General features: G+C 45.8%; 2 protein-coding genes across 10 annotated transcripts; both read left to right on the top strand.

Moving 5' to 3' along the window:
- Positions 1-47,123: 47,123 nt before the first annotated feature.
- Positions 47,124-86,374, top strand: PGM2 (phosphoglucomutase 2). Of its 2 annotated transcripts, none has more exons than XM_083158526.1 (14): positions 47,124-47,272; positions 50,715-50,882; positions 55,936-56,042; positions 58,974-59,058; positions 62,814-62,897; positions 63,419-63,612; positions 67,231-67,420; positions 68,461-68,558; positions 74,501-74,678; positions 74,769-74,862; positions 77,386-77,515; positions 80,034-80,220; positions 80,377-80,510; positions 81,698-86,374. In XM_083158526.1, the coding sequence occupies exons 1-14, from the start codon at positions 47,213-47,215 to the stop codon at positions 81,798-81,800; spliced, it is 1,812 nt and encodes a 603-aa protein (XP_083014652.1). In that variant the 5' UTR covers positions 47,124-47,212; the 3' UTR covers positions 81,801-86,374. The 2 variants fall into 2 exon arrangements, with proteins under 2 accessions (XP_083014652.1, XP_083014651.1); XM_083158525.1 differs by having other exon boundaries at positions 74,498-74,678.
- A 9,973-nt stretch (positions 86,375-96,347) lies between these two features.
- Positions 96,348-256,675, top strand: TBC1D1 (TBC1 domain family member 1). Of its 8 annotated transcripts, XM_083158523.1 has the most exons (22): positions 96,348-96,535; positions 103,194-103,685; positions 154,053-154,568; positions 156,537-156,626; positions 161,045-161,149; positions 163,534-163,666; positions 166,071-166,162; positions 170,886-170,996; positions 172,268-172,393; positions 178,572-178,658; positions 179,158-179,444; positions 187,638-187,796; positions 188,427-188,543; positions 189,336-189,475; positions 222,781-222,957; positions 225,714-225,875; positions 226,813-226,971; positions 235,229-235,473; positions 239,299-239,458; positions 244,483-244,652; positions 245,433-245,606; positions 254,670-256,675. In XM_083158523.1, exons 2-22 carry the CDS (start codon positions 103,275-103,277, stop codon positions 254,856-254,858), a joined length of 3,810 nt encoding a protein of 1,269 aa, XP_083014649.1. In that variant the 5' UTR covers positions 96,348-96,535; positions 103,194-103,274; the 3' UTR covers positions 254,859-256,675. The 8 variants fall into 8 exon arrangements, with proteins under 8 accessions (XP_083014649.1, XP_083014609.1, XP_083014618.1 ...); XM_083158483.1 differs by lacking the exon at positions 187,638-187,796 and having other exon boundaries at positions 96,354-96,535; XM_083158492.1 differs by lacking the exons at positions 187,638-187,796; positions 188,427-188,543 and having other exon boundaries at positions 96,362-96,535.
- The last annotated feature ends 31,581 nt before the right edge of the window (positions 256,676-288,256 follow it).

Below are 288,256 nucleotides of genomic sequence, written 5' to 3'. Positions count from 1 at the left end.
GTGAAAAACCCCATGTCGACCTTTTGACTGTTGACCTTCCCCATGTCGACCTAATGCTTGTGTGGACCTAATGACCTCCTGACCTAACCCATGTCGACCTTCAGTCATGTCGACCTTCCTGCATGCCGACCTTCAGTCATCTCAACCTTAATGCATGTCGACCTAGTGGTGTCGACCTAATGCTTGTTGATCTACTTTCTGTCTACCCAATGATCCATACCCGGTTTAGTGATAGGAAACCAGAACACCCGTTGGAACCCCATACCACCAGAAAGGACAATCGGGGCCTATTCACTAAGCTGAGTGGGACCATTACAGATGTGGAAACACTTTCTGCACATTTTCTCGGACCGCTCATGATTATTGGCCCCTTGTGGCCCACACATATTCATCTACCTCAGAAAATTAAAAGCTTTCAGAGTTTGATTGCGGCGGTAGGTGGAGCTCCAAAATGGGAAGTTCAGGAGCAGAGGATATTTGGGGTCATTCAGGTGTAGTTGCATAAAATACCAGTGATCGCAAATCCAACCGTAACTTAGAGAATCTGTAGTTGAAGTTCTATAACGCAAAGATGAATCCATTCGGATCCCTTTCCATTCCGTCAGCCCTCCCAGTTCTCACATTGCCAGCAGTGTGCACCTTCCACCTTACTTATAAACCTCACACTGTGGGCCTTATTTTGGTTCATTCTTTCTGACAAAATCCTTCTTAGATGGGCAAAACCATGTGCACTGCAGGGGGGCAGATGTAACATGTGCAGAGAGAATTAGACTTGGGTGAGTAATTTTGTTTCTGTGCAGGGAAAATACTGACTGCTTTATTTTTACACTGCAATATAGATCTCACTTTGAAGTTAAACCCCACCCAAATCTAATTCTCTCTGCACATGTTACATCTGCCCCACCTGCAGTGCACATGGTTTTGCCCATCTAAGAAGGATTTTGTCAGAAAGAATGAACCAAAATAAGGCCCACAGTGACAGATCTCACAATTTCCAGAATGGGACAAGTGTAGGATTGGAGCATTATTTAGCTTACAAACTAGGCCTTTGTGTCTCACTGTTGTAGGAAATGATGTAAATAATAAAGTTTTGTTGTAAAGGGTTGTACAATATATTGGAGTTATATAAATAAAGGTTAAAAAATAATATCATGTATAAGTTGTTTTAGCATTAATGCCTCACAGCACTGAGGTCATGGGTTCAATTTCCAACGTGGCCCTAAAGGCCCCATACACTGGGCCCATTTGTCGAACCAGTTTGCCCTTGAGAGCCCCCGGCAGCTCCCAGGGAGGCTCGCTTTTATCTTGATTTGCCATTTTTACATGCAATAAATCGTGTGCCATTTATTGCATGTAATATCTCCCGGGGAGCTGCTGTAACAGCGCAGGGGGGCGGGCAGCGGGGTCCGAGCGGCGGGGAAATTGTAGTGGCACTTTCCAGGTGGCATGGGGGGATTTGGCTGCTGAATTTGAAAAAATATTTTAAAAAAACTGGCTGAATTCTCTCAGTCAGATCTCAGATCTGATTAGCTGAGAGAATTTTCTCAGCCAATCAGCGTCCAGCCAGTCTTTTAAATATATATTTTCAAGTTCAGTAGCTGCTTCCCGCCCTGTCGTCTGGCAAATGCAGCTACAAGCTCCCAGACGCCGCTCCTACCCGGCAGCCCAGACCCTGCTGCTGCACATAGGTGTGTGCCAGCGGTGCTTCATCACTGGCACACACCTATGGATCGAACCTGTATTTGCCACTGATATGTCCGATTGTAAGACATCTTATGTCCCACCTGCGTGACTATGGATTGGACTTGATGGCTGCATACATCCGATTTGGGCTCATTTCATGGCCCAATCCGTCGAAAACGGAAAATTGGACCAAATCAGCCCAGTGTATGGGGCCTTAACTGTGCGGCGTTTGCTTATGTGGGTTTCCTCCGGGTACTCCAGTTTCCTCCCACAACCCAAAAATATATTGGTAGGTCAATTGACTCCCAATAAAATTAACCTTAGAATCAGGGCAAACGCAGGATTTTCAGAAGGGGGTTTCCAGAGAGGGGCGGAGCAAAGCACAGAGATGGGCACTTAGGTGACCCAGTCAGTGGTGCAAGTAGAATTTTTTTCTTGGTGGTACTGATAGCCTCCACTAAAAATGGGCATGGTCATGTGTCATCAGGGGGCGTGGTCACACAAAGCTAGAGGAGTGACTAAATGACAATAGAGGCGTGGACACAGGAGACAGGGAATGAGAAACAGGGAATGTCTGGGGGTGGGTTGGCTCTTGCTTGGGGGAGAGCCAGGCAGCTTGTGCTTACAATAGTGGAGCCTGCTCTTCATGCTGTCGGCGCTGCTGATGCCTGCTGATGCCTGTCAGTGTGACAGGCTAAATCAGCAGTAGCCGGTAGCTGCAGACAGCACCAATCATAACGCTGGGTGGGCGGGCTGCGGATGCATTATATTTAGATTTAAAATGAAAATAGAAATGACAGTGGATCAGGGGTAAGTGGTACTGCGTACCTGCAACATATTTCTTACAGGTACTCCGTACCACGCCGTACCCCCTTACTTGCAACACTGGACCCAGTATATGCCGGGACAGTTAAAGTATTATATATAGACCAAATGTATATAAATAATAATAATAATAATAATATATATATATATATATATATATATATATACACAGATAACAGCAGTGTAGACCCCTGGGCATAGCAATGTATTGGGGCTCCTACCTATCCTCCAGCAGTAGGGGTGGGGGGTGCTATGAGCGTAAGCTCTGATGTCCTGCAGGTGGTAGGGGGTATTATATCAACCACTCAGCATTTAGGGCTCAGTAATTTCCACTAATTACCCCTTTACTGCACAGATGGTGGGAGATGGGGTGGGAGAAGGGGGCATTGGGCTGAATGAAGGGGTCCTGATACATAACTTCCAGGGTGGTAGAGGATGTGTAATACGCAGAGGAGGGGTGTATAGTGGAGTGGGCTTATTATTCATAATTTTCTGGTGGGAGGACAGCTTGCATGACTGCAGATATCTTTAAGCAAAAGGGGAATGGGGGGAACGTGGATTTTTTGAGAGTATGTCCGCACTGGTAGGTGGTAAAAACCACTTAATGATGGTCAGTAGCTAATTGTATAGGTCTGTGACAACTGACATAAACCTCCAACATGAGGTATATTTATCATATGGCGCACATTGCAGATTTGAGGATCGTGTGCCGGGTGAATTGATTGTCAGTGGTGCACCCCTGGGTTAAACAAATAATATTTGTTGGTACCAAGAGAGGTGAAGGGAGAAAAAGAAAACCCTTTTTGGGGGCACTCTTCAATCACAGACCCATAGTGTATGGTTGATACTGAATATAAGAACAATTTTTAATAGATATGCATTAAAAGGATATATGGAATCCAAGCCGCCTAGATGGTTAGCTAAAAGGCTATTTGCAAAAATATATATGAAATAATGTTTGGAGATGATGTTCCCTCAGTGTACCCAAATTGTGATCCTCATTTATATTTTTATACCAATATATAGGTAATTTTTGTTTATGTAAAATCATAGGTCACTTGGTACCATGGGGGAACCTTTTTCTCTCCACGCAGGTTTGGAAGGTAAATATGGATGGCAGTAATATGTAAGAAATCAAAAAATAGTATACATAGGTCGCAGTGTATAAGTAGATGTCTATACTGTCATATTACCAGTCAGGAGTATTTATGTAATGATAGCGCTATTAAGGAATTGTGCAGTAGGAACAATTGGGAAGCTATGTCCTGTCCTACAATGCGTGGTGTCAGAAATGTCAGTGGCACCCCATGGTCAGGATAGCTGGTGCCATCAGACTGAAAAACAGAGCGGATTTAGTATGGATGATACAGAAAGCCGCTGGACAAGTCCAGCGGTTACCTCAGCGGCGTGTGTAGAGCGCCCTGGTAAGTAGTATGGATCCAGCCGTCTGTGTGTGAATGCGCTATAGCTCCTGCATCTTCCTCGCCTGCTGGAAGCCGGTCACGTCGGTGCACTACGTGATCCGGCAGCTCCAACGTACGTTTCGCAAATAGCTTGGTCACGGGAGGTGTGTTAGTCTGCTATGTGGACTGGTCTCTTGTAGGCTTGCTGGGCCAATCGAATTGTCCGTATCACATACGGACAATTCGATTGGCCCAGCAAGCCTACAAGAGACCAGTCCACATAGCAGACTAACACACCTCCCGTGACCAAGCTATTTGCGAAACGTACGTTGGAGCTGCCGGATCACGTTGTGCACCGACGTGACCGGCTTCCAGCAGGCGAGGAAGATGCAGGAGCTATAGCGCATTCACACACAGACGGCTGGATCCATACTACTTACCAGGGCGCTCTACACACGCCGCTGAGGTAACCGCTGGACTTGTCCAGCGGCTTTCTGTATCATCCATACTAAATCCGCTCTGTTTTTCAGTCTGATGGCACCAGCTATCCTGACCATGGGGTGCCACTGACATTTCTGACATCACGCATTGTAGGACAGGACATAGCTTCCCAATTGTTCCTACTGCACAATTCCTTAATAGCGCTATCATTACATAAATACTCCTGACTGGTAATATGACAGTATAGACATCTACTTATACACTGCGACCTATGTATACTATTTTTTGATTTCTTACATATTACTGCCATCCATATTTACCTTCCAAACCTGCGTGGAGAGAAAAAAGGTTCCCCCATGGTACCAAGTGACCTATGATTTTACATAAACTAAAATTACCTATATATTGGTATAAAAATATAAATGAGGATCACAATTTGGGTACACTGAGGGAACATCATCTCCAAACATTATTTCATAAATATTTTTGCAAATAGCCTTTTAGCTAACCATCTAGGCGGCTTGGATTCCATATATCCTTTTAATGCATATCTATTAAAAATTGTTCTTATATTCAGTATCAACCCATACACTATGGGTCTGTGATTGAAGAGTGCCCCCAAAAAGGGTTTTCTTTTTCTCCCTTCACCTCTTTTGGTACCAGCAAATATGACTGCAGATATCTCCAGTTCCCAGAATTAGATTTCTTATATTTTAATGGAATTAAAAACTAGAGAATCCCTCCTACCAAATGGTGTTGGGGACTAGGGGATCAGAGTTCAGGAGGCAGAGCAATCTGCCAACGAGTATATAAAACTACATACAGGGTGTTTGGAGCTGTAACAGTAACCAGCTGCTGGAAGGCTGATATCTCTGGTTCTGGGTGGGCAGAGTAGAGACAAGCTACTAGTGTCCATCAAAGGGGGAGAGTCCCAGCTTTTGGAATATATCCTCAGAAAAACTCAGACAGACAGAACTTGAAATATCTTAAGATATCTCCGGTTCCCCAGGGTCCATTTTTTAAAATTCTTGTACCCATGGAAAGAGGGGATCCTCAGCTTTCAGTCTAGGTCCCTTAGATTCCTGGGGGGGTTTCTGGGTACTCAGAACCCCCCCCCCCCCCCTGCGTGCGCTACTGTTAGAATGAATGCGTGTGCGTGTACATGTAGTAGGGAATATAGATTGTAAGCTCTGTGGAATATGTGTGGGCTATATAAATAACTAATAATAATAAAAGAAATACATCCATTTTATGTGCTTGTTTTTTGCACACTTTTCCAATACAATATAATTTCTGAATTTAAGCAATTGCATCATTTTTGTTTTCAGTAAAAATATATATTAACTGCTTGAGTGGTGGGTTTTCCTGGAGCAGGGCAAACCTACCAGGGCAGAAATACTCACCACATAAGTTAGGGGCAGCCACTGCCTTCTGCAGCGGCCCCTGCTCCCATGGGGCTGCTGCTGGCTTGGGCTACTTGCAGTCACTCGGGGAGGTCCAGGGCGGCTTGGGCGCGCTCAGGCATTTATGTGTTCGGGCGCCCGAACTCTCAAGCAAACTTTTTCAAGTGGGACCTGCCACCTGGTCAATGCTGCGAATGGCGGCGGGGGCAGCAGCATGTGAGCCCGGCGATCCAGCGTATGATCGCCAGGGTGGGGACTGGCCAGAGGTGAGCAACAGGGGGGGTGGGGCGACAGGGTGCCCCTAGAGGTGGTGCGCCAGTGGTGCACAGCTGGAGGCACCACTGACGCACACCTCCTTATTGTGGTATGCCCCTTAATTTTCTGAGAGAGCCCACGCCTGCAGCGCAGCTCAGCCTGGAATGTTTCCAGGCATACCACCAAAGTGGCTAAAGCACACTAAAAGCGTATGGAAAGTCAGACCTAACCAATAACTACCTTATCTGTTTCTGCATATTTGTATTTCTGATTATTGTGTTTTTAATTTTTTTCTTGACTTGTGTTTTCTTGAAATTAGGCTTAAATGAGACAGGTTCATGAAAAAGGTGCTCAAAGCTTTTTGGGGTCAGTAGTAGCCCCCCACCCCCCCCTGCAGCCTAACCCTAATCATACACCCTTCCAGTAGCCTAACCCTAACTATACACCCCTATAGCCTAACCCTAACCATACACCCCCAGTAGCCTAACCCTAACCATACACCCCCAGTAGCCTAACCCTAACCATACACCCCCAGTAGCCTAACCCTAACCATACACTCCCCAGTAGCCTAACCCTAACCATACACTCCCCAGTAGACTAACCCTAACCCTGGGAAGCCCCTGCAGGACAGTCAATTGCATAATTTGACCCTGTCCTATAACAAACACCGCACATTGTCGTATCATGTACTGTACTGTAAATTAGTGGGGCTATGATGAGGTGAATAGCATAGAATTACAATTGGATGAAATATAATCAAAGCGCTAGGAGCAACTGGGATAAAATAATTAAAATAAATAAAAGAAGAGTTTTAAAGTGAAAGGAGATAGATAAAGATAAGACAAGTATGCAATACCAATAAAATAATATAAAATAATAAACAACGGCTTTTGTATGTCTAAGCTGTGTTATTCCCCAGATATTCTGACTGTACTGGAGAGATGACGAGTACTGCATTGAGCATTTGCTGGTGTTTTCTGTGCTGGTGATAGAGTTCATGTCTTTTGCCGGCAGGAGATTAAAAACGGTAAAATTAGTTTCATACTATCAAAAACCCTGGAGCTTCTGGGAGCATAGGTGTCACCCAAGCCTCGGCCATTCACTTCTACTCTCCATACCGGCACTTCTAATGTTCCACTTCCAATGCCAGTAACATCTGTGGAGTTCTGTACCTTATAATTAGGCTTGCCATAACATACATTTAATCTGGGACACCTATGATTTACACAGGTTCTGTGGCTGGCTAAATTCAAGCCTGCGTGTCACCTGGTTTAAATTAACCATAGAACCTGGGTAAATCATAGGTGTCCCGCATTAAAGGGATTTTATTGCAAAACTATCTTTACCCATAAGGGCTACGGGCCCTGATATCAATCCATTCGGTCCCCCGCGCACAGGGGAGCGATGGTTAGGTCCAGCGCGTGCACATAATTAGTTATGCATGCCTTCTGTGCGAGCACCCTTGCCAACCTGCACTGTTGGGGGGGAGGCGGCAGGGCCGGCGACAGAGGGGGTCAAAGGGGACATGTGTGACGGGCCCCGGCGATCTGAGGGGCCCCAGGGCCCGGCCAGGGCCCGTCAGTGTTGTCACCCCCGTATGTGTTTGAAGGGTTAAAATTAGGAATCCATGTAGCATATAAGAAATGGCACGTAGACTGTTTTTTCCATGGTTACGTTGCAAGGTCACACATTGTAAGCCTGAGCGTGCCTTATCTCTCGATACTGAGTTTTTACTCCCCCCTTGGTTTTGGTATGCAGTGTGCTCCTGCATAAACTCCCTTATAATGGAAACCCCCCCCCCCTCTCTTACCCATTCTCTTGTGTATGATATTTTGTATGCCCCCCTGTTGAATCTGCCCAGCAACTATTAACAAACCAATAAGAATGTAACATATACTTGTACACCCCCATGTATTCTGCTTTTTAACTAGCTGCTTTTGTGATAATAAAACAGAGTGTTTCTTAACTCGTCACCGTGTGTTTGGTGTGTAGTGTTAAGTTCCATTCTCACGGGTACCTAAGGGGCCATCACGTCGAGGGGCTACACTTATTTCCTTACAATCTGGGGGCTCCGAGTCTGGGATCAGCTTGACTGTCTCCTACGCGGTAAGATAGAGAATTTTGTTGTCTGTCTTTTCTGCCGTGGAATTGCAGCCAAAACGCTGAAACTGAACTGAGACAAGACCGTGTTCAGGGAACACGTGATACGAGACCGTGTTCAGGGAACACGTAATAAAGGTAATTCAAGTCCGGGACTTGAGATTACGTAGTTGATTGAGGAAAATTTAAGGCGCCATAAAACGTATCAGGGATACAAGGACCAGGGGTCCACGTCATAAAACAGGTATCCGGGATACCGCAATTGAACCAGGGGTTCACATAGAGAAAGCCTCCTCGATCTGATCGCCTAAAATATATGTTTGTCTGTTAATGTTGCAACTGTGTATTTGTTTAAACACTCAGTAGATGGGTGGTAAGTGCACGTACGCTGAAGTGTTCTGTCTGTCTTATATACAATTGTACTGTATATTTTGTATTAAGGATACTCAGTAGACGGGTGGTAAGTGTACGGCCACTGAGTGTCATTTTTGTTTAGAGCGATTCTAAGTAGATTTGCAAAGTGATTTGGCTACTGAATGTCATTTTGTTTAAAGTGATTTTAAGTACAATTGCGACTTGACTTGTGACAGATATTATTGTGACCATATTGACTGACAGACTGTTATATTATGGGATCACATCAGAGTAAATAAACAGAATATCCCCCGCCTTTACCAGGAGAGACATGTAAAGAATATGTTGCCCGTGTCTCCCCCACAAATTACTATTTTATTAACCCTTGGGTAGACAATTTAGCGGGATGGATAGGATAATTAAAAATCGTCCCAAACCAATGATAACACCAATAGGATGCATAACATATTTAAAGAAAGCATGCAAAGGACGCAGCTTTACCCAAGAAGATATGAGACTCATTGTTGATGGTATAATTGACCATTACAATGGATGGGACTGGGAAAAAGTTCCACTTATCAGTGTACCCTCAGTCACACAAACAGCTGTAGGTTACCCACTTAACACACAAGAAGGCATAGATGCTATGTGGGATCAACTTGCTGCACATATGAATGAAGTGTTTAAAGCACGCTCATCTCTCCCCATAGCTGTAAGTTGTAAACAGAAAGTGTCAGAAACAGTGACAGATTTCTGGAAGAGATTCAAGAAGTGCTGGACCGAGGAAGCAGGTCTGCCGCTTCTGCATAATGATAATTTACTTGTTTCCACTTTCATTAATAATCTGCTGCCGACACATATCCTCGCTGTGAAGCAGTGTGTTTTAACTTGGACCTCTGATACAGTGAAGGATTTTGAAAAACATTTGTATGAAAAGGAAGCAGCAGGTTGTTTTGAAGTTAAAAGAAACACTGTCACACCATCACATACCCCGTTCATACGCTTCCAAAATCAAAACAATCCTAGGAGACAGAATAAACCATTCCGTCCTCCTAGAGACAGACTACCTCAGAGGGCTCCTGCGGGACCCCCACCCAACAGGCAGACAAGCTGCTATAACTGTGAAAGGGATAGCCATTGGGCTAGAGACTGTCCGTTCCCTTCAAACAAACCCCGACAGGTCAGTAACCCCATGCAGCCCAGCCAACCCAGACCTAGAGACAACCCCAGATTTCAGATTGACTGGCAGGGACAGACCTTAAAGGGCCATGACATGGGAAAACATGAATTTACTGTAATACCTGACTGCCCAATCAATTTGCTAGGCAGAGATCTTCTCTCTGTGCTAGAAATCACAATCAGTGCATCAGAAGCAGGAAAAGGAATTGATGTTTCATCACCACACTTGCTCATGACTGACAGTTCTGACTCAAACCCTGAATTAGACACTGTAAATCCTCAGATATGGTCAAAAGGACCTCAGAGCAATAAACCAATTAATTGTCCCCATTGCACCCATTGTACCTGATGTAAACTCACTCATCTCAGCCATCCCTGTAGATGCCGCCTACTTCTCAGTAACCGATTTGAAAAAATGCATTTTTTAGCATACCTGTGAACACCCAGACACAACTGTTATTTGCATTTTCTTTTGAGGCCAGCAGTTAACATGATGCAGACTGCCACAGGAGTATATTGACTCCCCTGTTGTGTACAGCATCGTGCTCCAAGCCACATTAACCCCCTGGCACCCCCCCTATGGTTCAGTCCTGCTACAGTGTGCAGATGATCTGCTTATCTGTAGTTCAACAAAGGAGGCATGCCGAGAGGATGGTATATCACTGATTAAACTGGCTCTGTGAATGTGGGCACAAAGTGTCAAAAACAAAAATGCAATGGTGCAAAAAGAATGTTGATTATTTAGGTTTTGTCTTGAAAAAGGGAGAGAGGAAAGTCAGTCCACAACGCATTCAGTCTGTACTGGGTCTGGTCCGCCCAGCCACTCAGAAAGAAATGCTGTCTTTTCTGGGAATGATAAACTATTGCAGACAGTGGATTTCTGACTGTTCCTACTATGATAACATTTTGAGACAAGCCACACTCAATGACAAACCTAAACAGATACAATGGTCACAAGAAATGTTAAATGCATATGAAAGCCTTAAATGTATGTTGATGAAAAGTCCGGCATTGACCCTCCCAAACTATGTACAACCATTTCATTTATATGCAAGGGACAAATGTAAAACCATGGCGGGTGTGCTGACACAAGAACATGGAGGTAAGCTGCGCCCCGTGGCATTCTTTTCCAAAGTGATGCCGGTGTCGGTCCAAGGTATGCCTGCCTGTCTTCGGGCACTGGCGGCCTGTGCAATGGTAGCTGAGATGGCAACCACACTCACCCTAGGCCACCCAACTGTCCTTCACACAACCCATGATGTCATGACAATTCTTAAAGGGCTACACACATAACATGTCAGCCCAGCGTCTTAGTGGAGATGAGGTCCTGTTGCTAGGAAGCCCCTCACTCACCATTAAGTATGCAAACGCATCCTCAGGCCCCGCACCCATTCTAAATGCACTTTTAGGACTAAAGGGCCCCCAGGATGACATTCCTGACGATCATGACTGTTCTGCATCAATAGAGTCAGAGACCTCCCCGAGACTTGACATGTCCCCTGTACCAATACCAGGTTCTGACCATGTTTTTGTGGACGGCTCATGCAGCAGACCCAATGACTCTACATACCAGGAAGGCTACGCAGTGGTACGCCTCCCAAATGACATTTTAGAAGCGAGACCCATTCCATATCAATCAGCACAAGCTGCAGAACTCATAGCGCTCACAAGAGCTTGCCAAATGTAGAAAGATAAACCTGATCACTGAACTACAAAGCTCAGCATCACAAAAAGACTTGGATGACTGGTTATTTCCAATATTGCAGAAAAATCCTATAACAGGATTGATCTGCAAAGAGGGGAAGCCATGCATACCACAATCAAGCGCCCCATTGTTCATTGCTCACTACCACGGGGTAGGACACCATAGCAAAAAACACCACAGCTATGCTTTTAAACAAAGATTTTTACATTACAGATGTTAAAACGTTGGTAGATCAGTATGTCAGCAGATGCATTATTTGTCTACGCAACAATCCCAATAACCCAATGAAAGCAAAGCATCAACACCTGGAGTACCCAACTACTCCTTTCACACATTTGCAAATTGATTTTACACACATACCTAACAAAGGTACAAAACAGGAGTATGCTTTGGTTATAGTGGATATGTTTTCACGATGGCCAGAGGCATTCCCAACAAAAGCAGAAGATGCTAAAACTGTAGCAAGAATTCTAACACAAGAAATCATCCCTAGATGGGGATGCCCGCTGCAGATAGATAGCGACAAAGGCACTGCCTTTACAGCAAAAAATCACACAAGCCTTAGTAAAAGCACTGCAAATAGATTGGAAATTTCACATTCCTTATCATCCCCAAAGTTCAGGAATTGTGGAAAGGATGAATAGGACTTTAAAGGACAAACTTAGGAAAGCAACAGGAGGAACATTTAATAAATGGAAACAAACCCTCCCCATAGTCCTAGCAGAAATTAGAATGACCCCCCAACAGACTCTGGGTTATTCACCTTTTGAAATACTAATAGGAAGACTTTTCCCCACACCCTGGGCTAAGAAACCATTAGTAGTACAGGAAGGGGACCTAGAATAGATTAGAGAAGAGTATGTCAGATCCCTCATGACCAGACTGAGTGAAATTGAAAATGATGTTGTACGTAAAAATCTTTTTAATCCACAGGAATCAACACATCCTTTTCAGGTCGGAGACAAAGTCGTTGTGAAGGTTCTCCCCAGGAATAAAGGTCCAGGAGATTTCACCTATGGTCCAGAGACGGAAGTCGTAGCAGTAACCAGGACGGCTGTCCTAACTGAAGAAGGCCCGACGTGGATACACGCATCCAGAGTGAAGAAAGTCCCGAGTAACGTCCCGGATAGAGAACAGATCGAGGAAGGGGTACTAACGGGAGTAGACAACTCTGACCCCCAACAAGGAGAGGTACTAACGGGGGTAGACAGCCCTGACCTCCAACATGGAGAAGAGGACCCATCTTCTGATGCCGCAAGCCCTGAGCCACTCTCTGGCCTGGACCTTGATGATTTTGTTTGTCATTACTCCCTATATCCCTATGTATAAGACTGAAGTAGATATAACCCAAGATGGTGAACTACTAACCCTATGGTATAACTCATCTAACACTTATACTGCCACATTTGTACTTGATTATTTCCAGTTCCCAAAACTAGCTGAATGAAGGGAATCTGTTGACCAAGCCATACGGTGGGCCCAGACATCCAATATGAGGCCAGAAACTATTTATATTTGTGTAACAGGCCACAACTGGGGAAATAACTGTGATTATTGGAGGGCGGCAGCCTGGAATTCGGGGGATAGATGGGGTTACCGCCCTGCTGAAGCCCTGGATAGGAAGGATAAACATGGTAAAGCCCTCATAGATAGAATGACTATCTTTAAGCAATCTACCCCGTGCCACTCTACCCTAAAGGAAAGACTCCCCATTTTTAAAGCCTCCAAACCCTGCAAGTTTACAATAAATATAGAAAATCCTAGCACCCACGATAATGGCCTGTATGTGTTTGGAATATGGTACCCCAGAAACGCAGGCAGGGATCATCGACAAGCCTTCCGTATACAAGATATGTTTAATAATAAAAATTATGTCCCAAGCGCACAGAAGCAGAAGAACAAAATAGGTAAGCTCCTCACATCACATATATCCACCTTCAAAGACATGCTAGCCATAGACAACCCCACCTTTGAAGATACCATAGCCATAGAAACAGGGTATTCCGATATCAATTTTTGGATGGTTTGAAAAATGGTATAGAACAGGCCCTTGTTCAGTTAGGAATCTATATATTGATTATTCTTGCTATTATTTGTGTTATTGTATTTTGTATTATACCATGCTGCAGGAAACTTGCTACCAAAGGTATTGAGAACACTCTTATGTATGAATCCATTGCCCCTGCACACGCAAATTTCCCTGAAGGCTACAAGCAGTATCTTGCTAAACACAGAAATAAGGGGTTTAGTAAGAAGAATCATATCATCTAAATTTATGATTCTAAGAGGGGATTGAAGGGTTAAAATTAGGAATCCATGTAGCATATAAGAAATGGCACGTAGACTGTTTTTTCCATGGTTACGTTGCAAGGTCACACATTGTAAGCCTGAGCGTGCCTTATCTCTCGATACTGAGTTTTTACTCCCCCCTTGGTTTTGGTATGCAGTGTGCTCCTGCATAAACTCCCTTATAATGGAAACCCCCCCCCCCCCCTCTCTTACCCATTCTCTTGTGTATGATATTTTGTATGCCCCCCTGTTGAATCTGCCCAGCAACTATTAACAAACCAATAAGAATGTAACATATACTTGTACACCCCCATGTATTCTGCTTTTTAACTAGCTGCTTTTGTGATAATAAAACAGAGTGTTTCTTAACTCGCCACCGTGTGTTTGGTGTGTAGTGTTAAGTTCCATTCTCACGGGTACCTAAGGGGCCATCACGTCGAGGGGCTACACTTATTTCCTTACAGTGTTGTGCAGGCTGCAGCTGCTCACTTGTGATCTATGCAGCGTACCGTGCGCGCCGCCGGGTCTCTCCCGCAGCAGTGCTTGTTGTGAGTGACAGACTGACAGTACAGTTGTCACTCACTCCGTCTCCGCCCGACCGCCAGCCAGCCCAGGTCCTGACGTCGGCGTCGCAGTCAGCCGCTCAGCGCTCGGAGGCTGAGCCTGAGTCGGCTGTCTGCACTCTACTATGCTGCACTGCGCACCGCTGACCTGACTGCGCATGTGCGGCATAGTTGCTCTGCGTTCCGCACTGACTGTCTGTGGTGACGGTCAGTGTGAGGTCACTGGGCAGGGCACGTCGGTGGAATCTGGATGCCCAGGATTTTGAAACTGATCTGCCCCGCTGCCTGCTTTAATCGGGTCCTCGTCCTCCTGCAGATGTGCCAGTCCCAGAAGCACATTTGAATAAAAGACCCCCCCTGGATGATCCTCAAAATAGCCAGGTAAGGAGACTAGTGGAGGGAAGGAGACAAGGAGCCTGGAGCTCATGATGGCATCATGGCCGCATGGCAGTGTGCAGTGCTGCTAGTGGTGTTTCTAAGTCTTATTTTTTTAATTGGAGCAATAGCAATAAAGATCCCCTGGCTTGTTTAAGTTATAAATGGCTGCGAATCTTTGGATACAAAGCACTTGAAATATTGCTGTGTTTGAGTCCCAGCCAGGGGATCTTTATTGCTATTGCTCCAATTAAAAATAAGACTTAGAAACACCACTAGCAGCACTGCACACTGCCATGCGGCCATGCTGCACACTGCCATGCGGCCATGCTGCACACTGCCATGCCAAGCCTTGGGAGCAATAACTTTAAAATAAGTTTCTTTGATTTAGCAGAGCAATTATTCAGATTTTGGGGGTTATTCATATCTATTCGGTCCACTGTGCATTTGCACGGAGGGGCGATGTTTCTGCGTATGTGCAGACGTAGTGTGCGTGTACCCACGGTGAACTTTCGGTTCGCTGGGTGCACGCACCCATTGCGTCGTGCGAGGGGCAGAGATGGGCGGGGCTGCCGGGCTGCCCCATTACCATATGGGAACACCCAGCATTCCATGGGCGTTCCCATGAGAACGCTGGGTGTTCTCATGGTAATGAGGCAGTGACGCGTGTGCGGGGGGCGAGTAGCTGACATCACCCGATGTCAGCTGCCTGCCCATATCCACGCCAGCGTGCACGCATATGTAAGGGGGGGTTGAAGGGCGGGGGGCCCCGGAAATATCAGTGTACAGGGCCCCAAGATTTCTGTTGCCAGCCCTGGGAGGCGGATGGGGCGATGGGAATGCCCAGCATTTCATTGGGTGTTCCCATGCATTATCCCATGTATTATTCATAGATCTAAAATTATGATGAGGTCTGAGCAGTATAATACCTGCATAAACTAGCAGCGCTGACCGAGCCACGGCTGGAGTGAGGATTCTGACAAGGACATCACGGGACCATGAGGACAAGGACACTACACACAGGTGAGAGGTGCGCTGTGGGGGGACGGGGCACCGGCCCCCCGCACCACCACCCTGTGTGAGTTCCCACATTTGCAGCAGCGCTGACCAAGCCATGGCTGGAGTGAGGATTCTGACAAGGACATCACGGGACCGTGAGGACAAGGACACTACACACAGGTGAGAGGTGCGCTGTGGGGGGACGGGGCACCAGCCCCCCGCACCACCACCCTGTGTGAGTTTCCACATTTGCAGCAGCGCTGACCAAGCCATGGCTGGAGTGAGGATTCTGACAAGGACACCGCGGGACTGTGAAGACAAGGACACTACACACAGTTAAGAGGTGCACTGCTGGGGGACGGGACGCCAGCCCCCCGCACCACCACCCTGTGTGAGTTTCCACATTTGCAGAACCCACAAAAGACTTTGGTGCCCCAGTACTGTACTGGGCAGTCAGCACCCTCCAATAACCACAGCCCCTTGAGGAAAGTGCGGTGGTCAGCCCACCACATTATTCCCCAGCCCACGCCCCACCCACCCAATCCCCCACAATCCAGCACTTGACAGGCAGCACTTGTATTTATGACAACCGCACATTATAGTGTGAATAAATAAAGTGTTTTGCCATACATCCATCTGGTTCATTCTAGACATTAGGTGATACATAGCTATGGATATCTCTGTGGATTGATACAGTGTCTTTACAAAGCACCCATAGGAGCATTGATCACGAGTGCGCAATTTACCCAGTCTCTCACCAAATCAACCACCAAGGTTAGTGGACGGAACCCAGAATTTGCTGCACCACCCCACAAGTATCTGAGTAGAGCGCAATACCATCCCTATTCTCTCCAAAAACTATAGCAACTTTTCTACTATGAGTTTGTTCAAATATTGTTTCAAAGTGCATGTTAAGGATGTTTTATTACTGATGATATAATTGGATACAATGTCTAACTACATGATATATGCCAGCCTTTCCCAAACTGCAAACACAACCTCAATTAATCATAGATAAAAACAAATGAAGTCTGACATGTGAGTTATTTGAGAACATATCAACATAACTTTATTAAATGGACAAAAAGTTACAATGCGTACTGGATGAAAATGGTTATAATAAATTGACCTACAGACACCTGCAAAGCCCCGCCCCCATATTTTGATTGTCCCACAGACAGGGCTGGCAACAGAAATCTTGGGGCCCGGAACACTGATATCTCGGAGGGCCCCCCAACACCGAACGCGGATTCTTATTACATTGCATATTGAATGTATTTTTTTATTATTAGAAGTAAATAGATAATTAATATTTACAATGCAATATAATACGGGAGGGCAGAGATGGGAGGGCACAGCATTGTGCGTTGTGTGTTGTGTGGATTAGTGTGTTGCGTGATGTCACTATACTCATTAGTACAGGTAGCCAGACAAGTGATTAGGCAGCCATGCTTTCAGACCCCGAGTCCCTCAAAGTCTTGGGGCCCCTCAACTGGTCGGGCCCGGTACGAGTGTCCCCTTTGACCCCCCCTGTCGCCTGCCCTGCCCACAGGCCACTCAATCAGAGAAAATGGATGACCATCGATATGTAAAACATTGATGGTCATCCATTGAATAGTTATACACTATCGATGGCCAGTTGCACTTTCGCGAGCAAAAGATCGACGGAAACGTGGTCGACAGTGACAAGGCCGATTTTCCGGTTCCCATCATAGGAGCCCATGTAACTTACATAACATTACTTCCTGTGGTGGAAACCGCCATAGGAAACCATGTTAGTTTCATAGAAGATAGCGCCACTGGCAAAACCTCTGCAGGCACACACCAGCACCATGGGTCTGTTCTGGGAGACGGGTGTGCAGTATGGGGCCACTTGTGCTCATCATAGATACAGCTCTATCTTGAAACCAGAAATAAACTACCATAACATTACATATGGTTGGCTAACATAATATGGCTAATCATCGAATCAACTTTATTGGCCATGTATGCTTGCGCACACTAGGGGCCAAATGTAATAGGGTGAGAGTTTCAGAAAGTGAGAGATTTTGGGAGAGTTTTCCCCTGTTTTTTAAAGCAGCATTCAATTACATGGCAAAAGCAACCTGGTTTTGCAGTGTAATTGATTGCTCCTTTAAAAAAAGGGGAAAACTCTCCCAAAATCTCTCACTTTCTGAAACTCTCACCCTATTACATTTGGCCCTAAGAATTTTTTGTGGATTACAGTGCAGTATCAAGCAGGGATGAAAAGGGGCGGGGGGTAGACATTACATATATTACATAAAGACATTACATGCATTTCATTTCTAGCTACGACTATGGTGGTCAGGTCGCCAAGTAGGGACACGTTGTTTGGCTGTTGATATTGGGATTGCATTCGGAAAGAAGCTTTTGACGGGGATGGACCTGAACCGTCTTCCGTATGGTAGGATGTCGAACAGGTTGTGACCGGGATGCAGCTTGTCCTTCGCGATCTTCTCAGCACGTTTCCTTACCCTGGATGAGAAATAGAATAATATTATAATAATATAACTTATCACAAGACAAACTTTACAATTTGATGTTTTTACTTAAAAACACCCTGAAAAATAATTCTATGTTCTTTTGTCACAATCAATTAAATTCCTATACACCACTGGCATCATTATATGTATATTGTTGGATCTTTGCTATGTTTAAATATTTGATAAAAACACGGTGTTCGTCTCCTAAAAAATAATAATTGTACAGTCAGATCTGCACATACCACCTGCTCAGACAGCGGAAATATTATTTTTACTGTGCAAATTCATTACATTCCATCGCCTTGCAAAATTTTCAGAGCTTTAACTATGACTACCAGGTGTTTAAGGTCGGATATGTTTGGCTGAGAACCTCATGATCCGCAGCTTTCGCCATTCAGGAAAATACGGGCTGATTACAGGCCAAGGTCTATGTCTTCCAACAGACTGCCTGGTTCAGACCACCTGCGTATTTTCGCTGCCTAGCAAGAGCAAGTAAACGCTGCCCTACCAAACGCACCCCCCACTGTCGCCCGGATCCCCACGCTACCATGCATGTGGATGTGTACGCATACACATCCGTTCGCATTCGGCCGCACAGAGGAAACACATGGTGGCTCGAATAATGTTTCCTCCCTTTGCAGATAAAAATAAGTCTATACTTTTATAGATGGCCAAAATGGGGGCAGTCGCTGACATCACATGACGTCAGCCGTCCCCGCCCAGAGCAGACAGGAGAACGTCTGCATTTTGATGGGCCCGCCCAGCATTTCTATGGGCACACCCACCATTTTTGTGGGCACGCCCAAGAAGCGATGGGCGGGCCTGCCAGAACGGCCCCTGCCTGTCATCAGACAGGGAGCATATCGGCAAATGAAAAATTCAACAAAGGTGCTCGCTGAGGGGGTTTGCACATGTGCATAATTGGGCACGCGCAAACCCCCATCGGCCGGGGGATCAAATTCGGAACACATTGTGCAGTTCTGAATTGCCCCCAGAGTTTTCCTTGGCCTTTTGTAAAGAGCTGCAGCGATTGGTTTGCGCGACCTTAGGGTCACTCAGCCGGCTGCTGGTGTCACAAGTGATCCAATGCTGCGCCCTAGAACTCAGCACTGAATCACAAATGCACAAATTTTATACCAGGCTCCTCCTCCTGCATTACCATATCTTAGCATAGCTAAGGGGAAACGAACGCCGGAGCCGGGAGTCCCTGAAAAGGCTGCACAATACGGGAAGACCAGCAGCCGGGGACCCGCTCCAGGTGAGCCGCACCTTGCCCCTACCATTCGAGACGGGGACACTAACACCAGAGCTGGGAGTCCCTGAGAGGGCTGCGCAAGTTGGAAAGATCAGCAGCCGGGGACCCGCTCCAGGTGAGCCGCATCTCGCCCCCAGTGAAGTACAAATCTAAACCCTCCTGCCTGGGTCCAACGGAGCATAAGTATTAAATCCATTTCTCTACTAATTTGCTGAATGAGTGAGCACTAAACAGCTTGTTTAAAGTTGCCTGGTCTAAAAAGACTAACTAAAATCCGAGAGTATGACTGACTAACCTGCTTACCACCAATTGCTTGTTGCTGGATAAGATTATTACTTATTCTCCCTGAAACAAATAGGACATTATTTCTATTAGTATTCTATGCAAAACCTCACCCAAGGCTAAAAAGAGCCTCTAAAAAGGAAAAAAAACCAGCTGGATGACTATAAAAAGGTCCATTAGCTGGAATACTTTAATTGTGGAGGAGTTATTTGATTATGCAGTAATGTGTTTTTAAGAAATAATTTTTGTCTATATATGTTGGGATAATTATATTTCCTGCCGGCCGGTGGTACTGTACATTGTATTTATTGTGTTTTTTTATATATAAATAAATCATATTTTGATATTTGAATTGTAGTCCTTAAAGCGCCGCTTAAACTGTTTTTTTTAGCATAGCTGCTGCTTACGTTCCGTAGTGTATTAATAGCCTACGGATGGAATGATGCGGTAAAACGCATTGTCCAACTGTTTTGGTCTTTTAGGTGTCACATACTGTAACAGTTCTATTGTTCTATATAGCTGATAACCCTACCTCAGCAAAATAGGTAATTAGGTCATCTTTTCAATTGTCATTTTACTAGAGAATCAATTATTCTTCAAATATATTCAAATACTTGCTAATAATTAGCACCCATTATTCCACTAATATCTAGTGGTCTTTCTTTTCAATATAGAAGCCCATATTATTAAATATTTGGTGCATATATGAAGAAAAATAGATTATGTTTCAATGGGCGGGATTCTCTTATAACCCCCGGTGCACATCACCGGCATTCGCATTGTTAATAATCGCATATGCACTAACATATGCGATTATTAACTCAAAGGCGATGGCCGGCGATGTGCAGCGGGTTCCCCCCTTCCTCCCTGCACCCTTACCCGGCTTTAAGGGCTCTGTTTCCTCCTCCCTGCATTTGGAAGAGGTGCAGGGAGGAGGAGGTCACTGGTCCGGGCAGCACAGCAGGAGGCTGCCCGGACACAGGTGAGGGGGGTGCGTCGCGGATTGGCGGGGGGTGCGCGGTGTGGTGGCGGACGCAAAGGGAAACCCGTAGGCTTCCATAGGGTTACGCCATCTAGAACTGGCGTAACCCCTGCAGTGAAGCCCCGGCGGTGGGGCTTTGCTGCATATGAAAATGCAGTAAAAACCCCGAAAACTAGATTTTTACGGCATTTTTAGTTTGGTGAATCTCGCCCAATGTAAGGTGATAATAAACCGAGACGTAAGTTTATAAATGTAAGTTCCCTCCTCCTGGGGTACAGTGTGATCCTCTTGCTTTTCCATGCTATAGCTTCACTGGGCAACAGCCAAGGCACCTGATTACACCAGGAACGCATAGGACTACTGTATTCTGATTGAGCACCACTGTTGTAGGGACATGGGGACTTCAAATGGTCCTGGCCACAAGTTTTTCCTCCATCATTTCACAGAATTCCGGAATCCCACTGTAGCTCCAGTGCAGTAGACTGAGGAGGGTCAGACTATGACAGCAGATTTACAGGAAGTGTGATCTTAAGGCCCTCATACACTAGAGAGATTTGGTCTGATTTGACCCGATTTATGTTGGATCGTTCCGATAAATGGGACCAAATCGCATGTTTTGACATCCCATCTAGATAAATCTTATGTGCAGCACGGAGCCAGGCGGGAGAACGCAGGGAGCCGGCAGGGGGATGAATAGTGGCATGACAATTGAGATCAGCCAATCAGCATTTTCTCTCTCCAGCTATCTAACTATGGGGGAGCACCAACATTTATCTTGCCTCCGGGCGACATGTACCGACTTACGCCACTGAATGCAAGATATGGTCAGAGGCAGTAATTTCAGGGAACTGCTTGGAAGTTGTGCATGGATGAAGGTTGAGAAGGTGCCCAGTGTGTATGGACCTTTAGAGAGAAGTTGAGAACCAAGAGCTGTCAGGGAAAGAACATGTCTGTGCTAGAAAACTATGAGCATAACAGCCTACTGTACAACTTGCTGTATGCAGCAATATCACCCACTAGATTCTCCTGGAGGTCATTTATAAAGGACAGTGAGGGCCTGTTGCAGAGCCGCACACAATGCCAATATTAACATTGTTGAATGATTTTTAAATAATAATTAAATGATGAAATTTCTTTTCATCAAAGTGATGGCAATAGTCGCAGTGTGCTACAAAAGAATCAGGGGTGGTTATCTGTTACTCCCAGGAAAGCTAGGCATCTGTATGTTAGGAAATGTGTGACTTACCTGCTTGATTCATTTCAGTGCATTTCTCCACTCCAGCCTTGGGTAGGCATGTAACTAATCAACCAGAGCATGCAGTGCACATGGTTTTATCCATTTGGGAAGGAATTTGCATTTGTGAGTGAACCAGAATAAGGGCCTTTGTGTATAGATGTTGTTGTGTGGGATACCTAATAGACAGTTTATTTATAAGCTCGCTGTAAAAAGTTTATTGCAATAGTAGAAAGACCAAATGACTCACAGTACATAGAGTTAGACAATATAACCAGGAATAACCTGTGACACTGGTTTGTTATCTGGTGAACCTCACTAAACTAACATTGGCCTAACAATGCACTGAAACCTAAACACAAGACACTTCCAGACCCTTCCCCTAGCTGGGAGCCAAGGCTTCAGCTTGGAGATGGGTACATAAATGTAATCTTTTGTTTAAGGAGTAATGCAACTTAAGGTCCATACACACTGTTAGGTTTCGGGTGTGACCCCACCCTTAGTGATAAATTTTGAACCATCTGCGTCAAACCTTGTAATTGACTGGCAAATGCCTGAGCCTGACCTTCAGGAGTTGGATTCATCCTAATAATGGATCCACACCGGAGACAAAAAATATTCACACCCTGAATGCTATCTGTCCAGGAAAACGGGAGAGAGGAGACAAATTTTTTTTTTTTTTTTTTTTTTTTCTGGCCGGTGATAATGTTAGGTTTCGGGTGTGACCCCACAGCCGGGACTGCTGTTTAGGACAGCCACGGCAAAACCCTACACTGCCTCTGTTGTACCCCCCAGGCTGGGTGACCGACTCCTGCAGATGTAACTAGGCTTCGCCTGTAGCCGCCACGTTTGAATGGGCGAGTTATGCCCGCCCAAGCTCCGGTGCAGCCAGGAGTTATGGAATGACAAGGAGCCGGGGACCCCCCTAGGGTACGGCCAAGAGGAAAGCTGACTGAGGGGCCTAACTAAAAATTAACAAACGGCGACTTGCCGAACCCTGACTAACGCAGCTAAGCGCCCGCGACCTGGTCGCCACAACCCGCGACAACCGTCGCCCAGGGAACCAAACAGAATACAAGGCAAAATACAAAAGCATGAAAAGAACAGGAAGGACTGGGAACCCCAGATAAACTGGGAGGCTAGAGGAGGAGACGAGTGGGAGCAAAAATGGATGCCCCAACGTAAAGGACCTGCCAAACCGGCAGACAGGAAAAATATGTACAAGCCCAGTAATAACAATGAAAATATAAGGAGGAAACTACCCCAAGTGGGGCAACTCACGACACGGGGAGCACCCTGTAGAAGAAGAGTCCACGAGGGTGTCACTGGGAACAGCAGGGAAGCGGACCGGAGAGCAGCAGACAGATAGGTCCAAACAGGAGCTATCACCGGCGAGGACTGCTGGGCTGGCTCCCTAGATAAGGAAGCTAGGAGCCAATGAGAACGGAGGCCTGAGCCCCGCCTGTCCTAACGAGCCCCCTCAGACACCTGTGGTCTGCTTATTTGCCTATTAGAGGCTCTCCTTTCCTGCCTGACAGCGTCTGCCGTTGCTAAGCAACGGCGCTGCCGTAGGCAGGAAGTCTCCCCTGTGATCTGCCGCGTCTCTGGCGCTGGGAGACGCGGGGATGGAGGACGGGCGTTACGTCTTGACGCCGCGTCCTCCAGCGTCCCTAGTTGCTGGGAGACGCGGGGAGAGAGGACGGGCATCACGCTCTGACGCTGCGTCCTCCGGCGTCCCTGGTTGCTTAGCAACCGGACGTCGGAGCCGGAAGGACAGGCGGCTGAGCGAACATGCCGCTCTGTCCTTCCAGAAGCGCTCCCACGGCGCCTAACAGTACCCCCCCCTTGAGGAGGGGTTAATGAACCCCTAAGCCTTGCTTTCTGAGGGAAATCCCGAAAGAAGCTTGCTTTGAGTCGAGGGGCGTGCAGATCACTGTCGGAAACCCATGACCTCTCTTCCGGGCCGTATCCCTTCCAATGGACAAGGAAATATAAGGAACCTCGAGATACCCTGCAATCCAGGATTTTTTCTACAAGAAATTCTGACTGTCCATGGACATTAATAGGAGGTTTACCCAGGTCTGCTTTTCGAGGAAATTTCTTAGACGTGAAAACAGGTTTGAGCAGAGAGGCATGGAATGTATTGGCTATCTTTAAAGCCCTAGGAATTTGTAACCGAAAGGCTACAGGATTGACTCTCTTAACAATGGCAAATGGACCAATAAATTTTGGACCAAATTTAGAAGTTCCTTGTCGCAATCTAATGTTCCGAGTCGATAACCAGACTTTATCGCCTACTCTAAAGTTGCATGGCCATCTTGACCGGTCAGAAAAAACCTTCTCCTGAAGAGCAGCCTTTTTTAGAGCGTGGTGTACCTCCTTCCAAATGAACCTTAAACGGGCAGTAGTGGAAGAAAGTACTACTGATCCCTCTGGAGCCAGGGCAGTGGCTTTAGGGTGAAAGCCATAATTGGCTACAAAAGGTGAAGTCCGGGTAGCCGAGTGATGAGAGTTGTTATATGCGAACTCGGCAACGGGGAGGAACTCCGACCAGTCATTTTGAGCTTTGGACACAAAAAGGCGCAGATATTGCTTCAAGGATTGATTAAGGCGTTCCGTCTGCCCATTGGATTGGGGATGATAAGCGGAAGTCAAACTCAGCTTGATCTTTAATGCTTTGCAAAAAAGTTTCCAAAACCGGGCAATAAACTGCGGACCTCGATCAGAAACAATATCGGTCGGTAGACCATGAAGTTTGAAAACATGAACTAGGAACAACTTGGCCAACTTATTGGCTGACGGCAACTGGGGCAAATGAACAAAGTGGGCCATCTTACTGAACCTGTCGATAATCACCCATACTACTCGGAAACCTGATGATTGGGGCAGGTCGACCACAAAGTCCATGGCAATATGTGACCATGGTCTGGAGGGAATGGCCAAGGGAATAAGTTGTCCTGTGGGCGATACTCTGGGAATTTTGTGTCTAGCACAGTCAGGACAAGACTGGATGTACTCCTTGGTATCTGGAACCATGCTCGGCCACCAGACGCATCGGGAGAGAAGATCAAGTGTTTTCTTGATGCCAGGATGACATGCAATTTGACTGTCATGGAACTCCTCCAAGACCCGCTTTCTCAAAGGCTGCGGAACGAATAAACGACCGAGAGGCATCTGCCTGGGTGCCTGATCCTGGACCTGCAGAAGTAGGTCTTTGAGGGTCTGAGTAAGGCCAAAATGAATAATAGATGCCGGAAGAATGGGCCGAGGAGGTTCCCGCATACCCTGTTTGGGTAAAAAGCTCCGGGACAATGCGTCTGCCCTTACATTCTTGGACCCGGGGCGGTAAGAGATAATAAAGTTAAAACGTGTAAAGAATAATGCCCACCGGGCTTGTCGGGCATTCAGACGCTTGGCTGATTCCAGGTATTGTAGATTTTTGTGGTCTGTGATAACCAGAACCTGGTGGTTGGCCCCTTCCAACCAATGCCTCCATTCCTCGAACGCCCATTTTATGGCCAACAACTCCCGGTTCCCAACGTCATAATTAATTTCAGCAGTAGAGAATTTTCGAGACATATAGGCGCAGGGAAAAAAAAATAAGGACTCAGGATCCTGTTGAGACAGGACTGCCCCTGCTCCTACCTCAGAAGCGTCGACTTCAACGACAAACGGTAGTTGGGGATCGGGATGTCTTAAAATGGGAGCGGATACGAAAGCTTGTTTTAAGGCAAGAAATGCCTCCTCTGCCTGGGGAGGCCACTGGGATGGATCTGCTTCTTTCTTAGTGAGAGCCACTATGGGTGCTACCACGTCAGAAAAAGAGCGGATAAACCGCCTGTAGTAGTTTGCAAACCCTAAGAATCTTTGGACGGCTTTAAGGGTCGTGGGCTTGGCCCAATCTAAAACTGCTTGCAGTTTCTTGGGTTCCATATAAAAGCCTTCAGAGGAGATCACGTATCCTAAAAAGGATACCTTAGTAACTTCAAATTCGCATTTCTCGGGTTTAGCAAAGAGGCGATGTTCTCTAAGCCTCTGAAGAATTAATCTGACCTGATAGCGATGTTCCTCCAACGAGCTGGAGTAGATCAAAATGTCGTCTAAATAGACCACAGCGAAGACTCCCAAGAAGTCTCTAAGAATGTCATTGATGAAATCTTGGAAGACCGCTGGTGCGTTGGACAAGCCGAATGGCATTACGAGATACTCGTAGTGCCCTGTTTGGGTACTAAAGGCGGTCTTCCATTCGTCTCCCGCTTTTATGCGGACAAGGTTGTAGGCACCGCGCAGATCGATCTTGGAAAAGATCCTAGCGGTGCGAAGCTGGTCAAATAATACGGATATTAACGGTAACGGATACGTGTTTTTTACCGTTATCTTGTTGAGTGCCCTGTAATCTATACAGGGTCTTAAGGAACCGTCCTTTTTGGAAACGAAAAAGAACCCCGCACTTAGGGGAGACTTTGAGAGTCGAATAAACCCCTTAGCCAAATTTTCCTGAATATAAGTATTCATGGCCTGCGTCTCGGGTCCAGACAAAGAATAAAGTCTGGCTTTGGGATATTGTGCCTCGGGAATTAGCTCAATAGCACAATCGTATGGGCGATGAGGTGGTAAAACATCAGCCTCGCCCTTGGAAAAGACATCCTGGAAGTCGGCGTAGGCAGCTGGAATCCCCTCCATGGAAACCACTGCCCCCAGTACTGGCTGCTCTAGACAATGACTGGAGCAATGATCACTCCAGCGAGTTATTTCCCCCGCCTGCCAATCAATCTGTGGGTTATGAACCCGGAGCCAGGGGTGACCCAGAACAATCGGCACAGTGGCACATGAGATAAGAAAGAAAGAAATATTTTCTGTGTGAAAAATGCCCACACGCAGGGATACTGGCGGGGTCTGATGGAGGACCACTCCATTGGCCAATGGACTGCCGTCCAGGCCTCACATTATTAAAGATTTTTCCAGGGGTAGCAGAGGGATGGCCAGTCTTTCAGCAAGCTGAATATCTAAAAAATTACCAGCTGCCCCGCTATCGATAAATGCAGTAACTGACATCTTCACCCCTTCACCCCGAATCTCCGCAGGGACTAGTAACGCATTGTGAGGGGAAATAAGAAGAGAACCAAAGTGAATCACCTCTGTATTCACTTGGCTTTGGCGTTTCCCGACTTGTTAGGACAAGCACGGAGGAAATGCCCTTTGCTCCCGCAATAAATGCATAGCCCAGCATTCATCCGGCGAGCTCTTTCATCTGGAGTGATGCGGTAAGCACCGATTTGCATCGGTTCCTCTTCGTCCTCCGAGGGTACAAAGCCGAGGGAAGTAGGCCTCAAACTGGATCCTCTCTCGGACCTCCGTTCCCTGAGACGCCGATCAATTTTAATAGATAACTCCATGAGTTTGTCAAGCGATCCCGGCGCAGGATACTGGATAAGGCTATCCTTAATGGCTTCCGAAAGTCCCAGCCTGAATTGGCTACGTAATGCTGGATCATTCCAGCCACAGTCATTCGACCATCGTCGGAATTCCGTGCAATACGCCTCTGCAGGGTTCCGGCCCTGTCTGAGAGAGCGCAGATGACTCTCGGCAGACGCCTCCCTATCGGGGTCATCGTATAGAAGTCCTAATGATTTAAAGAAAGCATCCACCGACGCTAAAGCGGAATCATCAGACTTTAACCCGAAAGCCCAAGTCTGGGGATCCCCCTGAAGCAAAGACATAATTAAACCAACTTGCTGCAGTTCTGAGCCGGACGACCGGGGTCGAAGTTTGAAATAGAGTTTACAACTCTCTCTAAAATTAAAGAAATATTTCCGGTTTCCTGAAAACCGGTCTGGAAGGTTAACCTTAGGTTCTACGAGGACCTGAGGATTTCCTCGTGCACCATCCTTCTGGGTTTTCACCCTTAGTGATAAATTTTGAACCATCTGCGTCAAACCTTGTAATTGACTGGCAAATGCCTGAGCCTGACCTTCAGGAGTTGGATTCATCCTAATAATGGATCCACACCGGAGACAAAAAATATTCACACCCTGAATGCTATCTGTCCAGGAAAACGGGAGAGAGGAGACAAAAATTTTTTTTTTTTTTTCTGGCCGGTGATAATGTTAGGTTTCGGGTGTGACCCCACAGCCGGGACTGCTGTTTAGGACAGCCACGGCAAAACCCTACACTGCCTCTGTTGTACCCCCCAGGCTGGGTGACCGACTCCTGCAGATGTAACTAGGCTTCGCCTGTAGCCACCACGTTTGAATGGGCGAGTTATGCCCGCCCAAGCTCCGGTGCAGCCAGGAGTTATGGAAGGACAAGGAGCCGGGGACCCCCCTAGGGTACGGCCAAGAGGAAAGCTGACTGAGGGGCCTAACTAAAAATTAACAAACAGCGACTTGCCGAACCCTGACTAACGCAGCTAAGCGCCCGCGACCTGGTCGCCACAACCCGCGACAACCGTCGCCCAGGGAACCAAACAGAATACAAGGCAAAATACAAAAGCATGAAAAGAACAGGAAGGACTGGGAACCCCAGATAAACTGGGAGGCTAGAGGAGGAGACGAGTGGGAGCAAAAATGGATGCCCCAACGTAAAGGACCTGCCAAACCGGCAGACAGGAAAAATATGTACAAGCCCAGTAATAACAATGAAAATATAAGGAGGAAACTACCCCAAGTGGGGCAACTCACGACACGGGGAGCACCCTGTAGAAGAAGAGTCCACGAGGGTGTCACTGGGAACAGCAGGGAAGCGGACCGGAGAGCAGCAGACAGATAGGTCCAAACAGGAGCTATCACCGGCGAGGACTGCTGGGCTGGCTCCCTAGATAAGGAAGCTAGGAGCCAATGAGAACGGAGGCCTGAGCCCCACCTGTCCTAACGAGCCCCCTCAGACACCTGTGGTCTGCTTATTTGCCTATTAGAGGCTAAGCAACGGCGCTGCCGTAGGCAGGAAGTCTCCCCTGTGATCTGCCGCGTCTCTGGCGCTGGGAGACGCGGGGATGGAGGACGGGCGTTACGTCTTGAGGCCGCGTCCTCCAGCGTCCCTAGTTGCTGGGAGACGCGGGGAGAGAGGACGGGCGTCACGCTCTGACGCTGCGTCCTCCGGCGTCCCTGGTTGCTTAGCAACCGGACGTCGGAGCCGGAAGGACAGGCGGCTGAGCGAACATGCCGCTCTGTCCTTCCAGAAGCGCTCCCACAGCGCCTAACACACACTGGGCGACTATGCATACACACTGAGCGGCTTTCCCCCTGCCCGGCGCCGACGGAGGGGGGAGGATGGCGTTGCATAGTGCAGCGCTATGAAAGCCATCCTGAAAGCCGCTCATCTGCTGGTATTACCAGCAGATGAACGGCTTTCCCGGCAATGATGCGGGAGCGCGCAGCAGCGCTCAACGCTGGGGCATACAACCTGGGCGGCTTTGTGCTGAAAGGCGCTCAAACTGGGTGTTTTGAGCGACTTTCAGCTCAAAGTCGCCCAGTGTGTATGGGCCTTAACAGGGGTATGTACTAAAGATTTTCCATTGATGTTGTTCTATTCGGTCGTGTTAAGCTAGGTACAATCATACTCTAGGGGCCTTATTCTGGTCCATTTGCAGGGCAGCGCTCGTTCGCACAGGGCCGATGTTTGTTTCTGCGCATGTGCATGCACTGGGTGCGTGCGGCTACGGCGAACAAACTGCATGCACCCATCCTTGCGAGTGGAGGGCGGGGGGCAGTGGGGTGGTCATTAGCATATGGGAACACCCAGCATTTCTTTGGCTTCCCCATGAGAACGTTGGCCGTTCTCATGGTAATGGGCAGATGACGTGGGTGTGGGGGACAGGCAGCTGATATCACCGGATGTCAGCTGCCCGCCCTATTCCCTCAGAATGTACACGCAGATCTAAGGTTGCTCTGAGCAACCTAAAGCCGGCCATACATCTACAGATTGATTGTCAGATCTGGCTGGTTGGAACAAAATCCTGGTAATGGATGAGAACAAATGACAGTTGACCATTTGCTTTGAAATGCTGAAAAACGGCCATTCAGATATTACCAGGTATTTGTTCCAACCAGCCCAATCTGACAATCTATCTGTAGATGTATGGCCAGCCTTAGATCTGCGCGTACGTTCCACATCATTCAATGGTCAGCGAACATCAAATGATGTGGTTGTTCCCCCGCAGGCTGCGAATGGATGTTTATGCCATGCGAACATACGCACCGTGCGAATGTTGTACCGGCGTACCACCATTCGCAAGGCAGGATCCGGTTCATTTGCAAGGATGCGAATTCGCATCCGAGCGAATCAACCAGAATAACCTCCTAGATTCCATTCTTCATACAATTAACTTACTATTCATACACAGTATTACAATGAAACTTTCTATCAGTAATGGGGCCTACACACGAGCTAGATTGCTCAGAACACTCAGCAAGATTGCCCAGCACACAGTGATGTGCCAGCGCTGTGTGCTGAGCGATCTGCCAGGGCCAGGGTTCTCCAGTTTGAACACTGACCCTGACATCAGCGATTAAATAGATTACCCAGCATGCTGGATATTAAGTGCTGGGTGATAGTGTTGCGTGGGGCCTCGCTTCGCTCTCACTATGGCCAATACACAGGGAGCGATGTAGGGGCATTTTCTAAGCCATCCTAGTGAGATCTCTTGAAAATGCCCTGAAATTGCCCCGTTGTGTATAATCCTCATCTCTTGAGACCATCTGCTGATACGGTACATTTGTGATTACAGGAACAACAGCAGAAGTATTGTCATTTTGGACGCAATTGCGGTTCTCTAGGCTACGGAGCTGCTAATGCAAAAGCAAAGCTGCTTCCCAGGAATGAAGAGATTCCCGCCAGAACCATCGCAATTGCGTACACAATGATGCCCACAAAACCAGATCTTCAACTGCAAATGTGCGTACACAGTCTCAAACCAGAAAGATCTGTCAGTCTATTGTATATGTGTAAATCAAGTTCATAACTGCATTTACTGGCATGCGGATCAGCAACACATGTGCGGGCTGTGTACCTGAGTTCCCAGAATCCCCCCTCTGACAGTCAGACAAGAGAGAGCAGGCAAGATGTTACTAAACAACTACATCTCGCGGCAAATACGTATGCTTGCCCCCTCTGTGGTATTCAATGTGCATTGGAGTTATCACTGTGACAATCTCTATGAAGAGATAATGGCAGAAGAAGAAATCCTCTAAAATAAATAGGATAAAGTTTTGGAATCCAAGGAAGGAATTAAATTGAAGGTGGGAAATTTGAAAAACCCTGCAGCCCTAAAGGAGAGAAAAGGAGAGACAGTTATTGCTGGGAAAATCCCCAAAACTTTGTTCTTAATCAGAAAGTGAGAGATTTGGTAAGAAATCTCCAGGTTTTTTAAAGCTGCAATCATTTACACTTCAAACTCAAACTGGTTTTGCAGTGTAAATGATTGCCGCTTTAAAAAACCTGGAGATTTCTTACCAAATCTCTCACTTTCTGAATCTCTCATCCTATCTCACCCAGGGTTTCCGTGAAAGGTCATTGAGACTTGGGTAAGGCTTGTGTGGAGACACTGTAAAAGAAACTTAGCAATATTTCTAAAACTAGCAACTTAAGCAAAACAAGTAACAAACAAGTAAACTTGGTTTCATTAGGCTGTAAAGATAACTGTTACTGCCAGACTGGGGCCCGAATATAATGGGTTGCGAATCCAGTCCTCGAGAGCTACCAAAAGTTCACGGTTTCCAGCTCACCTCACAGATACACAGGTGCACTTATTACTGACTGACACATTTTAAAAGATCCACAGGTGGAGCTAATTATTTCATTCGCGATTCTGTGAGGAGATCTGGAAAACTTTAACTGTTGGTAGCTCTAGAGGACTGGAGTTGGCTACCCCTGACATGTTGCATAATATGAACTGGTGCACTGTAATGTGGCACAATATAAAGTGGTGGCACCACAGGTTGGCATAATAGGAACTGCGGCACTGTAATCAGGGCCGGATTTGTCACTAGGCCCGCGAGGCACGGGCCTAGGGGCGACACCTGTCATGGGCGGCAGTTGCCATTGTCCGTGACTCCCCTGCTTATCCACCTGGCAGAGCTGACTCTAGTCTCCACCCGCCATCCTACAATTGCATTGGGCTCCATGCTCCCCCCATCCCCCCTGCTCACACCCACTCAAATGCCGGAGCGGGCGTGTCTGCTCCGGCTTCAGTGCAAATGCCTCAGTGCGCTCTCGGCGGAGCTATCTTGGCCCGTCTGGCTGTGTCCGGCAGCCGCGCCTCCTCTCTCCTCCCCCGGCTTACATGGGACTGCGTCCAGCACACTCCTCTCTCCTACCAACCCCCTCCTCCATAGCCGGCAGAGCTCAATCCGATTCTGTCCCCCGGCTTTGTCCGGCAGCTGCTTTGCCCCGTCCCCTGCGCTCACACGGGGCTATGTCCGGCACTGAAGCATCTCCTCCTTCATACCCAGTGCCCTCAATCCATCCAGTGGCTGTATCCAGCAGCCTCTCCTCCTCCTACTCCCCCTCCTGGCTCACATGGAGCTGCCCCCCCCCCCCCCAAAAAAAAAAAAAAAAAACATGCACCCATCAGCTGTGCCCAGGAAACCCCCACCACCACCCTTGGTTGTGCCTGGGGACCCCCGTGATCTCTTCTCATCTGCAAGATGTATCCCTGTAACGGCATCTGTGACTGACTTGTGAAGGGAGACAAAATGGTAAGTGACTGTGTCAGCATGCCTTTGACTGTGTCAGTGTCCTTGGCGGAGTCAGCATCTGTTCTGTTTCAACATCTGTCTTTGTGTCAGCATTGGTATGTCCATTTGCTTGCATCTGTGTGTGTCGGCATCAGTGTGTCAGCATGTGTAGTGGTTAATGTGTCAGCATGTGAACATCTGCCTGCGTGTCGGCATCAGCGTGTGGCTGGGTTAGTGTATCTGTGTCAGTATCCATGTGTCAGTGTATGTCTATGTGTCAACATCTATGTGTCAGCATCAGTGTGTCAGGGTTAGTGTGTGTCAATGTCAGTAAATCAATGTCTGTCTGTGTGCCTGTGAGTTAGTTTCTGTATGTGTGTCAGCATCTGTCAGTATGTCAGCATTCGTCTGTCATTTCCTGTGTGTTAGCATTTTTCAGCATTCTGTGTCCATGTAACAGCAGATGCCAGTCTGTCAATGTCTGTCTGTGTGTCAGCCTCCATGTATCCGTGTTTCAGCATCTGCCCATATGCCGGTGGTTGTGTCAGCATCTGTCTGCCTGTGTGTCAGCATTTGTGTGTCAGCTTCCATGCGTCTTTCAGGGTGTTTGTGTTAGCGTATTTCTTTGTGTCAGCTTCCGAGTATCAGAGTTTGTGTGTCAGCATCAGCGTATGTAACTGTAACTTTATAATGAATGTTAAAATGTGGAGGGGGGGGGGGGGGCGTCCGAAAATGTTGTGCCTAGGGCAGGGCTGCCAAGAGAAATCCTGGGCCCCGGTACAGCAGCGTCACGGGGCCCCCCTGGAGTGGCGAGCTACAGAAAAGAGGTGTGGCCATTAAAGGATATAGGGGTGTGTACCACACCATATACCCTTTATGCAAAACAATAGTAGACCCTTTATACTTGCCCCTTACACATTATGCTACACAGAATGAGCCAAAATTCAAATAGATTATTTGCCGCCCCGTTTGCATGCAGCAGTGTGGACAGAAGCGTGGGGTGGTGGATATGGGTTGCGCCCATGAGAGTAAGGGGTCGTGGCCACAGATGGGCAGATAGCGGCAGGGTCCCTGCGGAGGATGGGAACTAGATAATAGCTCCCATCCTCCGCAAGGACCCCACTGCTGTCTGCCCATCCGTCACAGGGACCCTCTGCCCCCCTGCGCTGCCCAGCCCCCTATGCCATACAGCAGGGGTGGCCAGCCCACGGCTCCTCTCTCCAAGATCTGTGGCTGGCACCATCATCCCCATTTGAAGTGCCGCCTCTGGAGTATAAGGATCCCAAGCTCACACACGCAGCAGGGAAAGCGGCAACAGTTCTTTCAACCTGCTGGCAAGAAGCAGCAGATGCCACTACTTGCAGTATCCCCGAGCTGAGCTGCCGGTATCTGCTGTGTCCCCCAAAGCTACAGATCCGGCGCCAAGAGCAGCTGCATTGTGATGGCCAGCGGTATGTGCACCTGGAGGGAGAGGGGGGATTGTGTCCATTAAACCACTTTAGTCTCATGTGATCCTGGGCAGTATGGTCCCACCCAGATCGCATTCCATATATGATCCGTCATAAATGGGCCCCATGTAGCCTGTTCCCTTCACACACATTGGAGGTCATTCTGATTGTGGGTCATCTAAATACCTCAGATTTCACGCATGCGAACGGATGTTTTACATAATCATCGATTTGCAGCTTGTGTGCAGGGCAGTGCGGTCGCCGACCATCAAATCATTTCTCAAGTGCTCGCAGATCTAAGTCAGTCTCTGCTGTCTTAGATCTGTGGCGCTCCTGTACGAGAAGAGGGTGGGCAGCTGACATCCGGTGACATCAGCTGCCCTCCCCCGGCACCCACGTCATGGGAGTTCCCATGGGCGCAACCCATATCCACCACCCCACGCTTCCGTCCACACTGCTGCATGCGATCGGGGCGGCAAATAATCGGTTTGCCGTGGCTGCACATGTACAACATCGCTCCCCTGTGTGAATGTGCGGGGGAGCGAAAAAACCTGAATGAGGGCCATAGCCTGTTACACACACACATAGCCTGTTCCTTCACACATACAGTACATAGCCTGTCACACACACACACACACACACACACATAGCCTGTTACACACACACACACACACACACACACATATACATACATAGCCTGTTATACACACACAGACACATATATACATACATACAAAGCCTGTTACACACACACACACACACACACACACATATACATACACAGCCTATTCCTTCACACATACAGTACATAGCCTGTAACACACACACACACACATATACATACATAGCCTGTTATACACACACACACATATACATACATAGCCTGTTACACACACACACACACACACACACACACACATACATAGCCTGTTACACACACACACACACACACACACACACACATATACATACACAGCCTGTTCCTTCACACATACAGTACATAGCCTGTAACACACACATAGCCTGTTACACACACACACACACATACATACAAAGCCTGTTACACACACACACACACACACACACATACATAGCCTGTTACACACACATATACATACAGAGCCTGTTCCTTCACACATACAGTACATAGCCTGTAACACACACACACACACACACACACACACACACACATATACATACATAGCCTGTTATACACACACACACACACACACACACACACACACACACACATATATACATACATACAAAGCCTGTTACATACATAGCCTGTTACACACACACACACACACACACACACACACACACACACACATATACATACACACACAGCCTGTTCCTTCACACATACAGTACATAGCCTGTAACACACACATAGCCTGTTACACACACACACACACCATACCTCCCAACTGTCACGATTTTAGAGGGACAGTCCCGATTTTCGGGTCCTGTCCCGCTGTCCCACCCGCGGCAGGCATTGTCCCGCTGCGGGGGGGTGGCAGTTGGGAGACCCCCCAATCTAGTAGAATAGACGCTGTGCGCATGCGCACAGCGTCTATTCTCGTATGAAAATGAGGTTGCGGCTAATTAGCATAAGCCGCGACCTCATTTGCATACGCCCCGCCCCCTTTTCGGGCGCTCGCGCAGCTTCGCCGCGCGAGTGTCCCTATTTCTTCTGATCAAAAGTTGGGAGGTATGCACACACATATATACAAAGCCTGTTACACACACACACACACAGACACAGACACACACACACACACACACACACAGCCTGTTACACACACACACACACACACACACACACACACACAGAGCCTGTTACACACACACACACACACACCCTGTTACACTCACACACACATAGCCTGTTACACACACATATATACATAAATACACAGCCTGTTACAACACACACACACGCTTTTTGTCTGTCCCCCTGTCCATAGCCATGCATTGCGGGCGGCATTACCTTTTGAACCAGGACGGAGCAGGAGCAGGACAGCCAGCGCTGACCGGGCTTAGGCAAATTCGGGGGCGTGGCCTAATCGCGGACCCGTGGCCACGCCCCCTTACTAGACCCAGTGTGTCTCATGCCGCAGGAGGAGGCCAAGAGCCGCCCGGGGGAGGGAGATAAATATATAATTTTTTTTTTAAGTGTGTGTCGGGACCCGGGCCCCCCTGGCAGGCCCGGGCCCAGGTAAAATGTACCCGCCCCCCCTGCCTCTCGGCGGCCCTGGCCTAGGGGCAGCCTGACCCCTAAATTCGCCCCTGACTGTAATGTGATAAAATACAAAGTGGAGACATGGAGGTGTGGCATAATATAAACTGTGAGCCCTGTAAAGGGATATAATATGAACTGGGGACAATGTATGTCATAAAGTGAATTGGGGGTACTGTGTTGAAGAATATGTACTGGCAGCCCTACATGAACTAGGACACTACTTTGGGTCATAAAATAACATAGGGCACTACTGTGTGCCATACCATTTATTAAGGCACTACTATGGTTTAGAAAATAAAATAGGGCACTGTTCTGGAGTGGTGACTTTAGAAACATTCGGACAGGGGCCCCTTCAAAATGTTGCTATAGGGCCCATAAAGCTATGCCTCTGTCACCAACCTTCCTGACCTTAGTGGAACTGTTCTGCTTTCAGGATGTTTGCCCTAATTTGCAGTCAGTTAGGTCACATCAGTTGTCAATCACTGGGAGGGCAAGGCCGGGGAGCAGGCCAGACAGGGGTTTTATTGTAAAAAGAAAGTGTAGGGCATGGCAACACCCTTAAGGATGCTGCTGCAGTACATCCACAGTGTGCTGTTGCCATCAAATTAATATGGTTCGATGTTTAGAGGTATGATAAAGTTTAGAGGTATGATAAAGTGGCAGCAATGCGTAAAATATGACCTTGTGATACCATTCCCCTTTAAGAACAACAGAACTAGTCAGTGTTCCATGTAATTCTAATTTGTATTATTGTTAAATGTGTTACCACTTTCACATTGCAAAATGCAGGGCCGCACTGGGGTTTTAAAACGGTTCGGTCCCGATGCAACCCTGCATTTTGCTCTTCCTTCAGCGAACCTGCAATATTGCTGGTTCGCTGATGTCGGGTGGAGCAATGGAGCATCATCGAGGGCAGGGGAGGAGGCAGCGCACTGCCTACTCCATCAGTGTGAACGGGAACCGGGTTGCTCGACCCGGTTAACCCATTCACACTGCACAGCAACCCAGCAACGAACTGGTAAGAACCCTTCATTTTTACCGGTTTGTAATGCCAGGCTGCTGGATCCAGTAAGCCCTTTCAGATCGCACCTATTACCGGGTCGAACCGGCAACAAAATGGCATTAATCCGGTAAATACTGTAGGTGCGATCTGAAAGGGGTGTTACTCGTAGTCCCAGTGTAATGGCTGATTCTTTTACTACATACGGCTTCACAATGATATATTATTTTCTATAAACATATATTTACACATGTAAAGTAAGGGTGTTATTTTTACATTGACAACTTGTAATATATTATCTTTGATCGCTAACTTTTTTTCAAATATTTGTAGGAGAAAAGCTAACCACTAGAGCAGTGGTTCCCAACCTTTTTTGTCTCCCGTACCCCTTGATTAGGCTTTTCATTTATGTCTACCCCCTCGTGAAATTTTAGGGGGCGTGGCCTAAAAAGGGGTGTGGCTTAACAGGGGCAAGTCATACTGGCAATGACGAGAAAAAAAAAAGTGCAACCACTTGACCACAATATAAGCTCAGCCTATTCTGCGGACAGCATATAAAATAACAGAACCTTGTCAAATCTCTATTACTGAAGCAACAGACATTCCAACGTTAGCCTTCCAAAAGTGCCAGATACACATATGCTCCAATGGTGCCAGGTATGCCCGCACAGTGCCAGAAACGGGAATGCCACCACAGTGCCAGGTATGACCCCATGGTACTGGGTATGCGCCTACAGTGCCAACAATGCCCCTACAGTGCCAGCAACAAGTATGCCCCCATAGTGCCAGCAACAAGTATGCCCCACAGTGCCAGCAATGCCCCACAGTGCCAGCAATGCCCCACAGTGCCAGCAACAAGTATGCCCCACAGTGCCAGCAATGCTCCACAGTGCCAGCAATGCCCCACAGTGCCAGTAACAAGTATGCCCCACAGTGCCAGCAATGCCCCACAGTGCCAACAATTCCCCACAGTGCCAGCAATGCCCCACAGTGCCAGCAACAAGTATGCCCCACAGTGCCAGCAATGTCCCACAGTGCCAGCAACAAGTATGCCCCACAGTGCCAGCAATGCTCCACAGTGCCAACAATGCCCCACAGTGCCAGCAATGCCCCAAAGTGCCAGCAACAAGTATGCCCCACAGTGCCAGCAATGCCCCACAGTGCCAGCAATGCCCCACAGTGCCAGCAACAAGTATGCCCCACAGTGCCAGCAATGCCCCACAGTGCCAGCAACAAGTATGCCCCACAGTGTCAGCAACAAGTATGCCCCACAGTGCCAGCAACAAGTCTGCCCCACAGTGCCAGCAATGCCCCACAGTGCCAGCAACAAGTATGCCCCACAGTGCCAGCAATGCCCCACAGTGCCAGCAACAAGTATGCCCCACAGTGCCAGCAATGCCCCACAGTGCCAGCAACAAGTATGCCCCACAGTGCCAGCAATGCCCCACAGTGCCAGTAACAAGTATGCCCCACAGTGCCAGCAATGCCCCCACAGTGCCAGCAATAAATATGCCCCCACAGTGCCAGCAATGCCCCCATAGTATTTCCCAGCAGCAGCACACTCACCATTGACGCTGCTGCTGGGGAGAGGACAGTCCATTGTCCCCCTGCCGTGTAGCTGCCGCCGCTGCTTCTCTCAGGGAAGGAGAGTACAGCACACTGCGTATCTCTCCTTCCCTTCACTGTGACTGGGCTGCCCGCCAATCAAAGTTCGCGGGCCGGCTCCTGATTGGCTGCAGGCCCGCAAGCTCTGATTGATTGACGGACGGGCGGCCAGTCACAGGGAAGCACACTGAGGGGTAGGAGAGATGCGCAATGCACTCTCCTCCCCTTCAGCAACCTGTCTGACTGCCGCGGCCGCCATTACAGGCCGGGCCGCCGCTTACCCCCGAGCGCGTGGAAGCGTACCCCCAGGGGTACGCGTACCACAGGTTGGGAACCACTGCACTAGAGAATGAACGTTTGGCATAAAGTTACTGTACATGGATGGTATAGCATACAGAGAAATAACAGCCTACAGAACAAGAAACACTGCCATCTAGCTTCCAAGCCACTAATGTTCTAACTCAATAAGGGGCCCATTTTTTTACATTATTTTTACTAGTATTAGTGGCCAAAGTGTAAATTTTGATGTAGGGGTATAGAAATGTTTATAGAATAGCAGGGGATCTGGTGTCTAGCTTTAATCCCAGAATCTTTAGGGATAGTGGTAATGTATAATCCTCATACAGTATACCACAGAATAGCCCTAAAATTACGACCTTATACTGCATTCGAGTGCCGGGTTGTTTTGCAGGTCACAGCCTGGCCCCCCTTCACAGAGAAAAGCAAATTACAGGGTTAAACATTTCTACCCTGTAATGTGCTGATTAACACGGGTATTTATTCTGTGTGAAAGGGTCAACCCAGGTCAAAATTCTCTGGTCTTCAACCTTGGTCTCCCTCCACCACCATACCTCCCAACTTCTGTCAGTATGAAATAGGGACACTCGCGCGGCGAAGCTGCGCGAGCGCACGAAAAGGGGGCGGGGCTTATGCAAATGAAGGCGCGGCTTATGCTAATTAGCCGTGACCTCATTTTCATACGAGAATAGACGCTACTACTAGATTGGGGGTCTCCCAACTGCCACCCCCCCGCAGCGGGACAATGCCTGCCGCGGGTGGGACAGCGGGACAGGACCCGAAAATCGGGACGGTACCTCTAAAATCGTGACAGTTGGGAGGTATGCACCACTAACCCTGAACCTTACTCCCTCTGTCAATCACCCCTGCACCTCACTCCTTCTGCCACTCACCCCTGCACCTCAATACTTCAGCCCCTCACCCCTGCACCTCACTCCATACGTCACTCACCACAGCACATTAGTCCCTGATTCAATCACTGACCCCTGCACCTGACTCATTATGCCACTCACCCCAGCACCTGAATCATTCCGCACCTCACTCATATGTCACTCACCCCGGCACCTCATTACCATTGCCCCTAACCTTTGCACCTCACTACCCCTGCCACTGACTGCTGCACCTCACTCCCTCCATCATTCACCCCTGCACCTCACTCCCTCCGCCACTTACCTCAGCACCTTACTCCTTCTGCCACTCACCTGCACACCTCAACAATACTTCAGTTCCTCAGCCCTGCACCTCACTCCATACGTCACTCACCACAGCACATTAGTCCCTGATTCAATCACTGACCCCTGCACCTGACTCATTATGCCACTCACCCCAGCACCTGACTCATTCCGCACCTCACTCATATATCACTCACCCCGGCACCTCATTACCATTGCCCCTAACCTTTGCACCTCACTACCCCTGCCACTGACTGCTGCACCTCACTCCCTCCATCATTCACCCCTGCACCTCATTCCCTCCGCCACTCACCTCAGCACATACTGTATTTCCTGCTTCCATCACTTACCCCTGCACCTCACTCTCACTATCACTCAGCCTGCACCTAATTTCCTCCGTCACTCAGTCCAGTACCTGACTCCCTCAACAATTGACCCCTGCTGCACCTCAATCCCTCCACCACTGACCCCTGCACCTCACTCCCTCCGTCACTCACCCCTGCACCTCACTCCCTCCATCACTCACCACTACACCTTACTCCTCTGCAACTTACCCCTGCACATTAGTCCCTGCTTCCATTACTGGCCCCAGCACCTGACTACCTCTGTCACTGACCCCTGCACCTCCCAATTTCTGTCACTCATTCCAGCCCCTTAATACTTTCGTCACTCAGTCTAGCACCCCACTACCTCATCCACTGACCCCTACACCTCATTACCTCTGCCATTCACACCTACACCTCAATCCCCGCTTCTAACCTATACTACTTAAGCCTGCAGCATGCATTTATTATAGCTGCTGGGTACCAATTCCAGCAATTGTGACCCGGGGGTGGAGTGCGGGCATCTATTGTGGTAAAGCCCCCCCTTGCATTCCAGCAAATTGAATAGATAAGGCAGTATGGTAGAGGAGAGATGTGGGATCCGAGCAGCTCTGATCCGGCTCCCACCACCAATAAGTGAAGAAGGGGGTTTTGTCTTTAGCAGATGCGTAGAGCAATGAATGCACTGAGCGGAGCTATGATGGAAAAGAACTATGCTGTTCACATGAATGCATTAAAGGACCCTGAACCCCCACATCGCTGTGCAAAAATTACCATTTTTTGGGGGGAGAGGCTAAATTAATGCAAATTGTGCCATTTTAGCCCTGGCCTCTCCTCATACACCTGTGAATCGTGGTATTTGCTGCACTGGGGGCAAGGTGATGACCTCTAACAGTCTCCTCTCGGTAAAAGTAGGTAAGTATGGGTCCCTGCTGCTCTATGACCCCTTGGTGCAGTAAAGTGATGCACCTAGGACTAGTGCTGGTGTGAAAGGGCCAAATTCCAGGGACTTATACCCAGGGATTTCAACTCTGCTAGCTACCAGGGTTGGTCCAGGGACCTTCCTGGGATAGTGGGGTTGGCACATAATACGCCTTTCCCACCAGCCTAAATTCCCGGGTTGGGCCTGGCAACAACCCACGACTAGCACTGGTGTGTAAATTTCCCGGGATTTTATGCTCCATAGCAGGGTTGTTTCCGAGTTCAACCCGGGGTCCTGGCTGGTATGAAAGGAGTAGGGGTACTTACCCGTTTTGCCGGTCGTCGGTGTGTGCTGTCAGGCCGGGGATCCACACCGGCAGCGGGCACAGATGACAGGACAGGCGTGGATAAAGATGGTGCAGCTCTCTGGCACCCTCACTGCAGCCGGAGAGCTGCGTCATCTGTGCCCACTGTCTGACCTTTTATCTGCTCCCGCCGCCTGTGTGGATCCCAGGCCTGCACCGAGGACCGGCAACCCAGGGTGAGTACTCTCCACCGCCATCCCACCTCCTCCCCACCTCTGCCAACCCGGGCATGATCCCTGGGCCGTATTCCCGGGTGGGTCTCTACATTTTCTATTGTGAAAGGGGCATAACGTGCAGTGACATGTCCCTCCGGCCTGTGTTACCTCTGCTGATGCTGATTGGCTATGCAGGGCAACTTAATGTTGTTGTGGATTTTTAGAGGCATCACACAGCATGCAGGAAGACACTGTGCAAGCTCTGAAGCACAACAGAATTTTACACAGGGCCTGATTGAGGGGGGTGTCATGCTCCACCCAGAGGGCGTGTCTAGTTCCATATATGGAGAGATTGTGAACATGGAACCTAGAAGCGTGGTGTGTACTGTACATCTGAGAGGAATCTTTTAAAATGACTTGTATCGAAATGTAGATGAGCTCAAAAGCAGTAAGTAAGAGCTACTATACTTGCTAAAGAAAAGTCACTGATATGTGTCAGGGATTGTTCATCTATTGTGTTTTACATGTGGTTCCATATAAATGGTCACAAGACATGCATGTAGCCAAACACAGGATTTTTAGAGGCAGGTTTCCAAATGTAATCCAAAATCTCCCATTCTGCAGTGCATTGAAGTACGGGAATCTGGGGAAGTGCTAACAGCCCTGAAAATTGGTATTTTTATACATTGGGTACTGTATGGAATACAGTATTAATATTTAAAAGTATGGATGGTCTATAGTATAGGCTGTTTCAAATATTTAAATAAGATAACTGGTCAGGAAAAGGTTAAACGTATAATAAATAAACACACAAACAATAGAACCATTACTGCACTTTCTATGCTCACAATCTCCCACTTCATGGTAAGGCTCCTGTCTCTTCATCCTGGCAGCTGCTCTCCACTGCGATGTTTGAGGGCTCAGATCCACACATACAATAAATGTGGTAGAAGTTGCTGGTACACTAGGTATGTTCAGCAGCTCTGCTCTGTCCCCTGCATTATGTGGTGCTCTATTGATCATATTATATACCATTGCTATTGTTGTCATATTTAAGGCACTTGCCAAGAAGAGGGGGGGTTCCGGGCAACCAGAGACCCCCCTGCATTTGCCTATGAAAGGGGTCATTGGGCCAGATTCTCTAAGCTTCAAAAGTGATAAAAAAGAGAATGATAAACAGCCAGCCAATCAGCTCCTACCTGACATTTTTCAAACACAGTCTGTGACATGGCAGGTAGGATCTGACTGGCTGTCTGTTTATCACTCTTCATTTTATCACTTTTGAAGCTAATACCGCTTTCAGACCGCACTCCGAACACGGCTTATTGACGTGTTCACGGGGCCTAAACACGGGTCACGGTGCGGTCTGAAAAGGCCACCACGGGTCGAGCAACACGGGTGTTCAACCCTGGTAATGACCAGGGTTGAACACGGCTATGACCCGTGTCAAGTGCAGTGTGAACGGGTGCCTGGGTCGAGCGACCCGTGTCCCGTTCACAGTATGGAGGAGGCAGCACTGTCAGCTCCAAGTACTGCCTCCTCCCGAGCCCCCGATGACGCGCCGCTGCCCAGCACCGCCCCATGTGATGTCACCGACTCGGCAATATGCCGTGTCGGAACTTTCAGACCGCATTGCCGTGTTGCTCTGGGGATGGGACCCGTGTCCTAATCCCGTGTGCGACACGGCATTTGCGGTCTGAAAGTAGTATTAGAGAATCTGGCCCATTGTGTTTTATCACCAGGGCTGGGAAATAGAGCAGATGATTCAATGTAATTGTATCTATTTCTCATTCCTTTTTTCCCCCAAAAAATGTAACAGCTGCATAATGTGGGCTAGGTGAAATGAGGGAGATGGCTAGACTAATGAGGGAGAGAGGGAGATTGCTGCTATTTCAGGGAGTCTCCTGCAGAATGCAGGAGGATAGACAACTATGAGTTAACCCCTGAAAGCCTGCAATGTGTGCAAAACTGTCCCATTTTTTGCAGAACGTCCAGTTTTTTTGGTATATTACCGCATTCCTCCTGGGGCCGGCAGTGTTCCGCAGCAAGGGGGGGGGGGGGGGGGGGCAGTTGGTAGTCCCCCTTGTCCCCTGTAAATAGACGCTGTGTGCACAGCATCTATTCCTGCAGCTTCACGGTCTGAGGACATAGCCAGCAGCTCCCAAAGCCACTAGCCATGCCCCCACAGCGGGAAAAACAGGAGCGTGGTCTCTTGGAAATAGGCCATGCCCTATTGCTGTGAGGCCACGCCCCCACATTTTGGTTGCGCACCTCCGATGCACGAACCAACCATCTTCCCGATGGCTTAATATTGGGCAGTAAGCAACACACCCCAGCAGTGCTATTTAACCCTGCCTGAAAGCCTGCAATGTCTGCAAAGGCCCCCATCCTTCTCTCTCTCCATCTACCCCTCTCTAATGACCTCATCTTTGTGGGCCTAAAAAAGTCCATTTGTAATGACATTCTCATAGAAATGCAGGGTCATCCCAGGTTCAGTATTAAAGGTGCCAACTCAGGATGTCCCTGCTTCAAAAGCATGTGTAAACGGGACCCAACCCCAGGGAATGTCCCTGCATGTCCCAGGAATTTAATCCCCGGGTTGGTCTCTGCATTTCTGGTGTGAAAGTGATATATGTGACACAGAGACAGGCTGGGTACGCCTGCATTTTTCCTGACAGCAAATTTCCCCTGCAAATGGCTAGTTACCACCCTCAAACGCCGGCTACCTGTCAGTCAATTTGCGAGGCGATTACGATTCGACTTTTTACTAGTTCATTTGCAATTTTGGCTTGTGTATGCGCACTGCGATCCATACGCATGTGCAGACATTTGATTGGTCTACGAAATCGCACATAAACTATCAACTTTGAATCAGGCACCTAAATCCTCTCACGGGATTTTTAGCTTCCTCGTGCCTTGCTCTCAGTATCTCATGCACTGCTACAGACACTAGGATATGGATCAAAGGGTCAATAGTGTCCAGGATGGCTAACATTGACACTCCAGCTGTTGATGAAGTACACATCCCAGCATGCTCTGTATCAGATTTAGCATGGCCAAAATAGCAAAACTGAAGCCTTACCTGTCTTGCTGGTCCCGTCCCGGCTCCATTGCTGGCTTCTTTCTTCTGCTAGTGAGACAGACCAACACAAAATGTCCGCCCCCATACAGCAGACAGTTTCAGAGAACTGTCTGCTATATGGGGCGGACATTTTATTGTGGTCCGTCTCACTAGCAGAAGAATGACCAGTGAAGTCAGGTAAGGCTGCGGTCGGCGGATTGCCGGGCGGCAGATGGGCGGACGGGAGGGGGCTAACTATAGCACCACAACCCCCCGTTGCCCATACATGCACAGCGCCCCCCCCCCCCCGAGGCCGCGGGGGCTGCGGTGCTATAGTTACGCCTCTGCCTGTCTCCCTCCGTATAGTCCACGTGGATCCTAAAGCATGAAACATTGCATACCTCCCAACTGTCCTGCTTTTCTTGGGACTATCCCATGTTTTTGGGACGGTCCCGCGCTGGGGGTGAGAAAGGGCAGTTGAGGGTCCCCCACTGCTGAGCAGAGATCTGGGGATGAGATGTTGTGCACATGCCTTCATAGTGACTAAAACGGGATTGGCTTTGCGATCTTGGGACACTTTTGACTGACAGTCATTAGGCCAACGTCTGGATCCCAACTACCCAGACTCAGACAGCAGGGGAAGCACAACAAAGCCCCTTGCGGGCTCGCTGCGCTCGCCACGTGACACGCACTGTGGCTTGCTACGCTCACCACCTATTCTCCCTCTATGGGGGCTGTGGACCCCCGAGGGAGAATAGCAGGTGGCCGTCGGGACCCCGAGTGTCGGGGTTTTAACAGTCGGGATTCCGATGTCAGTGTAATGACTAGAGACAGGATTATATGCATTTGCATATTTGCATATGCATTTGTATATTTTGCCCATTCTCACTGGTTATTGCATATTTTACCTAAAATCTAGTGATGGTGCATATTTTAGGCCCCGCCCCCGTTCCATCCGCGAGTCACAGCACTGCTTTGCTCTGTTGCTGCTGGTCAGGTAGTGGTAGAGTGTGCAGGCTGGGGCAATATGTGCGCAGTGTGGGGGACCTTTGATGTACGCTATGTCTGACACTGCTATAGGCTGCCAATCCATGTTGATAAAAGTCAGTCAGGGCGGATGCCATTATGAAGCTCCTGAACCTTTGCCTGCCCCTGGCCAGGGACTTTACACCAAGAGACAGACTTCTACAGCAGAGGAGGCGGGCGGAAGGACTGTGACATCACGCAGCGCAGAGGAAATGCCGTGTCACAGTGAGTATGCTGCGCAGGGAGGAAGCCTTCCACTGCGCCGTCCTCACACGCTATGCTGACATCTGATCCCTCGGCGCTGGAGATGAGGGTCCGTGTAGTTGATGCAAGAAGAGCCTAGGACGCTGCAGTCTGCTGTAGCAGCCAGGAAGAAAAAAATCCTGTGTACAGCACTAGAAATCTGCAGATGCTGTGGGCCTTTTTTTGAGGTTTATTTGCAACTAATTGTATGCTGATTTATGAATAAATAAGTTAAAAAGTACTTTTTTTGTTATTTAATGTAGCCTACTTTAACACTTTTCATGCATATTTTAAGTATTTTTCATGCACATTTACATGCATATTTAAAGCTTTTTATGTTGCATATAATCCTGTCTCTAGTAATGACTGTCAGAATTCCGACTGTCTGTCAGCCATACGGCACCCCTGTGGACATCTAAAAGTTGGCAGGTATGAAATTGCGATAGAAAAAAAATCTTTAAAAAATGCATGTCAACCTTTTCATGTGTCAGCACGTCCTATTGCTTGCGTCTACTTTTGTCAATGTTGTCTTAGTTTATGTCAACCTTGTTTCCATGTCGACTTTTTCATGGTCGACCTATTGACTGCCGCCCTGTATGATTCGTATACCCTGACACTAGGCCGCTCCTATTGCTTGCTTTGTCAATGTTGACCTAGGTTATGTCAACCTTGTGTCCATGTCGACCTATTGACTGTCGACTTATATGATCCGTAACTATACCCTGAGTAACACTAGCCGGCTCCTGAGTCCTGATGACGAGGAGGAGGACTAGACGTGCGGCATGGAGTCAGATGCCGGCGACGGCTCCTCCCAGTCCTAGTGTGGGGCGGGCACAGACGGAGAGACATGGCCGCTGCTGGGACAGCGCTTGACCGGGCTGCTGCCGACTGGTTGACGTGGGACAAGGTGAGGCGGCGGTCTCCCGCACAGACAGACAGGGGTGCTGCGGTGTGGTCGTGCGGGGATAGCGGTCACCTGACTTCCCCGTGCCCAGGTCACGTGTCATCCGTGTCACTGCCGGCACCGTGCTGCGTTCATTCACTGCTAGTAATGGCTGTCAGTGAGGTTCCAAACCAAGCTTGTGGCTGTCAGTGAGGTCCCCCACCCAAGCTGGTGGCTGTCAGTGGGGTTCTCCCAGCTGGTGGCTGTCAGTGGGGTCCCCCACCCCAGCTGGTGGCTGTCAGTGGGGTCCTCCCTCATCTGGTGGCTGTCAGTGGGATCCCCCCCAGCTGGTGGCTGTCAGTGGGGTCCCTCCCAGCTGGTGGCTGTCAGTGGGGTCTTCCCAGCTGGACACCGTTAAACTACAGCATATTACATAAAGGGTTGTACATACAGGCAAGCTGGTGGTGTTTTTGACTAGCCAATTTTGGCTTAAGCCCCTACACATGGGGCGAGGGGGTGCTGCGCTGAGCGACGTGCTGAAGCATGGATCGCTGGCACGCATGCGGTGCACCCACAATGTGTGCTGAGTGATCTGTGGACAGTGTTCTCTGGGGATGACTAGATTTTGACTACATGCAGTCAAGAGGTTGGGGGCGGGATGTATCAACGCTTATGTAGGGTACACACCAGGACGACCCAATCACGATGCACATCGTGAGCGGGTCGTCAGTGTCTCGTCCGACCCGCTCACGGTGACGCGGGGGGGAACGACCCGCTCACGATGTGCACCGTGAGTGGGTCCGATCTGATGGCGACCCGCACCCGGCTGTATGGTCGTCATTGAGATCCTACCGGCAGCAGGTAGGATCTCAATAACGACCGACCCGCGGGACCGCGCATCGGATCGGTATCGGTCCACAGCAGGTCAGAAAAGGGCCCAATCAGCACACAATCTACATCCATTTGATCGGAATTGGATCTAGATTGTGGGGATCGGGCCCTAGTCGTCCTGGTGTGTACCCAGCATTACCGTGGCGTTGACATCCCGTTTTCGCTTTCGCCACTTGTTCGCGTGATGTATGATTAAAGTTTTAATTTCCTGTTGTTGAAAAAATTCCGCCGGGTTGAAGTATCGCGGAGTTTCCGGCGTGAAAGATCCTCCCATTGCAGAGTATTGTAGCTGAAGCGCTGTGTGATGTATTAACACTCGCAGCGCTCAGCTTCTCTTACATATAATTCGCCTTGTATTGCTGGCGAACTGCAGTTGTGACAGTTCAATTATTAAAGTATAATGTATTTCCAGTGTTGTATTTACCTTATGAAAACAGGTTGTGCTGTGGGATGTATTTTACTTGTTGTATGGGAGGCAAGATTGGTTCTTTTTGCCTAGCCCTGATGATCTGTGCCTCACACCTTCCAAAAAAGAACCAATTTTGCCTCCCATACAACAAGTAAAATACATCCCACAGCACAACCCAATAAGGTAAATACAACACTGGAAATACATTATACTTTAATAATTGAACTGTCACAACTGCAGTTCGCCAGCAATACAAGGGATAAGTCAAAAAAAGCTGAGCGCTGCGAGCCGGGGAAACCCAGCCAGCAGCAGGACGCATCTGCGCACGAAAAAAAAAAAACCCGAAAAGATTCCGACGGAGGTCTGCATTACCGCAGACCTAAGAAGAGAGGGAAAAAATTATACATAACGCGGAAAACTCAGCAAAAAGCCAGCGAAAACACCACGAAAAAAAGGACTCCACTTCACTACAGAAATGCGAGTATTGATACATCCCGCCCTGGGAGAGATGCAACAAGCATCACAAAAATCTTGCGATCTTTGACTCCAGCCTCTGCATGCATATCAGCACTTACTAACGCCGTATGCATGAAGAATTCTGCAAAGGACGGTTCCTGAGGAAAGAGCTGTCCTTTGCGATGATAGGACATCTGGGTTATGCACATGCGCAGAGTGCTGCGCGCACTGCTATGGATGCTGGGAGGGATCCGGTTGGTTCCCTCACAGCAGGGAAATGCGAAAGAAGTCCATAGGCTTCAATGGGCAATGCTGGTTTTAAAATAGCTTTGCCTAATGTACTGCATTCCGGGCTTGGTGCATATTGGGGCTGTGGCCAAACCTCCGAAAACTGCATTTTCGGGGGTTTGGCATAATTTTTTACTTTCATGCATCTTGCCCCTTCTCAGGCAATAGCGACGGGCAGTACCGTGTATCACCATGGCCGGGCGTTATACATACAGAGCTATCTGACTTAAATAGCCTTATAATCGCCCCGTGTGTATGGGCCTTAACACTTGCAGTAACTTTAAAAAACAACAACAAAATAAAAACATCCCATATATGACACAGTACACCTATCTGCTGCAACATATTTGGTACATGTGACCATTGCACCGTATGTGTGCATTCTGGTACATGTCTACTGCACCGCACATGTGTACTTCTGAATGGTGACTTGTTGGAGGCAGCTGGCTGCAGGATACCATGACACCGGGACATGAGAATATCCCCTGGGCAGCTCTGTCCTTTCTCTCATCTTGGTGTCTCTGGCAGCGTGCAGTGCAACCAGTGCAGGCACAAAGCGGCTGGTGCAATGCGCAGCTGTCATTTATCAGTGCTCACTTGCACACTAAAATCCATGATGCAAAAGATGCATTTGGGGATATAATAATTTTCCCAGCCCCTTGTTTGTTGTTAAAGAGATGAGTTACCTAGTGATAAGTTGTCTTACACTCTCCTTGAAGTACAGCTGAACTACAGAGCTCCCAATTGAAATATGCTGAGTCGAGTGACCCGGCATTTTAACACTGGAAACGAGTGTGGTTGAACACGGAATCGACGCGGCTCATGGTGCAGTGTAAACGGGGGACATGGGACCTATGAAATGGCTGGCGCTGGTAGATGATCTACACTTAGGAGTTGCCTCTGCTGATGTTATCCACCTGGCTTTATGCCTGGTAGGGATGCCGGTCTTAAATCTTCAAAAGCCAGTTCGCACCCAGGTTGGAGCCAGATACAAAACCTGGCTATTTGGTGTAAAAGTGGTATTGCAGTATCTTCCACATGTGGTCATTCACCTCTGATACGTACTATTACCAATACCACACAGTGCAGTATTCAGGTGGTATATCCCCCCCCTGTCGGGAGTACCGTCAGTCGGGATCCCGATGTCTGTATACTGACCGCCCAAATCCCGTCTCTGGCTGCTATGCCACACACTCTACAGGACAGGGCTGGGGGAATGTTGGTCATTGGACATCTTGAACGTGTCAGTGGTTGCTATAGGATCTGAAGTAACACAAGTCACCTATAAATGTTAGATATGCAGCTTGGTACTATGTGTAGAGTATACAAATGATAATATATAATTTCCTGTGTACACTACTATACTTCAGATCTCATTAACCTGCCTTTTTATAACTGAGTTAATGATTTGTTTCTGTGCAGAATCCCAAAACCTCTACATTGGTGAAGCAGCTGGTGTCTGATGGGAAGGCAGAAGAGTTGGAGAAATGTTTTGGTTCTAGGATGGAGTTTGGTACAGCGGGGCTGCGAGCAGCGATGGGAGCTGGCATCTCCCGGATGAATGACCTGACCATTATCCAAACTACTCAGGTATCACCTAGTACCTTCTGGCATATTACCTTTATGGTCATCGGTGTGTATACCATCTCTGATTGCAAACTAGGCACTGGATGACTCAGCTCACCATCATTTATCCAGTTGATGATCATTTCTGTTCTTGTACTGACTGGCCCATTGACCAATCAGAACATGAAGGACAGGACTTTACACGTTTCTAGGGCGGAGCTGTTATTGAGTGGTCCTGCATCCTTGATGACGCAGAATCATCTGTTCTCCCCATTGATGGCAAAAGTATTCACCTTCAGTTGTAAACCATCAATGATTTGGAATAGTTGACGGCTTACATCCAAACTAGTCACTATCTTTAACTTGTATTAAATTAATGAAAGTATAGCAGAATGTTTAAGCCATAACCCATCTTTTCATTTGGATTGTTACTATCTCCAAGTCGGAGTCTATGGGGGGGGTATGCAATCTGGGATCACGGCTGTCAATCCCTGCCGACAGCCGCGATCCTGGCCCGTTTGCGGTCAGATCAATCGCATATCGACAGACTGGATTCAATGTCCCGCCTGCCGATGGGCGCAGAGGGGGCGTGGCCACGAAAACGGCCATGGATTGTCGTTCTGCGGCCCGGATAACGACAATCCACGGCCGTTATCAGCAGAACAGGCCCGACCGCTTCTGAAGTCTGGCCCGTTCTGCCGTGATCCCGCATCAATGCTGTCATTAATGACAGCATTGAATAGGGAGCTGGCGCTATTTCGCGGCAGCAGATTGCATACCCCCTAAGACATGTTACATGACTGCTAAAAACCTTTTTTAAGTTTTTAAAGAGGGGAAGGGGAAACTCGCACAGACTTATTGGTTATTTGTAAAGTATTTATGAAACCAACGCAGAAAAATGATCTGACACAGCTGTCTCAAAAAATAACTTAGTGGGTGGTGCTACCTAGACTCATGGATTTAGACACGTGAAAAACACAGAGGGAAAAGATGACTCTTTTTGTTGGGGCACTTCTTACGTATCATTAAATTGATGTTAACATGTATAACATTTTATTAGGTATGCATTAAAAAATATAGAACAGACACCTATGTTTGTAGGGGTAGTGTTTCACAAAAGTTATTTAGCCAATCAAAATGTATGTAGTGAGTATATGGCGGAAACTAGAGAAGCACGTGACTACTTTTATGTGATTCTTAAATTGATAAGTGATTTAGCTTGGATGCTTAGCGTTCTCGGATCTAGGATTCCCAAAAATCCTGTGAGGCATTAATAAGTGAGTGATTTTCATCTACAAAATATATTAAATAAATAAAGTATATATACAGGTTTAAAAATTGGCAAAAATCTTATATACATATAAATGATGATCACAGATGGGATGCCACAATTATTGGCTGTAAGGTTCTATAATAGTCATTTAGTATATCCAGGGCTGCCGAGAGGTATGCTGGGCCCGCTAAAATCAGAGGTGTGGCCTAATTGTGGGGGTGGGGCTACCTACCACAGTTAGGCCATGCCCCAAAATTATTGCAGGGAGAGTAAAAAAACCCTCTAAAGTCGGGGGGGGGGGGGGGTCTATTATCCCCCCACCCCTTCATCATAAGCAGCAGCAGCAGCACACACCTACAGCACATGCTGTGCTCACAGTAGGCTCAGCATGAGCTCTTACACTGTCAGTGAGACACTCATGCTGAGCCTGCTGTCAGCACAGCACATGCTGTAGGTGTGTGCTGCTGCCCGGGAGGCATGGAGGGGGTCGGACCACGACCCCCACGGGCCCCTCCAGCAATCCCAGGTAATTAGTACTGCTAACTGAACTGTTGTGATACAGTACCCCTACAAACATAGGTGTATGTTCTATATTTTTTAATGCATACCTAATAATAAAATATTATAAATTGTAACATCAATTTAATGATACATAAGAAGTGACCCAACAAAAAGTCATCTTTTTCCCGCTCTTTTTTTCATGTGTCTAAATCCATGAGTCTAGGTAGCACCACCCACTAAGTTATTTTTTTTAGACATCTGTGTCAGATCATTTTTCTGCATGTTGGTTCCATATAAATAACCAATACATCTGTGTATTTCCCCTTCCAATTTCCCTCTCTAAAAACTTAAAAAAGGTTTCTAGCAGTCATGTAACTTGTCATAGACTCCCGACTTAAATAGTGACAATCCAAATGAGAAGACTGGTTATGGCTTAAACATTTTTTTCATTTGCCTTTTTTTTTAATTTGCAAAGTTTTCTTCCACCCCAAACAATTGGGGATTTCCAGGCTTAGTAATTGCTGACCTTTGTTACAAGCTCTTAATATATTCTGCTTGCATCACATTACCCATTGGCTGATAATCTAATTTTAGATTTTCCTGAATTATCCTTATTATGATCATGTGCGTTTAATAATTGAAGGGACATGATTGTGACTTACTGAGTCAATGTCATTTGCTGTGGGCACAGACAACACCAGGAAATAGTTGCATCACATTCTGTAATGGGAGTCAGGTGTTGTAATAATGAGATTTTGACACTGTGACTACTGTGTGAGTCTGTGCCTTCAGAGATGAGTTTACAGCATTAAGGGGGGTATTAAGTAGTGGCACTCGCCTTTTTAATGGTGCCGTTTCCGACAGCAATGAAGGCAGTTTCCGACTGGTCGGATCTGTTTTGTCGGAAATGGAGGATCATCGAATTCACGTACGGATTTCGTCAAATCCGCGGCAGCTTTCACCAATCCTTGGACTTTTCGATATTCAGAACATTGAATTCCGAATGACGAGTTGCAGTTGAGGGAAAGGAAGACGGCATGGGATTCAGACTGTTGGAATCCCGGATTGACTACCCCACTAATTGACTACCCCCCTAAACCAATGTTTGACTTGGTTTCAGTAATATTTCCAAATATATATATGGCATTCCCTCCAAGAGTAGCTTCCATAGAACAAGAGATTATATTACTGAGTGGTCACTATATTTGTATTGTCTGTTAAGCTTGAACAGATGGAGCGCCCTTCATTCTTGCGGGGGCTGGGGGTGGATTCGCCAGCCGCCGGAAAGGGACGTGCGCACATCCCCGTACTACGGGACTCTCCCCCCGGTCCCCACTGCTTCACCGCCGGTCCTTGCCGCCTGATCCCACCTCCCTGCTCCCCCCCTAACCCTGCCCGTCTCCCTGAAGCGGAGACGGGCAGGGTTCGCGTCCCCCGCCGCCAGGAAACTGGGACGATCGCGCGTCCCAGTCAGATGGAGCGCTGGGGCTCGCCAGCAAGGGGGTTCCGTCAAGCCCCAGCGCTGGCTGAGAGGCACTCCATCTGTAGCATACTGTTTGTGACCTTTAGCAGAGCTTTAGGATTCCTGTAGGGAAGGGTAAAGACACAAGTATGGAGAATGCACAAAGGTGGAAACCACAGACCTGGGCCATGCACATTGAAAAATAAAAAACATTGCGAGATATAATACAGCTTGCAAGATTGGCAAACTTTTATCCATAAACCATCCCATGTCTGTCTGATGCTTCATGCTGGTAACAACCCAAACGCCCTGCCCCGAGGTGATAGGTAAATACATACATAGAAAGAAGCTCATTCCGAGTTTGATGACAACACAAGTGGCGGCTTATTTCCCCAGCAATTTGCTCTTGAAGTGTGCACCTTTGTCTTTGCCCTGGTAACCCAGCTGCTTGCGCCAAGAGACTCGGGACAGGAGTTGGTGTAGACATACAGTAGCTGGAGTATAGTAAGAGCATATTGATGTAATACCCTATATACAAGAAGTACAAAGGTATAAACCGGAGTAAAGGATGCTTTTTATGTTGGAAAAATGTATAAAAAAAATCTCTCTCCTAAGCTGCGGGAGAAAAAGACAGAAAGGTATTCTGTATAAATGAAATGTTATAATGTAACATGGTAGGGTTACCACCACCTGTCCAGGATTACTGTGGACAGTCCGCTAATTAAGACCAAAGTCCAGAGGGGTGGTGTTCCCGGACTATACAATAGGCAGCTACGGTAGTATATTACTGACAGTGAATAGTGCTGAGAGGTCTCTGAGGGAAGCTTCCAGAGCTCCCTTGTGCCGAATGGCAGGGGAATCGCATGTTAGCCATGGGACATTGGGCGTGTCACAAGGAGGTCACGCGACTGTCCTAGAGAAGAGTATAAAAAAAGGACCCCGGGAACTGTTAGTCAGGTTGCAGTTTCCCCTCAGAGTGATCACATCCTTTGGGTTGCCGCCAGCAGCTGAGCTGTACACAGCAGTAGTGCTAGGAGCTGCAAGGGCAGCCAGAGCACAGCACGCACTGCAGGGAGAGCCTGGTGGTGCTAGTACCTGGCTAGGGAGCTAGGAGGCTGTCACACCAGCATCAGTGGCATGTTACAGCATAGAAGTCCCGAATATCGTTACTGAGCCATCAGGGTACAGTCCCAGGAAATGATCAGACATGCAGCTGCACATGGCTTCTCTATCCCCGACTGCTGGGCATCTGGATGACTTGTCACTTGGAGGCCCAGGAGCAAATCAGGGGGTGCCACACAGTAGCACTTTGCCAGCTGCGGGGCTGTCCCCAGCTTCTGTCTCTATGCATTAAATGGACGCCTTACACACGTATGCAGCAGCTAGCGTAAAGCGCACTGACCTTTACACTGAAAGAAAGCCTCGAAAGTCATCTTTGAGGTCAAACGTGTAGATACAATAGGGGGTATCAAATGAGCACCAAAGAAACAGGAGCGAAAAACTGTAATTTTTCTCGAGTTTACCAGATGTTTCTCTGATATTATTTTTCGGCCTATCCAATTTGCTACCCGGAAAATAAATACACTTACTACCGTAAAAACAGTGAAACCGGTGTGTTTTCGGCTGCCACAGCCGGGTCACTTCAGTGATTTGGTTTAGTCTGTCTGAGGCAGGTTAAACAAAATACCCAATAAGCCACAGCATGCGCCAGCTTATCGGGGCTCATTGGATAGTCCAGTCCCTGGCTGGGTAATTAACCGCAAGTAATTGAATCCCCCCCCCCAGTGCATGTTTAGGTATAGATTTTCCTAATACTAAACTGCATTTTGTTTCACCCCTAGGGGTTCTGCAGGTACCTTGAGAAAAGTATCAGCGATTTGAAGGACAGAGGTGTAGTCATTGGCTATGATGCCCGAGCACACCCGGCAAGTGGAGGTAGCAGTAAAAGGTGGGTTAAATGTTTAATATATGATTCTTGACAGGGGTAAGTAATTTGCTAACCTTTTCCACTTGCCTACATATGGCAGTGCTTGCTGGGAGTTATACTGCATATTATGCTGCTTGGGATAATACACGTAGCAATAGCAATTACACCAGGTGCACATGGATAGTGGAAAAAGCCTGCATTATATTATTATCACACATATACACCATAATAAATAGATATTATGTAATATGCCAAATATATCATATCTACATAAGTATAACTGAATGGTGTGTGTGTGTGTGTGTGTTCCACGATAACTCTCGAACGCTTTAACTAATCGTCTTCAAACTTTGCACACTACCTACACTATCATCTTCAGGGACAATTTAAGTTCGAATATGGGTTTAAGGGCGCTGTTATAAGGGTCCCTGCTATTTCTGTGGTTTTCATGCATTTTGATATGTTGTTGGAAAGCTTATGACTTTCTGAATACAACCAGGGCTGCTGAAAGCACCACCGGTAAACAGGGGCATGGTCAACGGGAGGGGCTTGGTCAACTGGAAGGGGTGTGGCCATAATGTAAAAATATTATGCAGCGGGGGGAGGGGGACACTGGACCCAGGCCCCTCCAACAGACCTGGGCCTGGGTAAAAAGTACCCGCACTCCCCTCCTCAACGGCACTAAATACAACACATAAACAGACTCCCTTAAGTGGACCCTTAACCCCCTGAGTGGTGGGTTTTCTTGGAGCAGGACAAACCTACAAGGGCAGATTTGTCCTGCTCCATAAATACTGGGGCTGCTGCAGGCTTCGGCTGTTTGCGGCCGCTCTGAGAAGTCCGGGGCCACTTGGTTCAGGCACTCAGATGTTAATCTGTTCAGGCATTCCCGTGTTCGAGCGGCGATGGGGAGGATTGGCGATGGGGGTGGTGATGGGGAGGATTGGCAATGGGCAGGGGATCAGTGACAGGGGTTATGGTGGTGTGCCAGTGGTTCACTGCTTTCTTTTCAGTGGCATGCCTGGAAATGTTGAAATGTCTCGCTTCTTCAGCGCAGCTCAGCCAGAGAAATTTCCAGCCATACCACTGAAGGGGTCCATTAAATGAAAAACATTTTCACTTTACAAAACTTTTGAGAATTGGATAAGTATAAACCTTCGCCCGTTGAAATATTTCCAAACCAGAATTAATTATATTCCCACCAGCCAAGAATAGTTACCAACCTGATCTCTCTATCACTGTTGAGAACACAACAATTAATTCTACTCCACAAGCTCGCTGCCTTAGGGGTCATCATCCTCAACTCTGAACCGTCCTTTATTACCTCACATTCAGTCTGTCTCTAAATCATGTTACATGCATCTAAAAAACCTTACACAATACACTGCAAAAACTCTAAATTATGCACTCATTCTCATTATCTCATGCATTGATTATTGCAATAGCCTCCTTGGATGCGGGACCATTTGTCTACAACAAGAAGATAGACAGCCATTAGGTCGACACCATTAGTTCGACAACTCAATAGGTCGACAAATAGTCCGGATACCAGCCTCCTTACCAGCCTCCCCAAGAAAAGACTCTCACCACTACAATCCATGTTGAATGCAGCTGCGAGACTGATCTTCCTGGCTAGACGTTCATCGTCTGCTGATCCGCTCTGTCAGTCCCTCCATTGGTTGCCTGTATATTATTCAACATAAAATACTTCTATTTACATACAAGGCCATAACTCTGACTACACCGATTTATATCTCTTCGCTTATCTTAAAATATATCCCCACCTGACCTCTCCACTCTGCACAAGATCTGCATCTCTCATCCACACTCATTACTAGATCCCATTCACAATTGCAGGACTTTCTTTGGGCAGCACCCACCCTATGGAATGTCCTTCCAAGCACATTAAGATTCTCCTCTAGCCTCCAAACGTTCCCTGAAAACTCACCTCTTATCTATTCCAGAACCCCCACATAACCTCCCGTAGCATTTATATCTAATTACATCCCATCCGGACTGTCTTGGGACTGCCATGCTATGGAATCCTATCCTTATGTATTCCTCCTATTATCCCTATAGATTGTAAGCTTGCGAGCAGGGCCCTCCTACCTCTATGTTGGTTTGTTTCTACCCACTTTTTTTTTTATCACTGTTTCCAATTGTAAAGCTCAACAGAATCTGCTGCGATATATAAGAAACTGTAAATAATTAGGTACTTATGTATTATCTGGGCTCCCATGTTAAATGCACCCCATTTTTTCATACCTCTACTATCCAATTCCGCATGGAGTTGATTTTATATAGTGTGGCGAGCGCAGCGAGCCACCGTGCCCGAAGCGTGGCGAGCGCAGCGAGCCCCGCAAGGGGACGCGGTCTCATAAGAAAAACGGGAGCCCAGATATTACATAAGTACCAATAATTAATATTGGTGAATCTGGTGACGTCACTTAAGTGCTGCATCCATCAGTCAGGTTTCTGGTTGATAGAAGATTAATAAGCTATTCTCATTAATATTCGTGATCTTATAACTGCTGCCTCCTGTTGTTCTCGGATTCAGTATTGAATCCCGGCGGTCGGGATCCCGGCGTTCAGAATCCCGACGCCAAAATCCCGACAGCCGAAATGCCGACAAGGGGGGGGACGTGGATCGCCCCCCCCTTGTTGGCTCGCTGCGCTCGGCACACTAATTTATTCTCCCTCCAGGGGTGTCGTGGACACCCACGGAGGGAGAAAGTGTCAGGATTCCGGCGTCGGATACTGAACGCCGGGATCCCGACCGCCGGGATTTTAACTGCATCCCGTTGTTCTCATGTGGTTAGTACTGTTTGCAGTTTTTGGTATGTGCCAATCCGCCCTATTACAACAATGTAAAGCTCCTGTTTCTACCACACTATGGTATTTATAAAAACCTTCGACATGTAACCTTGATTGAATGACATTGTATTTGTCCAGATTTGCCAGACTCGCAGCCACAACCTTTGTCAGCCAAGGAATCCCGGTCTACCTCTACTCCGGCATCACACCCACACCTTTCGTGGTGAGTATTATTTATTTACTTATTAACCGTTTCTTATGTAGCGCAGCATATTCCATTGCGCTTTACAATTGGAAACTGATACAACAAACTGGGTATTTACAGATAGTTAAAGGTAGGAGGGCCCTGCTCGTAAGCTTACATTCTGTAGGGAATAGGCACTGATACACAAGGATACTGTGGGTGTCCACCAGGAGGCAAAGACTCTTGATGGGGGCTGTATGATATGGTGAGCCAGCAATCTTGACAAGGGGTTAGGAGGATGAAAAGAAAAGTGAGAGAGGATATGTGTGGCCAATAGGGTGCGGGTGTGATTGGATTGGAGAGGTTTTATGAAGGTTATGTGGCTGGTTCTGGAATTTAACATAGAAACATAGAAACATAGAATTTGACGGCAGATAAGAACCACTTGGCCCATCTAGTCTGCCCCTTTTTTTAAACATGTTACCTCAAACCATATTTGATCCTTATTTTTTTGTAAGGATATCAATATGCTTATCCCAAGCATGTTTAAATTGTACTACTGTATTTGCGTCTACCACCTCTGTTGGGAGGCTATTCCACTTATCTACTACTCTTTCTGTGAAAAAATTCTTCCTCGCATTTCCCCTGAATCTTCCTCCCTCTAGTTTCAGTGCATGTCCTCGTGTTCTGTTGCTCCTCTTCCTGTGAAGAATGTCTCCCACCTGTACCTTGTTAAAGCCCTTGATATATTTGAAAGTTTCTATCATGTCCCCCCTTTCCCTTCTCTGCTCTAAAGTATACATATTAAGATCTTTTGGTCTTTCCTGGTACGTTTTGTGATGTAGGCCATGCACCATTTTAGTTGCTCTTCTTTGTACAGTCTCTAATGTATTTATATCCTTCTGGAGATATGGCCTCCAGAACTGAACACAATACTCTAGGTGAGGTCGTACCAATGACCTATACAGTGGCATTATTACTTTCTACTGCTGATACCTCTCCCTATGCAACCAAGCATCTGACTTGCCTTCTTCATTGCTTTGTTTCATTGCCTACCTGCTTTTAAGTCCCCTGAAATAGTGACACCTAGATCCCTCTCTTCCTCAGTAGTTTCCATTATAGTGCCATTTATACTATATCGAGTCTTTGGATTTCTGAGACCCAAGTGCATGATTTTGCATTTTTTGGCATTAAACTGTAGTTGCCATTCTCTTGACCATTTCTCTAATCTGCCTAGATCCTCAATCATTTGTTTTACCCCTCCTGGTGTGTCTACCCTGTTGCATACCTTTGTGTCATCTGCAAAAAGGCACATTTTACCCTCAATTCCATTTGCAATATCACCAATAAAGATATTAAAAAGCACCGGTCCAAGTACAGATCCCTGGGGTACTCCACTTGTAACCTTTCCCTCCTTTGACTGTACTCCGTTTACTACAACTCTCTGTTTTCTGTCCTGCAACCACGCTCTTATCCATTCAACTATCTTAGAATCCAATCCCAAGCTTTCAAGTTTATTTAACAGTCTGCGATGTGGGACAGTGTCAAAAGCTTTACTAAAGTCTAGATAAGCTACATCTACAGCCCCACCTTGATCTATTACTTTAGTCACCCAGTCAAAAAAGTCAATAAGATTTGTTTGACATGATCTTCCCCCAGTAAACCCATGCTGTTTTGGATCCTGTAAATTGCTGGTTTTGAGATATTCTACAACTCTTTGTTTTAAGAGTGTTTCCATCAATTTCCCTACTACTGATGTAAGGCTCACTGGTCGATAGTTGCTTACCTCTTCCTTGCTTCCACTTTTGTGCAGTGGGACTACATTCGCTGTTTTCCAGTCCTCTGGGATTACTCCAGTAGCTAGTGACTGGTTGAATAATTCTGTTATTGGTTTTACCAGCTCCCCTTTAAGCTCTTTTAGTATCCTTGGATGTATCCCATCTGGCCCCATTGATTTATCCACTTTCAGTTTTGAGAGTTCTGTGAGGACTTTCTCCTCTGTAAATGTACTTGTCTCTCCCTCAGTTTTCTGACTATACTTGCAACTTAACTGTGGCCCCTTCCCCTCTCTTTCAGCAGTGAATACTGAGCAGAAATAATTATTAATATTATCTGCTATTACATTGTCCCCCTCAAGAAAACTTCCACTCTCTGTCTTCAGTCTAATTATTCCACTTTTTGTTTTTCTCCTTTCACTTATATACCTAAAAAAAGTTTTCCCCCCTTTACCCACTGACTGTGCCATTTTCTCTTCAGCCTGTGCTTTTGCACATCTGATTACCTTCTTAGCCTCCTTCTGTCTAACAAGATTTGATAGGCTTGTCTAAAAAGGGGAGTTTCCAGGGAATGCTTGAAAGAGTACCAGTAACAGTCGTTCGTAATGTAACCGATTCATTTGTTGTTGGACCGCTAGTACGTCATCATGGTCGGCAATGAAGCTTTTCAGAAGGCAGACAAAATGCAAGTTTAGCAAATTGTTAGTTTCTATGTACACTTATGGTATGACTTATTGCAGCAACACATTCAGCAACATAATCACAATGACATCTGATATACTTCTGTGCTGTGATCGGAATTGTTTGGGTTGTCAGCAAATTCATTTGAAGAATTAGAGAGAAGCTACATTTGTTGGCACATCATCTCCTTAAGGTGCCCATGCTCTAGTGCAGATTTCGGGCTAAGAAATCGGGTGAAAAGTGTCAAATCGTATGTGTGTCACCTCTGATCTGATGCGCGGTCCCCTGCACATCAGAGCTGGAAATCGCAAGGTCTGCCATCAAGATTTATCGAATCTGGCGATCCTTGCTGGCATCTCATACGATACATCTGATGTGATCCTGCCATTTGGGAAGCTGCCAGGGAGCTAAACCAGATCGTATGGGACGACTCCACTCGGAGAAGTTGCATAAGTGTATGGGGCCTTTACTCTCATTACCAGCAATGCAATGTTTCTCTCTCTCTCAGGCAGATGTATCAAATGTTGGAGAGAAATTAAGTAACTAACTGCTCATCCCCTGCCATGTCAGGAGTTGATTGGTTGGTGCTTTATCTCTCTCCACTTTGACTTTCTAAGGTTGTATTATTATTTTTTGGTACCCTCAAACATGTCCAATGGCTGATAACTCACATTTTATGTAGTGCTAAGTGTCAGGTGTGTCTATTGTGGAAGAATCCTGTAGCCCACTCCTTTATCCCTATCATAAATAGAATATGGCAGGTTTGCCAAATGTAATATCTATATTGCATTCTTTGTAATATCCCCACCAAGTTTTCAATGACTTTTGATTGAGGACCTACCGACCTTTCCTGCATTCCCTTCCTTACCTTCCACTACTCTTCACCACTCCCTATTCCCCCCCCCCCCTTCCTCAGCTTCACCGCTCCCTCTCTCTGTCCCCCTTCCTCACCTCCCCCTCTCTCTCCCTCTCCCTCACCTTCCCTTGCTCCCCCCCCCATTTCCCTCTTCCTCACCTTCACTTGCTCCTCCTCCCTCTTTCTCACCTTCCCTTGCTCCTCAACCCTCCCTCTCTCTCCCTCACCTTCACTTGCTCCTCCCCCTCTTTCCCTCTTCCTCACCTTCCCTTGCTCCTCACCCCTCCCTCTCTCTCCCTCTTCCTCACCTTCCCCTAATCTTCACCCCTCCCTCTCTCTCCCTCGTCCTCACCTTACCCTGATCTTCACTGCTCCCTCACTTGACTCCTTGGGTAATTTTCTACAACATGGTTACCTCCACTTTTTTTTTTTTACAAATGTAGCCGTGTAAAGTGAAGTAACTGCTTCCTTGTATTTCACAGCCCTATGCGGTGACGCATCTAAAGCTATGTGCTGGGATCATGGTCACTGCCTCGCACAATCCAAAGGAAGACAATGGATACAAGGTATGGAATATTGGCAGCCGCTTTCCTGTCTACATTTACCAGGTACCTGTGTTGCGGAACAGTGACTGTAGCACCCCATTTTACCCTAACTCACTGTGTATACAGGATCACCAAGCCTAAACTGAATGTCCCCTTACATTATATAAAAGAGCTACTAAGAACATTCACAGATATATTTGTAATATTCCTAGATGCCTATACCAGTTAATGCCAAGAGCGGAGAACCCCAGGTTTTCACCAGCTGCACCAGGCAAAATGCGCCGTTACACTCCTGCCCGCTCTCTGCAACAGATACATACAGTATAACACCCAGAACAGATAGCTAGATCAGTCAGTGTACAGTACGGAAGTACTGCCCAAATACACGGCACTTTCTATTTGTCTCGGAGCACCACGCCGTTTTCCATTGTGTGTATAAGATCATTTTTTTGTTTATCTTTACAAAGCCTGAATACTTACATGCTTACTAGCTTTTGTTGGTCTGCTGTGCCCCATTAATATGTGTCTTGTTTACACCGCAGGTTTACTGGGAGAATGGCGCTCAGATCATTGCTCCGCATGACAAGGGTATCGCGAAGGCCATTGAGGAGAACCTGGAGCCTTGGCCACAAGCCTGGGATGATTCTATCATTGACGGCAGCTCCCTTCTTAAAGATCCCTACAAGTCTATTAACAAGGAGTACTTTTCTGATATACAGAAGCACTGCTTCCACAGGTGACGAGCCTATGACCGGCCTCTGTGGCCAACCTCAGTTTGCAGTTTGATAATTGTCTAATAATGAACTAGTACATAACATACACCAGATATTCCTAAAGCAAACTGTGCCATAACTGGAATATATCACCAAATTAACAGATAATGGGGGTTATTCTGGTTGACTTCGGATGCAAATTCGCACCCTTGCGAGTAACTTAAACCCGGCCTTGCGAATGATGGCCGGCTGTCACCACCCATTGGCAAGGTGGATTCGCACGCAGGGTTTGCAAACGGATGTTACACAGTAACATCCATTCGCATCCATGTGGTATCTGCCCCATCATTCGATGGTTGGCGACCATCGAATGATGGCAAAGGCGCACGCAATATAAAAGTGACTCTAATGCCACTTATTATATGCATGGACACTTGGGGGGTGGGGGGAATGGGCGGGCAGCCGACATCCGGTGATGTCAACTGCTCGCCCTCCGCACCATCGGCTATTAGCATAAGAATGCCCAGCGTTTTCATGGGAACGCCCATGAAGCCGGCGTTCCCATATGCTAATGGGCCAGCCCCTAGCCCAGCGACCGCAAGGTTGGGTGCATGCACCCAGCGAACAATCTTTTTTGCCATGGCCGCACGCACCCACACATGCGCAGAAATGCACATACAACAAACATGGGTCCTCGTGCGAACGAGCGGCCACAGCGGACGGACCTGAATAAGGTCCAATAAACCACATACTAATCACATTATCACAGATGTTGTCCAAACACCCTACTACGAACAAAGGAGAACAGTAATACTGCATTTGGAGGGCACAACCAGAACTTGTATGTGCATTTAGGATTATTTGCGCTCCAAAGACACTGATAGACCAGAGGTGTCATATAGAATGGGCTACACACTTTGAAAGAGTCAAGGCCCCCATACTTTATCGCATGCCATACCTCAGCACCCGGCTTCCCATATTGTATGCGGTTCTTTAGTGTACAACGTATCGTATGCGACCGCCAGCAAGTGCTGCCAGATTCGACAAATCATATGTGCAGAATTTGCGATCTCCGGATCCGATACGATTGGCACGGGACTGTGTATTGGAATTGAAGGTTAGGCACATACGATTCGGGTACTTTTCACCCGATTTCTCGGCCCGATCTGTCGGAATCGGGAAAAAAAGGTCCCAAATCATATAAGTGTATGGCCAGCTTCAGTATGCCAGGAGAACTTATCCATGTTGTGTCACTTGTTACAGATGTGTCCTCAGACATTTTTGCTGCAGTTATGCCAAACAGCCTCTCTTGGCACACCCGGTCCCATGAGAATCTTTCAGCAATGGCGTCTCTTTTGCTTCTGTTTTGCCAAAAGTGCCACTTAGTCATAACGCAAGGAGACTGTGCTGAGTAATTTCTTGTGACGTTGGTATAGCCAAGGGCATAACTACCATAGGTGCAGGGGGTGCAGCTGCTATGGGACCCAGAGCTGAAAGGGACCCACTTTGCCTGTCAAAGTATCATGTATCTAGTTACGCCACTGGGTATATCCGTGTACACACATTATGTCCTATATCAAATTAACCAGCACAGTCTCCCCATGCATCCTAGTACCACTGCATTGCAATTAAAACCCATTTTTGGCAGACAGAGCAGTCCAACGTTAGCAGAGTTGTAAGGAACCTGGCTGCGTACTCACACCTGGTATCATGCGCTGCATGGCATATTGAGGCTGGATGTATGGGATGCCTCTATCCTAATCTGGATGTGCAGCTAGGATAATTTTCAGTACAATAAGACACTGATAGGCTAGAGAGATCATATTTAGAATGAACAACACACTGTGTACTAAGAGCAAGTTTTTTGTGCGACTCAGTGGACCAGTTACTTTCCCTATCTTACCCTGTGTCCGCTCAGTGTGAGGTCTCCTGGGTGTTGGAATGCTGGCAATTGGGGATCAGGGTTCTTGTTTCCAAGTTGCAGAAAACAGCTGAACCACGCATCCGTGGCAGCCGCTGCGCTTGATCCTCCGTCAAAGCCGATACCCCTTCAGGCTCCTCTTCAATCTCATACAGATAGTGGTAGATGCTCAAATTAGTTCAGTAATATCACTCAGGTGCGTGAGGGAGGGGTTAATACTGGTTAAGTAAAACAAGACATTGGTTTCCCCAGCTCACTGAGTGGTATTAGTAACCAATCTTGAACACTACATGATAATAGAATTCAGAGATATTGGTTACATATACCTGCGCAGGTGTATGATATGCCCGCAAGCCGCGTCAAGGCTTCTCTGTATATTGGGGGTCCCTAGCGCTATATCGAGGTGCAGGGTGCGGCACCCCAAAAACTGTCATAAGCTAGAAAGCCCAGTGCGACATGCCAGTGAGATACTATAGTGTTAATAAATATTAGTGAGAGGAAGCCGAAGCTATATAGAGAGAGAGATAAAATAAAATAAAAAAATGAAATGTAATTAAAATAGTAATATAGTAATCTCCTCACATGCAAGTCCCCTCTGTAACTCCACTGCTCCCCTATCTCCCAACCTCCTCTATCTGCATACTATCTCCTGCCCTGTCCAGTCAGCCAATGACAGTCACCCTGGTCAATGCATCCAGAGCTTCTCGCTCTTTTTTAGATGCTTCCAACCTTGCAAAGCTTTAAACGGGCACTGAAAACCCACCAGTTCATCAAAGCGTACTCTTGTCACGAGGCTGTTCTCCCTACCCCCTGCCTCGCTTGCTTCCTGCTACCAGGCCACCTTGCCTGCGCCTCGTCACCTGCCTAGATTGTAAACCTCTTGGAATATCGCCCTCTTCCATCCTGTTCTCACAGCCCTCTTACATCACACTTCGTATGTATGGCGCTGCAAACCACCTTATAAATGAATGTTTATATTAAACATTTGAGTGTCAATGTTGCTGTGGCGCTCACAGCGACTGTTCTTTTAGCGTAAATAAATATAAAATACAGCCAAGTCAATGAATTGAAGTTTAGTTAAATATTGAACCTAAAAAAAGACCAGTCGCTCTGAGCGGCATTTTTAACGGATATTTTGAGGATACCCCACAGCAACATTGGCACCCAAAGGGTTAATAAAAAAGTTTGCTTGCCAATTTTCTCACCTACTTTGACAAATTTCCTTGGCACTTTAAAGGTTAATAATACCCTAATGTAATTTAAGTTGAGTTAGTGAACACCAGCGTTGTGTAGCTAAAGGAATGTTACATCTAGGGTTTGGAATCTGCATAGATTTTAATGAACACCAACTCCAATTTCTTAGAGACCCTTCAGTGCAGCCAACTGAATCTTTGTCCAGTAATGATTGGAATGTTTGTTCTGCGCCAAACCCATCAGGCCACATACAGTACGGTGTGTTATTGTAAGCTGGGCTGCGCATTCAAGAGGTAGAAGAACGTCAATGAGTGCAAACGGCATGTCTGGGGGACAGATACCTACTGTCATTTGGCATACTTTCTATATGTGGGATATTTTCTGTTATATGTCATTTTTATCAATTGACAAAGCTGTGGTTAGACACTAACAGTCTCCTGAAAGCAGAAACGTCTGTACAGTTGTAGCAATGACTGTCTATGTCGGGTCCTTTATTGACGGGTTAAGCTGCAATTTGCTCTTGCAGAGATATTAACAAGAAGACCAAGTTGAAGTTTGTCCACACATCTGTGCACGGCGTAGGCCACGAGTTTGTTCAGTCTGCATTCCAGGCATTCAGCTTCGCACCCCCACTCGCTGTTCCAGAACAAAAGGATCCAGACCCAGAATTTCCTACTGTGAAATACCCCAACCCAGAAGAGGGCAAAGGAGTCTTGGTACGAACAGTCACTCGTATGGAGTTTTTTTTTTTCCCTTTTAAAATGTTCTTTTATTGGAATTTTTCTTTAACCTCTTCCCTGGTAGTCCCGATAATTTTCCGGGCTGTGCTCTAATGCGCAGACTGGCAAACCTGGAAAATTCTCAGGAGTGCCACTGCCTGCACTCTCTCTCTCTGCCGGGCAGCGCCGATGAAATCAGCGCTACGCTCAGCATCAGCAGCTGCCCGGTCCCACCTCCTTCCCCCGGCTGTGTGTGGCGTGATCTTGCTAACGTAATGCCGCACACAGCTGGGTTGCTGGGAGCAGGGCCGGGTAACGGCTGATGGCGTGCTCAGCGGCGCTGCCTGGACCCGGGAGTCACAGTGGTGGGGATTTTTTTAGGGAGCGCTTCCCCCAAAAAAACTCACCCAGTGGGGAGCGCTCCCTAAAAAAATAAAAAACACCCCTGAAGGGGTTAATCATGATATGTTTTTATTTAGTAATTTGCCTAACGAGACAAGTTAGGCTGCCAGTACAGCCCTATGCAGGCGAGGGGGCAGTGTTGTCCAGCTCAGAGAAGTGCAAATTCTTGGGGATAGTTTGCAAAATAATAATTTGGAAATATTATGTGGAATGGAAAGAAATAGATATTTAGCGTACAATATTCTTTATATTTTTCTTACCTCTCAATATAATGAAAGAATAACTAAACCTCAATCACCAATTTCATGCTTACAAAGTCTCCCATCGTAAATGATACAGGAGCTTATCTGTACAAAACATATTGTTCTTTATTCATCTTATAATGGATGAGCACATGTTCCTCTGTGTGTAATATGTATGGGCAGTGCAGGAGGTCACAGAGTGCTAGACTGCTCATTAGGATCTCACTCTGCAACGTGGTAAATGCAGATACTGTACGTTCTCATCCTGTCTGATGGCTATTTGGAAACTTACAACTTGCCCTTTGTTATTGGCCTGTGTTCTAGGCTATGTTGCCCCTTTAAAGAGCTGTAATTGAGAGAAATTATTTAATTGTTTATTTCCCTTTTTTTTAGAAATTATCTTTTGCATTGGCTGACAAAGAAGAAGCTAGGATCATATTGGCTAATGACCCAGATGCTGACCGGCTTGCTGTCGCAGAGAAACAGGAAAGGTGAGACTACGATGTCGGATTATGCTGGTGTATGTGTGCACGCGCTCACACACAGGGCCAGATGTATCAAGCTTCTAAAATTCATATAATAGAGAGCCAGCCAATCAGCTCCTACCTGTCATGTTACAGCCTGGGTTTGAAAAATGGTAGGTAGGACATGATTGGCTGGCTGTTAATCACTCTCTATTTTATCACTTTTTGAAGCTTAGTGGATCTGGTCCACAGTGTGATGCAGAAGCCCTGGTGAGTCTGTCTATAATCAGCCACATAAATCAGCCTCCTCTGGATTTACGTTCTGTTATCAGACAGGGAGGGCTCATCTTTGCATAATTCAATTGCATACACACTAGACAATAAAAGTTACCGATATGCACGATTCTTTACACTGCCACAAATATCTGGGTATTTTTCACGTGAAACAGGCATCAACCCAGGATTTCTGCATATATGAAAGGAAAAAAACCAGAGACTAAGTCCCAGGTCCACTAAACTGCTCCCAACCAGGGAACTTGCGGGCTGCTAGACCCGGCAAATTCCCGGCTTGTAAATCTGAAAGCGGCATAAATAATACTAATGATTCTCATCTGTGAGCAGGGAAGACACAGGAACAAAACCGGCACATTCCTAATGCATTATTATGTGCAAATCAATGAGGGGGCCATTACCATAATTGCATTGTAAATATAATTAGCTTGCCATACTATCCCATTAAACTTGGACACTAATGAAGTACATTGGCTACTTCAAGTCTACATATCACGTTTACGTCTCAGCCATAGAACCTGTGTAATCCATAAGCATGTTTGGTTGCCCCACTTAAGGGGCCGAGAGCACACTAATACCCCATTCACACCAGCATAATTTCCCGGGATTTCAACCCTTCTATGGAGCAGGGTTGTTCCTGGGTTTAACCCAGGGACCTTGCCAGTGTGAATGGGGTAGAGGATACTTATATCCTGCTGTCCGGCCGGGGATCACACAGGCGGCGGGCGCAAATGAAGGGACAGGCGTCGGATGAAGATGACGCAGCTCTCCGGCGGCAGTGAGGGCACCGGAGAGCTGCATCATCTTCGTCCGCCGGCTGTCCCGTCATTTGCGCCCGCCTCCCGTGTGGATCCCTGGCCTGCACAGAGGACAAGCAACCGGGGTGAGTATTCCACACACACCCTGCCGGCCTCCACCGCCGACTGCCGGCCTCCTTCCCGCCCCCTTCACACACCAGAAAATGCAAGGACTTTTCTGGTGTTAAAGGGGCCAACCCGGGAATGGCCCAGCATGATTCCTGGACAATATTCCCGGGTGGGTCCCTGCATTTTCTGGTGTGAAAGGGGTATAAATGTATAGTAATCAATGTTGTAATCTATAACCGATTACAGGGAAGACCCCTGATATTACCAATATTAACGGGGGGTGCTGTACCCAACAGTCATGGGTTGAACATATTATGTGGAAAAGAGCAAAAGGTACTGTTATTTGGGACGCACACTTTGAAGTAATAAAACTTAACTTTTAATACAGTTTATTCAAATTCCCTTCTAATACTTTTAGGGAAATAACAGTGAAATAAAGAAGTTAAAATCACAAACACATACAAAACATAGACACATATATTGCGCTCGAATATTTAAAGAGGTGTAAACCATGTATTGTTGGCAAAATGTTGTGTCAATTTTCACATAACCTCTGCAAAATGGCAGTTGTACCAATGTCACTTGTTATTCTGTATATCTTTGAATGTTTTTGAAATAAATGAAATTGGTGGCTCAGAATGTAGTTTCCATTTTTTTTCTGATGTTAAAGGGATAGTGAAAATGTTATATATTTAATCCAGGTCCCTGGATCTTTTTCCACAGTAATAAAGTGTACTTTTATTATTTCTTCAATTGGTGCTTTATTTACAGGGACAAGTGGACTAGATATCCCCCTCTAGATGTGATCATAGATGGTGTCACATTGAATCAATTCGTAACACTGTTACCCAGATTAAGCTAATAATTTATTGAAACTCTACTGCCATCTAGTGACCATATGCAGTTAACTGGTACTCTGATTAGTTTCATACTAAACTCTGTCCTCTTTACCATATATTAGGCAGATGTTGTACCTTAATGATCAGAAAAGATTTTTTAATGAAATATTCTGTGCTTTCTTTGGATGGATAGGCGTGAACCAGATACTAGTATACACGTCTATTTCTCATCCATTAATCACTGGTATAGGGCAGATAACACACTTAGATGGTTAATTGAGTATTTTGTACTTTATTAGCTAAAACAAATCTAAATCACTTCTATGAGAGGGTCTATTGTGTCCTTTTAACCTATTATTGGCTAGACTGTCCCATCTATTCTATGATTTTATTGCACCAAATTGAGCTACTGGTTTATTCGGGCTCTACTGCCATCTAGTAATCATTGGTATTAATATACGCACCGATTTATTTCATATTGGGATGCTGTTACTTACAATATATATTGTGCAGATTTTACGCTCAGATGGTCAGTGAGGTGCACTACGCCACATTCAATTACTTGGATGTGGGTTAGATATTTGCATAGGTGTCTACCTCACATCTATTGAGTACCACTGTCATTGGTACCACAATCCAATGGCACCCACCTATCAAGTCACAGCTATCTGCTACAATTAAACCATCTCCCTTATGTATAATTCTGTTAGACTACATCCCTAAATACTGTCCACCATTGTCTGCGTGCTATATTGCTTTACCCTATTGGAGTGAGCAAACTGTATCTGTACTTTACAGTAGGTTGATTTTTAGCTAACACACATTGCCAACAATACAAAAAATTGGGTACTCTTTACCTAGAACGGCGCCCACGATTTTGATCGTGGGCATCATTAGGGGGAAAAAATCGCTTCGGTCGCATCGGATGCGACCAAAAAATCGCATGCGATGCGACCGACACGATGACCGCGATTTCCCATAGGGAACAATGTTAAATGTCCCAAATGACCCGATTTTCCATAGGGAACAATGTTAAATGGCCCACAGAGGCCAAATAGGCACCCTGAAGTGTGAAATGGGCCCTCCAATTGTTAACGCCACCTCACGATGAACGTCAACCCGAAGCGTGGCGAGCGGCGGCGGTACGCGTCCTACGACCTTTTCATACCCCCACTATCCACGTCTGCGTGGAGTTGAGAATAGAAAGTGTGGCGAGCACAGCGAGCCACCGAGCCCGAAGCGTGGCGAGCGGACGCGGACAGCTGTGAAGCCCGCGAGGGGACGCGTTTACCTGTGAAGGTGTCCGCGTCCCCTCGCGGGGCTCGCTGCGCTCGCCACACTTTCTATTCTCAACTCCACGCCGACGTGGATAGTGGGGGTATGAAAAGGTCGAAGGACGCGTACCGCCGCCCCTCGCGGGCTCGCTGCGCTCGCCACGCTTCGGGTTGACGTTGATCCTGGGGTGGCGTTAACAATTGGGGGGGCCATTTCACACTTCAGGGTGCCTATTTGGCCTCTGTGGGCCATTTAACATTGTTCCCTATGGAAAATCGGGTCAAATGGGACATTGAACAGGAAAATCGGGTCAATTGGGACATTTAACATTGTTCCCTATGGGAAATCGCGGTCATCGCGTCGGTCGCGTCGCATGCGATTTTTTTTAGTCCATGCGATGGCCGCGATGGGTGCCATTCTAGGTAAAGAGTACCAAAAATTGTAATTCACTGAACAAACAGCTATATCAAGACCCAAAAATTTTTTGTTTATCCCCTTAACATCCGAAAAAACTGAAAACTACATTCTGAGCCACCAATTTCATTTATTTCAAAAACATTCAAAGATCTACAGAATAACTAGTGACATTGGTAAAACTGCCATTATGCGAAAATTGACACCACATTTTGCCAACAATACATGGTTTTAATACACTTCTTTAAATATTCGAGCATAATATATGTGTCTATGTTTTGTATGTGTTTGTGATTTTAACTTCTTTATTTCACTGTTATTTCCCTAAAAGTATTAGAAGAGAATTTGAATAAACTGTATTAAAAGTTAAGTTTTATTACTTCAAAGTGTGCGTCCCAAATAACAGTTCCTTTTCTCTTTCCATATATTATAATCCATAAGCATCCTAGTTTAAAGGGTTAGCAAGGTATACCTAAAGATAATCCTTTTATACCATTGGTTCCCAAACTGTGTGACTAGGCACCTTAGGGTGTTGCAAGGCACTTGCAGAGGTGCAATGAGACCAAATCAAAGTATTTATTGTCAACGTGATGGAAAACTTGTGGCTGCCAATCATAGAACACATGGGCAATCAGAAGCACAACTCTAGACCACCACATAACTGTACCAGGACCTAAGAACTTATCTCTCAGCATGACCAATTATAGGAGGGACACCATGCTCTGTTCCTTCACTTCTCTCTTAGAGGCCCATTTATCATATTATATTTGTGGCAAATTACCCAAAAACACCTGTTTTCCAGGATTAGCTGCAAATATTGAGTATCTCCCGAATATAAGATGGAGGGACAGCAGCAAGAATTTCGGATCCCTGCTGCGATCTGTCCTTACCTGCCGGCAGCCGCATCCCCTGTAGATTTCTATGGTGTATGCGATGCTGCTCGATGTATCAATATTGGACAGCATCATTGGCTTTCCTAATAAAGAAATGCCCTGGCCGCCCCGCATATTTACCATCATGGCCGGGTGTGAGCGGGAACAGGCAGGAGCTGTGCAGTCATCTGTGAGGCTGGCGGAGCATCTGGGAGCCGGGCTGAGGACAGTTGTGGTACTGCAGGAGGCGCGTCTGGGAGTCGGGCGGGCAGCTGGAACCGGGTCGGGGAGTGATGCAGTAAGGCTGTGGGAAGGTGGAGCAACTGTTCCGCCTGCGCAGCGTGACTTCTGACCGTCACGCTGCGCAGAACCACAGGTGGGGCATCTGGAACAGCCGGGAAGTGTCAAAGTGAGTGCTCAGATGCTGCCCGGCATTAGACTGCACATGTGCAGTCTAATCCAGGAATTGGAAAGTCCAAACCTGGGATTGAAAGCCAGCGTTTTTGGAGTCATATCCCAGGATCCCGCTGATCCTGGGATTGGCCACCCTAATCGCATCACATTCTGAGATAGCAGTAGCCCATTGTAGCCTATGAGCTACAGACCGCAATGCTGGCCCCCTGGCATGGCAAAGCCAATTGCAGGCTTTTTTCGCAGCTCCTGTCCCTGCAGCTGCAGAGACATACATCCCACAGATCCCGCCCAGATTGCATTGCATATGCCAGGCCTGGCCAACCTGTGGCTCTCCAGATATGGTCAAACTACAAATCCCATCATGCCTTGCTACAGGTTTGCTATAAGGGAGTGTGGCAAGGCATGCTGGGATTTGTAGTTTCACAACATCTGGAGAGCCACAGGTTGGCCTGGCATATGCGATCCTATAGTAAATGGGCCCCTTAATTTATGATTGCCATCACCTGTATTGAACTAGTTAATTGATCAGAAAGGTGTTTTACCACAGGTGATTTTATGTATCGCATGCAATCCCGCTCCTCACTGCCGGGAGGGGGTTGAGCCAGAGGTCAGACGTGCTGTGCTGCAGGTCCAGCCGCCAACTCTGATGCTCGCGGGACTCTGGATCGGATGTCAAAAACATCCGACTTTCCCACTTTTCACCCGATTTCTCAGTGCATTCCCTCGGATTTAAGTGAAAAGCAGACAGATCGGACTAGTGTATGGGGGCTTAACTGTTACTTCAGTAATTCTCTCTCACATACAGTTACATGTGCCATTAGGTAGGTGGTAAGTTCTCATAAGTTGTGTGTTAGCTATTCATCGTGAATATTGTATATCATCTAAGTGTACTCCTTGAAGATATAAAATAATTGCTAAGTTTATCTAGCATATTTATTTTACTAGCATGCGATAATCCTTGGGACTGAGCTCTGCTTATTACATTGATTATTCAGCAGTGAGTGGAAAGTGTTCTCCGGCAATGAGCTTGGAGCACTTCTAGGCTGGTGGATCTTTACCTGCTGGAAGGAGAAGAACCCAGAGCCAAGTGCAGTAAAGAATGTCTACATGCTGGCCAGCACCGTGTCCTCCAAGATCCTCCGGGCCATCGCTGTGCAGGAAGGCTTTCACTTCGAGGTACGCTAGAACTGAGTTCTTTGCTGCCTGGTGCGGGTATACCTCATTGTGCCAAAAATACTAATATCCATGTTCATTTCATCAACGTAGGAAACACTGACCGGATTTAAGTGGATGGGAAACCGAGCGAAAGAGCACATTGATCAAGGAAAAACAGTGCTTTTTGCTTTTGAGGAAGCGATAGGTAAGAGACCAGATAGAGTGTTATATATAGTCTACATAAATGTGCTTCATACTGGATGTGTGATATTGGAACTTTTTGCTTGCCACACATCAGACCAACCTTCATCCAACCATTCAACTAGTTGCTTGGATGGAATAAAAATCTGGTACTGGTTGGGAACAAATGATAAACAGCAATTTGCTCACAAGCCCAGGAAAATGGACAAAAACATTCAGTGAAATTATTTAAATCAAACAGATACAACTACAGTACCGTGTCTGAGCGACAGGTTTTGTCCGTTTCCAGATTTTCGGAGCAAATTACTGAATTACAAATTACATTTGCTCCCATCCAGTACCAGATTTTTATTCCATCTAACCAACTAGTTGGATGGTTGGATCAAAGTTGGTCTCTATCAGACATTGGGGCAGATGTATCATTAAGCTTGTTACGTTTGTGAAATAACGAGTCCCGCTTCTCCTGCATAACGAGGAGAAGCGGGCACTCGTTATGGGGAGATGTATTAACATCCCCCAAGCCGATAAGGAGAGCCGTTATGCCCAGCGTTAACGGCTCTCCTTATCGTCTCCCTCGCCGCCCCGCACATGCGCACTCCCCGTCGCCCCCCCTGCCCGGCTTACTGGGCATGCGCGAGATCTCGCAAAAACCGCGAGATCTCCAGCGCAGCCCAAGCCAGACGCAGGGCTAGCGTTGTCCCCATAGTGGGGGATAGGACAACGCTAGCCCTGAGCTGGCGAAGCGGCCGGGGCGAATTAACGCCTTGAAGGCTGTTAATACATCGCCCCGGCCGTTAATCCCTGGGGGGGATTGCAGGGACAGCCCCGCCGAGCGTAACTCGGCGGGCTGTCACTAGCGCACGTTAGGTGCGCTAGTAATACATTAGGGACAGACGTAATCCCCCCCAGTTAACCAGCGTTAAGTGCATTTTTGCACTTAACGCTGGTTAATACATCTGCCCCATTGTTCCAAACGGCAGTGATTGTTCCAGCAGGAGAAGAATACAGCGACTCTTCATTTGCTTATAGGGAAACAGCCCACAATGACATGGTTCACGTGTCTGTGTTTTGAAGTTTTTGCAATGTCTGTTGCCCCTTGCTACTAGATTGTAAGCTCTTCAGAGCAGGGCCCTCTTCCCTTCTGTCGTCTAAGCCCTCTTCTCTTCACCTTTCACTCACAGCTCTCCTATACTCAAACACTCTCTGACCATCTTTGTCCACATACTCATCTCCATCTTTGGCCACGAACCTTTAGTAGTATGTTGATCAAGTCCTCACTACTTACATTGAAGCTGTAATGTGTATTGAACCGTGGTGCTCTTTGTCACCTGTACTCTGTTTCTGTTCTTTATTTACTGTAATGTTAAGTTTTGTCTCCCCGTACTGTTACTTTGTACGGCGCTGAGAAACGCTTGTGGCACCCTATAAATTAAATTATAATCATAATACTACTACATACTGTACATCACTTTGTGTAAATGCTGTCGGCTTTTTAGAAGACCCTCAATTGCGGACAAACCATCCAACGATGTCGTAACCGGCAGCAACCAATCAGAAATAGTTACCAAATCTATATTGTAGAAAAGCATGTGCCATTTGCATTAGGGGGTTGATTCTGGTTGACTCTGTAAGCTGTGAGGATCGCATCTTACCGAGCCCCAGAGAAGAGGCCCTGCCTCCGCCGCCGATGCCTATGTTTAACATAACAAAAACACAACCCCTCGCATGTGCTGCCAACAGGAGAAATCATTCGATGGTTGACGAACATCGATTGATTTCTCCTGCATTCGCAAATAAGTCAGTCTGAACGGACTTATTTGCGGCCGCCTAGATGAAGACTGGGTGGAGGTTATGGGACGTTGGCCCCTGGCAGACATTGGATCCTCCGAGTACCCATGGTAACCCGTCCGTGTACCCATTGCCTGTCCTTGTACCCAGTGTTTTCATTGGGCATAAAACACTGGCCATTCCCCCGCCCCCGTTACTTCCTCCCCGCTGCCAAAGGCCCAGTGTGTAACTCGCCGCAGCCGTTCGCAGTCCGGGTTTGCACATGCGCAGAAATGCCTGACCATCGGGGCAGGGGCCAAATTCGGATCGCTACGGTCCAGAATCGGCCCCAGATGTGTAACCCCTGGACCTGGCATGTACAGTGAAATAACAAACTGTAACTGTTCTAACTAAGGGCCAGATGTACCAAGCTTCAAAGAGTGATAAACAACCAGCCAATCGGCTCCTACAGTCATTTTTCAAACCCAGCAGGTAGGAGCCGATTGGCTGGTTGTTTATCACTCTCCATTTTATCACTTTTGAAGTGTGATAGATCTGGCCCAAACTGTTCTAAAACCTATCAGGAGTATTAGCGCTGCCTCATGTTCCGTCAGTATGTGGGATTTATTTGCATTATGTAACATTGAATTTCTTTGCTTGGTATAAATTGCCAAGCATTACTATTTCTAGGCCTGTTATGTCTCATTGCCGTGTATTGAGCATCTCTCAATGAGTGGGGTGTGTTTGTCCCTCGTTACAGGCTACATGTGCTGCCCTTTTGTTTTGGACAAAGATGGAGTAAGTGCTGCAGTCATAGCTGCAGAAATGGCCAGTTACCTAGCAACAAAGGGCCTCACACTGTCCCAGCAGCTGAAGCTCATCTTTAACAAGTAAGCGCTCTTTCGGCAAATCTAGCCCACCAATATAAGATTTACATATACTTTTTAAATATTAAAATAATATTTATATATATCTTAATAGCATGCTCTAGCACAGGGGTGGCCAACCGGTCAGAGGCAAAGAGCTGAAAAATATCAGTCGTCAAGCCAAAGAGCCAACATCATGCGCGCGCCGAAGGCGCGCGCGCGCCAAAAAGGGGCGTGATTGGGGGAGTGGTCAGGGGCGTGGTCATATGACACAAGGAGAGTGGCCACATGACAAAACTTTATGCCCCCAGTGCCAGATATGCCCACCACAGTGCCAAACATCATATGCCCCTCAAAGTGCCAAACATCATATGCCCCTCAAAGTGCCAAACATCACATGCCCCTCAAAGTGCCAAACATCACATGCCCCTCAAAGTGCCAAACATCACATGCCCCCCACAGTGCCAAACATCACATGCCCCTCAAAGTGCCAAACATATGCCCCCCACAGTGCCAAACATCATATGACCTCACAGTTAGGAAGCTGGGCCCTCCAGCACAGGTGTTGCCCACAGTGCAACACCTATGCTGGAGGGGCCAGCTTCCTAACTAAAGGGCCCACCTAGAGGGCCAGGAGGGCCCAACAAACAAATGAGCCACGGGCAAAGAGGGCCCGACTAATGCGCACACAGGCCAGAAGGGCCTGAATTTGCCCACGGGCCTAGTGCCCGACACCCGGTGGTCTAGGGTGGATGGAGGGTAGGAGGCCAAAGGCCCCTACCTGGTGTTGGGAGAGGCCGCTGGGGGGAGCTTCGTCAGCTCTTTTGCTTCCCACCCCCGCTGGCCTCTCCGGGAGCCATCTTCTTTTTTCTTGCAGAAGGCGCCGGAGATCTTCTGTCTTGATCCCGGCGTCTTCTGGCCTCTTCAGCGGCGCCGGAACTCTTCTCCCCGCCGCCGTCTTCTGCGCCATCCTCCGGCGGCTTCTCGCGTCTTCAGGAGCGCTCCTGCGCTCCGCCGGCGTGGAGAAGACTTTTCGCCCTCCCGCTGGCGTCTGATGTCAGACGCCGGGGGCAGGGCGGAAACGGCGCGGCGAGCGCTGATGGCTCGCCGCGGTCGTTTCCTATTGGCCGCCGATGCGGCGTTTTGAATTTGGCAGCCGAATTGGCGCCAAATTCAAAACCCCGCTTTGCAGACGGGAGGCTGGGAGCCGCAATTTACAGCGCGGCGAGCCGCATGCGGCTCGCGAGCCGCGGGTTGGCCACCGCTACTCTAGCATAATTATAAATATTTCACTGAGATGATCATTTACAGATTTAGGTAATATTTTTGGGACGATTTGCTTACATTAACGTCAGGCTAATTACACGATAACACACAACTACAGTCCAATTAGGCATCTTTTACACGTGACCTGTAAATGGCTCTTTTACTGAATGACCGTAATTGAATTTCATAACTTTATTCCTGAAAAACAACAGAACAATATGTATTAGCTGCAACACTCAGTAACAAGTTGGAAAGCGAACTAACCTGATAATTCAGCATGGATCGCTAATTAGAAATTTCACAAATCGAGCAATTTATCAAATGACTGCGCAAGCAGTCCATATGCATTGCACGTGCGCGAAGGGAAATAGCGACACAAAATGCGTATGATCATACAAGCAATGTGGCCGATACTTGACTGACAGGAAGCCGTCGTTTGGGGGTGGAAACCTGGCATCTTATGGGTGTGGTTAAAAAAAAAACTGCAGGCGTGTCCGAGCATTTTTGAGGAGGGTCTGTGACATCAGTGATGACCTCCTGCACCTCAGTCACAGATTAGTGGCAGCCTCACACCTATTCACAATTGCACAGATGGCAAAAACTCTTGGATGGTTCAGACAATATGTATGGATTTGTGTGTGGATAGTGATTAGCGATCCGTGTGCAATTCTCTCAATTTTGCACGGGGGAATTTTTCTTTCTCTCTGGGCAGCTTTCTCCTCACAGTCCACTGCGAATTCTCTGATGAGCGATCCATCCTGAATTAGGCCGATAGTGCTCACTATGGAGTTGATTTTGCCAAACTAACGAGCAACTTTGCACTAGATGACCCGTGTTCCAACCCAAGGGGTCTAAGTACATGTATTGCTTTTGCCTGCAGCTTAAATACTTGCTTATACAATGCTTTTTGCATGTAGCCCACTAATATTGTACAGTTCATTGGCTACACAGTTTAGAGTTGAGCTATGACACTCCCCTCCCGACTCTAGAGCTACGCAGAATATGCCAGTGTGGGTGCTGGGCCTGTTTTGGTGCATGTCATGTTGAAGAGATGGATTTTTTTTTTGCCCCTGCTCATGTGCCAAAGCCACAGTGCAAATGGGGGGGGGGGGTGAATAAAGAACCAATGGGCAGAAGGAGGCACTTATGTCGCAATGCACCACCATGAGCAAGACCTAGAAGGGAACTACAATCTTTGTGTTGGGGTTCCCATTGTACTTTAGCCTGTGTCTATGATCTCCTTCTTACACTGCCTTATTCCTCACACTACTGACAGGTATGGCTATCACATAAGCAGGAATTCCTATTTCCTATGCTACGATCAAACTACTATCAGAAACCTGTTTGATCACCTTCGTAACTATGATGGTGCCGACTACCCCAAGCTGTGCGGTAAATTTGAGGTTACTGGAGTGCGAGACTTAACCACCGGGTACGACAGCAACCAGCCTGACAAGAAAGCTGTGAGTTAAACTCCTGGGGATCGGTATCTGCCGCTTCGTTCTCTTTCCAGTTATATGTGGGGAAATGTGGGAAAAGTAAGGGGGTGCGTTGTATTTGTAGTCTTCAGCTCTCACTGTTACCATGGTGCACACATAACTATATCGTCTTGCTGACAGATTCTGCCAACCAGTAAGAGCAGCCAGATGATCACTTTCACCTTTGCCAATGGAGGAGTGGCCACCATGAGAACCAGCGGCACGGAGCCAAAGATAAAGTATTACGCAGAACTTTGTGCAGCACCAGGGAACAGGTATGTCAGGAGAGTACAGCCCCCGGTCGGGGCTTCATTTGGTTTTCTTTCTTACCTCCAAAACGGGTGTTTGAAGGCTACACAGGGAGCAATTACATTCTTTTCTTTATAGCTATCTATTTTAAGTACATTGTGGATGAGGTCTATGGATTACTTCAGGGGAAAGTTGCAAAGTTACTGTAGATTAGTGGTTCCCAACCCTGGTCCTCAAGTACCCCCAACAGTTGAGAGAATAGTCTAGTATGTACCCAGCATAAAGGTGCCCACACACTAGAACAATTTTTTTCCCCGATTGGCCGCTTTCCGATAAATCGGCCGATATATCAACCGACTTTTACCGATAACCGGTCAAAAATCGGCAGATATCGTTCGGATGCACGCTCCCACAGACATTTCGCTAAATCTTCTGATTTTGCATGCTGCATGAAAGATCAGAAGATTTAATAAAAGATCCATAAGAACTCATACACATATGGGATCTTAAAATAAATCTTTGCTAAAGATGTGCGCTTGCCTGAAATCTTTTGCCCAGGACGGACAAAAGATTTCAAGGCTAATTTATTTGCACATCTTAAGATCACAGATCTTTCTAGTGTGTGGGCACCTATAGTCTACTGAAAAACCAATATGGAGTTGCCTATTGTCAATTATGGGTTAAAATAACTTGGGAGATGGTTTGCCGGAGTAGTTTGGCTTCAGTACTGCATGGGAAAAAAAACTGTTTGAGTAACATCCACCTGATTAATACCCCTTTTACACTGATTAGCAGAGTCGCACCTGGGATTATGTATCTGGGTGCAACCCTGGTGCGACTCAGCTTGTGAAAGCTCTTACACTGGCATCCCTGCCCTCTACCTTAGGCGTGTCCTGACCCAGCACTTAAAGGTGAGATCATCTCTTAGACAATGTAAAACAAGGTTGGTTTAACCTTGCAAATGATTGCTGCCTTAAAATAAGGCCATCGTCGCCCAACATACTGCTCCCCTCGCAAACTCTGACCCTACTGCATATTTATTACAATGGTCTCTGCAGCATGTCCCCTCTTTCCTTTATATCACTAATGGGTCCCCTTAAGTCCTATTTCTGGCTGTACCTGCTATAACTCTTAATGAGAAACCAATCCATGATCGACCAATCACAACCTGTATTGATATCTTTATAAGCATTCTGCTTTGTCTCTGTTACAGTGACTACGACCAGCTGAAGAAGGAGCTGGAAGACCTCGCTGACGCCATTGAAGAACACTTCTTTCAGCCAGAGAAAAATAAATTACAAAGAAAAGTAGATTAAAGGTTCGGGGCCTGATTTAGAGGTCGGCACACCGTACATCACCAATGCAAAGGTCAACATTGGGTCACATAAATTGCGCTCTTAAGGGGTGTACACCGGTGAGAATTTTGGAAGAACTCCTAGAAGGTTAGCCGAAATTTCCGAGTGTTTCTACTGACTCTCATTATCTCCTAGCATAGCAATTTTGATTAGGTCATAGACTATCATTATTTAAGGCCCATACAAACTAGACCAGTGGTTCTTAAACTCAGTCCTCCGGACCCCACACAGTTCAAATTTTCCAGGTCACCCGACAGGTGCACTCATAACTGACTGACACATTTTAAAAGATCCACAAGTGGAGATCATTATTTCACTTGTGATTATTTGAGGAAACCTACAAAACATGCACTGTGTGGGGTCCTGAGTACCGACTGTGAGAATCTGTGTACTAGACAATATTGGTCACAGTATCATTCAGAAAGGGCTTTCTGAACGATATTGTGAACAATATCATCCAGTGTGTACGCTGTGCATCGATAACAATGCGCGCTCCCGCTCGTTGTTAACGACCCCCTCCATTGCCGAGCATGTTCAGACGAGGGAGGACATCGTCAACGATGGCCATGTTGCAGCATCCATCGTTCCCCCACCATGGCTGCCACCCTCATGTGCAGCATTGGCAAGTGTGTATACCGGGTCCCCCTGTCACCAATATCTACCTCGGTGGGATCACCCTAATGTGTACGGACCTTTAGACAAAATCGCATAGTCAAAATCTCCAGTGCATCTAGTTAAAATTGCTTAGTCAAAATTGTCCATTAACCAACATCTCACCGTGTGTACACGGCTTTACGCACGTTTGAGTTACACGTAACTGGAGACATCCAACAGAAAACGCGGCTGAATTCTTGTTTGCGAATTACAACTGTGCACATTTACCCCCACCTGTAGCATAGAGGTAGCAGTGATAGCGTTAGTAATAAATTGATCTCTAAAAGCCGCATCCTTAATGAATTCTATACTATCAGATACGGGGGTCCGGTCACATAGACAATCTGAGGTAACCAAATAGTTCAACTTGTGTCATTGTCCTCTTCTGTATGTCTGGCCTTCAGTGCCTGCAAAATATGGTCCTCCAAAGAAGCTCATATTTCCAGTCTCATTAGGGCAAGACTATGGCGCCCTGATACTCTTGTGTGTGTATAGGCCTATATTGTACCATCCCTGATTTACACACTATATATTGTCCAGCCGTAAATGATGCTCACAGGGTTTGCTTAGATGTGAGGTTCGGAGGTTTTGATGACTGAAATCAGTGGTTAATAATAACACACAGACAAGAGAACATGCACTCTGCTATCACTCCTAACTGTACACGCTGAATAACTGAATCAGACAGAACACACCAATATACATGCTCAGAACATTGTTTTACCGTTTTAAATAAAATGACAGTTACGAACCAGCATCAGTTATGCACATTTAAATATTTTTAAATCAGCCATAGTGCTGTAATAAAGCGTATACGGTCATGGCTACAATTTTTACTAATACAAAGTGATTATAAAAATATATTCTTTCCTATTCATAGACTTCACATGCAACTGGGGTTCTCTAAACACAATTAGCCATTTACTTCCCCATCTTTCACAATGGAGACTTTACTTCAGATTCACCTGTGATAAGGGGCTTGTCTTAGCAAGACCAAAGCTACTCTACCAGATCCTTACAGGTCACCTGTGGGTATACATGATCTGTAATAGTGACATTGAAGCTGGCAGTAGGTGGCAGTGATCCCTGCTCTGTCAGTAGGTATTAGGTTTACTTTGAATGGGAGCCTGGGAACCAGTTTCCAGACACTGCGTCGGTGCTAGCGCAAGAGCGACCCCAGTACCCCTGATGTGTCAGGTGCTGTTTATAAGCTCGGGGTATGTGTAGAATGTATCCTACACTGACTATTCTACCACTACATTTATACATCTGCTTCCAGCAAAACACAGAGGCTGTTATTTATCCCAGTTGATTAAACGTTCCTATATGTACACCATATGTTGCATTTCATGTATGTGGCAATGAACAAGCCACTTTTTGATTTAGGTTTGGCCAGCTTTTGATGAACTACAACTTCCAGCAGATACTGGTGCCGCATTATTGGAGATGTACTATGTACACCAGTAAGTCATATACTTTAGGTCATTTTGCTAAACCTAATGCAGATTATTAGTCAAATTCTAATTACTAACCTTTTATATAGCGCCATGATATTCTTCCCGATTTGGGAACAAATAATACTGTACTTCTACATTACTGAGTGTTAGCATGCACTGATGTATGAACCTTGCTCACAGGCTACAATATATAAACTCCTTATTAAACATGGTGCCTTTATTTATTCTCAGAGGACGTTCTCTTGCCTGATCTTGTGCTGATTTGTTTAGTGTCTGTGTGTTTTTGTGATCACCCAAAGGATACGACCTTGGCGTGTGCCAGGTTACTGTGCCAACTGTCCCTCAAATAGCTTCACACACACACACACAGTAATTAGCATAATGTGGCAGTTTTCAAAGACACGAGTAATATTGTACGGGAAATGGCAGTCAGCGTAATGTTTCTGTATCACTGCCAAACATGAAACACAGAGTCCAGCTTATTCCTGTTCACTTCTCCTTTTTTTTTTTTTTTTACTACTTTTTCAGGGCCAGATTTATCAAGCTTCAAAAAGTGATAAAATGGAGAGTGATAAACCACCAGCCAATCAGCTCCGTTCTACCGTGTTACAGGCTGAGTTTAAAACAGGTAGACCGATTCTAAAACTGCGCCAAGAGCAGCTACAAAGACCCACCAAATAAAGAGGTCGCCAAACCTCTTAAAATACACATAGGACAAAAAGCACGTTATGATGGTTTTCTATTGGCGCCAATAGAAAACCATCATATCCTGCTTATTGTCCTATTTGAGTTTAAAACATGTCAGGTACGAGCTGATTGGCTGGTCAATCACTCTCCACTTTATCACTTTTTGAAGCTTGATACATTTGGCTCTTGATGTTGACACACACGGGGGGGTGATTTTAGTTCATTTTCTAAGCGATTTGTCTACAACACTTACTTTTTCACACGCATTGCTCCGTGTATATGCCCCATAGCGATGGTGATGTGCAGTCCCACGTTTCGCCATTGGCGGCTTAGAACTTAAGCACATGCAATGAGGATCTAGTCAGATCACCTGCCTGTGCTTAAATAACACTGAGTTAGCACAGATCACCCATAGACACATCACTGTGTGTGTATGGGCATCGCTCAGTACAGAACTGAGCATTCATCGCCCCGTAAGAGCAGTAATCGTTTCTGTGAAATTGAAGAACTTCACGAGAAATCCTTCAGTGTAGCTGGAGTTAGTATATAATAGCGAGTTTACTGGATAATCTGGGGTCCCTATGGCTATAAGAGACCTGTCTATGCTTAGGGTTGGCGATGTCCCTCCCCAGTAAATTCTCAACTAAATTGAAGTCAACATGGACCTTGCCTGACATGTTTGATACATAATGGGAGAGCGGAGTTTACCATGGAACTGGGCGAGCCTTTAGGACCCCAGTAGACCTAGAGGGAGGCGTATGCTGAATAGACATACTGTATAGTGGCTGTGTCGGGCGTGTTCTCTAACTGGCTTCAGCTGCTGTAATGGGCCAATATGTGCGCTAAACACTTGTGTGGTGATGCTGTGATGCCCTGATGGATGTAATACTACAGAGCATATTAGGATGGCTGTTCACTGACATAGCAACCAGTAAATCTTTGTTCTCAGGCCAGTGGGGCCCAAACTTTGTTGCATCATGGCGCCCTCGAGTATCAGCCACAATTATCACAACACCCCAAATCTATTGAGAAATTCAAGAAAAAAATATTTAAAAAGTAACCGTTCCTCCTTCGTTATGTGCTGGTGGGCGGGGCCTGCACTTCTGTTTATTATTAGGTGTTACCATTCAGCCACCAGCACTTGTTTTGCTGATGACACAGATCATTTCACTTGGTCCTGGACTACCAACTCTTGGAAACCACTACATTAGTCTAAAGCTGGCTGTACACTAAGGGGTACATTTACTAAAGCTTCTACAAATGAAGAGGTGATGTTGCCCATAGCAACCTATAAGATTGTGTCTTTTTTTTCTATTTCATCCTAGAAAATTTTAGAATCTGATTGGTTGCTAAGGGCAACATCACCGCTCTTCATTTGTAGAAGCTTTCGTGAATTTACCGCTCATAGTTCTGCACCCATATTAGTGGACGTTATACAAATTAGTGCATCTCTGTGAAAGATGTTTAAAATATCCACTAAAAATGCCATCGTCGCTCACATTTGTTATATAAATTCAAATAAAAAAATTGTGTAAAAAAAAAAAAAGCTATTTCCTATATAAGGTAATGAATTAACATGTTTGCTTGACAATTTTCACACCTTTTTTTTTTTTTACAAATTCATTTGGCACTCAAAGGGTTAACAGTATCTATTCCTGGCTCATCTGACAGGATTTCCCTGTTATGTGTACTGTTCTGCTTTTACTAATATAGAAATAAAAGTTTACTTACTCAGTGTATTGATGTCCTTCTTTGATTTACTGTCCAGTATTCACACACAATTTGATAAAAACAAAATCACTAGCATATAGTACTTTGTGGCCTGATGCACAGGGTTAAGCAGAAAAGAAGGTACTTGTGTATTATCTGGGCGCCCGATATTTTCATTGTACAACCAAAAATCGACGCGATGCGACGCGGCGTGATTGGACCCGATTTTTTTATTGTACAGGCACCCAGATGCCTGATTCCTATGTTAAATGCCCCCCCCAGACCAAATTTTTTATTGTAAACCCACCCTGATGGGTAATTACTATGTTAAATGCCCCCCATTGTTAACGCCACCCAACGCCAACCGGAAGCGTGGCGGTATGCGTCCTCCGACCTTTTCATACCCCCACTATCCACGTAAGCGTGGAGTTCATTTTATCTAGTGTGGCGAGCGCAGCGAGGCGAGCGGACGCGGATTACTTCACATATATTCCGCGTCCCCTCGCAGGGCTCACTGCGCTCGCCATACTGTTCTTATTTGTGGTTATTTCAGTTACTTCCTCTGTTCTGCAGCACTGAGACCAGACCACCATACAGCAACCCCCCACCCCCAAATAAAAATGACATATTTTGAGTTCTGTTGAACTTTTCATTGCCAGAAACCACCGACTTGGTCATTTTTTTTACACCGTGCCAATGCAAACTATACTGTACCTTTGTTTTGTAAAGCATACTTAGCATTTATGGATATGTGCTAGTTTTTGTGTCAATTATTATTTACAGTTTTCTATATAGCGTAGCATTTTCCGTTGCGCTTTACAATTGGAAACAGTGATTTACCAAACTGGGTAGAAACAAACCGACCTAGAGATAGGAGGGCCCTGCTCACAATCTATAGATTCCACAGGTTCTCAAACTCACAGTGCATGTTTTGCAGGTCTTTTAAAATGTGTAAGTGAGTAATGATTGCACCTGTGCACCTGCCGGGTGACCTGGGAAATGTGAACTGTGTGGGGTCCTGAGGACCAAGTTTGAGAACCCCTGGTCTATTCTAATATGTCAAATAAAACTGAACCAAAGAGGGCAACCAAGAAAATTAACCGAATGCAAAGAGGATTTAATATTCTACCTTCCTGGCACATTACTGGTCCTACTTCGTCCTCTTTACCCAATTTTAAGGCTCTCTCAGTGTATACTAGCACTTGGAGACTCACAAGTGGCAGAATATCCTGGCATACAGTGCCAACTGGCATATGTGGGTGCTCTATGTCCAAAAACATCAATGTTCTGCAGTGTAGTTTGTTTGGGCAATGGGTGTGGAGTTTGTATGTTGTCCATTTACTTGGTTTCCTCCAGGTACTCCTGTTCAATTGGGTGCATTTACACTTCCTGCAAACCCAGGTGTTTGCACAACCTGGGTTATTTCAGGCAGTGTAATAAATAGGTTGTCACGTGCTAGGGAACAGTGAGTGTAAGCTCCACTGGGACAAGGACTGTTGTGAATGACTGAACATTCTCTGCAAAACCATATTCTATTCAAGCAGTGCTGATTGCTCGCCGTCACAGCTCGCGCGACAGTATTCAACCGATCCCACTGCACCCGCCGTTTCCACCTTGCTGGGTTTTTAAAGCGAAGTTCGCGGCTTAATGCAGCGGGTTCCCCGCATTAACCGCAAACCTCGCCATTTGGGGGAATTCTCACTGCCCTCTGACAGCTAGGATTCTCCCGGCACGTTGAATAGGGTGAGTGGCCGGCACGGGGATTAAACGACGAGGGTGGCTTGTTTTTGGCGATCCTCGCTGTTTAACCCCTTCGCTGGCGGCATTGAATACCGCCCTCTGTGTGTGCTATATACATAACATAATAGATAATAATAGTTCCTGTTCCCAGTGAGAGTGACACACCAATGCTTAATAAACCAGTGTATTATCAGCCAGTGTATACCTCTGCGTGTTCACTACACCTATCACCTTCTCATTCACTAATACACTGCAATACCTAAACTAGGTAAACCTATAACATACCCACACCCCTTTTTAACAGTGTGTACCCAATCCCCAGTAAACCTGCCTACCTGTGTAATCAGATACAATCACCTGGTTAGTCCTGTCTGCCATTCAGTAATAGTTCAGCACCATATAAACCTCTGCAGAACCTCTTCCTGTCTCGGTAACCAGCGATGCACATTTTTGCAGTCCGCTACTTAGTGCCCTAATACGCCGGAGGGCAATGAGTAATTAAAGTGACACAAGATTATTACCTGACTCCCGTTTTCATGCACAAAGCCCAACAGGGATCTGCTCTCCCTCCATATCGCCAGTGCTCCGGTAAGATATCCATTCCTCTCATACACAGGAATCAGTCGTCTCTGCAGCTCGTCTTGACAAGCCTGATACAGGAAATGAAAGCAACATTCTAAGCAGAAGTTTAATCAGACCAAAATAACCGGACGTAGACCCATACCATATTGGCTTAATTAAGGGCCTGATTCAGAACTTTTCGCTAAGTCTAGCGAGCAGGTAAATGCCGCCGCCGGGTGAATCACCTTCGTAGTATGCATATGGTATATGTATGGTAACACATTTGATGGTCCCTCACAACAAATGATTTTTCCAGCGTTCCTTATGAAAGGTAAGTCAATACTTCCTTTTCAGATGGCCACTGATCTCCGAATTCAGGCGGGCGCTGATGTCATGTCGGCCGTTCGCTCCCCGGCACGGAATACAGTTGGCCAGAAAAAGACGTATAGTCTGTACCATCATAATCTGTATCCTTGTTTAAGCAATGTCCTCTAAAGTAGTGGTTCTCGGTCCTCAGGGACCCCCAACAGTGCACGTTTTCCAGCTCTCCACACAGAATCACTGGTGAAATAATTAGCTCCACCTGTGATCTTTTAAAATGTGCCAGTGAGTTATTAGTGCACCTGTGTATCTGTGAGGTGACCTGAAAATCGTGCACCGTTGGGGGTCCCTGAGGTTGAGAACCACTGCTCTAAAGCAGGAATTATCCGCCTCTACCTTTTAAGTGTCCTCGACAGGTCATGTTTTCAGGATTTTTGTCTGGAAGCAGGTGAGATGAACACACCTGTGCATGATTAGAAAAATCCAGAAAACATGACCTGTTGGTGGTACTTGACGATTGGAGTTGAGAACACCTTTCCTTAAGGGTTGCCCAGAGTTGGAGATCATTGTGCTCTGGACCCATTAAGGCCCATACACACTAGAAGATTATTTTCCAATCTGGAATGAAAATCTGGAATTTTTTGGGAACAAATTACAATCAACAATTTGTTCCCAAAAGTTGAAAAATGGACAAGAGCAGTCATCTGCATAGATTTAACCAATTGGTCTAAATGACTATTTTAGCCTATTTTCTATGTTTAAGAGCAAATGGTCAATTGTTATTTGCGCCCAAAAATTTTCAGATTTTCATACCAACTAGCTAGATTGGTAACATAATCTTCTAAGGAGGGATGTATTAAAATACATCGCCACCCATCACATCGATGTTGATTGCCTATGTACTAATACAGTATATGCAATTAACATTGCAATGCGGTGGAGGAGGCCACCCGCGATACCTGTGAGGTGGTGTGTGGGGGGCTCCGTCACCCCCCTGGGATCCACTTACTCCCCCCACGCCGGGAAGCCTAAGCAGGCTGTCCCCAGCGCCTCCTCCCCCTGCTGCCGGAAGAACCTCCGGCTGCGTTGCTAGGGTGAGGAGGAGTTTACCTTACAGGTCCAGGCTTCCTGGAGGAAGGTATGCCGGGGGGAGAGGGGTTAGCATCTGCGGCAGCCAGCGATAAGAAGCCCATAGGCTTCTATAGGGTATCGCCATCCAAAGGTGGCGATACCCTGGGCAGCAAAAAATGCGCCGTCCGGGTCTTCATACATTTGATGAATTGACATTTTAATGTCAACATTGTATGTCATTCTGTCAAACTGATCAGGGTCACTTATATATAATAAAATATATATGTACACTTTCAGATTTTTAATCTGCTGTCATTGTATTTGCTTTTTGGTGGTTAAAGGTCATTTAATCTACAGCAGTAATCTACCTGGTTTCATGTACTTTTACCAGGTTCTTATTTTTCTATCGATTATGTCTATATATACATGTTCTATTATGTACTAGTGTCGTGGAAGTGACCTAGGCCCACCCCTGCTCTGTCCCGCCCCTTCTCCCCAACGCAGGTCTGTCCTGTCACTCTGCAATGGGAGCGATTGGAGAGGTGCATAATGTAGACCGGACAGGACAAACTTTAGATTATTATATAATTACTTTTTTTAATGTCCTATTGCTTTCCAGGTTGGATGAGCTCTGTAATACTCTTTTTAAAACTGAAATTCCCAGTCTGACCTGGGATTTGCAACACTTCCAATTTATGTCAGATCTAGGACAGACGGCGGTTTTAACCCAGGTTATTTCCAGGTTGGCCACGGTTCCACTCCAGGGGAAGTGGAACTCTTCTACAGTCGCTTAAAGATGACATCATCTCACACGCCAGGAATTCAGCTCTCACTATACTTCTGTTTGTTGTACAGGATGTGATGTGAGGTGAGGGCGAAAGTTGTTAGATGCCCTCATAGCGCTTTTTATTTTATTTGTAATTTACACAGGTGTAGGTTATTTTCTTTTATTACAGCAGGATTGTACCCTTGCGGGAACGCTTTAGGCATGGGGACTCGCTTCGATCGCCATACTTTATATTCCCCCTCCAGGTAAACGTGGACCCAGCGCATGATGGAAAAAGACAGAAGTGGTTCTAGCCGCAACCGTCATCAACCCAGTAACGCTCAGAGCAACTCTTTTATTTGTAGGTCTTGAGAAGATAAGAACAATTATGTCAGATCGTCTGGTCTGTCATTGGCAGGCTGCTGCCCACCGGGATCCACCCAGAAGCACATGTGCCGGCGGCCTTGACCCCCGGTGCGTTGCTCCCTCCTCGCTGCTACTGTCAGTTTCACTTTTGCTGAATGGGAGTTGCGGCTATTTCGTTATTATTTGGTGTATTTGGACAGCAAGTCCCGAAACATGTTGGCCTGAGAAGCATGTCACATCCTTATTTAAAGCGAGAGAAGAAGGTAAGACCTGTGGTGTGACCATTTTGCATGAAACCAGTGCGGTCCGGATCCAACCTGTGTGCAAGTGCATTCTGGACCACCCAGGACACCACCTATCTCCCACTTTACCATTTTAAACATTTTTTTATATGTCTTTTTGGAAATTATATGAATACAAATGTTTTACATATTCATATCGGTGGAAAAGATACCTTTATATGAGGATCCATAAATGATATCATTGTGAGTCAATCATTGAAAAGAAGCCGCTATACAGTATGTGTTTATCTACTTTCCTACTTGTAAGGTACACCCTAAGTGAGATGTACTTAACCAATCAGAAGTTTTTTAGAAAAGGAAAAAATAGACCTACACATTGGCCCTTATTCTGGTTGGTGCGGTAATATCCGCGTGCGTTCGTGCCGCCGATGTTTTGTGTCTGCGCATGTGCAGAGGCGTCTCTGCACATGTGCGAGCGGGGCGTACGGCCAAATCCCGCATGAAATGTGAACACTCCGAACAGGGGGTGGAGAGGGGCGTGAAGGGCTATTTGGGCTCATTACCATATGCATACGCCCCACGTTTCATGGGCGTTCCCATGCAAACGCTGGGCGTACGTATGGTAATGCGGCCGTGACGCACGTGTAGGGGGCGGACATATGACATCGCCGGATGTCAGCTGCCCGCCCAGATCCCTGCTTTTGCACTGAAAAATGTCCATGTGGTCTGAGGTTGCGGGAGCTGGTGGACCACTCGGTCCTGCATTCGATGGTCTGCGACCATCGAATGATGGGGGAGGTTCCCTGAGATGGAGGAGGCGTATTCCGTGAAAAATACATGTGCGGTCCGTTCGGCCAGCTTCTTACCGCGTACGGACGGAGTTGGCGATCCGTATGGAAGGCGGGGTTTCGCACGCACGGTCCTGGCCGCATATTCGGATCCGGCCGCACCGATCAGAATAAGGGCCATTGTCTTTTTGATTTTTTTTTTTTTTAAACTTGGATTTGCGAAAAAAAAATTCAACATAACAACATCAAAGAAAATAATAAACATTCAGTAAAAGGAAACAAAACAGGGAAGTCCACACTTCAACTTTATTTTTGTCTGATTTTCCTATTTTTTTTTTTTCTTTTTCGTTTCATTCTATTCTTTCTTCTTTTTCTCCTCCTCTTTCCTTTTTCTTCTCTTCATACACAAAATCCACTCACAAAGGAAGCGCCTATTGCTATAACCCCCATTCATATCCAGTATTTTCTAAATCTCAAGGGTGAGATTTTTGTATAACAAGAGAGCAGCATCCTTGGAGCGCTCGATTTAATCCAAAAATACTTCACTCATACTTGTTCATCCTGCCCATTAACCCTGGTCCTTCAAATGCCCAACCATGAGTCACAGGTCACTGGACCTGGGCACTTTTTTTTTTTATCTGAACCCTTTCACACTGAGCCTCGACCTAGGTTAACCCAGCAATAATCTGGCAGGTTGAGGCAGCGGTACGAGAGGGTTATAACTGTGCAATGAAGTCGGCTGTGAGATGCATTTGTCATCACTTGTACGCAGACTTCATGCAGTCACCATTGCTGAGTGATCTGTAGAGTCTGGGCATCTGCCTGGTGCTATAAGCCTACAGTACAACCAATCTATTTATAGTAAAGGGTCCTGTTACACTGGTTTAGAATAGCCGTGTACTGATGTCATTACATAACCTTTACTTCTACCACTACATAACCACCTCCGCTCTGTGACATATATTTGTGGACATGGTTAATGTCCCAATCAGGGCTTAAAGTGGTCATGCAGAGATGGGGGGACTCATTTATCTATGCCACCGAATTACCCCCTCTTCTCTCCCTATTAGGCAGAGACAGGGCCAGTGGTAGGGTTTTTGCCATCCCCCTGCAAACTAGAATGCTTTTCTGTAAGAATTACTAAGCAGGGCCAATGTGGAGGTTAAAATGTTCCACCTCGTTTTTAATGAAGTTTTGAATTAAATATTTTATTTTACCTTGACCATAATCTCATATTTTTCCCCCCATTTGAAGCGTGTAATTACCATCATCTGCCATCCCCTTCAGTCCTGCTCCCACTGGTGGGATGTGGCCCTCCAGATGTTGAGGAACTACACATTCCAGCATGCATCAGTTTCAGCATGGCCACATAGCAAAACTAATGCAAAGCATCCTGGGATGTGTAGTTCCTCAACATCTGGAGGGCCGCAATTGCCCAGCCCTGGCTAAGAGCCTCTCATTGGGGTATAGTTACCAACTGGCACTTTTCAAGCTGCTGCACCTTAGGCGGCTGCTAGATTTGAATGGGGCAATAATATTAATTTAAAAAACAAATGCATTATTTTATTTTTAACTTCAGCGGTTGAAACCACCAAATACTTTGTGGAATTTGTTTTCAATATAAAATCTCTTTCTTTACATTCCTTTCAAAGTTCTCCCAACCGTTCCACTCGTTATCTCTCTTCCTATATGTTGGGGACGATAACAGTTTGTACAGTACGCAATGGCTATTTCCAATTCCTGTCTATAATTACAGTGTGTTTCCTCTAGAAGAACACACAGAACGTCTGAGAGAAAGGCCAAGCACAAGGCAGGTCTGGCAGCTGTTGTTTACGTGGACTGAGCAATGAACATTTTTACTGGCCTGTGAATGTTAGAAGGCATTCCATGGCTAACACTTAAGGCCGCAATACACTGGGCAATGTACCGGCAATTTGGGATATCACCAATCAATCACAGGAAAAGAGCCCAAATTGCAGGTGACTATCAGCGGGTCTGATGTATTGCATGGTCTTGTGCGCATCGCAACGGACCCTCTGAATTGCCCCTGCTGCAATCCAAGAGATTGCTTCTGAGCCGGGCCGGCTTGGCTGGGATTGCATGCGCTATATTGCATGCAGAAGGACCGTATACGAGACATTGCATGTGATCCTGCCGTCTGGGAAGGTCCCGGGAAACTCAAGGGTGCATTACGTGCGACTTATCCAAGGGGAGAAGTCGCCGCAATGTATGGAGGCCTTTACTATACCCTCTGCCTCTACAGGTCCACAACCATACAGCAACTACTGCCAGGTATACAGTGCCGAGCTGGGTCAGTGATCCCTGGTGTTACAGTAACACATTAGAGTGCAATCACATATACAATCATTGTATTGCCTCTACATAGAACAGATAACTACACCATGGTTACACTTCCATGGTTCCAGTTCATAGGTCGACCGTGAATAGGTTGTCCACTTTTGGTCGGCAAGCAATAGGTCGACATGCTAATGGTCCACACAAACCAGCGTCTCTGCAAGGCTTATTACATAGACCTTTCAGAATATTGTGATTAATGGGGAGATTTATCTAAGCTGGGAGAGATTTAGAGGACTATGTATAAAGTGGACAGAGATAAAGTACCAGTCATATTTCCTCCCTGGGCAGAGGGTGATTTCAGTCTGTATTCGCATAGGAGATCGCATAGCCCAAAAGAGGCCAGATGGCATAGTAATAAAATCAGAGTCAGCAGGATACAGCAAAGGCTCAACCTATCCAGAGTCAGCTTATCCGTTCTTTGTTTCTCCAGCTTCCTTCTGTCTCTCCAGCTTCATCCCATCAGTGTCATACCAGCCCCCTATGTCTCTGCAGATTCAGCCTCTTAGTATCTCTCCAGCCCCTTCTGTCTCTCTAGCTTTAGCCCTGCAGCATCCCTCCAGACCGCTCCTGTATCTCCAGCTTCAGCTGCTCAGTGAAGTCTCACCAGTCCCCTTTGTCTCTCCAGTTTCAGAATGCAGTGTCTTTCCAGCCCACTTCTGTATCTCCAGCTTCAGCCTTCTTGTGTCTCTCCAGCCCCCTTCTGTATCTCCAGCTTCAGCTGTTCAGTGTCATCTCACAAGTCCCTTTAGTCTCAGCAGTTTCAGTCTGTAGTTTCTCACCAGCCCACTTCTGTCTCCAGCTTCAGCCTCCCAGTGTCTCTCCAGCCCGATCGGGTATCTCCATCTTTAGCCTCTCAGTGTCTCTACTGCTTTTGCCTCTCAGTATTTCTACAGACCCCTTCTATCACCTGCTCATTGTCATCTCTCCAGTCTCTTCTGTCTCTCCAGTTTCAGCCTACAGTGTCTCTCCAGCCCCCAATCTGGTCTCTCCAGCTTGAGCTCCTCAGTGCCACTCCAGTCCTTTCTGTCTCTCCAGTCTCTCAGGGACTTTTCACCCCCTTCAACCTCTCAGTGTCTCTCCTTCTTTGGCCTCTCAGTGTCTCTACAGCCACGTCTTTCTCTCTAGTATCTCAGATATCTCTCCAGACCCTTCTGTCTCGCCAGCACAAGACCCTCATCCATACTTGCGTGAGTATTTGCATCCCTCCTTCTCTAGCCCCACATCCTTCTTGCTCCAGCCCCTGTCACTTACCTTCTTGTTGTTGAAAGTGGAGTGTGATACTGCATATAATCCATGTTGCCTGTACCAAGATGGCCAAAGAGGCTACTACTGAGCATGGACAGAGCCATCAAAGGGCCAACGTCATGACCCGCGGGACCGCGCATCGTGCCATCTTGTGCACACAATCCGTTGACGGCCAGTCTAGACTGGACGGTTGGGTCCAATCTTGTTCAGGTGTATGGGGGCCTTAAGCTTGCGAGCAGGGCCCTCCTACATTTTTGACTGTCTGTAAATACCCAGTTTGTTGCATCACTGTTTCCAATTGTAAATGGCAATGGAATTTGCTGCGCAATATACTGTAATGAACTGTTAATAAATAATATGCGGTATTTGTTATGACAAATACTGTATCTATCATGTTATTCTTCTCCCTAGCTGAATGACCAAGCACTGCATCGTCTTCTTGCCATACTTCTCATCCCGCAGACCAGGAGCATATCCTCTGCCCCCACCATGTCCCAATCAGACTGTCCTGCTCCTCATCATGTCCTATTTCTGTCCCTCCCCATCCCTGTCCCTCTCATGCTGTTCTGTACGTGTAGCTCTGCAGAGCTATGTGGCTGAGAGTGTTAAGGGGGAGGAAAGGACTCTGCTTCCCAGGGGTCATCTTGTAAGTTGTTATTTGCTGTTCTGGCCTAAGGACCATCCCTCTGCAATGCCAGGCGCCCGCATTCATCCAGATCTCTGCTGTCAGGTAGGTGCCACTTGATTTGTACTGTGTATGGGCTCAGCATCTGCAGTTCTCTGCAGACCTGCTATTCAGTCCCCTTATGCAGATACCTTCAGTGGGTAATTCAGAGAGCACAATGATTCTATCTGCTGCTGATACTGCTGCCTTTACCCAATGCTGGATTACAGCAGGGGTATATGAGAGGACTGGACTTCTGATACTGATACAGCTGTAAGATTATAATATATCACTTCGTGTGTAAGCCGTTTGGGTGTTTTTAGCGTTATGTTGAGGATGAAGATTTATTAGCAGGATAACCAGTTTATTGATAAGTGGATTAGATGCACCATACGTATCAGTATTATTTAGAAAGATGCAGCAGCAGCAGCATGACAAGGGAGAAATGATAAAACATTTATATTGCCCTTCCTTTTATACCCATACTATAATTCACAAATCGTATCTCCATCTGTGATGTTACCCAACTGTCCTGCTATTTATTGGCACAGATAGGTCTGTACAGGTCACACAACATGTAGGTAACAATGTCCAGGCCAGGCTGTTTTGTTGCGGGTTTTGCACTGAGCTGTTGTATCCTGTGTGCAGATACTGTATGGCAGGCAAGGCTAACCTGTGGCTCTCCAGATGTTGTGAAACTACAAACCCCATCATGCCTTGCCACAGTTTTGCTATAAGGTATTGTTAAAATGGCTTCATGTGTCTATGGATCAAAAGCTGGAATACAACATAAAGGTGCTCGTTCTCTCTAACCTGTTGCCGACACACAGTAAAGAGCACTGCATACACACGGCAAGGCACCTTGGTTTTGGGGCACCGTATGCACCTTGGGGGACCACTATTGCTGGACAGACAATAGGCAGGGCTGCCTACTTTTAAAGTCTCTTCTTCGGGGGAAGCCTGGAGAGGAGACTGTCAGCAGCGCTTCGCGGGGCGGGGCCTGATGTAGACGCGCTTTGCATCTTTAGCCACTGAAAATTAGGGGGGGGGGCAGATTTTGGGATACATACCGGGAGGGTAGGCAACCCTGACAATAGGTTGACGCATGAAAAAGGTTGACACTGACATGTCGACACAAGCAAAAAGACAACAAATTTTACACGACATGGCGAGCCATGCAAGGGGACGTGGTAAACTAATGTGGCACCCAAAAAAACATGAAAACTCGTATCAACCTTTCACTGAGATTTCTACAGTATTTGAGAAATCCATTTTCAAACTGTGCGCGCCCAGTGGTGGGAGGAATCCTCATCTATGCAGAGACCTTCTACCTATGACATATAATGGGCATAGCTACATCATGCAACATCAAGGGGACAACATCAATGTGTGTAAGATGCATACATACTGGCCCTTATTCTGGTACACTCGCAAAGGCAAATTCCTTCTCAAATGGACAAAACCATGTGCACTGCAGGGGGGGGGGCAGATGTAACATGTGCAGAGAATAAGATTTGGGTGGGGTTTTTCTTCAAAGTGATATCGATATTGCAGTGTAAAAATAAAGCAGTCCGTATTTTCCCTGCACAAAAACGCTGACTCACCCAAATCTAATTCTCTCTGCACAAGTTACATCTGCCCCACCTGCAGTGCACCTGGTTTTGTCCATTTGAGAAGGAATTTGCCTTTGCGAGTGAACCAGAAAAAGGGCCCCTGTGCGATATTGCCCAGTGTGTATGCACAGCGATGATGGGGAAAACCAATGGGTTGAAAATCGCTCAGTACATATACACTGAGCGATTTTTCGACCGTCCAATCGATTTTCCCTGGGGTGGACGACTTTCCATAGCAGGACGCTATGGAAAGCCGTCTACCCCGTCTCTTATCTACTGGTAATACCAGCAGATGTGCGACAGTGGCCGGTGATAATGCGGGGGCGCGCACATCAGCATTCACCACTCATCGCTGGCCCGTCCATGCATTAGGTCAACATGATCATTAGCTCAACACAAGCATTAGGTTGTCATGGGAAAGGTCATCATGAAAATGTTGATATGAGTTTTTCTGGGTTTTTTTTTGTCTGTTTAAGTGTGCCTTGTCCCCTCACTTTGCTCGCCATGCTTCACTGCGCTCAACACACTATTGCATTCTCTATGCCCACTTGGATAGAAAAGTATAAAAAAATTACCTTTAAAAAAAAAAAGTGATTGCCTTGTAATTGGTTGCTTTGTTATAATGCATCACCATGGTAACTCTGTAAAATATGACAGTTGGTGATCTCTCCCTGTGCACCTGCTGGGTGACCTGGAACATGTGACCTTCTGAGCAGACTGGAGACATGATTCACTAACAAAAAAGGGTACTTGTTTCCTAGCAGGGCGCCCACCGCATCGTATACCATAAGGCAGGGGTGGCCAAACCGGTCCTCGCGATCTATCAACGGTCCACGTTTTCCAGGTTACCTAGCTGGTGCACAGCTGTAACCTGGTGTTACAACTGTCACATTTTTAAACATGCTGCATTCATTCCTACTATAGATCCACAGGTTGCCTGGCAAACATGCACCGTTGGTAGATCTTGAGGACAGGTTTGGCCACCCCTGCCATAAGGCATACAATGGTATGCGATGCGATGTTGCGTGATGTCAGCCGATGTTATACAATTTTAAATTGTATACCATCGCATTGTATGCCATTGTATGCCATATACAATGGTATACGATTTAAAATTTTTCAATGATAAATGGTCCCCCTATAAGATTATTAATTGTATAAGCACCTTAATGGGTGCTTACAATGTTAAAAAGGGTGGTGGTACGCGTCCTCCGACCTTTTCATACCCCCACCCTCCATGTCGGCGTGGAGTTGATTTTAGATAGTGTGATGAGCGCAGCGAGCCACCGAGCCCGAAGCATGGCGAGCGCAGCGCACCCCGCGAGGGGACGTGGAATACATGTAAAGTAATACGCGGCCCCTCGCGGGGCTCGCTATGCTCGCCATGCTTCGGGCTCGGTGGCTCGCTGCGCTAGCCACACTATATATAATCAACTCCACATCGACATGGATAGTGGGGGTATGAAAAGGTCAGAGGAAGTGTACAGCTGCCCCTCGCGGGCTCGCTGCACTCGCCATGCTTCGGGTTGGCGTTGATAGTGGGGGTGCATTTAACATTGTAAGCACCCATTACGGTGCTTATACAATTAAAAATCGTATAGGGGGGCCATTTAACATTGAAAAAACCCATTAGGGTGCTTATACAATTTTAAAATGCATCGCATCGCATGCAGGTATATGGCATGCAATGCGATAAAATGCTTAAGATGACTTCAGGCCGGTGCCCATAGACCGGACCGGACCGTCCGTTCTGTACTAAGAGATGCGCGCTCTCGTGAATCTCATCGTACGGTACAAAAAGTATGTGCTGCACATACTTTTTGTACTAGCTGTTCACCGCATCGCATTGCATGCACACTGCATGCACAAGGCATGCGAGGCGATGCGTATTATTTAAATCCCGAACGGATCCATTAAACGGACCGTGTATGGGCACCTATAAGACTGAATATCGTGGGCGCTGTGCTAGGAAACAAGTACCCAAAAAAAGCTTCAAAAGGGATAAAATGGAGAGTGATAAACAACCAACCAATCAGCACATTTTTCAAACACAGTCTTTGACATGGCAGGTAGGAGCTGAATGGCCGGCTGTTTATCACTCTCCGTTTTATCTATTTTGAAGCTTAGTACATCTGGCCCACAGTTATTTGCAGCCACCAATAAAGTTAATTATTTTGCCTACCAAACCTTTACCCGGTTGAAACCTGGCCCATCAGCTAACTATTATTATTATTATTATTACTACTACTACTATTATATCCAAGTATAAAAGGAGAAAAGTAAGAGAAACAAATATATTGTGCTGAATTGCGATATTGAAAGCCCCATACTCACTACCATACTTGCCTACATTTGAAAACTAGTTTCAGGGAGATTATAGATGGTAATAGAATTTTGCACAGCGCCCCATTGAGGGGGCGTGTCATGCTCCACCCAAAGGGCGTGTCGAGTTCCATATATAGAGAGAGATTGTGAAAAGAGATTGTGAATGGGGCACCTAGAAGCGTGTATATGTAATATAAAATTACTTATATCCAAATGTTGATGAGCCCCAGAGCAGTTAGTACGAGCAACTATACTTGCTAAAGTGCTGGGAAATGGTGCTGATGATTCAATGTAAATGTATCTATCTCTCATTCCTTTCCCCCCCAAAAAATGTAACAGTGTAATGTGGGCTAGGTGACATGAGGGAGATTGCTAGACTAATGAGGGAGAGAGGGAGATTGCTGCTATGTCAGGGAGTCTCTTGCAAATGCAGGAGGGGAGGTAACTGTGATATAACAGTGTAATGTGGGCTAGGGGACATGAGGGAGATTGGTAGATTAATGAGGGAGAGAGGGAGATTGCTGCTATGTCAGGGAGTCTCCTGCAGAATGCAGGGGGAAGGTAACTATGATGTAACAGTGTAATGTGGGCTAGAAGAAATTAGGGAGATTGGTAGACTAATGAGGGAGAGAGGGAGATTGCTGCTATGTCAGGGAGTCTCCTGCAGAATGCAGGAGGATAGGCAACTATGCTTCACTACCCGATCCCGGTCTTTGCCAATATCAGCAGCAGTGGGGACTTGGCAGGGTTCCGGCATCATCAAATGCATACAAACTTGCTGATACCAGGGAGGGGGGAGCGAGGGCCATGCTGGTGAACATGGGGGGCGTTAGCAATGTGCAGGAGCATGCATCGTTAACTATATTGAGTGTACACAGTGGATGGGATTGTAAAAGATATCGCTCAGAGAGAAGGCCCTTTATGCATTTGATGCTCAGACAGACAATCCTGCTTAGTACGGACTCACACCTGTGTATGCAGATCTGTGTAGGCACAGTTATTATCCATTACATGTAAAGTGCTGGCAGACTACACAGAATTGTGCATTGAGAGGATCAGAACACTAATAAATGAATGTATGATAACATGATAGAAGGTAACAATGAGCAAGCAGTATAGGAGGTGTGGGGAACAAGTCCTGCATGAGGCAATGGAATAGCTTGTAGCGGGTGGTGTGGATACGATAGTGCGTGTGGCTATTGCAGGGCAGCAGCACATAAGGCCACTAATAATAAATCAGCCACTGGCAGCTGGCATTTCTGTGCAGCTATTGGTGCGGGGCTATGGCTGGAATGACGACAGACCGTGCAAAGTTTTGACATGAAACATGAACCAGTTATTGTAGTAACCAGCTGCTGGCAGGAATAACTGTCCTCCACTATATTACTTTGGTGGAGCGGGATTTATTAAAGCTTGGAGACCTAAGGTACCATCCAATGAGCTCCTAACTGTCATTTGGCAAGATCAACCAGCAATATGGCAGTAAGGAGCTGATTGGCTGACACTTTTTCTCTCTCCAACTTTGCTAAGATGCATCAAGCCTTGAAGAGAGGTAAAGTGGACACATTGAAAGCAATCTACTCCACGTTATCTCTTTCCATGGCTTAATACATCTCCCTATTTATCTTTTTGAAACCTCCTTTCTGTTCTGGTTTAAAGGAAGGCAGTTGGGTTGGTGCTGACCGAGTACAGGAACAAAGATGGCAATAGCAATGGCATGATTAGGCCATAGTACATAATTGTGATGGTTTACACAAAATATATATGTGTGTGTGTGTGTGTGTGTGTGTATATATATATATATATATATATAGTACTTATATGTTAGTTGGGTGCCCACTAAGCTATTTGCTTAGTGGGTTATTCACCCTTAGGAAATCGTATCGCATTGCATCATATGTGCACTTTTAGTTTGACACTATGCGTGCGATGCGATAATCCTAATATTTTTTTTTTTTTTTGCTGGTGTTATTTTTCCCGCTATTATCGCATCGCATTGTTCAGCACACATTTTATGACACCCTAAAATGTGTAATGCAATGCGATATTACTAAATAATGTATTCCCTCCTAAATCGCTTAGTTCTTTTAAAATTCTGCTGCCTGCCCCGTTGCTCACTCGCTGCCACCCACTGCCTGCCCTGCCACCAGGACCTCAGCAGCTGCCACAGCCCAGACCTCAGCAGCTGCTACTGGCCGCTCCACCACCCCGCTGATGGTTCCGATCCGATAAATCCTATGTGAACAAGGTTCAATCTTTACGGTCCGACCCGATGTGCAAGGGACTGTGCAGCGAATCCGATGGGATGTCAAACTCATGCGATTTGGGCTGATTTATCGGCCTGATCCATCGGAATCGTGTCAAATCGCAGTAGTGTATGGGGGCCTTAACTGTAATTTTTCAAACATATTTGCATGGCTGGTGCGTTATCACCATCCACCATATCTCTACTTTCTCACTTTACCAGTCTTAATACACCTGCCCCAATATCACAAGTGAAATAATAAGCTGCATAAATATGTGTCAGGAAGTAATAAGTACACCTGTGCACCTGCTCAGTGACCTGGAAAACGTGAACTGTTGGGGGGTCCTGAGGAACGAGGTTGGGAACCATGGTATAAATTAGCAAATGAGGAAAGGGTGTGTCTTACGTCAAAGTGGGTGGGGTTTCTGTAGGATCTGGTTGAAAATTACCAGATCGGGGGGGGGTATTCAGTTTCCTCTTCTTACTGGGGTATGTGTATGTAATATGAATTTAACCTATTCTTTCTTTCTTTCCCATAAAGATGCTTTCATAGTTGAAATGCAAGAACGGCACCAAATCCCCCAAGCCTTCCTGTAAGGATTACAAAGCTAATAGTCTTATAATGGATCCTATATCATTTAATGCTCCCAAACAATCAGCGCATTACGATGAAGTCTTGGAATACAGTCTCCAGCTGACGGGCTCTTTGACTCTCAATGCTTTCACTACAATGCCCATGTTGCCTTGGATAGTGGCAGAGATAAAGAGGAAAAGTCTATCAAGATCCAAGGACTTACAGCCTGTCCGTCTTCTTGTGTCAGCCTCTTGCCTCTGTTGTGAGCCAGATCCAGGGGGAATCCAGCAGTGGGATCCTTTAATCTGCTCTAGCATCTTTGAATACAAACCGCAACGTGTCCAGAAGCTGATCCACAACAGCCAGGATCCCAATTACTTTGCCTGTCTGCTTAAGGACGATGACAACATACATCGCCAAAGCACATGTTACGTATTCCGGTCTGCTGACCAATCCAAAGTAAGTGTCCTTATTCTAAGAGACGTGATAGGATGCCCTAAGTTCAGCATTTACAATAAAGCAATGGTGTGCTGTGTCAAATTGTGTAGCATAATATGTTTATATCTATGGTGTAATCCTTTTTTTTTTCCAACGTATATGTCGCCTGAGAGTATCATAAGTAACCATATCTAAACCAATCAAATACTGAGCTACATAGCGTATACAGATTGTACTACATTTCTTCTAGCGTACTATGGTGCTGATTAGAGATGGGTGGTATATAGTGAAAGCCCTACATATCTTTGTATGCAACGGCTGTGCTAGAAAGATCTAGTAATGGCTGCAATCTTGCTGTGCAATGCGATCTAGTACAAATAGTATGGAGAACATCGCTACGTGTATGGGCATCATTACATTCATGTGAATTTTTTTTATAGACACGTTGCACCGGCTGCTGATAACATGTTGTGATGTCACCCTGGTATTAAATATTGACCTACAGTAAATATCCCTACTGTGCCCACGACCTTACTTCCAGAAAAAAATACAGCCTTCATATGTCACAATGGTAAAAAGAGCAGAATTTCCTCACAGCTGCGCAATAAAGTATTATATACTACACCAATAGGGGCCACAGGCATATCAGCTTGGCCCTGGTAGTAGGAAGTGTGGCCATACCTGTGAGGGGTTATCTGTAGAAGCAGCGCCATCTTGGTTGCATGCTTACACCTCCATGTACTGCCAATCCTCTAGAAAGGCCAGGGCCTGGATTCTGCTCACCCCCACAATAGCCATGCCATTCCATCCTCTGTATACAAATGCTAACAAAACCAAACTTTATCATAGCAAGAGAGAGAGAGAGAACAGAAGAGAGCGTCACTCTGGGACTTCATAAGATAGTTCAATTTAATGGGGGTCTACGCCATTTTGGGCAACTGTGCCCGTCTTCAGGAACGGTCCTGAAGACAGGCAGTTGCCCAAAACTGCCTAGACCCCCATTAGATTGCACTATCTTTTTGAAGTCCCGGAGTGACGCTCTCTTCTGTTCTCTCCATATTGGTGCACCTGAGATTAGGTGCATGTGAGATGGCACCCGGGCAGGTAATATCACCCGAGTAAGCAGCAAGTGAGTGCCGGTCTCTCTCTCTATATAAAACTATACAAAAAAAAAAAAAAATGCGTCTAGGTAAGAATAAACCACAACACAGGGCATACCCTGTGTCGAGGAATGGAATATTTTCCATTTATTACATATAACAAATCTTAAAAGGAATGACATTAATTTCTGTCAGTCACCCTGACGTTGCAGTAGACCCGGCCTATAATAGCTTGTCGGTGTCATATTCAGTACTGAATTTGTGCATAGTTCAAGGTCAAATCTTGAGCGTGACATTAGCTATTTCTCATGTGACAGCGGTACAACCGGTATATTACACTGTATTGGTCAGGGCTGTGTATCTAGGTCAACCACCATTGGCCGACAGGCAAAACACATGAAAAAGTTTGACATGCAATTGGTCAATATGGATAAAAGGTCAACGCAAGTAAAAGACCGACATGGAAATGGTCGACACAGGAAAAGGTCAAACTGAGCTTGTTGTGAGAGTTATATGAGGATGGTGGTGAGGGTGAAGCCAGGTGTAGGAGAGTACAGAATGGGGCCCCGAGATACCATGAAGGGTGAATGGAGTCATGTGATGATTTGCAGCGGACCCTCAGTTACATGTAGCGGGAGTCTACAGTAGTACCCAAAATTGTAGAACCCTTTCCGAAAAGGTGTATTTTTTAACTTTGATGGCTCATAACACCATATAATTATAACGAATAGATCATTTAATTAAGAATGTAATGCAATAACTTGTATGTAGGATTTTTTTTTATTAGAGCAGCTGGTATAAATACTTATGGGCCGATTCAGACACAGTAGATTGGGTCCGAATTCTACTTCTTGTCGATGGCGGGGGTGGGGGGGGGGTTGCACATGCGTGGTTATGAGCTTGTGCAAACCCCGGGAGCAAACGGCTGAGTTTCACACTTGCTGAGCCGTTCGTTCCAAAGGGTGTGTATGGGGGCAGGAGCTGGGGAAGCCCATCATTTTATGGGCGTTCCCATGAAAACGCTGGCCATTCCCCTTGGTATGCAGGCGGGCCAATGTCTGCTGGGGGCGGACAGCTGACATCACAGGACATCAGTGCCCGCCCCCTTTTCGGCTATCTGCGGCGGAAGTAAAAGCCAGTTCAGACTGACTTTTTTTTCCCCAAAACCATTCGATGGTCAGCCACCATCGAATTTCTTCTCTCCCCTTTGGCCTCACGTGAGGGGATGTGTTCTTGTACACATCCCCACGTATGCTAGTGCCACGCTTGGCAGGGGGTTTGGGCATTTGGTAGGGTGGCGCTGATTTGTTCGCTAGGCTGCAAATGTACACAGCCTAGGGAACAGGTCTGAATTAGGCCCTTCGTTGTGTAACCTTTGCTCTTAATTGTGGCCTTGCAACGCCTTCCCATGGAGTGAACCAGCTCTTTTAGTTCTGCAGATGTTATAATGGGAAACCAAGATTGACTTATTGCTTTTATTAATTGTGGTTTATTGCTACAGTAGGTTGCTTATGTAGTTATGTGTAACAAGTTTCTTTAGTCGGCTCCGTATATTTTCACTCACTTTAAGGCATACTTGCCTACCTGACCCTCTCCATGCGGGAGAAAATGCTCTGTTCCTGGACTTCCCTGGTAATGTGTGATTGCCATCACCTGTGGGGAGCTAGGTAAAGGTGTTTCACCACAGGTGATGGCAATCATACATTACCAGGGAAGTCCAGGAACAGAGCATTTTCTCCCGCATGGAGAGGGACAGGTAGGCAAATATGGGCTAGGCAGTGGCAGCGAGAAGATGGGGGTACCCACATTGCAGGGAGTGACCTAGACTAGGGGTGACCAAACCAGTCCTCGAGATCTACCAACGGTCCACGTTTTCCAAATCCCCTAGCTAGTGCACAGCTGTAGTCATTACCAACTGCCACATTTTCAAACATGCTGCATTTATTCCTACTATAGATCCACAGGTTGCCTGGAAAGCATGAACTGTTGGCAGACCTCGAGGACAGGTTTGGCCACCCCTGCCCTAGAGCATACTTGCCTACCTGACCCTCTCCATGCGGGAGGAAATGCTCTGTTCCTGTGCTTCCCTGATAATGTATGATTGCCATCACCTGTGGGGAGCTAGGTAAAGGCGATTCACCACAGGTGTTGGCAATCATACATTACCAGGGAAGTCCAGGAACGAGAGGAGGGGCAGTCAGTATGAAAGGATAGCTTCTATCCCCAACTCAGCACATGCTGCTCAGTGCTGTGTGCGGAGCTGGGGAGAGAGGCTGTGCTGCAGCAGCAGTCTGTCCTCTCTCTCTCTCTCTTTCTCTCTCTCTCTCTCTCATTCCTCCCACCCACCCACCTGTTCTGCCTGCTGCCCGCACAAACAAATAGTTGCATGCAGCCTCCTGGTGGTCACACCTCCTTCGGTTTACCAGGGCCCGGCCATCCTGTCGGCGCCCCTGGGTCTAGGTTATTCTCAGGCCATTACAGCACTGGAATATGGTTATCTTGAAACCACTTTGTTACATCTGCCCCACCTGCAGTACAGCATGGTTTTATCCATTAAAGAAGGAGTTTGCTTTTGCAAACCAACCTGAATCACCCCCTAAGTGTATACTTGCAGCAGCTGGTCATTCAGGATAAGGGAAGACGTATTTGTTAAGTGGTTTACCTTGTTTTGTAGTTTTTCTCTGTATGGCATTGTTCAGGGCCGGTGCTAGGGTGTCCGGCGCCCTCCTGCAAACCATACATTTTGCGCCCTTTCACATTGCCATTGCAACAAGCTGCAGCCCGATTGTTGGAGTGTATACAACATGCGATCCTATGGAGGATCTCGGGTGCATGTACATGTATGCATACACCATCTCAGTGCTGTGTCCGCAAAATGTTGCAGGCACTAAAGGTGCCCATACACGCTGCGAGAATCGCATACGTTATGGGCTAGATCGCATCGCATCGCACGGCATGCATGCAATGTGTGTGCGATGCGATCCGAAAGCAGTACAAAAAGTATGTGCAGCACATTACACCCCTCTCGTGACTGAGGGGGAAAGGAGGGGAGAGAAGGAGGAGATGGAAGAAGAGGGGAGGAGATAGAGGGGGCGGAGTGTTGAGGACTAGCAGTGGCACTGGCACAGCACACTGAGAAGAGAGAAAGGAAGGGGAGGCGGTGCTGCTACCTGTTCGTCTTTTGATTGACAGCTGACAGGCGCAGGGAGCAATAGGTAGGGGGTGGATCCGGACATGACATGTCATCCAGGCATTCACAGACAGCGATACATGCCTCAGCGCAAGTGTCCGTGAGGAAGAGGGGGCAGGTCGCAGGAGGAGGACAGTGTGTGCGCGGTGCAGGGAGCTGCTCAGCCTCTCCATACTGCCGCCCGCTGTCAGACAGGTGCTGCGTGCGGCGTGCAGGAGGCAGTGACAGCGAGGGCTGAGGCAGCTTTAGCAGAGCAGGGAGGGAGACAGCGCCTTTTCACCATGGCGCCTCCCTGCTTTGCAGGAGCTGCTGAGTGGGTAGCGCCGGCCCTGGCATTGTTGAAATTTGTGGCACCTTATAAATAAATCAATCAAGTAATAATAATAGTATTTTTGCTGTAAGATCTCATGCCAAGGCAATGCAGTATGAGTTTGTTGTTTGTAAATATTAAGGTTAATCAGATATCGCCGGTGGGTAATCTAGGAACATATTTGCTCCTGCCAAAGAACTGGTCAATGATTAATGTAGCATTTGCATTGGTAGATTTGTAGAACCAATGTAGTTTAGAAGAATGATCATTTTACAGAGCTACTTGATAAGCTTCAGAATTATTTAAAGCAAAACAATATTAAAAAAACAAAAAACAAATGTAGAGATGAGATCGGGTTCCCAGGACCCTGGAGGTGGCAGAGGGGTCATCGCCCACAGAAGAGTATGCCATGTAAAGAAAATGTGCTATCGCACTGTATACTGAAATCTAATTTAATAGGAAATTTAATAGGATGAGAGATTCAGAAAGTGAGAGATTTGGGAAGAAATCTCCAGTTTTTTTAAAACTAGAGATTCAGGGTTGTCTACCCTCCCAGGTTGTCCGGGAGGGTCCCGGAAATCGGGTCCCTCTCCGGGGCCCCCCAGAAGGGTGGGCAAACCTCTCTGTTTCCCCTGTGCACACCCACTCACCCTTGTCCTGTTTTTTAAATACGTGTTTCGCGGCTTTTCGGGAGGAGCGGGGCTAAACTGACAGCATTTTAGCCCCGCCCCCTCAACGGAGACCCGAGAATCCCGGTATTTGCTGGACTGGGGGTGGGGCTTGATGACGACAATATCAAGCCCCGCCCCCCGCAGTTCTGCTGACAGTCTCCTCTCTGGGCTTCTCCTGGAGAAGAGACTGTAAAAGTAGGCAACCGTGGGGGGGGATGTTTGTGGGCGCTGGGGGGGACGGACTGCTGATCTGCTCGGGGGAGGGGGGTGTGTGTGTGTGTGTGTGTGTGGTGGTATACCGCTCACCTGCTCCAGCCAGTGGAGGGGGTATGCGGCCGAGCCACCGCTCACCTGCTTCTGCCCGCTGGGGGTTTGCTGCCGAGCTGACGCTCTCCTGCTCCAGCCAGGGGGTGTGTGTGTTTTGCTGCCGAGCCGCCGCTCTCCTGCTCCAGCCAGCTGGGGGGTATGCGGCCGAGCCACCGCTCTCCTGCTCCAGCCAGCGCCCGGTCCACCGGGGGCGAGCGCCGCTCACCTGCCCCACGAGGTGGGGTTGTGGCCACCACAAACCTGCAACGAGGCCAGCTCCAACAAAACAACTGTTTTGGCTATCTTGATCCAGAGAGAATGTGTGACCATTCACCTGCTTATTCTTCTGAACACGGGTTCCCCAATCAGTGGAAGTCTTCGGCTAATTACCTGTCAACTTGGATACAAAGTGCCACGAGGTTGGAGGTAGGCTCACAACAACAGCCACTCCCTCGGTGGGCACACAGGACATCACATTGCCACATTTACAAGGACTCCAATCCCATTGGGACCATTGCATTGTGGACAGTGCAGGACGTATTCACACCCCCAACTGGGGTTCATCCACCCACGTGAGATCTGATCATCCTAACCCACACAAGGGGCCTTATTCTGGTTGGAGCGGCCGGGCCGTACGCGTACGTCCCGGGATTTTTTATGATCTGCGCATGCGTACATTCGCTAATGCGCAGGCGCGACCACTCACCAACGCTTACGGACGGGTCTCTACGTGCGAAAAAACCTGTACGCGAGTGTACGGGTATTGGGGGCGGAATAGGGGCGTGTTGAGGGGAGCGGCCGAAATAATGAGGGAAAATGGGCGTAAATATGGGCGTACACGGGGGTGTGCACCAAAAATGAGCGGTGCTACTACCGCACGATCGACTAAAGCACCGTTCATTTCGGACACAAAACAGGCGGCCGCCAACCGCCAGCTCAGACCACCCCTACAGATACCGCATGCCTGCGTGCGCCTGGGTTTGCTAATTTACGCTGATTACTACTCAAACACATACACCTGAATGTAATAAGCAATGCTGCAGTCTATTAAGTCCAAACCATGAATTCACTACCTGCAAGCCACACACAGCACTCTAACACATTGGAAGGTTATCTTTCTATACTTCTCTACATTTAAAGGTTTGTTTAATTTAAGGTAAGAATCTTTGTTAGACCTGCTTATATATGCTAAGGTAGGTATTTGTTAAACAGTTCGACACATTCACTACGTGCTTTCATAGACTTTACACAGTAGCACACTCAATCTACACAAGTCGACATGTGTCAACGTGTTCACTGTAATACAAACATAGGTTTTGTATTTATTATACAATAACATAAACCACATCTAACACCTACAAAGGATGTTTCAGCAATGTTTTAAGCCCATGCCCACTATTTTGCACATTAATTCAATCAATTAATTAATTTTCATAATTATAGCTGAAAGGCAAGATTTGCAGGTCCATATATATGAAGGGTATGTCAGCGTACACGGACGTACGCTCACTCTCACGAGCGGTGACATAAGCTGACTTTTCTATTGAAAACAATAGGGACCCGTCCGTGCAAGCTGGCGTACGCTCAGATAGCCGCAAGAAGTCGGTGGGAAGACGGCCGAGAGACGTCCGTAAACGGTGGTGTACGCTCAATTGTACGCCAGTTGTCGGAGTGTAAGGGCTGGCCCGTCCGTGTACGTTGGCGTACGCTCATTTGTACGCCACTCCCCTTCTACGTTGTTTATGCCCGTATGTATGCGGCTGAGTTGTGGGTGGACTTAACCCCAACGGCCGCGTACGGCTAGCGTACGTTAATAGTGAACGTACGCACGTTTGGCCGCACCGATCAGAATAACCTCCAATGACACATGTGTTATAATATTATGCTAAAGTGCTTATTCATGTAGTGTCCTATATGTATTCAATTTATTATTAAATTGGGAATTTTTATTATATTCACTCATTTAATTTGAGCGCTGCTAATTCTTGTGTGATTTTAAGAGAAAGAGATGTGGGGTGAGATTTAATAGGATGAGAGATTCAGAAAGTGAGAGATTTGGTAAGAAATCTCCAGGTTTTTTTAAAGCGGCAATCATTTACTGATTGTGCACTGTAAATGATTGCCGCTTTAAAAAACCTGGAGATTTCTTACCAAATCTCTCACTTTCTGAATCTCTCATCCTATTAAATCTCACCCGTGGTTTCACTTGCTGACAACAGATGGCAGTGTTTTGGTGACACACAGACATATTTATAGATGATAAAGCAAAGTTCCTGAAGAGGGTCTGTCTTTCTGTCTGTCTGATTGTGCTAATAAAAAAAAAAAACAGTTTTCACTATTATGTAGCGCAGTTCTCCTGTAATCTATACATATATTCACCATTGGCCTATCACATATGGGAGCCATTGTGCGCGACCAACAATGGCTGCTGGCAACACATACAGGTAGCAGGACACAGCAGCCGTAGCCCCTGTTGGTCGCACACACAGATATCTGCAAATACGTGCTGCCACCATTCTCTGCCCGCTCCCTCTTCCTCCTTCTCTCTCCATGTCACTGTGTCTTCGCTCTCTGGCCACAGCTGCTGCTGTTGCTGGATACAGGTCTTCCTACATCCACTGCCACAGGTCCCGATTTCAAAGAGAGAAAAAGTTGGGAGGTATGTGTATGCATATACACAACATCATTTGTCAGGTAGTTACAGAAAGTTTAAGGGAAATCATAAGCTATATTGCATCGTTTGCAACATTGTCTAGTGCAGCGGTTCTCAAACTGTGGGTCCTGACCCCAAAGTGGGTCCCGACCTTCTCAGCATGGGGTCGTGACTCCATGTTGATGACCATCAGGCTGATGACATTTCTAATCTCAGTCAGTGATTCAAGGAGTCTGGAAAATCTGTTGCATTGTCTGTAATTTTAGACTCCTCCCATAATTTTGTGCCTCCACAATGCTGCCATGGGGTTGGGATCATTTGGTCTACAGCATGATGTCGACAGTCATTAGTTCAGCACCATTAGGTCGACATGGTAAAAGGTCAACATGGGTGTAGGTCGACATGGTTGTAGGTCGAAAGGTCATTAGTTCGACAATGTCTATGTTGACAGTCAAAAGGTTGACATGAGTTTTTTTTCTATTTTTTGACCTGAATGTCAACACAGTCGACATGGACACACTTTCAAGTGCACCGCATCCCCTCGCATCGCTCGCTGCGCTCGCAATGCGTCGGGCATGGTCCTAGTGGATGGTAGGGCATGATATACCGCCTGTTGGCTCATATCGGCTCCAAAAAATTTGAAAAACCCCATGTCGACCTTTGACTGTCGACCTAGACACTGTCGAACTAATGACCTGTCGAACTAATAACCTTTCCACCTAGAACCATGTCGACCTTTTCCCATGTCGACCTAGACCCATGTCGACCTAATGACTGTCGACCATCATGCTGTAGACCAAATGACCACATCCCGCTGACATGTATGTGCTGTCTGCTGCCTGCACATGTGATGTGATGACCTTCTGCGGTAACTTGCTGGGGTCCCGTAATTATTATTACTGTCTGATGGGGTCCCATAGCTAAATAGTTTAAGGACCCCTGGTCTAGTGTGTTACCAGCTTTAATGTAAGCAAGTTGTAATTCAGTATTTCCAAAAGAGAAGATTGTGACAACAAAAAGATTTAAGAATAGAAAATAGCACCACCTAGTGGTCATAGTAATTAATGTAAATGCATCAAGAATATTTACTTAAATTGTCTAGCGCTGGGATCAAGTATGGTATATAGGGGTATGAGAATATATGAACACCTCACCGTAGGGGTCCTGGTAGGATGGAACCCATGACCTCAGTGCTAAGAGGCAGCAATGCTAACCATTACACCTTCCCTGCTGCATAAGAAGCTAGACATTAATCTCAGTCAAGCAAGGTGAAACAATGTATTTTTCTCCCGTTAGAATTGTGTTTATTCCATGTATGATAATATGGCTGACCGCCATTGGCATGTTGACAGGAACAAATCATTAAAGGTTTGGCCTTTCCTCTTAAATTAGGGACAGCTGAATAGCCTGGCTGTAACTAGAAAATCAGCCTATTTAATGTACTTTGATCAGGTTCCATCTACACTTTGAGAGAATCCTAGGCTCCTACCACACACTTTGTACAGTACTTGCAGTACAGAATGCCCTCCTTTCATCCCCACCCAACTTTATGTTTTCAAATTACCCCCCTCCCCCCTCCCTCCCATCCTGCAGTTAGCAGAACAATTCCAATAATAAACTTTTATTACATTTCTCCTCAGAGAGTGTGAAATCCCTGTGTCTAATAGGGCTAATTCTGGTTGGATTGCAGAAACGATCCAACCCGCTTTAAGCCTGATTGTTGATTTTGTGATCCCACATTCTGAGAGGGCCCCTGGCCCTCACAGATCGGATCTCTCTTCTGGATCTGATCTGCTGCACTGTGCACCTGAGTGAAAGCAATGCCACCGCCGTCATGTGATATATCTCATGGAAAAGGATCAGGCGGCTCAAAGGAACACTGCGCAATTTCTCTGAGGGGAGAAGTCGCCACAGTGTATGGGGACCTTACGTGTCCGAAGTTAGTGTATTTTTCAATCTGATATGGATTTAAAGAACAGAATCATTATATGGTTTGGACTACACTATGGTATGCAAATAGGATGATACATACTAACTGTGTTACATTTGTAGCTGGGCCAGGCAGCAGCTACTTGAAACAATAAACCAAGATCTCCAGGAACTTTTAAGAGTGAGCATGTAAACAAACATGGATGATTGGGCGGATTTATTATTTCCCTGGGTGTAATTCTACTCCCATGATGCTACTTCCATGTCTCCCTTAGCTAACACTGGCCTTCCCACTTTCTTTGCCATTCCCTCTTCAGAGGTTCCAGCAGTGGATCCCCTTTTATTGGAATTCCTCTAACATTTTGTCCCAAGTCAAAAGGAACCAACAAAAAAACCTTCCCAATGTAAAACGTCTACATGATGTCAAGTTTCCGATTTTTCAATCTCGGGATTCGGAATTGAAAAACGCTCAATCCCAGGATTCCGGGGAACCCGGGATTGGCATCCCTAATTAAAAAAAAACTCCCATGCCCCCCCCGGACCCCCCAACTGACTGTCACGCACATATACTTACTTAGCCGATGCAGCGGTCGGAGCGGCTGGGGAGCTGGACAGGCGTTGCAGCCGGTGAGTGGGGTAGAAAGTGTGGGGCTGCCGCACTGAGCGGCCGGGCCAGCATCCGCGGAGAGGTGGGGCAGGTGGTGAGTGCGCCGGCCTGTGCAGTGTGACCTTTAGCATCATGTCATGCTGTGCAGAGACACACACTGGGTCAGGACAGCCGGGCAGCCTTTGAGCAAGTGGTCAGACACTGCCTGGCATTAGACTGTGCATGCACAGTCTAATCCCAAAATCTAATCCCGGGATCCCGACGATTCTAATCTCGGGATTGGCCACCCTAGTTTCCGTAATGAGTCCAAGAGGCAAGATGTGGTTTTGACTCTGAAACTTTGTGGCTGGGTTCCAATCATGAAGTTCACTCCTAGGTTTTTTTTTAAATTTTGATGATTCCTCCAAAGGATTTCAGGTTGGAACTTCTCCTTCCTTGATCAATGAGTAGCCACAATGTATTCCCTGTCCCCCAATTTTAACCCTTCATAATGAATCATTTACCCTACTGTCAATACTTCCTCACCTTCCATTACTGGAGAGAAGCTAGTGCGATATGAAGTTCCCAAGTTCTTGATTCCGGAGTTTATAAGGTACTGAGTTCATTGGCTGTGATGCCGAGGTTTGCATCTTGGTCAATGCTGCTGAGGTACAATGCCTTTCACCATCTGTAATAATATCATACTTATTGCCAAACAAAACACAAAAGAAATATGGCTGCATTTGGTTTTACCCATACTGTACATGGTTCCAGCTGCATGGCAGTGTAAATGGCATCTATGTATACAGAACAGAAAGACTTGCTATCAGCACTACCCAGGCCCGGGTCTGATGCAGAGGCCCAGCACATACTGCTGTATGCTGGGCGGTAGTGTGGCCAGAGAGGTGCTTAAAGTGCTATTGTTTTCTGTATTTTATGCTAAGGGTGCATAGACACGCCTCCTACAATTAGACCACACCCCCTGAAAAATACCTGTGCCTGGCCAGACTTTCAACTGCCCTGGTCCCACCCACAGGCCATGGTGTCTCTTTGGCAGGCAGGTGGGATGCTGGGAGATTCTTTGTCTTGATTAAAAACTGCCCTGACAGGGCAACATTTTAAAACAAGCATAAAGGAAATATGCCCGTGATTTCATGTTTCAGTGGCATTGGGAAGTAGTGCGATGCCAATGTACAGCCCATTTCTTGCATAAAAAAAGGAAGTAATTTTTAAGTAATTGAAAAAAAAAAAAAAAAAAGTGAAGTCTTTGTTCTAGGCTGGGAAGCATTGATACGTGTGGTCCTGCAGGTGGAACCCGTAATCTACCCACACGTTTATCTTTGGCATGTCTGACCATACATTTCACTTCTGTCCAGCACTGATTCGGTTACATCAGATCTTCTTCATTGATCATTACAACCTGGCTTTTCTCTCTCCCTCACTCTCTCTCGCTCTTTGAAAGCGGAACATTTTTAAAACCTATTTACATTTAAATTTAAAAGGTTAATAGGCATCGTCTGTCGTGGACAAAGGCCCTTGTGTAGCTTTCCCTGTACATCGCCCTAATACTGTACTAAACACCAGAAGCCTTTGGCAGTGGTTACTTTTCAGGACTGTTTATTTGGCGTATGCGGCAGGCAAGGAGTGTTTACATATGAGCTCACTGGGGTCTTTTATACAATTTCAAAAAGTTATGTAATATCTGTTCACCATACTTATATTCAAAGTACAACTGCTGTAACCCTTCTACAGTATACATGGCAGCCATAGAGAGAGTCCACTACTGGGAACCTTTCAAGACATGTCTATATAATAAGCACCTTGTTTTTTTATTCCTTTTATTCCTTGTTCATCTGTATTGTCTAATGTTTAGAAAGAGGTGTTCATTGCCACAAAACCAGGAAGGCGGTGGGAAGAAGTTTTATAGCGGCGCTTATCGCACTGCTTTGCCTCAGTAACAAGGCAAAGCAGGAAGGGACATCAACAAGATGTAATTAACCATTTGAGTGCCAACATCTGGAGAGAGGCGCAAAATATTCGCTAAAAATACCAGCGTCGCTCACATTTGTGATATTAATTCAAACAAAAAAATGTTGTGCCCAAAAAGATTATAATTCCTATATAAGGTAAACATTACTGGTCATTATGATGAATACATATGTTTGCTTTTGCAATTTTCACACCTATTTTTCACAAAGTCACTTGGCGCTCAAAGGGTTAATGTCTTGTCCACCAAAGCAGGGGCGTGCAAACTCCCACCTCGAGCAATGTCTTCTTGAGCAGACAGCTTGTCTCCTCCCCCGCGGCTGGTGTTTTTGGGCATGCGTTAGATCACGATACTCACGCGAGATCTCATGCCCTGCCCGGAGCCAGCAGCAAGGTTTACGTTGTCCCTGCTATAAGAATAGTACAACATCGTCTTTAGCAGGCGATGTATGCCATAAACAAGAGGGGGATTCAAGGACACAGTGTTGCCAAGCAGCAGAAGGGGCACGTGATTTGAAGTAGCCTCATGACCATTCACAGAGGGTAGGAAAGTATGACTGACAGTACTGTGTGACGAGATATGTACTGTGATACTAATATATGGCATATTGTGAACTGGGGGGGATATAATGTGGCATAATATGAACTGTGTGCATAGAATGATTTGGGGTTATATTACGGGGCATAATATGAACATGCACTGTTGAGAGACTCGTCTCTAGAAGCATTGGGGGTGTGGATCCTCCAAAATAATGTTATGGGCCCCTGACCAACCAGACATTTGCAGAACACACAGCAATATGGGGCCCACAAGATAAATAGATTATTATAGAAATCAGATCTGGGGAGAGAGCGATAAGCTGCTGTCTGGGAACTGTAAAAAATACAATACCAAATACGTACCAAAATATTTGGACACGCAAAATGGTTTCATCCACTGTTTATGGGCAGCCTGCTTCCAAAAGACCTAGGGGTAAATTTACTAAGATGCGAGTTCTATTGAAGATGGGAGGTTGCTCATAGCAGCCAATCAGATGCTCTCTATTATCTTCTATAAGGTGCTAATTAAATAAGAAGTAGAATCTGATTGGTTGCTACTCCCATCCTAGTAAATTTACCCCTGGAGCCTGACTCTGATTTTTATGCAATACTGATGTCCAAGCAGCTGGACATATATCGGTAGACTGTACTCGCGCCAAGGTGCTCTACCGCTGCTGGCTGCAATCAACAGCAAAAATATAGTACTATGGAGTGTTTGAGGAGGGCCCCAAACTGGTGTCTTGCCTAGGGCCCGAGGAGATCTAAATCCACTTCTGTATACATATAGGTCAGATACACATATCCATTCATTCTCATGTCTGGAAGCTTCTGAATGCAATGAATTAACTGGGTCTTGCAAGGATGGGATCTTATCTGGGTACAGCTTGCTGTGATAGATACTGAAAGCGCATGTCGGGAATATTGTGAAGGTGAGACCTAGAAGCGCCGACAGGTACTGCTACATCTGACAGGTGCGTCATAACATGACTTACATCCCAATGTGGATGAGCCCCAAAGCAGTTAGTGATAGGTCCTACAGGATTCTGGGTAATATTCCACCCAGATCACATTGTATATGCTATCCTACTTAAATGGCCCCTTATTGTACATGCTGGGATAATAAGTTCTATTCCCTATACATTAGTCTCAGCTTCTGGCCCTACCAATGGGGCCATACAAGCGCATGACGTAGAATGATGTTATTTTCAGTGGGGGCCAACCTGATTCTAAAAAGCTACCTTGATACGTTGGTCCCAGTTGTCAAAATTTACAGTCAAAAGGTCTACCCCAAAAGGTCAAATGCAATAGGTCAACAGGGTCAAAATGCCTACATGAAAAAGGTAGACACATGAAAAGGTGAAATGATTTTTTTTGTTCCGGCTTGTTCTTATTTTTTACTTCCCTGGTAATGTATGATTGCTATCACCTGTGGGGAGCTAGGTAATTGATTAGAAAGGTCTTTCACAACAGGTGATGGCAATCATACATTACCAGGGAAGTCCAGGAGCAGAGCATGTTCTCCCTCATGGAGAGGGTCAGGTAGGCAAGTATGATCAAAGGACAATCAACCATTTACTCCTAAATGCAGGAAAGCAGACAATAGTCATTCAGACAAATGGCTTAAATCCTTTTGATTTAACAAATGTAGCTAAACAATTTGATTTTATCCATCGTCCAGTATTTGGGAGCTAATGGTTGATTATCCTTTGCTCAAATACATTACCAGATTTTTGTTCCCACCAGACCGATTGGACAGATAAAGCTTTAAGCTGTATACACACCTAAAGGCCCACATATACTAACTCAATTTGTGCCGATTTCACCCGTTCCCGATGGACCATTGTTCTCAGACCGGGGGCGGGAACAGTGGTTGCATGTGATCTGTCACATGCCCCCCCCCACTGCCGGACACTGCCAGCCCCGGATGGGATGTGGAAACATCCCAAAAAAATGTGACGTTCCCACGGAAAGGGGGACAGTTGGGGGTATGAAATATACTCATTTGTTTTAGGATGAGCACAGCGCAGCCCCCTCCTCTGCAGAGGTAAGAGCCGCCGCTGGTGCCATAGCATAGTAACATAGTAATTAAAGTTGAAAAAAGACGTAAGTCCATCAAGTTTAACCTATCTAACGTGTAACTACTGACGTGAGTAAGTCATATCTATAGGATTCCCTTAGTGGCCAAAAATGCATCTAGTTTTGATTTAAATTCATTAACAGTAGTTGCTGTAACCACCCCACCGGCAATGAGTTCCAGAACTTTACTGCTCTAATGGTGAAGAATCCTCTGTCATCTTCAAGCGCCGGGAAGGGGCGGGAGGGGGGTGCGGGCGTTTAAGCCCGTCCGGTGTAAATGCCCCTAAACGCCGGGTCGCACCCGGCTTCAACCAGGGTCCAAAAAGCCGGGTGCGACCCGGCGTTTTGGTCTAAAAGGGGTTTTAGTGAACAAATCATCGCCCAGTTCCATATGATTCCCAATCCTGTATTGGAACATACTAACCATATCACCTCTCAACCTCGGTTTCTCCAGTGAAACAGCCTGGCTATCCTATCCTGAGCTCTGATAAACCTGTAGAATAGAGGGTAATGTGTTGCTTAACAGTCTTTTTAGCCTCATTGTACAATCCCAGCTTGTTTTATCTTTCAGTCACTTTTATCTGTAAAAGTGAATGAGGAATGAGGAATGCCCAGCCTTTTTTGGTAACAATCTTCTGAGATCTTCCTGCTGTTATTAACCAGAAGAGCAGTGAGCTAACGGTGGAATGGGAAGGACTCCGGCATGTAGAAGGGCACAGGGTAATTATTTGTACAACAGTGTGCCTAATTAGCAGAGGCTGTACAAAGGTATATAACCCAATCAGAACAATGTGTCAGGATCCTGTCACTTCCTTTGTTATCTCATTGTTACTCTTTCACCAGGCATCAACATAACAACACAATCATTGATGCCAGGCTGGCTGTTCAAAGCAAATCCTTTCTTACTATGGGTGTCTTCATAAATCACTTCTTTCTCCAAAATATACTCGCCAAAGGCGCTCTCACAGGGGTCTGCACATGCGGAGACTCCCCACCATAGGAATGGGGGCGAATTCGGCCCCTTCAGATTGGGTTTGAATTAGGCCCATCATTCTGTAGCACCGATTACAGAGACAGCTTAGATTACCTATTGCTCATTTTAGCTAATCTACGGACCATGTATTATTTGGATCTGGAATCTGTAGGTAAACATTCAGGACAGTTATATGAAAGGAGATAAGAAATGGTAGATACAAGAGGCCAGTAGGGCAAAGTTATCCGGGGACAACACAGGGATATCCGGATGGCTGGGAGACTATATCTAGGTCATCAGTAAAGGTCGATATTCACAACAGCCGACATTGAAAAAAGGTCAACACAAGTAGGAGGGCGCACAGTGTGATATTACTGACATGCCGGTGTGCCCCGGCATACCCTGCATTCTTTCCTGGGACATTTAGCCGAATAGACAATATTATGTATTATTATGTATTATTCACAATCCCCCAGTAGATATGCTTTTATTTGAGGACATTCAAGGTGTCTAAATTAAGGCAGTAACTATTGGGGGAAATGGCACATTACAGGGGTGTTCAGGGGCTGCTGTCGCTCATATATACCTGATTTTCCAGCATTTCCACATTTGTACTATTTTATTACTTTCTTGCTACTGATATCCTATAACGATGACAGAGACAATGAGCCAAAAATGATGTTCTGGTAAAACAAAGAGCCAAATAAATGGGCGTGGCCTAGCTCCCACAAGGCCGCATCCCATTTTTAAATCGGTTGTGGCCTAGATACTGGCAGCACATTTACATATCTCCCAACTTTTGTGTTTTTAAAATTGGGACCTGCTGCACCTGCCAGGAAGGGGCGGAGCTATATGCCAGTTGGGCGTGACTTCGGACAAAGGCCAATTGCTGCCCATTTTTGTCATTTTCGTAGGCGTGCCCAACACTCCCCTAGCAGCTGGGCAGCCCCTGGCTCCCTCACTGCACTGGAGAGTGCAGGGCACCTCTACAGGCTACTCTGCAGTGCTGCGGTGAACTCCCCCCAATTGCCCCTCCATGGAGAGGTCAGTAAAAACTAACACAGAAGGATATTAATAGTTAATGGGGCAAAATGGCGAAAGATAATGAGGAAGGGTAGCAAAAGATAAGGGGGGAGGTGGTAAAAGATAAGGGGCAGTGGTAAGGTATGATTCAACACCTCTGATTGTGCCATGGCCATGCTATCATCCAATCTTGACTGATTCAAATAGCTGCAAAGTTGGCTTGTATGAAACCTACCTTTAGACTGTGGGTCATAATCTGAACTGGTCACTGTAAGAAGGTACTGTATAATGGGTCAGATGCACTAAAGGTCCAAACACACTGGGAGACTATGCCCAGCGTGTATGGACAGCGATGATCACTATCATCGCTGCGGGGAAAGCCGCTCAGTGCATACACACTGAGCAGCTTGCCCCCTGCCCGTAGCCGACGGAGGGGGGGGAGGACGGCGTTGCATAGCGGAGCGCTATGCAAAGCCGTCCTGAAAGCCACTCATCTGCTGGTATAACCAGCAGATGAACGGCTTTCCCGGAGATGATGCGGGAGTGCTCACCGCTCATCGCCGGGCCATACACACTGGGCAGCTTGAGCTGAAAGCCACTCAAACCTGCTGTTTTGAGCGACTTTCTGCTTAAAGTCGCCCAGTGTGTGTATGGGTATTAAGCTTCAAAAGTGATAAAATGGAGAGTGATAAACAGCCAGCCAATCAGCTCCTACCTGCCATGTCACAGACTGTGTTTGAAAGATGTCAGTTAGGAGCTGATTGGCTGGCTCTTTATCACTCTCCATTTTATCACTTTTGAAGCTTAGTGCATCTGTCTCAATATGAACTGGTGGGCACTGTAATGTTACTTCATATAAACCGTGGCACTGCAATTAGCCACTAAAATGTGGCATAATATGAACTGGGGCAGGGCTGGGCAACACCGGCCCTCCAGATGTTAGTGAACTACACATCCCAGGATGCTTTGCATTAGTTTTGCTATGTGGCCATTCTGAAACTGATGCAAGGCATGCTGGGATGTGTAGTTCATCAACATCTGGAGGGCCGGTGTTGCCCAGCCCTGGGGGCACTGTAATTTTACTTTATATAAACTGAGGCAATGCAATGAGGAACTAAAGTGTGGCATAATATGAACTGGGGGCATTGTATGCCATAACGTGAATTGGGGGCACTGTGTTGCTTAATGTGTACTGGCAGCCCTACACTATGACATAACATGAGCTGGGGCACATTATGGGTCATAACAGTAACAACTGCTTGTGAGAGGTGTCACTACTTCCAAATGTTCAGGCTAAGGCACTGACCATGGTGTTGCATCTTATACATCAGCTACAGTACTGCTGGTGCTCATCTAAAGGTGCCCATACACTGGGCGATTGTGACGAATCGGGCCATAAAATAGGGGGAAAATCGGTTCCTTTTGATGTCCCCTCAGGTCCAATGCGGGATTAAAAAAATGCCCCAGGATTGGCATCCCTACTCAGTTCCCATCCGCCGCACGGACCGCTGACCAGCGCCGCAGGGACCCCCGCTGCCCGCTGCCTGCCACACACAGCAGGGGCCCCGCTGCCCGCCCCCCACCAGCTCCCCAGGGATATGCATGCAATAAATCGCATGCGATTTATTGCATGTATAATTTAGCACATTAACTGCCAAATTGTAAGCAGCCTCCCGGGGAACTGCTGGAGGTCTTTCCTGGGCAAACTGGTCTAACTTGTCCTAAGGACAAGTCGGACCCAGTGTATTGGGGCCTTCTCAGGGGATACGGTCGAATTGTTGACATCACTTAGGTCGACAGTCATTAGGTCGAGACCGTTGGGTCGACAAGTGGGAAGGTCGACAGGTGTCTAGGTTGACATAGGTGAAGGTCGACATAGGACAAGGTCGACATAGGACAAGGTCGACATGGGTTTAGGTCAACATAGCATTATGTCGACATGGGTTATGTCGACATGTCGAAAGGTCGACATGGTTTTTGTTACGGTTGACTTCCAACTGTGTCCATGTCGACTGTGTCGACATTCGGGTAAAAAAAACTGTAAAAAAAACCATGTCGACCTAAAGCTATGTTGACCTTAACCCATGTCGACCTTGTCCTATGTCGACCTTCACCTATGTCGACCTAGACAACAGTCGACCTTCCCACCTGTCGACCCAACGGTGTCGACCTAAGTGTGGTTGATAAAACGATCCACGCCCCTTCACAGTTTATATTATGTTGGTCTATATGCACCTAATAACATGGCACCAGCTCTGTAAAACTTTAGGAACATGACAATTTATGCAATTTAATGAAAACCTTTATCTATATGGATCTGTACAACTTATAAAAATGAACTGATATAAAGGTGAGATGTATTAAAGTATCTAGATTTAATTGGGGACATTATACCCGTAACCCTATAACCAATGTTGAATCTTCAGTAGTTTAGTATTTAGGGAAAGTAAGCTGGGTACACATATGTACAATTTCCTTTTTCTTGCGACCGTTCGATCGACCGAATACACGTTCGGCCGTCCAAAACATACGACCGTTCTGCGCGTACACATATGTACAATTTTACTTGCGACGTCCGATGTACTCCCGTCCAAACAATCGCAAGAAGAAGTATATGAGAGACCCTGTAACCCTTTGCCTGCTGTTTTAACTAATGTGTATATAATGTATATATGTTGAGCAGTGGCTCAACACTTTAGACGCATCCCTTTAAGACATTAATCAATGTTGAAGTTTTAATAGAGTGGGCTGGAAGCTCTTTTCAGGGCACCAGCTTCACACTATTAAAACTTCAACATTGATTAATGTCTTAAAGTGATGCGTCTAAAGTGTTTGGCAGTGAGGCATTATACACACATTAGTTAAAACAGCAGGCAAAGGGTTACAGGGTCTCTCATAATGCAGCATACCACCGTGCTTTGTCAAACTGTCAAGCATATCGATCGAACATGCGTACACACTTCACTTTTGTTCCGATATGGAGCCGTCCTGTCGGATGAAATATTAAGCAGCAAAGAACCTTCGACCGACCGACCGTGGACGGCCAAGAGCGTTTTTGGCCGTTTATCGGTCGCACAGCAGCAATTGGGACAGCGTACACACCTATACAATCGAACGGCCGTTTGCCCCCAGATTGGAAGAACGGCCCGACGATTGTATATATGTGTACCCAGCTTAACACTGGGGCAGATGTATTAAAGCTGGCCATACATCAGAAAGATCGATCTTAAGATCGATTGCGCTCATGATTGTGTACAATTTCCCTTGAAATCCCCGGCAGTCCTTGGTGGTTTTTGGACACACAATCTACACACAATCGATCATACAATCAATCATACAATCCATCTACTGCATGATTGTGTACACAAGATGTGCACACAATCTGCATACAATCCATCTTACAATCAGTCATACAATCCATCTGCTGATTGATTGTATGATTATGTACATAAGATGTGCACACAATCTGCATACAATCCATCTTACAATCAGTTGAGATTGTATGATTGGGTACAATATCTTTCTGATGTATGGCCACCTTAAGCCTGGCGAAGAGATAAACTGGAGATAAAGTGGAAGGAGATAATGCACCGGCCAATCACCTCCTAACTGACATATTTCAAACATAGCTGATTGGCTGGTGCATTATCTCCTTTCACTTTAACTCCAGTTTATCTCTTCGCCAGGCTTAATACATCTGCCCCATTGTATCTGTGCATCTAGAACTTAAGCGATCACATTGCTGTGTGTGCACTCTCCTGGCTGCCTGCTGTATTAGTAATGAGGACAATGAGCCCTTTCAGGCACTGCCCGCACTTCCTGCTCCAATGAGAAGTCAGAGAGTCCTGGAGCAGCTCTGCCATTGGCCAGGACGCTGCTGCAGTTGCTGCTTGAAAGCTTTAGGAGCTGGGAAGTCTGACAAATAAGCAGCATGTATACTGGAGGAGCGTGGTGCTGGGCTTTGGCAATAGTACTGTGCCCACCTCTGCCCCAGGAGCTGCTCCTGTGACTGCAGCCCAGACATGAAGGCCAGGCTGCAGAAGCTGATCTCAGTGCACCTAGACACCGGGCAAGAGAAGGAGAATAAGGTATATAGGGCACAGGGTATGTGCTGCCTGTAGGATGGAATGGATGGTTTCCTTCCTGCTGCTTCTACTGTTACTAACCGGATCTCTTTACAGCAGGCATTTGACTTTGGCTCTGTTGCTGTAATGGAGCTTTGCTGGTACTTGTAGTTCCCCTGCAGCTTCTAGAGCTACACATTTCCCAGGACACTTTCTGGATTTTACTTTGATCGTCTTAAAGTTCTTACTGTACTTTCACTTCTTCTGTTGATGCAAGTGGGGCTGTGTATTGGTAATGGGGCATCATTAGTTCTTGTAGACATTTTGTATTAAGTCTTATTACTGTCATTTGCCACCCTGAGTCCTTCTGCTATTCCCACTCAACTATGATAAAACTCCCTGAATAACAACAAAGGCATTCTGCTGTTCAATTGTTCAGTGAACAAACTATGCAATAGTTACTGGGCAGTGATAATAAGCAGGGGCTGCCATGGTAGAGGTCGGGTTGGTGGCTGTGCTGTCTGATGATGATGACGAATAATAATCAAAATGACTGGCAATTCTGCTGAATCAGGCTGGGTGATGGTCACAGCTTTTTGTTTTCTTGCGAAATACAGTGTTTATGTATAATAGCATGTTTTCTGTTTGTCATATAACCCAATAATACCTTTTTTATATGAGTATACAATATTTGCTGGAAGTAAGTGTCACATACTAGGGATTATTTCACTTTTGCTGGCAAAACTTCTATTAACTTTTATGTCTGGGTATTCTTCTTAATGTGTTGCACTAGTCCTTAATCCCTTTGGAGTGTTTTGTCTTTCTGTTAGAACACGCAGCACTGTCACATTACCCTTTGGTATAATGTATACACCAACTCAAAGCCAGCAAATGGAGTTCTGCGTGTCCCACCATGCCTGTGATTAGGGCTTTGCACAATGTTCTGTGTTTGCAGTCACCTGTTCTACATAAAAATAATGGTTTAGGAATTTCTAGTCAATTTCCCGGTACCGGCATTAACACCGATGTAAAAGATTTCTGCTTAAGGTTCCTCCTCTCCCTACCTACATGGATCTGTTATGAGACCTTTAGTGGACAAGAGAACCTCCATAAAGTTTCTGTGAATTGGTTGATTTGCAAGTGTGAGGTTTATCCATGATGCTGCAGTGCACATCCCTATGAACCAGGATATGCAGACAACTTCATTTCCTGTGATTTGGCCTTGAGGAAAGGGATGGGCTAGGCCAAGACAAGTGATTCTTAAGGCGACCATACACTTGTGCAACTTCTCTCCTCGGAGAAGTTGCACGCAATCATGTCCCCCCTTACACTGCTTGTGACATTTTACGAGCGGCAGAATCGCATGTACGATATACTGTATCTCACCTCTGGGTGGCGATCACCGGAGGCAGTGCCGGTCACTCCCCGGCGGCAGCGTTCACTCCCCCTCCTCCAGCAATCGCAGCGGATGCTGTACGTAATTCAGCGTAGTGGCGGTGCATCGCATGGGCTCCCTCAGCGGCACTGCGCTAATTGCGTACAGCGTCCGTGGCGAGTGCCGGAGCAGGGGGACTGAATGCGACTGCCGGGAAGTCACCGTGGATCCCAGCGTGTGTCAGCGGGGATTGATGCGGTGCCTGGGCCGGAGGAGGGTAAGTATAGACCAGCCATTTTACCCCCACTATCCACGTCATACCCCCACTATCCATGTCGGTGTGGAGTTGATTTTATAAAGTGTGGAGAGTGCAGCGAGCCACCGAGCCCAAACGTGGTGAGCGCACTTGTATCTGTGTCCCCACTTTATAAAATCAACTCCTCGCCGACGTGGATAGTGGGGATATTAAGCATTGTGTATATTTAGGACTCCAGAGCAACTTACGTAGTTTACGTAGCCAGCATAGTGCAGTATTGGTTTTCTGATTACACCACTACATAATGGACGCCCTGATAATACACAAGTACCGTTATCACTGTCCAATCAGCTTATAGCTGTAATTTTGACAGTTGAGCTGATTGGCAAAAACATGCAAGCGCCTTCCGCAAAACTTGTTTCATCTGCGCCAACCCCTTGATACTCAAAGCAGACCTAACATAAAAGACAGATGGGCTAATAACTGTTGCCAAAATTATTCTGAATAGGGTGCAAGTATGTCGGCGAAGGCACAAGTGTTGGATCAAGCCTAGGCACATGGGCTGAGATCGCAAGTGCGGACCAATCGGATCACTCTTTCCGTGACCTGGGTGGTGTCTTGCGGTATTCATATTATGCATTGAAAAGCACTTGCCGAATACATATGACTCCAAATAGTCTTCAATGGCTCTATCCAAATAACTAAAGAATCAATAGATCTATTTATTCCTTCGTTACTACCCCTTTGCCATTGTGGCGGTAACTCGTGTTATTGCAGAAACAACCATCCTGGCAATTCTACCTCGGCTCAAAGAAGGGTTAAGGCTAGGTTGCCCTGTGTATAATGGGTAACCCGGGTTTAGTGTGACCGTGTCAAATCTAGGATCAAAATCCCAGGTCGGGCCCGGCATTGTGATGTGAAAGCGGTATTACTGAGACGGCACCTGCGCACAGATTGCTGTGTAGTGTATGTTTTGTGTATGTAACCCTTGCTGAACAGTTCTGTATACTAGTAGTGATCTGCTGCAGCCCAGGGGTTAACCTTGCACAAACCTGTATTAGTAATGTAAGAGCAGCTGTCCCTGTATTCTCCTGTCTCCAACTTGTACTGAGCCGTGTGGGAGATGTCATTCTTTGCATTCTGCACAGTTGAGGGGTTTTTATTTATTTTGCAGAACAAGGTTCTGGCAATTGGTGCTGACACTGCTAATTCCTAGTTGGTTCATAGGGCGCTCTTCTCTGAACAGGTGCTTCACCTTCTAATATACTTAAGAAAAACCTTAAAGGAAACAACATGATATAAAATGCTCTGTACCCACAAGTTGTGGTTGGTAAGGAAAGTAATACCCCTTTCAGACATACGCGAAAATCCCAGGTTTTTTCACATGAACGCGCCCAAACCCGGGACTAGTATGTCTGAAAGGGTATACCCGGGATTTCACTCCCGGATACTGAGCACCTGCAATTGACCAGGGTTTTTCCCGGTATAATACCCGGCTTATGTCTGAATGGGTTTTTTCACATGAACGCGCCCAAACCTGGGACTAGTATGTCTGAAAGGGTATACCCGGGATTTCACTCCCGGATACTGAGCACCTGCAATTGACCAGGGTTTTTCCCGGTATAATACCCGGCTTATGTCTGAATGGGTTTACCCGGGTTTTTCAGTGTTAAACATGTGATGTTGCTTTTTTTTTTTTTTTTGCTGCTGGGGCGTGTCCCATTTTAATGATGAAACACTGAAATGCTTGATAAGCCTGGCTTATGTGTGAAAGGGGTATACCCGGGTTTTTCCCGGATTTGAGGTGTAGTGTGAAGGGGGTCTGTTACTAAAATCCTGGGAGTGACCTGGGTTGAAAATCCCGGGTAAACCTGGCCAAAATCCCGGGTAGTATGTCTAAGAGGGGTATAAATGTGTTGGGCATCAATGGGCAAGACATATGTCCTCAGAAGGCACCAGAGATCTGCTACAGGGCTGCCAACATCACTGCTTTGAACAAAGTGTTTTACGTTGCAGGTAACGCCATATATCTACCCCCCCCCCCCCAGTATTGGCCATTTGGTCTATAAAGTGCCAAAGAAAGAGACACACCCCACCAGCTGGTAGTACTCCCCTTTGTGTCCATTCGAAAGTACAGTACCTAAGGTGCCTGGTGGAAAATCAGGATAATCATTGGCGTCAGAGGTGAGACTAGAGTAGACACTGCTTCCACTATTTATTCCATCTAGCCAACGTAGGGTGTAAACAGGGTAGAAACTAGGATGTTCTTTCCCCCGGGGCAAGGCATCAATTTAACTCCGGACCGTCTCCTCCGCTCCTGCATGTACATAGGGTTATCCCATCGAGCAGCTGAGTCATGTGACACCCCCCCCCCCCCCCACTAGTGTCCCGCTGTTGTGGCCCTGATGAGGGGCACTTAAGACCCCATCCACTAGTGCAATTTTGGCATTGGACTGAGGAATCTGAGTGGATAGTGGGCCTTTAGATTTTCAAGGAAATAATTAAATAGTCGGCAGGAGAGTGTGGTTTTCCAGCATCACTACTACTTGGAGCAGTACGGATGGTATAACGGTTAGCCTCACAACACTTATGTCATGGGTTCGGTTCCCACCATTGGCCTAACTGTGCAGAGTTTGTATATTCTCCCTGTACTTGCATGGGTTTCCTAACACAATCTAAACCAATTAGTTATTACCAATTAATTCTAGAATGTCTTTGTGTCTGTGTACATGTGGTAGGGAATATAGATTGTAAGCTCCACTGGGGCAGGGACTGTTGTGGATGCTGCAGAATATGTGTGCGCTATACGTATAAGAAACTATAAATAAATAATAAAGAGATTCCCAGATTTCATCCAGTCCATAACCTGACCAAGCATAATCTCACCATAATAACTGAGAATTGAATTTCTCTGTTGGGTGGGTACCATCTAGGGAGGTGGGGCTGGTGGTTTCAACTCCTCAGAATGGTACATGTCTGGTTTTACCACCAATGGCCCAAATTACTGTATAATACTGATGGCTGGGCCCGATTTTGGTGAAATGCAAAAACAGCGTCAGACTAATTTAATTAGCTTCTATGAGGAAGTCAGTAGGGGGCTGGACTTAGGGAAATCTGTTGATTTTTAATACTTCTTGATTTCGCTAAAGCTTTTGACATGGTACATCACAAAAGATAATGAATAAAACTAGGTAATTTAGGGTTAGGAGATAAAATTTGTAATTGGATTAAAAACTGGTTGAACAATTGGGGACAGAGAGTGGTAGTAAATGGTATACATTCCAGCTGGGGTAAGGTCCAAAGTGGAGTCGTTCAATATTGGGACCCACCTTGTTTAATCTATTCATTAATTATATAGGAAGTGACATAGTGAGTAAAATTGCAATATTTGCAGAGGACATGAAAATTGAGTAAGGAAATTAACTCGGGAGAGGATGTGGATACACAAAGTGACTTAATTCTACTGTAAAGGTGGAAAATGTGCAGCACATACTTTTTGAACTGTGCGACGGGATGTGCGCGGAAGCACACATCACATAGCATCCGCAAATTGGTGCATGTATGGGCACCTTTTACTCAAGTCAGTTGTTACAAGTCTAATACTGTAGGTTGAACTCGATGGACTAACGTCTTTTTTTCAATCTTAACTTCTATGTAGAGTCTAGGGTGACATGGGAAAAAGTAGACCCAGGCAAAAGGTGGATATGGAATTGGTTAAAATTCGGTGTTTTTTTTTTTTTTTTTTTTTGGGGGGTGTACATTTTTGTCTTGTGGCACCTGGTACCCCCCACATCCACTCTCATTGGCTCGCTTCACCTGCCATGTTTCAGGCCAGTTGACTCTGCTACAGCTGCATTCAGCATACTTTAGTATTATTATGACAAGCCGGATTACATTTTTTTTTTCTTTCATTATAACATTAATGCAAAAAAAACCACAACTGTTTAAACTCGTGTTTTTTTTTTTTTTTTTTCTCAACCCTGAAATACATTTATCACAATTTTGTTTTACTTTATGGCCAGTATTCAATGCCGGTGCGAGCGGCCGGCGAGGGGGTTAAACTGCGAGGATCACAGAAAACCAGTCGCAGTCACTGCTCGCCCACGGCATTGAATATATGCCTATGTCGACCAGTAGTGGTTGCTCTATGGACTGTTGTCTTAATAACTGTTGATCTAGTGTGGATCAGTGGGTGTTACAGCTTCACTCCTGTATACAATCCTACAGGTTCTGTAGCTAAATCAGTATAAAGGCCCATACACACTGGGCGATTTTTGAGCTGCAAGTAGCTCAGTTTTGTGTATGGACCAGCACTGGCTGGTGTAAACGATATTAAGCCCAGTGATTGTCTCATCCCCCCCCTTCCCCCATTATTGCAACCCACTCAAAATCGCCCAGTGTGTATGGACCTTAAGTAAATGAAAATAAATCTGCTACAATCAGCCAGAGAGTAGGGATAATTTATAAATGCTTAAAATAAGTTGCTAAGCAACCCCCGACCTCCCCTTCCATCCTGAAATAACACCAGCACCTTCTCCAGCCAATGTATCTGGAAGGAACCATAATAATCTATTTCTGGACTTTACAGTTCCCAGGTATATAATGAATGAATCCTGAGCTAGCAGCACTTTCTGTCTGTACCTATAACAATTCCATATGCTGATCTAGGTTTCATGTATGCTGTGCAAGGCCTATCTGAGTTTGCCAACTACAAATGCCAAAACCTACCTGTTTGCACCGTGCCACTCTATCAAAGGCAAGTCTTTACAAAATTACCCTCCACTTCCCGAACGCTACCTAATTTGTTATGATTAAAATGAAGAAATATGCAAATAAATTCATTCCCTTGCATGTATGTGGTAACTTAAGTTTCTTTATTAGAAGGAACCGAAAGCCATAAATCCAGTCACCTGAGAATAGTTTAATAGAATGGACTGAAAAATGTTCCCTGATTTCTCTTTTACTGCTCTATAATAGTTATCTGTAAAGCATACAAATGAGAATATTCAGGAAAATGTGGGAGATGCACGGAATGTTTCTTCAGACCAGTGCCAGTGACGGGTAACTGCTTATATTGCTATCTGTCTTGTGTTGACCACGATATTAAATCTTCCTGTTGACTCATTTCCGCAAGCTGTACGGCGAGGCAGAGAATCCCAGCTATTGGTTAGTCAGAGGAGCGAGCAACCCAGGCAGGAAATGAATAAAGGAAATGTAACCTGGGATTAAGTCGCATTGTTCTATGGGTGGGCAGGAATATTTCCCTGCTTATTAAACAAATCAGCCCTGTTTTCCTGTTCCTCGTGTGACTGGCATTGCTGTGTCTTGGAACATGCTAGTTTTTAAGGCGTGCGGTGCCTGGGTCGGCAATGTTTAGGTTGACAGTCGAACATGTAATTTTTGACCATTAGTGGTCGACCTAGATATTGTCTACAATCTATGACCATAGACCGTTTTTATTCTGTCTGCTATGTGTTTCACCTCTTTGATAACTACTTTGTTTATCACTTCCTGATCTACCGTCTAATACCCCGTTTTCACTGCAGGCAAATTCCCGGGTCTAGCATGTCGACCCGGGAATTTGCCTTTTAACACTGGATTTTTGGCAGTGTGAACAGGTCGCATACCCGGATCTCCTACACGGGTAAAACCCTTATTTGTACCCATGTCTGAGATCCTGGTATGCAGACACGGGTTGACCCGTTCACACTGCAGAAAAACCCGTGTTTAAAGGCAAATTCCCGGGTAGAACTTCTTCACCCGGGAATTTGCATTGCAGTGAGAACGGGGGTCCAGCGCGGCAGTCCCCGGCATTTCAGTGCCGGGGAAAAGCCGGGTATTTCTCACTCGCAGTGAGCACACGGCATAAAGTAATAGGAGACTTCAGGGCAATATCCAATTGATGGTTGCTGATCCTCATTAGGATCGGGTTTAGCTGCATACAACCAGAGCCGGATTTGTGCCTAGGCCCGTGAGGCACCGGCCTCAGGGCGGCACCAATTAAGGGCGGCATGCAGGCTGACATTCTGTTAAATATTAGCATGGCACAGCAGGTGGGCATCAGCGAGTGATGAGTGCCGCAAACATGAATTATCATATGTCAGCGGCAGCGCCACTCGTCACCCGCCACTGCCCACCCACTCTGCCATGCACATTAAATCACTGCTTAGTGGCTGGGTCCGACGGTCCCCCTGCGCGTCCAGAAATGGCTCAGGCTCACTGCTGCCGGCTCCCACCCATTGGCTACTCTACACACACACAGTCTATTGCCTGCTGTGTACCCAGCAGCTGAGCGGCGCGCAGATCCTCCCCGCACTCAGTCAGTCAGTGTGTGAGCCGGAGAGAGACTGACGGAGACACTGTCCTAATAAGTGCCTCCCTCCGGGTCCTCCGTGAAGTGAGCAGTCCAGAGTGCTTAAAAAAATATTAAGGTGGACTACAGTTACATTTTTATGAAATGTATAAATAACAATGTATATACATATATGATTACATTAAAATAGGGGGGGGGGCACAAAAATGTTGTGCCTAGGGGCGGCCTGACCCATAAATTCGCCCCTGCATACAACAAGGTATACTAATGGACACAATACAAAAAGACCAGTTTGAGTTCTTAAATTGAGATCTTTTCGTTTCTTCGAGCTAACCACCCCCGGGGTATGCGAGCTGAAATGTCAGCACTAAAATCTGATCATGTCCGAACAGAGCAATCATTAAATATGTTTGGCTCCTGGTGCTCTAAAGATGGCCAATACACTTGTCCGGTTTTTGCCTGATATCATCTAATTTTGACACCTCAAGCCTATACATCTGATGCAGACTGGCAAATCGGATGTGTTTTAAGCTCTGATCCAATGCACGGTCCCGTGTGCATCTTGATCGCCAGTGCTGCACTAAGGACCAGTTTGGCCAGAGCCTTGACTCGCATCGCATGCAAAAGGACCGCATGTGATCGGGACACGTGGGATGCTGATGGGCGGTTCAAGGAGTCCGGCTGCAACTTGTCTCTTTTAGAAAATTCTACGTAACCATTAAATAGCTTCCCCCCCCCCCCCCCCCCGTTTCATTTGATTTTAGTGGGAGATGTATGAAGCAGTGGGGAAGTTGCCCCTGGCAACTAATCACCTGTTAAGTAACTTTTTATCAAGTGCGTTCTGTAAAATGTTAGGTAGCAGCTGATTGGTTGCCATGGGGAACTTTTCCACTGTTTTCACTAAGTGGTTAGTGGTCTCCCTGTGTGCTTAGTATTTGTTTGCTTTAAAGACTGCAATTCAAGTATGTGATGGTGAAATGTCAGTGAGTGCTGTGTGTTTTGGCATAGCCAGCTTGGCTGTGTGGGGAGTCCCTTTGTACCAGATTCTATCTGTGCTAATGAACATTCTGGCCCTGAGTTATGTGCATTTTTGTTGCAGACTTTTTTTATTTTTTTTCCATCAATAGATTTTTATTGAAAAAAAATTTTTTTTTTTGTTCCGACCTAACTTCTAGCTATAATGATTAGAACAAATTATATTGAGCTATAACAGAGCCGGAGAGCAGAGTCCGCAGCGGCGGGAGCATAGAAAAAAAATCTATTCAAAAACTGGGCGGCCGCTGCTTGGCTGAGCTCTCGGAGAGCCGGGCAGGGGGAGGCGGGAGCTGTCATTGCTGAAAAAAAAAAAAAAAAAGCCCATACAATGAATGGGCAGCCTGTGATTGGCTGAGCGCTCTCTCAGCCAGTCAGCAATAGGCTGAGAGAGCGCTCAGCCAATCACAGGCTGCCTATTCATTGTATGGGCTTTTTTTTTTTCACCTGCCCGGAGCACAGGTCCCTGCTCTAGCGTCCTCAGTCCCCTGCCCAGCTTTAGCAAATCTTATGTGCAGCCTTATGGTGCGTACACACGGAAAGATTTGGCAAAAGATCTAAGCGTTCCCGATGGATTGAAACGACCAATCGTCCAAATCGTTCCGTGTGTATGAACGATATATCGGACGATGCGCGTGCCCGCCGATCGTTGGTAGAGGTCGCTGATCTTTCCTGCGTGCAGAAAGATCAGCGACCAATCGTTAGCGATGTGTACCAATCGTTTCATGTGTATGAATGATTTTGTAAGGTTGATTGACTGGCTCCCTCTCCCTCCACCATAGTTAAAGATCAATCGTTCATGTGTAATCGTTTGCTCAATCGTTCATCATTTGACACCAAATCGTTTGTGCAGGAGTTCATAAGAAATTGTTAAAGGCATTGAATCATTGCCCAAATCTATCTGTGTGTATGCACCTTAAGGTAAAGGGGTGCGCTTGCCTGACATCTTTTGTCCAGGTAGGATTTATTTATGTGTACACCTTCAGATCTTCTTAGTGTGTGGGCACCTTACGGTAGCCCTTGAGTCTCCATTAAAAGGCCTGATGGGTTTTGTGGATAATTTGAGCTAACTGGAGGAATTCTATTTTATTTATTTTTCATTTTGAGCTCTTGTAGCTATTAAAATATGTCCCGATACATAGCAATAAGGCTTGGTAAGATCTCGAGGGAAAATATGAAAAAGATCAATCATTGGAGACTCTGGGATAACCGTTTTAAAAACGTATGCAAACATGATCAGAATGTATGGAAAATATCTCCAATATTATTACAGTGTTTACAGCAAAACTTCGACTTCATTGGCCAAATTCTATGTAGTTTAACTGGTGTAAAATATAATCGGTGGAGAAGTTTTTAAAATGCATTTTCTTATGATTTGTTACATTTGGACATATAATGAGAATTAAGGTAAATCGACTACCATTGTTGCTGTGTAAATGGCGTAATTCAATCCCGGTCATGACTATCGGGGCCGCCCGAAAGTCGTGACCCGGTCCTGTTCTCGGCCCGCTCAACTGCATCTTGGCAGGGGAGATTCAATGTCCCACCTGTAGAATGCCCAAAAGAGGGGCGTTGAGATACAGCCGTTGATTGTCAAGATACGGCCGGGAGCTTGACAATCCAAGGCCGCTCTCGGCAGAATAGGCCCGATTGCTTCTAAAGTAAGGTCCGTTCTGCCAAGATGCTTGTTCAATGCTGTCAGGACAGACCGCATTGAATAGGCACCCGGTGCTATTTCCCTTATCAGAAATAGTGGCGGGGATTGAGTACTGTAAAGGCCCCCATACACTAGGGCGACTTGTCCTAAGAACAAGTCAGCCCCGATTTCCCCTGAGCTTCCCCAGCACTTGATGTGCCAATTTTTACATGTGATAATTCGGATGCGATTTATCACATGTAAACCCGGGAAGCTGCAGGGGAGCTAGCGGTTCGTGGGAGCGGGGACCGGTCCGAGGGGGGGCGGGAGCGGCAGGGAGTGGGGAGCGGCAGAAGCAGCCATACGTAACAAGAAAAGGAAGTATTATGTAGGTGCACTGACAGTCACAATATCTATTTTTAAGATTTAACTTTTATTATTTATTCATTAAAAAGGTGAAATATTAAAGAAAGAAATATAGAAATTTAAAATATCAATGACCACTGCTCCCCAACCTAAATTGTTGCAGGGTTCCTATTATCCCTGTATGTTTCCTATATGTTTTGATTTTAGCACTTTCTCTTGTAGTTTTAGACAGAGATGTCTGTGCTTATGTTGCGAACTCCTATATTGTTACACTGATGTATCAGAGTTTAGTGTTACAATGCAGGTTCCTAATAATGTGTATCCATTCCTGTTTATTCAACAAATCCTTACACATACGGTCCTGACTATTAAATATTCCTTATAGAGAGTTCAATTAATGAGCTGATGTGTAAATTGGCAGGAGCAGGCTGGGAGTGGGAACCGGTCCGGGGGAGCGGCGCGAGATATAGCGGCGGCAGGCGGGGACCGCGGCGCAGTGCAGAGCAGAGAGACCGGGGGCGCGGCAGGAGAATAGAAACCATCCTATTCAAAAGACTGGGCGGCCGCTGATTGACTGAGTTCCCAGCCAATCAGTAGCCGCCCAGTCTTTTGAATAGGATTTATTTCTATTCTCCCGCCACGCCCCCGGTCTCTCTGCACTGCGCCGCGGGACCGCGCATCGGATCAGATCAGATGTCATACTGTACTCAATTTGGCCAATTTCTCGGCCCAATCCTCCAGAATCAGGTGAAATCTGGGCCAAATCGCGTAGTGTATGGGGGCCTTAAGTGTGGATTCTCAATCGGCTTCCCTCTGCAGTTGAGTTTAGTTAGGATCTGAGTCTCTTGAAGCTTGGCATACCAAAATCTAATGGAACCTCTGATGTTACCTGATAATAATTTCCTTAATCTACTGGGGCGGAGGGAGCAAAAGAGGCCCAGAGGATTTATTGAACCAATGCGTTCTACCATGATATGTAAAGATCTCTGTATGGGGTAAATTGAATTGGGTCTGTAAGACGGGGAAAGGATTTGTTGCAGTCTTTTAAAACCCATAAAGAATTTTTTTGTTTGTTAATATTTAAAATATCACGTTATTAGCCTGTAATTGCATAACTAAACCATGCTGCAAAATATAAGAAACCGAGATGCACCCTTTTTGGATTACAAAGTTTAACTTTTCTGGAAATGTATGATGTGACCGTGCCAGGGTGGACTGATCAGATTTTGGCATTTGTCTTTGTGTTACCAGGAGACACCAGCAGAAATGAACTGTACACAAGCTCTGGAAGATTTGATCTGTTTATATTGTACGTGTATTTTTAGCCGCTTCAAATGCAAGGATTGTACAAGTGCAAACATGAGAGGGCTTCATTAACCCAACACTAGACTGCGGATTCTCTGTGGCTTTATTGTGTAATAAATATATGTATCACACTGTAAACATCTTTCCTTTTTACATAACTTCTGAATATCGGGTTTATTTGAATATATTTAGTATCTCTAGAGTTCCCTTCGTGAGTATATTACAGAATAAAAGGAAATGAGCCCAAATTATTTTATTTCCATTTGTGCAAAGCCCATACTGTAATATTCACTTGCCAGCTATACCATTAAACCCACTGATGGGTAAAGTCATTAACATGGATTATCTCGTTTCAATGGCACCTGGCAAGGGAACAGTCCGTGTTTGAAGCTAATGTGTTTTTAAAAGCAGGAAAAATGGGCAAGCGTAAGGATCTGAGGGATAGATGTATGAAGCAGTGATAGTTGAGAAGAAGTGGCCCTCCAGTTGTTATTGAACTACACATTCCAGCATGCTCTGCTACAGTTTTGCTATTTGGCCATTCTAAAACTGTTGCCGGGATGTGGAGTTCAACAACAGCTGGAGGGCCGAAGGTTCCCCATCCCTGCTATAGAGCTGTATAGAAAACATGTTGAGGTTCTTTCCCCTAGATTACTTGCTCTATCCATTAGACTGTTTGACGAAGGTGTCTTTCCTACTTCCATGTTGGAGGTCATCATTGTCGTGCTGCCCAAACCTGGTAAGGACCCTAAATGACCAGACTCCTACAGACCATCTCCCTGATCCCAACTGACGCTAAAATCCTGGCCATCCGGCTAAACTCTGTAATCCCCTTTATACACCCTGACCAAACTGGTTTTATGCCCGGGATGTCTACCTGTGCCAGCCTCTGGCGGGTATATACTCCTCTTCAGGCTTCCCATGAGGAGGGGGGCACTTCGGTTCTGGTGTCCTTGGATGCCGACCAAGGCGTTTGATTTTGTGGGAGGTTTTGAGGAGTATGGAGTTTGACCCGTCTTTTGTTAAGTGGGTGCAATTATTGTATTGCCAGCCCAGAGCTAGAATTTCTGTAAATGGCTTTGTTTTCCCTTGTTTTCCTTTGGCTAGTGTTACAATCCAGGGAGTAACTAGGACCCAAAATGCCGCCCAAATGGGGCGGTGCCGTTATCCTAACTCTATTGGCCCTCTCTGACTGGTGACCACAGACTGCAAGATGCTAGACTTTGCCTATAACCGCCACGTCTGAAAGGGCGCGATAAACCCGCCCTAGCTCCGGTGCAGCGGACAAGCCCGTGGCGACCGCCAGAGATAGGTCCAAGAGGAAATCTAACAAAGAAGGAACCCCAAACAGGATAACGGTATAATGAGAACACTAAACGTCTATATCCCTATCTTGACACTGGAACAGGATACAGAACAAATATACGTAACGAGATCCGGAGACATCTATGTGGTACTGTAATCAATTGTCTTAATTGCGAAACATTTCAGGGAAACGGTTGTGGGGTGCTCTCACTGGGACAATTGTATCTGAATAGGGTGTTTTTAAAATCTTTTCAGCAATTAAAAGAGGAATTTGATCTACCCCATTTTTTTTTCTATTTGCTGCTTACAATTAAGGCATGTTTTGCAGGCACCATTTAAAGACTCTCCATCCCCGTTAGGTATTTTATGTCTACCCTTAGTGGATGGAAGACTGTTTCCCTAATGCCGGCATTCCCAACCACGGTCATCAAGGCACACCAAGAGTGCAGGGTTTGTAGATATCCAGGCTTGAGCACAGGTGACTTAATTAGTATCTGAGGTAGTCTGATTAATCCATCTGTGCTAAAGCCTGGATATCACTAAAACCTGCACTGTTGGTGTGCCTTGAGGACCGTGGTTGGGAATGCCTGCCCTAATGTATTCCCTCCGGTTGTTTAACCATCATTTAGACCCTTTACTACACTTCAGGAGCAGTGGGTTTTTGACCTGTGCCCTATAGACTATTATGACTGGATAACCGCTAGGGAATTACCTAGTCTTGCTACTACTGGTATTATATTTCAACAAATACAATTATTTATCCTACATGGTACATATCTAACGCAGGTACGAGTGGCCAGGTTCGGGGCGCGCTCTTCCTCTGCATGTCCCAAATGTTTAATTGGAGTGGGCATCTATTGTGGGAATGCCCGCTTGTTCGGGATTTTTGGGTTCGGGTATAGAAAGCACTGCACTATTGACGCCTAAATTATGTATGCTAAGGGCTGCCGAAGATGAGGCTTTACTATGCGCAGATTTGATGTATGTTAAAAATGTTTGTGTTTTGGTTAAATTCATTATTGCCCGCTCCTGGATGGCCTCCAATGGGCCTGACTTCTCTGCCCTACGGACTCTGCTCAACTCCACTATTGAGCATGAGCGATATGAGTAAGCAAGCCAGGGCTAAATTGGAGAAAACCTGGTTGGAGTGGATGGAATCTCCGCATTATGCACGAGAGGGTACTAAGCATGATATTTGGCAACCAGTTACCTGTAAATATAGGCAGCATTTGTTTATTAGGTTAAGATAATTTGATATCTATAGCACAATTGTTATTAGTACATCCAGCTAGCTATACTGTTATTTAAGGGGGCATTGGTAGTGTGGAGGTGTTTCCATTTAGAGTAGGGGGTAGAAATTGGAAGGTCATATATAGGTATGCGTACAGTTCTTTTCGAATTGCTCAGTATGATGTGCTGGTACCCGTTTTATGGTAGACAGCAATTTCTTTTGCTTACTATATATTGTATTGCTATCATTTGATTTCGCCAGCAGTGTTAAATTCGAGTGCGAGATTACTGGTTGTGATGTGTTAACCTGCTGGCGATGTTTGATTATCTGTATTTATGTCAAGTATGCGATTTGATGAACACGCTGTACCACAATTTTTTTTTTCTTGTATTAAAAATCAACTTTATTAAAAAATAACTGGTAATAAACAATAATGCGGAGTAGAATGTGTGTGGGCTGTTGGTTGTAGTGTTTTTTTTTTGTTTTTCCTTTTTCGTAATTTAAACCTATTTTCCTACCATTTCGTCTGCCCCACTGTCTGTCGCTGGATTATCCTAATACACCTACAAACTATACCGTATTATGATAGACAGAAGGCAAACCTGGATTTCTGCACTTGTAAACTTTTATTTAACAAGCACATCTAATCTGGTCACCCTCTGTCAGTAGTGTATAGTGCCGGCAGACTCGGGTCATGTCTCGGTCTCCTGAGTCATGTGTAACACTTTCACTTTCTGAAAGCTTTTTTTTATTTCTCTTTTCAATTCTATGCAGGATCTGCAGTGAATAGTTGCTGGGTCACCTCATTCTCCTCCCAGACTGGGATGTCTCACCCAGAGTGACATCATGCTGGCTGCAGGCTGTGGGAAGTGATCCTCCAGCTGCAGAATGGGGCTCCCTGCTGCCCTGATAGAACCAGCTCCCAGGCTCCAGGCAGGTTTCACTCAGCGTCCTGCCGGAGTTCCTGGTGTGTGATGCGGAGGAGCTCAGAGCTGTGAGACATGTCGCCTTTATTTAGCTGGGTGGCTAAGGTAAGCGTGATGGGGACGGGGGCTTAGTGCACTGCTAGTTAGTTGGTCAGGAGCGGAGCATGCTTTAATTAACCAGCTTATTACTGCACATTTTGAGAGCGGCTTGTACTTTTTGCTACATTGACAAAATTGCAATAGTACACGGTCCTTTTATCTGTTTAATTTTCTTATTTATTGCACTTAAAGATGTGCGGTGGGATGTTCCATTGGAAATCTGATCCATTTCATTTCATGTTTGTCATGTATGTTTTCGCATTCTGGTGCCCAGGGGTGTTTTGTGCTCCTGGGAAGACGTGTCAGAGGCTGCCACACAGAAGACCGGCACAGTGTAATCTGGGGTGTAAAACATGAACATCGCACAAGTGTGTGCCCTCAGAGATGGCTGCCGGCTGAGATGTAACTGGCACTCTGAGCACATGGCCTTCTCTGTTTCTCCTATACCCTGGCTGCACAGAAATCCATTCCCAGCATGACCTAACTTGCATCAGGTTCTCTGCTCGTGTGTTTCCCCGGGGACTCCTTCCTGGGGGACACGCTGGCTGGTGAACACACCTGGATAGAAGGATTTACAGGTTGTGCTAAATGTTTGCTGTGTAAATGCTGTTGCATTGTGCTCTTCAGCTGTATAAACCTTTTATTTGCAAGCGTAATTGCATATACTGTATCCACATACTGACAAGTTATTTAGGAAGAACAATGATTATTCTATAAAGTGTCTATTGGCTGCATTGTTTTGGGGTAAAAGGAACTACACTAATGTAGCTTTCACATCACATAAAACATTTTGAAACGTTTTTAAAAACTGTAATTTTAAATGGTATTTTAAACGGGTCTAGTGTTCATATTGCAGCAGATTACCATTTAAAAATACCGTTTAAGTACCATTCACATCACCAGTCAAGCCGTTTAACCTCTGAACACGTTTCTACCCACAGCTTATTTCCTGGTTCAGGGAAGGGACACAAGACAAGGGACAGCCAATCACAGTGCTCTAACCTTTATTTTTTACTAAATACCATTTCAGTGCCATTCAGACAGCACAAAAAACGGCTCTGAATTGGCTTTAAAACGGGTAGGACTCTGCTTTTTAAACGTGTTGAAATACCAGTTAACTTTAAATGGTATTTCAACTATGACACTTTCACACTGCAGCCTTAAACGTTTTAAAAGGCAAAAAAACGGCAATATACCGTTTTAAAAGTGTGATGTGAAAGCTACATAACCAATTCTCTTGGTTTTATTTATTTTTATTTCTCATGGATACTGGACTTAAACTATGGCAGCTTACCTGGGAATACCTTACAGCTTCCCCAGATCCCACCACTCCCTAACCAATACCTACAGCTCTCCCAGAACACCCACTCCCCAACCAGTGTGGTTACGTGGTGGAGTCATATTGGGCACATAGGGCCTTATTCTAGTTCACTCTTTCTGACAAAATACTTCTTAAGGGCCCCATACATCAGCAATTAATTGTGACAATTTTCAGATATGGAGATGATTGCCACAATTAATTTTAGATGTGTGGGCTCCCCCTTTTGGCAATCCCAATCAAAATCGCCAATCGATTGCTTAATCAAGTTTTTAAACATGTTTAATAATCTGGTATTATCTGCGGATCTTTTTTATATGTGTGGGCATTCCCAATCCGTCTTCTTCATCTATTTACATTATGAACAGCTGAAATGACAATCGATTGGGCAATTTACAGATATGAAGATGCAATCTTTAGATGGAAAAATCTGCCGATCACTGAAATAAATCTGTAATGTGTGGGCAAAGTCAGGTAGATTGTAAAATCCATTTATCTGGCCAAAAAATCCCTGTATCTGGAAATCCATTAATTGTGATTGCTGATGTATGGGGCCCATTAGATGGACAAAAGCATGTGCACTGCAGGGGGGGGAAGATGTACAATGTGCAGAGAGAATAATGGGCCCCATACATCAGCAATCACAATTTATGGATTTCCAGATACAGGGATTTTTTGGCCAGATAAATGGATTTTACAATCTATCTGACTTTGCCCACATATTACAGATTTATTTCAGTGATCGGCAGATTTTTCCATCTAAAGATTGCATCTTCATATCTGTAAATTGCCCAATCGATTGTCATTTCAGCTGTTCATAATGTAAATAGATGAAGAAGACGAATTGGGAATGCCCACACATCTAAAAAAAGATCTGCAGATAATACCAGATTATTAAACATGTTTAAAAACCTGATTAAGCAATCGATTGGCGAGTTTGATTGGGATTGCCAAAAGGGGGAGCCCACACATCTAAAATTAATTGTGGCAATCATCTCCATATCTGAAAATTGTCACAATTAATTGCTGATGTATGGGGCCCTTTAGATTTGGGTGAGTTATTTAGTTTCTGTGCAGGGAAAATACTGTCTGCTTTATTTTTACACTGCAATATAGATCTCACTTTGAAGTAAAACCCCACCCAAATCTAATTCTCTCTGCATAAGTAACATCTGCCCCACCTGCAGTGCACATGGTTTTGTCCATCTAAGAAGGATTTTGGGTACTTGTTTCCTAGCACGGCACCATCGCATACCATACTTAGTGGTGTGCGATGCAGTGCAATATTCATGTTAAATTAACAGGAGTGCTTGTACAATGAAATATTGCATAGCATTGCATACCATCAAATGGCATGCGATACGATTTTTAATTGTACAAGCACCCTGATGGGTGCTTACAATGTTAAATTCAACGCCACCCCCACTATCAACGCCAACCCAAAGCGTGGCGAGCAGAGTGAGCCCTTGTTCTACGACCTTTTCATACCCCCACTATCCATGTCGGCGTGGAATTGATTTTAGATAGTGTGGCGAGCGCAGCTAGCCACCGAGCCCGAAGGGTCGCGGAATACTAGCCCCACGAGGACACGGCATACATGTAAAGTAATCAGTGTTCCTAACATTTCTCCTGAACCTACCTCCCTCCAGTTTCAGTGCATGTCCTCGTGTTCTATTACTACTTTTCCTTTGAAGAAAATTTCCCTCCTGTACTATGTTAAAACCCTTGATATTAAGATCTTTTAGTCTTTCCTGGTAAGTTTTTTTTTTTTTTGTGTGTGTGTGTGTGTGTGTGTGTGTGTGTATATATATATGTGTGTGTGTGTATGTATATGTATATGTATATATATATTATGTATATATATATATATATATATATATATATATATATATATATGTGGCTTGGGTTAGACTTGCCCTGTTTTGAAGCTTCGTGCATCTGGCCCATGGCCTCCAGAACTGGACACAGTATTCCAGATGAGGCCGTACCAATGACCTATATAGTGGCATTATTACTGCTTTTTTTTTTTTTTTTTTTTTGCTACTGATACCTCTCCCTATGCAACCAAGCATCTGACTAGCCTTCCTCATTGCTTTGCTACATTGCTTTCCTGCCTTTAAGTCACTTGAAATAGTGACTTCTAGATCATGGTGTCCTATTTGTTGGCTAATTACCTGCACAGGGACTTTGATCTGAAAGTCACTAGAATATGAACTATTGTTTACCTTTTAATTTCCTCCCACACGCTGCTGCACACGCTGTAAGGCCAGTGTGCACAGTACACGCAGAAGTTATTGTCCGTTCACTTCTGCTGCATGCTATTATCATCATGGATGAACACACAAGGTACTATTATGTTATTAATTATAAATGTTTCATTTCACCGTGTGTGTGTGCGTGCGTGTTTTGTAATGGAAAGTTTCAAATTTAAGTCATAGCAACTGTCTGCTTATGTAATGGGGCGATTTCAGGGCATTTTATAAGCGGCGTAACTAAATCACTTAGAAAAAGCCCCTTAATCGCTGCATGTGTAGGGACATTAGCAATGCCGCAGTCGCCCAGTGATTAAAATCCAGTATGCCGGAAGAATCTATAACCGCCAGTCAGATCAGTCAGCACACAGCGCTTTACACATCGCTGTTTGCTGAGCCATCGAGCATTATTCCGAACACCCAGCACATCACCCCATGTGTAAGCCCTCCTAGACCACTTTTAAAAGTGTAAAAATTGTGTGTGTTTTATATAATCTGCTTTTGCGACCTGGGGGCAGATGTATTAAGCCTGGTTAGAGCTTTGTTTGAAAGTAGTTGATTGGTTGGTTGGTGCGCTATCACCTTCCACTTTATCTCTTTACCAGGCTAAATACACCTGTCTCCTGGAGTGAAGGGGTCCCTGATTCCGCCCCCCCCCCCCCCACCCCCCTTGAGTTGGACACCAAAAGGATTTGTGATACAAGACAGTGTATCGGTCTGAACCGGGTCCCATTCACAACAGCGCCAGCTCTGGAATAACATGGGTCATAGTCAGTCTGAATGTGGTCTGATCCGGTTTGGTAAGTTTTTTTCTAAATCCTGGGTCATACCTGGGATCTTGGTGTAAAAGGTGGATTATTATTATTATTATTTATAAAAGTTTGAATTTTCACTGCCACAGATTCATAAAATATTGGTGGGGCAATTCTTATTTGTAATACTGTTGCGGCTTGAGCTAATATACTTATTTGCTGGGCCAATCTCAGGATCTGTGTGTGTGACCCGTCAAGCTTGTCCTTCATGCAAAATTGCTTGCTAGAATTACACTATAATGCTGTCATTATTTTTCTTTGATTCTCGCCATACTCTGATGGCATTGAGTGCCCAGAGCTATTCAGTTAGCCGTGGTATTCTGAGGTGTGAGCAGAACTATTGCCACCATATGACTTACAAGGTTACTGCCTATGTTACCTCCATTGCGTTAAACAGAACGGCATGTTTTCTCACCCAGAGATATGTTGTGATAAGAAGCGGGATGTTCTAACATCAGCAGCCCAGCTTCGCCGCCCATCGCCGACATAATATGCTCTAACATATGCGATAATTATGGCAAAGGACAGCTCTTGCGTTAAGAGCTGTCCATTGCGGTGAGAGTAAGCGGCTCCCCCCTCTCTCCCTTATCCGGCACTGGTGCTGCTGCGGCGGGGGGCTGGCTCTCCTCCTACTCCCTAAACCCGGAAGATGATGTACAGTGCAGGGAGGAGGAGATCACAGGTCCGGGCAGCACTGTTCTGTGCTGCCCGGACACAGGAGAGGGGGGGTCGGTGTGGGTCGCGGTAGAAGCCCATAGGCTTCTATGGGGCATGGCCAGCTTTTGCTGGCGATGACCCCCGTCGCGGTAACCCGGCGGGGAATGTTTAGAGCATCCCAAAATGCGGTAAAAACCTGATAACCGGGTTTTTACTGCATTTTTAGTTTAGAGAATCTCCCCCCATATTCTCTACTCTAGGTCGACACAAGCAGAATGTGTTGATGAAAAGTCGACACACTTTTTTTTTTTTTTGGGAACAGGCTTTTTCATACTTCACCATCCCAGTGGACCTGGATAGGTAATATAATAGTGTGCCGATCGCAGCGAGGCACCGTCCCCAAAGCATCGCGAGCGCAGTGGTACATTTATCCGGTGTCGACCTAGAATGAAAAAACTAGTGTCAACCATGTTTATGTTGAGCTTGTGTCGATCTTCAGTTACTGTTGACTTAGAGTTTTTCGACTAATTTTAGATGTCGACCTACTCGCTGTCATCCATTATTGGTCGACCTAGTGATTGTCGACTTAGACATTGTCTACCATTTATACCAGAACCATATGTAAACCCTGAATAAATGTAAGCAATGAGCAGTATTGCTACCTTATTTATTAATCAGCCCTTGTATTACGTAACCTAATAAATATTTCCAAAAGCAAAAGGAAGGAAAAACCCTTCTATTTGCAATGTCTCAAAAAACTTTAATTCGTCGTTGAGATTTTTGCTATCTGTGGTTTTAGTCCCATTGCTAAAAATAAATGGGTTAGTAAAACATTGTTCCTGGCTGTTGTTCAGAGTCGTCTGGTTCCCACAGAGGTAGTGATGTCAGCTTTCCTCTCACATGGCATTTCTACAATACATCATCAAGTACATTGGGGAGAACTGTGAAAATTAATTTATGGTTTAATGGTGTGTACACACTTGTACAGTGTGCATGAGATTTTGACTATATAGTCAAAATCTCATCTGGATCGCATGCAGATTGTATGGGTTTAACCCTTGCGATCCCGATGCGCGCTCCCGTATCGCAGCCAGAAAGTCTTGGCTGCATAGACTATATACTGCAGATCTGCCCTATATAGTCTAAATTGTGTATATATTGTATGCAGATAGTCTAAATTGTACAAGTGTGTGTACACACCTTTTTTAGATATAATTTTAGTAATATATAACTTTATATACATACATACATACATACATACATACATACATACATACATACATACATACATACATACACTTCAGGGAAAAAAAGGGTAGGGGTTTCCCTATTGATTTAGAAGTTGGTGGTGGAAGCGAAGGGTGTAAGTCATATTGGATATTGGTAGAATCCTAGTTAAAACCCTTTTAATAAAAAAAAAAATATATATATATATATCACACACACTATCAATCCCAACATGCCCTGGGAGTACCACCCCATCGGTCCCTCCAATATGCATTTTTTTTTTTTTTTTACTATTGTGCAGTGAAACTAAACTATGCGGGTTGACCACTAATACTCAACAGTGATTAGGTCGATATCTAAGAATGGCTGATTTACACTGGTCTAATGGTGTGTACACACGGTGAGATATGCCGTGCTATGTGAGTCCCCATGCGATCAGATCGCATTGGGACTCGCATCGCACAGCATGCATGTAATGGCACAATTTTGACTATATAGTGCAGATCTGCACTATATAGTCAAGGAAGCCAAGACTATCTGCCTTGCGATATGTGAACGCGCATCGGGATCGCAAGGGTTAAAACCCTTGCGATCTGCATGCGATGCTGACACGATGTTTACTATATCGTCAACATCGAGAGGCATATTGTACCATGTGTACACAGTATAACATTGACAGATTGTTCACACAAGCAAACGGTTGTCATGAACTTGGCCGACACAAGTACAAGACTACTAGTGGATCGTCGGACGCTGTCACTTAGCTGCTGTTCACAAGGGGTGTGTGAAATCCCTCTAAATAAAATGATGAAGAACAAGAAGGGTTTAAACAGAGCTGGGTTTCACAAAATGATGCAGCAATGCATATCAGTCGTATAAATATTTATTCTAAGCATAAAATATATCCTATAAATAAAAAACGTATTTACGTGTCGGGTCTCCCTTATTCTGAAAACCGTGATTTTTCAGAAGTTTTTTTTTTTTTTTCATACTTCCCTCGTTACCGATGTCCACGGCGGCCTTCAGGATCCTCTTCAGCGGCATCTCCGGTCCCAAGGGTGCATTGCGTGAATGTACAATGCACCCCTGGGACCGGAGATACAACTGAAGAGGATACTGAAGACCGCCGTGGATGTCGGGGCACTGCCAGGGGACCGGATAAGTATGGGGGTGGGGGGGGGGGGGGGGGGGGGGGGTCAGTGAGTCACTCAGCAGTCAGTGAGCCCATTTCAGCCCCGTTTCAGCTTACACCGCCTCCATCCTAGACTGATGAAGGTTGTACTCCCACTTATACTTTTATTTGCAAAATGTGATGGAGCAGTTGCGGAGTGACTATACCAGACCACATTGTGATCAGCGGTATGGTATGTCTATAACCTACATTACCATGTAAATCCGCGGTCTTACCTTATCCTTTACAGAGCCAAACCTATAAGTGTGGGAAGCTGCATCAGGGGTTTTCTTGCTAGCCTAGAAGAGCCAGGATTTAAATGTATATGGCATGGTGTGTATGCCATATTGATGCATATTACACTGAAGTGCCAAACGTCATGGATATCAGTCTATTATGGTAGGAGGGGATGTCTTGGAAATGGCCAGACCTGCATCCATTGTAATCTGCACTTCTTGTGGGTTATTCCATTTCCGAAGTTTTATGGATCTTTATTGTTCCTCTTTCTGCAATGAGCACTTCATGGAAGGCCTTACCACCCACCATGGATAGTGCAGTGGCCTGGGACAGGTGCTTAATGATTGTGACTATAAATATCTGACACTTGTGCATATGTAGTGTTCATTCTAGCACCTGCCATCTTTGAAAACCCATGCAGTTCCTGTTCCCTGCCTGGGTAGATCTGCATGGGTTTTCAAAGATGGCGGGTGCTAGAATGAACACTACATATGTATATAGCAAGTTTAATCAGCACAGTTTCTTTGTGAGACCTAGTCCTATTGTGTTGTGTTGTGATTTTAACATCTAAAAAGTGGAAAAAAAAGTTGATTCCTACGATGGTATTGCTCAGGAAACAGGAAAGATCATTAAAATGTTGAATTTCTGCTTGATACTCCACTGGGTTAAGAGAACATTCAGATGAGATTTTATTTTAATTGTACAGGTATATCGTTTCAATCAATAAAATTGTGTTTACCCCGTCATACCTGCTACCGATGTTATTTCCTGAGCAGTGCCATTGTGGGAATCAACATTGGTGCACAGTGGAAACTACCCTGGGAATTCTATATAGAACCTGCGGTTGCAAAGTAGTTCCAGACCACCTAATGAGGTACACCTTTTCTTAGGGTGCCTTTTAAATGGTGATGGGAATCCATTAAGAGACCATAACATACTACACCTGGAGGCATTATTCTTATATTTATTATACACACATTTCCTTTAAGTGCACAGATCTCCTGCCATTAGCCCCCTCTGAGCATTAAACGGGTGCTTGCTCCATCAGAACACACAGAACACAGCCTGTACTGCATGCAGACTAGCCGGTGCTTCCCGCGGTTATAGTCTGTACAATAAGTAACACCCTGTACCCTGTGGTGTTTATTAATGCATGCAGGGAAAACAAGCCTGTAACCTAAACCTACTGCACAGTAGTCATGGGAGTGGGGGCAATAGAGGTTTATGGGCCTGATTCAGCTTTTGTTAGCAAAGCAAAAACACACAGACGTGCACAACCATGATGCACTGCGACAGATAATAAATGGAGAAGGTAAATCGATTTGACCAAACGTGACCTTGCGTGTCAGTCGCAAGCCCCGTTTTTTGAACCGGACGCCGCAAGTCAAAGGGGGAGATTCTCTAAGCTAAAAATGCGGTAAAAACCCCGTTATCGGAGTTTTTACCGCATTTTGGGATGCTGTAAGCATCCCCCGCCGGGTTACCGCGGCGGGGGGCATCGCCAGAAAAATCTGGCGATGCCCCATAGAAGCCAATGGGCTTCTATCGCAACCCTCCGCCGCCCCGCGCCGACCCCCCGCCGCCCCGCATCGCCCCCTCCCCCCTCACCTGTGTCCGGGCAGCACAGAGCTGTGCTGCCCGGACCTGTGACCTCCTCCCTGCACTGATCCTCTTCCGGGTGCAGGGAGGAGGAGAGCCCGGCGCAGCAGTGCCGGGTAAGGGAGGGAGGGGAGAGCCGCCGGGACCTGCTGGGACCCGGCGACTCTCACCGCAAAGGACAGCTCTTAATGCAAGAGCTGTCCTTTGCCTTAATTATCGCATATGTTACTACATATGCGATAATTAAATATGCGATGGGCGGCGGAGATTCTTAGAGAATCTCCCCCTAAGTCAGCCCAGACTGACTTCGATTTGCCAACAGGGGAAAGATCATTCGATGGTCGGTGACCATCAAATGGTTTTGCCCCTGTATGCTACCCTGTGTATGGATGTTTATGCAAAACATCCATTTGCAGAGCGGCAGGGATATTCCAGGGTTGCCGACTTTCTCATTCTCCTCTCTGGGAGAAGCCCGGAGAGGAGAGATTCAGTAGCCGCTCAGGGGGCGGGGCTTAAGCGTGACATCACTAAGCCCCGCCCCCATGCTGGTAAACCAGCGAATTCAGAGATCTCCGTGGAGGGGGCGGGGCTAAAATGACGCGATTGTGTCATTTTAGCTCCGCCCCCTCCTCTGAGACCCGAGGATTGCGGCATTTTAATGCCGCGATCCGGGGGACAGCGGGGGTCCCCCCTGAATCCGGGAGGGTTGCCCACCCTTCCGGGGGGCCGGGAGGGAGCCCCGATTTTCGGGAGACTCCCGGAAATTTCGGGAGGGTCGGCAACCCTGGGATATTCATAGCACGGCAGGGGGGTGGGCATACGCCCAGCGGGTGGCATTAGAGGACTCTCGAAGTGAGCCATTAAGAATCTCCCCTAAAATACAAAATGTATTTACATTTTGGGGTACAGAATTTATGTGGGTATCCTGGGCTAGCACCAGCTAGTATTCTTGGGGGGGGGGGGGGAGAAACTACATACATTACATGCTAACTTTTTACAAGGGACATCAGACACAGGTGAGTGGGGTCAGAGTTCATGGCAACTGTCATTACACGCAAGTGTAATTTTTCGAGTCTTCACTGAGAAGTGTTATATTTGTACATAATTGCAGTTTTATTGCCATCTGTTTTTCCTTTTTAAAAAGTACAGTTTAGCTGAAATCTACAGAATGATCATTTAGGAACACCATGACCCCAAGCAACTTTACTACTAACAGCTGGGTGCAGAGCAAAGATAAAAAGCCTAGAAACTGCTGAGGCATGAGGAGAGTCCGTTCAGGGCTCTCAAAGTTTGCATGACTCTGCAACTGTCCCCGCTGCCCCCACACCCGGTAACAATATGCGAGGCAGGCCGCATAAACCTTGTTACACTACCAAGAAAACCCGGGATGCAGCTTCCCACTATTAAATGTTTGGCTCTGTTAAAGGATAAGGTAAGGCAGAAAGCCCTTTACTGTTGCTTATATACATACCAGACAGCTGACCTCACGCTGTGGTCTGATACAGTCACTCAGCAACTGCTGCAATGAGAGACTGGGTCAGGAATCCTCTTGATCCCTTAAGGATGCTGTCCTAAAAGGACCATTCAACTACATCAAGGTGTGTGTTGCACGTATGATCTGTCGGCTTTGCTTGCGGTCTCGAGCAGATCGTATCAGGCCGTTCTAGTGTCTGGCCAGCTTTTTGAAGGTAAGAATGTGTGTCTCAGACACCGGATCATGACACATGCAAAGGGTTGTTGGTGAGAGGCCGGCACGGAGGCTGCTGAGAGAGTGGGGCCTGGGGCACATGCCTCCATACTACAGCTCATATTTGAAAGCTAAAAACTATCAGTGCGATGTTTTTGAAGTTTTAATCGGGGTAAATTAACTAACACTTACAGAAATGAAAAGAGGTGATGTAGTACTTCCTCATCTTTGCGGCACCGCTTACGCTATAGAACTTACATAGGATCATCGCCTCCTCGCGGGCTCGCTTCGGGCTCAGTTGCTCGATTCGCTTGCCACAACTTTACTGAAGGTAATAGATGGTGGCGTGGACACAGAATTTGTAACTGTTACCTCGCTGAAAATCCGTATGTAGTGGGGGACAATGATGAAAATGGTGGCTAATGTAACTGGTTGCCCATAGCAACCAATCAGATTTGGTCTATCCTTTCTCTATTACATCTCAGAATCTGATGGGCCGCTATGGGCAAAATCACCTCTTCATTTTAGAAGCTGTCGCTAATTTACCCTATAGTCTTTTTAAAGACTTGCAATGCCTGAAATGCGTACCAGGAATTGATAAATACCCATAAGGAAAGACACTGCGTGTGAAATCCTGTTTCTTTTCTTTCCTATTTCAAAGAAGCTTTTCACGGGTTTTAAAAGGAGGTCCTACATGTGCCAAGAGTCCGGCGCATCCAGACGTGGAGAATAGGATCCAGTTTATAATCCCTCATTCTTACATTCCAGACAAAGCGCCGAAACTATGCAATGGCTACAGAAGCACAATATGAATTGTTAATCTGTTATTCAAAAGCTGCTTTTCTCATTTGATCTGCCTGTGATGCCGCCCTCACACTCGGTGGTGGCAGACATTTCTTTTTTTTTTCCTTTTGGTAAGAGTAGTGACTTTTTGCATTCCTAGACTATTTACAGGGTGAATTTTGGTTGTGGCCACAATATGGCTGCCTCTGCGATGGACTTTATTTATTTTTTTTTTTCCCTTCCTGTTCGCTCTTGAACTCATTTATTGTAATGTTATTACAGTGTTCATTTGGCTATTAAGTTATATTTATATGACCATTTATAACTCCTAATTTATATAGCTGCATAATATTTTGTGGTTGTTTCGGAATAAAAAACAGAACTGCAAGCCAGATGCACTAAGCTTCAAAAGTGATAAAATGGAGAGTGATAAACAACCAACCAATCAGCTCCTGTCTGACATTTTTCAAACACAGTCTGTGACATGGCAGGTAGGAGATGATTGGCTGGCTGTTTATTACTCTCCATTTTATCACTTTTGAGTCTTAGGGCGGTATTCAATGTGAATACCTGCGAGGTGCAGCGAATCCTTTTTAGGATTCGCTGCACATTCGCCACGTTCCGGAGCCAACGGGCTCCGGTATTCAACGTGTCAGGGGCTCGTTGCCCCTGACAGGCGAAATATGAGCTCCTGCGGCGAATGCCGCAGGGAGCCTGAGGAGGGTGCCAGGCAGAGAGATGGAAGTCTCTCTGCCTGCCCCTGAAAGTTTGTGGGGGGCAGGTGGGCTCCCCGGGTGCCAGGCAGCACAGGCTGCCCCCCGGGGGTGCCAGCAGGGGAGCGTATATTTACTACACACGATCGTAACGATCGAGTGCAGTGAATATATGAATATGTAATGAGCGGCTCGGCTCGGCGCCCCCTGCTGGCTGCTGTGTAAAAAAAAAAAAAAAAAAAAATATATATTTTTTAAAATTAAATATATATTCATGTGCTTACAGCGCATGAATAAAAATAGCATGCCCCTCCTCAGAATAAAATTCCTGATTTTTTGACACCAAATGTAAAAAACAAAACACTTTATTTTAAAAGTTCACATTCCACTTCTCCATAAAAAGATAGCGATTGCTACTCGGTGAATCATGGCGAAAAAAACCTTCAAATGTATTCGCCATGTGGTCATTGAATAGGGTGATTCACCGTTTTTGTCAAAAATTCGCCAAACAGCACAAATTCGCCATAAAAACATGGCGAATCAGGCTCATTGAATACCGCCCTTAGTGTATCTGGCCCGGAATGGCAGCTGCCTGTGCACTTCAAGTAATGGTATAACAAGGATACATAAGTTCCGTGCGCAGAATTTTGTAGTCCTAATGGTTTTTACAATCTATTGCAGGTGCCTGAGATAATTGGGGCAATCCGACAAGCTGGAAAACTTGCACGTCAAGAAGAGATTCATTCCCACCTATGTGACGGAGACGACGCCTTCTCCAAAAAGTTTGAAGTCCTGTTCTGCGGCCGCGTGATCGTCGCTCACAAGAAGGCGCCTCCGGCTCTGATAGACGAATGCATCGAGAAGTTCAACCATGTCAGCTGTACCAAAAGGAAAGACGAGGAATCCCCGGCTCCTTTGTTGGACACTAGCACTAGAATATTGTTTGGAGATAAACTAAAGTCTTTCTTCCATTCAACGTTCGATGATGGAGAGAAGAACAAACCCATTCGCAAGTCTTATTCCCAGCCTGGCTTAAGGACTAACTCCTCCTTTACGAGGGAATGGGACGATGGTCACAGCAGCCTTCCAGTATCCTTTGAGGATAATGACATTTATTTGGATTTACAAAACCCGTCTGAGGCGCAGAACTTTGTGCTGCCAACAGACATGGAGGAAAACCAAACCATGTTGTTCACGGTATGTAAAACTTTTTGTGTTCTTTAAGTGGATTTGGGTTTCTTTTGATCTGTTTTTCGAGAAGTGATCAGCCTGGTTGGTCCTGCTGTGCTACTTGTACACGTAATACAATGATCATAAGAACTTGAGGTTAGAACAGTAAGGTATACATTTTACTAACGTTTCTAAAAATGAAGAGGGGATTTTGGCCATAGCAAACACTGAGATGTTGTCTACCATTTCTCTATTGCACCCTAGAAAATGAAAGACAACATCTGATTGGTGTATCATCAATATAAGTGCAGCCGAGAGAGCGTTGAAAGTCGCAGGTTTTTATTTGTGTGGGTTTTTACTTACTGGGTTTGTTTATAGATTTTGATATATTTTGACCGAAAAAAATGTGTAGGCTGTTCTTGGTTGTGGCCGCTGTGTGAATACAGGATGCTCCTTCAGAGTCTGTGCGGCGGAGAAATGGTGCTACAGGAAGTGGTTGTCACAATTGACCAGCTATAAGACCCTGTGAATGCTGTTCTAATGGAACAATACATAAGAGGCAATTCAGTGGCGAGATCGTTGGGGTGCTATCTTCATTGTGAGTTTCCCCTCACGAGTTGCACTGGAAGCTGCAGTGTTGGGTAAAGACAAGTCTTAGTTATGTGTGCAGCCACCAAATCCAAACAGATATTTAATTTTTACTTACAAGCTTCTTGGCCCTCCACCTTTTCCTTCCTACCCCTCTGCCCAGCAGCTCTTCTCCCCCCTGCCCTGATTGTCCATAATTTTTACCTGATCAGGTTCTCTGTCTATTGACCGTGGCTATGGAAATCCTCTGAGGAGACAGTGGGCACTGAGTGTAGTAATGCAGGTACCATGCAGACCGCCGTGCATTCAGGTGAATGGTGTAGAAGCAAACTGTGGTAGCTGAATCCCTGCACAAGATGGCTATGTCCTCTTGGATGGGGCAGGCTGTGGGGGCCGCATAGTCTTGCTTTAGGAAGCAGGGAATGCAGACAGTAAAGGCCGCATGTCCAGTGTGTTTTTTTTTTTTTTTTTTTTTTCCTAAGCCAAAAATTACTTTATCCAATCTAGCCTGCAATGGATAAAAGTGGAAAATCTTGTTTCTGTGCAGGGAAAATACGGACTGCTTTATTTTTACACTGCAATATAGATTTCCCTTTGAAGTAAAACCCCACCCAAATCTACTTCTCTCTGCACAAGTTACATCTGCCCCCCCACCTCTGCAGTGCACATGGTTTTGTCCATTTGAGAGTGAACCAGAATAAGGGGCCATATTTTATATTTAAAAGCTTTCTTCATTCCAATAAAAGTGTCCAGATCAATAAAAGTACCAGTTGTCCTTCAGCACGATCATGATGGGACCCGTATGTACTCGGTGGCTGCTGCACATTGGTGAGCACTCCAGTTTCTGCAGCATATAATGCTATGGCTTGTGCCATACTACCACTTATGTCCGTAGAGTAGAGAACGCATGTTATGTGGCTGGAGCGGTGTTGGTTGATTAATAGTAAAGCAGCTTCCTTTTGCACCAGCTGCGATTTTTTTTTTTTTTTTTTTTTTTTTTTTTTTTTTAAAGATTTCTATAAACCAAGTACTCATGAATTTATGGTACTCATCCACTGTAATATAAGCACACCTAAATGCTGTCTCTGAACACCGCTAAGCCCTACACAGTCGCAGTACATATTCTGAGATCCCCCTTTGGCCAACAAAATATGAAATGTCTAATGAGCATTAGAAGTTGGCGCAACAGAAGCTCATGGTACGAACGCTGTATGCTTTGACCACATGCATCCCAATTGCCTGACATCATGACGACTGGAAATGTTCCTATTTCTTGTGAGAAGCCAAGGAAATGTTTTACATTGAAATTTTTTTTTTTTCTCTTGATTTCTTGAACTGCAGATCTACTATATTCTTGGTTTATATTCTTTTGTAAAGTTCTGCTTACATTTTATATATTTCTCCTAGATCGGTCAGACAGAAGTTTACCTGATCAGCCCTGATACAAAGCAAATTGTCATTGAAAAAAGCTTTAAAGAAATATCCTTTTGCTCTCAGGTGAGTCTCATTGTTCATAATATTGGTGGAAGGGTTTCATGAAGGACCGCAGCTGATGTGTTCTGAACTTCAGTCATCACGTACTTCCTGCATCAGTGATTATCCCACCTGCTTCCAAGGAAAGAACATAACCTGTTGGGTAAACTTGAGGGTTGAGGTTAAAGGTGCATACACACTGTACAAATTTTTTGACCAATTTCGTTGAAAGACCTTTCCCTTGATCCCAGTGTCCTGGATGAAAGATGTTGACGAAAGATGAAAGATCTATTTACAGTTTATAGGCTCTTTTTGAAAGATATCCAAATTGATCTGCATGCACAGTTGATGAACAATCTTGATGAAAAACTGGCGGGTATGCGCATCATCATTTGTCGTTAGTCTGTCGTCAATATCTTTTGTCCAGGACACTGGGTTCAATGGAAATGTGTTTTTTTTTCAAAATTGGGTACTTGTGAATTATCACGGCGCCCACGAAATCGGCCGAAAATCGGCCGCAAATTGCATGGAAAAATCGGATGCGATTTTGCGGCCGATTTTCGACCGATTTATTTATTTATTTTTTTTAAAAAATTTTTTTTTAATGCAATATAGTGGCATGTGATGCATGTGATGCATGTGAAGCGATTCGATTTGTAATTGTACAATAACCCTGATGGGTGCTTACAATGTTAAATGCACCGCCATTGTTAACGCCACCACCACTATCAACGCCAACCCGAAGCGTGGCGAGCGGCGGCGGTACGCGGCCTCATACCCCTTTTCATACCCCCACTATCCACGTCGGCGTGGAGTTGATTTTAGATAGCGCAGCGAGCCACCGAGCCCGAAGCGTGGCGAGCGGACGCGGAATACATGTAAAGTAATCCGCGTCCCCTCGCGGGGCTCGCTGCACTCGCCACGCTTTGGGCTCGGTGGCTCGCTGCGCTTGCCACACTATCTAGAATCAACTCCACGCCGACGTGGATAGTGGGGGTATGAAAAGGTCGGAGGACGCGTACCGCCGCCCCTCGCGGGATCCCTGCGCTCGCCACGCTTTGGGTTGGCGTTAGTGTGGCCAATCTGTGGCCGGGATCGGGATCGGCGGGATCCCGGGATTTGGCCCCAAAATTGCCGGGATTTGAATCCCGGGATTGGAGCTTCCAATCCCGGGATTTCGGGATTAGATTAGTCTAATGCTGGGCAGCGTCTGAGCACTCGCTCAGACGCTGCCAGGCTGCTTCGTTCTGTCCCCGATCATGCACAGCTCAGACGCGCAGCGTGATGTGGTCAGAGGTCACGCTGCGCGTCATACTGTGCATCCAGTAAAGGCCCCCGCACCGCCGCTCCCTACTACCGGATGCTCTTCGCCGCTGCCTGTGACCAGAGACTCCCTGCCGCTGTGACTGTGTGTGGCCGGGAGAGGTCGGGCAGCGAGCGAGTTGTGACACCAGAGGTGTAGCGCTGCAGCCTGCGCAGCGTGACCCATTGGTCACGCTGCGCAGGCTGCAGTACTGAACCCACTCGCCGCCCGACTTCTCCCGGCTGCACAGTCCAGTGACATACCGGCACGTCACACCAGCAGCCTGCTTCCATTCTGCTGCCGCCTGCCCCTCTCAAAAGTAAGGCAATGTGGGAGAGAGGGGGGTGGTTTATTTAATGCCCAGTGATTTTCCTCCCCAAAAATGGCGTGTGGATGCGCATATAGTGCTTGTCTGCACCTAGCTCCCAAGTAGGGATGCCAATCCCGGGATCCCAGGAATCCCGGGATTGAGCATTTTTCAATCCCGAATCCCGGGATTGAAAAAATGCTCCGGGATTGGCATCCCTAGTTGGCGTTGATAGTGGGGGTGGCGTTAACAATGGGGGTGCATTTAACATTGCGAATCACATCGCATGCCACTTGCTGGCATGCATTGCTATGCGATATTTAATTGTACAATCATCAGGGGCATTTTCCTGAAAATCACATCGCATACCATCGCATAGTACCTGGGGGTGTGCAAGGATGGAATAACATGCAAATCAGCAGGGAATGGCCGAAAATCTGCAAAAAAACGGCCGCAAAATCGCATCGCAGATCAAATCGGATGCGATTTAGATGAAATCGGGCGCCGTGATAATACACAAGTACCCAAAATTGTTTTTATTGCAAAGAATGAAATATAATAATAAAAGGTATCATTGAATAACAGTGTACAGTGCATACATTTTCAATTTTCTCCTTCCATACAATCAATGGAAATGTCCTTCAACAAAATTGGTCAAAAATATTGTACAGTGTGTATGCACCTTCAGAACCACTGGTAGATATGTGTGGGTATATTTATGACTATGTGGGTATATACTACTGGCAGTATAAGGTCTGCTAGCTAGAGCAGTGTTGTTTCAATCACTGTGCCGTGAGCTGTTCTCAAGTGTGCCCCCAGATCTAGAGATGCCCAAACCAGTTTACAGCCACCACCAGTTCAACTGTTATTTACTGGTCTCTTATTTTCATGTAAAGGGCCAATGTATTGTATTTTTGTTACCTGTGGGGACCAGTTTAATTGTTTTTTATATGGAGGCCATTATTTTATTTTTTTCCCTGTGGGGGCCAATGTGTTTTGCCCTCATGGTGTGCTTTGGCAATTTTAAAATATTATTTAGTGTGCTGCAAGATAAAAATGTTTATAGTTACCCATTGTACCCAGAATTACTGGGTTTGGCCATGTAAAACTGCTAAATCCGACTAAGTACTGGGCGCACCTTTCGGCTCGTAATATTAGGGGGAGCAATTGGAAAGTATTAATGACCAGCACAACATTGATTATTTCATACTGTATAAGCATTGTACCTGTCATCATTTTTATTAATCCCAGTAAATGGAATATTTCCCTATAATTGATCATTCTCTGCTCTCTAAGAAATCTATTGTTCTCTTTTGATAGGCCGGATAGATCAGGCAGGAAGTCATTTGGTCTTATTCACCGGTTTAAAAACTGCATTTAAGCAGAAAACCAAAACTCTTTTCTTTGTTGTGTGGTTTTGTAAAGTGCAGTTTGATCGTAGAACAAATTGCATTTTATTACACATAGATAGATAGATCGATCTGGATGGGGGTTTTAGAATTGGCACGTTGTACAAACCTGTATAACAAACGATATCCAAGTGTACAAACCACTGCAGCAGTAACATGTTTCCGTTTAACAAAACTGGAATGTGATAACACAAGGCACACTGTAGAAACGTGTAAGAATGGATTGGACAAATGCCTAACAAAACAGAAGATACAGGGTTACAGGACTTGGTGTGCATTCTAGCACCCGCCAACTTTGAAAGCCCATGCAGTTCCTCTTCCCTGCCTGGGGTGTCGCTGTCTGGTGTGGTGTTTCTAGCACAGGTCAGGTTTGCATATCAGTGCTGATATACAGACACACTGTGCTAGAAGCACTACAGCAGACAGCAACACCCCAGGCAGGGAAGAGGAACTGCATGGGTTTTCAAAGTTGGCGGGTGCTAGAAGGAACACTAGGACTATTATACACTACAGGATATGCTAATAGGGATTCAGGAATTAAGGCGCGCTGGGATATGTAGTCCCACATCAGATGGGGGGCGTCATATCGGGGAGTGGGGGGGGGGGGGCATTTTAAGAGAGGGGGAGGCCTGGGTGCAGCCTTCTCCATTTGGGAGCCCCTCCTTGTTGCTTGCAGCAATGCGTGTGCAGATCTCTGGAAAAATGGTGTAGCTAACATTTTTTCCAGCGATTTTTCCGCAGGCATGCTTCCGTGGTGAGGGGACTCTGGTGTTAAAACTATGGAAGACGTGTGTTTGGTATCGGCTGTACACGCTGCACTCATTATAACTACACCACTGCCTCATGTTGAATTTCTCCTGCCATAGCAATATGAATATCTAAACACCTACGTTCCTGCAGATGGGGGGTGTTGCCTCTGGCATTTAGGGACTAATTTAGACCTGTTTGCACAGCTGGTAATTAGCAGCCCGTGCGATTATCGATAGACTGCGCACGCATATGGCCCATTGTACACATGCGCGATGCTGCATCCACTGTCCTAACACTGAATTAAGCATCAGGGAGTTGAACACCAAAGGTTAGATGCCATTGTATGGAGTAAATGATAGGCTAAGTAAAAGAAGGAAAAGCACATGAGTGGAGAATGTGACGCCAACCATGCTGGCTGCCTTTCCAGAGCGCTTTTGATAAGGAGATAATGATTTGAAAGTTGAAAATTGGCAAAGGCCAGTAACATTTGCTGTGTAAAGAATGGGAAGACAGAAGCCTGTGTGAGGTTTTTGCTTTAGTTATTCCTTGTTTTCGAAAGTTGTTACTTGATTTACAGATTTAAAATGGGATATAATTCTTCATATCGCCTTTTATATTGGTGGCTATGTTTTGCATGGTGAAAGTCCTAAACATGTGTCGTCTTTGTTTTTAGGGAATCCAGCACGCGGATCACTTTGGCTTCATCTGCAGAGAGCCTTTACTGTATGGAGGCTGTCACTTTGTTTGCTATGTATTTCAGTGCACAAACGAAGCTCTGGTAAGTACATTTCTTATTGCACAATATTACAGATGTGTGAGCGTGCTCGGTCAATTCTCGTAAGAATGAAGCCCCCATCCACTACGCAGACCTATCTGAAGCTACAAATCTCTTCAGATTTCCCTCGAACTCTGCCAGGAATCTGATCTGACCCTGGGCTAAATTTCCACTCTATTCACTTCAGATACATCTGATCAATTCTATGTTAAACCCCTGACCGCTTCAGATCAGATGGATCTTTGGTGCTGAACCAAGGATTTTTTTGGCAGATGGATCTGAGACTCAGCCGCACATCTGATGAATATCAGATTTAGCCTTTTTTCGTCAGATCGGTCTGTCCAACCCATCTGAATCTGGCAATTCTTTTTTAAAAGTTGCTGTTCAGCTAGGAGTCACTTCTCTATTCACTTCTAGAGAACTTTCCCCAGAGGCTTGTCCTAAGATGGATACATGCTAAATTATGTGCGTTCCTGGCTGACTGGTCAGCCATGTATCAACTCATTAGCCGCTCCGCACACACTGAATCATATATCACATGACTGCATTCCCATGCATCCCATTAATTGCCGGGTCGCCCTGTCAGGCAGGAGCGAGCTGTAGTAGGTACACGTTAGATGATTTGCCTAGATTTATTTGGCTTCAAGCTCCCCTCCTCCGTACCAACACCCCCTGTATGGACAACTGACCATACTGTACGATGGCCACTTCCTATGTGAAAAATCAGGTTTAAGGTCCATACACACTGGGCGACTATGCCCAGTGATGATCGCGTTCATCTCTGCGGGGAAAGCCGCTCAGTGCATACACACTGAGCGGCTTTCCCCCTGCCCGGCGCTGACTGAGTGGGGAGGATGGCGTTGCATAGCGGAGCGCTATGCAAAGCCGTCCCGAAAGCCGCTCATCTGCTGGTATAACCGGTGTTCCCGGCGATGTTGCAGCAGCGCTCACCGATCATCACCGGGCCATACACACTGGGTGGCTTTGAGCTGAAAGCCGCTCAAACCTGCTGTTTTGAGCGACTTTCAGCTCAAAGTCGCCCAGTGTGTATGGGCCTTTAGGATGAGAAACGCGTTTAACTGCTTTGGGCTTCTTCCAATCCTGGTCGCTGGATCCTGTTCTCATTAACCTAGATACACCCTACAAAATAGTCATTAACCCTATTGCCATGTGGCCAGAGAAATGGTAAAAGTATACGGTGAGTCCAGAAAAAGTGGTCAAGAGTTGTTTTGAGTTTCTGATTACCCAACTTTGTATTGTGCCTTAGTCATACGTGAAACCTATAATTTAGGATGGCATGACCAGAGTCCGTACAATTCTGACAGCCCTAAGTGACGCTACACATTTCTAGATTTCCGCCTATTGCTGACCAGATTAGTAATGATTTTGTTGAATATTTTTGTGTGCATCAAGGAGCACTTCTAAGTTTCCATCGTGTTACGCGTTCCTCCCTAGTCCTTCAGTATCTGTATGGTCAATAATGTATTGGTCCATACCATATGGACGACAGGTGGAAGGTAATCATGTTATCCCACATTTGCTTGATGTACTATGCACGTGGACATCTATTAGGGAATAGTAGCCATGCCTAAAGTGTGGTGCGGGAGGTATCTGTCCACCCTGAGCTCTCTGTATGACACCTGCATTACGGTGTGACCGGTGTACCGCCCCAGTCAAACTCCCCATCTGCCACTGTCCACGGTAGTCTCTTAACATGACAGACCAGATTTCGACCATTGTCGTCCTTTACCACTGTCAACTTTCTGTACCTGTTCACCATATGGTATCTGTTAGACATTATTGATCTATTAACCCACACTTGTTACTGCATCATAGTGATTTTTGTTTGGCTGATAGATTTTACAGCTCTTAACTGTCATTTTTCAAACAGCCTATAAAATAACAGGAGTTGTTTTGGATTACTTTGTCTAAGCTTTGATCCTTACAGTATTACACTATTTTTTTAAATGTTTTCATTCTTGTGTAAAGCCCCATACATGCTTGCCGATGCCCTTCCATGCTGATATTGGCGGCGCAGGGGGCCAGGCACCGGCAAGTGCATCCAAACTTGCTAATGCCGGCTTTGAGGCGAGAGACTGTTGTGCTGCCGCTGCAGCATGGCCGTCATTAGCGATGACCTCCCTCGTCCGGACATACTGGACGAGAGTGGGGGGCATTAGCGATGCGTGGGAGTTGGTATCGTTAACACCAGGTAGTGTACACACTAGGAGATCTTGAGATCGAAAGCCCTTTCTGAGCAATATTGTGAACAATATCGCCTAGTGTGTATGGGGTTACTTTGGGCTCATTGGTAGACACTTTTTTTTTTTTTTTTTTTTCTCTTGGGATGTATTCATTTTGACTTATGAATAATTGTGTTATTACAGGTGGATGAGATCATGCTGACGCTGAAGCAGGCCTTCAGTGCAGCTGCTGTGCAGCAGAGCACCAAGAACCCTATGCCGCTGTGCGACGGGTGCCCTATGCAATGCATGCACAAACTATGTGAGAAGATAGAAGGTACAAACATGAAGGTTTATGACTAGTCCACATTATACAAACGCTAAAGGAAGTACTTGTCTGTGCCAGCTTAGTGTCTTCATTGGAGGGTATTGTAACGTCCATTTAAAAAAAAAAAAGACAACAACAATTATTTTTTTAAAGCGGCAATCATTTACACTGAAAAAAAAAAAAAAGGTTGATGTAAATGATTGTTGCATTAAAAACCTAAAAGAAAAACTCTCCCAAAGGGCGAGATGTATCAAATGGAAAATGCGGTAAAACCCCGGTTTTACCGCATTTTCCAATGTATCAAAAATGATACCGCACTGAAGGGTATCGCCACCTTTTGGTGGCGATACCCTATAGAAGCCTATGGGCTTCTTTTCGCCGCCCGCCGACACAAGTGAAGGTAAGCCCTACCTCCCCCTAGTGAAGCAGCCGGACATCCTTCCGGCTGCAGGGGGAAGGAGGAAGTGCCGGGGACAGCATGCATAGCTGTCCCCGGCGTGAGAGGAGAGCGTGGCGGCAGGGAGGTGACGGAGACCCCCCGCACACCGGTGTACAGGTATCGCGGGGGGCCTCCGTCACCGCACCGCGATGCCAGCCGCATATGTTAGTACATATGCGGCAGCATCGCGGCGAAGGGTGGCGATGTATTTTAATACATCCCGCCCTTAATCTCACTTGCTCATTCTCACACCCGTTTACATTTGGCTGGTGTTTTTTACTGTTGTCTTGTGTAGCCCACATTTAATCCCATGCAATCGGCTGTGTTTTATTGGCTTGACATTAAATCGATTAACTGTCAAAAGGTCACGCATAGGATGGACATGCAGTAGGTCGACTGGGTCAAAAGTCAACAAGATGTTTAGGTTGAACTGAAAAAGGTACACACCATAAAACGTTGACATTTACAAACTCAGCACAAGCAGAAGCTCAACATGGAACTAAACAAAAAGTAAACTTTTCTTTTGTGTTGATCTTTAGCTAGAACTTTCTGTTCAACCACAGGTCGGCCAAATTAGTGGAGACTTTTACAGTCACTTGCTCACCACGCTTTAGACCAGGTTATTTTTCCCAACCATAGTGCACATGGGCCCTTATTCTGCATCGTGCGGTACGGCCCGCGTGCGGCCGTACCGCCGATGTTTTTAGTCTGCACATGCGCAGAGGTCAATCTGCGCATGTGCAGCCCCATTCGCCGCAGACGTATTTCGTCCGCCGCAAAGGGGGCGTATAGGGGCGTGAGGGGCTTCATACCCTCATTTCCCTATGTATACGCCCCGCGTTTCATGGGCGTTCCCATGCAAACGCGGGGCGTATGCATGCTAATGAGGGTATGACGCCACTGATGGGGGCGGAAAGCTGACGTCGCCGGATGTCAGCTCTCAGCCCCCATACAAGCTAACACACGGACGATTGTCCGTGTGGTCTCAGCTTGCGGGAGCTGCTGTGGCGTGCGGCCCTGCCTTCGATGGTCGACGACCATCGAATGCAGGGGGCAGCTCCCACCATGGTGGAGGCGTACGCCCCACCATTTTTATGCGGATCGCCAGCCGTCCGTGTACGGACGGCCGTGGCGATCCGTCTCGTGGGCGGGGATTGGTTTGTGCGGCCAGAGCACCGTGTGCGGCTCTGGCCGCACCAACCAGAATAAGGGCCATGGATAGTAAATGATGGAAAAATTAAAAAAAAAAAATTAAAAAAAGTGTATCATTTGAATCTGTTGACCTTACGCGCTGTCAACCTTTTTACATGTTGACCTTTTGCACCTGTCAGACTGATGCCTGTCATCCTATCCAGAACCTCTAATACTGTATGATAGAATTTTGGGTGCATTTTAGTCAATCTTTCCCCTATTTTATATTCCTATAATTTATTTGTTTATTCTCTTATTTTGTAGTACTTTTGGATATCTAGGATCCTTCATGAAGGTTCCACAGAAATCTATAATCATTTTGGTTACATAAAACTGTGCATTGAGGTGCCTGTAAGTAGGAGGAGTCGGTAGCACAGGCAGATGGCACCCTGCATTGGCATTCCTTACCATTATCTAATCCTGGGGTAGCCAACTCCAGTCCTCTAGAGCTACCAACAGTTAATGGTTTCCAGGTCTCCTCACAGAATCACAAGTGAAGTAATGAGCTCCACCTGTGGATCTTTTAAAATGCGTCAGTGAGTAACGAGTGCACCTGTGCAGCAGCTAGGTTGTCTGGAAAATGTGAACTGTTGGTAGCTCTCGAAGACTGGAGTTGGCTACCACTGATAATCTCATGCAGAATGCTACAGTATCTCCTGGTCCTTGCGATGGGAATTATGCACAGAAATAGTTGCATATAATGTTTATGTACATACAGGTATTGTATACCTGTGTATATGGTGCATGCATGGCTGTATTTATTACAGTTTCTGTCTGTTTTAGGTCTCCCCCCATCAAAGACGAAGCTTGAATTACAGAAACACATGACCACATTAAATAGCCAGGAACAGGCCTCTGTGTGTGAGGATGTACAGGTAAGCTAAGAAGGGGAAAGGGGCTTGGGGTTATCTGTAGCCATAGGACATATACATATACATGTGCTCCTTGAATTCTCTACCTCTCTCTATCAGACTCAACACCTCACTACAAAACGTTTGTGATCTTTCAAGACCCACTTCTTCATTAAACCCAGCCATCTTTCATCATAACCTTCTGTTTATGCACAATTTACCCCTTCTGTGTCACTCCTGTCTGTATGCCCCTCCCTTACAATGTAAGCTCTCATGAGCAGGGCCCTCTCTCCTCGTGTACTTTTCCTAGAATATAGAAAAAGAGTGAGACGGATGCCTTCTAGTGTAGTGTATGGGTAATTAATAGTGAATCCCTTCACCATAGACACACACAGCACCCCAACAAATAAAGGAGTATTGTAAATGGTGGTATCCAACCACTGTGATATGAGCTCATGGAGTAAATTTTTGGCTACCAGGAACACTTCATATGGTCCTTATTCCCCTCCTGGTGTGTTCAACAATATCTCCTCCAATCTCTGTGTTCACAGCTCCCCCTCTCTCCATATCCAGGAAGTATGAAATGTGATGTCTGACACACAGGGCCTGATCATGTATATACTGTATATTCTATATCTCTCTCTGCCACCCTAATAATTGCTTGAAAGTCCTGTCCATTAATGGATCTGTCTCTTTATTCATCATGTGCTTGTCCTAAATTGCCTTGTACTGTAATCCGTTATTTCAATCTTTTATTTTTTTGCTAATTTATGTATTGTTCAGTCCTGCAGAACCCTTGTGGCACCATATAAACTAATAATAGTCTAAGTTATAGGTCGCAGAATAGTAAGTTTTTATTTTATTTATTTAGCGCACTTTCTCCAACAGGACTCAAGGTGCTTTACAAACCTCAAAAACAATGCACATAATATACATAGCAATGGATAAGTCATAGACATAAAAGAAAGCCTTGAGAGCACAGAATCCTCTTTATTGGCCAGGTATACTCGCGTATACTAGGAATTGAGTTTGGATTGCTGTGCAGCAGCCGGTTAGGTGACAGTTAAACAGTGACAGTACAGATATACATAACACATACAGGTATAGGCTAGATGTACTCTGGGGATTGTAGATGTAGGGAACATATATTCGCTGAGCTGCACAGCACCTAGGCAGCCATCAGCGGCGTCACTGGTCGTTGCAGCAGCCAGGTGGGTAACAATATAGGCAGAGACATTACAGTTATCACACAAGGAACACATACCTGCTGAGCTGCACAGCACCTAGGCAGCCATCAGCGGCGTCACTGGTCGTTGCAGCAGCCAGGTGGGTAACAATATAGGCAGAGACATTACAGTTATCACACAAGGAACACATACCTGCTGAGCTGCACAGCACCTAGGCAGCCAATCAGCGGCAACACTGGTCATGGCAACAGCCAGGTAGGTAACAGTACAGCAGGGGACAGTACAGATATACATTGCTGTGCAGTGCACAAGACAGGGGAGACACGGGGGTACATTTGACTGAGTGCACAGTTCCTAGGCAGCCATTTGCGGCGCCATCTTGCTCATGCTACTCACAGCAGCAGAAGGGCTCAACAGGCCATCTTCCCTGGAGGCTGAGGGAGAGCCAGCGTGGGTGGCGGTGGGGGAGAGTGAGGACTGGTCGAGGTGGTGTAGCCATACCTCCTCCCTTTGGAGCTTACAGCTGGATCTGGTACAGTCCCTGCGTCCTTTGCCTGCCTCTGGCCATCCTACGCTAGGGGCTCTCAGCGCTCGTTGCCGGGAGTCTGAGGCGCTGTTCTTCTCCGGCCTGGTTGCCTTGCTCGTCAATGGCTGTCCTGTGTCTGGGTTCTCAGTGCTTGCTGCCGGGGGGCCCCAGTGCTGCCTTTGCCCTCTCCCTCACCTCCTCTGCCACGCTGCACACTGCTTTTGGAGGCCGGGGATGATGGAGCTCCGTGGATGGGGGATCGGAGCTCCACGTGCATGTGACCATCCCTGGCCTCCACAGAAGGCATAATGCAGGATTGGTGCAGGCATTTTGGATAATAACTTCCATGAGTTCCACCCTAACAAGTTACCGGGTGAGGCAGCCATTTTTTTTTTCACCCCCATCAACAAGTATAGCAGATGAGGCAGCCATGTTGGGGGCTCTACAAAGGTTACATGGTGGGGATGTGAGCCATACAAGGGACCAAGGCATATATGGCAAAGCAGAGGATTGTGAAGTAGTGTGATATACCCTGCACGGAAACCTCCAAGTGTAGCACATCCTGCCCATCTGAGGCAACCATCTGGGTGCACTGCAGAAGTCAATTTTAACCTGGATTTCATCCATTATTAGTACAACTGCAAGTTTTATAACGGCTACTAAAATATTCCATATTCTGTATGTAAAGCTGCATTAGTTGTTATAATGCAATTGTGATACTGGATGAGGAAACCTGGTAAACAAGATTATACTCTTATGCAAATCACACAGACTTGCTGGTCTCAACCGAGCTTGCTTAGTGCAAGGTAAACCAAGTTCTGATTGGTTGCTAATATTATTGTTCACACGTTGTTCATGTCCCTTTTTTTATTATTAAATGTTATCCTTGAGAATGGCATGTTATGAAGTCTCCTTCAGGAAGTTATCTTTAATACATGCTGTAAAAGTGATTTATCGGCTGGGCCCGGTAACTCGTCATGACGGACCTGTGAAAGATTGAGCCAGTGCTTCGTTTTTCTGTCCATGGGCGGAAAGTCCCTGGAGTGTTATGCTAACACTTGTAATACTGTTTTTACACCACCCTAAATATACCGGGTTATTGTACATGAACATGCAGCACCCTGGGATATTGGGGTAGATGTATGAAGCAGTTATATGGGAGGAGAAGTGATCAATAGCCTAGTACTTTTATCCTTGGCCAATCAGCTCCTGACTTTTAAGTTACAGGCTGGGTTTAAAAAGGGACAGTTAGGAGCTGATTGGCTGGTGATAAAGTACCAGGCACTTTTTATTACTTCTCCTCTCTTATCACTGCTTCATACATCTACCCCATTGCGTTGTGCAAATCTTTGCCCTGCTGTGTTCCAGACTGGAGAAGAAATACTATTACTCGCTAATTACTGCTTGCTTGTGTAGCCCAGATTCTACACTATAACTGGGTGAGTGGTCTGGTCAAGAATATAGATGCTACTTCCTGAAGTCCCGGTGGCCTGGCCTGCAGGCATTTTTGGGGTGGCGGCTTCCAATTTCTCATGATCACTTTGAGTTTTTATGATCTCCCCCCACTTCAATATTTATGATGTTCTCTTTATAGACTACTACTTTTGACTGAGACCTATTGTGTGCACTGTTATTTACCCTCACTGCAGGAGTAAGCTTTACTTGTGTATATAAACCCAACTTGTCCATATATGAAGCCGGTTTCCTAGGTAGGAAGTTAGATTAATACATTTCGTGCCAATACATCACCTATATTTAGACTTTTAAAGTCTTCAAACATTTACATTAGGAAAATATTGTCAAAGCAGCACTCTGGTTTCCAAATCCTACTAGTTGCATGGAGTCGGGAACGTGGCACAGTGGTCAGTATTACTGTCTTACAGCACTGGAATCATGGGTTATATCCCAGCCAGGATAAAGCACCCCTGGGTCAGAAGCTGGTGTGAATTACTAAATATTCTCTGATGTGCTGTGTGACATGTAGGCTTTTGTATTTGAGCACCCCTTTTCATGATGATAATACATTCTTTTTATTATATGCTTTTTCAAACCAGTCCCATTTCAGTGGATTGATTTGTATACTGCTTTTGTTCCTATTATCTCTTTACATACAGTATCTTTGGCTTTGTAGCTTTTCTAATTGGCTTATACCCACTAACTAGGTTTTTAACTTTTTAATATCAACTGTACACAGTGGCCCTTTTTTATTTTATTTTTTAAACGCCTTTTGTATGCGCTTTTGGCTCATTCCTACTGGATTTTAATAATCCTGGATGTTCTAGCTATGTGGTATTTATGAAAAGTACCAGGAAGCAAGAAAACTACCAGCGTGTACATGGCCTTAGACTCCCTGGGGTGTGGTACAGGGGTCCGACAGTCGAGATCCCGACAGTCATTAGTCCGACGTCGGGATCCCAACTGGCCGGACCCAGACAGCATGGTAAGCGCAACTAAGCCCCTTGCGGGCTTGCTGTGCTCGCCACGCTGCGCTCGCCACGCTGCTTCCTATTCTATTCTCCCTCTATGGGGGTCGTGGACCTTCACGAGGGAAAATAGCCAGTGGCCGTCGGGAACCCGGCTGTTGGGTAAATGCCTGTCGGGATCCCGACTGTTGGGACCCCGTCCGGCACCCAACTTCCTGTACTCATGCGCTAGTACAGTATAAAACCTTTATTAGATAGAACGACCAGCGCGTACATGACCTTTATGTTCCGTATACTTGCGCATTAGTACAGGCTAAAGCAGCCTTCACAGTCCTATGCAGGTTAAATATTGATAAATTGAGGTTTTCCCATATGTTGTTCCAACTACAGCCCCCATCTTGGTACCGCTGCCAAGTGTGGGATGCCTGTGGCCTAGTTTCATTTGTTTTTGCCATATAAATGATGGCACGGAGCCTCCGCCGCAGAGTTCTGTTAGATTTTTCAGTACATAAATCACACATGTTCTATATTGGTCATATTCAGAATTTAGTTAATAAGTACTTTTACAAAACAATGCAATTTCAGTAGACTATTTTTGTGTTTTGGTTCAGAAAATACGCCCCCGATCGGAGCAGAGAGAGAACGAGCTGATCATCTCGCGGCTGAGGTGCCTGTATGAGGAGAAGCAGCGGGACCATGTCCACCGAGCCGAACCAAAGCAGGTAACGTGTTTGCACTGGGATCTGCGGCCATGTTTGCTCACTCAGGTCAGGGACCGGTAATGTTTGCTTCTTAAAAAGTCCAGAGAATTAAAACACCCTGTGCATTCCTTTTGCTCACAGAACAACTTTTTCTGAAGCCCTAAACGGACTTCCTAGGGAAGGCTTTGTCAGTCCTAAAAAGTCTCCCCTTTATCATTTTGGGGAACAGCTATAGTAGTATCAATTGTCAGTCTACTATTTATTTTATTAGCAGTTTCTTATATAGCGCACACATATTCCGCAGCGCTTTACAGAGAATATTTGACCATTCACATCAGTTCCTGCCCCAGTGGAGCTTACAATCTATATTCCCTACCACATGTACATGCACACACAGACATTCTAGGGTTATTTTTTTGGGGGGAGCCAATTAGCCTACCAGTATATTTTTGGATTGTGGGAGGAAACCGGAGTGCCCGTAGGAAACCCACGCAAGTACGGGGAGAATATACAAACTCCACACAGTTAGGGCCATGGTGGGTATTGAACCCATGACCTCAGTAACCATTACACCATCCGTACTGCATATTGTGCTGCCTATGTAGAATAGATAGGGAGAGTTAATGCACTGGGTTTCACTAAGCAGTGATATGTTTATTGAAGCCGGTGTATACAGGGATAATGATAATATAGCATCTTATTACAGAATACTCATCTTTTATACTTAAACTGGTTGTGCTGCCTATATAAGTTGATGTCAACCTATATATTCTGTTAATACAACCGCTTTGCTACCCGGCTTGGCTTATGGGGTCTACACACATGGAAATTTTGCTGAGGGCTCTGAGCAATGTAGATCGCTCAGCACTCAATGCTGCACAGTGATGTGTCAGCGTTGTGGCTGAGCGATTTGTCAGGACCAGGGGTCTTTAGTGATAAGGCGCCACAAGTGTTTCGCAGCGCCGCACATAGGGCACAGAATTAGAACAATGCAGGATACACAAGACTAAACATAACAGTAACCAAAGAACAAAAACAGAGCACAGTTAAAAATTTGCAGCACAATACAGCTGAGATGCAGCAAACAGTCCCAGACCTGAGTTTCGCATACGGTAAAAAATAAAAAAAATTGACCTCGTACACGGCTAACTGAATTTGCCCTTCACCTAAAACCATATAAAAGATTGGGCCACAGGTTCAACCTTCTGAGGACTTTTTATACTTCTGATTGGCAACATTTCCTGTGCAAAACCCTCATTAACGGCAAACCATTTTTTTTTTTTTTTTTACAGGTTTCTCAGGTAACCGAGCCCTCCCTGACCGCACTGCAGGGCGGTGCCCCCCGCTTCAGGCTGGAACTCCTGAAGAGCAAAGCGAAGAGATCGATAACAGAATCTCTAGAGAGTATACTGTTAAGGGTAATTATTTATACCTCTGTGACTCTGATTTTATATTCCCAGGAACCTCTGGTTGTGTATCTGAGCAGTAGTAAGCCCGCTGAAAGTAAAAGCTTCGAAAGCTAGTCTGCTACCTTCTGTGTTTGTGCATGTGTGAGAGAGAAATGTAATTTCACGCTCTACCAGTAGATGGCAGTGTTTCGGAGACTCCCTGACACTAGACCTATACACTGTATATGAGAGAGAGATTTTCTGCAGTGATTTAGCACAGACGGCATCCAGAGTCACCCAACACCCAGAGTGCAGTCACTCGTGAGATTCTTTATGAACTGTACACATCATTTCTGTTTCTGAAGTCTCTATTGTACAATGACCGATATGTTTGTGCACAGCATTGGCCTGGTCTGTTAGCAGCTGAGAATTTCTACTAAATGCAGGTAAAGGAGATCAAAAGAGGAGTCAGGATATCAGCTGAAGGAGCTGGGGAGGATACAGCACAGAGCTGCTGGCTAAACTTGCGGCGGTTATGGTATACTGGGTCGTCAATGTTTAGGTGGACATCCTCTAGTTTGATCACTAATGGTTGACAGTGACTAGGTTGATACCTATAAATGATCAACATACCCTAGGTCATACCCCCCCCCCCCCACAAGGTTAGCTGCGCTGGGCACACCATTATAATCTAAAGGTGGCCATACATTACTGCGAGATGTCGCATCAGTGTATGGACATCCGATCCCCCTTGAGCTGCCCGGGACCTTCCGGGCGTATGTAGCCCTTCCGCTTCTGATCACATTCCCCGCTGCTGGGAGGGGGCCGAGTCAGACGAGCAGCAGGTCCAACCTCCAATCCGATGTGCATGGGGCCGCGCATCGGATGTCATACACATGCAATTTGGGCCGATTTCTTCACCCGATCCGTCTGAATCGGGTGCAATCTGACCAGAATCGCATAGTGTATTGGGGCCTTAACTCTCTGCCCACTTGGATGGTAAAGTATAAACCTAGTCGGTCAAAACGAAAAAATAAATAAAACATGAAAAACTTGTGGCGACCATGACAAGGCTGACCGTTTGCTTGGGTCAACCTTCTGTCAATGTCCACCTAGGGTATGTAAACTATTTATAGATGTCTACAGTCACCGTTTACCGTTAGCGGTCAACCTCGTGACAGTCGACCTAGACATTGTCAACCCAGGGACCGGATACTTATGCAGCTTATGCTGCAGAGGTTACGGTGATGGCTTTTTTGCCCACATGGCATTCAGTCTGTGGCAGGAGTAAGCCTGACCCTAGGTCACAAAGGTCCTGGGTGGCATAGGGGCAGGAATGGAGAGGATGACCACTTATATCCCGGGTCAGCAGAAACCCAGTAAGATTGTTTAATGTTTTCCATATTTAAAAAGGGGATCCAAGTCTTAAGACGCAGATCACCTCTCAGAATATAAATTAATCACAAACCTGTGCTTATAGAAATAAGTGGTAATTTATTAAAACGTCTGATAAAAACCAACATCCTGGCACTGCTCAGCATACAGAGAGATGGGGGTAAGCATACGTGACTGTGAGCTGTGGTGATGCCCTCCTTTTGTGCTCACAGTAATATGCCATTTTTGTTTTAAAGTCACAATCCATCCCTGTTAAGTGTTACCTGGAGAAAGTCCCACTGTGCATATGTGGAGCCGTCTTGAGACTGTGGAATAGAGGTATGAAGCAGTGATAAGGGAGGAGCCTGGTACATTATCACCGGCCAATCAGCTCCTGACTTATGTTACAGGCTGGGTTTAAAAAGGGACAGTTAGGAGCTGATTGGCCGGTGATAAAGGGGTAGATTTATTAAGCTCGGTGAAGTGATAAAGTGTCTGGTCTTTATCACCGGCCAATCAGCTCCTACCTGTCATTTTGCAAACCAAGCCTTGTAACTTCACAGTTAACAGTCAGGAGCTGATTGGCCGGTGATAAAGTACCAGGCACTTTATCACTTCTCCATTATCACTGCTTCATTCATCTACCCCTGTGTGACCGTGAAAGTCAGTCAGTAGTTTTCAGCTTAGCACCAATAACTGCTGTTCCAGCATCCTGCACCACTACCCAGTAACGTCATACATGCACCAGCTATTAAGCTGTATGACACCCCGCTTCCCTCCATCTACCAGTGTGTATATAACAGTGAGTACAGCTGTATCTGAGTCATTGTCAGTAAAACCACTTTACTGGTTCATTACCTGGGTTCTTCATACAGCAGTCTTCTGTTGGTGTGTGCAGAAAAGGAGACAAGCGTGCACACTCATTTACAGCAAGCTGGCATAAAGCAGTGGGTATTAGTGAATGCATGCAGCCTGGTAGTGTGGGAGCAGGTGAGCAGCATAGAACAGAGATGCAGAGTTTTATTATTCCCTATGTATATTGGTAAATGTACTTCTGTTGGCTTCTGTAACGTGCAGGAACCAGATAAAGCTCAGACTGTGGAACCTTTTCTGCAGCGCTGGCAGCCCCTTATCAGTGTTGTTGCGCTGTTCGCATATTCTCTATTCTTCCCCTCAGGAAGCTTCTTAGTCGCACTTTCGCATTTTTGTACTTTACGTCACGGCTCCCCATTGGACGGCATTGTCTTCCCGCCTAGTCGCATGCTCGAACATCCGTCTCAAACCAGGCTGTACATTATCACCACCTCAAGCTTGCGATTACCTAGCCCGATGTGTGTGTAAAAGAAGGCGTTACAGGTTTTTATGATGCAGGGAGGTGTGATGCGCTATTTGGGAGGCTGAGATGCGCACTTGCTTCTGGAATAAGACAAGTGATGTCGGGAAGAAGCAAGTGCACATGACCGCTCAGCACACAGTGGGCGCATGCGCAGTAGAAAAGAAACAAAATACTGAAATCGCAGAAGGGTACCATACCACATAGTGAATGCGGTAAACAAATTATTATAACATATGGAGAAAGTGCTAACTGTAGCGGCGCAGTATTTATGCGTAAAATAAAAAACCCGGAAACCTTTTAAACTTGGCACGAATGTAAGTGCATCTCCCCTGTGTGAGACCACATGGACTGATGATTATCACTGTAACAGATAAGCAGCCTCTTGGGACTCCCTTATTATGTTGGACTAGAACAGAACTTGTAGTGGAAAAAAGCTGTGGCTGCTGAAATGTACCACTTTGTGTACAGCTTCAGAGACTCAGTCGTGCACAGATAGACAAATCGGCGCAGTCTCCTCCTGCATTGTGATGCTACATATGATATCGGCAACTCGCAAAGCGAGAAGATTCTCACGCGGCCTGGTGTGCCAAGAGGGTCTGTATGAGGACACTATAGTGCAGGTTAATAGCAGTGGGGATGTTGCCTATAGCAACCACTAACATTCTATTTATGTATCGAGCACCTCCAAGAGGATTCTAGCCAGAACCTTATTGGTTGCTATGGGCAACACCCATTCTTCTATAAACCCACACAACTATCGGCGAGATGTTCTAAGATCCGCCCCCCCATCGCCTGCATAATTATCGCATATGCTCTAACATATGCGATAATTATGGCAAAGGACAGCTCTTGCATTAAGAGCTGTCCTTTGCGGTGAGAGTCAGCGGGTCCCTGCAGGTCCCAGCGGCTCCCTCCCTTACCCGGCGCTGCTGCTGCGGTGGGCTCTCCTTCTGCCTGCACCCGGAAGAGGATTACAGTGCAGGGAGGAGGAGGTAACCGGTCCGGGTAGCCCAGACACAGGTGAGGGGGGTCGGTGCGGAGCGGAGTGGCGGTGGGTCGCGGTAGAAGCCCATGGATAGAAAAATCTGGCGATTGCCCCCCCCCCCCCCCCGTCGCGGTAACACTGCGGGGGATGTTTAGAGCATCCCAAAATGTGGTAAAAACCCAGATAACAGTGTTTTTACGGCATTTTTAGTTTAGAGAAACTCCCCCTATGCCCCTAGGAGTATAGTGTTTGACCTGTTCAGCAAAGTGTGAATCTCCTGCTATTGATATAGTAAATGACAATTGGAGAAACTTTGGTTAAATGTTGTATACAATCTATTTAAGCAACCTCTGCCTCAACAGCCTGTTGTGGAACTACAAATCCCAGCATCCTAAGAGCCTCAGAATGCCTAAATAGTAGTGTCCACAGACTACAGCCTGTATATGACAGGATTCCATTTAGCAGAAGCTGGTGATTTGCTGCATCAGAGTTGCAGAATAAGGACCTGGGAGATGTATAAGAAGGTTGCTACACATGATGGCACTTCTGTGGCATAATTCCCACACATTTACTGTACCTTGTCTTTGTTGTGGAAGAGATTTTCTGTCATGGAATTATAGGGAGTGAACCATAGAGGACCCCCCCCCCCCCCCTTTAATACAGACGAGTCTTTCAGAGATAAACCATAGGCTTGCACAGTACACATTGCAGCACAGGGATTCCAGAACATTAGATTGTATTCATATTGTGGTGATCCTTTAGTAGCTGATAACATACATGTGAAGCCTAAATATAGACACCCAACCTATTTGTCTGCCTGCGCCTGTAATGATCAGGGTGGGTGGAATATTCCTGGCACCGTCGTATGCTGGCATCTGGCTGGTCAGTCGTGCCAAAACTAAAATAAAAGGAGGGTATCGGCTTTGTGACTCCGAGCAGCGACCAGAGTGGCGTTGTGTAGTCGGTAAAAGTTGCCCTTTCTCAGTACATCATCAGATGTCACCTGTGACCTTCAGAAGCAAACACACATAAGAGGCTATGCAGACGCTGATCTACACAAAACGTCTTTTGAATCTTTCATTAAGAATCTAAAGGGGTAAATTTACTGTTTTCTGGATTTTGCGCATGTACTGTAGATTAACTTGAGCAAGGAGTCACCGTCCCTACCGGCTAGCACCATGTATTCAATTATTCTTTTTTTACATGATGCGTCATCTGTGCTAGACGACAATGCAAGAAAAGTTGTCCTTTGTACTCAATAAGAGGTGTGTGTGTGTGTGTGTGTGTGTGTGTATATCCTGAGTTTAGCCGCTAGACTCTAGACTTAAAATGTTTCTTTTATGATTGGGGTCCACCTGTAATTTAGTTCAGTGTGAGTATACCAAGCCTTTAAGGGAGATAAAGTACCAACCAACCAGCTCCAAATAATTGGTTCGTACTTTCATCTCTCGCCAAGGCTTAGCACATTGAACGCTCTGTGACCTGCAGGACTCACAGGCTGTAGGATGGATCTCTATTAATATACCTTGCCGCCCGGCCATCGCGATGCCAGCGCATATGTACTAACATATGCGGCTGGCATCGCGGTGCGGTGACAAAGGGCCCCCCTCGATACCTGTACTGTGGTGTGCGGGGAGTCTTCATCACCTCCCAGCCGCCTACTGCTCCCCTCACGCCGGGACAGCTCAGCGTGGCTGTCCCCAGCGCCGCCTCCTCCCCCCTACAGCCGGAAGGACATCTGGCTGCCTTGCTAGGGGGAGGAGGGGTTTACCTTCCGGGGTCCAAGAGGACCTGCAGGAAGGTAAGCTGGAGGGAGGGGGTCGGCGAGGCGGCGAAAAGAAGCCCATAGGCTTCTATAGAGTATCACCACCCAAAGGTGGCGATACTCTGCTCGGCGGTAACGGTGCGGCCGGGTTTTAGTATATATGAAAATCTGGTAAAATGGGCGGTTTACCGCATTTTTAGCTTAATACATCCCGCCCTAAGTGTGGGGAGCAAAGCTGCCACCATGACCACTAGAAACTGGTTCTGTTTAAATGATACTTTATATGTTTGTGGAATATGTACTTCCATTTACAGGGGAGCGGTATGAAATTAAGTGGAGACGTTGTCCATAGCAACCAATCAGCTTATAGACTCCTAGAAAATGGATTGCTAGAATTGGTTGCTATGGACTCCTACGGATTCAGCTCTTCACGGTTTCGGTCCTCTCCTCCCCACACCTTATTGAATTTTCATAAAGCGGAGTACACACTAGGTTATATGTTGCCTAATCCCATAGCAAGATATCACGTAGCCATAATATGTGCGATCTGGCTTGTCAGCCGTGAACCAGGGCAGATGTGGCGGTCTCTAGTGAGGACATGCTTAACAATGCAGCATGTCCCGTGTCTGTATACAAAAATTTGTATATGTGAGAACGAAGTCTATTTTTGCTGAAAGAACCAGACTGAGGGGTTTATTGTCCTTATCTCTCACAATGACACTGAAATATGACTGTATAACTTTTACAGGGGAGTAAGAGTAGAAGCCAGCAGGACAGCGCTGGAAGCATGGAGGACGATGGCCCACTGTGCTCACCACTGGAGTACAGTAGTAAGGTAAGCCGTGTGGTGCAATTTGTCTTTTGGAGGTCATGTCTCCATGCATGCGCCATATCTGGCCATGCCATGTGACTTACTCGTTGCAGGTCTGCGGTCAGGTTGATTTATTAACACACATCACAAATCCATTTTATTTGAAATGGAAAAATTATTTTATGAAACAAAAAAAAAATGTAGGTGAAATTATATGGTGGTAGTGTTAGTGAACCTGTGTCCTCCCCTAATGGGGCGGCCATTTTGCCTTGTTCCTAGTGAATTCATAATAGTGCTATTTCACTTCTATTCTCCTCACAATGGGCGGCCATTTTGACTTTGGTTCTAAATGTCCCTAGTAAATTGAGAGACTGTTCTCCTTATGATTGGGTCCATCTACAAAATGTCTGCCTCCACAGTGTATAAGCGGTAGATTTGCTTTAATGATATGGTCTTGGAGCTGATTTTGATTCTTTTTCTATTGTAATTTGAGGTTTATTCTCTCCCCTCTTTGCGCCTTCAGGATGAAACCGCTCCTTCGTTTAGTGGGCTGGAGCCAGCATTTTCTCCCGAGCTCCCTCTTAAGGCTCACGGCTCCATGGGTGACTTACCAAAGGGAACAGAGAAGTCCCCCAGCGATCACCCTGGAGATTTATCTCATGCAGGATTCCGACGCCGAGCGAACACGTTGAGTCATTTTCCTGTCACATCTCAGGATTTAGCAGAACCCGTGCAGAAAACCCCATCTGTTCCTCAGAGGAAGCTTATGCGGCATCACTCCGTGAGCACAGAGACTCCACACAAAAGCAAGTGAGTACCGTGGAATTGTCTTATATTAAACCATCTTTTCAGGCAGGGATAAGGAACCGAGGAGAAAGCAGCATTATAACTTTTTATTATTTCTTTACTTAATGCTGTGGTATTTTTCTTGTGGAATTAGCAGAGCAAAATCCCCAGTTTATCAGGTTTTCAAAGCTTCTCAGAGAAGAGATGATCCGGTAGTCACACAGATGGCCAAGGCTTAAGAAATACATATGAAATTAGTATTTTCGAAATTTGCAACTTGGGATCTGTATTTTATTTTTGTCTTCTATGTTTTCTATTATAGCTATCAATGCCGCATGATCATATCATTGATCATCTTTTTATTACATAATGTTTTCACATTAATCATATATGGCTTTAAAATTATTCCATTTATTTTCCTGCCCAGCAATTCCAGCCATGCCAATGCAGGTGCTCAATGTTCTTCCATATCTACTGGAGTTTTCATAGGTTCTTCCATGCTTCTTTAGAATGTGGTGGACTTATCAGTAAGATACAGTGGGGTAGATGTATGAAGCGGTGATAAGGGAGGAGAAGTGATAAAGTGCCTGGTACTTGATCACCGGCCAATCAGCTCCTGACTTTTTTTTTTAAACCCAGCCTGTAACTGAACAGTCAGGAGCTGATTGACCGGTGATAAAGTACCACGCAATTTATCACTTCTCGGGGGAGATTCTCTAAGCTAGAAATGCGGTAAAAACACCGTTATCAGGGTTTTTACCGCATTTTGGGATGCTGTAAGCATCCCCCGCTGGGTTACCGCGGCGGGGGGCATCGCCAGAAAAATCTGGCGATGCCCCATAGAAGCCAATGGGCTTCTACCGCAACCCACCGCCGCCCCGCATCGCCCCCTCCCCCCTCACCTGTGTCCGGGCAGCACAGAGCTGTGCTGCCCGGACCTGTGACCTCCTCCCTGCACTGATCCTCTTCCGGGTGCAGGGAGGAGGAGAGCCCGGCGCAGCAGCGCCGGGTGTGGGAGGGAGCCGCCGGGACCTGCTGGGACCCGGCGACTCTCACTGCAAAGGACAGCTCTTAACGCAAGAGCTGTCCTTTGCTATAATTATCGCATATGTTACAACATATGCGATAATTATAATTGCGAAGGGGGGCGGAGATTCTTAGAGAATCTCCCCCCAGATCTTTTATCACTGCTTCATGCATCTACCCCTGTGATCCAGAAGCTGAGTGGAGCGGCTTAGCTGAGTACCAGGCAATCCTTTAATAACCTGTCATTGTTGGTGTTTACAGTGGAGAATGTAACCCATGTGGGCGTAGCCATGAATAAGTTGGTTTTACTTGTAGAGTTTTTTTCAAAGTTACATTATCTGAACATGTTCTGTGTACCACTGTCATGTAGCTGTGGCGTAGCGATGTGAACAGGGAGGCCCAATGAGAAGATGCAATGTCTGTTATTGGAACCTTCTCCCAACCCTTTTTTAAACAGCCAGGGCTGTTAGACTGACCATGTTGCGTTAGAGGGGGGGGGGGGGGGGGGGGCGGGGCAGAGCTATTAAGCGACATGGTTCAGTTCATAAAGTATATTGCTGCATTCTTACAACATGGCTGCCTCCACTCTGTGCCGGTAATTTGTGCAGTGGGATAGTCACTGTATCCCACATATTTTTGGGGTTAGTGCAGCATGCTTTTTTATGATTTATTTTTTTAGAAAACATCCGCGGAGAATATGGAGTGTGACCATATGTAATATTTCACTATTGGACCATTTTACGGGTGTGATTAAAGCCAAAGGAGCCAAAATAAGCATAATGTGACTGCAGAATAGTGATTGGTTCATAATTAAAGTTGTGAGTGAGGTGAAGGGGGCTCGCTTAGGCACAATATGGAGAAAGGGCCTGATTCAGAGGTGATCAGTAAATTTGCAGATTGAGCAATTTATCAAATGACTGCGCATGTGTGAGACAAATAGCAACAGAAAATGCGTGTGGGTCATATACTCAGTGGTCAGAGCGGGACGGACAGGAAGCCAGTGACTGGGGGTGGTAATCGGCCGGTTTTAGGGTGTGTCCTCCAAAAACACATGTGCGTCCAAGCTTTTTAAGGGAGGGTCTGCGACGCCAGCACCAGCCTTGATCTGCCGGTCTCAGAGTTGTGGAAGGATCAGGCATACTCCCATTTGAACAGACTGAAAAAAATATTTGATGGTCCGAGAATTGCGTGTGGGTTTGCAGGTGGCAAGCGAAAAGCGATCCATTCACAATTTGCACGGGGTGGGTTTTCGTTCTGTATGGACGGCCGATATCTGCAACTTGGCAGCGATCGGGTCTGAACCAGGCTCTAAAGCCTTAATTTCTAGGTTGGTCTAGATCAAGGGTCCTCAAACTATTTTCATGGGGACCCCATCAAACAGTAAAAATGACAGGACCCCAGCAAGTTACTGCAGAAGGCCCTCACATCACATGTGTAGTCAGCAGACGGCACATACATGGCCGCATTGTGGAGGCACAAAATGATGGGAGGAGTCTAAAATAACCGACAATGCAACAGATATTTCAGACTCCATGAATCCGTGACTGAGATAAGAAAAGTCATCAGCCGGATGGTCAGCAACATGGAGTCGCGACCCCATGCTGAGAAGTTTGGGACCCACTTTGGGGTCAGGAACCACAGTTTGAGAACCGCTGGTCTAGATTATGCTAAACAGGCTAGATTTGCCCATGGACAAACCACTTTGCTGAAGTAGTAAAGGCAGCTCTTCTAACATACATCTTATTTGAACACTGCGATCTTCCACACGAGTTACTGAATTTGCCTTCTCTACCACAGCACAACATGGTGCTGATAAGGCGCTAATGTAGTCTTCCTTGTTTACTCCCATCTCTAAGGGCGGGATGTATTAATATACATCGCCGCCCAGCCGCCGCGATGCTACCGCATATGTACTAACATATGCGGCTAGCATCGGGTTGCGGTGACTGAGACCCCCGCGATACCTGTAATGTGGTGTGCTGGGGTCTCCGTCACATCCCGGCGGCTGTCAGTGTCCCCGGCGTCTCCTCCTCCCCCCTGCAGCCGGATGTCCTCCCGGCTGTGACACCTGCTGGGGAGGAGGAGATCGATAGAGGACGAGAGGGGACGGCGGGCAGTGGGCGGCAATAGAAGCCCATAGGCTTCTATAGGGTATCGCCACCCAGAGGTGGCGATACCCTGCCCGGCGGAGATGGGGCAGACGGGAAATGGTACATAGGAAAATGCGGTAAAACCCCAGTTTTAACACATTTTCCCTTTAGTACATCCCGCCCTAAATGTGGACCTTTTTGTGGAAGTAAGAAATCCAAGACACGGATGTCACCTTTTGCAGTTTGATGTTTGGGAAACTAGGGCACAGATCTCTGATCGGTCCTATATTGTATGTGCGATGGGGATTGTTTCATATGTACAGTATTTGGTAGAAACGTGCAGCTGTATGTAGGCTTTACCATGGGCTGTCAGATCTATTTATAATTGCTTGAGTTTGTTACGCAATGTCTACACATACGGAGTAGTGGGTGTAAAAGTGTTTTAAGTGTTGGGCTCTGCTGGCAGGCTGGCATGTCAGACCTAATAATTATACACACATTCAGTAGATGGGAAATTTAAGAAGATAATTGAATGATTTGTATGTAACTGCAAGTCTCCTTTTATTCACCAATTGCATATTGCGCGATAGGTTATCTGGCAGTGGGAGTGGTTTGGCCGAGACAGGAGACCGGTTATAAGTAAGCAGGCAGTGGTTGGGTGCTGGACAGTTCTGGAGAATTCTGCTGCAGATTGTACTGGTGGGGTTCATGTATCTGTGTAGACTTTAATGGGGGGAATTAAATTGTGCCACATGTACCCTGCTTACCATCTATAGTAATGGGCATCTATCGGAGCTATTAATTTGTTGCACCAATCATATGCCCATTACCTGCAGCGCACCCATTTTTTCTTGCAGCCTCCGAAGGGTTTTCAATACACACGCCATATTTGCCGATTTAAAAAAAAATAAAAAATACATTTCGGAGAGACAGCAGCAGGAGGTGCTGCCAAAGATGTGTACAGCGCTGAGTGGGGGCATTTCTAGTGCATACCAGGAGCGTGTCAGACACCGCCAGGTGGATCTGTTGTGCTGTGCAGCTAACCCTTCATGCATAAATGATTTATCACATCATAGAAAACAGAACTGTTTAATCATCTATATCAGGTATGTCCAAACATTGGCCCTCCAGCTGTTGTGAAACTAGAAGTCCTATCATGCCTTGCCACAGTTTTGCTATTAGGGAATGCAAAAACTATGGCAAGGCATGCTGGGATGTGTAGTTTCACAACAGCTGGAGGGCTAGTAGTTTGGACATCTATATCCTTCTCACAAACACATATATTCAAAATGTTAAAAATACTAATGCAGATACCACAAGGTCAACCTTAAGATGTCGGCTGGCAACAAGTCGAGGTTAAAAGAATATCGACATTCAGAGAATGTTGACATTAGTGTAAGGGTGTGTGTGTGTGAGGGCGGAGGAGGGGGGTGGGGTTAGGATTGTGGCATTGGGGTTAGGCAGTAGGGTGAGGGGGAGGGATTAGGGTTAGCAATAGCAAAGGGATACTTACCAGAATGCTGGAGGATCAGAAGTCTGACACTAAAGTGGCAGTCACATGACCACAGGATTCCTAAAGCCTCAGCTGCAAGAAAAGAGAAGTCCCTGCTGGACCATATCAAAGCAGTGAGAGATTCTTAATAAAGGCTGTGCGTATGCGCACTAGGTCTAAGCAGTGTAGGTAGGTGTGCATTGGGCTGCTCAGAAAGCACTGGGCATGCCCCAAAATGGTGGGATTTGCCACAAGGCCACTCCCCCACCCATCTATGCCCCTTTTTCATCTGTGCACATTGGTCCTGAATTCAAGTCGCAAAGTTGTGAGATATGCCTGGCCACATTGAGAGGGGTGGCAGTTGGTCATCGCAGGGCCCCCAAACACAGGTGTTTGAACTGGAGTAGTACTCCTCCATACATTTTGGCCCAGAACAGGTTCAGAAACCCATTTCCTGATCATGTCATATTTAATTAGAGGTTCCTGCTTAAAAATAGCACTGATTGTGGCATTATGTGTATAAGGAGCACCACTATGTGTCATTATATGAATAAGGGGCTCTACTGTGTGGCATCATTTGTATAAGGGGTAATTCTGTGTAGAGTTACGTGTAAAAGGGGTACCACTATGTATTGTAACAGTCACAACTGTGCTGCATAATTGAAAGTACTATTGTATGGCTATGGCCGTTCCCCACAAAATGACTCCCTTTCTGGATCAAGATCTCCTGATTTTAAAATAGGGCATTGGTGCCCCCACACTATCTAACACAAATCTCTAGTTACAGCACTGTGTGTGTTACAGATAGGGGTGGGGGTGTTTATGACCAGTGATGATATTGGTAGACCCCACAACATATCCCTTTTGAGTGCCAATATCTCTGTGATAGATGTGCAAAGTATCCGCTAAAAGTGCCAGCATTGCTCACATTTGTTATATAAATTCAAATAATTTTTTTTTTTTGTAAATAAGGTAAACCTTACAGTTCAGTATGAGAAATGCAAATGTTTGGGTAGCAATTTTCACACACATTTTGACAAATTCACTTGGCACTCAAAGGGTGAATTGTGCCTGGGCCCCCATTAGCCTTAATATGGCCCAGGAGGTATGAGTATTACATAGTTAACCGTGTGTCTGATTCTGAGGTGGGAATAAATCCAAAAAGGCGATGTAACTGTGCGTCTGGACATACCATGTTGTTGTGTAAGGAAATACTGGCTGCTTTTTCATGCAAATTTCTCATCTCTGCATGATTTCAGTATGCTCAACCTGCAGTGTTGCATGGTTTTACCAAGCTGCACAGTTACTTGCTCTTTCCTTGCCTTCCGCCCACCTCCGAATCGGGCCCGTTTATAATTACAGAATGTACAGATTGTATGGTGGGAAGAGGGGATTTTACCACACAGTTTGCATAGTATAACTACAGATGGTAACATACACACTTTTTGATGCCAAACGTGTACTGCAGTTTGTCAGCACTGTGCACTGTCCTATTCCATGGGTCAATATTGACACTTGCTGTGTACATTGGAAACGTGGCTCATTCTTGCTGTCCTCTTACTTTTCTTTTCCCTTCTGGCATAGCTTCAGAGTATTCTGGCTAAGGAAATCTAGACTATAATATACAGTAATGAGATTTCATATACATAAACCCAGAGTCCAGGGGGTTCCAGAAACGGTATGCGGTCCCTGGGTCAACAGTCTAGGCCAGGGCTGGGCAACACCGGCCCTCCAGATGTTGATGAACTACACATCCCAGCATGCCTTGCATCAGTTTCAGCATGGCCACATAGCAAAACTAATGCAGAGCATCCTGGGATCTAGGCCAGGGCTGGGCAACACCGGCCCTCCAGATGTTGATGAACTACACATCCCAGCATGCCTTGCATCAGTTTCAGCATGGCCACATAGCAAAACTAATGCAGAGCATCCTGGGATGTGTAGTTCATTAACATCTGGAGGGCCGGTGTTGCCCCGCCCTGGTCTAGGCCAACCACTAATGTTCGACATTGACTAGATCCACACCTGCAGATGGTTGACATTGACCTGGTCAAAGTTTTTCATGTTTTTTTTTGTAGACTGACTTGGTTCATACTTTACTATCCAAGTGGGCATAGAAATAGAATACACAGGGTTTGTATTAAAAGTAATGAGACCAAATTCGGGGGAAAATATTTATTGAAGATATCGCTACAAACAATTTAAATTCTTCAAAATAAGACCCTTGTGCGTCAACACACTTCTGCCAACGAGTTGTACCCGCTTGGAAGGCGCCCTGGATGTCTTTTTCCGGAACGTCCAGCAGCGCATCCAAGCTGCTTTGACCTTTGCTAGCGTCCCATGGCGGTGTCCTTTTGAGGGCTGTCTCCACTCGGTGGAACAGGAAAAAGTCAGCCTGGGCCAGATCGGGACTGTAGGGGGGCTGGGGAAGCGTTGCGATGCCGTTTCAGGCCAGGTAGTTGTTGACTACGAAGCAGGTGTTCCTGGGTGCCTTGTCATGATGCCGCTTCCAATTGGCGGCAATGCACTTTCTGGATCATGGCCAACATCTCCACAGCCGATTTTCCGAGTCTCACACAGAATTTAATGGTGTAGCGCTGTTCGATAGAACTTTGCATTTTTAAGCTTCAACCAAGCCTAGGGACAGGGATTCACTAAAACCACGATACGAACCGCACGGAAGCTCGTAGATGACTGTTGCTTGGTGCATTTTGAAGCTGACTTCCCCCTCCATCAAACCCGCCTGGATCATGCGCACTGCGACGTACAGTTGCACCAGTAAAAAATAGGTCTCATTACTTTTATACAAACTCTGTATTAGTGTGCCAAACACAGCGAGGCACCGTGCCCGAAGCATGGCGAGCGCAGCGTTCCAAAAATAAAAAAAAATAGAAAAACTTGTGTCGATCTTGTAGGTGTAGACCCCACTACACCGTATTCCTTCTGCACTGTCTCTGTAAAGGCAGGGGTGATTCCTGAGTGTTACTAGTATAGTGTAGGCATTGTGCTCTGGAGCATTCTAGGTAATGGATCTCCTGCTTTACTTATACCCCGAAATATGTCATTGAGGACCTACAGCATTTGTCTTACACGGCTGTTTTATCCTTTGAACAAAATGTGGACATTTCTGTGGCTGAATTGACAGAAACCCGTACTCCGCTTTAGTTTGTGTTGGGAATTGTAAAACCCACAGTTCTGAGTCATACACAGGGTATTTAAGCTGGTAAATGTTTCCCATTCACTTTTCGAATTTGAGGTTCGAACTTTAGGCACATGGTTTATTAGACAGATTTGTTCTAATTTGTTTATCATATGCAAATGAACGTTTTAAAGAAATTAAAGAGCTGAGAATCTAAAAATGGTCCTTTTTTTTTTCTTTCAAAGTGCACTAAAATCAAGGGCAATTTATGCCCCCATAAATATTGGAAATCCTCTCCATTTTGAGTACATGAACACTATATATAATTGCCATTGTTATTGTCCCATGGTCTGAGATGACCAAAAATAAATGTTCATTGTGTTCACCTAGAGTACGATATAATCCTTACCTCTGCTGAAATCTCTTTTCACCCCCTCCCCTCCCTCCCGGGCTGGAATGCTGGTGTCTAGTTCCAGCACAGCTCCCAGCCAGCAGCCTGACAGCAGCCCAGCACCGTGCGAGGGAGCTGCCCCTTCGCCTCCTGTCACCGCCGCCTCTTCCCCTATAGTTCTCAAAAAACTAAAGCACAACACCGGCGGGGATCCAGGTGGTCCAGGCACACACAAGAGGTGAGACCACACTCCTGTGGGTTTTGTCCAGCATGGTTTGTGGCCTGGCTGTCATTTAAAGGTGACCAAACTTTTATCCAAAGCCTTTATTGATCTGTCTCTGCATGTCAGTGAGGTTTGTTCTGATTTTTGCTGAAGAAAAAAAAAATTGACTTTATGTATATTGTCCTTTTTTTGTTTTGTTTTTGCTTTAAATTTTTTTTTTAAACTAACGTAACTTGCAGTGCTTTTAATTTACAGCTCAATACCAGGAATTCCTGGGTTGAGGGATTGTAACCTATAATTAGTTCGGGCTTGTCGATTAATATCTGTAATAATGGCATCGGAGTGTCAGATCTCTTTATTACTTCTTTATAATGAAGTAATGGCGAGATCATTGAGGAAACCTGGCTGTGTGGGTGCCTGCTGTTCTATAATCTGATGTGAACAGATTTGTCCCAAATTAACTGTTTTAATATTCATTTCTGATTTAACAGAATGTAAATGTAACAACAGGTTTTTTTTTTTTGTGTGTGTGTGACTCTGACTGCAGATTGCTGTATTAGGCTGTGCGTATGTCTTTTATATTTCCTCTATGTACCTTTTGGCTTCTTATCGTTTCTTGTTTGCTCCTGTTACCTGCGCTCTCAGCCTTTTCTACCGTTCTTCTCTGCGAAAGAAGCTTCATTCTTCCTCCTCCGTCCCAAACTTTCTAAAGTTTCTGGCTCCTGTAGCCGAGAACAGTACAGCGGAGTGTGGCAGAGAACGGTAGGTCACCTGACTCATCCTGTGCACGCTCACATCCTGTCTGTTCCATTGTCTTGTTTGTAGGTTTCACTTCCATTGTTATAAACCAGGCGAGGTGCTCAAAGGAGAGATGGGCATTCCTACAATTAGGAATAATCTAGCAGATTCCCCTTCATTCGCCGGCCAGAGAACAGAACTAAAAATACAAATTGCATCCATTTCTAAAAAATATTAATGGAAGCAGAAATCTTTGTGCTTTTGATTATGTACAGGTTCTCAAAGTTGGTCCTCAGGACCCCACACAGTGCATGTTTTGCAGGTCTCCTCACAGAATCAAGTGAAATAATTATCTCCACCTGTGGATCTTATAAAATGTGTCAGTCAATAATGAGCGCACCTGTCGGGTGACATGGAAAAAATGAACTGTGTGTGTGTGGTCCTGAAGACCGAGTTTGAGAACTACTGTTGTGCAAGATTCTTACCTCAGATGAATGAGTACCAACACTTTATTACATGAATTCATGTATATTTAAATTGCCTGTTTTATCAGGAAGCATGGAAAGAAAAGAATTGAAGTGACCCAATGTTGGTATTATCTTTTTTCGATTTAGTACAGACTTTATCAAAAAGCAACACCATTTATGATCGCGCTCTTAAAAAAAGGCTAAATCCTCCTCACTTTTTTTAGATGAAGTACCGCCAATTACCAGGTATAAGTCATCCTGACAGGCTTTGTACTAGTCAGTACATATTGAGTTTGCATATTTTGTTTATATGCGGGCACTTATATACATACATTGTTGTCTCTTGCAGTGATTTTGAGTGTAAGTCAACTCCTAACGAAGTAGGAAACAGTAGTCCGGTGAGGACACGCCGACATTCTTGGAGACAGCAGATCTTCCTGCGAGTGGCAACCCCCCAGAAGGGATGCGATTCTCCCAACCGATATGAAGGTAATGGACACTTTATCACTTTGATTTTACTTGCATTATTGCTGTCGGTGTTAAGCACAATATCTACTTTTGTACTGGACCATTTCTTGATTAGCACCACTCTGCACCTTTATGCAAGTACATAATCCACCCTGGAAAAGTCAGGATAACTGAGATACCAGAACTTATCACTGTGGAAGCAGCCATTTTGTAGACCGATCCAATATCTGGCGTAATTAGTTAATTTCGCTCCGAATGAACTGATTGGTTACATTTTTATTTTTTGGTTCTGTCCAAAAATGTCTGCCTTAACTGTGAGAAGCCTCAGACACCAAGCAGATTACAGGTGTTAGTAACACGAAATGTTCCAGCCAAGTGTCTCTTCCACATCTTTGTCTAATCTAGAGATGTGCACCGGAGATATTTTTGAATATTTGCGTTTTGGATCTGGATCTCTTTTTGTGTTTTGTGTTCAGTGGATCTGTATTGGTTTTGGCAAAACCGTCCTTTCGTGTATTGGATCGGTATTATTATTATTGTTATTATTATTTTTCATAACTGCTAAAATCACAGAATTTGGCGGATTTTATTGTTTTTTGTTTTGGTTTTACAGTATTATTAACCTCCAATAACATAAATTTCCCCTCCAATAACATTAATTTCCACTCATATCCAGTCTATTCTGAACACCACACTATATTGTTTATAGGCCAAAAGGTTGCACCGGGGTAGCTGGATGACTAAGTTAAGCGACACAAGTTGGCAGCACAAACACGTGGCACTGCAGTGGCAGACAGGATCAGCTTAATTATGTAAAAAGAAAAATCTCTAAAGAGCATATAATGCAAATAAAAGTGGTGCAAGATGGAATTATCCTTGGGCCTCCCGCCCACCCTTGTATAAACAGGAAATACACACTTATTATTTCAGTGACCGGAACTGCCACAATGAATGGTTTGTTTGGGCCCCCACAAAACAAGCTGCCAATGATCTTTGCCTGCACAAACTGGCTCTGTGCAGGCAAGATTCCTCATCCCCATCAATGTGTGGAATAATATGGCACATTTGGCAGCAACCTATGAATTTCTACAGCACAATTGGCAGCTGTAAGAGTTTTATACCGCTTTAACACCCAAATTTTTGTCTTTGACCCGGGTTAGTGACGGTGTAAATGGGGTACCTTATAAAAAAGAAAAAAAGGGTGATGGGGCAGTGTAAATGGATATCCCAGGTCATTCGACGCAGGGCCTGTTTACACTAATGGGGGAGCCCACCCTCCCGACCCCGGTGTCCTGCGATCAGTATGGAGGTTGGGCAGGGGGCGCACAGCCTCCACTACTGTACTGTGCAGACAGCAGTGGAGCCAGGGAGGAGGTGAATGGATGCCTGTGTGCAGCATCCACTCACCTCCCGGACAGCGGCTAGGGAGGGTGCACAGAGGCTGGGGGCAGCCCAGTAACTTCCCTTGTTCCAAATACCGGGCCGGTTCCAAGATTTTGGTGTAAAAGGGCTATTAGTGGCACATATGATGTGTATTTCTACAGAACTCTTTGCACAGATTTGTGGAATGTAAATTGACCTAATTAGCTGATCGTAGGCTATTATATGCTAAGCTTAGCATAAGGTGAGGTGGGGTGTTTGTTTTCCAGTAGTCAGGAGACTTCCTGTGTAATGTGAACTTCTGAAGGACATTCTGAAATGTATTGTTACACAGTAATATTGTGCACTCTGATATGTGTATACAGTATATATGTGTACTGGGTGGACTAATAAAGTGTCTCTGAATAATGTAAATAAACGTACTACTACTAATGTATTCAAACTTTCTGGAACCCAGGCAGTCCTGGTAATGAGGGGGGGGGGGGTTTCTCCCCCGGTTCTCCCCCTGAGTGTGGGTCGCATTCCTTTTCCTAACTGTTGTTAACCTTTGTGGCATTTGACTGTATCTTTGGATGCAGAGCAGCTGGTGCAGGTGGCAGAATCGTTCCTGATTTGCACCAATGTGTTGGTGATTTGGAGTGCTGTTTACTTTGTGCCCTCATGTGATAGTTTTGGGTCCCTTCTTCTGCAAAAATGTGCCCAGTGGTTTCCTCCTCATGCTCCCCAGCTGCTGCTTCCCGGACCTCCCCTTCCTCCATCCTGCACTTACAAGAAGTTCTTCACGGACTCCGACTCCTGCTTGCTGAGTGCTGGCTCCTCTGAGTCTGACTGCAGTTGCCGGTTTCTTCTGCAAATTTCCCACAACGCAGAAGCCCCAGGAGATGGGTGTGCCCCTGATGCAAGTCATGTGCCCCCTATGGATATCTGCATGCAGATGAAGGAGCCAGGAGTGCATCCTGCTGGTGGCAGCGCCACCATCACCGTCGGAGAGGCAGAACACTGGGGAGGGGGCCGAGCTGTCCATTCAACAGATTTTTAAAGACTCCTTGGATCACTGACTGGGAGACCAGAGAAGACCTCAGCCTGACTGTCAGCAACATGGAGTCGTGGCCCCATGCTGACATGGCAACTACCCACTTTAGGGTCAGGACCCACAGTTTGGGAAATGCTGCTGTAGTATCTTCATGCTTAATGTACAGAACGTAAGCATGGAAACCTAAACCATGTTTAGTGGGATTCATTTTGTTTCCCTGCTATGTTTTAGAATACATACAGTATATAACTATAGGAACGATTACAGTTCTTAAACAATGTGCAATAAAGTGTTGTAACATACTTAATTTAATGTTGCAAAGTAGTGGCTGGCTAAACAAATGTTATATATTAGATTTGCAGACTAGCACCCTTTTTTTCTGACATAACACAGAAAAAAGGCCTGAAATTATTTACTGAATATTGTGTCTAGAGCAGTGGTTCCCAATCTGTGTGCCTAGGCTCCCTGGGGTGCCTCCGGACACTTGCAGGGGTGCCCCGGGTTGGTGGTGCTGGACAATTCAAATTATTTATGATCAATTATTTATGGACAAAACCAGTGCTGGTGGCTGCCAATCATAAACTATGTGTACAAACAGAAGCAAATCCTGCCTTTTACCACATAACTGACCCTAACAATCACTAATAAACACAATCTACTTAATTTTATATATATTTTGTTGGGCCTAGGGGTGCCGTGAAAATATTCTAATACTCTAGGGTGCCTTGATTCGAAAAAGATTGGGAACCACTGGTCTAGAGCCATGTGTGTTTTTTTCTTACCAGGATGTGACAATAGGTGAGGGACGGAAGTTGTTAGATGCCCTCACTGCGTTTAAAAAAAAAATATTAAATTGACATTATTACTTTACAGAGGTGTAGGTTGTTTTAACTTATTGCAGCTACATTGTACCCTCACCGCATTTTGGGCACGGTGGCTCACTTCACTCGGTATACGTGGACCCATTGCATGATGGGATAAGTCAAAAAACAGAAGTGGTTCTAGCAGCAACCACTGAATATTGGCCAACCTCCTATCCTGCCCCCAGGATGTGTGTTTTAGAAATTGTACTGCCTGTTATTATATACCGGAAACCATCTATTCAGGATAGCCAACTGCTCATGGGCCAGTGGTATGTGCTTGCTCGGCAGGCTAAAGTGTGCCAGTTAGCCCAACCACCCATCCCTGCCGTGCCGAGTTTACATAACTCTCAGTATGTGGCCTCAGTTGATTTATCTTTTTTTCCAAATGTCGGCGAAATCTCTTACAAAGAAATTAAACATAGAAACATAGAATTTGACGGCAGATAAGAACCACTTGGCCCATCTAGTCTGCCCCTTTTTTTAAACATGTTACCTCAAACCATATTTGATCCTTATTTTTATGTAAGGATATCAATATGCTTATCCCAAGCATGTTTAAATTGTACTACTGTATTTGCGTCTACCACCTCTGTTGGGTGGCTATTCCACTTATCTACTACTCTTTCAGTGAAAAAATTCTTCCTCACATTTCCCCTGAATCTTCCTCCCTCTAGGCCTGGAAGGGAACACAAACACTTCTTTACTTCCCAGACAGCGGAAGCCTTCAGATATTTTATCTCCAGCTAGATTAAATAATTAGGATCTGATCGAGAAAATAAATTTCTCCTATTAAAATTGTGCTGACTTGCCTGAAACGTGCCACATGGAAAACAACCAGAGCACACTGACATTGCCCATAGCACTGCTGCATTTAGTGTAATCACAGGCTGCTCTACAGTAACCCGCCTCTCCTGTGATCCATATGTAAGGGAAAACCTCCCCATAATCACCAACTAATTCTCCATAGTCCTCATTTCCCTCGCTGCCACCCCCAAAGACTTTAGACTTTATACATACATGTACACACACAATACCATTCAAAAGTTTGGGGTCACTTAGAATATTTCTTATTTTTGAAAGAAAAGCACTGTTTTTTTTTTCCAATGAAGATAACATTAAATTAATCAGAAATACACTCTATACATTGTTAACCCTTCGCTGGTAATCCCAAGAATTTTCCGGGCTATGCCTTAATGCCCAGACTGGCAAACCCAGAAAATTCTCGGGCGTTTAGCGCTGGGTAGCGCTGCTGAATCAATCACTGAACTTAGCTGGCTCCCTCTCCTCCGCCCGCCTCCCCCCCCCCCCCTGTTCTATTACAGCCTGTGGTGCCGGCTTATGACAAGCTGGGTAGCCGGATGCAGGGATGGGGTACCAGGGCCGGGCAGTGGATGATGGAAGGTTCGGCAGCGTTGCCCGAACCCGGGGTCACATTGGTGGGGGGTTTTTTAGGGAGCGCTCCCCTGAAAATACTCGCCCAGTGGGGAGAGCACCCTAAAAAAGAAAACCACCACTGAAGTGGTAAATGTCTATACTAGGTGCAAATATCTGTTTTTTTTAAGGAATATCTACATAGGTCTACAGAAGCCCATTTCCAGCAACCATAACGCCCGTATTCTATAGTGTTTGCTAATCCTTTTTAGAAGACTAATGGATGATTAGAAAACCCTTTAAAACCTTAGTGCGGTTATGTTGGCACAGCTGAAAACAGGTTTGCTTGTTAGAGAAGCTATAAAACTGCCTTCTGTTTGAACTAGTTAAGTATCTGGAGCATCACATTTGTGGGTTCGGTTTTACTCTCAATATGGCCAGAAAAAGAGAAATTTCATGTGAAACTCGATAGTCTATTCATCAAGGGGAGAAGGAAAGACTAGGCTTGCCGTTATTGTGGTGCACCGTAAGGAGGTATTTTATATAAAATATAACTTTTATTCAATTATTCACTTAAAAAGCGACATATAAAACCAAAGACATACAAAATGGACAATTAACACAAAAGTTTTAAAATTGAGGAAAAGATTCCTCATGTAGTGAGACCCCAATGTCACAGTATCCTGTGTTTTTTGTTTGTCACAGCAGTGCGTCTTACTATATAGGGAGTAGTCTGCAGACCTGAACAGATCAGTGAATTCTACCCATGTGATAGTGTTATATCTGAGTAGCCTTTAAGTTACAATGATGAGTACTAATCCTCTAATTGCTAGGGTACTCCAACACTAGTTGTTTTAAATATGGTTATAGTGGGGAGATATAGTGATCTGTTAGGTCTAGTTCTGCTGAGTTTTTAGAGGCAGTATTACATGTGTGCTAGATGGCAGTATAACTGTCTGGAGGGTAATCAGCTGGTGTGGTGAATATATCACCTTTTCAATTCACAGGTGCTACCCAGCTGACCTTCCAACTGACTGACTTATAGATAAATCAAGAGATCCAAATTTGTAGCATATTCATGGTGCACATAGAATGAATTGGCATCAGAGGGGTTAAATGCTAATGGTCTCTCTGTTTGGGTAATAGGTAGTTTTAGGTGATGATATAACTGTCTGGAGGGAAATCAGCTGGTGTGGTGAATATATCACCTTATCAATTCATAGGTGCCACCCAGCTGACCTTCTAACAGACTGAGTTATAGATAAATCAGAGATCCCAATTTTATAGCATATTCATGATGCACATAGAATGAATTAGCATCACCGGGGTTAAATGCTTGCGGTCTCTCTATATAAGTGAACACTTGTAATACCCTAAACAATACTAGAATACTAGCCCTGTCACCCCCGACAGATCCGGATTACAGCGCACCCTTGATGCTGACAGATGTCCTGGCACCAGCGGGGTAACGCCTTCGGTCTGACGGCGGGTGTAACTGTCCCTAATCTGCAGAACTAGGTAAGTATTCACCATTTGTATCTGGACATAGGTGGAATGGGGGAGGGGAGGCACAGTTTAACAATGAACCATGTGCCTTCACCACCCACTGGACAGTGCCGGAGGGCTGCGCACACTGTTGTGACAAAACAATGTTCAATGACAAATCATAAAGGAGGACAATGGGGTGCAGTCACTAGGTGGACACGGTCAACGCGCGTGTCGCTGCTCGCTTCATCAGGACCAGTCCCCAGATATAACACTATCACATGGGTAGAATTCACTGATCTGTTCAGGTCTGCAAACTACTCCCTATATAGTAAGACGCACTGCTGTGACAAACAAAAACCACAGGATACTGTGACATTGGGGTCTCACTACGTGAGGAATCTTTTCCTCAATTTTAAAACTTTTGTGTTAATTGTCCATTTTGTATGTCTTTGGTTTTATATGTCGCTTTTTAAGTGAATAATTGAATAAAAGTTATATTTTAAATAAAATACCTCCTTACGGTGCACCACAATAACGGCAAGCCTAGTCTTTCCTTCTCCCCTTGATGTATTCAAATTTCTTGTCAAAAGGTAGCACACCCCGCCAATATCACTGATTTAAGTGTAATAAATACTGGGGGCCTCTTCCGATATTTACATTATCAGTACCTAGTGCGACGAGCCCAACTTTGTCTTTTTGTCGATAGTCTATTCTTGTTTTTTTTTTTTTTTTTTTTTTTTAAATGAAGGCTATTACATGTGAGCAATTGCCAAGAAAATTAACATTTACTACAACAGTGTGTACTACTCCCTTCAGAAAACAGGCTCTAACCAGAGTAGAAAGTGGGAGGCCCCGGTGCACAACTGAGCCAGAAGACAAGTACATTAGAGTCTATAGTTTGAGAAATAGATGCCTCACAGGTCCTCAACTGGCAGCTTCATTAAATGTTACCCGCAAATGCCAGTTCAATGTCTACAGTGAAGAGGTGACTCCAGGGTGCTGGCCTACTAGGCAGAGTGGCAAAAGAAAAAAGCTGTATCTGAGACTAGCCAATAAAAGGAAAATATTAATATGGGCAAAAGAACACAGATATTGGACATGCCATACCCTGTGGACAGCGATTGATTGGAGCAAATTTGCTCCAACAGGACAATGACCCAAAGTCTCTAAATTATGCAAGAACTGCAGTATTTAGGGAAGAAGAAGGCAGCAGGTATTCTGTCTGTAATGGAGTGGCCAGCGCAGTCACCAGATCTCAACCCCATTGAGCTTGTTGTAGGAGCAGCTTGACCGTATGGTACGCAATAAGTGCCCATCAAGCCAATCCAACTTGTGGGAGGTGCTTCAGGAACAATGGGAGGAATTTTTTTTCACATGACCTCATCAAATTAACAGCTAGAATGCCAAAGGTCTGCAATGCTGTAATTGCTGCAAAAGAAGCATTGTTTGACAGGCAAAACCAGGACAAAACTATTATAGCAATAATAAGTGTAGTCACCATACGTACGTTGAAAGCTTCGATCCTCCAATAGGTACATATCAAAATGCTCCATAGAGCTATATTACCCAACAACAACAAAGCCACTATGTAACAGAAGAGACGGGAATGTGCCCTAAGTGTAAACATCATACTGCAAACTACCTACACAACTTCTGGAACTGTAGATTTATTAAAAGATTTTGGTTCAAGCTTATTTACTCCATAGACCAGAACTTTTACACCAATGTCTGCCTTCACCCAATCCCTTTCCTTTTTTGCGAATTTTGATGCATGGTCCCTCACTTCACCCCAGATACACCTGATTCCTATCCCACTGCTTAGTCACTGTAGCCAAAATGATTATTTTGAATGCATGGATCACTACCCCATATACCTACTATCACAGAGGTGGAAACCCTACTCTTAAAGTATATGTACTATGACCGATATGATATCATATTGGTCGATATGATATCGACAAACCAATACACCATCTTCACGTTTCTACTCGGTTTGGGGACCATTCATCAAAAGCCATGACCCGGCCCTAAGAAATGATCTCTGCAAACTAATTGAGACACACATTGATGTTTGAAATGAAATATTATTAATGCCTTTGTACAACCATATGAAAAGTCATCTTGGTATCCAAAATCCCCCCCCCTTTCCTCCCTTCCCATACCTTACCTGTTCCTATTGTCTACAATTGTAAAGTGTGATAGGGTTCAGCTATACTTATCAACCTTCGATGTCAGCCAGAGGATTCATCTTCTAAGTGACGGCCGGAGATCAGTTGAAATGACACACACACACACACACACACACACACACACACACACACACACACACCAATGGAGTATGCTAGTCAGACAGTGATCTGAAGTTTAATCTTAGGGTGCTCATAGTTATACCAAAAATGTGGAATGCAATCCACGTCAGTGCTCATTAAATATTTATTTTGAAGTTTTAAGCTAAAGCAATAAATTGATACTTTTTAATAAGTTGTCAAAACAAAAGTTTGTTTATAATATAAATAATTGGATCAATGTTAATAAGCAAGCAGTCACTGTGCCGCCTCCTTCTGATTCTCGAAACATTCCAAAACGCTATTTTCATGCCGCATCTCTTGAAATCACCTCAAACTTTTCCATCTTATGCTGAAATTGAAATCTGTTCTGCTAGAAGCATGTTAAGGAAAATACTTCTTAAAGGGACAGTGATAGTTCTGAATAACGTATATAAAACTTAAACCTTCCATGTATATAAAAGGTGAGAATCATATCTATACTCTCAAAAGCAACGGAATCTGCTGCGCTTCATAAGAAACTGTAAATAAATAAAATAATAAATTATATTGAGAAAAAGATTCAACGTACAGCTACACTTGATTTTGGTACAGCAGCCTTTAAAGTGGGACCTAATTCCCTGTTACTTGGAATTGAGAGGATTTGTTACCACCGTTTTACTGTCAGTTCATGTGTCATTTTACGTTCTTTAATATGATGTTGGCACTGCTATATCATACCATTGCTGTTTGTGATTTTCATGTTGAGTCTGAATAAACATATTTTCTAAAAAAAAAATAAGTGTAGTCAAATGTCATTTGATAAATAAAATCTGTTTTCATGCAAAACACACAATTTCCTGGGTGACCCCAAACTTTTGAACGGTTGTGTATGTGTATATATAATATACAGTATGCTCACCCTTCTTCATAAGGAAAGAAGCAGGACCAGCACTCCCAACGTAGTTTATTTATAGCATCATAAGAATACATCACACACGGCCGTTTCAACTGCACAACGCAGGAATTAGGGTTTGGAAAAATGACGGTGCAAGGGTTGAAATGATCAATTAATTTGGATGATGATGGCTGCCAATTTTACTATTTCTTATATACTGACCAGTATACTGATGTCCTTTACAGCAGGAGAACTGTGATATCTAGCAATTATTTAGACGTGGACCCACAAGCAGGGACACATATATAATTGCTATAGATGCTCAATATTTATGAATAAATGCAAAATTGAGCATTGAAACAATCTGAAGTCTCACATACTGAAAATATTATTAAAAGGCAAGTACACAATTGACACAATGTGGAAATAATGCTGAATTGAATATCATAACAATTGGAGGTCTCATGCACTGTGAAATTTAATTGTAAAAAACATAAAATCACACACTATATATAAGGGCACGAATAAGCTGCTAAAATAACAACCAACCCTTCTGCACCTACGCTGCCCGAAACCAATATAGGGGGACAGCCCAATTACAACATCTTGCAGTATAGTGGATGGTAGATAGTGTATTGATACATTGTATGAAATAGAAAACCTTGTATCAAGTAAATGACACAGTGAATATAATATGAAACACATGGAAAACCATTTGTAAATATCACACTAGCTTCACCAGCAATTTTCGAAAGCCCAGGGATCACAGTAATTGATCCCACGAAACCAGATAGGGGTTCTATAGACATTAACGTACAAAAGAAATTCAATATAAGTATCTACATCCTGGTTTTAACCACATTTTCTAATTCTTTTTTGCACATCTTCACTGTCGTCTTATCTAATGCTGCTTTCCCATTGCCTACACGGGTAAAGACCCGGGTTTTTTTTAACGAGTCTTTAAACGGAATCGGGACATCTGTCAGAATGAACTTAGGTCTACAGTCATTAGGTCGACCCCACTAGGTCGACTGGCAGGAAGGTCGACCTGACTTATGGTCGACATGGGCCAAGGTCGACATGACTTAAGGTCGAATTTGCATAAAGGTCGACATGATGAAGGTCGACTGGTCATAAGGTCGACATGGGTTTTTCACAGTTTTTTGATCCGAATGTCGACACAGTCGACATGGACACAGTTGGCAATGCGAATCGGACCCTTGCATCGCTCGCAATGCTTCAGGCACGGTGCCTCGCTGCGCTCGGCACACTATTTTATTCTTCCACCACGCCCTAGTGGATGGTAGGGCATGAAATACCGCCTGTCGGCTCAAAAAACAGTGAAAAACCAATGTTGTCCTTCCTCATGTCGACCTTTATGCAAATTCGACCTTAAGTCATGTCAACCTTGGCCCATGTCGACCTTAAGTCAGGTCGACCTTCCTGCCAGTCGACCTAGTGGGGTCGACCTAATGACTGTAGACCTAAGTTCATTCTAATAGATGACCGCATCCCCTTTAAACGTGTAAGAGCCATAAAGCTCCTTTCCCACTGCAGCTTTTAAACGGTAAAACGACGTGGGGTCCCCCCCCACTGCCGTAACCAGCACCAGGCTGAAAGAGCCGGGCTGGTATTAAAAAAATCAGGAAACCTGACAAATAGGGGTTCCCTGATTTTTTTTTTTTTTTTTTTAAAACCAGCCCCAGGCTCCAGGTCCGGGGCTGGTTCCTAAAATACGGGGGACAAAATGACTAGGGGTCCCCCGTATTTCAAGAACCAGCTCCAGGCCAAACCAGCCAGCAGGGTAATGCCACAGCCGGGGGACACTTATGATATAAGTTCCAGCGGCCAAAGCATTCATCCCTACTGACCAGTCAGCCTGGCCAGGGTCCCTCGGGGAGTGGGGACCCCCCCAATGAAGGGGTCCCCCCCCCTCCAGGACTTACCTGACCAGGCTGAAGCCTGGTGCTGTCCCCAATGCCCCTGGGCGGTGGGCATCGGGCTGATGGAATGGTGTAAAAAAAAATAGAATAAAAACTATTGTCTTTTACTGTGGAACTATGAGTCCCAGCAAGCCTCCCCCGCAGGCTGGGACTTGGAGAACCACAAGTCCCAGCCTGCGGGGCATTAAAGGGCCCGCTGGCACTTGTAGTTCCACAGTAAAATAAATAGTTAAATAAACACACTGACACACGTGAAAAATAAAAGTTTAATACATACAAAGCCCACACATACTGATACTTACCTATCTTGAGCCCGTAGGTAGCCTTCAGTCGGTGTCGGCATCCGGTGTCGGTGTCCGGTTCCGACGCAATCCATAGGTGTAGCTGTGGAAGGAAACTATACTTACAAGTGTCCTCCGGCGAAGATCACGTCCTCTTCTTTCCATGTAGCATCCCCGGAACTTGGCAAAATAACAAACCGGCTTAACGCGAAACCCACGGACTGTGAGCAGGAGCCGCACGTGTGTTTGTTTATATCGTGCGGCTCCGTCCCCGAATGCCGCTATTGGCCGCCTAGTGGCCAATCAGGAGCCGCTAGGCCGCAAGGCGGCCAATAGCGGCATTCGGGGGCAGAGACGCACAATGTAAACAAACACACGTGCGGCTCCTGCTCACAGTCCGTGGGTTTCGCGTTAAGCCGGTTTGTTATTTTGCCAAGTTCCGGGGATGCTACATGGAAAGAAGAGGACGTGATCTTCGCCGGAGGACACTTGTAAGTATAGTTTCCTTCCACAGCTACACCTATGGATTGCGTCGGAACCGGACACCGACACCGGATGCCGACACCGACTGAAGGCTACCTACGGGCTCAAGATAGGTAAGTATCAGTATGTGTGGGCTTTGTATGTATTAAACTTTTATTTTTCACGTGTGTCAGTGTGTTTATTTAACTATTTATTTTACTGTGGAACTACAAGTGCCAGCGGGCCCTTTAATGCCCCGCAGGCTGGGACTTGTGGTTCTCCAAGTCCCAGCCTGCGGGGGAGGCTTGCTGGGACTCATAGTTCCACAGTAAAAGACAATAGTTTTTATTCTATTTTTTTTTACACCATTCCATCAGCCCGATGCCCACCGCCCAGGGGCATTGGGGACAGCACCAGGCTTCAGCCTGGTCAGGTAAGTCCTGGAGGGGGGGGGACCCCTTCATTGGGGGGGTCCCCACTCCCCGAGGGACCCTGGCCAGGCTGACTGGTCAGTAGGGATGAATGCTTTGGCCGCTGGAACTTATATCATAAGTGTCCCCCGGCTGTGGCATTACCCTGCTGGCTGGTTTGGCCTGGAGCTGGTTCTTGAAATACGGGGGACCCCTAGTCATTTTGCCCCCCGTATTTTGGGAATCAGCCCCGGACCTGGAGCCTGGGTCTGGTTTTAAAAAATCAGCGAAGCCCTATTTGTCGGGTTTCCTGATTTTTTTCAATACCAGCCCCGGCTCTTTCAGCCTGGAGCTGGTTACGGCAGTGGGGGGGGGCCCCATGCCGTTTTTTTTTTTAACGGGTAAAAGGGGTACCCCTTTCCCACTGCCAAAAAAAAGTCTTTTAAACGGGTAAAACTCTGCTTTTTACCCGTTTAAAAAAAAAACGTATTTTTAACCGGGTAAAGCAACCTGGAGCTTTCCCACTGCAGTCCCTGTCTGCGGCCCACGCTGGACCTCCTGCGCTGGCCGCGGCTTCCAGAAGCAGAACACGGCCGCGGCTACAGGAAAATGGCCCCTGGCCCCCTGCACTGAGGACATGTACTCAGTGCAGGAGGCCGGCGGCCATTTTCCTGTAGCCGCCTCCGTGTTCTGGAAGCCGCAGCCAGCGCAGGAGGGCTGGAGGAGGTCCAGCGCGGGCCGCAGACAGGGACTGGGTAAGCGCTCTCCCCCCCCCCCCCCCCCCCCCCTCCATGCTACCCCCAGCAATATCTATTACTGTGGGGGGCATCTCTCCACCCCTCCCCCAGCAATATCTGCCATTGTGGGGGCATATCTGGCACTGTGGGGGCATATGTGTCTGGCACTGTGGGGGCATATGTGTCTCTGGCACTATGGGGGAATATGTGTCTGGCACTGTGGGGGCATATGTGTCTGGCACTGTGGGGGCATATCTGGCACTGTGGGGGCATATGTGTATCTGGCACTGTGGGGGCATATGTGTCTGGCACTGGGGGCATATGTGTCTCTGGCACTGTGGGGGCATATGTGTCTCTGGCACTGTGGGGGCATATGTGTCTCTGGCACTGTGGGGGCATATCTGGCACTGTGGAGGCATATGTGTATTTGGCACTGTGGCGGAATATCTGGCACTGTGGGGGCATATCTGCCACTGTGGGGCCATATGTGCATTTGGCTCTGTGACGGAATTTCTGGCACTGTGGGGGCATATCTGGCACTGTGGACATCACATTGTGCGGTGTAATGGGCATCATGGTATGGGGCGTAATGGGCATTACGGTGTGGGCGTGTCTGCCACTGTGGGGGCATATCTGGCACTGTGGGGGCATATGTGTATCTGGCACTGTGGGGGCATATGTGTCTCTGGCACTGTGGGGGCATATCTGCCACTGTGGGGCCAAATGTGTATATGGCTCTGTGACGGAATATCTGGCACTGTGGGGGCATATATGGCACTGTGGACATCACATTGTGCGGTGTAATGGGCATCATGGTATGGGGTGTAATGGGCATTACGGTGTGGGCAGCATTGGGTAATTGCCATCACAGTATGGGGTGTAATGGGCATCAAGGTGTGCGGCATAATGTGTCATTAGCATCACAGTGTGCTCTCATTTTATTGGGGCGTAGCCCCCTACGACGGTGTGAAGAGCGCCCATAGGGCGTGATGAATCACCTAGTAGCTTTATATGTGGGTAGAAGTATTTTATATTGAATGTAGTGGAATATGGGCAACCAGTGGAGGGACTGGCAGAGGGGATCAGCAGATGATGAATGCATTGCTAGGAAGATTATTGCCATAGTCTCTTTACTGGAAGACCACTAAGGAGACTATGGCAATAATCAATGCGGGAGGTACTGAGTGCATGCATTAGAGATTATGCACTTTCTTGTGTAAGATAGGGTCGTATGGGCGCCGCCATATCTGTCAGCACAGATCACTGTCCGTAAAAGCGGCGCCGCAGGGGGGGGGGGGGGGTGAGAAGTCAGCCGGGCAGCATCTGAGCCATATACTAGTGCTCAGCGCTGCCTGGCTTTAAAAAAAAGAGTGCGTTTTACACGGGGTACTAATCCCAGAATCCCAGGATTGGAAGCTTCAATCCCGGGATTCAAATACCACCGATTTTAGGCCAAAATCCCGGGATTGGCCTCCCTACCCTCGACCAGTCAAACGATGAGAACGCATTCTTAAAATGTATTCTTATTTGGCTGTGCCCTGTGTTCTAGATCAACATCCCAATGATTACACATACAGTACTGTAGACCTACAGTAGTACTAGATCTGGGCATGTTAACAGCTATTGGGTGAGATTTAATAGGATGAGAGATTCAGAAAGTTAGAGATTTGGGAAGAAATCTGCTGTTTTTTTTTAAAGCGGCAATCATTTACACTGCAAAATCAAACTGGTTTTGCTGTGTAAATGATTGCTGCTTTAAAAAAAACAGAAGATTTCTTCCCAAATCTCTCACTTTCTGAATCTCTCATCCTATTAAATCTCACCCATTGTTTTATTCAAACATTGTGTACAATCCTAATAAAATAGTTCTGTCTTAAATGGTACTTTTATAATTCAACCACATGGTGGCGCTGTTGTACTTTAAATATGTTTCAGCAAATCTGTATTTAGAAATACAGAAAATGGTCCTGTCCTCTGTATATACAGGTTTGCTCTGTGTTTACTTCTCCTATACACACCATGCAGGATGTTTACATGGCAGACAGATACAGCACTCATTTCTGGCATAACTTCAGTTGATAGTAAATTTGGCAGGGAGATTTTTTTTGTCGGCAGAGACTACAGTCATTTGAAAGTGCTGGTTTCTCAGTGTAGCTGAAAACCAAAACACAGATAATGCTGGCTGTAAAACAATGTTCTAGCCCTTAAAAGCATGGTTCTCCTGCTTCTGTTACTTCATCCATTAATCCCACCTGTTATAAATGTGCCTATTGTCTCTGTCTTCCAGCAGTGCTGATAATCTCATCTGTTCTTGAGTTAATTTATCCAGTTGTCCATCATTTATTACTTTTGTTTCTATTATGTTGGCTCTCTATACCTGTTTACTAACAGTTTCTTATATAGCGCAGCATATTCCATTGCGCTTTACAAAAGATGAGTTCTACAACAAACAGGGTATTTACAGACAGTCAAAAGATAGGAGGGCCCTGCTGTCAAGCTTACAATCTACAACCTGTTGCATGGATGTCCTTCCTGTGATAATTCACTCAGAGCACAGCTGCTAGGGAGATTACAGGCAAAGCTACAGTATCTTAAGGCCCCCATACACTTATCCATTTTGGGCCGATTTCACACAATCCTGAAGGACCGAGCCAAGAAACCGGCCCATATCAGATGTATTTGACATCCTCTCCGACCCGATGCGTGGTCCTGTGCACATCAGGTCAGACCGTACAGATTGAACCTGCTTCAGGTTCAATTTATCGGATCGGACCCATCAGCAGAACATCGCGGGTGCATTTTAGCATCCATTATGTGTGCGGCGGGGTCCGGGCAGCTGGTAGCTGCGGGAGCTGATAGTGGCTGCTGAATGGAAAAATGGGTACTGCTTTCCTAGCACGGCGCCCGTCTCATTGATTGTATGCCTTAAGCTTAAGGTACTTAAGGCATACAATCAACGCGATGGACCCGATTTTTTAATCTCATGGATCTTATGCATCCATAAGATGCATGAGAACCATGAGATAAAAAATCGTGAGCCCCCCAATAACCATTGTTAACGCCACCAGCGAGGGGCGGTGGTACGCGTCCTCCGACCTTTTCATACCCCCACTATCCACGTCGGCGTGGAGTTGATTTTATATAGTGTGGCGAGCCCGAATCGTGGCGAGCGGACGCGGACTACTTTACATGTATTCTGCGTCCCCTCGCGGGGCTCGCTGCGCTCACCACGCTTCTGGCACGGTGGCTCGCTGCGCTCGCCACACTATATAAAATCAACTCCACGTCGACGTGGATATTGGGGGTATGAAAAGGTCGGAGGACGCGTACTGCCGCCCCTCGCGGGCTCGCTGCGCTCGCCACGCTTCGGGTTGGCATCAATAGTGGGGTGGCGTTAACAATGGGGGGGGGGCATTTCACCTACATGGGGGGGGTTAGCAATTAAAATTGGGGTTTTGGGGCCTTTTTACATTGATTCCAATGTAAAAATCTCATTGATTGCATCATCTCATGCATCTTATGCCGCACAAACACATAAGATGCATGAGATGTTCGAGATATCAGCCCCACACATACAATCTAGATCGTGGGCGCCGTGCTAGGAAAGCAGTACCGAAAAATGTTTTTCAAAAGACTGTCTAGCCCAGGCTTGTCCAACCTGCGGCCCTCCAGATGTGCTAAAACTACACATCCCAGCATGCCTTGCCACAATTTGACTATTAGGGAATGCTAGAATGATGGCAATGCATGCTGGGATGTGTAGTTTTAGCACATCTGGAGGGCCACAGGTTGGACATGCCTGGTCTAGCCGCTAGTCAGACTGACTAATGCTCTCAGCCAACCAGATGGAGGGCCACTGATTGGCTGAGAGAATATGGAGGCATCAGGTTGGACCCTACAGGTCTATCAGATTGGCACATCACTGGTGCTTTTTAGCAACCATGATGTGTTGGGTCTGATCTGTATATGTGTGCCAGCTATGAATCACCGCTGGCAAACACCTATGTGCAGTGGTGGGGTCCAGGCTGCATCTATTGCCCGGGGGATGTGGGTAATTGTGCAGCAGCGAGGCAGGCAGTCCACAGTGTCCAGGAAGCACTGAGCGGAGCTGTGGCAAGCGGTGGTCGAATTGACTTTTTTTTTTTTTTTTTTGAAAGACAGGACTGCGTTGATTGGCTGAAAGTGTGCTCTCTCAGCCAATCAACGTCTTTTGGGGAAATTTTTTTTTTTGGCTGCTGGCAGCAGGTCCACTCAGCGCAGCCCGGTACCACCCCTGCCCAGGTGGTTTTTTTATTTGTTTAACTCTCCTGCCCCCACAGCTCCCCAGGAGTTTCCATGGCATACATCGCATGCAAACAAATGGCACATCAAGTGCCAAATCGTTAGTGAGCTCTCCCGAGGAGCTGCCGTGGGAGCTCAGGGGAAATTGGGTCTAGTGTATGGGGGCCAGTACCAACCAGAAGAGGGCAGTATTGTTATGGGTTTGATACAAATCAGGTGTGTGTGTGTGTATTTACACAGCAGAAGGAGAAATTTTATTTAAAATATCAGACATACATTTTCTGATCCCTTTCCTGACTGTAGGAATTAATGAATGACATCATCTGACTGTTTTGAGATTTCTTCCACAACTGCTCATATTTTGTCTCTCTTGTATTCCGCCATCTCCCATGTTCAAACGCTGATTCCCCAGTGGTAGCACAGAAGCACCAATCACAGACAGACGCCCACTGGTGGCTGACCGTGCTGCTGCCTGACATTAGCTACATCCAGCCTCTTTTCCAGGGGCTACAGTTACACCACTGATAATGCTGCTGCCTGACATTAGCTACATGGGTATGGATCTTTGGATAGACAGCAACTAGGTCGACATGACTGAAAGTTGACATGGGGTTAGGTCGACAGGATCATTAGGTTGACATGTCGGCTCAGAGAAAGTGAAAAACCCCATGTCGACCTAATGACTCGGTCGACCTAATGACCCTTTTGACCTAACCCATTGTTGACCTTCATGCATGCCGACCTAGGGGTGTCGCCCTAATGCTTGTCAACCTAGTTGTTTAAGACCTAGTGACCGTATCCCAGCAACATCCGGTGCCGCCTCCAGGGGCTACAATTACACCACTGATAATGCTGCTGCCTGACATTAGCTACATCCAGTCATCTCTCAGCGGCCATATTTGTTAGTTCATTGATAATACAAAGTTGGGTTCACACCTGTACAATCGTCGGGCCATGTGATGTGATAAGTCATGTGATAACCGAAGAGTGTGTATGCAGCTCCTATCCTGTTTTGTCAGATGAAAATGCAGATTCAGTTTTGTGGGTAGTTTAAGTTTCATCCAATTCGATGGTACCTTATCGGAGAAAGAGGGGTAGTTCTCAAAGCATGAAGAAAGGGATAAAGAACGCATCTGTTCCGGTCATATAGTGTTTTGGAGAAATGTAGCCATCGTAGCTGAGCTGTAGCTAATGTCAGGCCGCAGCATAATCAGTGGTGTTATTGTACTGGATGTAGCTAATGTCAGGCCGCAGCATGATCAGTGGTGTACAGTAACTAGCCACCTGAGAGAAGACTGGATGCAGCTAATGTCAGGCCGCAGCATGATCAGTGGTGTACAGTAACTAGCCACCTGAGAGGAGACTGGATGCAGCTAATGTCAGGCCGCAGCATGATCAATGGTGTACAGTAACTAGTCACCTGAGAGGAGACTGGATGTAGCTAATGTCAGGCCGCAGCATGATCAGTGGTGTACAGTAACTAGCCACCTGAGAGGAGACTGGATGTAGCTAATGTCAGGCCGCAGCATGATCAGTGGTGTACAGTAACTAGCCACCTGAGAGGAGACTGGATGCAGCTAATGTCAGGCCGCAGCATGATCAGTGGTGTACAGTAACTAGCCACCTGAGAGGAGACTGGATGCAGCTAATGTCAGGCCGCAGCATGATCAGTGGTGTACAGTAACTAGCCACCTGAGAGGAGACTGGATGTAGCTAATGTCAGGCCGCAGCATGATCAGTGGTGTACAGTAACTAGCCACCTGAGAGGAGACTGGATGTAGCTAATGTCAGGCCGCAGCATGATCAATGGTGTACAGTAACTAGCCACCTGAGAGGAGACTGGATGTAGCTAATGTCAGGCCGCAGCATGATCAGTGGTGTACAGTAACTAGCCACCTGAGAGGAAACTGGATGCAGCTAATGTCAGGCCGCAGCATGATCAATGGTGTACAGTAACTAGCCACCTGAGAGGAGACTGGATGCAGCTAATGTCAGGCCGCAGCATGGTCAGTGGTGTACAGTAACTAGCCACCTGAGAGGAGACTGGATGTAGCTAATGTCAGGCCGCAGCATGATCAATGGTGTACAGTAACTAGCCACCTGAGAGGAGACTGGATGTAGCTAATGTCAGGCCGCAGCATGATCAGTGGTGTACAGTAACTAGCCACCTGAGAGGAAACTGGATGCAGCTAATGTCAGGCCGCAGCATGATCAATGGTGTACAGTAACTAGCCACCTGAGAGGAGACTGGATGCAGCTAATGTCAGGCCGCAGCATGGTCAGTGGTGTACAGTAACTAGCCACCTGAGAGGAAACTGGATGCAGCTAATGTCAGGCCGCAGCATGATCAATGGTGTACAGTAACTAGCCACCTGAGAGGAGACTGGATGCAGCTAATGTCAGGCCGCAGCATGATCAGTGGTGTACAGTAACTAGCCACCTGAGAGGAAACTGGATGCAGCTAATGTCAGGCCGCAGCATGATCAGTGGTGTACAGTAACTAGCCACCTGAGAGGAGACTGGATGCAGCTAATGTCAGGCCGCAGCATGATCAGTGGTGTACGGTAACTAGCCACCTGAGAGGAGACTGGATGCAGCTAATGTCAGGCCGCAGCATGATCAGTGGTGTACAGTAACTAGCCACCTGAGAGGAGACTGGATGCAGCTAATGTCAGGCCGCAGCATGATCAGTGGTGTACAGTAACTAGCCACCTGAGAGGAGACTGGATGCAGCTAATGTCAGGCCGCAGCATGATCAGTGGTGTACAGTAACTAGCCACCTGAGAGGAGACTGGATGCAGCTAATGTCAGGCCGCAGCATGATCAGTGGTGTACAGTAACTAGCCACCTGAGAGGAGACTGGATGCAGCTAATGTCAGGCCGCAGCATGATCAGTGGTGTACAGTAACTAGCCACCTGAGAGGAGACTGGATGCAGCTAATGTCAGGCCGCAGCATGATCAGTGGTGTACAGTAACTAGCCACCTGAGAGGAGACTGGATGCAGCTAATGTCAGGCCGCAGCATGATCAGTGGTGTTATTGTACTGGATGCAGCTAATGTCAGGCCGCAGCATGATCAGTGGTGTACAGTAACTAGCCACCTGAGAGGAGACTGGATGCAGCTAATGTCAGGCCGCAGCATGATCAGTGGTGTACAGTAACTAGCCACCTGAGAGGAGACTGGATGCAGCTAATGTCAGGCCGCAGCATGATCAGTGGTGTACAGTAACTAGCCACCTGAGAGGAGACTGGATGTAGCTAATGTCAGGCCGCAGCATGATCAGTGGTGTACAGTAACTAGCCACCTGAGAGGAGACTGGATGCAGCTAATGTCAGGCCGCAGCATGATCAATGGTGTACAGTAACTAGTCACCTGAGAGGAGACTGGATGTAGCTAATGTCAGGCCGCAGCATGATCAGTGGTGTACAGTAACTAGCCACCTGAGAGGAGACTGGATGCAGCTAATGTCAGGCCGCAGCATGATCAGTGGTGTACAGTAACTAGCCACCTGAGAGGAGACTGGATGTAGCTAATGTCAGGCAGCAGCATGATCAGTTGTGTACAGTAACTAGCCACCTGAGAGGAGACTGGATGTAGCTAATGTCAGGCTGCAGCATGATCAGTGGTGTACAGTAACTAGCCACCTGAGAGGAGACTGGATGTAGCTAATGTCAGGCCGCAGCATGATCAGTGGTGTACAGTAACTAGCCACCTGAGAGGAGACTGGATGTAGCTAATGTCAGGCCGCAGCATGATCAGTGGTGTACAGTAACTAGCCACCTGAGAGGAGACTGGATGTAGCTAATGTCAGACCGCAGCATGATCAGTGGTGTACAGTAACTAGCCACCTGAGAGGAGACTGGATGTAGCTAATGTCAGGCCGCAGCATGATCAGTGGTGTACAGTAACTAGCCACCTGAGAGGAGACTGGATGCAGCTAATGTCAGGCCGCAGCATGATCAGTGGTGTACAGTGGCTAGCCACCTGAGAGGAGACTGGATGTAGCTAATGTCAGGCCGCAGCATGATCAGTGGTGTACAGTAACTAGCCACCTGAGAGGAGACTGGATGTAGCTAATGTCAGGCCGCAGCATGATCAGTGGTGTACAGTAACTAGCCACCTGAGAGGAAACTGGATGTAGCTAATGTCAGGCCGCAGCATGATCAGTGGTGTACAGTAACTAGCCACCTGAGAGGAGACTGGATGTAGCTAATGTCAGGCCGCAGCATGATCAATGGTGTACAGTAACTAGCCACCTGAGAGGAGACTGGATGTAGCTAATGTCAGGCCGCAGCATGATCAGTGGTGTACAGTAACTAGCCACCTGAGTGGAGACTGGATGTAGCTAATGTCAGGCCGCAGCATGATCAGTGGTGTAATTGTACTTGATTTAGCTAATGTCAGGCCGCAGCATGATCAGTGGTGTAACTGTAGCCGCCAGAGGGGACACTGGATGTGCTTGATCTTTCTCAAGGCTTTGATACTATAGAGCAGGGGTTCTTGGTCCTCATGACCCCACACAGTTCACATTTTCCAGGTCATCCAGCAGGTGCACTCATTACTCATTGACACAATTTAAAAGATCCACAGGGGGAGCTAATTATTTCACTTGTGATTGTGGGGTAGATTTATTAATCTCGGTGAAGTGATAATGGGGCAGATGTATGAAGCCTTAACAAGCGATAAATGCAAGGGTGATAAAGAGAGATAATCGTCCAGCCAATCAGCTCCTTACTGACTTTTTTTCAAACACAGCCTGTAACATGACATTGAGCAGGTGATTGGCTGGATGTTTATCTCTTCTTATCAACCTTGCATTTATCTCTTGTTAAGGCTTAATACAGTGGTCTCCAACCTTTTTTGGGTTGGGAGCTACTCGCGACAAAATAACCGCCCGAAGAGCTACTAAAGTAAAAAAAAAAATTTTGCATAATATCCCAAAAAATGCCCTTTACACATAATGCCACAAACTGTAATGCCCCTGACACATTATGCCACACACTGCAATGCCCCAAAACATACCTCCCAACACTGGAGGCAGAGGAGAAGAGTCATCTGAAGGTTCAGCTACTACCGTGGAACTCCTGCGAGGCTACATCCCCCATTTTTTCCACGCACACACACACACACAATGCCCATTATACATTATACAACGTGATACTCCGTTATACAAATGCCCCACACCGTGATGCACCATTATACATATTCCACACCGTGATACTCCATTATACATATGCCACACACCGTGATGCACCATTATACATATGCCACACACCGTGATACTCCATTATACATATGCCACACACCGTGATGCACCATTATACATATGCCACACACCGTGATGCACCATTATACATATGTCACACACCGTGATGCACCATTATACATATGCCACACACCGTGATGCTCCATTATACATATGCCACACCGTGATACTCCATTATACATATGCCACACACCGTGATGCACCATTATACATATGCCACACACCGTGATGCCAATTATGCCTATGACCCACAACGTGAAGCTCCTTTATACATATGCCCCACACCTTGATGCTCATTAAACATGTGCCAAACAAATGATGCCCATTACACATATTGCATACAATGTCCCACAGTAAGGCTTCTAATAAAAAAAATGTAAATTACCTGCTTGCTGTCAGGGGTTCATTTTTGTTGCCGGGGTTAATGCTCATTGACAAGGGGGTCACTGCTTGCCCCCTCCACTATGCCCGTCTTCACATGGGCATAATAAATTAGTCATTACTGCTGGCTGCTGGTGCGTTCGGAGCTCAGCTCCATCATCACCCTGCTGGCAATTGGAGTCCGTCCGTTCTTCCCCCCCCCCACACAGCCCCACACCATGCTAGAAGTCATGACTTCTAGCCTATGACTGGGAACACAGAGCTGCGCTGCTGCAGCGTTACCCGGAAGTGCCGGGAGCGCTTAGCGCGGTGCTCCCTGTCAGACGCTCGAGGTCAAATATGACTTCTAGCGCCTGCTGTCTCCTCTGGTCCCCGTAACAAGGAGGACTACAGCGGGGGAAGGTGACGGCGGCTGTAGCGGGGCAAGGCGGCAGCTATAGCGCCACAAGCCAGCGGCAACAACGGGCGGGCGGATCGGGCAGGCAGCAGTGATCGAGCCACCCGTTTCGCTCAGACGAGCTACCGGTAGCTTGCGAGCGGCGGGTTGGCGACCACTGGCTTAATACATCTGCCCCAATGTCTGTTATTTATCACCGGCCAATCAGCTCCTACCTGTAATTTTTCAAACCAAGCCTGTAACTTCACAGTTAGGAGCTGCAGTTAGGAGCTGCTTGTCTGGTGATAAAGACCATACACTATCACTTCACAGAGCTTAATAAATCTACCCCAGAGTCTGTGAGGATACCTGCAAAACATGTACCAAGTTTGAGAACCTGTGCTATAGAGAAGCGTGTACACAACACTGACTGTCCGCAGCATCTCCAGCAGCCCCGTCGCCTCTGACTTTTCAGTATACCGAGGAGTTTGATGTATTGATAGCACTGTAGGTGGTAAAGGTGTGTACACAGGAATCTGCACTTTGATCATAATCTCATTTATCCATTGTCTTCATTACCTCCTGTTTTACATTTTGGCATGTGTGCATCCTGGTCCCCTTAAGGCACAGCGCTGTGTGACATGTCAGTGCTTCATAGATGAAAGTTAATAACTTCCTCAGCACAGGTTTTCCCCTAACACTGCCTGCCTTTCAGGTGGCTCCAAATGCATCAGTCCTATATGTACTGGCGGGTGTGAGCCATTGCGGCAGCGGCCGTACTTTACGGCAGACGAGATTCGCACAAGTGCAAGCTAAATGTTAATGGTCAGAGATCAGATGATCATAATTCACTTTTTGTTTCATTGCTGTGAAAACACAGGGCTGTAATGTGCTCTGTCCAGCTCCATTGCTTTTACCAACTGATTTCCTCAAGCTCTCCCAGATGTACTAAGCCTTGAAAAGTGACAGTTGGGTGATAAACTACCAGCCAATCGGCTCCTCACTGCCATGTTACAGGATTTGTTTGAAAAATGTACAGTTAGGAGCTGATTTCCTGGTGACTTTATAGCTGTGTACATACTGGAGTGATGTGCACCTAGCCAACATGCTTGCATGGCAGGCTGAGAGATCCGACACTGGGTATATAATTAGTGTACAATGATATATAGGCTCCTTCTAACCTAGGTCTCAAACATGTATACTTCTCAAGTGCAACACTCTCTTGTGTTCCCTCTCAGTTCCTTTTTGAGTATAGGGATGGTAACCTCTGGGATGTAGCTGCTGGTTTTTGACTTCATAAGCAATAGCCATGTTCACTCGGTGGCCAGTTGACTCGTTTCTCCACCCTTTGGCCTACGAAGAGACTGAGATCAGACGGCAATGGACTCCATAAGCTATTGTGTTATTGGGGCAGGTGTATTAAGCCTGGCGAAGAGATAAACTGGAGATAACATGCCAGCCAATCAACTCCCAACTGTCATATTTCAAACACAGCTGATTGGCTGCTGCGTTCTCATTTTATTGTGGCCCGTGGAAATTCCAAGTAAATATAAAAAATATTAGTTGCTGCAAATAAACCCATGGAAATATTGGCAGCAGTGAGCAGCCAAACAGAACAACACTGGATTTCCAAAGGTATAGAGCAGTGTTAGCCTTTTATTATATTGTGTGTGTGTGTATCTATCACATGACCAAGTATGTAGTGCAGACATAGAGGGAGATTCTCTAAACTAAAAATGCGGTAATTACCCCGTTATCAGGGTTTTTACCGCATTTTGGGATGCTCTAAATATCCCCAGCCGGGGTACCGCAACGGGGGGCATTGCCAGCAAAATCTGGCGATGCCCCATAGAGGCCTATGGGCTTTTACCGCGACCCACCACTGCCCTGCACTGACACCCCCCCCCCCTCCCCCCACCACCACCTGTGTCCGGGCAGCAACCTGACCTGTGACCTCCTCCCTGCACTATAATCCTCTTCCGGGTGCAGGGAGGAGGAGAGCCCGCTGCAGCAGAGTCAGTGTAAGTCACCCGTGTAAGGGAGGGAGGGGGAGCCACCGGGACCCGCTTACTCACTGCAAAGGACAGCTCTTAATACAAGAGCTGTCCTTTGCCATAATTATCGCATCTGTTAGAGCATATGCAATTATTATGTCGGCGAAGGGCGGCGGAGCTGTGCTGCAGATGTTAGAACATCCCGCCCATAGGCCATTACCACCCTCACCATAGCTTGACATGGATTTATCTGGTTTTCAAAGTGACTATAAGATGGCAGAACTTGAATACCTCACACCAGTCTTGCTTTTGTATTAATCTACTGCTGCTTCAAATAGGACCAAAACTGGCCACTTGGTATACAGGGTCAGATGTGCGGATCCTTGAAAAGTGATAAAGTACCAGCCAATCCGCTCCTGTCATTTTTCAAATGCAGCCTGTAACATTACGGTTAAGAGCTGATTGGTTGGAGATTAATCACTCTCCAATTTATCACTTTTTATGGCTTAGTACATCGGGCCCATAGTGCCTAAGGGTGGGATGTATTAAGCTGAAAATGCGGTAAAACCCCTGTTTTACCGCATTTTCATATATACTAAAACCCTGCCGCACCGTCTTTGGCAGGCAGGGTATCGCCACCTTTGGGTGGCGATACCCTATAGAAGCCTATGGGCTTCTAGCGCTGCACGGGGTACGCACCACCCTCCCCTGTCATCCATGGTGCTCCTCCTCCCCCAGCAGCATGTTACAGCCAGGGATGTCCTTCCGGCTGCAGGGGGGAGGAGGAGATGCTGGGGACGCCGCAGAGCCCAGGAGGTGACGGAGACCCCCCGGCAAACCACATAACAGGTATCGCGGGCGGGGGGGGGGGGGGCCTCCGTCGCTGCACATATATTAGTACATATGCGCTGGTATCATGGCGGCGAGGGGCGGCGATGTATGTTAATACATCCCGCCTTAATGCTCATATAATCTTCGCCTAATGATATATTCACTTCCCTAAAAAGGTAAAATCTCTGGCAGCTCAGAGCGCAGGACTAAGCCGCTTGTCACTCAGCGTATGAAAACTGTAGGTAACCTGTCTCGCATAAATTCCAGCTTCCACGGAGAGATATTGCATCTAGTCTGTAACCCCTCCGGATAAAGATGGCGGCTGACAGTCACCTGCGCTGCCACAAGAGCGACTCACAGAATGCCTCTTTTGTTTCACTCCTCTCCCTACAGAGTGCAGCTGCTGCAATTGTTGTAACCTTTATCAATACCGGCTTGTTTTCTGCAGAAGTCCCAGACTCTTAGAGATTTCCTTCATCATGAGCTACAAGATCGGACATGAAGTGTCATGTATACATAGTGATCTCTCTGCCGTTCAGGAGCTCTGGCCAGATATTGATCGGTTTTAACTTTTAGTTATGTATTAATTCTTATTATTCTGGTGTTCAGAGAGCAAATATCTGGGTACTTGTGGAGTATCACGGCTCCCACGACCTGCATCGTATGCAGATCGTATGCTTAAAATCGCATCTCATCGCATACGATCAAATCGCATGCGATGCGATTGCACCCGATTTTGCACTGAAATGCATCAGAATGCATTGAAATGTGTATTAAACTTGTGAAATGCCCCCAAATGCCATTTTTCATAGTGCACCACATCCACTATCAACGTCAACCCGAAGCGTGGCGAGCGCAGCGGTACGCGTCCTACGACCTTTTCATACCCCCACTATCCACGTCGGCGTGGAGTTGAGAATAGAAGGTACTTGTGAGTTATCTGGACGCCCGATTTTTTTGATTGTATGCCTTAAGTTAAGGCATACAATCAGATGCGATGCGATGCGATATCGCATCGCATCGCATGCGACCATCGGATGCGATGACCCGATTTTTCCATAGGAATCAATGTTAAAATGGACTGAGTCCATTTTAACATGGAATTCAATTGGAAAAAGGGGTCCTTTTCATACCCCTACTATCCAAGTGGGCATGGAGTTGGATATAAACCTGTGGCGAGCGTAGCGAGCCACCGAGCCCGAAGCGTGGCGAGCGAAGCGAGCCCCGCGAGGGGACGGTATTCCGTGTCCCCTCGCGGGGCTCGCTACGCTCGCCACGCTTCGGGCTCGGTGGCTCGCTACGCTCGCCACAGGTTTATATCCAACTCCATGCCCACTTGGATAGTAGGGGTATGAAAAGGACCCCTTTTTCCCATTGAATTCCATGTTAAAATGGACTCAGTCCATTTTAACATTGATTCCTATGGGAAAATCGGGTCATCGCATCGCATCCGATGGTCGCATGCGATGCGATGCGATGTCCCGATCCGACCCGATTTAGAAATCGGGCGTCCGGATAACTCACAAGTACCGAATAGAATAGTGTGGTGAGCGCAGCGAGGGGACGCGGATACCTTCACAGCTATACGCGTCCCCTCGCGGGCTTCACAGGTATCCGCGTCCCCTCGCGGGGCTCGCCACGCTTCGGGCTCGGTGGCTCGCTGCGCTCGCCACACTATTCTATTCTCAACTCCACGCCGACGTGGATAGTGGGGGTATGAAAAGGTCGTAGGACACGTACCGCTGCGCTCGCCACGCTTCGGGTTGACGTTGATAGTGGATGTGGTGCACTATGAAAAATGGCATTTGGGGGCATTTCACAAGTTTAATACACATTTCAATGCATTCTGATGCATTTCAGTGCAAAATCGGGTGCCATCGCATCGTATGGCATCCGATGCGATCGCATACGATTTTTGAGCAAAAATGCTCAAAAATCGTATCGTATTGTATCGTATGCCATCGTATGCCACTACATATGGCATACGATGGGAGCCGTGATACTCCACAAGTACCAATATCTGTTCTACAAAACGGTTTCATAAAGTGGACATTTTCATTGGCAGGAAGATTCTGTGGTGTTTTTTTTAAAGAATATTATACTAATATTAATTATAAAATAGATTTTTATTATTTTTTATCTCTCCTACCTTCCCCAATTTCAGGACGCACCATGTAACAATTACGGCTTGACCCTAATTAAGTGGTTATTTTGTACCTGTATCCAATCAAAATGAGAAACCACTTTTCTTATGGTACATAGTGATAATTGTGTACGTAATTTTGTATAGATCCCCCCCCCAAAAAATACCAGTTTTACATTGTCTACTGGACGCAGTACAGGACAGTGTTTGGGCATTGTGTTATAGTTATCTACTCTGTAAAACATCTCCTCTTTCCTCCTCTTTTTTTTTTCTTTCTGGTGGTTCTGGTACAACTCACAACCCCCCCCCCCACCCCCACCCCCTCATTTGATTTTTTTTTTTGTGCTTGCTCCTTCCCTGTACTTCTAGTATTCTATTTATATTTGAGGCCAGTAAATGAGGATTGTAGTTTTTTTTATTTTTTTTAGGCTTTTATCATTTTCCATACACGGATAAATACAAAAGACTGGCGGCCAGAATAGTGGCGCCGGCATCCCGATGGTGGTAAATATACTTAGCCACCCTCCCCAAACCATCCTTTCTAGCAGCCGAATCCTGCAGCCTGAAACACCGCCCACCCCCGTTACTGTCTAAACCTAACTTTCCCCTCCCTGCAACCTGACCCTAACCTTTACCTCCCGCAGTCTAACCCAGGGTTGCCGACCCTCCCGGAATTCCCGGGAGTCTCCCGAAAATCGGGTCCTCCTCCCGGCCCCCCGGAAGGGTGGGCAATCTTCCCGGAATCTGGGGGACCCCCCTGAGCCCCCCGAATCGCGGCATTTAAATGCCGCAATCCGCGGGTCTCAGAGGAGGGGGCGGGGCTAAAATGGCACAATCGCGTCATTTTAGCCCCGCCCCCTTCATAGAGATCAGTCATTTTGCCTGTTACCCGTAATGGGGGCGGGGCTTAATGACGTCACAGTCAAGCCCCGCCCCCCGATCGGGTAAGGGCTGTTTCACACAGTACGGTTCCTGCCGCACGGTGAAATCCCGTACGGCCAGGGAGCCGTGCCGCACTCAGCAGTTGTGAATGGACACTATTGTGTCCATTCACACGGGACGGCCACGGCCCGGCCGCACGGCTGCAGCCGGATCCCCCCACTGGAAGGGACGGCTGCCGGGCTGTGGCCATCCCTGCCATTATAAAATTCTGAGTGCGGCGCGGCTCCCTGACCGTACGGGATTTCACCGTGCGGCAGGAACCGTACTGTGTGAAACAGCCCTAAGGAAAGTCTCCTCTCCGGGCTTCTCCCGGAGAGGAGCATTTATAAGTCGGCAACCCTGGTCTAACCCTGTCTCTCACCACTATAGCCTAACCCTAACCAGCCCTCTTCCCCGGATGCTAGCTAGCCCTGCATACTTACTGATCGGGATATCAGCATTGCCATCCGGAGCTGGTCTTCTGAGAGCAGTCCGGTATATTGGCTGCTGGCATCCTGACCGCCGGGATATAAGCCGCATCCCGCAATACAAGAGTAGACCATTTTCATTCTTATCTCCGTTATTGTATTTTTTTTTTTTTATTTAAAAATAATTACTATAAATAAGTGACTATTGCCCTTTTTCACCAAACTTTTAACTTGCATTATTCCCGGGGAAACCTGGGTCAAGGTTTAGTGTGAGAGTCAAATACCGGACCCCAGTAGCGTTACGGCGACCCGGGTCACGCTAAAAGAGCCGAGTCGGAGACCACATGGTGGCAGCTGCTGTCTAAAACAGTGTCTAACTGCTGATATGCCGATCCAGCCAGTGTTGTGAATGGGGTCTGACTCAGCTGTGACACGGGTTGATACCGCATTTGCAGACCTGGAATTTTGGTGGGAAAAATAGATATATTTGTCACCTGATTAGGTCATTCTCTTGTTCTACTGCCTGTGTGTAGTAGTTTTGCCCACATAAATAACACTAATTACTGGATCAGTAGCAATGCTGCAGAGGCAATAAATAACCAACATAAGTACTAATGTATAAACCACAAGGAATAATCTTTAGAGGAAAACATCTGAACTTGTGCACATGGCACATTTTTTTTTAAATATTTTTTTGCCTTGCTTGTACTAGAGGTCATTGTTTTTGCTCATTTTCTGTTTTCTGTTAGGTGTTTCAGAACCCTTGTGGCGCCATATAAATAAACAATAATAATAGAAAGAACCAATGGCTGTCTGCTGGCAGAGGGACGTGTCTCAAAGCAGCTGTTCCTGGCTTAACAAAGATCACTGTGTAGTTAAGATAACTGTACAGGTCGTACACAACGACGTGAGGAGGCCGGCCGCGCCTCTGTTTATATAATATTCACGGTTCTCACCCGTGGTGTGTGCTCAGCCTGTTTGCACTTTCTTCAGCTGTAGACAGCACTGAAGTCTGACAGCAATAATCGTGTTTATTGTGTAGTTTGACCTCCGAAGTATGCTCCTTGCTTGTCCATAGTTTGTAGCACCATTGTTAAATATTAACAAGTGTTGTGTTTCTCACGTTGAGTAATAGTTTTGTTTGGTAACTAAACAAAGAGCATTTATTCACCTGTCCATCCTTGTCACTGGTGAGCTGGGATTTCCAACTTCCTGATACAGTGCCCATATCAGCACCAAATTATTACTATTCTGGTATTTAAAATGATAACCTGCAGCTCTTGGATATTTAGACATCATAATAGTATTCATGTCCCCCAGAGATGGCAGCCATTTTGTCTGCTGAAGGATATTTATAGCCAGGGGTGGCCAAACCAGTTCTCGAGATCTACCATCGGTCCACGTTTTCCAAATCACATGACCCAAATCACCTAGCTGGTGCACAGCTGTAGTCATTACTAACTGTCACATTTTCAAACCTGCTGCATTCATTCCTACTATAGGTCCACTGGTTGGTTTATCTTTTGAGGACAGGTATAGCTTCCCCTGTTCTAGAGTCTGTAGAGTACCTATTGGAGCAGGATACGGTCATTTGGTATACAGCATGATGGTTGACAGTCATTAGGTCGACATGGGTCTAGGCCGACATATGAAAATGTTGACATGGGAAAAGGTCGAAAGGTCATTCGTTCGACAGGTCGTTAGTTAGACTATGTCTAGGTCGACATGGGGTCTTTCACTGTTTTTTGAGCCGACATGTGCCGACAGGCGGTATTTCATGCCCCACCATCTACTAGGGCGTGGTGGGAGAATAAAATAGTGTGCCGAGCGCGGCACCGTGCCCGATGCATAGCGAGTGCAGCAAGCGATGCGAGGGGATGTGGTGCACTTGAAACTGTGTCCATGTTGACTGTGTTGACATTCCGGTAAAAACTGTGAAAAAACCCCATGTCGACCTTTTGACTGTCAACATATACCTTGTCGAACTAATGACCTGTCAAACTAATGAACTTTCGACCTTTTCCCATGTCGAATGACTGTCGACCATCATCCTGTAGACCAAATGATCCCAACCCATTGGAGCAACCTGCAAAATGTCTGCCTTCCGTGTGCACACTGGACCCGTGTCCCCAAATTGTCTGCATACCTCCATGATGTATACCTTCCACTCTTTGCTACCACTGTCCTAATTAGTGGGCCCAGAATGGGGGACCGATCTCCATAATGACTGTAGCTTGGGTAAATCTAGGCATGGTTTGGGCAAATCTTGGGAGGGGTTTGATTTGTGTCTCCATTTTGCTGATAAAAAATTGTGAGGTGTGGTCGTATAGGTGACGGGTCTACAATGTTTGTCCATCTGCCTTTTTATCTTTCGTGTGTTTTACTAAATGCGGAGAGTAATTGTTAGTGCACTTTGTTTGCTTTCCTTTTGTACTTAGCTCTGTCACGTGCCGGTGATCGCTTACCAGCAATTGCCAAGTCTGTGGCTGCTTGTTGTGTGTGGGAGACAGAACATTGACAGTTTATCAGGCTCATTGTCACCCCAATTTTGTCAGGCACACAGAAGTGTAGTCAGAAGAGTCCAGGGATCCTCTCCCATAATGCTCTGCGTTCTAACCTTCCATCCCCACCACTTTAGCCAACATCTAGTAGAGGTGGAGTGAACCCTAACTGCTAAAATGCTCAATCCTGAATTGGAATATGGATTTCTCTAAGAAAAGTGGATGTAGGCAGTGGTGAGGATGGGTGTGAGGAGCAGCAGGTGGGGTGACATGTAGGGAACGGTGAGGGGAAGGGGGACAAACATGATGGATGTACATGTACCTAAATAGCACTTGCTATTAGGCTTGCAGCTTTAGTGTTACATACAGTGCCAGCGGCATTTCAATTGTAATGCCAGCCAAGAGTCTGTGCTGCAGCTGCTTCTCTGATTGGCTGATGGCCATTTCTACATGTCCAATGCCACTTGCCCTGTCTGTGTGTCTAATGCTGCTCATCGGTGTCACAGTTGGGCAGCTCCTGAGCCAAGTGCTCCTAGTGCTCAGCACTGTCTGACACACATGCGCAAATACAACCAAATCCCGTGAATCCCAGGATTGGGAGTTGTTTACACTTCCATTATTACCCGTGATTCTCTCCTATCTACCGAAAATATGGCTTAATTACTACAGACACTGATCAAGGTAAAAGAAAAACGACAAAGGTCTAATGTCCAGATTACATGGTCTCCAATTGTAATCAAGTATTCAATTCTGCAATATTAATCGCAATATATGTAGACTGGATTCTTACGATATGTTGTCAATTATGTTGGTTTCAGCGTTCTGTCGATGGGATAATGGCAATGCGGTACTAGTGTTATTTAGTGCATTATTGTCATCGTCACTTTTCTAACTTTAAACACGACCGTAAATGTTTAAGTTCTGTGATCATACCGACCTAGTTATCTAGTTTTATCGTTAGTACCCCGTCTGCATTCTCCCTTTGACCTTATGCTTTCAGCATTTTGATAGTGGACCGCATAAATGACTCGAACTACATCCCTGTTAGAATACAGTGTCATTTGTTCCCACAGAGCGTACGGAACTGGGCGACATTCCTCCCAGGTCCCCACTGCTGCCTGTCCGAGAAGACGGTCCAATAACAGCGGCCAGGAACCGGACTCCAGGAGAGCTGAGGGAGCTTTGGAAGAAAGCCATCATACAGCAGATTCTGCTTCTCAGGATGGAAAAGGAAAACCAAAAATTGCAAGGTCAGTCTTTGGGTGGAGAACAGCAAACTTGTAGTCTGATTTTATGTCTCTGTAGACTGGGCGGAGGCCTCGGTGTTACGGCTGGTCAGATTCCCAGGTTGGTGTGACCTTGTTTTCAGAAGGGATTTTATAACAACTGCTGGAAGGATTGAGGCCTGACAGTTGGAGTGGTTGGCGCTGCCCCTTCATGTGGACCATAGGCCTTGGGGGATGTCTGTTAGATATTTGTATAAGACCAGAAGGTCCCGCTTGTCCTTACATTTAGGCTTGGGTACCATATATTTGGTAAGCAGGAAACCCTTCCTGGGTTAACCCCTTGTAGTTAAACAGACTTACAGCTCACTCTCCTCCTTTCCTGAGGGAGTAAATCAGGCGAGAGCAGTGCTAATGTCTGCTTTAACATGTTTATTTGTGCTACGCTAGCACCCTGTTCTCTCAGCACTATGGAAATAAAGGTGGGGGGATATGCTAAAACTCTGGCAGGGGTTCCTGGGATGTGTAGTTCCACACAACTGGAGCACTACAGGTGGCCCAGGTCTGCTAAGATGTCTCACTATAATCCATTTCCAATAATACATCTACCCCTTAATGCCTGCACAAATGTGACTTCTTATACGCTAGTGCAGTGCTTCCGGGGAGGATCAGAATTTTTGTCACCGCATGCCTGGGATACAAGTTTCTTATTGAGAAATTTTAGGGGGGAAAAAAACAAATTAAGTAAATTGTGTTTGTATGTCGTCATCTTAGCCTATTACAATGGCCATAAATAATTAGCATAGGTCCTGGACCCCCAAGCCGCGGCATCCCTGCAAGGCACACAGTTTGGGAATCACTGAAGGTCGACATGGGCTCAGAAGGTCGACACGGGGTTAGGTCCCCAGGCACAAGAATTAGGTCAACATGGGGAATGTCGACAGTCAAAAGGTCGACATGGGCGTTTTCCACTTTTTTTTTTGTCCTGAATGTGGACACAGTCGACATGTACGCCGTAACGTTGCACCGTGTCCCCTTGCATGGCTCGCTGTGTTCGCCATGTCATCCTTTTGACTGTCGACCTAATGCTTGTGCCGACCTAACCTCATGTCGACTTTCTGAGGTGTCGACCTTGTCCCATGTCTACCTTCAATGGTCAACCCAATGCTTGTCGACCTAACGACCTCATACCCTTTGAGTAGCCTGACTAGAATGTCAGGTGATAACGTTTGATATCGGTCTACATGCACATCAGTGGGGTTATTGTATTTATTAGCAGTTCCTTATATAGAGCGCACACATTCCGCAGCGCTTTACAGAGAATATTTCAACATCAGTTATTAGGAAGTTCTGATATTCTCTGTTCAGCCTATAAATCACAGTCCTCTGATTAACTGGAATCCGAAGTGTAATAAAATAATGATCCCAGGCCAAGGAGGAAACAGAAAATATTGTGAGCAGCAGCTTGTGAGCTGATAAAAGCACAAAAGAGGCCTCACTAATGTGCCAGCTATCTACCTGTATGCGTTTGCTGGATATCAGCAATGTAATCTGAGATGTATATTTGCCTGGCCTTGTACAGCTTTACTGATGAAACGTCCCCTGTGTACTTTACCTAGCTACCGGTCCATGTTCTGTATATCCAAAGGATTTTTAGTTGGCGGCTGTGGCATTAGGTTGATGTGTACGATTCTATGATATTTATATGGTAGGTGCAATGCCATTAGGCATAACTCTGGGAGGCAATGGAGTCATCTACCACCGGGCTCCTGCTCCCAAGGGGTGACCCCTCCTCCCCTCTAGGTTTGAATCCGTTAATTAAAAGCTGTCAATCACTTCTGTGGATGACTCCCCCTCCTAGCAGAACCATAGACGTCACACGGTCTTTATTCTAAACTTAATTTTTGCCAAGTGCCACAGCCTGTATTATAATACATGACTTGTTCCCCCTAGAAGCAGATACCATACATACATACATACATACATACATACATACATACATACATACATACATACATACATACATACATACATACATCAGGGTTGCCGACCCTCCCGGAATTACCGGGAGTCTCCCGAAAATCGGGCCCCCCGGAAGGGTGGGCAACCCTCCCGGATTTAGGGGGACCCCCACTGAGCCCCCCGATCGCGGCATTTAAATGCCGCAATCCGCGGGTCTCAGAGGAGGGGGCGGAGCTAAAATGACACTCGTGTCATTTTAGCCCCGCCCCCTCCATGGAGATCAGTGTTTTAGCCTATTTCCCATAATGGGGGCAGGGCTTAATGACGTCACAGTCAAGCCCCGCCCCCGAACGTGTAATGAAAGTCTCCTCTCCGGGCTTCTCCCGGAGAGGAGAATTTGAAAGTCGGCAACCCTGACATACATACATACATACATACATACACATTCTGCTGTCTATCATTTTGTGGATAACAAAAAAAGAAATCCTTCATCGTTCTTTAGTATTATGACCCCCATTCACCAGGAGTCGGTATTCACCAATCTGTCCGCTATGATCAGCAATTTTAGCAGGTAAATGAAACCTGTCAAAAAATGCCCAAAAACCGGTTCGCATCAGAAATTTTAAACGTGTTTTAAAATTCCAGTTTCCCCCACGCCGGCGTCAGGACATCGTAGCAATTGATTGCTGAGGCATGGTGGCCATTACTTTAGTTACTGTTTTTGTTTTTCTACTTTTTTTTATTTTTACTTCTGACGTTATAACGGAACTATTTGAAAACGATGTTTTTAATTATTATATTTTTATTGCATTTTTCCAAAGCTTCAGAGAATGATTTGCTGAACAAGCGCTTGAAGCTGGACTATGAAGAGATCACTCCCTGCCTGAAAGACGTGACGTTGGTGTGGGAGAAACTGCTAACCACCCCTGGGAGATCGAAAATTAAGTCTGACATGGAGAAAATTCATGCTGCTGTTGGGCAAGGTAGGTTGCGGCAGGCATTTATGGGGATATGGTGACAGTAAGACCAATCTCTGGGCCTGATTCAGCGAGAGCACATTGCTAAAAAGTGAGCCCTTCCCTACACAGGGATTGCACATCACCGGCTGGCCCCTCTCTGCATAGCCTACCAGTGTGGGTAGGCGCAGGCTGGCCATATATCACGCAGCTGCTCACTACTTAATCTGAGGTTGCAGTGAAGCCCCGGTTTAAGGGCTCGTGCAGTGGTGCGCGTGTGCAGTATTTGGTAAACGCCCAGTAGCTATTTTTAGAGATCATTGACCGAGTCTGAATCGAGCCCTATGTAAAAGCCACATACATAATGGGAAAGACTGTTTTGTGCACTTCTTTCATCAAACTTTGTGCAATTCTGCAAATATTACCTTAGAAAACACGGAAGCGTAGAATTTATTGGCAAATGAGACCCGCTTGGCCCATCTAGTCTGCCCTAGTCACATGTACACTCTCACACATATGGGTGCCGGATGACATTCCAACATTAGAATACCAGCTTAGGACATGGTGTCTTAACATTGTATTTAGCGAAGAAGAGGAATGATGTATGGTAATTGGTATACGGTCGACATAGTCGATGTTGACACAATCAAAAGGTCGACATATGAAAAGGTAGACACAAGTTCTTCCTTTCTTTCTTTTTTTACGACTTTTTTATTACTTCACAATCCAAGTGGGAACAGAGGGTGTATTTAATAGTGCCGGAAGCATTGAGAGCGGAGTGGTACACTAATTGTGTCCATGTCGTCTTGCAAAACTTGTCGACCTTTTCTTATCAACCTTTTTGCTTGTGTCCACCTTATAAACCACACCTGATATAACTGGCGGCTGAACCTGACGTTGTGTTACAGGACACTGCAACACATTCAGCCCTTTATTTATGTTGTTTGGTTTCTTTTCCCGCCAGGCGTCCCGCGTCATCATCGTGGGGAAATATGGAAGTTCTTGGCAGAGCAGCACGAGTTGAGGCATCAGGTCCCCAGCAAGAGTCTGCTGAAAGATATTCCCTATAAAGAATTACTAAAGCAGCTGACCACTCAACAACACGCAATCCTTATTGATCTGGGTGAGTGTTGTAAATGTTTAACCGTCCCAAACCGTTGGGTCAAGTTTGCTTTGTCTGTCACTGATAAAACTCGGGGGCTGAGGTTTGTCCCGGTCATACCTGCTATGTGATGAACCCCTTCATAAAGCGTCTACAGAATGAGCAATCAGCACATCTTTGTTTTTGTTTTTTTGGTACTTGTGTATTATAGCGGCGCCCCCGATTTCCATCGCGCAATGTTTTAATCGCATCGCATCGCATGCCATGCACCCGATGGCATGCGATGCGATTTTTGGCCCCTATACGATGAAAGATTGTATAAGCACTCTAAAGGGTGCTTTTAAGCACCGTAATGGGTGCTTACAATGTTAAATGCACCCCCACGCCACCCCCCCCCCCCACTATAAACATGAACCCGAAGCGTGGCGAGCGCAGCGAGCCCGCGAGGGGCGGCGGTACGCGTCCTCCGACCTTTTCATACCCCCACTATCCACGTCGGCGTGGAGTTGAGAATAGAAAGCGTGGCGAGCGCAGCAAGCCACCGAGCCCGAAGCGTGGCGAGCGGACGCGGATACCTTCACAGGTATCGGAGTCCCCTCGCGGCCTTCACAGGTATCCGCGTCCCCTTGCGGGGCTTGCTGCGCTCGCCACGCTTCGGGCTCGGTGGCTCGTTGCGCTTGCCACACTTTCTATTCTCAACTCCACGCCGATGTGGATAGTGGGGGTATGAAAAGGTCGGAGGACGCGTACCGCCGCACCTCGCGGGCTCGCTGCGCTCGCCACGGTTCGGGTTCACGTTTATAGTGGGGGGTGGCGGGGGGGTGCATTTAACATTGTAAGCACCCATTAGGGTGCTTATACAATGTTTAATCGCATTGTATGGCATTGTATGGCATATACAATGTCATACAATTTTAAAATTGTATGGCATTATACAATATCGCTCGATATCGCGTCGCATCGCATACCATCGTATGCCTTCTGGTATGCGATGGGCGCCGCCAAAATACACAAGTACCGTTTTTTTTATAAAAATTTTGTCTGTAAAATCATTGCTAACTTTAATTTAGGAACTACGAGTAATTCTATTCTTAGGGCTGAGTAACGTTCTGGCGAAGTCATGTAGTACAATACTCTATATAATTGTATGGCCGATCCACTTGCTCCATTTTAGGGGGGTATTCAGTCCTGGGTTATTTCGGGAGCCAATAAATCTGTCAGTATATTTTTGGATTTTGCTAAGAAATAAAGAAATCTGAACACCCGGAGAAAACCCACACAAGAATGGAGAGAATATACAAACTCCACACAGTTAGGAATGTAGTGGGAGTTGAACTCATGATTTCAAAAGCTGACTTAAAAAACAGTATGTCAGAACCTCTGTAGCAATCCCAACACTGGGTCAAGCAATCACATACACTGGGTAAGATGAAATCTTGGTCTTTATTTTGCAGCAGGTGAACCGCATACTAGGTAAACAGCATAGGCTAGGATGCTTTACAGCATTGCAGCATAGAGATGTCACAGCATAGTACAAACTCCTTAGTATGATCCAGTGGTCCCTACCGTAGGCCACACCCCCGGCCTATCACCTGGTCGGTTGCTCCTTCATCAGGAGCAATGACCTCTTGCCTTGGAAACACTTATATCAGGAAATCGCAGCAAATCTGGAGAGCTACAATAAATGTTCTCACTTAGAGGTCTCTCAGTCCACACTCCATCTTGCCCTCTCCACTTTCTCCACGACTGTCCCTGGTTACTTCCTCCCAAACTACATTCAAGACTCTGGGCGGGACGTATTAAGCGGAAAATGCGGTAAAACCCCTGTTTTACAGTATTTTCCTATGTATTAAAACCCGGCTGCACCGATACCGCATACCTTTGGGTGGCAATACCCTATAGAAGCCTATGGTCTTCTTTTTGCCGCCCGCCGCCGCCACCTTGCTGACCCCCCTCTCCCCTCCCTCCAGCTTACCTTCTTGCAGGTCCTCCTGGAGCCCGGAAGATAAACCCCTCCTCCCCCTAGCAAGGCAGCCGGATGTCCTTCTGGCTGCAGGGGGGGAGGAGGAGGCGCCGGGGACAGCCTGCTTTAATCTGAAAGTTACTTCCCTGCCCTATAAGTCTCTTTACCTGTCTGCAGGGCCTCAAATGTTACACTCGTAATTCATGGTTATGGCTCTTCCTCCTTTCAGTGGTTCCCAAACTCGGTTCTTAAAAGAAAACAGTCCAGGTCGCTATACCCCTTCTGAATGCCACTTCTAGGACACTGGGTCATTTGTAGATAAATCTCCGTTTGATACTTCTCTAATGGGCATGGCCCGTCAGAGGATCTGGAATAAGTTATCTGACCTATGTGTGTTTGCAAACAAAAAAAAAGGGGGGGGGGGGTGTGCAAAATCCCTGTTTTAATTAATGGCATCGGTGGTAATTGAATAGCCCCAGGTTATTTAATTCGATGTGCAGATAATTGAATAACGCCCATTGAATTCCACTTTGTTTCATAGAAATCTTTTCTATTATTATGTATTTTTTATTATTATCTTAAACTCTTCCTTTGCACTGTCTATTTAATATGTTATTGTCTGCATTTTGTATGTACCTGTAGATCATTACAGGCTCTTTCTGGCACTGGATACATAAAAGGAAAAAAATGTAAGATAATTCTGTGCACAGAGTATGTTAGAATGCCCTTTTCGCTCCCGTCTCGCCTCCCCAGGCTTGCATGAGTGACAGAGGTGCATATCTGCGTACCCACGCTCTGTACATGTACAGAGGGACGTACCATGAATTATTAATGGCAACGTAATAATAAAAATTAGGCACAATTGCAGCTGAAATATCCCGATTGCTGTATGGATAATATGCATAAACCTGTTGGGAAATCCTGTCGAAGTGGTCTTATTTGTAAGCCGTTCAAGATTTATATACCGCAAATTCTTAGATAATTGTTTTTCAAGTTCATAAAAGTGTTTGCTCTGTCTGTAGGGTTTAATGAGGTGTCTGGGGATATTATGGCACTTCCAGAAGATGTTTGAGGTGGTAATGATTTTGTGTAAATATGATCTTTAGACCTGTATCGTCCTCTTTGAAGTGTACATGTGTTGTACAGTCTCTCATGTCAAATATCCTAATTTATAGGTGCCATAAATAGGGACTTTAACAAGCTGTATAAAGCAGATTACACATTTGAAGTGTCTGTACCATTGCTGTATTGTGGCACTTTGTGAATATGTTTTCACTTGCAGACTGGTTGCTGCTAATGCACAACACATATAGTATTATAATTATATGATCTCTGTATGTAGGGATAATAAGGCTTGCCTCGGGCTGTATTATGTACGGTGTTACTGTAATGTCAGGTTCTGTGCACCCTGTATTGTACCTTCTGCAGTAGCTTGCTGGGGTCCTGTAATTATTTTTATTGTCTAATAAGGTCCCAGCGCAAAATAGTTTGAGGACCCCTGTTCTAAGGAGTGCCATGTGTTCGGCTCTGTGAACCACTTGTGGCGCTTTTATAAATAAAATATAATATTGCTAGTTAATAACCCATAAAATGGTGGCTTCTGCAATGTATTTTCACTTTGAGCTGTGACATTTTTTAGCCCACAAACTCCTCCATCCCCAGTCCCTATCTGCTCCTACCTCCAATCCCTGTCCAGCTCCCCCTCTCCATAGCCAGCACATTTGAAACAGACCAGTGTCCCTGCAAAAATGCTTTCACTTTCACAAAGGAGTCATTTGGCCCGTCGAGTTGCCTCTAGTGGCTAGTGCCGGTACTTAACCTCATAGAGGTGAGGAGGGGTTAGCCTTTTACACTGGAAGCCACAATATGTGGTTTTGCCTGTCATAAAATATGCAGGCAAAAAGAAGAAAACCCTGTCCCTCACCATATAAATGACCCCAAGGGTGATCTATAAACACCATTTACTTTAATTTAATTAAATTCAATTCAAAATTTCTCAAAAAGCTTTTCTCCTGGGGCGCTTTGAAAAAATCCAGATACTCTAGGGCAGTGATTCACACTCTCCACTGGCAGATGCACAGGTGCACTCATTATTCACTGACCCATTTTAAAAGATCACAGGTGGAGCTGATTATTTCACCTGTGGTTTCTGTGTGGAAAGCTGCAAAACATCCCACTGTTGGGAGTACTTGAGGACCAGGGTTGAGAACCACCGCTCTAGGGCACGGTGATTCAAAAAAAAGTCTGGGAATTGCTTCTGCTCTTATTGTGGGGTTTTCTGATACAACAGTGAGCAGTTATATTATTTACTTTTACTAGTATTAACAATGCTACAAAATTATTGTACTGTGTATAAGCGCATAATAAAAAATACAGAATAATCAATTAACAAAAATAATGATTAAAATGATTAGAAAAATTAAACATATTTGTAAAAAAAAATTTTTGATAAAAATAATAATAAAAAAAGTCCCATGTGACAACCAGCGTAGTAACTGTCCGACTAATAAGCTGTTGTCTTGGAAACCAGCGTATCCTGGCTACTAGCACTACCAGCGGGAGGTGAGAATTGTTGCATTCCTACTACAGTCACATGTGTTCGGTATCCTAGTACTCCTGACAGTTCCCTTCATTCCGGCTAACTACAATGCCTTTATCATATTAATCTATTTTCCTTTTATTTGAGCTACGTACAGCATGAGGGACCTGCTACATTTTAATCATTTTATAAGACTTTGTCACCGACGCAAACTGGGATCTTCTATTTTACCGGCATTATTGTTGCAGCATTCCTGAAACTCAAGGGTGGGGTAGTGTTTAACAAGAGGGCTGCTCTTAAGAGACGCTTCATTTACCTTTACAAGAACCCCTCCCTGCTTTATACTTCCGCCAGTATCAAGTGGGAAATGGGATCGTATTTATTTAAAAAATGTATATAAAAAATTACATAATTGCTAAAAACTTAATACATATACACACATACACACACACACACACACACACACACACACGTAGTTTGTTCGTTCTAAACATAGGAATATTACTTGTCTATAAGGGTTCCTGCCTTTCCACTAGTTTCCTATTATCCTGGTCTTCCAAGTGTCAACACCGTAATGATTTCACTGACAGAAGCAAGTTGTAGCATGCTTAATACCAGCAAATCATTCACGCATCGATCAGGGGACCCAGCCCAGAGTTTGTTTTGTCCCCTACTACTAACCTGCAAGACCTGACGACGCAAACACATGATGGAAGCGTGTGACTACATTATTTTTTTATTTTATTTTTTGTTATTTAAAGAGACACACAACAAGATGTTACTTGCTGAGGGTGTTTACAACTATTTAGTTTTACTGTGTAAGTAATAGGAGATTTGTGAATCATTACATTCTATGGGCCAGATGTATGAAGCTTCAAAAAGTGATAAAATGGAGAGTGATATACAACCAGCCAATCAGCTCATGTCTGCCATGTTACAGGCTGGGTTTAAAAAATGACAAGTAGGAGCTGATTGGCTGGCTGTTTATCACTCTCCACTTTTTGAAGCTTGATGCATCTGGCCCTATAGCTTTTGCAGAATTATATATACAGCTGTGGAGACTGCTGTCCGGATTGCCCCAAATTAAGGGTACCCATACACACCGTCAGCCGGTAGATTTTTGTAAAGCTGGGTCATACACCTAAAGATTTTTTATCCAATCTGGCTGGTTGGGACAAAAATCTGGTAACATGGGAGCAAATGACAGTTGACCATATGCTTTGAAATGCTGGAAAACTGACAAACGGTCTTCCAGATGTTACCAGATTTTTGTTCCAACCAGCCTGATTGAACAATACATTTTTAAGTGAAAGGCCAGCTTTAGATGGGATTGGCTACAACTTGCAATGAGAGTACTTTGTCAGATCAATATCTGATCAGTAATAACCCTATTTTTACCGCAGCCAACTTTTAACCTGGGTTATTGCCAGGACAATACTGGTCAGGGTTTGGTGGCAAAGGATCAGTTAAAAACTACCTAAGTCACAATACACAGGAATCCAACCCTGTAGGCTTACAGAGTCAAACCCATTACTGACCCGGGTAACCGCACGTTATGGATGGTGTGACAGGGATGATCCAACCTGGGTTACGCTAAAAGTGTAGAGAGAGCCAGATAGCAAGTGGTTTAAGATGATTCCTCCAAGCTCCAGCAGACCAGGCAGAGTTCAGGTGCCAGGTCCAGCCTACGGTGTGAATGAGGTCTGACCCAGCTGTGACATGGGTCAGAACACCCTGGTTGGACCCAATGTTTTGGTGGAAAAGTGGTTGCATTGGAGAGAAATTGCTCTGTAGACCATAAATAAACATTGCTGTGATCACAACAGGGCCTAAGGCTACTGTCCACTTTTGCACACAAAAAAGGCATGCGACATGTAGACCTCATCCTACAGTGCTACATCCGACCTCTACTATGCTTGATGCTTGGCTATTACACACTTGACCTGTTTATGGAACATTAAGGTGTCTATTCAAGTGCAGTGGTCACAAGTTTCTGTTGCAATGGCTTGGAAATAACCGCAACAGCCTCTGCACTGGTTTTACCCCAGAATTGTGGCTTTTTGAATCACAGCCCACCAAAAAAAATTCCACAAATTCTACATTAAGTGCAGTATATGGATTATGAGCCTTTCACATAATGGCATCCAACTCTTATGGTTTTTGAATGATTTCCCCCTCCCCTCACTGTGTCAGCTGTCATCTGTGGCCTCTCTCATGAGGACTGTTCCAATCCTCTTTTCTGTATACCAGGGGTGGCCAAACCCTTCCTTGTGATCTGCCAACTGTTCACATTCTCCAAATCCCCTAGCTGGTGCACAGCAGTAGTTAATACTAATTGTCACATGACCCAAATCCCCTAGCTGGTGCACAGCAGTAGTTAATACTGTCACATGACCAAAATCACCTAGCTGGTGCACAGCTGTAGTCATTACTGTCACATGACCCAGATAACCTAGCTGGTGCACAGCAGTAGTCAATACTAACTGTTACATTACCCAAATCACCTAGCTGGTGCACAGCTGTAGTCATTACTGTCACATGACCCAGATCACCTAGCTGGTGCACAGCAGTAGTCAATACTAACTGTTACATTACCCAAATCACCTAGCTGGTACACAGCTGAAGTAATTACTAACTGTCACATGACCCAAATCACCTAGCTTGGTGCACAGCTGTAGTTATTACTAACGGTGCACAGCTGTAGTCATTACTAACTGTCACATTTTCAAACCTGCTGCATTCATTCCTACTATAGATCCACAAGTTGCCTGATATACATGAACTGTTGGTAGATCTCGAGCACCGTTTTTGCCACCTCTGCTCTGTTGTCTACATGCCCTTCTACTAGCAATATCGTAACCCATTAAAAGGGTCTTTGGTTCTGTTTTAGATCTCGCCTCTATCAAAACTAGTCTCTTCCATCTGTATTTCATGTTGGCCTAAGCACCGTCTACCTTTAGTGGTCGACCTAATGTATGTTGTCCTTCATTCTGTCGACCCTATGACCCATACCCTATTGATATTGTTAACAGGTTGTCTAGTGTGTACATGCACCATAGACTTGGAGGAGCATAAGCTCTTTGAATTAGGAGACCTGTAAACTTGCACTGCTGGGAGACTGGATTTAGGAGACGCTGCTTTAGGGGTATATTTCTTCCTTTTTGTATTTTAGTTGTTCTGTAGTGTTAGGTGTGATCTCCATCGCGTGTTATTTTCCACTAACATTTGCAGAATCTACGGCACATTTAATAATAATTTGTAACCTTACTCCTCCGTTACTTAACAGCCTCTGATTAGGAAGCTGGAGAACTGTGTACTGTATCGTTTTCACCATGCCTGTGCCAAAGGTACAGAGAGGGAGGGAGATCGAACAAAGCAATAGAAGGCCGAGACCAGACTTGCAATGACCCAAACAACCACTGGGTGTCCCTGTGGCTGCCTGTATTGACTGGTACCCCTATTTCAGCACGCTACCAGTATAATGATCTCTTAATATGGCTGTTTAATAAGACGGCATAAACCTTTTTTTATTTTCTAATTTCTTTATCTGGTGCGTAGCAATGAACCCTATGAAGTGGCTTAATTCATTACCTGAGTACATAATTCTCAGGGGCCAAAGACAAGTTGATTTTATGCTGTTTACCTAGTAAGTAGTGTTGAAAGTTTACTTAAGGAGATAAAGCCTCTTCAAAAGAATCTTGTTTTTGTTTGACCTGCCCTGATAGAGAGGTTCAAGTGAACGTATGTGAATTGCTAACCTCCAATTGTTTTCATAGGACGCACCTTCCCGACACACCCATACTTTGCAGCTCAGCTGGGAGCGGGACAGCTGTCGCTGTACAACATTTTGAAGGCCTACTCCTTGCTCGATCCTGAAGTCGGCTACTGCCAAGGTCTAAGCTTTGTCGCTGGAATTCTGCTGCTTCACATGAGTGAAGAGGATGCGTTCCGGTTGCTGAAGTTTCTGATGTATGACCTAGACCTGAGGAAGCAATACCGGCCTGATATGGTCACGTTACAGGTACTACACTCACACAAGCAATCATGTATTGCACCGACAAGTCCACTCATACCCAGGGCCGGTGTAAGGCTTCCCGGCACCATAGGAATAACTTCAACCTACTGCCGCCAATATCCACTCTCTAGACCCTGAAATGGTAGTTGTGGTGGTGTCTTAGAAGTTCCAAAACTGACAGACCTCCTTAATTTTGGGATAAGTAGACTCTTCGGCACCCCGCCCAGCTGCCTAATGGTAGAGTCAGCACTGGTCATACCGCTGACTGGAGAATAGCTGCAAAGAATTGGTTTCTGTATTCTGGCATCTAAATCCAAATCTCCTCAGGTGTTGCTGTAGCACCTGGAGAAAGCATCATAGAGTATGCAGTCTGTGCAAGGGAGAGGTCATTCCAAAGTAGTGGGCAGCATGAGGACCAAAGGAGATGTGGTCTCACTGGGAGGGGCGTGGCCTCACAGCCAACCCCACCCCATTCATCTAATTTTGTAGGTCCCAGAGATGCGAACTGCCCCTTGTCTGTCTACACTGCCAGCTCCTACATTGTAATGTCATAGAGTAGCACCTGGCTTCTCTCACTGAGAAAAAGCTAGCGTTTTGGTGACACCTGGGAGTGGCCCCTACTCGCATAGTGACGCCACTGCATATGTGTCTTTGCCTGCCTATCTCTGGATCTCTATCAAACCTTCTATAGAGTGGTACAGTAGAGAAGGTGCCCATAGCAACCAATGGCATTCTACTTTTTTTTTTTTATTATTGAACTTTATAAATGCTAGCTAGTGGTTTCTTTATTACTTGCTTGGGTGGCCTGGGTTTGTGGTCCCAGTCCGACTCAAATTATTTATGGTCCATATAATAGGCAAAACCAGTGTTTGTGCCATCTAATCCTAAAATATGTGGACAAATAGAAGTGACTCCTGGCCCTCCCCTCATAACTAATAACATACTGTATAAACATAATTTATTTCTAACGTAGGGCGGGATGTACCAACCTGTAAATGCTGTAAAAACCCCATTAACATGCATTAAAGCCCCACCGCTGGGGCTTCACCGTGGGGGGTTATGCCAGCTCTCGCCGATGTAACCCCATAGAAGCCTTTGGGCTTCTTTTAGCTGCCCCTGAACCATATAAATAAAGGATAATGATCATAATAATAATTATTAGGGACAGCAATCTACTATTCAGGTGAACATTGATAACATAGTAAAGCAGAAAGTGCTTCTGGTAAATAGACTATTTCTTAGGTAAGATGGTGCCACAGGTGTGTCCTTATACTGTATATCTAGCCTCAGTCTGAGTGCTTAGAAAATGCCTTATTTGCGTTGCAATGCATATAGGACACACAAGCAGACCCCGCTGATTAAAATATGTGACATGATTCTGTGTGCGACTGCGTTTTCAATCTGCATACAAAATTCTGTGTTACAGTATTTTCTAGGAAAACATGAACGTATGCGGATACAGCTAAAAGCGCACACAGACTATAGGTGTTCCACATATTATTTGAATCAGCAGAAGCTGCTTGTGTCTCTTATTTGCATCATTTTGTGAATAAGACTCATTTTAATAATAAAAAAAAATGTTTAACGAAAAAAATCTTGGCGCTACGAGCTCACGCCACAGCATGGCGTGACTAGAAGAGCGGTTTAAGCCTTTGGGGGAAATTTACTAAGATGTGTATTCTACGTCACATGTAATGTTGCTATGGGCAACCAATCCGATCCTGTCTACTATCTTCTAGAGGGTGGTAAATAAATAAGTAGTAGATTCTGATTGGTTGCCCGTAGCAACATCACATGTGAAGTAGTAGAATACACATCTAAGTAAATTTCCCACTTTGAGTGTTAAAATCTCCGTGAGAGATGTTCAAAGTATCAGCTAAAAATGCCAACGTCGCTTGCATTTGCTATATCAATTTCAAATAAAAAATGTTGTGTAAAAAAACCCCCCCAAAAAAAACAGGGTACTTGTGAGTTATCCGGGCTCCCGATTTTTTGATTGTATGCCTTAAGTTAAGGCATACAATCCGATGCGATACGATATCGCATCGCATCGCATCGCATCCGACCATCGGATGCGATGACCCGATTTTTCCATAGGAATCAATGTTAAAATGATTCCTATGGAAAAAGGGGTCCTTTTCATACCCCTACTATCCAAGTGGGCATGGAGTTGGATATAAACCTGTGGCGAGCGTAGCGAGCCACCGAGCCCGAAGCGTGGCGAGCGAAGCGAGCCCCGCGAGGGGACGGTATTCCGTGTCCCCTCGCGGGGCTCGCTACGCTCGCCACGCTTCGGGCTCGGTGGCTCGCTACGCTCGCCACAGGTTTATATCCAACTCCATGCCCACTTGGATAGTAGGGGTATGAAAAGGACCCCTTTTTCCCATTGAATTCCATGTTAAAATGGACTCAGTCCATTTTAACATTGATTCCTATGGAAAAATCGGGTCATCGCATCGCATCCGATGGTCGCATGCGATGCGATGCGATGTCCCGATCCGACCCGATTTTAAAATCGGACGCCCGGATAACTCACAAGTACCAAAAACAGTGATTATATTTCCTATATAAGGTAAACATTAAAGGTCATTAGGGTGAATAAAAATGCTTGCTTGCCAATTTTCACAACTATTTTGACAAATTCACTTGGCACTCAAGGGGTTAAGGCAGGGCTGGGCAACACCGGCCCTCCAGATGTTGATGAACTACACATCCCAGCATGCCTTGCATCAGTTTCGGCATGGCCACATAGCAAAACTGCTTTGCATCCTGGGATGTGTAGTTCACTAACATCTGGAGGGCCGGTGTTGCCCAGCCCTGGGTTAAGGTGTAGGGAGGCTACACGTACTGTATGTGGACACATCTGTAGGTGAGGGATCGTAACTTAAATATGATGCCTATGTGGGGTTACAATATCAGGCACCAATACCTGTTCTAGCTGCCCCCATTATACAGTACATGGGGAAATTGCCTCACGTAACCTATCAGATTCGATCTGTTCTCTTCTAGAAGGTGCTAAATAAATAAGTAGTAGAATCTGATTGGTTGCTATGGGTAACATCCCATCTTCAATAGAACTCCTATCTTTGTAAATTTACCACTATGGGACAAATGTAATAGGGTGTGAGAATCAGAAAATTAGTAATTTTGGGCGAGTTTTCTCCATTTTTTTTATTTGTTTTTAAAGCGGCAATCAATTACACTACAAAACCAGGTTGATTTTTGCCATGGAATTGATTGCTACTTTAAGAAATATAGGAATCCCAATGGGCCAGATGTGTCAAGCTTCAAAAAGTGATAAAGTGGAGGCGTGGCCACAAAAACAGCCATGGATTGTCGACCTGCGGCCGAGATCGCGACAATCGTCGCCCGTTATCGGCAGAACGGGCCCGACCGCTTCTAAAGTCGGGCCCGTTCTGCATTGATCCTGCTTCAATGCTGTCGCAAGACCGCATTGAATAAGGAGCCGCCGCAATTTCCGCCATCGGGAATAGCGGCGGCACATTGAATACCGCTCTAATTCTCTATATTGGCCAGTGAAATTGGCATGTGTGTCCAGCTACAGTATGTAATGAAATATAATGAACACATCACTTTTTCAAAGACCCGTCCGATGATTTGTTTGTTTGTTTTAGTCTTTGGTTCTATGGATTTCTTTGCAGATGTGTTTATTATAAGCTGCCAGTAGTGGTGACTGATATGTGATTGAGGTTACTTTCAAGGGCTTGTGCCCCTTCTGCTTCCTGTGAGAATACAAATTACCCAGATCTCCCTCCGCAAGATGTAACCTGTAACTGCACATGTTGCAATAGATTTCTTTTGTTTCCTTAGATCCAAATGTACCAACTTTCCCGGCTGCTTCACGACTACCACAGAGACCTGTACAACCACCTGGAGGAGTTCGAGATTGGTCCCAGCCTCTATGCTGCGCCGTGGTTCCTCACCATGTTCGCTTCTCAATTCCCTTTAGGCTTTGTGGCCAGAGTGTTCGGTAAGTTGTGCAGGAAATGTATGTTATGTTATTCTTTTTGCGTTTCCCAGAGCTGGCGATGAGAGAGATGGTGGGACCTGAGATGGAGATGGAAAGTGAGGGAAAAGCCTTGTATTATCGTGTGGGTTTATTTATGTTCAGAGATGGTGTAATGGTAGACGCTATCCAGCTGTGGTGTAACTAGCAGACTCAATGATGATTAATGTGTTTCCCCAATAATCCTGTATAATAAATAGGCGTACGCTACTCCTCACCTCCTATGGGGGAAATTGCAGTGTTTTGCGTGCTAGTGGCCACTAGATGGCGTCCGGGGCAATTTAAGCGATGCTCCATTCAGGCGCAGGCAGACACCGGTTCTGATGTTACGGTTATGATCTGTCATTTTCATGCCCTGGAGCCCTCCTGTACAGTATACAGATAAAGGCGGCATGGTCGGGGCTCATAAATAATTCACGCCAGAATCAAGTGTTCAGTTCGACATTTCGGTTTATTGACCTCCTTGAAGGATCGATAGAGCGAAAACGTCGAACTGAACACTGGAGTCTAACATGATTATGTGAGACGCGAGAGTGTGCCGCCTTTATTTGAATTGAGATAGAGCAGCGGTTCTCAAACACTGGGTCCTGACCCCAAAGTGGGTCCCGACCTTCTCAGCATGGGGTCGCGACTCCATGTTGCTGACCATCAGGCTGATGACTTTTCTAATCTCAGTCAGTGATTCAAGGAGTCTGAAAAATCTGTTGAATTGTCTGTTACTTCAGACTCCTCCCATCATTGAGTTCCTCCACAATGCTGCCATATATGTGCTGTCTGCTGACTACACCTGATGTGATGACCTTCTGCAGTAACTTGCTGGGGTCCTGTAATCATTTTTATTGTTTGTTGGGGTCCCAGAGCAAAAAGTTTGAGGACCCCTGCGATAGAGAGGTATATATTTTAATGTGCCGAAGGACTGATTTCTGAACAGTTTTTGGAAAAAATAATATTCGGCAGCTACTGGCCCTCATCCTGATCTTTTTTTTAGGACCTATGTTTTTAACAGGGTCTGGGCATACTATTATATTCTTCCACCATGCCGTAGTGGATGGTAGGGTATGAAATACCGCCTGTCGGCTCGAATAAAGATGTGAAAAACTGATGTTTAACTTTTTGACTGTCCATTGTCAACCGAATGCTTGTGCTGACAATAACCGTGTTGATCTTCAGTGGTCGAATTAATGGGGTGTAATCAATGCTGGGGGCGAGCGGCGCTGCCTGCTCACTGTCACCACTCGCCCTGTCCGTATACAAATAACCCCACTGCATGCGCTGATTTCCCCCTTGCTCCGTTTTTGGAGCGAGGGGGAAACGGCGCATGCGCCCGTAGAAACCGCTAGACTCGCGGCTAAATGCGGCAGGCTCCCTTCATTAGCCGTGAGCCTCGCTGTTTGGGGGAATCCTCCCCGTCCTCTGGCAGAGAGCATTCCCCCGGAACATTGAATAGAGTGAACGGCCTTTTGTCTTGCAATATTTAGATAGTTTTATAATATGTAAGGAGGGAAGTCGCACCTTATGTGCTGCTTGACAGAAGTGCTTTACATTGTGGTATTTCCCCCTGATGCAGTTGCAGGATGCCAGCCTGTGTATCACTGTTGCCTAACTGCAGTTACCCAATAGCCGGCACCCTCCTCCTGCAGTTTCTCACAGCAGGAAACCAATTTGGACGCTTGTCGCGATTTGTTTAAACAGTATCAGTTATCCCACTGGCAGTAGGGTGCACGGCTGAAAATGAAGGTGGGTGGAGGGACTTTATATCTGTAATTGTTCCCGAAAACCGTTTCCTGTACAATTGACTCTTTTTTTTCCACTAGATTTACGCGCTCACCTTCTCTCTCAGTTACTAATAAGTAACAGCCTTCTGGCTCAGGCGGCCTCTTATTTTCTTACCAGTGCGCAGTTTGTCAGCAGAGACTGTAGTGACTGGATAAGAGATCAAGGGCCGTGCGCAGCAGAACTCGATGGAAAGATCTGGGCATCGGCAGAGCCGAGCTGGATTCTGTGTCCACAGAAGACATTGATTTTGTTGGCTGCTCCCACAAGTGTCCCTTGTGTTTTCTAATTTCTAGAGAGGAAAAGAAATCTGTGGAAAAGATATTTGTGTTTTTTTTAGCATTTAATGTTTTTTTGTGTGAGTCATTAACCTTTTATGTGGCTGCTGCAGTGTGCACTGGTCACTCACGGAGTGCTGCACTATGTGCAGTCACCTCAGTTGGCAGATGTTCTATGCTTTGGAGAGAGATAAAGTACCAGCCAATCAGATCCTAACTATCGTTTTACAGGCTGTAATAAAAAAAACTGCCCTGAGATGATTGGCTGGTACTTTATTTCTCTCCACATCCTCTCTCCAAGTCTTAGTACAGAGCCCCTAACTCAGGGGTTCCCAATCTTTTTAGAATCACGGCACCCTAGAGTACCAGAATTTTTCCAGGGCACCCCTAGGCCCAAAAATATATATATAAAATGAAGTAGATTGTGTTTATATGTGAATCTTAGGTTCAATTATGTGGTAAAGGACAGGATTTGCTTTTGATTGTACACATATGTATGATTGGCAGCCACCAGCACTGGTTTTGTCCATAAATAATTGATCATAAATAATTTGAATGGTCCTGGACGACCAACCCGAGGCACCCCTGCAAGTGTCCCGAGGCACCCCAGGGAGCCACGGCACACAGTTTGGGAACCACTGCCCTAACTCATTTTTCAAACCCAGCATAACATGGCAGGTAGGAGCTGATTATGTGGTACTTTTATCTCTTTACTTTATCTCTCTTCAAGGCTTATTTCAGTGATGGCTTACCTTGACACTACAGCTGTTGAACTACACATCCCAGCATGCCCTTCTACAGTTTTACTATTTGGTCATGCTAAAACTGATGCAGGGCATGCTGGGATGTGTAGATCCACAACATCTGGAGTGTCAAGATTAGTCATCACTGGCTTAGTTAGTAACAAGTGGCGGATCCAGAGGTGGGGCTGCAGCACGGATTCAAATAAGGGAGCAACACCAACTGCCAGTGAGTCAGTTTGGAATGGCAGTTGGTGGCAGCGGGTGTGCCTTCCCTATTTGAATATGGAACTGTGCTACAGCCCCAACTCTGGAGCCACCGTTGGTTAGTACATATCCCCCTAGGTCTAGGTACCTGTGGTGGTCGGGTGCATAGGGATACTTGCCCACATTTTGGACAGACCATATTATGGCAGAATTAAAACACTGTAAAGGGTGCAGCCATTGCGGGGTCTAGAGGGGATGCCCATCCAGCAATGTCACAGTCCCCCCCCCCCCCCCCCCATCGCTAAATAATTTATTTGATGTAGAAAACTGTGGAATATGATAGTACTAAAAAGTAATGTAGATTTTATTGTGCTTACATAATGCTGTGTGTTTGTGTGTTCTCATACAGTGGCTAATAATAGATCACACTGGCTGTATGACCTTATAGGTATGTACAACCTGATCCTCTGTACCTACATCGCGGCACTCCCTGGCTGTGGGATCTGTAAAGTAGAGAGGAGGTGCAGCACGTATACTGTAGCAGGATGTGTCACAGCTGGGACAGGATCCTGCACTTGTACATCGCTATACGGATGAATACAGCTGCATCGTGAACCTCAGGAAGGGACAGATCAGCTGGGAACAATGTTGTGATTGTGATAGAGCAAATCTGTATGCAATCAGATACTAGCAAGCATTTACCAACGCTGACTAGCCCCCGGAGCTTGCGGAAATCCTCGCACACAGAGGTCATTCAGAGTTTAGGGATGGTATAATTCCAGGGCAACTTTTAAAAGAGAAAACAGACTTAACCCAGTTCTCACATCAGCCGACGGACAGACACTAATTGCAGAGGAAAATGTGACAGTCACATTACTAATATCGAATACACGCAACAAATAAATGCCTTGCTGGATAATTAGCTAGAGCTAGGTGTGGCCAACATATGTACGGAGGCGACTGATACAATAAAGCTACACTTGCACTGTTGATAAAATTGTGCTTTTAAAATCCACGGGTAACTCCAGATGTAGTTGGATAAGGAAATAATAATGCTGATAAATATGGTTCCAATTAGCAAAGTGATCTTGAAGTGCATCAAATTTCCCTGCTCTGTAAATGTGTTTGAGTCATTCTGTTACATAGAGAATGCCCCCCAGTAGTGCTATTTGCACAGAGAATACCCTCTAATAGTGGCATTTACATAGAGAATACCCCCCCCCCAGTAGTGCCATTTTGATAGAGAAGCAGTCACTGGGTGTAGGGGGAGGAGCCAGGGATGCGGGCACTTCCTCCGCATCTGGTGTCCCTTCAGCAGCGCATCTTTTGTTGTTGCGCTGGCTCCCCCAAGCCACCACAGGGTCTGCCTCACTATTGTTACACCACTGGTATTATCCAGTTACACACGATCATTGATCGCAGGTTATTGTCTCACCTGGGGTTAGCCAATTAACCCCGATAAGCCGTTTTGTGCCATAGCTTATCAGGGATTTAGTTTTACCTGCCTCAGGCGAAGCAAAATCCTTGAAGCTAACCCATTTTCAGCAAAAACATGGCCGCGATGGCCAAAATAACACCGGCATCATTGAACCTGTGTGTGTTTTGGGGAGAAAATGTGTTGTTTGCTCCCAAAACCTGGAAAAAATGGTCAAAAATGTCTGTTTATTTGATTTTTGTCTGAATATATTTATTTTATTTGTCTGTTTTCCAGAGTTTGGGAGCAAATGGTCAATTCTCATTTGCTCAGATACATTACCAGATTTTCGTTCCAACCAGATTGATTGGAAAGATCATCTTATAGCCAATCACATTGAGCTGAAGAGGAGTAAAGAAAGGCATGCAGAGTGGAAACCATCCGGTTGAGGGGGAGGGGGCGGTGTTCCCATTACCAGTGATGTCATTTTGCTATAGGATTCTCGTTCTTTATTTGCATTGCTACTATAACACTTATGTTTTAATTTTTGTGTATTATTTATTTTCTTTCTTGTAGACATGATTTACCTTCAGGGATCAGAAGTAATATTTAAAGTGGCTTTGAGCTTGCTGGGCAGTCACAAGCCCTTAATATTGCAACAAGAAAATCTTGAGTCCATTGTAGAATTTATAAAAAATACGCTTCCAAACCTGGGACTGGTCCAGATGGAGAAGACAATAAACCAGGTAATCTAAGGAACCTTTTACTTTTATCCAGACCTGTGGTGAGACAGAGACCTATGGTGTGTGGTTTCCTGGGATGGTGGTCTGCGCCAGAGTTATTAGGCAGTAGGGTATTGGGGGTTTATACTCTTTATTGTTTTACAAAGAAAGGCAGCACACACAAGAAGAGTGATAACCAATGTTCTAAGAGCAGATAATGGCCGCATATAGACAACACTGAGACATGGTTACGTTTTCAGGACAGAATGGGTACTAGTAGTAAACCAAACCACGCGTAGTTAGAAAAACACCAAGTCTGAATGAAATTGTGGGCTTTATTGTGAGATACGCCATTACTTGTTTTAGCCATTTGCCAGTTGTTAATGGTCGCTAGAAGAGGAGGAGTCACGGCTGTGAGTTTACTGATCCATTTATGTAATTTGGGTGCCAGTTGGACAAAGAGCCTGGTGTTTGGTGCAAGTTGTGGTCAATTTGGTCTTCTCCATTCTCATTGGAGGAAGACTTTATGAGGGACTTGTTATTTCGGCCCACAAAATGGGCCTTTCTGCAAGTTGGAGGTTATAATTAAGCTGTGTAATTTTAATATTGATGAACACTTTTATTTTGTTTTATTTAGTGTAGTAGTTATCATCATCATCAATAGTCTGAACTCTTCATGGGTACCGTATTGTGCTTTGGTTTTTTTTAGGTTGGGGCCCTAGTGATGAGGAAATCCTGATGATGAGCTTATGGAGGACCCCGTTCCCTGATCAGTGAAACAAAATTCTACTTTTGTTTTTGTAGGTGTTTGAAATGGACATTTCCAAGCAGCTGCAGGATTACGAGGTGGAATACCATGTACTTCAAGATGAACTGATCGATTCTTCTCCCCTCAGCGACAATCAGAGAATACACAAGTTAGAAAAGACAAATAATACGTTGCGCAAACAGAACTTTGACCTGTTGGAGGAGTTGCAGGTATGTAAATAGTGCCGGGTACAAATGTAACAGTTCAGTTAAAATCTGCAATTTTCTGCGGAATCTTGTTTGTTATTGCATTATTTACACGTAGATGTTTTCACTTAATGTGTAACCACCCACTGTACCATGTTACGGCTTTGCAGTACAAAGGTTTCAAGTTTAGAAAAAAAATGGGTTTAATTTTTTTTGTTGCCATTTTTGTGTGAACAATGTACGCCCATTGCTGTTCTAAGAGGCTGAAAAGCATTTGTTTAAAAATTGTAAGGGAAGAATTGTATGAAAAAAGCTGCATCACGAAGTCTCTGAGGCCAATGAAGATTTTTTTTTTAGAAGGTTGAATTGCTTCAAGATGGAGATTTTATTATCACTTCCAACACCAGCTTCATACATGCCTAATCTCCCAGGAATGTCTGGGAGATTCTTGCATTTTGAGTAACTTTTCCGGGCTCCCCAGAGCATACAGTAGGTTAGCCTTCCAAACTTTCTTACTACCCAAATGAAGGGGTGAGTGGTCCATGTGATTTCAAGGTGGACATGGTCATCGTAACTCTGCCCCATACTGCTCAATGCCGCAAATTGCAGTTTCTCTTTCAATGGTCCTGGTGACACAGCTCAACACTGGGATGTAGGAGGGTCCGAAGGAGCCAGGCACCTATCCTAAAGTTTTAGAGGGTAGGCTCCTCCCCTACTGCATCCCTGGACTCTTCAGTTCGTGTTAGGTGCCCACTGGAGTGGGTGCTATTCTAAAGGGCTGCAGGAGCAGCCGAAGAATTAGAGTAGTTAGGGGATTTTTATTATTTTATTAACATTTTACCCTAGCTAGGTAGGCACAGTGTGAGGATTCTCATAGTGAATCCTCACACTGCTTGCGCAGCAGGAGCTGACAGAAGCGCGTCCTGTCAGCTCACTGTGCACAAGGGAGACACTGTCTGGTCCCCCTGTGCAGCGCTTATAGCCTTTTCTAAAAGGCTGCCTGGGCTCCGGAGTACCCTGAAACCGGCTCCACGTTTAGGTGGGGATCATGGGGGACAGGCGCTCCGTGATGGCGGCGGCCATTTTATGCGGAGCTTACACGCTGAGCTCCTAGATGAGAGGACAGCAGCGTTGTGACAGGCATGTTCCAAGTGATCCCCATTTGAGGGGGAGACACTGGAACTAGGAAATCCTACCTAAGGAGCGGCTTGCTGGGGGTGGTTGGCGCCAAAAGGTCACGGACCCCGCAGCAGAAGGGACCTGTGGTCTCTTCCTTCACTCTGACTTTGGCGCCTTTCAGAACGCTTGCAGCGGAGCTGAGCTGGCTTACTGATCCTGGCAGAGTGACTTGGATTTCCTGGGCATCGCTTCCCCGCAGTTGAAACCAACAGACAGATAAGTGATTGGGTGCATTGCCTCTGTATAAACGCTTGTACATTGTTTGCACTGTGTATACTGATAGATATACATTTATCACTTGCATCATGTCTGAGCATCAGGCTGCGGTTTTGGGGGAGGGAGCCCTTAATGCACTGAGCGCGTGCAATGTTTGCACACAAAAGTTTGTCCCTGAGCAGATGGCCAAGGGGGGCTTATGTATTACTTGCGCTGATGTGAGACCCATGGGCAGTGATCCCCATAGGGCAGAGCATATGGAACCTGCGTGGGCCAGGGCCCTAGGCAGGTCAGTAAACGCTTTGGTGCAGCTTTTGGACAGGCAGAGTGATGGGCTGGTAGAATCACAGAGACCTATGCCATCATCTCAGCAGTCGTCTGGCTCCTTGCCTCTTACCCAGGCAGATCCTGCACTTATCCAGGTGATGCAGGATACTGCAAAAGGGGATTAACAGGTTCAGTGAAATGCTGGACAAAATGGATGATGTGGCAGGGACCCCTAGAAGGTCTTATGCTTTAACTACTGTGGTAGATGAAGAGGAAGGAGAGTATACTGACATCCCCTGGGATCAGGGTGATGATTTGGAAGAGAACTCTGCTGCTGGTATAGAGGATCTCATTGTAGCTGTGAAGCAGGCTTTAAAGCTGACTGTGGAGGATAAGACTCCTGTTAAAGGTGTTTTTAAGCGACAGCGAAAGGAGGCTGTTACTTTTCCTTCAGATGAGGGGTTACAGGAATTGTTAGAAGGGGCTTGGAAAACTCCTGATAAGAGGCTTCAGATGCCAAAACGATTCCTAAATCTGTACCCCATGCCAGAGTCTCATGCGGAGCTCTGGGAAAGGGTCCCAGTTGTGGACGCTTCAGTGGCACGTTTGTCCAAGGCTACTGTATTACCAGTACAGGGCGGTGCAGCTTTTAAAGATTCTGTGGATAAAAAGCTGGAGGGAAACCTCAAGGCTATCTTTGAAGGGGTGGGGTTTACCTTACGACCCCTTATTGCTTCAGCCTGGGTTTCTAAGGCCATGATAGAGTGGGCTGGTGAATTATGCACCATGCTGCAGGCTGACCCGGGTGCATTACTGCTTGCAGAAAAGATTAAGGCAGCAGCAGAATATGCAGTTGAAGCAGAGGAGGAAGCTATTAAAATGGCAACCCGAGTGTCCACAGTCTCCATTAATGCCAGGAGAGTGCTTTGGCTTAAAGCCTGGGAAGCAGACAATGAGTCCAAGAAGGCTCTGGAAACATTAGCCTTCAAAGGAAAGGTACTCTTTGGTACCGAATTAGAGGAGATTATAAAACAGGCCACAGGCGGCAAAAGTACATTCCTGCCGGCCTCCTCAGCAAAGCAGACGTCCAGATTTTCTGCTTTTAAGCCGTCCTTTCGGCCCTCCCCTAGAGGTGGTGCGTCCTTTCGAGGACAGTCTTTCAGGGGAAGGTTTCAGCCCTCTAGAGGCAAGACACAAAAGTCAAAATTTGGCTCTTTTCACAAGAAGCCTGCCAATAAAGGAGAGGATAAACCCTCTGCATGACTGTCAGGGGCTTTGCCCGACAGTGACAAAAGTGGGCGGGCGTCTCACACTCTTCAGGGACGCTTGGGCTTCCCTAGACCAGGATGCCTGGGTGCTAGACATCATAACACAGGGTTACAAAATCCCTTTCAGAGGGCCACCTCCGAAGAGGTTCATTCCCACATCCTTACCAAAGGAGGCACGGCTGCGTACAGCTCTTGTGAGAGCAGCGCACTCCCTTTTGGAAAAAGGGGTGGTGACACTAGTCCCCAAGACAGAGTGGAAGAAAGGCTTTTACTCCACGCTGTTCCTGGTGCCCAAACCAGACGGGTCTTTCAGACCAATACTAAATTTGAAGTCTCTAAATGTTCATTTATGGGTAGACCATTTCAAAATGGAGTCTCTACGGTCAGTACTTCTGAGTCTGGACCAGGGAGAATTTTTGGCGTCCATGGATGTCCAGGACGCATATTTGCACGTTCCTATACACCCGGAGCATCAGACCTTGTTGAGGTTTGCCATAGGAGACCTGCATTTACAATTCCGGGCGTTACCCTTTGGGCTAGCAACCGCGCCAAGGGTATTCACAAAGATAATGTCAGTAATGGCGGCGGTGCTGAGGCTCAGGGGAATCACAGTAATACCCTATTTGGACGATCTCCTGTTCAAAGCAGAGTCAGCAGCCATGCTGCAGAGTCACTTGGCAGAGGCCATCAGTTTTTTGCAGGCTCACGGCTGGATTTTAAATTTGCAAAAATCTCAGTTGGTACCGTCACAAAGGCTCCAATTCTTGGGAGTCATACTGGACACCCATCTTCATCGGGTATTCCTCCCGGAGGTAAAGGCCAGGGATCTGGTCACCCTAGTCCAGGAGATTCTCAGGGCTCAGAGCATTTCAGTATGGAGGTGCCTCAAGCTCCTGGGGAAGATGGTGGCGTCATTCGAGACGCTTCAATTTGCCAGGTTCCACTCTCGGAGGTTCCAATGGAACATTTTGTCAGCTTGGTCAGGAGACACTTTGACCATGAAATCCGAGATGATAGTGCTGTCTTCGGACACCCGAGAATCCTTGAAATGGTGGACAGAAGTAGATTCCCTTCAGTGGGGTCGGTCATTACAGACCTGGGACTGGTTGATAGTAACTACCGACGCCAGTCTCAGGGGCTGGGGGGCTATAGTCCTGGATCTCAGGCTTCAGGGCCTGTGGACGGCAGAGGAATCAGCGTTACCAATAAACATCTTGGAGCTGAGAGCTGTCTGGAAAGTCATTTCCTTGGCGGGAGACAGGTTACAGAACCTCCCTTTGAGGATTCAGACCGACAATGCCACAGCTGTGGCGTATCTGAATCACCAGGGAGGTACACGCAGCAAATTGGCCATGTGGGAGGTGTCCAGAATCCTCCTATGGGCGGAACAGAATGTTCCAGCTGTATCGGCTATATTCATCCCAGGAATAGAGAATATAGAAGCCGACTTCCTGAGCAGGGAGGAGCTCAAGGAAGGGGAATGGAGCTTACACCCTCAGGTGTTTCACCAAATCACTTCGATGTGGGGAACTCCGGATGTGGACCTGATGGCATCCAGGATCAACTGTCAAGTGCCCAGGTTCTATGCCAGAACAAGGGATCCACTAGCGGAGGCAGTGGATGCCATGACTATTCACTGGCAGGGAGATCTCCTTTATGCATTCCCACCAGTACCAATGTTACCGAGACTTCTGAAGAAAATACAGGGGCAGAAGGTTCCAGTGATCTTAGTGGCCCCGGATTGGCCAAGGAGATCCTGGTACTCGAGGCTTCAGAGGCTGTCTGTGGACTCATGGCGTCTATCTCTGAGACCAGACCTTCTAAGACAAGGCCCATTCAATCACCTGGATTCAGATCGATTGATTTTGACGGCCTGGCTATTGAAACCACCATTTTGAAAAGAAAAGGGTTTTCTGAGGCAGTAGTACAGACTATGATAAAAGCCAGAAAAGCTGTATCTTCGGCAAATTATTATAGAGTCTGGAAGACTTACATTCGATGGTGTGAGAGAAGAAAGGCTCATACATCTCATTTTAAGCTATCAAGAATGATGGAATTCTTACAAGATGGTTTTTCATCGGGCCTAAGCCTTCAGTCACTGAAGGTGCAGATTTCGGCCTTGTCCATCTATTTCCAGAAAAAGATAGCCATTTTGCCGGAAATTCAAACCTTTTTACAAGGAGTATCCAGGTTGAAACCTCCATATAAGCAACCAGTAGCACCTTGGGATCTATCACTGGTTTTGGAATGCCTTCAAAAGGCACCTTTTGAACCTTTAAGGTCGGCTGACTTTAAGTTTCTCACGTGGAAGCTAGTGTTTTTGTTAGCAGTAGCATCTGCTAAAAGAGTGTCAGAATTGGGAGCTTTGTCATGTAAATCTCCCTTCTTAATTTTTCATGATGACAGGGCTGTTTTAAGAACAGTGCCTCAGTTTTTACCGAAGGTGGTATCTACCTTCCATTTAAATCAGGAGATAGTTCTACCTGTGTTTCAACCCCCAGAGGGTTCTAAGAAAAGGGACAAGTTGAGAACTTTGGATGTTGTGCGTGCCTTACGCATATATGTGGACAGAGTGAAGAGTGTCAGGAAGACTGACACATTGTTGGTATTGTACGACGTACACAAAATTGGTTGGCCTGCATCTAAGCAGACTATTGCTAGGTGGTTGCGGTCTGTGATAGCCTTTGCATACACCAAAGTGGGTAGACCAGTACCGGCCAAAATAAATGCGCATACCACCAGGTCAGTTGCCACCTCTTGGGCGGTTCGACATGGGGCCACAGCTGAGCAGGTTTGCAGAGCTGCCACTTGGTCATCTGTTCACACATTTGCCAAATTCTATAGATTCCATGAGTTCGCGTCGGAGGACGCATCATTCGGGCGAGCAGTGCTGAGAGCTGCAGACCTGAGCGTACCCTCCCAAAGGACCGGCTCTGGAACGTCCCAGTGTTGAGCTGTGTCACCAGGACCATTGAAAGAGAAAAAGGGATTTTTGTAAGAACTTACCGTTCGAATCCCTTTCTCTGATATGGTCCTGGTGACACAGCGATCCCTCCCTTACGCTCAGTAAGTATGCCAGAAGTTTCATGATGTTCATGTTAAAATGGTTAAAAGTTAACAGTTTTCTGTTATAAAATGTGCATATAATATGTGCAGGCGTTTGTACTGAGTTAATGTATTCCAGTGGCTTTGAAAGATGAACTGAAGAGTCCAGGGATGCAGTAGGGGAGGAGCCTACCCTCTAAAACTTTAGGATAGGTGCCTGGCTCCTTCGGACCCTCCTACATCCCAGTGTTGAGCTGTGTCACCAGGACCATATCAGAGAAAGGGATTCGAACGGTAAGTTCTTACAAAAATCCCTTTATTGAGCGAGGAGGAGGAGTGAGACGCCACCACACCATTCCCCGGTCACCGCTTCTCTGTACGTGCCATTTGCTACCTCCTGGGTTCTTTTTTTTTGTCTGCAACTATGACCAACCTATTTATCAGAACTTTACAGAAAATATTTATTGAATCACATTTGTCCTCCTATTTCCTTTACCATACCGGGCAGTGGTTCTCAAACTGTGAGTCCTGACCCCAAAGTGGGTCCGACCTTCTCAGCATGGGGTCGCGACTCCATGTCGTGACCATCAGGCTGATGACTTTTCTAATCTCAGTCAGTGATTCAAGAAGTCTAAAAAATCTGTTGAATTGTCTGTTATTTTAGACTCCTCCCATCATTTTGTGGCTCCACACTGCTGCCATGTAAGTGCTGTCTACTGACTACACATGTGATGTGAGGGCCTTCTGCAGTAACTTGCTGGGGTCCTGTAATTATTTTTATTGTCTGATGAGGTCCCAGAGCAAAATAGTTTGAGGACCCCTGCACTAGGGCAATTCCATGGTGATTGGTCTCTTTTTTTTTTTCATGCGATTTCTCGATGGAATCAGATGAAAAATGTCAAAATCGCATGTGTTTGACATTTAGTCCGATACGATGCGATCTCGCCTTCACATCAAAGCCTGAAGACCACACGGGCTGCACGATAGATATATTGCATCGCCGAGACTCCAACAGGCTTGGCTGGGATCAGATGTGATGCATCCTATGCAGAAGGACTGCATACAGCAGGGCTGGGCAACACCGGCCCTCCAGATGTTGATGAACTACACATCCCAGGATGCTTTGCATTCGTTTTGCTATGCGGCCATGCTGAAACTGATGCAAGGCATGCTGGGATGTGTAGTTCATCAACATCTGGAGGGCCGGTGTTGCCCAGCCCTGGCATACAGTGTATTGTATGTAGTCCTGCAGTCTGGAAGTTTCCCAGGTGGTTCAAGAGGGATCGCGGGCGACTTCTTCCTTCGGAGACGTTGCGCTAGTGTATGGGCACCTTGAAGCCAGTTAACCTGCCAGTATGTGTTTGCCTGGTATTTGTAAACTGAAGCCTGCAGTGAACACCCATTTGAACATGGGTCAAGACCCCAGCTCCATGCAAAGAATGAACTAGTAGGAATTGAGCTCCAAGCTCTGGACCAGGGGTTCCCAACTTCAGTCCTCCAGTAGCACCAACAGATCATATTCTGTGGATTGCTGTAATCATGCAGGTGTGTTAGTCTATGTTGCTGGGTCAGTAATTATCCCACCTGCTTCCACAGATGGAAATCATGTGAGTAGGGATGTCACATGTAGAGAACTGGTCCTGAAGAATGCTTCAGAAACATGGTGGACTTGCTGCAACCACTACCCACTTTAGCTTTAGCTAATCTGTAGACTAAATGATGGGAACGTGGTAAAGGCGTACTGCAATGGTAAACGAGGGCTTGTGGGAGCCCTGATTATGCTCGGTCACTCCCTACAGCAGGAAGCCATGATGCTGCCTCTCTAATGGGGTGCCAGACAGGGTCCCGACAGGCATTTACCCGACGTCGGGATCCCGACTGTCAAAACACCGAGAGCCGGGTTCCCGAGAGCCGTTGGCTATTTTCCCTCGTGGGGGTCCATGACCCCCATAGAGGGAGAATAGAATAGGTGGCGAGCGTAGCGAGCCACCGTGCCCGCAGCGTTGCGAGCGCAGCGAGCCCGCAAGGGGCTTAGTTGCGCTCACCATGCTGTCTGGGTCCGGCGATGTCGGGCTAATGACTGTCGGGATCCTAAATCGGACCCCTGTACCACACCCTCTCTAATGAGGCAAACAGATGGCGAATGACAGCCTTTTAGCCTTGTTGTGTAGAAAGGCGCTGTGTAGGTTGACTGGCTCGTAGGTGTAGTGATGTCACACTGCACTTCTGCCTGCAGACTCCACTTTATAATCTCCATGAAGTCTTAGTTTGTCTTTTAAGGAACCACAAAATCTGTGGACCTGCAATGTTTTGTAAGTGCAACCCACATACATAAAGGTGCAAACCTATGCCACAGCCTTTGGTTACAGCCCTGTAAAAGCTCTCTGCACCTAGGGCCTTATTTTGGTTCATTCTTTCTGACAAAATCCTTCTTAGATGGACAAAACCATGTGCACTGCAGGTGGGGCAGATGTAACATGTGCAGAGAGAATTAGATTTGGGTGAGTAATTTTGTTTCTGTGCAGGGAAAATACTGACTGCTTTATTTTTACACTGCAATATAGATCTCACTTTGAGGTAAAACCCCACCCAAATCTAATTCTCTCTGCACAAGTAACACCTGCCCCACCTGCAGTGCACATGGTTTTGTCCATCTAAGAAGGATTTTGTCAGAAAGAATGAACCAAAATAAGGCCCCTAGTTCTGTGTTTGCTTTGTGCAATGTGAACAATAGGAATATTCAAGACACAGTAAGTTTAACCTTCTATCATGCCATAGCTGCAGCAGACTAAGCAGCACTGACATCCAGTCTCTGAGCCAGTAGAGCTTACACTCTAAATACTCTAACATACAGACACACATTGGTATCCATTTCATCAGATGCCAGGTAACCTTTGGACTAGAACAGTCTTGCTCCAGTATTCCCATAGCATACAGATGCAACATAGATAGTGCCCTGATCAGAACTTTGATCCAAGGTCATAGCTTGGTGACACAACTACGCTAGCCACTGTGCCATCATGCTGCCCATTCATAAAGTTTCTGTATATATTTTGGATGAAACTATTGCTACTTAATCCTAGATATTTTTTTTCTCCCTTCCGATTTTTAGGTATCTAAAGGAAGGATCCAAATTCTAGAATCAACAGTAGAGAATTTACAGACTAACGAGGCGAAATTAAAGCAGTCTGTCCGTATGTTTGAGCTGGAAAGGGAAGCCTTGCTAAACACGATCGAAGAACTGAAAAAACAGATTAGAGTCCACAGTGAACTCTGTACACAAAACAAAGGAACCGAATGAACACTTTTTAAATACTACTCAGGACTCCGATTAGAATTATGTTCGGGCAATTTCTTTCCGTATCCGTTCACTCATTGAGCCCCACCAGGAACTGCACACAAGGAGGACAGTCTGTCGGGAAGGAACCCGCTCGCAGTGGATTTTCATTCTGAAGCCTTTGTGATGTCACACTCTTGCAGGCATTTTCTGTTCATTCCTATATCTTTTTTTTTTTCTTCATTTATGAATTCCATAATATTTTATATCCGCATAGCAAGGAAAGCAATGGTTTTAGAAAGGAATTTTATTTTAAAAGGTTTTAGACCACAGAGTTTGGATAACTGGATCTCTAGTCCAAGCGCTCCATTTTTTTTTTAATGCGTTCTTCATGCTGTGATGCACTGTAGGTGCATTTGTTTTAATTATTTTTTTATTACTTTTACATATTGTATAAAGAAAAAAACTCTGAAAACGCAAATATTTCACTGCTGCTGTGTTTTACGGACACGTCCCATTATATAAACCCAACCAAATGCTGCTGTGGCATCGAAGAATGCACGGATAGGAAAATCTGCTTTTGCTATAGAAGTACCATAGTAATTACCTGATGTCAAGGCATGGACAGGATTGACATGCTTAAATGTAGGTGATAAGACGATGTATTGTACTTTTTGTATAGTTTCCCTATAAAATGTGCAGAATTTAGCCATGATTCGCTGGAGCTCACCAATGTAAGGTCCCAGAATTCACATTGTACCTTTTCTTAAGTGACCTATATATATGTATGGATAGAAAATAAGGGGAGGTATACTGAAAAGATACATTCCCAGCCAATCAGCTGCTTATTGTCACTTTACAGGCTGTGCTTGGAAAATGACAGGAGCCGATTGGCTGGTAGTTTGTAAGGCTCCACTCTGTTACACTTCAAGGTTAGTACATCTGCCCTTGTTTTTTTTAATTATTAGCATTATTATTTTAATTGCAAGCTATTTTTTAAATTTTAAAGGGGGGCGATTCAATTAACAACAAGGATCTAGTTCTTAGAAGCCCTGTGTGTTTAAGGTAACCATAAATAAATAGCTGGAGGGGGTATGATCACCAGTGAAGCATATTTTATCGCTCAATGGAGCAGATGTATTAAGCTTGGTAAAGTGGTGATAATGCACCAGCCAATCAACATCTAATTGTCATTTTTCAAATACAGCTGACTGGTGATAAAGTAGAATGTTTATAACACAATCTAACTGTGATTTTTCAAACACTGCTGATTGGCTATTGTGTTATCACCTTCCGCTTTTTCACCAATCAGCAGTGTTTGGAAAATCACAGTAAGATGTTGATTGGTTGGTGCGTTATCACCTTCCACTTTACCACCAATCAGCACCAAACTATTTTTTCAAACACAGCTGATTGGTGCTAAAGCGGAAGGTGATAATTCACCGGCCATTTTATCTCTTTACCAGGCTTAATAAATCTGCTATAAAAGTTCCCTATACAACACCTAATAGATGACCCTACTACGGAACCTTGCAGAAAATGGAATCGCCCCTTAATGATTGCTGTGCTTTAACATTATTTGTAAATACTTTTTCAGTTTTCACGTTTTTTTTTTTTTTTTTTTTTTATATTTGGGGAGTTATTATATTGCACAGTATTGTTCATTTCACCTTTTTAGCTATGATTTGGCTGGTAGTCACATAGTGTTATTGCAGCTTAGGCTGGTGATCACGTTCTGTCATGTTAAGAAGAGGTAACTCATGGACTGCAAATAAGTAAAAAACATGTCTATTTTTGTATGACTTGTGTCACAGTACATAAACTTTATTATTGCACACAGAGTAGTGGCTCTATTATTGTATGATGAATTCCCAAATGGAAATAATCTGGTCCGTCTAATGTTAAATGCAATTTAGTCTTACAAACCAAGAACCCTGCTTTCTGTTGGCTACAGTACTGACTCTGGCATCCCAACTACCGTAAGAGAGTGGCGCCGGAATTGGGTGCCGCACAGGCATTTATGCAAAACCAAGTACAGTATATAACGTTCAACGGAGCCTAGGACAGGTGAAGTAAATGCAATCAATAAAGTGATGTAGAGGTGATAAGAGATGCAAATACAAGGGGTTCCATTAAATCCTCATATTCATTCAACTCAGGATCCCCCAGAGGGTAGAGTAATCCAATGTATGTGAAGAGAAAAAAAGGCTTATAATGGTGAAGCCAGTTTTAATTACATACATAAAACACACAATACAATAAATCCTTTTAAAAACAGTGGTTTCCGGAGAACAGGATGCAAAAAGGTACTAATTACCAGCTGTAGTATCAGAACTGGTGGTTAGTCAGTTCAAGCGCTTAGATTGATCAATATTCACCAGTCCAAATCCCCGGGTAATCGGTCTGGGAAAAGTTACCGCACAAGCATTTACAGACGTCGAGATCCTGACAGGAATTTACCCGACGTCGGGATACCGACTTTCAAAACACCGACAGCCGGGTTCCCGACGGCCACTGGATATTTTCCCTCGTGGGGGTCCACGACCCCCATAGAGGGAGAATAGAATAGGTGGCTCGCGTAGCGAGCCCGCCAGGGGCTTAGTTGCGCTCACCATGCTGTCTGGGTCTGGCCAGTCGGGATACCGACGTCGGGCTAATTACTGTCGGACCCCTATACCACACCCGCCTGAATCTCAACATCAATGAGGATGCTGGCACCAAAATCCCGACTGACAGAATGCAAAACCTAGCTGTGTGGGGAAAGTTAGGGTTAGGTCTGGGGAACAGTGGAAATAGGGAAAGGGGGTGACAGTTAGGGTTGGGCTGCAGACAGGGAGGGTTGGGTTTAGGTGGCAGGATATGGGGGTAAGGGTTAGGCTGCGGGTAAGGAGGGTTAAGAGAGCAGGGAGAAGGTAAGAATACTGTACCTGAATCCCGTCACCCATCGAAATACCGGTGTTGGTATTCAGAATCCCACTATTCCAACCTCCGTTGATGTTCCGTGTGTATCCTGGTTTGGCAATCAACTTTATGTTGCTAGTGGTTCTCAAACTCGGTCCTCAGGACCCCACACAGTTCACATTTTCCAGGTCACCCGACAGGTGCACTCATTACTGACTGACACATTTTAAAAGCTCCACAGGTGGAGCCAATTATTTCACTTTATTCTGTGAGGAGACCTGCAAAACATGCACTGTGTGGGGTCCTGAGGACCGACTTTGAGAACCTGTGCCCTAGACTAAATTTGCCTGATCATTAAAAAGCACAGAGGAAGTGTATGACCTTTCTTCTTTTACAAGGTTTCAGAAGTTTTATAATGCAAAGAATGGACGAATGTGACTGGCATAAATAAGTGTGTAATAACTTGTGTGCCTCAGATGATCTTCCATCGGCTGCGTATGTGAACAAATGTATCAGGCCCAATATGTTCTGACACTGGCTATTATTCTGGTTCACTCGCAAAGACAAATTCCTTCTCAAATGGACAAAACCACGTGCACTGCTGGTGGGGCAGATGTAACTTGTGCAGAGAGTTTTAGAATTGGATGAGTTATTTTGTTTCTGTGCAGGGTAAATACTGGCTGCTTTATTTTTACACTGCAATATAGATCTCACTGTGAAGCAAAACCCCACCCAAATCTAATTCTCTGCTGAAGTTACATCTGTTTGGGTGCCCATTTTCCTAAGACCCAAGCTTTTTGCCAGCAATATATTATGGGGCTGATTAACAAATAAAAAAGGCCAATGGTTTCTGTTACCCTTTCTCCTTCATACTAGAATGGTTCTACCCCTCTTTCTATTTGCTATTCTGATCTAACCAGAGATAGTACTGTGGCTTATGAACCAGAAACAGATCGGAACAGAAAGGGGCTTATCACAATAGTATGGACATAAGGAGACTCCATCTTTAAAAAGCTTCACCAAAATTAAGAAAACAAACTTGTGGCCATATCTGGATAACATCCTATGATGGGTCTCTGATATAAATGGTATATTTACCAAACAATGGGGCCTTATTCTGGTTTACTCCTTCTGTCAAATTCCATCTTAGGTGGACAAAACCACGTGCACTGCAGGTGGGGCAGATGTTACTTGTACATAGAGAATTAGATTTGGGTGGGGTTTTACTTCAAAGTGAGATCTATATTACAGTGTAAAAATAAAGCAGCCAGTATTTTCCCGCACAAAAACCAAATAACTCACCCAAATCTAATTCTCTTTGCACATTTTACATCTGCCCCCCCCCCCTGCAGTGCACATGGTTTTTGTCCATCTAAGAAGGAATTTACCATAAGGAGTGAACCAGAATAAGACCCAATGTCCTCCAGGGGAATTGATCCACTTTAGGAAAGCATAGCAGCTGCATCCTCCTGGGTGATGTTTAGAAGTATCCAGAGTCCCACTGATAATGAAGGATAGATGAATCTCACAAGGTGACTGGTCTGGATGGCAAAGTGCAAATGTGCTGTGCAAAGGATGGCAAGGGCAAAGTGGCTGGCCTGCAGCTCCTGACGCGTTTCTCTTTCAATAGGACCACTTTAAAGTTTTAATGATCCACACCCACTTCTGTGCTCCAGGAACATTGTCCCAGGAATACCGATACTGCACTTGTGCAAATCACCAGCAAAATGGGCACTGCACCCTTTTCCCAATGATTTCTGTCTGCAGAGCCAGCAGTCACTCCAGGACTTTTAGGGGTCAGTATATTAACCCCTTCCTGACAGAGCCAGTTTTTGCGTTCCTGACAGAGCCCTTTTTTTCAAATCTGACATGTCTCACTTAAGTGGGGATAACTTTTTTTTGCTTTTACTTATCCCAGTGATTTTGAGATTGTTTTTTCGTGACACATTGTACTTCAAGTTAGTGGTAAATTTGGGTCGATGCAGTCTGTGTTTTTTTGTGAAAAATACCAAAATGTCGTAAAAAAATGGAAAATTTAGCAATTTGCAAAATGTTAAATTTTCTGCTTGTGAGACAAATAATCATACCACTCAAAATAGTTAATAACTAACAAAGACCATATGTCTACTTTATGTTGACATCATTATTTCAACTTCCTTTTAATTTTTTGGGACACTAGGAGGCTTACAATATGAATAGCAAATTCTCAAATTTTCAAGAAAATTTCAAGCACTGATTTTTTTAGGGACCAGTTCAGTTCTGATGTGACTTTGAGGGACTTGTATGTGAGACACCCCCATAAATGATGCCATTTCAAAAACTGCACCCCTCACAGTATTCAAAACAGCATTTTGGAAGTTTGTTAACCCTTTAGGTGTTTCACAGGAATTAAAACAAAGTGTAGGTGAAATTTCAAAATTTCTTTTTTTTTTGCAGATTTGCAATTTGAATACATTTTTCTAAGGAACACAGTACATTTTACTAGAGAAATGTGACTGAAAATTGATTCCCCCAATTCTTTTGTTTTCATAAATATCCTATATGTGGCCCTAGTGTGCACGGTGACCAAACCACAGGCTTCATAATAGAAGGAGCACCTACTTGATTTTGGAGCCTCCTTTTTATGAGATTATTTTTTAGGCACCATGTAGGTTTCTAGGCACCATAAGATGCTAAAAGTTAGGAACCCCCCCACAAGTGACCCCATTTTGCAAACTACACCCCTCAGGGAATTCATCTAGGGGTATAGTGTACATTTCAAACCCCCAGGGGTTTCACCAATTTTGATACAAGTGGGCAGTGAAAATGAAAAATTACATTTTTTACACAAAAATGCAGTTCTGGCTCCAAATTTGTCATTTTCAGAAGGTATGAAGGAGAAAAAGCACCCCAAAATCTGTGCCCCAATTTCTCCCGAGTACGGCAATGCCTCACATGTGACCAAAAAATACCAGTTGGGTGCATGGCAGGACTCAGAAGGGAAGGAGTGATTTTTGGATTTTGCAGCACAGATTCTGGTGGAATGAATGGTGGGTGCTATGTTGCACCAATACAGTGGAACCCCCCCACAAGTCACCCCATTTTGCAAAGTACACCCCTCAGGGAATTCATCTAGGGGTATAGTGTACATTTCAAACCCCCAGGGGTTTCACCAATTTTGATACAAGTGGGTAGTGAAAATGAAAAATTACATTTTTTTACACAAAAATGCAGTTCTGGCTCAAAATTTTTCATTTTCAGAAGGTATGAAGGAGAAAAAGCACCCCAAAATATGTGCCCCAATTTCTCCCGAGTACGGCAATGCCTCACATGTGACCAAAAAATACCAGTTGGGTGCATGGCAGGACTCAGAACGGAAGGAGTGATTTTTGGATTTTGCGGCTCAGATTCTGGTGGAATTTTGGTGGGTGCTATGTCGCATTAGCAAGACCCCCCAAGCACCAATACAGTGGAACCCCCCACAAGTGACCCCATTTTGCAAACTACACCCCTCAGGGAATTCATCTAGGGGTATAGTGTACATTTCAAACCCCCAGGGGTTTCACCAATTTTGATACAAGTGGGCAGTGAAAATGAAAAATTACATTTTTTTACACAAAAATGCAGTTCTGGCTCAAAATTTTTCATTTTCAGAAGGTATGAAGGAGAAAAAGCACCCCAAAATCTGTGCCCCAATTTCTCCCGAGTACGGCAATGCCTCACATGTGACCAAAAAATACCAGTTGGGTGCATGGCAGGACTCAGAAGGGAAGGAGTGATTTTTGGATTTTGCAGCTCAGATTCTGGTGGAATTTTGGTGGGTGCTATGTCGCATTAGCAAGACCCCCAAAGCACCAATACAGTGGAACCCCCCCACAAGTGACCCCATTTTGCAAACTACACCCCTCAGGGAATTCATCTAGGGGTATAGTGTACATTTCAAACCCCCAGGGGTTTCACCAATTTTGATACAAGTGGGCAGTGAAAATGAAAAATTACATTTTTTTACACAAAAATGCAGTTCTGGCTCAAAATTTTTCATTTTCAGAAGGTATGAAGGAGAAAAAGCACCCCAAAATCTGTGCCCCAATTTCTCCCGAGTACGGCAATGCCTCACATGTGACCAAAAAATACCAGTTGGGTGCATGGCAGGACTCAGAACGGAAGGAGTGATTTTTGGATTTTGCGGCTCAGATTCTGGTGGAATTTTGGTGGGTGCTATGTCGCATTAGCAAGACCCCCAAGCACCAATACAGTGGAACCCCCGCACAAGTGACCCCATTTTGCAAACTACACCCCTCAGGGAATTCATCTAGGGGTATAGTGTACATTTCAAACCCCCAGGGGTTTCACCAATTTTGATACAAGTGGGCAGTGAAAATGAAAAATTACATTTTTTACACAAAAATGCAGTTCTGGCTCAAAATTTTTCATTTTCAGAAGGTATGAAGGAGAAAAAGCACCCCAAAATCTGTGCCCCAATTTCTCCCGAGTACGGCAATGCCTCACATGTGACCAAAAAATACCAGTTGGGTGCATGGCAGGACTCAGAAGGGAAGGAGTGATTTTTGGATTTTGCAGCTCAGATTCTGGTGGAATTTTGGTGGGTGCTATGTCGCATTAGCAAGACCCCCAAAGCACCAATACAGTGGAACACCCCCACAAGTGACCCCATTTTGCAAACTACACCCCTCAGGGAATTCATCTAGGGGTATAGTGTACATTTCAAACCCCCAGGGGTTTCACCAATTTTGATACAAGTGGGCAGTGAAAATGAAAAATTACATTTTTTTACACAAAAATGCAGTTCTGGCTCAAAATTTTTCATTTTCAGAAGGTATGAAGGAGAAAAAGCACCCCAAAATCTGTGCCCCAATTTCTCCCGAGTACGGCAATGCCTCACATGTGACCAAAAAATACCAGTTGGGTGCATGGCAGGACTCAGAACGGAAGGAGTGATTTTTGGATTTTGCAGCACAGATTCTGGTGGAATGAATGGTGGGTGCTATGTTGCACCAATACAGTGGAACCCCCCCACAAGTGACCCCATTTTGCAAACTACACCCCTCAGGGAATTCATCTAGGGGTATAGTGTACATTTCAAACCCCCAGGGGTTTCACCAATTTTGATACAAGTGGGCAGTGAAAATGAAAAATTACATTTTTTTACACAAAAATGCAGTTCTGGCTCAAAATTTTTCATTTTCAGAAGGTATGAAGGAGAAAAAGCACCCCAAAATCTGTGCCCCAATTTCTCCCGAGTACGGCAATGCCTCACATGTGACCAAAAAATACCAGTTGGGTGCATGGCAGGACTCAGAACGGAAGGAGTGATTTTTGGATTTTGCAGCACAGATTCTGGTGGAATGAATGGTGGGTGCTATGTTGCACCAATACAGTGGAACCCCCCCACAAGTGACCCCATTTTGCAAACTACACCCCTCAGGGAATTCATCTAGGGGTATAGTGTACATTTCAAACCCCCAGGGGTTTCACCAATTTTGATACAAGTGGGCAGTGAAAATGAAAAATTACATTTTTTTACACAAAAATGCAGTTCTGGCTCAAAATTTTTCATTTTCAGAAGGTATGAAGGAGAAAAAGCACCCCAAAATCTGTGCCCCAATTTCTCCCGAGTACGGCAATGCCTCATGTGTGACCAAAAAGTTGCAGGACTCAGAAGGGAAGGAGTGATATTTGGATTTTGCAGCACAAATTCTGGTGGAATGATGGTGGGTGCTATGTCGCATTAGCAAGACCCCCAAAGCACCAATACAGTGGAACCCCCCCACAAGTGACCCCATTTTGCAAACTACACCCCTCAGGGAATTCATCTAGGGGTATAGTGTACATTTCAAACCCCCAGGGGTTTCACCAATTTTGATACAAGTGGGCAGTGAAAATGAAAAATTACATTTTTTTACACAAAAATGCAGTTCTGGCTCAAAATTTTTCATTTTCAGAAGGTATGAAGGAGAAAAAGCACCCCAAAATCTGTGCCCCAATTTCTCCCGAGTACGGCAATGCCTCACATGTGACCAAAAAATACCAGTTGGGTGCATGGCAGGACTCAGAACGGAAGGAGTGATTTTTGGATTTTGCAGCACAGATTCTGGTGGAATGAATGGTGGGTGCTATGTTGCACCAATACAGTGGAACCCCCCCACAAGTGACCCCATTTTGCAAACTACACCCCTCAGGGAATTCATCTAGGGGTATAGTGTACATTTCAAACCCCCAGGGGTTTCACCAATTTTGATACAAGTGGGCAGTGAAAATGAAAAATTACATTTTTTTACACAAAAATGCAGTTCTGGCTCAAAATTTTTCATTTTCAGAAGGTATGAAGGAGAAAAAGCACCCCAAAATCTGTGCCCCAATTTCTCCCGAGTACGGCAATGCCTCACATGTGACCAAAAAATACCAGTTGGGTGCATGGCAGGACTCAGAAGGGAAGGAGTGATTTTTGGATTTTGCGGCTCAGATTATGGTGGAATGAATGGTGGGTGGTATGTGGCATTAGCAAGACCCCCGAAGCACGGTGAAATTATGAACCTAATAATCCATAGATGTGTGGTATATTTTAAAACACTCCTTTATACATAGGCCGGGTTTGTCGGGGCAAGTGTCACACTGGAAAATAGTTTGCTTTCTTATTCCCTTTTTATAGCAAACTTTGCACCTTTTTTGTGTCCTGCCCTTTTTTCCAGTGGAGGGGATTTCATCAGGAAAATGCTGCCCTGGTACAATACGGGGGCCAGTACTAGAAGTACTGGGGCCCTCAGCCTGCTGGTTCCCAAATATTAGGCCCTTTATGACTTCCTCTTGAAAGTGCATAAATGTCCCCCTCTGGCCGGTAGAACGGAATAGCACGTAAGCGTTATACAGTGCCATCTGGATGATATACACGGCCAGCTTCTTGTACCAGATTTTTGTTTTCCGCAGGGCACTGTACGGCTTCAGTACCTGATCTGAAAGATCCACTCCGCCCATGTACCTATTGTAATCCAGGATACAATTAGGTTTTGAGGTGTGGGTACTGGTACCTCGTACAGGGACGGAGGTGGTACTGTCTCCGTGAATTGTTGTCAGTATAAGGACATCCCTCTTGTCCTTATATTTGACCAACAACATATTTTCGGTGCATATTCCCCTGCTTTCACCCCTTCTCATTACTTGGGCAATGTGCGTTTTTGGGAGGCCTCTTTGGTTCTTGCGCACAGTACCGCAAGCTGCTGTACCTCTTGAACCAAGGGCCTTAAACAGGGGGATGCTGGTGTAAAAGTTATCCACATAGAGGTGATAACCTTTATCCAGGAAGGGGTGCACTAAATCCCAGACAATTTTTCCACTAACACCTACGAGGGAGGGGGGGCATTCTGGCGGTTCAATTCTTGAATCCTTCCCTTCATATACCCTAAACCTGTGGGTGTACCCTGAGGTGCTTTCACACAACTTATACATTTTTATGCCATACCTTGCCCTCTTACTGGGAAGGTACTGGCGGAATTTAACCCTTCCTTTAAAATGTATAAGGGACTCGTCTATGCAAATGAATTTATCTGGGATGTACATGTCTTCAAATTTGGCACTGAAATGATCAATGACCGGCCTGACTTTGAATAGCCGGTCAAAGGTGGGATCATCTCTGGGTGGGCACTGTGCATTATCGTTGTAATGCAAAAATTTAAGGATCGTCTCAAATCGAGCCCGGGGCATGGCCATACGATAAAATGGGGTGCTGTACAGAACATCTGTACTCCAATATTGCCTAATTTCTGGCTTTTTTACTATGCCCATATGAAACACCAGACCCCAAAACGTCATCATCTCTACTGCATCTACAGGGGTCCACCTAGCAAATGATGACGTGGGGTTTTGAGCAATAAACTGCTGGGCATATAAATTAGTTTGGTCCACCATTAAATTTATAAAATCATCAGAGAAAAATAATTTGAAAAAGTCAATTTCTCTGAGACCTGTGGAATCAAATTGGATTCCTGGCATGGCCAAAAACTCAGGAACCTGGGGCTCAAAATTGTCTGGTGGTGGGGTCCATACGAGATCAATTATTGGGGGGGGGGTCTCAGCTGCTCTACGGGGGCGTCTTTGAGGGGGTCCCTCATCACCAGAGGAGGAAGAGGAGCTTAAGGCGAATCCTTCAAATTCCCCGCTTGCATCACTGGCTGTGTCAGAGTAAGAAGCAAGCAGGGCATATGCCTCCTCCGCTGAATACATTCTTCTGGATGACTGGGATGACATTTGGGATGACATTTGGGATGCCATTTTTATTTTTGTGTTACTGGTAGTGAAATGTTTCAACACGTGTATAGTGTAGGGGGGGGTACAAACTTTATTTCAACCCGGGGGGTATGTAGTGTGTAGTGTGTATGTAGTGTGCAGAAAAAAAAAAATACTTTATACAAAAAAAAAAAATGGAGGGGTTAAAAAAAAAAAAAAATAGAAGGGGTTAAAAAAAAAAATTGAAGGGGTTAAAAAAAAAATTGAAGGGGTTAAAAAAAAAAAAAAAAAGGTCCTGCGCCAAAAATTGAGCACAGATGTTGGTCAGTAACGTCCGTCACTGAACAGCGCTGAAAGGCAACAGGAATTTGATAAAAAAAAAAAAAAAAAATAGATCAACCCTGTGCCGAAAAAGATGATCAGTGATGTACGTCACTGATCCGCGCACAGCGGCCACAGGACACCCACAAAATCACAGTGTGTGTAAAAAAAAATTAAAAAAAGACCCCACAGCACACACACAAAAAAAAAAAGGTGATCAGTGATGCAACACTGATTACCAGTGAGGGGCAGCAGGTGCAACTGACAGTGCAACTGGCAGGTATATATAAAAAAAAAAAAAAACCTCTGCACCCCTAAAAAGTTGCTGATCACCTCAGATATAGTGATCAGCACAAAAGGCGGGGGCAGCAGACACAAAATTTAGCACTCTCTATCACTCTCTGTCGCTATCTCTCTCTATCTCTCTATCTCTCACTATCTAACACTCTATGACACTGCAGCAGCAGCAGTGACAGGTATATATATATATATAAAAATACCCTGCGCCCCCAAAAAGTTGCTGATCAGTTAATTTATACTGATCAGCACAAAAGGGGGGGCAGCAGTCAGTTATATAAAAAATATATAGCACAATCTGTCACTATCTCTATCTCTCTCTCTCTATCTCTCTCTATCTATCTATAACTATCACACTGCAGCAGCACAAAATATAGCACTCTCTGTCACTAGGCCTCTCTATCTCTCTCTCTCTATCTCTCTCTATATCTCTCTATCTCTCTCTATCTCTCTCTATCTCTCTCTATCTCTCTCTATCTCTCTCTCTATAACTATATCACACTGCAGCAGCACAAAATACAGCACTCTCTGACACTATCTGACACTATCTCTCTCTATCTCTCTCTATCTAACTAACGCTATTACACTGCAGCAGCACAAGTTCACAGGAAGTCACAAGTAACAGGATCCAGGAAGCATCCAGCACACTACAAGCACAGATGAAGCAGCCAAGATATTTGCAAGGATCAGGTAAGTATTTTGCAAGGTTCTGGTCAGTATATCGCGGCAGATTGGCACGGTGACCGCACTGCACGCAATTCCAGACCGGAATGGCGTCTGCAGTGCAGTCACCGTTAGTTTAAACCCCCCTCCATGGCTGTGATTGGTCCGTCGGTCCGACGGACCAATCACGGCCTTTGGGGGCGGGCGGGGTGAGGTGGGGTGACACCAGTGTCACCCTTACACCCCGCGGTGATTGGTGCTGTACTTTACAGCACCAATCACCTCCGATCGCGTGTCACCGGCGAACGTTATTCGCCGGTGACACAGAAAACGCTGTAATTGGCTGTTCACACTGAACAGCCAATCACAGCGATCGCCGACGGGGGGGCGGCATCGCAGCCCCCCCTGGGCATGCACGGACATGTCTGCTGTCAGGGACAGCAGACATGTTGAAACTGTCACCGCGTCTATAGACGCGGTGACAGTTAAATGCCATGACGTACATTTACGCCATGTGTCGGGAAGTACTTCCCGACCATGACGTAAATGTACGTCAATTGTCGGGAAGGGGTTAAAATGTGTGTGCACCACAGACCCTGCACCCATCACAGATATGCCAATAATTGCACACAGATGTCACGCCTGTGTATAACACTGTGCATCATCACATTATATGTTACAAAAACACATTTACTTTTTATATGTGTAGAAACCAATAATATATCAAGCAGAAAGATTCTAATTCAGGCAAATCATAATATATGATGGAATGTAATAACTCAGCTACAGTATGTACAGTATTGTTATAATGGCCCAGCGTAGATTATAAGATTACAGGAGAATGCAGTTCCGTCATAGTGACATGAGAACCGCAAGCCTCTGCTCTAAAGGTTGTGTGACATAAGCGCAATCAACTCCCAGCAATTAGCTCACAATCAATCTTGATTGCTTTTTAATATTGTAAAATTCTGCAGTTGAACCCTGCTGACTGTCATGTGTTTGTTTTTATATTTTGGAATGATTATCTTCTCCACCCTCTGCGCCCCCCCCCCCCCCCCATTCCGATGGAGTCCTCCTCCACAAGACATCTTACAGGAAACCTGATGATATTATGAAGGGTCTTCTCAGTGTTAGACTCCCAATATGGCCAATTTCCAAAGGGGGGTGTGGCCAGCCAACACAGAGTTTTGGATAACAAATAGGTCTAGATCCCTTGATTAATATATAAAGGTTACGGGTTAATAACAGCAATGCATTGTAGAAAGTGTAACTTATGTATAATGTGTAATTCAAGTGCTCATCTGACCCTGGGCCTACTCCAGTGGCGGCTCCTACCTCATTGTTGCCGCTGCTGCTCCCTGCCATTTCACTGTGGTCCTGGCACCTGTACAATGCAGGTGACAGGCACCAGGATCAGTGCATGTGCAGTATTGTCCTCAGTACCGCACATGTGCATAACCCAAGCTTCTATGGGCTGCTTCGGCCAGCCTCCCCCTGCTCGGGGATAGACTGTGGTGGGGTGAACTTCATTGTGACGTCATACCAGGCTGTTGGGCGTGTGCAGGGGTGTAGCAAGAGGGTGCCGGAGCCGCCAGTTCGCCCGCTCCCCCACCCGTTCTCGGCTCCCCACTGTGCCGGTTTATGTGTTGTCCCTCGCTGCTATTTTCAATTTATGTCTCCCGTGGGACCGCTAGCCAATAGGTGAATGCGGTCCAGCAGCCAATCAGAAGCAGCATTGGTGGCTGCTGGACTGCGAGCGCCTATTGGCTAGCAGTCCAGCAGGAGACGAGTTGAAAATAGCGGCAGGGAGCCGGGCACAGCGGGAGCACTGGCAACGAGCAATTTCAGTCCCCCTTGGCAATGAGCAATTTCAGTCCCCCTTGGCATCGAGCATGTTCCTAACAATGAGCATGAAGTTCCTAGCAATGAACATGTAGGTAAGTGGCACCTATGTGTCAAATGTGTGATGGGCATTACGGTTTGTTATATAGTATGTAATGGGCGTCATGTGTGGCCTTATGTGTAATTGGCATTACGGCATGTGGCTTTATGTGTAATGGCTATTACAAAGTGTGCTAAAATGTGCAATGGGCATTACGGTGTGATATAATGTTAGGCCACGCCCCCTTTTCAACGCGCAAGAGCCCTGCTTACTAAAAATCGGGGGGGACACGAAATGCCCTTGCTCCGGGCACTGTGGCACCTAGCTTACACCACTGGGTGTGTGCAAGGACAATAAAGCACAGCGCAGCCTAATTGTTCCACAACAAACATGGCGTTAGATAATGAAAACCCTCATGACATAACTTCCGGATCATATATGGATCATTTCCCTTGTTTCAATCACGTGACCTTGCTTATCTTGCCAATTACAAAGCACGCTGCCATATGTTTGAACTGTTTGCATACTGGCTGTACTACTGGGAGGAGAGGACTGGCGCTGGCTAGAGACGTGGGGCAGGGCAGGTAAGGTGATAATCATACCCTCCAACTGAAGCATTGAAAGTATAGGAAAGAAGGTGCGACCACGTCCCTGTACCGATTTCTGCACATTAGATGTTGGAGGGTATGCAAATGTCTACCAGCCGTGCACCAGAGTGCATGGGACCAGCTACAAAATGTAATTTCTTAATCTACAGTATTATTCTGTTTATACATGTAACCATAGTCACACAGAAAAGCAATCAGTAATAACCAATAATTACCATGCAGTTATTTCAGCTGTTAACCAGACAGACAAATAAACAATGAGGTTTTGGCTTGTTGTCGTGTTTCTCCACCCATATACTATTTCTTATTCACTTTCCAGTCACTATAGGGGTGTGGGCTGTACCAGGTGTAACCCTCCAAGGGGTGACACCAAAACACCTGCCACATACCTTCCAACATGACCCTCTCCAGGAGGGACATAATGCTCTGTTCCTTTCTTATCAATTCATCTGTTCAACACAAGTGATGACAAGTTATAGATTCAGAGGGAAGTCCAGGAGCAGAGCATTCAATGCCTCCTGGAGAGGGCATGCAGTCAAAATACCGACATTTAAAATCCTGACAAGGACAAAATCCCAACATTTAAAATCCCGACGAGGTCAAAATACCGACATCTAGAATGTCGACCTGTTGACCGAAAGTCATGTTGACTGTTTCACCTGTACATTCTATATGTCGGTATTTTGACCTTGTCGGGATTTTAAATGTCGGTATTTTGTCCTTGTCTGTATTTTGTCCTTGTCGGTATTTTGACTCCTTCGGGATTTCATACCGAATCCCTGGAGAGGGCCATGTTGCAAAATACAGTATGCTGCTGCTGTCACAGTGTATGCGCTATGAAGTGCAGGCAGACAAGCATCCAGGGGTAGAGCGCATCTCCAGGGCCACTCCCTGTAGTGACCAAAAAAACGGGGGTTGAGATGTAAAGCCACACCCCTCACTCAAAGCCACACCCCTTTTTGTGGCAACAGCTGAAGGTGCGCAAAGATTCTTTACGACTGCACCAGGTGTCTCTGGGGTAAGTGACATCCCTGCTTTCCGGGATCTTCAACTCTCTTTGATCTCTGCTAGTAAGAAAATAGGATGGTATCATTTAAATGGACTTGATGCAGTACTGTATTATTATTATTAATTTATTTTTTATTTCGGATTACCTTTACTGTGTACAATACACTCATGGGTTTATTTATTTTCATTGTCTAAAAATAAAACTCAAAACTTCACTAAATTTAAAATTTTGACTTTGATTTCATAATCAAATTCGGTACTTGTGTATTTTGGCGGCGCCCATCGCATCGCATACCATTACGCATGCGATGGTATGCGATGAGACGCGATTTCGTTGGTTAGTGTACGATGGCATACAATTTTCAAATTGTATGCCATTGTACATGGCATACAATGCCATACGATGCGATGCGATTAAACATTGTATAAGCACCCTAATGGGTGCTTACAATGTTAAATGCACCCTCACGGAACCCCCCCCTCAATATAAACGTGGACCCGAAGTGTGGCGAGCGCAGCGGTACGCGTCCTACGACCTTTTCATACCCCCACTATCCACGTCGGCGTGGAGTTGAGAATAGATTAGTGTGGCGAGCGCAGCGAGCCACCAAGCCCGAAGCGTGGCGAGCGCAGCGGATACCTGTGAAGCCCGCGAAGGGATGCGTTTACCTGTGAAGGTATCCGCGTCCCCTCGCGGGGCTTGCTGCGCTCGCCACGCTTCGGGCTCGCTGCGCTCGACACACTAATCTATTCTCAACTCCACGCCGACGTGGATAGTGGGGGTATGAAAAGGTCGTAGGACGCGTACCACCGCCCCTCGCGGGCTCGCTGCGCTCGCCACGATTCGGGTTCACGTTTATAGTGGGGGGGGGGGTGGCGTGGGGGTGCATTTAACATTGTAAGCACCCATTAGGGTGCTTATACGATTTTTCATCGTATAGGGGGTCAAAATCGCGTCGCATCGCATGCCATCGGGTACATGGGTATGCGATGCGATACGTTCATCGAACGATGCTGAAATCGGGCGCCGCCAAAATACACAAGTACCTCAAATTCAATGTGTTGGTTTTGTTTTTACTAGCGCTTTATTGTTTGATTTTGGATGTCTTTTTTTTTTAAATCAAACATAACATCACCTATAAATTTGAAAATAATAGAATGAAAATCAACAAACACTTCCATATATTATATATATATATATATATATATATATATATATATATATATATATATATATATATATATATATCTCTGTAAACAATGGATAAAGGTAGCGGCGACTAATTGTTTATAAATAATGATCTGGAATTAAAAAATATATTTAGAAATGTTCTTTTAAAAATATGAAAGATTTATTTCAAAAGAATATATAAAAAATACTTCTATAATAAAACAAAAATGGACAAAAAATATACAAATAGAATGAGGTAAAATTGCTTAGCTTAAGGATGTAATTGGAGGCTAAGCAATTTTACCTCTTTCTATTTGTATATTTATTGTCCATTTTTGTTTTATTATAGAAGTATTTTTTATATATTCTTTTGAAATAAATCTTTCATATTTTTAAAAGAACATTTCTAAATATATTTTTTAATTCCAGATCATTATTTATAAACAATTAGTCGCTGCTACCTTTATCCATTGTTTACATTTTTTTATGAGCAATTTACCACTGCTCCTTTTCTTAAAGACTGGCTGACACCCTTTACTAAGGGAATATTGTTTATTTATCAACTATCCAATTGGGAAAACACAAGTGGCGCCCCTCATCCAATCTTCACATATATATATCTATTGGTCAAAACATCAGACAGTGCTGTGGTTTCTCTAATTCTGTTTTTGCGTACATCTTCGATGGCAGGGTGTCTGCACATGCAGGACCTGTTCTGGGCATGTGCAGAACAGGTCCTGTATTGTCACACACCGTTCCCCCTAAGACACATACTGCCACCGATTGGGGCAGAGGAACCCAAAGACACAGGAGAAATGTGCACTGCATCCATCTCTGAATGTGGACCATCATTTCTGAAGCCATAGTCTACTGCATGTTTGGACCCCCTTTTTACACCCCCACCCCCATCCGCCGCACAAATCCCCTTTCACATGCGAGGGGATGTGTAATCTAACACATCCCATCAAATGCGGCTCACACATCCCTACATCAAAATTTACCACCGCAGGTCCCCAGAGGTTTCCCCCAAAGGGGGTTTTCCTCTCCTGAGTGCTGGAGGATGATTGTCATGAGGCTTGTTCCTCTTATAGGACAAGTTTTTTTAGAATTATGGACCAATATTCGGTCCAGAATTCCTTATTTTATAATGCAGAGTAAAATTTTTATTAAAATTACAGTTTTTCTTGCAATAAATGTATTTTTTAAATATATTTTGCGCAAAGTTTTGTTTATTTTTTAATAAATGCGCTCAGAGGTGAAGAGGAAGAAGTTTGGTCTGGTGAGGTAAATTAGAGCAGAGTTGGTTATGGGAAGTAATAGGATGGTGAGGACTCGGGAGAGGGGGAAAGGTCAGCTTAGAATTAGATAAAGTATGGAAAATGCGTGAGTTCTGCAGGTTTAGAACCTGAAACCTGAGGTGACAATAAAAATGAGAGGGGTTTCTGCAGAAATTATGAGAATGAATCAATGCCTCTAAGTAATATATATAATCAAGCATAGTTAGAGACCTATGTAAAAAATGAACACAAGTAAGTAAGATCATGATATATGGGTGGTAAACTCCTGATTAATAAAAATAATTATTAGTATTATTATTATAATAACAAAATTGACTGGGAGTTGCTGCGCTCACCACCTTGCCCACTGACTGATGCCAGCCTGTGAGGGTATACTTTCCTGCTGAGTATGGTCACGTATTACCAAACATACAAGATTTGACCTAGAAAACAAAAAAAAACTTGTATTGACGACTGATCCTGACATTTTGTACATGTTGACCCTAACCACTGTCGACCTTTTTTCAACATTTTGTACTTGTCGACCAATTGCATATTATCGACTCTAGATCTATACCACACACATTATTAGGTACTTGTGTATTATCTGGGTGTCCAATTTTTTCATTGCATGCCACTACTTAAGGCATGCGATGCGATGCGATTTTTCATTGTAAAGACCCGATTTTTCATTGTATAGTCACCCGTGGGTGATTTCATACCCCCGCTATCCAACTACGCATGGAGTTGATTTTATATAGTGTAGCGAGCGCAGCATGGTGAGCGGACGTGGATTACTTCACATGTATTCTGCGTCCCCTCGCCGCAGGGACTGTGGTACGGGTTCCAGTGTCATAACTTTGTTTTGGTACAATATGGCACGGTAATGAGCCGGCGCGGGGGGGGGGGAGCGAGTCACTTACCAAGCTGGTGACACGCCGCTTGTGGCCACGCACACCCACGCCGAAGCCGCTCAGTTCCGGGTGACGTCACCCGAAAGCGACCGCCGTCACGGCCATATTGACTGTGGGCACTGGGCAGTTGGTGTCTGCGGCCGCGGGCACTAACCACTGTGGTAGCACAGTCGGCCCAGCCAGGGGAAATCAGCGGCTCAGACAGGGAAAAGGAGGCCAAATCGGTACCGGCCCACCGGGAAATGGCCCGGTCCTCCCGGTGGGCCAATCCGCCCCTGCTGGTAGGTCAATTGGCTTCCAACAAAAAATTAACCCTGGAATAACTGTGTGTGTGTGTACATGTGGAAGGGAATATAGGGGCAGGGACTAGTGTGAATGTTCAACTATACTCTGTAAAGCTGCGTAATATGTATGCGCTATATAAGAAAAAGTTAATTAATAATTAATATAGCACTAGCTCATTTTAAGATTAGATTGCCCAAGGTAGTTATGTAATGCAATATATAAATCGCAAAGTTTGGCATGCAGGATGATTAAATACATACCGGGGCGAACAATATATTGATCTGACCAAATCTGTGGGGATGCAGTTAAAATCCCGGCGGTCGGGATCCCGACGCCGGAATCCCGACACATTCTCCCTCCGTGGGTGTCCACGACACCAATGGAGGGAGAATAAATCAGTGTGCCGAGCGTAGCGAGTCACCGGGCCCGCTGCGTGGCGAGCGCAGCGAGCCCGCAAGGAGGGGCGATCCACGCTCCCCCCCTTGTCGGCATTTCGGCTGTCGGGATTCCGGCGTCAGGATTCTGAACGCCGGGATCCTGACCGCCGGGATTCAGTACTGAATCCAATCTGTGGAGTGGGTGCTGTAAATTCTCCTGTGGATGGCAGTGTGGGAGAGTTATTCATGCCTCTGTCAGGTGAGAGATGGGGCTGATGCTAAGCACTAATTTTTTTGGCCTGATGAACCAGATTATCTGGATCACTTCCAGCAGGGTGGAACCCAGCAGGTTGCTGCACAGCCCTGACATGTGCTCAAGGTCATAGACTTTATCTGTTGCTGCTCCTGACCCGGGGTCATCTGCTTTTCCCTCCACCAGCCGCTCCTGTACACGCCCTGCCAATCCCTATGCAGGTCACTCCAGAGTATAGGAAATAGTGAAATAGCTGAACATGTAGCACAACTAAGCGCCTTGCAAGTTGCAACCAAGACAGAAACTGTGAAAATGAAATCATGTTAAAGTGAAAAAAAAAAAAATTATTAAAAATATAACTAACGACAGCCTAAACTCGTTAGGAACTAGTGTCTAGATGCTGGCCATAATGCGCAGTTGCTGGATTCTAGATGACAGCTTCTGCTGTCTAGGTGACCGCTATACTTTTATTATTACAAAAAACTTGTATACTTTGTATACCGATGTTTAGTGGTCTATTTATTTCTTGCACTTATTAAGGTATGTTTTACTTATGTAGATACTGCGGAATCAGAGGCAGCTCCAGAGCAGGGGCTGCAGCCAAATTCAAATAGAGGAGTTGCACCAACTGCCATTCAAAACTGACTCACTGGCAGTGGGTGTGGCTCCCTTATTTCAATTTTATAACTGTGTTGCAGCCGCCCTCTGGAGCTGCCACTGCAGCTGATTAAAGTATATGCACATCCCATTGTATAGTGGGTGTTATTAGGGGGAGGAGGGGATTAAAAGACCCCAAAAATACATTTGGCATTCAAATTTGGAAAGAGATCATATAACCCTACTTTTCCTATGTATCATAGCCCTATAGTCAGTAACTCCGGGCAGACTTACCATGCATTGGCTTTCCAAGCTGCTGGTAAATGGTGGTCTTGACTATTGTTTTTCAGGTATCCGGATTACTCACAGACATTGTCTAGATAGACAATCAATAGGTCGACATGGACTGCATAAACCTTGACAAAAGGTTGACACATGAAAAGGTTGACATTTCAGTTTTTTGGACTCTTGCATGGTTTACCATCCACGTGGACTCCGAATGGGAATGGCAAAGTGTGCTGAGTGCAGTGAGTGCTGAGTGCAGTGAGGCGTCAGTGTGTGAGTGCAGTGAGGCACCAGTCCTGAAGCAAGGTGAACGAAGCGCTACTCTAATTTGGGGTCCCCAGAGTCATGTCCGCAAACCACTAATATCAGAGGCCTCTTCCCTCCAGTGGGTCAATTCAGTTGCTTGCAATGACTTCGATGTTTGCGGTTCCAGTGAATATACACACCAGCACCCCAAATCACATCATTATCACCCCAATATCCCAGACTTTGATGTATTACTGGAAAACATCAATCTCATCTTATTATACCAATTAATAATGACTTAATATCACCCCTTTAATATTATTAATACAATAGTAATTGCCGTTATCCCAAAAGTTATATCTCTCCTTTTGATTGGACAAATACTTTTATATTTGTTTAATGGGGGTTAGGCCCATTACATCACAGATGGGAGGTATGGTACCTTCACCCCTATGCCTGTGCTTTCACGGTACACAAATCCAGTTCTATTTCAGAATATGGTGGAGATGTATCAAACCTGCAAGAGAGATAAACAGGATAGCTAAAAAGTACCAACCAATCAGCTTCAACTCTCTGCAAGGGTTGATACATCTCCCCCATTGTCACAGATATCCAAGAAAAAATGGTTGCTTTATAGAACTCCTTTTTCTAAAACATGCAACAGAAATGTCTTCAATAAAAAAAAAAAATATATATATATAAAAAAAAAATGGGTGCGCCATGTTTAGTGGAGAAGCATTGCGCTAAAATATCCATATCAGCCACTGTGATTGGCAGAGGGGAATTGGACCTTAAATAGCGGTTCCATAAATGTAAGTATGGGATAATGCAGCTGGACACTGCAGGTTCTTCCATCATATAAATTGATTGCACTGTTTGTTTTTACGTTGAGGATAAATGCTGAACATGTGTTCCCAATTTATAGTGATGTATGTTGATGTGACAGGACTTGTTTTTCTATATTCTCTGATGTGAAATCTAACTGGGTTCAAACGTGTTGGAATAGGTTCGGTCTCTTCTCCTGCCTGTTGAACTGTTTTTTGATGTTTACTATTGAGGATTCGCCATATGTAATTATTGATGAAAAATCGCTAGAAGTGTGTGACACCGCTATCAGCAGAATGCATTAAAATGACATGTTAAAGGCACTGAGCCATTATTTATATACTATAAACAATTTTAAGGTTACACCTCTTCATTTTACTTCAATATTACTTTCTCTCTTCATTTTGGTGGGCGTCAGAACTGATTCTTGACTAGAAAATGTCCTCTAATACACAGGATACTAGACTAGTAAGTAAGTAAGTAAGTAAGTAAGTATAATTTATATAGCGCACTTTCTCCAGCAGGACTCAAGGCGCTTACAGACATTAAAAAACAATGCACATAATACAGAGGATGTTGGTGGTACAGTAACAGACATGTCACAGACAAAAGAAACCCCTGAGCACACAGTAAGCATAATGCAGGAGTGGTGCAGCATTTTGGATAATAACTTCCATGGGCTGTGTACTCCACCCTGACAAGGTACCAAGTGCGGCAGCCATTTTAGGCGCTCTGCATAGGATTACCCAGGGTGAAATAGAATACCCCTAAAAGAAATTACCCAAAATGGATGATTTCAATGTATACTCAGGTCCATGTATTTTTCATCCCATTCACAAGTGCACCAGATGAGGCAGCCATGGTGGGCGCACTACGAAGGTTACACTGTAGGAGGCGAGCCATACAAGGACCCAATGCATATATTAGAAAGCAAATACATCTGTAATAGTATGATAAACCCTGCACAGCAACATCCACGTGACCCACATCCTGCCCGCAGAGAAACCATCTGAGGCAACCAGCTTGGTGCACTGCATAGGTCAGTGCTGGCAGGGTGTGCAATCTGTGGAGGTACATAATACAGGAAAAGCACATGGTGAGGTAGATGTGTGCTGCAGGAGAGGAGGGGGGGAGAGAAAAGACATGAACACACATTTGCAGGGGACTGACACCTTTACACGGGATTGATGGGTGAAGTGTTGGTGCATAGGCTGGCCCTGCTGCTTCCCCTCACAGCTCCATGCTCACGATGAGGGGTAGGGCTGGGGGTAGTCCAGGTGTTTTTAGCCGTAGGGGTGGTGGGCCTGGTCCACTCATTGCAAAGGTGAGTTGAGGCCACATGATGTTCCTGAGTTTTGGATATAATGCAGTCCTTCAGCAGTAATGATGGTTTGTTCTTTGCCTTCTGGTTTCCTTCGGTTTAACGCGGGTATAACGCTGCTATTAATTTAAAGATGACCCTTTATAACTAGACCCTTCAGACACTAGACCCCTAACGTCCTAAAGGACTGACGTCCCAAACTATACTCAATATATAAGCCTAAAAAACATATGTCCATCCTGAATTAGCTGCCCCTCCCAATACACCTCCCCCACCAGCAAAAGGTGCTAATCAGACCAAACCAATGTAAGAGCAGTAGCACTATCCCAATATTTCTAAGTTCTTCACATAGCACAGATAAAACCACAATAGCAGCTTTTACAGATTTAAAGCGATGTTCTGCAGTAGAAATCTGAAATAAGTTTACCCCGTTTAAATCAGTGCAAACAGCTGCGATGTTCTGCAGTAGAAATCTGAAATATGGATCTTTCTGCTGCTCAGGGGCGGATCTTCTATGCAACTGATGAAACACCAACAAATCTGGTCTTCACCTCCTGTTTTTATGTACTTTATGTTTATTGTAGTCTAGCTCTGTGATTTGAGCTCTTTATATAGAGTGAACTGTGTATTTGTTTACACTACAATTCCTGACCGCTGCAGAACTTCTCTTTGTGACATTCCCAGGATGGTGGAGCCTGAGAGGGTGCATCCTAGGAAGGAGCTGGGAGCAATGAAAGGGGAGGAGTCCCAGGACAATGATATGCTTATAGGGTAATTTTCTGGCGCTAAGCGGTGCTTTGCACACACTGCTCAGTACACTGTTACACTGTGTGCTGTCAGGTGGTTACTGAAAAGAGGCGGGAAAGAGAGTGATGTGAGGTGATTAATGAAGTGGGATATCTGTGAGGTGATTACTGAAAGGAGGTGCTGCTAAGTGATTATTGATGTGGTGGTGTGCTGTTATTGGTAGATATTTGAACCTTTTTGGAGTATTACTTATTGTTGCTGGTTGCAAAGAGTACAGTACAAGAGTGAAGGTGCCCATACACAGTGCGAGGGTGCTGTGCTGTGTGGTGTGCGCTCCCGCAGGCATCCCATCGCACAGCACATAAAGTCTGTGCAGCCCTTACTTTTTTAACTAGGTCCCGATCGCATCGCATGCGATGCGATGCAATCTAGTTCAAAATGCACTGGAGTATTGTACCGTGTATGGTCACCTTAACAGTACAAGCTTCAGGGTCCCAAACATGAAGGTCTGCCACTGCTGCACCATCCCATTTAGACTCTCACACACAAGGCCCTCTTCCCTCATAACATCATTTCCTCCACTTCCTATTGCTAATACTGGCCATCCACTAGACCAACTCTCACCCAACAATCCAACTAGAAATTCTGGTACTGTATGGGAGCAAATTTGCTCACAAAACCAGGACAATAGCATTCAGTCAAATTGTTTAAATCTAACAGATTCAACTACTGAACCGTATCTAAATATTCAGTTTTTGGGTGGGATGCACTAAAGGAAAAATGTCATTTTGGGATGCAGGAAAACCTGTACGCCGGGTCCACGACCCCCATAGAGGGAGAATAGAATAGGTGGCTCGCGTAGCGAGACACCGTGCCCGCAAGGGGCTTTTTTGCGCTCGCCATGCTGTCTTAGGTCGGGCAGTCGGGATCCCGACGTCGGGATAATGTCTGTCGGAGTCCCATACCACACCCCACTGGTTTCTATTTGAAAATCTATTTGTGTGTGAAGTTGAATTTCTGGTGATTGTGAGGGGGATTTTTGCCTTTAGTAAATACCTGATTGTCAAATGCAACATCAAATCACATCAATATATAACCTGCAAACCATAATCCACCTTTAGTAAATAAAGCCCCAGGTGTCTGTGTGCTATGTGCCCTATGTCATACGAGAAGTGTCCTGGTGTAAATGGTGTAAATGTTTGTTGTACTGCGTGTTCTTTTCAAAAACGTATGTAACAGGCTGACATCAGGCCAAATGTAATAGGGTGTGAGAATCAGAAAGTGAGAGATTTTGGGAGAGTTTTCCCTTTTTTTTAAAAGCGGCAATAAATTACATGGCAAAACCAACCTGCTGCGTTAATAATTTTTTAAAAAACTCTCCCAAAATCAAAGCACAGCAAAGAACTGTGCATTCTTCTAAGATGGCATCACAAATCACCAGGGAGAGTCCAAGGGTGTTGGTGGTTGCGATGGACAGGGCCGGTGGCAATTTTAGTCTCCCTGGGGCCCATTTATCATTTAATATTTGCATTGGGGATAGCCGCAATTAATAAGTACTGCCGGGATGTAAGACGGAGGGACTGTAGCAGGAATCTCCGATCCCTCCTGTGATCTCTCCTGCCCTGATCATAGCTACATACCCCAGGTATCTATGGGGATGCAATCAGCGGCGTAACTATAGCACCGCAGCCCCCGCCACCGCGGGGGGGGGCGCTGTGCATGTGGGGGCGCCGGGATATGCGGTGCTATAGTTAAACCCCCCCCCCATCCCCCGCAGACTGTCACTTACCTATCGCGCTGGTCCCCGGCGGCTCCATTCTTCTGCTGAGGACCACCACAAAATGGCCGCCCCCATATAGCACACAGTTCTCTGAAACTGTCTGCTGTATGGGGGCGGCCGTTTTGTGGTGGTCCTCAGCAGAAGAATGGAGCCGCCGGGACCAGTGCGATAGGTAAGGCTGTGGGGGATTGGGGGGGTCGGGGTGTTTGCATCGGCGGCGGGGCGGCAGGGCAGGGGTGCTTGGCGGGGCGGCGACGAGGGGGGGGCGCCCCCCCTAACGGCGGGGGGGCGCCCAAAACGTAGCTACGCCACTGGATGCAATGCTGCCCGATGTACCAATATCAGGCATCATTGCATCAGTTCCCACATTCTGAGATGGTAGTAACCCATTATAGCCTATGGGCTACTTACCACACCGCCCAGCCTGGTCAGTGCGGGTCAGTGCTAACCGCGCATTCGCAGACCCCCACCCACCAGAGCAGTTCGCTGGGGTGGGCTCCTGACCCTGCCTCTGCCCGGACATACATTTTACCCATTAGCCATGCATATTACAATACGTTCCTGTGTGGTAGTTCCCACCCACATCACATTGTATATATGCGATCCTAAGGTAAATGGGCCTCTGTCACTTGTCTCCTCTCCATTCATTCCTCTTCTGTTCTCTAGCGCAGTGGGTGTAGCAGTGATGCGCAGCACAGGTTCTCCATTCCCCACTGTAGTGATAGCAGCCTATGCAGACTCATAGAGGGAAGTTTACTACGATGGGAAATTTACTACGATGGGACGGGCAGACTAGATGGGCCAAGTGGTTCTTATCTGCTGTCAAATTCTATGTTTCCATGTTTCTATCTATGTTTCTTGTTCAGATGGGATGTTGCTATTAGCAACCAATCAGATACTATCTATTATCTTATTGAAGGCACTAATTAAATATGAATTTGATTCTCATTGGTTGCCCATAGCAACATTCTATGTTAAAAAGAACTCCCATCCTAGTAAATGTCCAATATAATGCACTATAACAACAACAGGGGTCCTATGGGACTATGATATCAATGCTGTATTAATAATTGTGAATAGTGAATAATAGAACACAAAAGATTCATAGATCACATTGGGAATTCTTGCACGAAGGATAGAGCTAGTGCTGCTGTGTATTGATGACCACTACTCTCCCATCCCGTTATATGTATCGGGGGAGTGTAGAGCGGCTAAGACTACAGGTAGAAATCCGCACATATTTACACACACACACACACACACACACACACACAATGCGGCCACAGAGACAGCCCCTTTGCCTGTGACTCTGGAACAGACCCATAGTATAATATCACGGAGCTCACGATACATAGAAGAGATGTTGTGAATGATAACAACCATATGTGAACAATGACGAACATTCCAAATGAAAATTAGCTAATTATAAATAGGATCCATGTTTTATCAAGTCTCAGAGTTGGATATTCAGCCTTTATTGTACAGTCACTGAAGCGGGGATGATTAAAATTTCCTTTGAGACAAGGCTTTCTTTCAATCTGGACCGCAGATGTTAACAGGTCTATAAAAATAACACTCACTGTATTCCTTATGTCTGACCTGAATATATATATTACCCAATAAGATGATGTAATGCTAGAGAGGCCCATAGATGATAGTTCTTTATTGTCCTGGAATCTTATTTAGCTTACTAATATGCATAGCCTGCAGTAGTGGTTCCCAAACTGTGTGCCGTGGCACCCTGGGGTGCCTTGGATGATTTGCAGGGGCAGGGCTGCCATCAGAAATGATGGGGCCCGGGACTTACAAAATATACGGGGCCCCCACTTCCAGGGGGATGGGGGCAGAAGTGGTAAGAGCTGTGAATATTATGGATCATGGGTGGAGCTACAGTGAGGGATAAGAAAGGGCAGATACAGTTGGAGGACAGAGGGACATCCAAATGCAAATGAGCAAATGCAAATGAGGGTCAGGGGATATCCCAGAGATAAGGGAAGGGCGCAGAAAGGTGCGGGTCAGAGGTGCCCATACACTGCTGCGATGTCTTGCAGCAGTGTACGGACACCTGATACCCTGTGAGCCGCCCGGGACCTTCCCGGCGGCAGGGACGCATGCGATGCGTCACAATTTGTTGTGACGCATCGCATGTGTCCCTGCTTCCCGCCTGCCTTGCCGCCAGGAGGGAGGTCCCAGGACGGGTGGTCAGACGGGCAGGACCGCGCATAGGACCCGACGGCATGTCAGGGACAGACGATTTGGTCCGATTTAATGGACCGATTGGTCACAATCAGCCAAAATAGGACCAAATTGGCTCAGTGTATGGGGGCCTTTAGACTTAAACTGGCCATACACTACTGCAGAGTCTTGCAGCAGTGTATGGCCATCCGATTCCCTTTAAGGCACCCATGACCTTCCAGTGCGTCAGGATCGCATGAAATACATCGACCCTATTCTTTGCTGCCAGGAGGGGGGTCCAATTCGGGACTGCGCATCGTATCAGATGTCAAACATACAGTATTCAATTTAGGCGTAGTGTATGGGGGAGTTTAGTGAGCAGGTAATAGAAGATAGGTGAGTGGGGTATAATGGGGGGTGTAGTCTGATTTGGGGGTACAGTAGCATGATAGCATAGGGTGAGATGTGGAAAGGTTGGTCCAGTATGGTTCCCTCCCCATCTGTGTGTGCATCCAGGGAGATCAGGGCTGTGCGCTCTGTTTGAGTGCTGTGTGCTCTCTTACGCAGTGGCGTAACTTTATCCCAGCTGCCCGGAGGCAAGATCAATCTGTGTGCCCCCCCTCCAGCGGCATGATATATTTAAAGAGCAAAGTAGTTTCAAATACTTTCTTTATGATAGCTTAGATACACCCCCAGTTCTACCAATTTAAGGTTAGGCACTAGAGGGAGGGTTATGGTTAGGCTGCAGGAGGGGATGGGACAGGAAGGTTAGCCTGCATGGTGGGAGTTAGGGATAGGTACTAAGGAGAGGGTTAGGGCTAGGCTGCAGTGAGGGGAGATTCATTTTAGGAACTACAGTAGGTTGATGGTTTGGTTGTGGGAAGGGGATAGGTCCTAGGAGGACGGTTAGGCAGCAGTAGGGTAAGAGTTAGGCACTGTAGTATATATAAAGATAGTTTATGTGCATTAGCTAGATAAGTTAGTATCTCTTTAAGAATCTTGCAGTGGGATAGAACATGTGACCAGGAAGTAAGGAGATGTAGAAGAAGGAGAAGGAGAGCAAGCATGTGGGGATGTCTAACTGTACTCCTGCAAGTATGATTTATACATAAGAAATAAAACATCTAATCTTCAGTGTGCAAGATTAATTGAAAGCAACAAAGGTATGTCAAGATACAACAACTGGCGACGAGGATAAACTTTTGATTACTAGAGTGACTGTTACACTGTGGGAAGGGAGCATTAGGGTTAAGGCCCCCATACACTATGCGATTTTGGGACAATTTCATCCGATTTCGGCACTTTGGGCCGATAATCGGATGAAATCGCCCCAAAATCGCAGGTGTGTGATATATGATCCGATCCGATGCGCGGTCCTGTGCGCATCGGACCGGATCAGGGAGGTCGGACGGTCAGCACATAAGATCATCCGACCTCCCTGTATGCTATGCATATGCCTGCCCACCTGACAGGCATATGCATGCAGACACCGGGGGAGCACGGCGGGCAGACACACTGACCTGGCCGGGCATGCTGTGATCACAAATAGCAGCGCTGCCACTACGGGACGGGACGCACAGTGGCGGCTATTAGATTTTTAAAATACCTGTCAAATGACAGGCCGTTCTGTGATTGGCTGAGAGCTCTCTCAGCCAATCACAGAACGGCCGGTCATTTGACAGGTATTTTGAAAATCTAATAGCCGCCACTGTGCATCCCGTCCCGTAGTGGCAGCGCTGCTATTTGTGATCACAGCATGCCCAGCCAGGTCAGCATCACTCGCCGCACCCGGCACCCGCCGTGAACTAATTTGAGAGCCGCCGCCCGCCCCCACTACTGCCGCTGCCCGCCCCACTGCTCCTCACCGCCCTGCAGCTCCCCATTTGTTTTACATTTGATAAATCGCAAGCGATTTATCACATGTAAAAACTGGCTCATCAAGTGCCAAATTGTATGTGAGCCTCCCGGGGAGCTGCCGGGCGGCTCACAGGAGAATTGGGTCCGACTTGTCCTAAGGACAAGTCGGCCTAATGTATGGGGGCCTTTAGGCACTGGGGGACATTAGGCTGTGGAAGGATTAGGCAATAGGGGGAGGGTTAGCAGAGCTGGCACTAACCAGTTTGGCAATAATTTGGTTGGTGCCCCCTACCACTGGCCCTAGTTCCACCTCTGACCCAGCAGCCCTCTCCCAGCAGCACAGATCACAGAAGCTTCCATCAACACCCATCACCTCCTCACCTGTAGCAATCCTCATTTTAGTTCTCTATGCAAGCAAGAGCAGTAGTGTCTGTGTCCCCACCGCCCTTATTTAAACAGGGACAATGTTTGCAGAAGGCACGCGGGCCATAAAGGAGCTTGGTCACACAATACTTCACAAATGAAATTACACCACACTCTAATGTAACATTAGTCACATTATATCACACTATAGTGTCCCTTATTCACATTACACCACACCATACTGCTTATTATTCACATCACACCTCTCCGTACTGCTTCTTATTCATATCACACTGTATTGCCCCTTAATCACATCACAACACACCGTATTGCCCCTTATTAACATCACACACCACCGTATTGCTCCTAATCCACATAACACCTGACCACATTCCTCTTTATTCACATCACACCACGTTGACCCTTATTCACTTCACAATGCACCATACTGCTCCTTATTCACATAGCACAACACTGTATTGCTCCTTATTCACATTACACCACACCGTGTTGCTCCTTATTCACATCACACCACACTGAACTGCTCCCTAGCTTTAGGTACTAAGGGGCGCTTAGGGTTAGGGAGGGGTGGTGGTTAGGCAATAGAAAGGGGTGGACAATTAGGGTTAGACTGCAGAGAAAATAGGGTTAGTCACTAACAGGGTGCGATAAGGTTAGGCGGGGGTTTAGGCACTGAATAGGGGGGGGGGAGGGTTAGTGTTATGTTTTCAGAGAGAGGAGGGTTAGGCACAAATGGAGAGGGACAGGGTTAGGCTGCAGGTATTGTGTACCAGTTCTCATATACACAGGGTTCTTGTACACGCAAATAAAAATCACACAGTAGTAGTAGTTTGTTTATTTATAAGGCGCCACAAAGTGTCCGCAGCGCATACATAGCACACAAAAAGCAAATTACAACGTAACGTACAGGGTGTGGTGATAAAATACAGCATAAATAGGGGTATAGCTGGTATAATTAAAATCAACATCAGTTCTGAAGTAGGTGTCGAAATAGTCGAGGAGACTGGAGATGAAGTAGAGGAAGGGAAGAACAGAGCAGGAGCGCTGGTGAGGTAAAGAGGTAGGGTGAGTACGTGAGGAAGGAGGACCCTACTCATAAGAGTTAACAGATTAAAAGGAAGTGGGTGGACGAACGAAAAACAATAGGATAAGTAGGAACGGATGGGAATGGATGGAGGGGTAGGGTAGGCAGGATAGGAGGAGCAAAAGAGGTTAGGAGGAGGAGGGATAGGCTAGTTGAAAGAAGTGGGTTTTGAGTGAGCGCTTGAAGGAGGTAAGGGAATCAGAAAGCCTGATGGGTGGCGGGAGGTTGTTCCAGTGCAGGGGGGCAGCGCAAGAGAAGTCTTAGACACAGGAGTGTGAGGAGGTGATTCCACAGAAGTAAATTATGTCAGGTATATAACTGGACCTGATATTAATATGTAATGTAGTGTGAAATGAGTAAAATAATGAAAAATAACAAAATGTGAAAAAACATACAAAAATGTAAATATGTAAAAAAAACCATGCAAAACAATTGAAGTGTACAATTAAAGTACATGTGTGCAAGGGGGGTGGAAGGAAAAGAAAGAACAGGGAGAGGGGGAAGAAACGTGGAAAAAGGGAAGGTAAAGCAGAAAGTTACAGTATATCAGAATCCAAATACCGGCACTCTAAGCAATCTCATATGATGTACAGTATGTTCTGGGTGCCCTCCTTAGGCAGTGCCCAGCAGCTGACCACAAATTCAGAAATATAGCATACCTCCCAACTGTCCCGCTTTCCGCGGGAACGTCCTGGGAGGGGCAGTTGGGAGTCCCCCGTGTCACCAGCTGAGCAGCAGTGAATAAACACTATTAGTGTCTATTCCTGCAGGCAGAGGGTCTGGGGGCATGGCTAGAAGCTCACAGAGCCACTGGCCCATGCCCCCAAAGCAGCAAAATAGGGGCGTGGCCTCATGGAATAAGACAAATGGTAAGACACGACCCTTTCCAACAGGCCACGCCCCACTGTGGGAGGTATAGTATAGTGATGTACAGTAGCCTCAGATGGCAGCAGAGAAAACAGAAAAGAGCCAGGCTTGCACCATACTTGCCTACTTTTGAAAACTAGTTTCAGGGAGATTATAGTTGGTAATAGAATTTTGCCCAGTGCTCCATTGAGGGTTGCGTGTCATGCTCCTCCCAAAGGGCGGGTCTAGTTCCATATATGGAGAGATAGTGAAAAAAGTTTGTGAACGTGGCACCTAGAAGCATGGGGGTGTAATGGTACATCTGAGCGGAATCTTTTAAAATGGCTTATATCCAAATGTAGATGAGCCCCAAAGCAGTTAGTAAGAGATGAGTTTGAAGAAACTCAGGGAGCCCGAGGTGTGCTCCCACCACCACCAGTGCTGTGCCTAAACACGTGCAAAGGGGGCAGCCGTACGAACATGTGGACCCTCTCCCAAAGGAGAAAGGCCCCATGGTTCCCCTAACCCCCCTCAACCATAAGGCCGAGGAAGGGAAAAAGGGATCGGTGGGTCCTCTTCGCCGAAGCTCAGAGAGACCCGCGTTTCCTCCACCCCGGAAGGGTTTTGGACGGTGGGTCCTCCGCACCCGAAGGTTTGGAGAGACCCGCATAGGCTTCCCTCCGCCTTGCGGCTTGGGGTTGCCCTCGAGGGGACCGGGACTCTCCCCAAAAGGTGAAGAGTCCCAGTCACGTTTGGGGAACGGAAGGCCCGTTAGGGACAGCCGCACTACCCAAATCAAAAAAACGTGACAAACTAACGAAAAACGTGAAGTGCTCAAAAGTGCAAATCAAAGAAAGAAATAAAAAGAGGCCCTAGACAGAAGGCCGGGGTGGGGGTGTAAAAAATTGTCCTACCCCATCCAAAAGGACGAGGTAAGGACGTGTAGCCTAACCTAGAGGGAAGTGCGCGGTGCAAGTGCCATTCAGTGCATGGTGCTGGACATCACCAGTGCAAATCAGGCACCCCCGAGTTACCCCGGGGGCACAGTGCAGCCTCGGGCTCCAGGCAGCCGACCAGTCAGCGTCCGACCAAGTGTTT

This window comes from Crinia signifera, chromosome 1 (genome assembly GCF_055691185.1).
Source record: "Crinia signifera chromosome 1, ASM5569118v1, whole genome shotgun sequence".
NCBI classification, from domain to species: Eukaryota; Metazoa; Chordata; class Amphibia; order Anura; family Myobatrachidae; genus Crinia; species Crinia signifera.
This window is presented reverse-complemented; position numbering and strand designations above follow the sequence as displayed.

Excerpts from the sequence above, each read along its gene's own strand:
- PGM2 (XM_083158525.1), top strand. The coding sequence starts at position 47,213 with ATGGCCGCTGCTGGGACAGCGCTTGACCGGGCTGCTGCCGACTGGTTG. Across the intron at positions 59,059-62,813 it reads TCACACCCACACCTTTCGTG|CCCTATGCGGTGACGCATCT; the intron begins GTGAGTATTATT and ends TGTATTTCACAG. Across the intron at positions 74,863-77,385 it reads TGCTTTTGAGGAAGCGATAG|GCTACATGTGCTGCCCTTTT; the intron begins GTAAGAGACCAG and ends CCCTCGTTACAG.
- TBC1D1 (XM_083158523.1), top strand. The coding sequence starts at position 103,275 with ATGGATCCTATATCATTTAATGCTCCCAAACAATCAGCGCATTACGAT. Across the intron at positions 188,544-189,335 it reads GCGGAGTGTGGCAGAGAACG|TGATTTTGAGTGTAAGTCAA; the intron begins GTAGGTCACCTG and ends TGTCTCTTGCAG. Across the intron at positions 244,653-245,432 it reads TGGAGAAGACAATAAACCAG|GTGTTTGAAATGGACATTTC; the intron begins GTAATCTAAGGA and ends TTGTTTTTGTAG.